General features: G+C 51.4%; 12 protein-coding genes across 18 annotated transcripts; 5 read left to right on the top strand and 7 right to left on the bottom strand.

The window, feature by feature from the left end:
• The first annotated feature begins 79,606 nt into the window (after positions 1 to 79,606).
• LHX5 (LIM homeobox 5) lies at positions 79,607 to 86,871 on the top strand. Of its 3 annotated transcripts, none has more exons than XM_030959263.1 (6): positions 79,607 to 79,946; positions 81,623 to 81,846; positions 82,495 to 82,548; positions 82,967 to 83,244; positions 84,358 to 84,523; positions 85,416 to 86,871. In XM_030959263.1, exons 1-6 carry the CDS (start codon positions 79,774 to 79,776, stop codon positions 85,781 to 85,783), a joined length of 1,263 nt encoding a protein of 420 aa, XP_030815123.1. In that variant the 5' UTR covers positions 79,607 to 79,773; the 3' UTR covers positions 85,784 to 86,871. The 3 variants fall into 3 exon arrangements, with proteins under 3 accessions (XP_030815123.1, XP_030815122.1, XP_030815124.1); XM_030959262.1 differs by having other exon boundaries at positions 82,363 to 82,548; XM_030959264.1 differs by lacking the exon at positions 82,495 to 82,548.
• A 2,809-nt stretch (positions 86,872 to 89,680) lies between these two features.
• SDSL (serine dehydratase like) lies at positions 89,681 to 91,886 on the bottom strand. Its single transcript, XM_030959265.1, has 7 exons — positions 91,558 to 91,886; positions 91,418 to 91,457; positions 91,184 to 91,323; positions 90,877 to 90,965; positions 90,505 to 90,732; positions 90,299 to 90,423; positions 89,681 to 89,935 (listed from the first exon to the last, which is right to left on the bottom strand). Exons 1-7 carry the CDS (start codon positions 91,843 to 91,845, stop codon positions 89,742 to 89,744), a joined length of 1,104 nt encoding a protein of 367 aa, XP_030815125.1. The 5' UTR covers positions 91,846 to 91,886; the 3' UTR covers positions 89,681 to 89,741.
• A 2,553-nt stretch (positions 91,887 to 94,439) lies between these two features.
• On the bottom strand, positions 94,440 to 98,957 carry PLBD2 (phospholipase B domain containing 2). The gene is given in 13 exon segments (XM_030958828.1): positions 94,440 to 95,066; positions 95,172 to 95,334; positions 95,438 to 95,590; positions 95,690 to 95,761; positions 96,045 to 96,140; positions 96,761 to 96,921; positions 96,992 to 97,086; positions 97,155 to 97,369; positions 97,740 to 97,840; positions 98,246 to 98,404; positions 98,487 to 98,580; positions 98,706 to 98,890; positions 98,892 to 98,957. Coding segments are annotated over 13 exon segments (1,728 nt in total). The 3' UTR covers positions 94,440 to 94,898.
• A 1,159-nt stretch (positions 98,958 to 100,116) lies between these two features.
• On the top strand, positions 100,117 to 105,806 carry SLC8B1 (solute carrier family 8 member B1). Of its 2 annotated transcripts, XM_030958850.1 has the most exons (16): positions 100,142 to 100,182; positions 100,502 to 100,745; positions 101,166 to 101,318; positions 101,416 to 101,468; positions 101,565 to 101,622; positions 101,854 to 101,959; positions 102,051 to 102,218; positions 102,295 to 102,402; positions 102,485 to 102,541; positions 102,728 to 102,858; positions 103,025 to 103,166; positions 103,537 to 103,658; positions 103,840 to 103,993; positions 104,077 to 104,157; positions 104,659 to 104,723; positions 104,807 to 105,806. In XM_030958850.1, exons 2-16 carry the CDS (start codon positions 100,602 to 100,604, stop codon positions 105,002 to 105,004), a joined length of 1,740 nt encoding a protein of 579 aa, XP_030814710.1. In that variant the 5' UTR covers positions 100,142 to 100,182; positions 100,502 to 100,601; the 3' UTR covers positions 105,005 to 105,806. The 2 variants fall into 2 exon arrangements, with proteins under 2 accessions (XP_030814709.1, XP_030814710.1); XM_030958849.1 differs by having other exon boundaries at positions 100,117 to 100,745.
• Positions 105,807 to 106,714: 908 nt separating this feature from the next.
• On the bottom strand, positions 106,715 to 149,186 carry TPCN1 (two pore segment channel 1). Of its 3 annotated transcripts, none has more exons than XM_030959022.1 (26): positions 149,163 to 149,186; positions 131,358 to 131,482; positions 128,762 to 128,938; positions 127,800 to 127,913; positions 126,838 to 126,968; positions 125,591 to 125,679; positions 124,978 to 125,012; positions 124,377 to 124,435; positions 123,546 to 123,645; positions 122,545 to 122,661; positions 121,562 to 121,686; positions 119,933 to 119,981; positions 119,671 to 119,734; positions 118,855 to 118,899; positions 117,620 to 117,676; positions 117,475 to 117,528; positions 117,120 to 117,192; positions 116,804 to 116,911; positions 115,544 to 115,615; positions 114,530 to 114,619; positions 113,726 to 113,841; positions 113,010 to 113,056; positions 112,464 to 112,617; positions 111,030 to 111,166; positions 110,263 to 110,343; positions 106,715 to 109,272 (listed from the first exon to the last, which is right to left on the bottom strand). In XM_030959022.1, exons 2-26 carry the CDS (start codon positions 131,388 to 131,390, stop codon positions 109,150 to 109,152), a joined length of 2,250 nt encoding a protein of 749 aa, XP_030814882.1. In that variant the 5' UTR covers positions 131,391 to 131,482; positions 149,163 to 149,186; the 3' UTR covers positions 106,715 to 109,149. The 3 variants fall into 3 exon arrangements, with proteins under 3 accessions (XP_030814882.1, XP_030814883.1, XP_030814881.1); XM_030959023.1 differs by lacking the exon at positions 149,163 to 149,186 and adding an exon at positions 148,299 to 148,724; XM_030959021.1 differs by lacking the exon at positions 149,163 to 149,186 and adding an exon at positions 134,096 to 134,712.
• A 367-nt stretch (positions 149,187 to 149,553) lies between these two features.
• Positions 149,554 to 153,646, bottom strand: RITA1 (RBPJ interacting and tubulin associated 1). The gene is made up of 3 exons (XM_030959105.1): positions 153,641 to 153,646; positions 153,337 to 153,449; positions 149,554 to 153,213 (listed from the first exon to the last, which is right to left on the bottom strand). The coding sequence occupies exons 1-3, from the start codon at positions 153,644 to 153,646 to the stop codon at positions 152,679 to 152,681; spliced, it is 654 nt and encodes a 217-aa protein (XP_030814965.1). The 3' UTR covers positions 149,554 to 152,678.
• On the top strand, positions 153,629 to 158,931 carry DDX54 (DEAD-box helicase 54). Its single transcript, XM_030959257.1, is given in 21 exon segments — positions 153,629 to 153,683; positions 154,076 to 154,217; positions 154,304 to 154,374; positions 154,457 to 154,642; positions 154,729 to 154,778; positions 154,887 to 154,928; positions 155,168 to 155,263; positions 155,366 to 155,487; positions 155,649 to 155,710; positions 155,832 to 155,963; positions 156,186 to 156,396; positions 156,646 to 156,780; positions 156,993 to 157,214; positions 157,300 to 157,373; positions 157,459 to 157,656; positions 157,816 to 157,961; positions 158,036 to 158,149; positions 158,236 to 158,340; positions 158,522 to 158,625; positions 158,703 to 158,896; positions 158,899 to 158,931. Coding segments are annotated over 21 exon segments (2,478 nt in total). The 5' UTR covers positions 153,629 to 153,644.
• Positions 158,932 to 159,092: 161 nt separating this feature from the next.
• CFAP73 (cilia and flagella associated protein 73) lies at positions 159,093 to 161,424 on the bottom strand. The gene is made up of 7 exons (XM_030959104.1): positions 161,366 to 161,424; positions 160,818 to 160,953; positions 160,582 to 160,686; positions 160,316 to 160,516; positions 160,001 to 160,222; positions 159,573 to 159,731; positions 159,093 to 159,476 (listed from the first exon to the last, which is right to left on the bottom strand). The coding sequence occupies exons 1-7, from the start codon at positions 161,422 to 161,424 to the stop codon at positions 159,381 to 159,383; spliced, it is 978 nt and encodes a 325-aa protein (XP_030814964.1). The 3' UTR covers positions 159,093 to 159,380.
• Positions 161,425 to 161,999: 575 nt separating this feature from the next.
• Positions 162,000 to 168,459, bottom strand: VSIG10 (V-set and immunoglobulin domain containing 10). Its single transcript, XM_030959064.1, has 8 exons — positions 168,342 to 168,459; positions 167,845 to 168,129; positions 164,815 to 165,096; positions 163,750 to 164,043; positions 163,559 to 163,669; positions 162,944 to 162,956; positions 162,672 to 162,832; positions 162,000 to 162,574 (listed from the first exon to the last, which is right to left on the bottom strand). The coding sequence occupies exons 1-8, from the start codon at positions 168,424 to 168,426 to the stop codon at positions 162,486 to 162,488; spliced, it is 1,320 nt and encodes a 439-aa protein (XP_030814924.1). The 5' UTR covers positions 168,427 to 168,459; the 3' UTR covers positions 162,000 to 162,485.
• A 793-nt stretch (positions 168,460 to 169,252) lies between these two features.
• Positions 169,253 to 172,069, top strand: PEBP1 (phosphatidylethanolamine binding protein 1). The gene is made up of 4 exons (XM_030959065.1): positions 169,253 to 169,450; positions 169,779 to 169,888; positions 170,489 to 170,589; positions 171,294 to 172,069. The coding sequence occupies exons 1-4, from the start codon at positions 169,316 to 169,318 to the stop codon at positions 171,509 to 171,511; spliced, it is 564 nt and encodes a 187-aa protein (XP_030814925.1). The 5' UTR covers positions 169,253 to 169,315; the 3' UTR covers positions 171,512 to 172,069.
• A 917-nt stretch (positions 172,070 to 172,986) lies between these two features.
• TAOK3 (TAO kinase 3) lies at positions 172,987 to 217,125 on the bottom strand. Of its 2 annotated transcripts, XM_030958857.1 has the most exons (20): positions 217,034 to 217,125; positions 215,661 to 215,871; positions 213,030 to 213,101; positions 212,058 to 212,159; positions 211,753 to 211,798; positions 211,052 to 211,148; positions 208,924 to 209,037; positions 207,457 to 207,548; positions 205,469 to 205,562; positions 204,038 to 204,119; positions 201,174 to 201,341; positions 198,239 to 198,445; positions 190,409 to 190,543; positions 181,862 to 182,098; positions 180,983 to 181,111; positions 180,077 to 180,280; positions 176,892 to 177,131; positions 175,591 to 175,803; positions 175,053 to 175,235; positions 172,987 to 174,496 (listed from the first exon to the last, which is right to left on the bottom strand). In XM_030958857.1, exons 2-20 carry the CDS (start codon positions 215,778 to 215,780, stop codon positions 174,335 to 174,337), a joined length of 2,697 nt encoding a protein of 898 aa, XP_030814717.1. In that variant the 5' UTR covers positions 215,781 to 215,871; positions 217,034 to 217,125; the 3' UTR covers positions 172,987 to 174,334. The 2 variants fall into 2 exon arrangements, with proteins under 2 accessions (XP_030814717.1, XP_030814718.1); XM_030958858.1 differs by lacking the exon at positions 198,239 to 198,445 and having other exon boundaries at positions 174,000 to 174,496.
• Positions 217,126 to 254,188: 37,063 nt separating this feature from the next.
• SUDS3 (SDS3 homolog, SIN3A corepressor complex component) lies at positions 254,189 to 271,653 on the top strand. The gene is made up of 12 exons (XM_030959068.1): positions 254,189 to 254,397; positions 255,906 to 255,975; positions 256,875 to 256,930; positions 257,243 to 257,314; positions 258,847 to 258,866; positions 259,412 to 259,568; positions 261,766 to 261,861; positions 263,563 to 263,624; positions 264,516 to 264,537; positions 265,177 to 265,282; positions 269,190 to 269,274; positions 270,901 to 271,653. The coding sequence occupies exons 1-12, from the start codon at positions 254,238 to 254,240 to the stop codon at positions 270,997 to 270,999; spliced, it is 1,005 nt and encodes a 334-aa protein (XP_030814928.1). The 5' UTR covers positions 254,189 to 254,237; the 3' UTR covers positions 271,000 to 271,653.
• Positions 271,654 to 278,443: the final 6,790 nt, after the last annotated feature.

Below are 278,443 nucleotides of genomic sequence, written 5' to 3'. Positions count from 1 at the left end.
CCAAGCACAGCTGGCTCCTCCAAAGTCATCAGCACGTGGCAAAACCTGGACCCTCGTTTAGGAGGCAGCACCCTGAGGCTCAGCATTCTCCTCCTCTTCAGCACAGCAAAGCTTCTCCCATCAACCCCAAGGAATACCAGGGAGGGGGGAAGAAAAAAAATAAATAAAAAATTGCCATTGTTACATCCTAAGCTCAGCATCTCCCCAAAAATCCCTCTCGGATATCCATAATGGTCCGGCAGCTATTAGAGGTGTAGGAAGGAGGGAAGGGAAGGAAATGAATGCCGGGTGAGAAGGGAAAATTCATAGCCCAGCTGATACGCCATGATAAATAATTATGAGTTATTAATTTTAAATTACATCTTTAATGCGTTGCATGATTTTAATTCCCAGCACAGTATTAATATAGGGGCTGTGGGTTTGATTAATTTAAAGTGGAACAGAAAGGTGTCGATTCCCAGCGCTGCCGGTGACCTCACGGGGCTGCACAGGGAGGGCCCTCCTTCCCTTTATTCCCTTCATTGTGGGATCAGTGCTGGGATGGCTGCGCTCTGGGGTGGGTGGGAAGAGTCCAAACCAGGGTGTGAACAACAGCAAGGTGTTGAAGAGCCCCCAGCTGCTTTATTTCGGGGGGAATCCATGAGGGAAGAGCATCACAGGAGAGCTGGGAGCACCCATCCTGCTTCCAAGGTGGGTGAAAACCAGCAGAAATCCTCCCTCAGCTGCTGCTCATCCCAAATCCACACCTCCAAAATACGGGGACCAGCATCACCAAAACCCTCTGGGTGCCTCCACCTCAGACCCCCTCTGCCGGGGCCGGGAAGCTGCTCCAAGTTTGCTTGGCCAGTAAACTTCCCCTAAGTGTGACAATCGCTTTAGCTGCCCAGCGAGGATTTACCGGGCTTCTGTTATCTCTTTGAAAGTCGGAGTTCTCCAAATGGCCATGAGAGAGCAGCCGGAGAGGTCAGAGCCAGTTAGGCTGCACAGCCGTTCAAAGACCCCTTGCAAGCGGCATTAAAGACGGGATTAAGTCTAAGAGGGTTATGGAGGGAGGAGTAAACCAGCCTTGTCCTGCACACAGCGCCGAGATAAGGCTCTGTTCTCTAGGTGTGAATTCCCGCGTGTGCAAGCGCAGGCACTCCGGGCTTTGCGGCAGAAATTGGAGGGATAATTCCGGAGGCGCGGGGATCAGGCGGGAGCGGGGCTGGGGCGGTGCCGCCGCCCCGCTGTTTATGGGATTGTTTAATCCGGGCACAAACAGCCTCCTTTCCCTCTCATTGGGGGCACACCCCGCTATTTATGGGATTGTTTAATCCGGGCACAAACAGCCTCCTTTCCCTCTCATTGGGGGCACACCCCGCTATTTATGGGATTGTTCAATCCGGGCACAAACAGCCTCCTTTCCCTCTCATTGGGGGCACACCCCGCTATTTATGGGATTGTTTAATCCGGGCACAAACAGCCTCCTTTTCTTCTTGTTGGGCACGGGGATGTGGGGGCACACCCCATTCCCATCCTGCCTCCTAAAGAAAGGCTTGGGATGGATTTGGAGTCAAGGCTGGGCTGGGTGTTGTCCTGAAGCATCCCATGCTCCTGAAGGATCTTCTTCTCCTGGAGCATCGCGTTGTCCTGCTGCGTCCCCATGGCCAGCACGTCTGTGGGGTCACACAGTGCCCAGGGTGAGGGGTTCCCCTCCCTTTCCCCCTTCTCAGGGCTGGAACTGGGTTTGGAAAGGTTTCCCACGTCCTCCTGCACCTTCCCAGGTGTGCAGCCTGATGCAGTTCCTGTGCTCTGCCCAGCAGGAGAGTCAGCCCTGAAATCCCCATGGAAGGGGGGATTGGGATGGCATGGCATGGCATGCAGCACCAGCTGTGTTTACCCTCCCAGCCCCTCAGAGCAGTCAGGGAAAGGCCCAGCCTGGGGGATGCTCCTCACCAAGCACCTCCAAGGCCAGTGGGATCCCTCCCTGGGGGCTCCATGCCCGTGTTGCTCCACCACCCTCCGCGTGTTCCACAGCCCCCGGAGCTGCAGCCGGCAGAGGGAGCAGGAGCCGAGCGGGATTTGAGCCTTTCCCAAGTACAGCCTTTGCATTTTCCCTTTTTTGGCCGGGTCCCGAGGCCGCCCTGGGAAGAGCCAGGTGCCAGAGCTCTGTCTGCACGCTCAGAGCCCGTTCAATTAAACAGTTCAGGGAATTAACTGCGTGCCACGAGCTGCAGCAAACCAGGGACGGCTGGATTTGCTCCTCGCCAAAAAAACCTGGGAAAACAAGGCTAATAAAGAAGGATAACTGAGTCCCTGCCTGCTGCACAGAGCCTTTTCTTTGCTCTTGTGCCTCGTTTGCTGTCTTTGCCCAGCTGGGAGGGCTCTGTGCTCAGGATGCTGCTCCCTCAGGGGATGAGCGGGATGGGGATGCCCGGAGCTGGGGTTTGCCTGGAGCCTCCCTTTCCTCAGAGCCCAGGAGGGATTTGCCAGGGCTGGGGATTTGCTGCAGGCTCAGCCGGGAGCTCAGCCCAAGGTCACAGCCTGGCTGGGCCTGTCCCAAAGCAGGCAGAGCTCAGCTCAGCTCAGCTCAGCCAGGCCAAGCATTGGGGTTTTGCCTTCCCAGATGGTGTGTGAGCATCGCCTGGGGGCCTCATGCCCTGACTGCTCATGGCCCTGTCCCAGCACTTGGCCCCACTCTCCCCTCACTCCTGATGCTCTGTCCTGCATCTCCCATTGCCCTTCCCTGTGCCAGGCAGGGCTGGGTGCTCCTGCTGCCCAGCCCCAGGGTTTGGGCACACAGAGCATCCCCATCCTGCCCATCCCAGCACAGGGAACAAACTGGTTTTTCCCAGGGAGCTCAGAGGCACCTTTCTACTTCAGTTTTCTCTCCAAAGACAAAAAATTAAATCTTGAGTGAAGGGTGATGAGCATTTCCACACCCACAAAGCTCACTGAGGGGATTTCCCAGGGCAGTTTTCCTTGGCACTACCTTGGGATGCAGGGATGGAGCCCCACTGGCTGCACACCCACCTTGGGATGCCCTTTTGCTGCATCCAGGGGCTTTTTATCCTTGGATAAGGATCTCCAAGCATTTTGTGTGAAGGGGCTGGTCGAGCTCCCTGCTTGCCCCCAGGGCTCCAAGCCTGGATTTGGGATCTCTCCCAGCCTGGCCAGAGCAGGCTCCCTCCCCAGGCCTCTGTCAGCAGGAAGATGTAGAGCAATCACAGCTCTGTGCTGCAAATATTAATTATCCACTAACTGCTCTCCAGGCAGCCATTAGATCTCAGCTCTCAGACAGCTGTTCCCAGCCCGAGGGATGCTCCAGAGGGGGAGCAGCAGGGAGGTGCTGGGGCTGCCATGGGAGGGGTCCCCACGCTGCCATGGGAGGGGTCCCCACGCTGCTGTGTCCCCAAGGCTGCCTGAGCCACTGAGGGCAGCCAGGGTTTGGGTGCTGGCACTTTTCTTTCTGTGGGAAATGTTCCCATTCCAGCGTTTTCAGGGTTTGTTCTTCCCATCAGCTTTCAGCCCTGCCCCGGGAGGATGAGGAGGGTTTGCTGTCACAAGGAATTTCCCCTTTCCAGAAGGATGAGGAGGGTTTGCTGCCACAAGGAATTTCCCCTTTCCCCGTTGTTTTATTTCACTAACAGGGCCACAAGATCTCGCTGTGGTCACTTGAGACCTCCTCATCCTCTGGCTCATTTTCCAGATGTTTTTTGGTCAGTCCCTCCTTCCAGCACGTGCTCCCACTCCCACCCTCACCCTGATGCATCACAAACCTCTTCCATTTTCCTACTTCTTGGGCAAATCCAGGGTTTTTTTCCCCACTGATCCCCCCAGGATCAGCTGTTGCCCACAGTCAGGGTGAGGCCACCCCAACGGGGGGCTGTGGGCAGTGCCCTGGAGCCCCCCAGCCCCAAACCCTCCATCACCTCACAGATTTTGGCCCTGATTGCCCCAAGGAGGGGGAAAATTCCTCAACATCCTCATGATGGGATGGGATGGGATGGGATGGGATGGGATGGGATGGGATGGGATGGGATGGGATGGGATGGGATGGGATGGGATGGGATGGGATGGGATGGGATGGGATGGGATGGGATGGGATGGGATGGGATGGGATGGGATGGAAGGCATTGCCCAAGCTTAGTGGGGCACATGGAGCTCCCAGAGCTCAGCAGGATGCATACCCAGGGATGATCCCACCATGGATCCCATATCCCTCTTTCCACCCCTCTTCCCCAAGCAGAGACACCAATGAGGAGCTCGTTAAGGAAATAAACAAGCGAGGTGGGCCCGTGCTCATATCAATCTCTCTGAGAGAGCATTCAGACATTCCAGATTTGAGCTGGCCATCATTTAAATTACTGCTCTGCCTCCCCTCAGCCCAGCCCCTTATTACCAGGGGTTTAATGCTCAGGGCTTAATTGCAATGGCTGGCGAGCTCCCCCTCCAAGCTCTCAGCAGGAATTAGCTGCTTCTCCTGCCCACTCATTATCCACCCAAGCCAGCCAGGGAGAAGGGCTGGGTGCCTCCCAAGGGGCTCTCTGGGCTCCAGGGAAGAGCCCCTTAGCTTGGGAGTTGCCTGGAGAGCTCAGAATAATTCTGTTTAATTGAATGTTCTCCTCCAATTGCTCCGGGGAGCACCTGGGAATGCCTGGAGGAGCTGTTGGAAGCAGGAGATGTCTTCTAAAAGGTGCTGAGCTGTGGGGATGGATTCCACCCTCCTTTTCTCACTATTTATCCTCCTGTCCTGGGTGATTCACTGCCATAACCCTTCCTTACCCAGCAGAGACAGAAATTGTCACCCAAGGGTTGGAGCTGTCCCATCCCTGGAAGTGTTTGAGGGCTTGGAGCAACCTGGGAGAGCGGGAGGGGGGTGGGACAGGATGGGCTTGGAGGTGCCTTCCAACCCAAACCCTCCCGTGGTTCTGTGATTCTGGGACTTTTTCCCCTCAAAAAGAGGCAGGGGAGGGGAAGGGGCTGTGCAGCACCAGGCTGGGAGCAGGGAGATGGGACCACAAGGGAACAGTGTTGCCTCTCTGGAAAGTGAGCCAGAGGAGGAGGGATCACAGCACCCTGGCAAGGTGAGATTGTTCAGCAAGCCAGGAGGGAAAGTGATGGCAAAAGGTTAAAAAAATAGTTAGGGACTAATACATACATTAAAAAATACTCTGTGTGTTCATCTCCTGAGGGGGAGGATCCCAAAAGAGCACCAAATTCCAGCCCAGCTTTGCCAAGGGGCCCAGTGCAGAGTGGGAAAAAAAAAACCTATGAAACCCCAGGAAAAGGCAGATGGTTTTGGGTTTGGAAATATTTGCCCACCTTGTTGCACAACCAGAGGTTTCCTTTACCAAACGAACCCATCCCAAACCCCCACCAAGGGCACAGCAGTGATTTTTGTGTGCCCTGCACCCAGCCCAGGGCCAGGCAGGGGGCAGAGGGCACAAGGAGGATGCCAGGGTGGGCAGGGGGTCCCAGGGATGCTGATCCCAGCCTGGCACAGGGGGAGGCATCAGTAATTGGCATTGTGGGCTCTGCTGCCCTTTCGGTGGCACCGTGTTTAATTGCACTGGCTGCCAGTTCAGGGAAGAGCTGCTCGGGGGCCTTATCTCTGCTTTCACCATTTTTCTTTCTGGGAAATGAAGTTAAAAATCCCTTCACAGCAGCTCCAGCGGAAAAAAAATTAGTCCCATATCACTATTTAACATGCACTGCTAAAAACTAGATAAACACAGGCCGTCACTTGGAGATTAGCTCCTCACATGACTAAATGATTTATTTAGAAGATTCCTTCTTTTCTCTCTCTCTCTCTCTCTCTCTCCCCTTTCCTTGGCTAAGAACATATTAATCAGAAATTAGAGGCAGGCTGAGGGATGGAGAACAGGCTGACAAAGAGCAAACAGGGAAAAGGGGGAAAGGGGAGCAAGGGAAGGAAGGGGGTGAGGAAGGTAGGGGTGAATATGGGGTGAGGGAATGAGGCAAAAAAGGCTCCAAAAATGGATAAAGAGGGAAATCTGAGAGGGGGGAAGAGGATGGGATGAGAGAAGGAGGTGGAAAAGGCTCCCAGAAAATGGATAAAGAGGGAAATTTGAGAGGGGGAAAGAGGACAGGATGAGAGAAGGAAATGGAAAAGGCTCCAAAAAGTGGATAAATAGGGAAATTTGAGAGGGGAAAATAGGATGGGATGAGAGAAGGAGGTGGAAAAGGCTCCCAAAAAGTGGATAAAGAGGGAAATTTGAGAGAGGGAAAGAGGACTTGAGTAGAAATGGGGACGGGGTGGGGACCAAGCAGGGAAGAGGGGGCTGCTGCGAAGGTGAAGGGGTGGAGGGCAGGGATGCAAGCGAGGGACAAATGCGCAGAGGGAGGGGGAAGGAGCCCTGATTGTGTGCGGCAGGAATGCGCGGGGGCTTAGCCCGCGCCCCGGGGCACTCCTGGCCCCGCATGATTAAGGCATTTATCGGGCAGCGAGCTCCGCAGGGGCACGGAGCGGCCCCCCCGCCCCTCGCAGCCCCCCTGCCGGCCGGGGCCGGGGGGATTTGCGCCCCCAGCCCCGCTCCCCGCTCCAGGTGCGGGCGATAACAGCATCCCGAGCATCCCTGCTCGGCCCCGCGGGCGCGGGATGCTCGCCGGGGATTTGCGAGAGGCGGATAAAGGGAGAAACAAGGCTGGCGGGATTAGAGGGGAGGGGTCTCTGCTGGGATAGGTGCTGTGCAGTGTCCCTTCTCTTTTATCCACACAGATAACCAGGCCCGGAGGCTGAGGCCTACAACGATAAGGAGATTAGGAGGATTGGCTCATTTGTAGTGAGATCCTCCAGCAGGGATATTGGGCTCTCTATAGACCCACCAGAAGGTTATCTAAATAGGCTAGACTTGAACTAACCCCGAGCTGGGCCCTGGGGGAGCTCCTGGGACAAAGCAGGGCTGGAGGGACGGGGGCCAGAGCCGTGCCAGGGCCGTGGGGAGGGTGGGCAGGGGATGCTGGCACGGTCCAGGGGTGTCCACTGAGCCATTCCGTGCTGCTGGCACACCCTGGCTATTCCCTCCTCTGGGATGCTCCAGGAATGGTGGGCAGGTGTTGGCAGAGGCAGGAGAGCAGGAACTCACACCCGTGGGCACCGGGAGGTGTTGGTGTGCTCACCTGGCACTGCCAGCCCACCCCATGCCCAGAGTGCCCGGCAGCTCTGTCCCCAAACCTGGCCCTGTGGGTCGTTGTCAATTTTTCTGAGCACCAGCCAGATGGGAATTGGAGTTCAATGTACAAAAATAGGAATTCACATTTTTTACGTGCATTAACCAAATCTCGTATAAGCTGAATAGATCAGAATAAAAGGACTTGCATTTCCTACACATCAAACAGGATCAGCTCTTGGAAGGCTGGGAATGCTGTCTGCAGCAAGGGAGCCAAAGCTCTCAGCAAACCACTCCTCACTCAGCTTTGTCCTGCCCAAGTGGAAAGACAAAACCACATTTTCCTGCCTTCAGCCTTCCAATTCCCCTCCCAGCCTGGACAAACCAGCCTTTGAGCAGCACCCATGGAGGAAACTGAAATAAAATAAGAAGTATTTTATACGCTGGATGTTATTAGCAAAGGCCACTCTGGTAATTTGGGGTTGAGGTACTTAGCAGACAACTTTTGGATGGTTCAGTAATTTAACTTCCTTTAAAATTTCAGCAGCAAATATGTGCAGTTATCTTCTTACATATGTACTTAAAATTGTACATATATACTTCTTTCAATGTGAATAGATTATGCTAACTTCAGGCTTTAACATAGGTTTACCATAATGTTAACTTTAATTTTAATTCAATTAAGTTTTTAAGGCAAATGTAATTCATTTAAATTAAAAACCCAGCTTCAATGAAAAATCAGCTTTTAATTATAACATCCACCTTTTCATTCCTTTTTTTTTTTAATTTATTTTGATCCCCCCTTTGCTCAGCATTATGAGCAACTGTCCTCGAGCACCATGGGGGTGACTGTGGTCCCTGGGGTCAGTCCCCAGTCAGAGCCAGGCCAGCCTCAAGAGATTTCCACCCCCTCCACTGGCAGCATCTCTTCAATCCCACATCCACGGGCCGGATGTGGGAGGAGGAGCAGGGACTGGAGAGATCCAGCCTGGCCTTGGGCACTGCCAGGGGTGCAGGGGCACCTCAGCTGCTCTGGGCACCTGTGCCAGGGCCTGACACCCTAATTCCCAATGTCCCATCCATGCCTGCCCTCTGGCACTGGGAGCCATTCCCTGTGTCCTGTCCCTCCAGCCCTTGTCCCCAGTCCCTCTCCAGCTCTCCTGGAGCCCCTTTGGGCCCTGCAAGGGGCTCTGGGGTCTCCCTGGAGCCTTCTCCTCTCCAGGGGAGCACCCCAGCTCTCCCAGCCTGGCTCCAGAGGGGCTCCAGCCTTGGAACAGCTCCGTGCCCTCCCCTGGGCTCTCTCCAGCTCCCTCCTGAGCTGTCCCCGGGCTGGGAGAGCTCCGCAGGCGGGGCCTCACCTGGGCAGGGCAGAATTCCCTTCCCTGCTGGGGGCTCAGCACAGCACAGGGAGGGAGGGATGGGATGGGATGGAGGGATGGATGGGATACAGGGAGGGATGGGATACAGGGAGGGATGGGATGGGATGGGATACAGGGAGGGATGGGATGGGATACAGGGAGGGATGGGATGGAGGGATGGATGGGATACAGGGAGGGTTGGGATACAGGGAGGGATGGGATGGAGGGATGGATGGAACGGGATACAGGGTGGGATGGTGGGATGAAGGGAGGGATGGATGGGATGAAGGGATGGATGGGATGGAGGGAGGGATGGATGGGATGAAGGGATGTGGATGGGATACAGGGAGGGATGGATGGGATGGAGGGAGGGATGGTGGGATGGAGGGACGGATGGGATACAGGGAGGGATGGGATGGAGGGAGGTGGATGGGATGGAGGGAGGTGGATGGGATGGAGGGAGGGATGGATGGGATGAAGGGTGACGCCCCCAGCTCGCCCCTAGGATCTCGGGGTGCTGCTGGAGCTGGCGCAGGGCGCTGGGAGCGGAGCTGTGCCCCGGCATCCCCTGGCACCGCGGGCGCCGCCGGGAGGCTGCGGGCGGGGATCGTGCCCGCCGTGCCCGTGCTGATCTGCGCTTCTGGCTCCAGCAGCCTGGTGAGGATGTTTTTCCGTGCACACCAGGCCTTCCCATTCCTCCCACGGTGTTTTCCCTTCCCTCCTCCCGCGGCCGCCCCAGCCGGGAGCGCAGCGCTGCTGGGGCCGCCTGACAGCTCCGCACGCAGCATCCTCCTCCTCCTCCTCCTCCTCCCCCGCCGCTCGCTCCTCTTCCCTCCTTCCCCTTTTTTACACCCATTTTTTTTTCTTTACACTCCTTTCTCCTTCCTCTTTATTTTATCTCGATTTGCCACAAATCTGTCCCTCTCCAGAGCAGCTGCCATCTTTGTTCTTGGCCATTATCAGCGGCGGCGCACGGCCCGGCAGACAATCGCTGACTAATAGACTGTCTGGGAGCCTTTGTGAGGGTGGCTCTGTCACCGTGTCCTGTCACCCGCGCCGCCCCGACACCCGGCGACAGCGCCGTGGGACCGCCAGAGGGCTGGGAATGGGGGGGGGGAATGGGAGAGGGAGGAGGGATGGAGAGAAGGGAAGGAAGGAAGGACAGAAGGGGAAGGGGAAGGGGAAGGGGAAGGGAAGGGAAGGGAAGGGGGAAGGGAAGGGAAGGGAAGGAAGGAGAGGAGAGGAGAGGAGAGGAGAGAGAGGAGAGGAGAGGAGAGGAGAGGAGAGGAGAGGAGAGGAGAGGGAGGAGAGGAGAGGAGAGGAGAGGAGAGGAGAGGAGAGGAGAGGAGAGGAGAGAGGAGAGGAGAGGAGAGGAGAGAGGAGAGGAGGAGGAGAGGAGAGGAGAGGAGAGAGAGGAGAGGAGAGGAGAGGAGAGGAGAGGAGAGGGAGAGGAGAGGAGAGGAGAGGAGAGGAGAGGCAAAGGAGAAATGAAGAAAAAGAGGAAGATAAGGAGAAAATAGAGGAAGAGGAAGAGGAAGAGGAAGAGGAAGAGGAAAGGCAAAGGAGAAAAGAAGAAGAAGAAGAGGAAGAGAGGGAGAAAAGGCAAAGGAGAAAAGAAGAGGAAGAGGAAGAAGAAGAGGAAAAAGAAAGAAAAAGAAAAAGAAAAGAAAAGAAAAGAAAAAGAAAAAGAAAAGAAAAAGAAAAGAGAAAAAGAAAAAGGAAAAAGAAAAGAAAGAAAAAAAGAAAAGAAAAAGAAAAGAGAAAAAGAGAAAAAGAGAAAAAGAGAAAAGAGAAAAGAAGGAAATAACGGGAAAGAAGGGGAAAAAGAGGAAAGAACAAGATCAAAAGAAAAGGGGAAAAAAGAAGGAATAAAGAAGAATACCAAAGAAGGAAAAAGAAAGGGGGGAAACAGAAAAAGGCAGGAAAAAAAGAAGAGCAAGATGACCAAAAGAAAAGTGAGTGGGGGAAGAGGGGGGGAAAAAAAAGAAGGAAAAGAAGAAGGTCCAAGTAAAGGGAAGAAAGAAGAAAATAAAAGGAGGAAAAAAGAAGGGGGGAAAATCTTCTTTGAGGAGAGAAGATAGTGGAAAGTGAAGGGAAGAGAAGGAGGGGGCAAAGAAAGAAAGAGGAAAGTAAAAAGAAGAAGAATTTTAAAAGGAAAATAGAAGGAAAAAAATAATGAAACAAGAGGAAGGAAGGAAGGAGGAAAGGAAAATAAGGGGGAATAGAAGAAAAAAGAGGGGGAAGACAATTTTAAAAGGGATGGGGAGAGAAGGGAAAAAAGGAAAAATGAAAAAACAAAGGAAGGAAAATAAAGAAAGACAGAAGAAAGCAGAGTAAAAGGGGCAAAGGGCCCAGGTGGGCTTTGAACCATGCAGGACAGGTGGGGACGGCTCGGGCTGCTCCCTGTCCCGGGCTGGAGGGGGACACGGGGACATCTCTGTCCCCATGGATGCTAAGGGCGGGTGGCACTGGGACATCCCTGTCCCCATGGGTGCCAGGGGCTGCCCCGGGGGTCTCTCCGTGCCAGGGGCTCTTCTCTCCCCTCTGAGGCAGCTGCCGTGGGTGGGAGCCGGCCTGGGCTGCTGAGGGGCCCAGCTTTGGAGGGCCCAGTTTTGGGAGGCCCAGTTTTTGAGGGCCCAGGCTGCTGAGGTGGCCAGAGTGGTGTCACCCCACAATTTCCCAGTGTCCCCCTGGCTCCCACCTCCCCGCAGCCTTCGAGCCCATCAGCTCCGGCCGATGGAGGGGGCAGGGGTGGTGCTGGGGCTCAGCAATCCCCGGGAGGGCTCGGGTGGCGCTTTGGGAGTGGGGTGTGACAACAGCTGCCCATCCAGGGAGGGGGCCAGGGCCAGCAAAGGGCAGTCCGAGGGCTCCTGGGGGTGTGGGGGGTCTGCCCTGCCCTGGGGCACGCACGGTGATGCCAGTGCCCGGTGCTGGGGCACAGGAACAGCCCGGATCCTCCTCCAGCACCCCTGGGGGTGCTCGGGGCTGAACCCCACCCTGGAGGGCTCCACGGGGGATGTCCCGAGCCGGGCAGGCTCTGCCATGGCAATGTGGCACCGGAGCCCCGTTGGTGCCCCCAGCATCGCCCCGGCTGCTCCCCGTGCCGGAGATCCCGAGCAGGGCAAGAAGGCGGCAACGCTTTGGGCTGAATTCTTTGAAATTTGGGGTTTTAATTCCTTCTGTGACCGCAAGGGCCTGTGAAAGCAGCGACATCAGCCCTGTGAGAGGGACACTGAGAGGGAGGGCACAGGACAGAGGGGACAGGGCAGGGCTGGGAGGACACACTGGGGACAGAGGGGACACGCTGGGGACAGTGGGGACACGGCAGGGCTGCAGGGACACGGTGGGGACAGAGGGGACAGGGCAGGGCTGAAAGGACAAGGTGACGACAGAGGGGACACGGCTGGGGCAGAGGGACACGCTGGGGACAGAGGGACACGCTGGGGACAGAGGGACACGGCAGGGCTGCAGGGACACGCTGGGGACAGAAGGACACGCTGGGGACAAGGGGACACGGCAGCCGGGGGAGCTGCGGCGCTCCCTGCGGGATGCATCCTGCGGGACGCGCCGGGGCCGGGCGGGAGCGGCGAACGGCAGAGGGGGCTGCAGGTCAGGAGGAGCGGGGACACGGCGGGGACACGGCGGGGACACCGCTGGGGACGGGCACGGAGCAGCTCAGGGGGCTGGATGTACCCGGGGGCACCGAGGGCACCGGAATCCCGGGGTGCCGCTCCTCGCTGCCATCTGTCCCCGGCCGGGCTCTCCGGGGGGAGCTGGAGCCCAAAAAGCAGCAGGGCGGTGGGAGGCAGAGCATCGCTGCTGCGAGCTGTGCACACAAGGTGAGAGGCGCTGAATCGCTGATTTCCCCAGCGGGTTCTGCTCCCGCTCGCTGCAAAGTTGTGAACAAAATGACCGGCCATGCATTGAACGGGCTTACATCGCTCTCCATATGGAAATGAAGATAATCCAAGTCTCAGCTTTGTGTTCTCCGGGAGGGAGCGGGGGCCGGGGGGATGGGGCAGGCTCCGTGCTGGGGGGTGGATCCGGCCCTTGGCTCCCTCCCTGCTCTGCCACCTTCATCCCGAGCCAGCGCTGCCACACGGGCCTGGAGAGGCTTTTTGGGGACACATCAGCGCCAGCGCCAGCGCCCGGGCAGCCCCGCTGGAAGCTGAGAGGGATGGTGCTCGCAGTTAAATTCGAGCCCGCTGTCCTGACATCCCCTCTGGAATATTTCGTTGCATAATTCAGCCGGTCTCTCCCTCTCACACACGCACACATCCCACCCACCCACGCCTGTTTGTTCCAAATAATAACAAAGAAGGATTATTCTCCCTAAACAAAGTCTTGCTAATTAGAGGGACTTTTTTATTTGTCACTTGTAAAACCCTTGAAGTGCTGTTAACAACTCGTTTAACAAAGACAGAGAAAAAACCCAATGAGCAAATAAATAAATTATTTGGGGTTATATCCGAAATGAAATCATCCTTCACTGGGCAGCTTTTGAGGCTGTGGTTTGTGTGTTTTCCTCTGGATGTTGGTTGGAAGGGACGGTATCCTGCAGTGCTGTGTTGGTTTGTGCACTTTGCCATTTGTGTGGCTGGGTTTCAGCTCAGTTCCTCTCCTTTGGGTCCCTTTTTGCTGCACAAACCTGCAGGAACACACCACTGACACCAGCAAGAGCTGCTGGATCGGCCTCGAGGGGGGCCAGGGATGGGATGTCAGGATCCTGCCCTGCCTCGGAGTGTTTATGATCCGTGTCACATCTTTGATTTCCCTTGGCCACGCCAGCAATGAGTGCAGGGCTCCGGGCTGGGGACACCCTACCCTGCTGGGAGTGTCCCCAGTGCGGGGCGCAGTGACAGGCGGGCACGGGAGCTGAGCGCCCGCCTGGGTGCCCTGCTCCAGCAGCAGGGCCAGCTCTGCCCTGCAGGAGCCATTCCCCATTGGGGTCACCCCAAAAACTCCTGTGCATTCTGCAGCTTTCCCCCAGCAGGTCCCGGTGCCAGCGCGTCCTCAGCGGGAGCTTTCCCCACCTTCCTGCGGGGATAAAACGCACATCCCGGCTCAGCTCGATGTCTTGGCTCCCCCTGTAGCCGGTGGGGAGAGAGGCATCCCCTGCCCCCCAGGGCTCCCCTGGGCCCTGCCAGCCCATCGGGTGCCCCCAGCTCGGGCTGCGCCCCAAACTCCTCCTCTGGGGGCTCCTGTGCCTGCCCCAGCACGGGGACACTGCCCTGGGGTGGGGAGCTGCAGGTGACACGGCCACTGAGGGGAACCCGTGCTCCCCAAACAGGGACAGGGACAGGGACAGGGACAGGGACAGGGACAGGGACAGGGACAGGGACAGGGACAGGGACAGGGACAGGGGCAGGGCTGTGCCAGAATCCCCCAGGGCACGGTGAGGGGCAGCCCTGCCGGTGCCACGCTCGGGGAGCCTTGGCAGGATGGCAGGGACACGGAGCTGGCTGGAAATGGGGACAGCCTCTCCATCACAGCACCCCGCGCTGGCAAATCGCCGTGACTTCACAAATTGCCGCTGCCGAGCTGAGCTGTGGAAATCGCTCCAGTGCACGTTCCCAGCCCCCTGCACACGGCAGGCAGCGCTTGCTGCTTAAGCCGCATTTCCCCGTGCTGCTTGCAAGGCGCCTGAGGGGTCACCTGCCTGCAGGGGATGGACAGCGGCTCCTCAGCCACCACCACCTCCCTCGGGAGCCGGGATCTGGCAGCCAGGCATGGTCCTGCCCCACTGGGGGTGCCCCAGCCTCTGCTGAACCCCATCCCATCCCATCCTCATCCCATCCCGTCCCATCCCACCCCATCCCATCCCATCCCATCCCATCCCATCCCATCCCATCCCATCCCATCCCATCCCATCCCATCCCATCCCATCCCATCCCATCCCATCCCATCCCATCCCATCCCATCCCATCCCATCCCATGGATCCCATTCCATCCCATCCCTATCCCCATCCCAATCCCCATCCCATCCCATCCCCAAGGAGTTGTGTCCAGCCTGACAAGCCCCTCACTCTCCCCAGGCATTTGGGATTTTCCACGATCACTTTGTGCCTTGTGTGGTAAGATAGCAAAGGTTTGGAGTAGATCAGGGGGTTTTGGAGCAGAATCCCATCCCCATCCTGAATTTTATTTTCTGTGGGATTGTCCAGTGGGGTGCCCACATGGGATGGGCTGCTCCTTCCTTCCTTCCTTCCTTCCTTCCTTCCTTCCTTCCTTCCTTCCTTCCTTCCTTCCTTCCTTCCTTCCTTCCTTCCTTCCTTCCTTCCTTCCTTCCTTCCTTCCTTCCTTCCTTCCTTCCTTCCTTCCTTCCTTCCTTCCTTCCTTCCTTCCTTCCTTCCTTCCTTCCTTCCTTCCTTCCTTCCTTCCTTCCTTCCTTCCTCTCTTTCTCTCTTTCTCTCTTTCTCTCTCTCTTTCTTTCTCTCTCTCTTTCTTTCTCTCTCTCCTTCTTTCTTTCTTTCTCTCTCTTTCTCTCTTTCTCTCTACAGAAGAAAATGGGACAAAATCAAGCTGACCATGAGACTTTACCCAGGGCTGTGGCAGCTTTTCTGCCCTGAAACAAGAACCTGAGTGATGCCCATGGAAAATCCCCATCCCTCAGCAGGGAGCTCGTGTCACTCTGTGTCCCCACACACCCAGGGCCGGGAGGGGACTGACAAATGACCTGGGACAGGAGTGCCAGAGATATTGATAAAAGCCATTTGTCCACGTTCCTGAGCCCATGGGCACGGCAGGATCTCTCTCTGCCCAGCCAGGAGTCGCTCCCTGAGCTTGGGGTGGAGGGAGAAGGGGATTTGTGTCCAGCAAAACCCAGAATTAACGGGATGAGCTTCCAGAAATTAAGAAAAATGGACCAGCTCCTCCTGCAAGGGCTGAGCTCTGGGGACACTGGTGCTCACCCCTCCTGTCACCCTGATGTTGGGGACACGAGTGGCAGGGCCAGGCTGGTTTTGCAGAGGAGGGGGAGAGCTGATGTCCCCGAGGTCTGGGCCACACTGTGACAACGTGGGTGTGCACTCAGCCCTGCTGCAAAAATCAAGGCTGGCTGGTTAATTAAAGACCTGGGCCCCGAGATCTGCTTATTCAGGTCTGTGCTAGCAGTGCCATAAAATTGTCACGCCCCATTTCCCGGCAGGGACCCAGGCAGCTCCTGCAGGAGCCGCTGCCTTCCCCCGGGGTCATTTCTCATGTGCTGCAGCATCACGGGCAGGTTTTGTCCTGGCAAGCTCAGCAACAGCCTTTACCTTGTCTGGGCAGACCTCAGAGCCTGAATTTGGGCATCCATCCTTCCCTCCATCCGTCCATCCATTAGTGAGGAGAAAGCAGCCAGAAAACCTTGGAGCTGCGCACGATCTCCTGCCAGCACATCCAAAAAATCCATGTGCAAACACAGCCCCCCGTGGGATGTGCCCACCACAGAGTGACACCCAGAGCTGGGGAGCTCACCCATCCCAAACCAGGGGGTTTGCACCCAAATCTGGCTCAAAAAATTTTAAAAAACCCAAAAAAATCCATGTACAAACACAACCCACCACAGAGTGACACCCAGAGCTGGGGAGTTCGCCCACCCCAAACCAGGGGGTTTGCCCCCAAATCTGGCTCAAAAAATTAAAAAAAAAAAATTAAAAAAAAAAATCCATGTACAAACACAACCCACCACACAGTGCCACCCACATCTGGGAGCTCATCCACCCCAAACCAGGGGGTTTGCACCCAAATCTGGCTCAAAAAATCTATTTTAAAAAATCCAAAAAAATCCATATACAAACACAAATTCCTATACAAAAATCCATATACAAAGCCCCCCATGGGCTGTGCCCACCGCAGAGTGACACCCAGAGCTGGGGAGCTCTGCCTCCTTCCTCATCCACCCCAAAGCAGGGTGTTAGCACCCAAATCTGGCTCGTTGCTGCAGAAGCAGCTCCCTGTGCCTCTCCCATCCCCTCCCTGCCCGGCTCCAGAGCCGCCCCCAGCCCCGCTCGGCACCACCTGACCCCGGGAGGGGCGATTTGGGGTGGGGGAGAGCCGAGCAGGGCAGGGGAGGGGGGGGGGGGTTGCCATGTATGCTTTTTATTTCAGTAATTCTTTTATCTTGTTCTCGCACCCTGAACAGTAGAAGCGTTCATCAAAGTAATTGACGTGGATGAAATTAGCGCTTCCTGCTATGTCGGACAGATAAACTTTGCTGAATATTGATTTTGCACAAAGAAAATGACATGTGCTTGGTCCTCACCCTTTATCTGGACGGAGCAGGGAGATGCTGGGGGAGGCAGGGGGGAAGGAGGCGAGCCTCCGCTGGAGAAGCATCCATAAGAATTACTTTTATCTCTTCTTCCACGAGAAGACAACAGCAGATAAGGCGGGGAGACGGTGGGGAGGGAGGTGAGGGGGGATAAGGGAGCGGAGCCCAGCAGAGACCTCCGCCGTGGGCTGGAAGGGGCTGGGGGCTCTTTGTGCGGGGCAGGAGTGGGGTTTGGGGGAGATAATCGGGATTTTCAGGGATGGGAGGCACCGGGGAAGAGCGGAGAGGAACGTGGGGCTGTGTTTCCCCTCCGCGGTGTGTGACAGGGAGGAGGGACAGCTCCTGCGGGGATGGGCACCCTGAGGGACACGGGACAGGGATGGGACAGCCCCTCTGTGCCCCTGGGCTGGGTCTGCAGTGCTTGGGAACGCTGGGAGTGGTGGGGAGGGGAAAGGAACCCACGTGTGAGCAGGGAGCGCTGCCAGGAGGAGACAGGGGTTTGGAGCCACTGAAAAGCAAAGCAGCTCTGCTTGATCCCACCCTGTGCTTCCCTCTGGCCAGGGGTCACCCAAAAAAACCACCCCAAAAGGTCCCTCTGCTCCCTCAGGGACCTGTCCCTTGCTCCAGCCCTGGCTCAGCAGAGCCACATCCAGCCCTGAGCTCTGGGGAAAGGTGCTGCAGGGAACAGAGCTTGGTTCTCCCAAAGCAAGAGGCAAAGGTGGCCTTGGAGAAGCACACGGGGTATCTCATGGGGTGAACAACAAACCAGCCTTTGATCTTTTCAAAGGCTTCAGGGAAATTCATCCATCCATCCATCCATCCATCCATCCATCCATCCATCCATCCATCCATCCATCCATCCATCCATCCATCATCCATCCATCCATCCATCATCCATCCATCCATCCATCCATCCATCCATCCATCCATCCATCCATCCATCCATCCATCATCCATCCATCCATCCATCCATCCATCCATCCATCCATCCATCCATCCATCCATCCCTCCATCCATCCCTCCATCCATCCATCATCCATCCATCCCCCTTTTCCATCCCTCGGTGCTGAGCCCCCCTGGAGGAGGCAGCCAGGGTCACCTGCTGGCTCAGCTCCTGGGGACACCAGTGCCAGTGGCACCACAGGGCTCCTTCTGCACAGCCTGGCACTCCTGGCACCACAAACTCACTCAGGAAGTGCTTGGGATACTCAGGGAAGTGTCCAAAATCTCCCTGTGCGAGCTCAGACAGCCACCAGGATGGATATGAGAAGGAAGAACCTGGGCAAGGAGCAGCTCCTGTTCCCTGAGGGGACCAGTGGTGATTTTATAGCTCATCTGTGGATGTTTCACACAGAAAGGCTGAAACAGGGGCATGCAGAAAGGGATTATCCTGAATTTCCCACCTCGTGCTGAGCAGAGCTGGGCATGGAGCAGAAGGCAAGGGGGGAGAGGCCAGGAGATGGATTTTGGGGGAATTCACCCCTTCCCTGAGCACATCCATCCCCATGTGGAGCCATGGGTAGAGCTGAACATTTTGGTTCAGTTCTGAGGGAATAGCGTCATCCAAATGAGCTTCTCTGGGTGATGGTGGCAGGTTCTGCACTTTGATTTACTGAGACGTGGGGGTGGGAAGCTCCAGCAAACCCCCTGTCCCTCAGCAGCTTTGCAGAGGACAGCTGCTTCCTGCACAAGGTCCCCTTGGCATTTAATTCTTTTCTACAGGCTAAACCACAGGTGCTGGGATATTTTCCAGACATTTCCAAGGATCTGGGCTCAGCACCTGAGCTGAAAAATCCATGTTTAATGGCTAAAAATCAAAAATGTCACTGGTGGCCTGGAGATTCCCCAGGTGGAGATGAACCCCCCAAGGACCCCCAGACCTTCCTTCAGCCTGGCTGTGTTGGTGAAATGCTCTGCTGGGCCAACACCACCCCCAGCTCTGCTGCTCCCCCAGATCTTGCCAGGGCAGAGCCAGGAAAATCTATGGTGTCCCAAACTGTGGCATTCACATTCCCTGAACACAATTCCTTCTCCCAGGATTTTTCTCCTGGGAAGCTGAGAAGCCTCAGAGAAAAGGAAAACAATTTTTATCTCATTTGCTTCTCCTGTGTTGTGCTCACATGTGGAATGTGTTTGGAGATTGTTTACCCACAGGTGATTGTTCCATTGGATTCTACTGTGAGTTGTTTTCACTCTGGGGCAAATCAGGGCCAAGCTGTGGCAGGACTCTGGAAAGAATCACGAATTTTCATTATTATCTTTTTATCATTCAGTAAGTATCCTTTCTGTGTTCTTTAGTAGAGTATAGTATTCTTTAATATAATATAATATATATATAATATTCTTTAACATAATAAAGAATATTATAAATAAATAATATATTATTTAGTTTAATATATATGTAGTATTCTTTAATATAATATAGTATATTATAATATACTATATATATAGTATAATATAGTATATTATATATACTATATTATATTAAAGAATACTCTACTAAAGAATACAGAAAGGATACTTACTGAAGTATATTTATTATAAAGTAATAAATTAGCTTTCTGAGAACATGGAGTCCTCCTCATCATTCCTTCCTTCATTGTTGGCCCTGTGTTTACAATACCAAACCACTAAAAATGACTCCTTAAACCACCATGGGGATGAGCCAGCCCAGCCCAGCCCAGCCCTCATTTAACTTCCCACCACCCCAACAGCAGCTCAGGTCACCAGCACAGCATCCAGCTCTTTATCCTGGGAATATCCACCCTGATCCCGTGCCACAAATCACCTTCCATCTGCGGAATAAGGAGCCATTTCTGTGACTGTTTCCCCAGGGAGATGTTCTCTTGGGAAGGCTCCATTTAAACCCTTTGCACCAGCAGAGAATCCACACCGCTGGTGGATTTGTTCTTCCCATGGGGGTTTCCTCCATCCCTGGGAAAAGGGAAGCTGGGTTTCATCTCAGCTGGATCATTACAATTTCTGACTTCTCTTTTTTTTATTTTTTTTTCCCTAGATATATTAGACCTTGGGAAAAAGAATAAAAAATGCAGCCTTTGGTTGCTGCTTGTATTTTCTAGACACAGTGCCCTGACATTGAGAGCAAACAGTTATTAAATAAAAGCATTGTTAGGCATGCTTTTAGTCCTGACACCTCTGGTAAATCTGCATTTATTATTTAGTGAATTAAGTGGTTTTAAATCAAGTTATAATCGGTGGGTGCCCTTGTGCTGGGTATTTTATATCCTCCTGCTTTGTTTGCAATTTCTGTACTATTTCTTTAGGTGCATTATATCTTTTCTTTGAAATAGCATCACACACTACTCATGTGGGTCTCCAGCTTCGCAGGAATGCTCCTGCCATTAACAGTTTGATGTCCAGCCCTGTCCCCTGTCCCTGTCCTCCTGTCCAGGTCCATCCCATGAAAAGAGCCCTTTGTAAAATCCTCTTTATTGCTCAATTTCATTGGCAGGTGCCCATTTTGTGGGCTCACAGCTTGGAAAGGTTTTCCTGCAGGAGACTGAGGATGCTCAGGGGTGGTCATGGACCCCACGGCAGGTGGCCCCAGGGCTCATGATGCAAAGGGGAGGTGTCACCTGGCATGGCCCAGGCTGAGCCTGACCTCAGCAGCCTTTTGGGTCTCTCACTCTGCGTTTCTTCTGTTGAGAAGGTGCTGGGGAGCAGAAGCTGACTGAGAACTGGGTCAGCCCAAGCTCTCTCCATGGTGTGGTCACCCCCATCCCCCCATGGTGTGCTCACTTCCATTTTCATGGTGTGGTCACCTCCATCTCCCCATGGTGTGCTCACTTCCATTTTCATGGTGTGGTCACCTCCATCTCTCCATGGCCTCCTCTGGCCTGGAATGCTCAGAACACAGCCTGCACATGTCACCCAGCATGGCACCACCCTCTGTGCCCAGGATCAGGTGTAAGAACCATCTCTCACAAGTTTTTGGTGTCCTTAGTGAGCCACCAAACCCTGACCTAGCTGAGCCCTGCTTTAGAACCCCACCTGTGATGCTGCTTGACCCCCAGATGTGCAGAGGAAAGGCCTTGCCCCAAACCCCATGGTTTTCCAGGCTGATTTCCCACCAGCCTGGCAGGAAACCCTGCCCTGCCTCCCTCCTGGGCCTTGCCACTGCCCAGGTGCTGCTCTTCCTCCCCCTGTCACACTCCTGACACCCAGCTCAGGGTGCCCACACGCTGCCCCTCCTCATCCTACCCTGGGGCTGCTGCATCCATCCTCCCCCCACGACCTCCCTCCCTCCCTGTCCCCCTCTGAGCCTGTTTTCCCATTTATCTCCTTTGCCTGGTGAATATACATAAATATGAGCAACTGTGTCTGCCAGTGACCTTACCCGCCCTGACTAAATTCATGTAGTGTCTGTGAAGATAATTCGAAAGCCATAAGAAGATAATAAAAAAAGGAAAGATAAAAAAAGAAAAAAGAAAAAGAGAAAAAAAAAAAAGGGCAAGCATTGTGGTTTGTATTCCCTTATCTAACCTTCTGCAGGCCCCGGGTGGGAGTGCAGTCCCTCGCTATTTAAAGGGATGCTGCACTTGGGAACTGCACGAGGCAGCTGCTCACAGGGATGGGGATGGCACAGCCAGGGCTGCCACCAGGGACAGGGCTGCCCAGCTCCTGGTGCTCTCTGCAGGGCTCACGGTGTCCCTCTGGATGGGGAGGGGAAATCCTGCTGCCAGCAAAATCCCCTCCAGGAATATCAGCCTGGCTGGTGCTTCCCCCTCCCCAAATCCAAGGGGACATCCCAGCAGGGAAGCACATACACGCAGGACCCCAGCACGAGCAGCTGCTGCAAAGAGTGATCTTGGAAAGAGAAAAACACATCTCTGGGTGTGATTTTTATGGGATTTTTCATCTAGAAATCCCGCTGCAGCTGGAGGCAGGAGAGGGCATTGATTGCAGGGACGGAGGGAATTATCGCGGGCATCATCGCGGCGGTGTCATCTGGGAGCAGAAGGGTTTGTCAGATAGACAGGAGCCAAAATGATCCTGCAGAGCAAAATACAGCAGCGAGACCCCCAGGAGATAAAGCAGCAGGCTGGGGAGAGCAATCCTGAGATCTCCCCAGCTCCAAGGAATGCTGTGATCTCTGAAATTGCTTCCCACGGAATTAAAGCTCTGCTGTCCGTGCTGGGCCTGGTGTGCCCACCCTGCCCTACCCTTGAGGCACGAGGCTCACATCAAAACCAGCCCAAGCAACCCCCAAATCCCTCAGAGCTTTGCCCAAAACTTTGGGGTTTTTCCCCCTGAGCTTTGTGGTTTTGCACTGCTGGGATCTGAGCGTGACAAACCAAACCATCCCAGAGCTGGGAATAAAAAGCTTTGGAAGAAACAAAAAAAACCAAAGTCCTCAATGTGCAAATAAAATTCGTGGTTAGTGGGGTCACCACAGCTCTGGGTCCTGGTCTAGCAGGAGCAGAGGGATGCTTGCAGGTGCTTTATGGCTCAGGCTACGATGCTGAAGCATCCAGAGCTCCTGGGGTGCTGACATTCCCTGGGTGAAGCTTCCCCCTTGTCTGAGCTGCTGCTGCTGCTGCAAACCCCAATTCCCAGAGGAAGAGGAGGTGGGGGGACAAAAATCTCCCCCTTACAGAGCAGCAGGTAGGACCTGATGGGGAAGATCCTGGTGGGAAAGGGACAGGGACAGGGACAGGGACAGGGACAGGGACAGGGGCAGGGGACAGGGACAGGGGCAGGGACAGGGGAAGGGACAGAGACAGGGACAGGGACAGGGAAGGAACAGGGACAGGGGACAGGGAAGGAACAGGGACAGGGACAGGGACAGGGACAGGGGCAGGGGCAGGGACAGGGACAGGGACAGGGACAGGGGAAAAGGGCAGGGACAGGGAAAGGGACAGGGACAGGGACAGGGACAGGGAAGGAACAGGGACAGGGAAAAGGGCAGGGAAAAGGGCAGGGAAAAGGGCAGGGGCAGGGACAGGGACAGGGAAATGGGCAGGGGGAGGGACAGGGGCAGGGACAGGGACAGGGGCAGGGGCAGGGGCAGGGACAGGGACAGGGACAGGGGCAGGGACAGGGACAGGGACAGGGACAGGGGCAGGGACAGGAGCAGGGGCAGGGACAGGGACAGGGACAGGGGCAGGGACAGGGACAGGGACAGGGACAGGGACAGGGACAGGGGCAGGGACAGGGACAGGGGCAGCCACACGGGGGACACGGGCACATCCCCGCGCTCAGCCCGGACACGGCGGGGCCGTTCTGCCGCCTTTGTTCGGCAGCTCCGGAGCGGTGCGGGCACAAAGGCCGAGGTGAAAGGGGTTAATTCGGGGGACAGAGGTAGGATGTGAAGATGCAGAGCAGGACAATGGGCCGCCTTCCTCTTTTGTCAGCGCGGCCATTGTGCCGCGTGTGAAAAATGAAATCTGTTTCATTTTCCTCCCAGATGCGATCGGGCGCCTCTATTTAGAAGCCATCAAAAAAAAAAAGCAATCCAAGTGCTCCCCGGGGGTGGGTGGGGGGAGATCCAGGCCTGCCAGACACCGGTGTGCCCCACCCCACAACTGCCTTTATTTATTTATTTATTTATTTATTTATTTATTTATTTATCATTTATTTGGATTTAACCCACTCCCTGCCTCCGGCGCTCAAGTGGCTGAAACAATTCTGGAAGTCAGCAGGGCGAGGTTTGGGGAAGCACCAGGGGAGGCAGGAGGAGGGCAGAGGGGTTGGGATGAGCCCAGCTCTCCATGCCCACCCCGTGGACATCACTCTGGATGTCCCACCTTGTCCCCACCCTCAGTCCCCCTCTATTTTTGCAGCTCTGGAGCAACTGATAATCCAAAATTCCCCTTCATCCTTGCAGAAGCAGATGCAAGTGGAAGGAAACCCAGTCCCACTGCTCTCTCCCCCTTCCTGCCTCTGCCCAAACCAATCCCTGGGTTCGCTGCCAACGTGAGAAATTTTCACCTCCAGAGAAGGTGTGAAACTTGGCAGTTTTGTTCCCTCCAAAGGGAATTACAGCCCTCACAGAATGCAAACAAACAAACAAATGCAAATTAACCAGGAAAAGCACCGAGGTTTTTTTTTTTTTCAATACACGTTTTAACATTTGCTTCAAATTAACAAATCCAGCTGGAAACTCTCAAGTTGTAATTTTTTTTTCCATCCAAATCCACAGCTGGCTGTCCCTTGAGATGCCAGTGTGGGGTGGTGACAGTCACCTGGCAGCAGGGGGGGGATTTGGGTGGTGGGCAGAGGAATTCCTGAACCCCAATCTGCTCCAAAAACCACCAAAAAAAAAAAAAAAAAAAAAACAACAACAAAAAAAACACAACCACCAAAAAAAAAAAAAGAGGGGAAGATGGGCAGAGGCAAAGCAAAGGGATGCTGGAGAGGGGAGCTGTAGTCACCATCCTCCTGCTCACAGCAGCATCTGAGACCAAATGAGCTCATTCCAGCCATGCCAGGGGCACTGCCAGCTCTGCCCTGTGTCCCTCAGGGTCCCCATCCCCTTTGGCTGTGGTTATCCCTTCTGCACAGCCACCCTGCCAGCCCCATCCCTGCTGTGGTTTGGGATCCTCCGCTGTCACTGGGTGATGAGGGACACTGGGCTGCTGGCAGCTCTGTGAGGGGCAGGTTTGGTAGCCAGGACACCTCCAAATGTCCTCTCAGGCCTGTAGTCACCACCTCAGCGTGGTGATGGGCAGGGAAGGAGGCTCTGTGGGGGTGACAGGCATGCCCAGGGATCCTGCCCAGGGATCCTGGAGCAGAGCACTGTCACCCCGATTTTTTAAGTTTTTCTGAGCCTTCTGATGTTTGCATTCTTGTAATGAACTTCCTCACACACTTTCTGTAAATAACTCATTGTTTCGCATTCTTTTATGGAGGAAGAGAAATCTGATGGGCTGTTGGTTTGTCCAGTGTCATTGGACAGGTGGCACTGTCACCCTCCAATCCACTGTCACTTTTGGAAATCTATAAATGTTGGAGTCAGAGTTAAACTTTGTCTCTTTTTTACCTTGGAGAGCCCAGCATCTGCATAGTTTTATTTTGTGTCCTAGAGCGACACAGGACAGGATTTATCCGCTGCTGGGGCCTCTCAGCAGCTTCATTCCTAATCAGGGGACACCAGTCCTGCCCCTCATCCCATCCCAAACACCCAGGGACACCCCGCAGCCACACAGGCACACTTTGGTGACAAGAGGACTCCGAGCCAGCCTCCTTCTCCCAGCGACAGCAGGTGGGACCAAGGGAGGGAGCACGGGTCAGGACCATCCTCCTCCTCTCCTCCTCGCCGGCTCTTTGTGCCAGATGGGTGTCCCTGCCAGCCCGGTTCATCTGCCAGCCAATAACCCCGTGCTCCCTGCACCTCGCCATTGTCCCCACACGTGTCGCAGCCTTCTGGCAGCCCCGGCCGGGCCGGCTCCATCCCGGCTCCATCCCCGCGCATCCCGGCAGAGGCGGCGGCCCGGCCGGGGGAAGGCGGCATGGAGACTGTGGGTGTCAGATCGCATAAATCAAGCTCCAGAGCCTTCCTATTTAACACACTCTTCCCCTTCGAGTTGTCAGTGAAACCGTTAATTAATTAGCTAATCCCGCAATGAAGTGGATTGTAAATGGATGTCCCCTCCCTTCCCCCCATTTAGGTAATTACTGCTGAGGGAGCTTTTGTCAGAGTAATTTTCCAGCAGGGACAGCCCCGGCTGGCGGAGGGAGATGGATTTAAAGAGGGGGGGAGATAATAATGCAGGAGGGGGGATAAAGGAGGGCAGCACGCTTTGGGGACACAGCACACCTCTGTCCTGGCCTGTCCCAGCCAAGGAGCGACCAGCACAGGACATGGCCAGCACCCACACGTGGGACACAGTGGGAAAAGCTCATCCCAAGCTGCTCCAGTGGTGCCACAGCACCAGCCCAGCTTCTCCTTGCTCACACACACGGGCTCCATCTCCTCCCTGCCTCCCCCAGGACATGTCCAGGCTCTGGGCAACACCAGAGTGCCCCATCCAAGGCCACTGAGTGGGACTCTGAACAAGCTGGTCCGGTGGGAGACATCCCTGCCCATGGCAGGAGGGGTGAGACAAGGTGATCCTCATGGTCCCTTCCACCCCAAACCGCTCCAGGACTTCCTGATCCCTGCAATGACAGGGGCAATGTCCTGGCAGGTTTCCCACACCTGTCACACCTGTCACACCAGGTCACACCTGCCTGTCCCCCCCGAACCCAGCCCCAACAGCTAAAAAACACCCTCTGAAGAGTTCTCCCAAGCAAAGGATGGGTTTCACCAGGAATCAGCCAGGAGGAACAATTAAAAAACCCCAAAGCCTCCAAAGGGGTTTCTTTGCCAACCAAATGGGGATGGGGTTTCCATGGCCCAGCAGAGGAATCAGCCAGGAGGCCTCAGCCCAGCACCTGTCAGGGCATTTATTTCAGAGTCAAGGCACCAAAATAGCGCTGGCACATCAGGAGCAGCACTTCTCCTTCACATCTTGCTTTTTCCATGCCCCTGCAGAGCTCCAAGGCCTTTTTTGGTTCCTCGCTGTGTCAAGCGAAGTTTCTGAGTGAACATTTTTTCAAAGGCACACCGGGTTTTAGATCCTCAGCTTCGTGTGCCCAAGCTGAGCTGTGTCCAGCAGAGATAGGGCAGGAATGGTGCCAGCTGCCTGCTGCAGCCCTGCTGCCTTTGAACTGCCAGGCTCTGCTCCCTGCCCTGCTCCAAATCAAAGGATCCTGCTGCAAAATCACAGCTCGCCTCTCATCTGGGGGCAGAGAAAGCTCTGGGTGCTGATAAATCCCCAAAATTGCACATCCACCCTCCCCCAGCCCATTCCCGACCTCCAGGCACTGGGGGAGGTCTGACGGGTGGCAGAAATTGGAGAATTGGGGATTTCTCCCTCATCCTAAAAGTCTCCCTGGAGTATTTGTGTGTGCTGAGCTGATGGAAAGGGTGAGAGCCCCTTCCAAGAGCTTCCAAGGAGAGTTTGCTCCTCACTGGAGGAAAATCTGTTCATTGAAGGGAGGTGATTCCAGTTTAACAGGTGCCTGCAGCCTGTCTGTAGGGCAAACATTCCCATCTCCTCAAGAGGTTCCCTGAGCAGCCAGCCTGCACCTGGCAAAGAGAGGCACAATTTCCATCCTTTCCCACATACTCATCTCCCCTGGGACACACAGCAGCCACATCTCCTTTTAAAAGCTCACTTCATCCTACCAGTCTCCCAGAAAAACCTAATTATTCCCCAAAATGACCTGAGAGAAGCATGGGTGGTGAAGGCAGGACTCCTCTTTCTGACTTTGGGGGTGCTACAACTACAAGTGTTTTAATACCCTAAGGTTCTCCCCAAACACAGCTGGGGGAAACAGGGAAGCAGATTTGTAGTTTGTCATGCCTTAGTTCTGCTGGTGGTGCAGGACTTCCCATCCCTTCAGATGAATTCTTCTCTTCCAGCTGCCTGCAGAGTCTGGCAGGGTCAGCTCTTGGTTGTTTCTCTTCCCAAGGAACAGATTAAACCTCAGCATTTCACTCCAGAAACCAAAAATGAAATTAAAAATAACATCCCAGCACAGCCTGAAGAAATGCTGGAGGCAGCCTGGGCGCAGGACCTGCTCTGGGTGTTCTGGTCCAGGAGTGCTGAGAGCCCCAGAGATGCTGGGGAGGGGATCAGGAGGCTCTGCTGAGAGCATGGAAGGTCTTCTATAAGTTGTCATGGAAAATTTGGGTGTTTTCAGAGTCAAGGACATCTGAGAGGCTGAGCAGGACACAGTGGGGTGGTGGCTGAGATTTGGACTGTAAAATTAAAAACTAAAACAAGGCAAGGGCTTAACATTGTGCTCAAGGGATGCTGTCCTGGGCAGCAGCATGGATGAGACAGCAAGAGGGGCACTGCTGATTTCTGATGGGAAACCTCACCCCAAACCCCACCCCAAACCTTACCCCAACCTGCAGCTGGACACAGGTGCCTCTGTGGAAAGGCTGCTCCCACCAGGACAGCGAGGGGAGAATGAAAACCAACCCACTCCATCCTCCAGCCTCAGTGCCAGCGGCTGTGCCTGCACCTCTCCTCTCCAGGCCCAGCTCAGGGTTTGCTGGGCTCCAGGTCTGGCTGAGGGTTTGCTGGGCTCCAGGTCTGGCTCAGGGTTTGCTGGGCTCCAGGCCCAGCTCAGGGTTTGCTGGGCTCCAGGCCCAGTTCAGGGTTTGCTGGGCTCCAGGGCTGGCTCAGGCTTTGCTGGGCTCCAGGCCCAGCTCAGTGTTTGCTGGGCTCCAGGCCCAGCTCAGGCTTTGCTGGGCTCCAGGCCCAGTTCAGGGTTTGCTGGGCTCCAGGGCTGGCTCAGGCTTTGCTGGGCTCCAGGCCCAGCTCAGTGTTTGCTGGGCTCCAGGGCCCAGCTCAGGGTTTGCTGGGCTCCAGGCCCAGCTCAGTGTTTGCTGGGCTCCAGGCCCAGCTCAGTGTTTGATGGGCTCCAGGCCCAGCTCAATGGTGTTTGCTGGGCTCCAGGGCAGCTCAGGCTTTGCTGGGCTCCAGGCCCAGCTCAGGGTTTGCTGGGCCCCTGCAGCAGCTGTGCTGAAAGGTGGCTGCAGGGCCAGAAGGGAGAAAATGTCACTGCCCGGGCTCCAGGCTGGTTTCAGTGACACGGGGACCTTCCCATCACTGTCCCAAAGCTTCTCCCTTCCCAGAGCACGGCAGGGACTGCTGTGGCTCCAGCACCCGTGTGGCTGTGACCAGAGTGCGGTGACAGAGCCCTGGGTGCCCAGGTCCTGCCAGGACAAAGGAACAGCTGCTCCCCACACAGCTACAGCCACAGAGCCAAGAAACCCAAACCAGGTTTGGTCCTGGCTCTGATGGAGTCTTTAGACTCTAATTTAAACCCAAGCAAACCCAAATCAGGTTTGGTCCTGGCTCTGACTGGGGTCTTTGGACTCTAATTTAGATCCAAGCAAACCCAAATCAGGTTTGGTCCTGGTTCTGACTGGACCTCCTCTGTCTTTAGACCCTAATTTAGACCAAAGACTGAGCAGGAGAAGGGTCTGTGCACGTTTACAGCCCTGTGGTCAGGAGAAACACTGAAAACACAGCCATGAGACCATCACGATCCTTCTCATCCCTTGTCCAAGCACAGCTGGAGCCAGGCAGCCCTCACACCTCACCATGGCGCTGGGAAAACACATTTCCAAGCCACAGACTGCAATTAGTGACCAGTCAATGGTTGGACTCGGTGATCTTAGAGGGATTTTCCAACCTTGAAGATCCTCAGATTTCAGCAGAATGGCCTCACTGCCATCCCAAAATGAAAAGGGGGTTACACTCTGACTCAAACTCAGCATTTTGGCATCTGTATCCCCGTTAAATATACTGGATTTCATTACCATTGCCTCTTCATTACCATAACTATTACAGTCTGTAGTGCCTCCACACAGCCACTGGTGACTCCTCTGTCTAAAACAATGTCTGGATGAACTCGGTGATTCCAGGCTGGTTTCCTGTGCCTGGCAGTTTGATAAAGAGTGCCTGGCACACTTTCACCAGGCACCAGTCAAGCAAGAAAACCTTTTCCCACTGCTGCAGCCAAGGGCTCGGGGCTGTGTCCTTACCAGGACCTGTGACCGTGTTCACAGGGGTCTCAGGCTGAGGGAAGAGATGAGGATCTGACTCCATGTTTCAGAAGGCTTGATTTATTATTTTATGATATATAGTACATTAAAACTATACCAAAAGAATAAAGGATTTCATCAGAAGGCTAGCTAAGGATAGAATAAGAAGGAATGATAACAAAGGTTTGTGGCTCTGCTCTCTGACTGAGCCAGCTGACTGTGATTGGCCATTAATTACAAACATCCAACATGGGCCAATCAAAGATCCACCCGTCGCATTCCACAGCAGCAGATAATCATTGTTTACATTTTGTTCCTGAGGCCTCTCAGCTTCTCAGGAGGAAAAATCCTAAGGAAAGGATTTTTCATAAAAGATGTCTGGGACAAGGACCACTGGCTACAAGGAGCCATTCACATTTAAAAAGGCTTCTGAGCCAAAACAGAGCTGAAATTCCACCCACTCCTCTGCAAAACCTCTTGCCTTGCTCCAAAGGGGAAAAGAAGCCATTTGTGCCTGTCCCATCCAGAGATGGACTCATAACCTGGCTCATGGCCCTTCTCATGGCCAAACCCACAGGGAGTCAGGGCTGTGCTCACCCTGCCCAGCTGCCTGGGCATGGTGACATCCCAGCAAAACACTGCCCAGGCTTGTGTTTTCCCACATTTCTGAGGGCTGGCAGCACAGGAGAGGAGGCTGCTCCACCACCTGCCCACCCCGTGCCCCTCAAATCCCAGATTTTGGGGGAAGGAAGGAAGAGCAGGGGATGTGGGAAGAGCAGAAGGCTGGTGCTGAGCTGCAGGTCTGGGGGTGAAGCAGCAGGGAGAGGAGGCCCCTGGGGACGTGGGATGCAAGGTTTGCTCTTGCAGACTGAATCAAACGTTGGGAAGCTGGTGAATTAGCTCTGTTTGCTGAGCAAACACTGCCAGGGAGGGACAGGCAGAGCAGGAGTGTTTGAGCACACAGTCCTTTATTTGCTAGCAAACATCTCCAGCTCCTCCTCTCCCTCCCCTGCTCCTCTGCACGCCTTCCCCAGCCTGGGCTCCAGAGAGGCTGAGGATGCCTTCCAACAGGAGGAGGGGGAGATCCCCCTGGATGAAGCATTCCTTTCACCAAGCACCTGCAAGAGCAGAGCCACGGGGACAGTGGTGGCTTGTGGTTGGAACATTTTGTCCAAAATAAATTATTAAATACACTCATGTTCAGTATGACTTCCTGGGGCTGTGTTTTCCACCTCAAACGAGGTTTGAGCTCTGGATGGAGACACTGAGGGTGCTGCAGGGACTTGGGTGAAGCTGGCACTGCTAAAGGCCTGGGGCTCAGCTGCAGAGCAGAATTGCCCCTTGACAGGCAGGACTGGATGGGGTTTATCAGACTTTAATCCCTCTTTGGGTGCTGATGCTGACCTCAAATCCCTCTCCCAGCTGCAGTTCCAATGGAAGAAGTAACTGAGCTGTTCTGGAGGTGCTGTGGGAATATTCCCTTGTGCCTTGGCTAGCAGCAGCTGTGCCAGGTCCCCTGTTGTGCTGGGCCCATGTGCAGGTACAAGATGACAAATGTCACCTCTGGCACTGGCACTGGCAGGTGAGGGTGGCGCTGCACAAGGAGAACCTGGAGGAAGAGGTGAAGGCACCAGAGAGGTGAATTCTACCTCAGGACCAGGGGTTGACCAGCATTCAGCTCAGAGGGAGTGCCAAAAGTGCTTTCCCTTGAGATGTTCCTCATTCCACCTGCTCTGGAGCCCCTGCCCTGATCACTGAGTGTGCCCCTCACCCTGCCCTGGCTGGGCAGCACCAGAGCTGAGCCTGCCCCTGGTGGGCTGAGAGCACCTCTGCGAGCTCCAGAGTGACCTCAGCCAGGCACTTGTCCTGCTGCCTGGGACTGCTGCTGGCTTTTCCTCAAGGAAGAGGAGAAAAGATGGAAGCTGTGCTGTCCATCCCTCTCTGGCTCCTAAGCAAGACCAGACACATCCCTGGAAATTCTGGCTGCCTGTCCACCCTGACATTCCTCCCAGTTACCTCATGGTGTCCCACATCCCTCCACTCCTGGGTGTTCCCAAACCTCCTCCCACATTCCCCAGGCCTCCCCAGCAGGCTCCAGCCTGCTCCAGCCTTTGGCCAACAAACACATGGCACAAATCATCCTCCAGCTCCTGCAAAAACCGGGGCCAGTTGCCACCTCCATTCATAAAACATCCCCCTGCCACCAGCAACTGCTGGACCAGCTTTTATGGAACAATCTTAATGCTCATTCACCCTTTGAAGGCCAGGTGCTTGGACAGCAGCTGTGCTCCACAGGCTGCTGCCTGAATTACTCCTGGCTGGCACTGTGTGAATCATTCATTATCAAACTGCTCGTGTGCTCGGCCTGGGGCTCCATCCAGTGCCACCACCGTGGGGACAGGAGCAGTGCAGCCATCTGGAAAAGCAGGAGCACCCTTGGTGCCTGCCTGTGACCGTGTTCACAGGGCTCTTGGATTGGGGAAGAGATGAGGATCTGACTCCATGTTTCAGAAGGCTTGATTTATTATTTTATTATACATATTACATTAAAACTATACTAAAAGAATAGAAGAAAGGATTTCATCAGAAGGCCAGCTAAGAATAGAATAGGAAGAAATGATAACAAAGGCTTGTGTCTTGGACAGAGAGTCCAAGCCAGCTGACTGTGATTGGCCATTAATTAGAAACAACCACATGAGACCAATCACAGATCCACCTGTTGCGTTCCACAGCAGCAGGTAACCATTGTTTACATTTTGTTCTCGAGGCCTCTCAACTTCTCAGGAGCAAAAAATCCTAAAGAAAAGATTTTTCATAGAAGTTGTCTGCGACACCTGCTGTGTCACAACACTGCCACTGTCACAGCACTCCTGGTTCTGCTGGTGGTGGCAGCTTTATGTGCCCCCAAGGGAAAGCTGTGCCCTGGCACCCCAGAGGAGGGGCATTAGAGATGAAAACACACCAAATGAGCTTTATCAAGGTGCAGGTTGGTGGTGGTGAGCAATCCTCACTGCTGGTTTGCACCACCCAGCAGCTCGGCCCAGCACTGGGAGCTTTGTCTGGGATTAGTGGGAGAAATTGTTGGGGAGGGTGAGAGTCTCATGAGCCTGTCCTGGTTAGGGCGAGGAAGGGCTGGCAGTGCTCTCAGGGCCCTGACAAGGCTCATCTCTGCATCCCCCCTCCCTCCCCATCAGCTCAATAAAGATATGACCTCCCCACTGTGAGATTTTTCATTTGGGTACCTGGGTTGTGCCCTTTCCTTTCCTTGCAGGGCAGCACATTGAAGGGGTCTGGTCCTTCAGGGCAGAGGGAGCTCAGCACTGCCAGGCTGAGATGGTGGAGCTGGCACCTCTGGTTCCTGTGTGGGTGAGCTCCCCGTTTGCAGGATCCCTCCTCACTGCCCATGGGGGTCACTCCAGGTCTCTCTACCCAGGTCTGCGTCTCTAGCTGGGTTTATTAATTGGCTGGGACTAATTAGCTAGAAACCCTGACTCCATTCAGTGCTGGGCCATGTCTCCAGGCTGGGGTGCTCAGCTGGGCTCTGACAACAGGCACTGGGGGCTTTGCCTCCCCCAGCTGCTGAGCAGAGCCAGTTTGGCTGCAAACACCCTGTGGGGTGGTGGTCAGTGCTCAGGCAGCCCCAGGAGCCCCTCCCTGTGAGGATGGCTTTGATTCAGTGCATTCAGCACTACAGGCAAGCCCAAGGCTCTGATTTACTCTGAGGTCAAAAGGTGGGACAGGAGAAGAGGGAGGAATTTATCGCCTCCTGCTGCAGAGCCAGCACTGGGAAATCTCCCCCTGTGCTCCACCATCAAGGCACACCTCCCTTTCTGTGCTGCAGCACTGACCTCCAGGAGCAGGGCAGGGCAGAGCCGTGTTTGGGTGGCCTGTCCTACACCTTTACAGCCACTGAATCATGGAATCATGGCATGGCTTGGGGTGGAACAGATCCTAAGGCTCCTCCAGCTCCAAACTCCTGCCATGGGCAGGGAAACCTCCCACTAGGTCAGCTTGCTCAGAGCCCCACCCAGGCTGGCCTTGTCAGTCTGCTCCTCTTCTCTCCCTGTGCCTTCTCCAGGCTCTCCTGGAGCTTTCCCAGCTTCCCAGGCAGAGCTGGAAGAAGGGAGCAGTGTCTGGAAGGAGAGCAGGGACATGGTAGCTCAGACAATTGCTCCACAAACACCAGGTTTGGTCCAAATGTTTTTGCTGCTGGCTGGCTGTTCGCAGACCTAGAGCCAGTTCAGAGCCTTGTTTTTCACCAGACCCAAGTACAACTCAGAGAGAAACCAGCTGGGAGTGGTTTGCACATTCCAGCGTCCCTGGGAAGCAGTGCAGGAGCTCAGCCCCACTGGTGGATGTATCAATCCCTTCCCTGCTCCAGGTGTCTGTCTCCAGGAGAGCAGCTGGGGCTGGTAGCAGGAGCAGCCCTGAGCAGAGCTGTGGGCCAGGATGGGGAACTGCTCCTTCCACAGAGAGCCCAGCATGGTCACTGCTCTTATCAGCCACTGCAGGCTGATAAGGAGTGACCCCAGCCAGCTGTGAGACCTTGGGGATCACACCTGAGGATAAACCCATGGATAAACCCCCATGGATAAACCCCCATGGATGAACCCCCATGGGCTGAAGGGGTGAATGCAGCAGATTCAGTCTTATTGCTGTTCCTGTTTCCAGCTGAAGCTGAGCAGCTTCCTGAGCTTCTGGGAGTGAATCACAGGGAAATGAGCCCTCCTGAGCCCAGGGAGCTGTGACTGAGAGCCACCCCTGGGCTGGCACTGCCACCCTGGACTGGCAGCACCTTCCCTGAGCTCTGCACAGGGCGCTTCCCAGCTCTGCTCACAGCTGTTCCCTGCAATGTCTCTCCTGGCTCAGTGTGGCAGAACATTGTCAGGACCCAGGACATTGCTCTGGCTGCCCTGGGTGATTCCAGACCCCAGCAGGGGACTCAGGGACCTTGGCACAGAGTCAAAAACACCTGTGCCTTCGATTTTAGCCCATGGAAACAATTTCCAGCTTTGTGTGAAGATTTACAAGCCACAAGAGTTTGAGTAGAATGACAGTGAATTTGTCACAGGGTGAAAATGTAGAATTTTGGGGTTTTTAGAATGGGGGTTCAAGAGGCAAGATGGAGGAATCTGGGCGTATCCTGTCCTCCTTCTTCTTCTCCTTCTTCTTGTCCTCCATCTTCTGCTGGGATGGTGACACTTCTGGATTGGTTTAGAGCAGAGACAGACTGTCTAACATAAGTGATAGGTATTGGAAAATTATTGTAAATAAAGTACACGGAGTTTTTAGTATAAAAAGCCAACACCACCCCAAGGGCAGGGACTGTGCCACAACCCGACCTGCTGGACAGACCTCAGCAGGTCAGAGAAGGAATGGAATAGAAAAGAGAAAATAAACAACCTTGAAAAGCAGAGCCAAGGAATCTCAACTTCCTCAGTTGTGGGGCTGGGAAAAAAGAGATTTTCTAACATCTCAGGGTCATCTCAGCCACAGAAACCTGAGAGAAGACGAAACTCTTCCTCAGTGCCTGGAGAGGCCTCTGCTCTGCTGTGCACCCGGCCAGGTACACCCTGCTGGAGTCTCCAGGCCATCCTGGGGACGCTTCCCAGCTCCAGCAGCCCCTGGAGCCCTTGGGGTGAGACCTGGCTGCATCCTCCAAGGCTGCCTGGCTCCTCCTGGAGGACCTGGCCATGTGCCCTACACCTGGAGCTGACAGACTGTGGATGAAGATCAAATCCCACATCACAAAGGGGCAGGGAGAGCCCCCGAAGCCCTGCAGAGTGGCTCAGGTGTGTCCAGACGCACACACACACACTCTGCTCCCCATCTCCTCTCCCTCCTCCTGCTCCTTCTCCCTCTTTCATCCTTCTGAAAGGAAACCTGATGGTTTCTGGGCTTTGTTGGTGGCTGGGAGGACACTGGATAAAGAGTCTGAGAAAGTGAAGGAGGGTGCACAGGGCTGCAGGAGGAGAAGGAGGGCAGAGCAGGAGAAGGAGGGATTCTCGGTATCTACAAGGGAATTAAGGGGCTTTTACCAGAGTGAAGAAATCAGCTAAAGAATGGCAGGCGAACAAAAGCAGCAAGGCTATGGACAAGTCTCTCTGAATAGATCCAGATCCCCTTAAGTTTGTAACACCCCCTACACACTTCTTTTTTCCCCCTTCCCCCCCTTAAGCCTTTGCTCCTCACTCCTTCCAAGAACAAATGCAGAGCAAGGGGAAAGAAAAAGGGGGAAAAAAAAACCTACACCACCACAAGGGAGGGGAGGAATGGAAGAAAGCTAAAAAAAATCAAATAAAATAAAAGGTAATCCTCAGCCACTTTGCCCCTCTGGGGGCTGCTCTGGGCCAGATTAAAGGTCCGGTGTGAAACCATTCTGCTATTCAGATGCGATAAGCAGGATTTACAAGCAAAGAGAAAGAGAGAAAAGAATGGGCGAGAGGAGAAAAGGAGAATTATTTGTGTCTCTTAATACTTGTTAAGCACTTCTCTTTTGCTAGACCAGACAAGACACAGCTCTGCTCAAAGTCCGTGCACAATCCTGCCCGCTTGTCCGACACCCCCCTCGCCCTCCACTTTCTTTGCTCTCCCCCACCCCCCTCCAAAGCAAGCAGGCAACACTTTGTTGCTACTGAGCTGAAATTGGTCTCCTCTCGGCGCGGCACACAAAGAGAATGGCAATTAACCTTCCTGTTCCCTGGTGACAGCGATCTAATCAGGGCTGCGCCCAGGCACTGCCAGCGGGCCCGGGCAGCGCCTTTGTGCGGGGCAGGCAGCGGGGAGGGGGCTCCGGGCACGGGCTGGGCACTGCCAGGATGCATCTGGGCAGGCTGGGCTCAAAGAGGGAGCTCCGGGCACTGCCAGGCTGGGTTAGGGCAGGATTGGCTCAGGGATGGGCTCTGGGCACTGCCAGGATGGATCAGGGCAGGATCAGGGCAGGATTGGCTCAGGGATGGGCTCTGGGCACTGCCAGGATGGATCAGGGGTGGATGCCAGGGTTTGTCAGGGATGGGCTGAGGACCGCAAAAGCTGGGTTATGGCTCAGGGGGGCTCTGGGCACTGCCAGGATGGATCAGGGCAGGATATGGCTCAGGGATGGGCTCTGGGCACTGCCAGGCTGGGTTATGGCTCAGGGAGGGGCTCTGGGCACTGCCAGGCTGGGTTATGGCTCAGGGATGGACTCTGGGCACTGCCAGGCTGGGTTATGGCTCAGGGATGGGCTCTGGGCACTGCCAGGCTGGGTTGGGCGGGCTCAGGGGGGCTCTGGGCACTGCCAGGCTGGGTTATGGCTCAGGGAGGGGCTCTGGGCACTGCCAGGCTGGGTTATGGCTCAGGGATGGGCTCTGGGCACTGCCAGGCTGGGTTAGGGCAGGATTGGCTCAGGGAGGTGCTCTGGGCACTGCCAGGCTGGGTTATGGCTCAGGGCAGAGGGATCCAGCACTTGGAGGCTGCTGTGGGTGGGAATGGGATCAGCAAGCTGCCCAAGAATCAGAAATCTCCCCTCCAAGCTCTGGAGCAGGGCACAGATGTGCTCCAAAGGCTAGTGAACTCTCCCAGGAAAAATTCCAACAGAACTGGGGCTCAACCTGGAGAAAAAATGGAGATCTCAGTGCCTGAAGGGGCTCCAAGAGAGCTGGGAACAAATTTCAGCAGCACGAGGAGGGGTTGTGGTTTCAAATTAAAAGAAGGGAGATTCAGGAGAGATGGAAGATGTTGCCTTGATTTTTTAAGTTTTTCTAACCCTTCTGATGCTTACATTCCTGTAGCAAACTTTCTCACATATTTCCTGTAAATAACTTATTTTTTTCCATTCTTTTATGGAGGAGGAGAAATTTGATGGACTATTGGTTTATTCAGTGTCATTGGAGATGTGGCACTGTCACCCTCCAATCCACTGTCACTTTTGGAAATCTATAAATGCTGGACTCAGAATTAAACTTCCCTTTTTTCACCTTGAGAACAGCGGTGTCTGTGATCGTGTTGTTTTGTGCCCTATAATAACAGGAAGGAAGAGTTTTGTGTCCTGAGGGTGATGAGGAGTGGTGGCAGATGCTCCATCTCTGGAAACACTCCAGGTCACTCATGATGAGGCTCTCAGCAGCCTGGTGGTTGGTCTAGGTGCCTTCAGAGGACACTTCCAGCCCAAACCACTCCTTGGTTCCGTGGAATTCTGTGCAGAAGCCCAGTGGACACCTGGGCACTGCAGGAGGTGTCTGGGGTGACCTGATGAAGCCCCAGGTAGAGCCAGGACCATCCCGTGAAGCTGAATGGTCCAAGTGGTCCTCAGGCCCAAAACCAGAGTGTTTGGCCTCTCCTCAGCACTGCTGCTCGTGGGACATGAATCAATCCTCGCTGCTTCTTCCCGTTCCTGGGACCTGGATGATGGGAGAGTAATCCCTGTGGGAGGCAGGAGGGAAGGGCCAGCCCAGCTCCCAGCACCTGCACTCTTCTCTGGGTGAGGAAGGTGCTCGTGGTGCTTCACAGGCAAGAACTACACTTGAGACCCACAAACAAAATCCTTGGGTTTAAAACTTCTACAGAAGCTTTCTCCTTTCCTTTCCTTTCCTTTCCTTTCCTTTCCTTTCCTTTCCTTTCCTTTCCTTTCCTTTCCTTTCCTTTCCTTTCCTTTCCTTTCCTTTCCTTTCCTTTCCTTTCCTTTCCTTTCCTTTCCTTTCCTTTCCTTTCCTTTCCTTTCCTTTCCTTTCCTTTCCTTTCCTTTCCTTTCCTTCCCTTCCCTTCCCTTCCCTTCCCTTCCTTCCCTTCCCTTCCCTTCCCTTCCCTTCCCTTCCCTTCCCTTCCCTTCCCTTCCCTTCCCTTCCCTTCCCTTCCCTTCCCTTCCCTTCCCTTCCCTTCCCTTCCCTTCCCTTCCCTTCCCTTCCCTTGCAATTTTTTTGTTTTTTAAGTGGAACTCAGGGTTGTTTGAAAAGCCACAGCCATCCTTACAAAAGAGTCACTATTCAGCAGGGACACTTTTCAGCAATATTCCTCCACTCCATTTTTAGGGTTTTTTCCATTTTTGTGAGGATTGGGGATGACGAACAGCCAGTGCATTACTGGGTTTGTGCTGGATTTGAGGGAGAAAACATGAACCTCCTGAAGGTCAAAACCAGAGAAATGTTTTCTTTTCTTTTTTTAAACCTCTGAAAAAATCCCTCTGGTGACCAGCTCTCTAATTGTGACAATGAATGAGGCAGAGGTCTCTGGATCAGCCTTTTGCTTTCTGATTAGCCTTACCTTAGATCCCAGCAAAGCAGGAAAATGACAGTGAATTGTCCTCTTGCAGACCAAAAAAAAAAAATCACTAACCCAATAAACAGCACCACTGCCACCTCAAAAAAAAAAAAGAAAAAAAAACAACCCAAAACAAACTCAATTCACTTTTTTTTCTTCGCTTGTTAGTTCTAAGAAAAAAAAAAATCTTAAAACTGTTGCTAAACCGGTGAAAATCCACCTCTTCCTCATGTATTAGAATTAAATTTTGCTTTTGTGGCCAAGCAGAAGACCTGCTCCTGCACTTTGAGGACAACCTGATGGGTGCTGGAGATTCCAGCCTGGAGATTTGGCATCATCCCACCCATGCAGGAAACCTTGTCCATAAAAACCAGTTCCTGATCGTCTTTATTGTGTGCAGTTTAAAGTTTGGAGCCTTCTGGCGGCCAGGGCTCTCCTGATTGTCCTCTCCACGGCCTGGCACACCTCGGTGACACCTGCAACCCAAAAAGTGCCAACAGCTGCAGTTCCCTAACTGGTTTAGAGGCCTCCCTGCTCCCTGGGAGGGGATTGAGGGAATTCTGCCCCCGAGCTCACCCAGGATCAGCCATTCGGGAGGGGATGGAGTCTCTGCCCTGCCTCTGCGCTTCGGGGGAGGGGATGATCTCACCCAGCTCCGAGAGACAGGCACCAACATCTCAATTACACCTAAGGAGGAGCATAATTGAGCCTAAATTGATTCAAACAGAGGCAATTAAAGCAAAACTCTACCCCCGCTGGGACGCCGAGGCGCGGCTTATTTGGAGCTCATAACCACAACAGAAATAACCCGGACAGGGCAGGGTGGCACCGGCCCCTCCAGCCGGGCTCAGCTCTCGGGGGATGCCCGACCGTGCCCCGCAGCTCCCGGCCCGCCGAGGGGCCCTTCAGCACCATGGCCAGCGCCGGGGCCCTTCCCTCTGCCTGCCCGTTCCTTGCCCGGTCCCTGCCCATTCCCTGCCCTCTCCTTGCCTTTTCCTTGCCCTCTCCCTGCCCATGCCCTGCCCATTCCCTGCCCATTCCCTGCCCATTCCCTGCCCGTTCCTTGCCCGTTCCTTGCCCTCTCTCTGCTCTCTTCTTGCCCTCTCTTTGCCCGTTCCTTGCCCTCTCTTTGCCCGTTCCTTGCCCACTCTCTTCCCGCTCCCTGCCCTCTTCCTTTCCCCACCCTCTCCCATTCCCTGCCCTCTCTCTGCTCTTTCTCTCTCTGCCCTCTCTTTGCCCTCTCTCTGCCTGCTCCCTGCCCTCTCCCTTTCCCCATCCTCTCCCTGCCCTCTCTCTGCCCTCTCCCTGCCCCTTCTTTGCCCTTTCCCTGCCCATTCTCTGCCCTCTCTCTGACCTGTCCTTTTCCTTGCCCTCTCTCTGCCCTCTCCCTGCCCGTTCCCTGCCCTCTCCCTTTCCCTGTCCATTCCCTGCCTTCTCTCTGCCCATTCCCTGCCCTCTCCCTGCCCCTTCTTTGCCCTCTCCATGCCCTCTCTTTGCCCATTCCCTGCCCTCTCCCTGCCCCTTCTTTGCCCTCTCCATGCCCTCTCCCTGCCCTCTGAGCCCAGCACTGCCCCCGGGCCAGCAGCGCTCCCAGCGCGGCTCCTGCGGAGCTCCCTCCATACAAAGCTGAGGTCATTTGGGTTGTTCTGCCTGGAGGAGACCAAGGAGAGACTCATGGGGGGCTGCAGCTCCTCAGGGGGGGCAGTGGAGGGGCAGCTCTGATCTCTGCTCCCTGTGAGCTGGAGCTGGGCCAGGGCAGGTTTACGTTGGGTTTTAGGGAAAGGTTCTTCCCCCAGAGGGTGCTGGGCACTGCCCAGGCTCCCAGGACACAGCCCCAAGGCTGCCAGAGCTCTGGGAGCATTTGGAAAACACCCCCAGGGCTGCCCAGGGTGGGATTGCTGGGTGTCTGTGCATGACCAGGGGTTGGACTCCATATCCTTGTGGGGCCCTTCCCACTGAGGATATTCCATGGCTCTGTGATCCCTCCAGCCCATCACAGTGCCACAGCCAGGCCTGGTGAATGCTGCTTTCTGAGGAACGTCCTGGGCTAGGAGGAGACTGGATGGATCCCCAGACCAGTGGCTGGGGCAGGGAGGGACCATTCAGGTCACCCACCTATCCCCTGGCCAGGCAGAGCACCCCAACTAGCCCTGGGTATCTCCAGAGAAGGAAACTCCACCAACCGCTGGGTATAAATCAGAAAACTGAGGGAATTCTGAGGGAATTGTCCCCAGCATTCAGGTGGAATTTCAGTCTCAATTTCTGCACCACTGAGCAGAGCCTGGCCCATCCTCTTGTCCCAGACACCCCCAGGATCCCCTCCCAGCCCCCCTGCTCCAGGATGGGATCAGCATTGCTCTGTGTGGAGAGCAAACAAGCAGCATCAATTAGCAGTAATTACCACCCCCTCCCCATAACTTAAGAGGCTAATATTAGCCTTCATTTTTAAGAAAGGTAATTTGACGACCATAAATTACAATTATAAAAACTTCATTAGAGTCGGTAGCAATCCATCCACCATTGTTCTAATTACACACTGTAGGAGTAATGAATGCTAATGGTTTAATGTACAATAATTACCACAATTGAAAAATAATAATAATACAGAACAACCTCAGTTATCCAAATGTCATGGGGGACGTGGAATGGGTTGGGGTAATCGTGGTTGCAGATAATTGAGGGGCTCTTCAGTGTGATTAATAGGGGATGTGACCTCTGGGTGGGGAATGAGGAGTTTTAAATGAATGCAGCGTGGTCAAGTGAGGGAAGGCACTGAGCAGGGAGGAAAAATCAGGAATCTTCCATCTCAGCTTGGAATTTCACTGGGTATTTTCGACTTGAATTCATTGGGTTTGCAACTGAACTGTGTCACCTCCTGATGATTTCTGGGTGCGGTGGGCAGGGCTTTAAAGCAGAAATTCGGGACCACGTTCGAAATGATGGGCAGAGCACAGTTCCAGCCCCTTGCAGCACAGAGCCCACACTGGATGTAGGTTTCTCCAGGTGGGATGGGGCTTCAGGAGGTCTGTAATCCAACCCTCTGTCCAAAACAAGCCCACCACTGGATTCAAACCAGGTTTTTCAGGCATTTGAAAACCTCCAAGGATGGGAATCCCACAATTCCCTTTGGCCCCTATTCCACTGCTCATTTATTCTCAGGGTGAATTTTATTTCCTTACATCCCTTCAGATCCTCTTGGAGCAGCCCGGGCTTAGGCATCAATTCCCAGAGCCCTTTAGCCAGCCCTGGTTTTGTGAGACATCCCTGGAGGCTGAAAGAAGATCCCAGCCATGTCCCAGGGACTGATTAGGAACAATGAATTCTTGATACGCTTCCTCTTTAATAGCATCCTCATTTATAAAAACGCAGATAATATATCAATGGAAATTAACTTCACACTTTCCTTACCCTGGCAGGTTGAGCTGCAGGTGAGTGCAATGTAATTAAGAAATTAAAAGGTAATTTCCACATATGCTTTCTGCTAATCTAACTCGGCAATCATTTAATTTACAGCAGGGGGACTGGCAAGGAGGGAAGCCAAAATAAATAAGATAATAGTGGGTTTAGAATGGAATGGAGAAGGAGTCCAGAGGTGTCTGTGTGGAGCCACAGGGAGAGGTGAGATGACCCTGCCAGTGCGGCTGATTGGAAACCAGGCTTGCTTTTTATTTCACTTCCCAGAGTTCAAACTTTGAGCCACCCAAGTTTTCTGATTGGCAAAATTAATTTTTTTAAAGTTAGCTTTACATTTCCTCTTCAAAGTTTTGTTCTATTCCCCGCAATTAATTGTTTCCACAGCACCTGACAATTTTGACTTCAAGATCTCCACAGAAGAATAAGTTAATTTTTTTTTTCCTGGAACAGTGAATCCTTTTCCATTCCCAGCAGCTGAGGTGTACAGAGCAGTTAACAAGGAGTAGCTTCGCACTGGCAAACCCCTGGGGAAACTGAGGCACGGAGTGACCAAAGGCATTTTCTCAGCCGCTGCAGCCCCCAGCGCTGCTCAGAGCCGGCGCTTCCCCTCCCTGGCCCCTCCATCCCGCAGCTGGCAGTGCCGCGGGGAGGATGCAGGGATGCAGGGGAGAGGATTTGGGCCGGAGCACCTGGAGCCATGCATGCCAGAGCCGCCTCAATAGCGGCAGCAGCAGCTCCAGCCGCGGGGCCTCAGCAGGGGATGCTCCTCATGCAACTCCGGCTTTTTGTTCCCAAACCTGAGCTGGGCAGGGGGGTCTTTCCCACCCCCTGCTTGAGCCCGTCCCCTCCTCCACCCCCTGCGCCCCTCAGCAGCAGCTGAGCTGCTTCCTCTCGTTCCCCGGGCTCCCGGGAGCATTCATATGGGAGCTTAATCCTCCAGGGATGGGGGGACAAGGGATTAGCAGTGCTCCTGGAGAGAGGGGCCCAGCTCCCTGCCAGCAATGCCCCATGGTGCCAGGCAGACCCTCCTGGAGCCCCTGTCCTTGGCACAGCAGGATGGCACAGACCAAGGGACCTGTGCCTCTGTGCCACCCCCGAACGGGGCTGCGTTATCCCCTCTCAATAATTTATCTGATGAGCTGCAGCCTGCTTTTGCCCAATGAATTATTCCCTGAGCAGAGGGAGGTTATATTTGTACTCTTCAGGCAGCTCTAGAAATGGTCAAATAATATTTGCCCAGCAAATTGTTAAACGGCAATTCCTCTGTCACTCAGCGAGTGAGTTATTCACTGAGCACTTGTTTACCTGGGCCTGGGGCTCCCTGCCTGCCTGTGCCCAGCCTGGTGCCAGCCTGGTGCCCTGCTTGGTGCCCTGCCCGTGCCCAGCCTGTGCCCAGCCTGTCCCTGGAGCAGGAGGGCACCTGAGCAAACAGGCAAAGGGGTGCACATCTGCCTGCACCCCTGAAACCTGGCTGGAGTCTGTGCTTCCTTAGGATGGGGATGGGGAAAAGCTTCTGGGAAGCATGTCAGGAACTGGACAATGCCTCCAATGGCCTTTCCATTCCATCTCACTTTTTTCCCCCTTCCCCCCCCCCTTTTCCCCTCCTTTCCCCCCTCCTTTTTTCCCCTATTTTCCCCCCTTCCCCCCTTTTTTCTCCCCATTCCCCTCCCATTTTCTCCCCCTTCCCTTCCCTTCCCTTCCCTTCCCTTCCCTTCCCTTCCCTTCCCTTCCCTTCCCTTCCCTTCCCTTCCCTTCCCTTCCCTTCCCTTCCCTTCCCTTCCCCTGACTGTCAGTTTTCCCTTTTTCCTGTTCCCCTCTTCCCCTTCCCTTTCCCATTTTCCCTTTCCCACTTTCCCATTTTCCCATTTTCCCTTTCCCATTTTCCCATTTTCCCTTTCCCATTTTCCCTTCCCTGTCCCTTCCCTTCCCCACACACACAAATTCCCAGCACACCAGGCTCTGTGTGGGCTCTATTTCCCTCTGTATTTCCCCTGCACAGGCTGGGGCAGCCTGGCCTCTCCAGCCAGTAATTCACTGATTGGAAAATGTTCCAGGGGCTGAGGAGGGAGAGGCAGGAGCAGGGAGCCAAGGGGAGGGGGAGCCAGGAGGGATGAGATGGGAGTTCTCAAACTGAGAGCCCTAATACCAAGCATGTGGCCATATATTATTTTAATAAAGCCAGCACATCCTGCACTCACGACAGCTGCTCTTCCCTTTCTCTCATCCTGTGAATCTCATTTATTCCTCATTAGCAAAATCACCTGTTTGTCAAATAGGGACAGAGCTGTAAGACATTAAATTGTGTGAGGGCTGCCAGGGGCCTGGGGAGCGCAGGAAGAGCAGGAGGAGGAGATCCTGCGCACAGATTGAAGCCAGGAACTGCACCAAGATCTCTTGAAGGTTGAGATGGAAACGAGGATTTGGGGAAGTGGATTATCCAGCAGCTTCAAGCACTCTCATTTGCTTTTCCCTCTGCCTGCTCTCAGCACCCTGGGGAAGGATGCTGTGCCCAGCACGGTGTGCAGGGGGTTCAGGTGCACCCTCTCTGTGCTCACCCATCATCTCTGGAGCAGCAAACAATTTCAATCCATGGTCACCCACCAGCAAACAATTTTCCCTTTTGGAAGAGGTCAGGTACAAAATTTCTGAATCACCATTATTGCTTTGGGTTTTCTCTAAATTGAGCAAAGGCTCTGGTGGGCCTGACCTGTTCTCTCTGAGAACCGGGCTTTTGATGAATCAGGATTTTCCACTAACATTATAAAAAAACTCCCTGGACTGCACTAAATTGTCTGTCTCCCCCCAGCCTGGCAATGGAGCCTTTTTCTGCTGGTTTTGCAGCTTACTCGCTGCTTTTCCTAATGCCAGCCCCAGCTTTTCGCTTTATCAGTTGAGTGACACGAGGAGAAACAGCTGGCTGCAAACCAAGCTCTCTGGTTTGCTGAAATTCTCCCTGGTTTGGGGAGATTTGGAGGTTTTGGTTCAAATTGGATCCCACCCAACCATGTGTATGGGAAAGATACAGGGAGAAACTTGGGGAGAGCAGGGAGATTTCAGATCCCAGCCCTCCTGCGTGGTCTGGGCGTTGCTGGGGCCTCCTTGCCAAGTGCCAGCAGGGCAGCATCTCCTGGGGCTGCAGCCTCCCCAGGAAAGCTGAGACTCCACATTGCTCCCAGGAGGCTCTGCTGCAGTTTGGGAAACTCCAGCTGGCGTGGGAGGGATTGATCCCAGCCCTGAGATGAGCTCAGGGATGTGCTGTGGGAGGCTGTGAGCTGCTCTGCAGCCCAGGCTGGCCAGGGGACATCTGCTGACTGCAGCCCTCTGTCCCCAGCTGAGCTGGGCCAGTCTGCAATGGGCAGCTCTCAGACTGGTCATTTTTAAACTTGAGGGGAAATAGGGATTAGGACGTGAAGGAGAGGACATTCTCTGTGCACCATTTTTCTGCTTCTTTTTTGTGTATTGCTCTTGTTGCTCCTCTTCCTTTATTTTTTTTCTCTTGTTCTGACCATCCCTCCACCCTCTCTTCGTCATCATCATCATATTTTTTCCTCACATTTCCCTTCCCCAGCACACTTTCCTCTACTTCCTCCCCATTTTCCACCCCTTTCCCCATCCAGCTCCTCTCCACACCTCTTCACCTTCCCCCTGCTGTCCAATCCTCCCTCTTGGCCCATCTCTCCATCTCTTTCCATCCTGGGGGACTTGTGTGGGGACACCCAGTGCCCCAGCCTGGTGGCCCACAACTCCTGGAGCCTCAAGCCCAGCTCACTCCATGTCTCACTCCTTTGGGGGACACTTTGTGAGCCATCTCCAGAACAGGGGTGACAACAGTGGCCCCCTCCCAGCTTCCAGCTGCCTTTAGTGGCCCTTGCAGAGCAGGAGGTGCCAGGAATGCAGAGCTGGATGTGCTGCCTCATGTCCAGAGGGATCATCCCACAGCCTCTCATCCCCTACAGCCTCTCTGTCCCTGCCCTGCAGAGCAGCCCCGTGTCCCCTTCCCCACCCGTGTGGCAGTGCCACCGTGTCCCCCCACCCTCATCCCCCCCTTTCCCTTCTCTCTCTCTCTCTCTCTCTCTCTCTGAAAGTCATCAGGCCTAGCGAGGTCTTCTCCCACTTATGCAGCTCATGAATATTTAACAGCATCTGCTCTGGAGGCGATAAAGCCTACCAATCCTTGACAAATATGGCCTAATCTTTTCAATTTCGGGGTGCAAATATTCCTTCAGAGTCCTGTTTGTCACCTAGATTAATGACTCTGGCTCCCATAAGCCTTTGGTGCTAATTCAAGTGGTGGCTGCGCATGGCGAGGGATGCCGGGACACATCTGAAGGAGAGATTACTCACCGGAGAGCCCTTCCTGCAGGGCTCTGCTCCTCCCGTGCCACCGGGGACCGGCAGGGGGGTCTGCCTGGTTGGTTGTTTGTTCCTCTTCGCAGCTCCCGAATCCCCATCCTGGATCCGGTGCGCTCCAGGGGGATGGAGCTGGGAGGATGGGCGGTGACTCTCCAATTCCTGCTGATTTTTCTCCTTGGGTGGGATGTGGCAGGAGACACGGGATTGTCCCCAATCCTGGCTCCTCGTTATGTGAAACTGCTGCAGAGAGCAGCCACCAGGCTGTGGTCTTTGTGAGGGTCACCGGGATGAGGTGGGAGATGGGAATCTGACTCCATGTTCTCAAAAGACTGATATATTATATTATATCATATTATATTATATCATATCATATTTATTATATCATATAATATCATATCATGCTATACTAAAACTATACTAAAGAAAGAGAAGGATACAGACAGAAGGCTTAACAAGAATGACAATGAAAAACTCATAACTGACTCCTCAGAGTCCGACACAGTTGCACCGTGATTGGGCATAAAGTTAAAACAATTCACATGTTTGGATAAACAATCTCCAGACCACATTCCAGAGCAGCAAAACATGGAGAAGCTGAGGCTTCTCATCTTCCCAGGAGAAGAAATGCTGGGGAAGAGATTTTTCAGAAAATATGACAGTGACACCAGGCCACCCAGCTGGCTGCAGGACTGGGGTGAAGATCCATCCCAGGGAGTGTGGGGTACAAACTGGAGTGTGGGGTACAGGCTGCGAGTGTGGGGTACAAATAGAGAGTGTAGGCCACAGCCAGGGGTGTAGGACACGGCCTGGGAGTACAGGGTACAGCCAGGAGTATAAGGTACAAGCTGGGATACAACAGGAGTGTAAGGTACAAGATGAGGGAAGAGGGAATTCTTTCTCCAGCTGTTCCAGGACCCCTCCTCACAGCCTGGTGCCTGCCCAGGGTGGATGTGGGCTGTGTGGGCCGGGCTGGGCTCGGCTCTGGGCCACGGGCTGGGCTGGGCTCGGCTCTGGGCCGCGGGCGGGCTGGGCTCTGGGCTGGGCTGGGCTCGGCTCTGGGCCACGGGCTGGGCTGGGCTCGGCTCTGGGCCGGGGGCTGGGCTGGGCTCGGCTCTGGGCCGCGGGCCGGGCTGGGCTCGGCTCTGGGCCACGGGCTGGGCTGGGCTCGGCTCTGGGCTGCACGGGCTGGGCTGGGCTCGGCTCTGCGCTGGGCTCTGGAGGTTTTGGCCAGGCTGTGGCTGGCGCTGGAGCTCCCAGAGCCACATCAATCCCACACCGAGAGCCAGAGCAGCCCAGGCACCGCCGGCCCCGCTGCTGGTGTGTGCTCGTTCCAGAGCGCCAGAGAAAACACCGAGGGCAGCGGGCTGGGAGGGGCTGGGGGTCAATGCCCGAGCTGATCAGCGCTATTGATCACTGCTGGTGGCTCCGTTCCCTGTCCCCGTGCCCGCAGGGGCTGTCCCCATCCCCGGGGCCGCTGCGGGGACAGCCCAGCCCGGCTCAAAGGCATTAACAGCGGCCAGAAATCGAAGATTTGTTATTATCCAGCAGGGGAACAATGGCCTGGCTGGGTGTATCCATCAGCACTCCGGCCCTCGGGGCTGGGAATGCGTTGAGATTGCAGATTATTTATTTATACCGGGAGATGGGGGATGCTGGGGGCACAGAGGAAGGAGTTTGCTCCTCTGGGCTCCACCCAGATCTGTCCAAAGGTTCTGACTGAGGGCAGAGGGAGGTCCTGGGGTTTGGAGCATCCTCCAGGTGAAGAGGGGAAGGGAATGTTGAGATCTAGTGGAAATTTGCAGGTGAAGCTCCCAGCACCATCAGTTTGTGTTGCAAGGAAGCTCTGTGGGATGTGAGACTCTTGGAAAGCAGGTCCAGAGAATCCTCTGCTCCTCTCAATTCAAAATTATTTATTAAATTCTCTCTGATGGAAGTATCTAAGCAGGTCCAGTCTGGAAGGTGTGAGACCTTTAAGGTTCTCATAAATATCATTTTTTTGGCTCTGAATAAGAAGTGTTGGTAAGGGTAAGACAGCCCTAAACTGACAGCTCAGCTCTGCACCTGGGAGCTGATGTTCCCCTGAGGAATGACCTGACTTGGGTGGAGGAATGAAGAGATTGAACTAAAAACCTTTGTCCAATGGTGGCAGCAATCCTGGGTGTACGCAGGAAAATGATCCTGAGTAAAATGTCCTTGCTGCTGCTAGATGGGGACAACTTCCACCTGATACAGGGAACTGCAGAGCATGGTGAATATTTACAGCTCATGAGCAGGAAGGCTTTATTTTTAGTTTTGTTTTACATCTCCGTAGCAGAAAATGCTTCCTCAGCCAGAGAAAAATACAATTGTGGATGAAATAAAAGTGTGAAAACATCTTTTTTTGGTAAGCAATAATCAGAAAAAATGCTACTTTTCACTAGCTAGAAACAGAACGAAAACTTCTGAACAAAGCAAAAGAAAATTTCTGGGTTTATTTCCACCTCAGAACACTTTGTGAGAAAAACCCCTTCAAGCCTGGTTTCCCAGCTCAGCTCCTCATTTGGGCTTTGCAGCGGCGGTTCCTGTTTTTCCTCGGCCGATCCCACCCTGGTGCCGATGGAGGCTCCGTGCTGGGAGCTCAGGGCAGCGTTTGCAGCCCCAGCCCGGGGGGCTGAGCTCCCCAAACCCCCGGGTGCCCATCCCAGGGCTGGCAGGGAGCTGCAGCCACCCCAGCTCCCAGCACAGCCCAACCCCAGGGGCTCGATGGAGTTTGGGGTTGAGCTGGGAGGGCTGGGGGGCCACCACAGCAACACACACCACAGCCAGCAGCACATCTAAGGGAAGCTGGAAACAGTAGCTCAGCAGAATAAAACCCTGCTGCAATGCAAGGGGATGCTCCAAGCGGTGCTTCCTCCACTGTCAGAACCCAGCACATCCCTCTGGCTGTCCAGGATGGCCAAGACCCCTGCCAGGGGGCTCAGAGACCCTGGCACAGAGCCCAAAACACCTGTGGGTTTGATTATGACCCTTGGAGCAAATTACCAACCTTGTATGAAGATCAGCAAGCCACAACAGTTTAAGTAGAATATTAGTGAAGTTATCACCGGGTGGAAAAGTAGATTTTAGGGGTTTTGGTATGGGGGTTCAGGAGGCAAGATGGAGGGATCTGGGCATGTCCAGCCTTTCTCCTTTTTCTTCTTGGCCTCCATCTTCTGCTGTGATGGTGGCACTTACAGATTGGTTTAGAGTAGAAGCTCACTGTCTAACACAGGTGACAGGTATTGGGAAGTAATTGTAAACATTGTACTCGTAGTTTTTAGTTTAAAGACATAACACTGCCCTGGGAGCAGGCAGAGTGCCTGGAACTGTCCTGCTGGACAGACCTCGGCAGGGAGGAGAAAATTTTTTATAGATAAGATACAATAAACAACCTTGAGACCGAGAAATGAAGAGCCCTGACTCCTTCTTCAAGCGCTGGGTTGGGAAAAGAGACTTTCGAACTTTTCTCGGGGTCGCTCTGACCAGCCAGAGATCCCAACACTCCCCCTCATTCCCTTCCACCCACCCTTATCCCTGGGGGAAAACCAAAACCACCCCGGCAGCCTCTGAGTCCCCCCTGCCGTGTCCCTGTGCCCAGAGCTGGGATCTGCCCTGCCAGGGGTGGCACCGGCAGCATCACCCAGCCCTGGCCGTGCCCCGTGCCCGCTGTGGGGACAGGGACGGGGGTGTGGGGACCATCCCCAGCCTCTGTGCTGGCATGTCCCTGCTGCTTCCCGCTGCTCCCTGCCCCCTCTCCTTCTATTTTTTCCCCCTGAACAGTCTCCAAACGCCTTTGTAACACCGCAGCATCGTTAGGGCCCTCCTGAAACCGGGGCGGGCCGGGGAGAGAGCGGCTCATTAGCCGGCTGCTTTGAAGTGAGCTCTGTTTGGGGTTCATTTGTATGCCGGCAGAAGGGAAACCTCTGTGTTTCGAGGATGTTTTTCTGGAGGGGCTTCCTGGAAACACAACAAACATGACCCCGAGGAGTGGTGCGGGGCTGAGCTCGGCACAAAGGCAGCGCCCGCCAGCAGCAGCACAGCCAATTCCCCCACAGAGCTCCGAGACTGGCACGGAGAGAGGGGATTTGTGCACAAGCCATCTCTGTCTGAGGGATACAGAATTTCTGGCTGAGCCTCGCATGCTCCTGTCCCACCTGTGCCCAAAGGTCACCTCCTTCCAAGTGCCCAGCGTGGGCAGGGATGGCACTCACGGCATCAGGGACCAGCCCACGCTGGCCTTGGGCACTTCCAGAGGTCACAAATCAGCACAAAGAGGTGCCAGGTTGGGCGCCTGCTCTGTGCCACAGGTCCTGACAAAGCAGAGCCAGGTGACTCCTGAGAGGCCTTCAAGGCAAAGGGATCCTGAGCTTTGGGGTTTTTGGAGGGATCCCAAAAGGCATTCCCGAGGTTCTCTGCCTGCTTGGGATGAAGGAGGGATACCTCCATCCCTGCCCAGCCAGCAGCTGTCCTCAGCTGGGAATTTCCAGGAGAGGAAGAAGCCACCCCTGATGCACAGAGCATGGATGGCTGTAGCACCTCCCTCGCCCTCTGTGCCTCCCTTTCTCCTCCTGCTTCTCCCTGGCTCCGTCTTGCTCTGCCTCTCCTTCTCCCCCCGCCTCTCCCGCGGCGCTGGCGGTGACAGGGAGCAGGGGACAAAGACGGATGGCGGTGACACGGGAGCTCCAGCGTGACCGCCGGCTGATGCATGGGCAGCCCTCGCTGGGTGCTCGTCCCCAGGGCCACAGATGACGGGCTGACCCCCTCTGCCAAGGGGTCAAGGAGGTTTGAAGGGCAGCGTGGCCTCCCTCGGGGAGGAAAGCAGTCCCCTGTGTTTTACCTGGAGCTCCCGGTGGTGGTTTAGAGCGTTGTCGCTGTGCTGAGCTCCTCATTTCTGCCAGCCGAGCAGCAAAGAGCCATCCCCGATCTCCTCCTCCTCCTCCTCGTCCTGCCCTGACAGCCCCGAGGGAGCTCTGGAGCTCCGAGCAGGTCTGTCAGCACCGGGATCCCAAATTCAGAGCACGGCAGAACCCTGAGCTGACGGTGGTGGAGCTCTGCCACCCTCTGCATCCCTGCTGAGGTCCCTCCCTGTCACCTCCACCCAGCTGAGGTGTCCCAGGGCAGCCTGGCAGCAGAGCCAGCCCTGCCAGAGCTGCCAAGCTCCCTCCTGGACCCTGGAGCTGCTGAGCTGGCACAGAGGACCACTGTGGGCTTGTGGGGAAACAATGGGGAAATGATTTCATCCTTGGGATGGATCTCTGGGGTCACCTGCCTTCAACTTCCCCAAGGCAAACCTGAACAAAACCTTCAGCTTCTCCTTCAGCTCAAGTCTGCAGCTGCATTTCCAGGATGAAAGTGAATTCCTCTGGTATTTTGTCACATCCTTTGGGTTGAAGATCCAGTGGGCTCCAGCCTGGGAAATATTGTCACACAAATCCAATGTTCTTCAAACTGCTGTCTCAGGATGGCTGGGAAATTCAGCTCAAAGCCACAGATTCCTGTCACATTTGGCAAAGCAGCTTGCCTAAATAAATGTGTTTTTAACAGAGATACCACGCTGGAGAAGTTGGATCATTTCAACTTGATGTTTTCAACTGAAGTGAAACAAATTCAGATCTTTCATTTCCCTTTGATAGAAGAGTAAAAACACGTTAAAAATAGTATGAGCTGCTTTATTTTTAACCCATCATTTCAGTCAACTCAAATAAAAGAAGAAATAAATTATTTGGGGGGGAATGAAGGTTTTTCCCCCAATAAACCAGCCAAGATGAGCCAGGATCTGGGAATTTGTTGTGCCAGGTCCTGTTGCTCCAAGGCAGCTCAGGGAGAGGTGACAGCCCTGGGTGGGGGGCACTGCCCAGCCATGGCCATGAACCCAAAGCAGTGTGTGCAGCCAGCAGGTTGTCTGAGCTGGCTCTGCCTCCTCCCCAGGCTGTAATCCTGCCAGGAGGAGTGCTTGGAAAAGAGCAAGGAAGGAACAGCCATGCAAGGCCGGACAGATGCGGCCAGTTGGCAGCAGCCGCTAAATTAGCAGCCAATTTCCCGTGCACAACCTGGGGACCTGGGCTTTCAGCTGAGCACATTAAGGCTGGAGCCCCTTTTAATTGCTGTAGATCTTAACATGTGTCCCTCAACTCTGGGGTCCCTGACAGCCAGGACAAAGGCAGCTCTCAGAGTGGGGGAAATGCTCTCACCTGCTTTATTCAGGGTCTTGCTCCACACCTGGCACACTTGGGGTGGGCAGATTTAGGGTTTGGGGTTGATTTCTCTCTTACCCCAGTGTTTCCAACTCCATGGATACCAAAAGTTGAGGAGTTAAGCAAGGCTGGGGGTCAGCAGGGAGGCAGCAAGGCCGGGATGTGCTTGAGGCAGGACACGGAGCTGAGAAAGCTGTGAGACCCTTAGCAGGTCCTGTCAGCCTTATTCACACCTTATCAGATGGGGGAAGCCCAAAGGGCTGTGAGGGAGGTAATTAATCTTGGTCTTGAGCAGAAAGGCTCCTGGAAAGGAAGGGGGAGGTCAAAATGAGGCACGGTTTGAGGAGAGATGGGAACCTGGTGAACGCTTGAATGCTTTTTTTGCCCTTAATGTGAAGTTCACCCCAGATCTGAAGACACCTTTGTACTTCCCCCCTGATTTAATTTGGATTTTTATTTAGGATCATCAGTTTCTCCTCACCATAAAACACATCATCATCACTGTAAAGCACTTTTATGACACCTATATCTGATTATCTGAAAGCACTTAATCAGCATTAACTCATTAAGCTTCCCCAGGCCGTGGTGGGAGGGAGGAAGGGGTTGGTGCTGCCTTCCAGTGAGCATCCCTTGGTCCCCACCTCCACAGGCATTCCAGAGGGAATTCCCTGCTTTCCCCCACGGATGGAGGCTGAGGTGGGCAGACACAAGGGCTCCTTGGTGGGCCCACTTGCAGCACCTTTCAGGGGAAAAAAGGAAAACCACGACACAGAGATTTTCAGCACCACCAAAGAGGTGCTAGGAGTGCTCCTTGAGATGGGATTGGGGTTTGCCTGCTGGCACTTGTCCTAAAACAACACAGAGGGTCTCAGAATATAACACAGAGAGGCTCTGACTGCAGAGCAGGACAGAGTTGGTTATAAATCCCCCCAACTCAGGTGTTTGTGGCAAAAATGAAAATGTCAGGGGAAATACCCATTTGTTTTGTGCCAGCAAAGAACCAATCTCACCTGGGGAGCTCTGGAACTTGCTGAGCCCTTGCAGTCACTGGATTTGGCCCTGAGGATGAAGGCTTTGAGCCCCCCAGCCTCAGCAGGGTTTTGTGGAGGGGTGGTGGCTGTGGGATGCTGCCAGCCCCCTCCCATGGACACCCTGGAGTCCCTCCAGGAGCATACCAGGACAGGGCCAGCCCCAGACCCAGCAGCAGCCCTCACTTGTCAGGGATGGCCATTCCCCGGCCTGCACGGCAAATTAGACCCCTGGAAAGGGGTGGTGGGCAGGGTTGCCCATCTGCTCCTGTTTTTGTCCCTCAATTAGGGCTCATTTCCCCGTGCTCACTGTGCTTCATTGCTTTCCGCTTCACGTTCCGCGTGCTTTGCAGGCACCAGCGCACAGCAGCTCTGGCTGTCTCCAGAGGGGTTCTGCCTTTGCATTCTGCCCATCCTTTTTTGTCCCCCACGTTTTCTTCCCAACTGTTTTTGCCCCCAGCTCATTCAGACAGCACTGCCCTGGGCCAGCTCAAAGAGGAGGCCCTGACCAAGCATGCCAGGTGCTCCAGGATGCACCAGTAGCACCCACCCACCCTTCATTTCACCCCCTGTGTGCTCTCAGACAGCTCCAGACCACTCTGCAGAGCCTCCTCTACCCCCAGGGCACTGCTTCTGCCCCACATCCATGTCTCCTGGCTGGCAAAGCCACAGCTCTCTGCCATTTGCTCCTGATCCAAACCATTCCTCCCTCCTGGTCTCCAGCAATCCCATCAGGGATTTTCCCTGCACACGTGGAGCAGCTCCTTGCCCATGCCCAGGGAGCCACATGGACCTTCAGGGTGGCTGGGCTGCCCCTGAGATCCCCCCAGGTTCCTTTCGACTCCAGAGTGCCCAAATCCTCTGCTCTTTTCTTCAGCAGGAATTGGATGCAAACATCTCTGTTCAAGTCCAAGGCAGCAGGAGTGAGGGGACAAACTGCTGGGAATGGCACAGGACAGGAAACTCAGAGCCCAGCAAGGTTAGAGGGTCTGTGGTGAGAAGAAGGGATGAAGATCAGCTGTTTCTGAGGCTGCTTCAGCATCATGAGCTTCAGGGGAAAAACATTTGCATGTGGACTCAGGGAGGTGGCTGGGTTTGAATTTTGGCCTAACTGAACGACAGGGTGTGGGCTTGGGACTGGATTACAAGTCCAGCTTTCATGTCCTGGGGAAATCTGCCTGAGTTTAGGGGGGGAAATGGAATTAGATGGGAAAAACCCCAGATACTGATGTTGGGATGACTTGGGGTGCCTGGCTGTGCCCCCATGCCACCCAGGGCAGTGGGGTGCCAAGGACCCAGCTCTGCCAGGCTGTTTGTGCTGGGAACTGCCCCTGGGTGGGCTTGGGGAGAAATGGGAGGTCTCCCACTCAGCCCCAGCTGGAAGAGCTGGTGGGGGGCAGGAAAATGATCTGGGGGCTTTTCCCTCCTTGGGTCACTGCTGCCAGGGGCCTGAGGGCCATGGAGGGGTTTGGTTATCCCTCCCACAAACCTCATACAGAGTCAAAGCATCACTTTGTCTCCCCAGATCAAATCATTAGAGATTGTTTGGTTCATATAAAATAAATAAATCAAATCACTAGAGATTGTTTGGTTCATATAAAATAAATTTAAAAGCCTCCTTGGCATGTCTGTGGGTTAAATCTATGTTAGGTAACAGAAGTTCATGGAGGGATCTCCTCCCTGTTTGAGCTCCTATCCTGACTTTTCCTTTTCCACTCCACCCAGGCATTTTTACCTCCCAAAGATATTATTATTTCATTCCTTTTGCAGCTGCTTGCAGCTCTCAATGGCCAAGCAGTTCTTTGACTGATAAAAAAAAAAAAAGTTGAGCATCAGTCAGTAAATCAGTGGCAAGAGAAATGCTGAATCATTAAATCTTACACTGGAACCTATTTTAGCTGGCTTTAGAACACATATCCAGGGCTGTGCATGGAGGCAACAGGCTTTAAAGGCAAAACCAAAATAAAACACTCCAGGGAAAGCAGAGCAATCCCTGGTTTTCATGGTTAAGGCCAAGGCAGCTCCAGTCCCTGCCTGAAGGTAAAAATCCTTTCCCCTGTGAAAAACTGTGGATTTTGAATTTGTCCTGAGTAAAAATTTAGAAATAAAACTATTTTTAATGGGGGTTTTAAGTCAGGGCCAGAAGGGAATAATGCAAATTCAGAGCTGGTTTGTGAGCCCTGGCTGCACCTCTGGGCCAGGCAGGTGTGAGAGTGAGCCAGCACTCAGTGGAACCTTGCTTCACACACACAGGGAGAGCTGACTCCTGTCCCACTGTGGTGTTCAGGCTCTTCCAGTTCAGAGCTCAATTCCAACCTGGATGAGGGAATTTCACTCCTGCAGTCACAGCAGTGATTTTGTCAAAGAGTTTTTGCAGTGTTTCAGATGAAGAGAGCTGCAGGCTCTGAGCTCGCACAGGGACCTTCCTCCAGGCAGATCCTCAGGGAGCACCCAGCCAGGTGTCACATCAAACCTGGAATCAGGGACAAACAGGTGAGTGTGAGGGAAATGGGCTCAGGGATGCTCAGACTCTTTAGTTCAGAGCTCAATTCCAGCCTGGATGAGGGGATCCCATTCCTGCAGTCACAGCAGTGACTTCTCTCAAAGAGCTCTTGCAGTTTCAGAGGGAGAGAGCTGCAGGCTCTGAGACCCCATGGGGACCTTCCTCCAGGCAGTTCCACAGCCAGGTGTCACATCAAACCTGGAATCAGAGACAAACAGGTGAGTGTGGGGGAATTGGGCTGCTGGGTGACAGAGAGGATGAAGGGACGGGTGAGATGGCAGGACAGGGACAGGGATGGAGGGAGGGGAGGGCTGGATGTGCAGCAGACCAGAGGCACAGCAGTGCATTATTCCCTCCTTTCCCTCCTTTCTGGAGCAGAGCAGAGGCCGGCCAGCCCCGGGGCCGTGCAGGGAGCCCAGCAGCATCCAGAGCCGTGCGGCAGCAGCGCGGGGAGGCCGGGAGGGGTCCCAGCCCTCCGCGGGGTGCCCGGCCGGCCCGAGCGTCTGTTCCCTTTGAAGTGGGAGAGGATTTGGCAGGTCGGGCTCGGAACAAGAGGATTGGCTTCCCTCCCTCCAGCACATGGCTCTCCCGCCCCTCGGAACGGCAGCGCAGCCGGCAAGCCCCGACAATGTCCCGTGTCCCCCCCAGGCCGAGCTCATTGTCCCCGGGAGATGCCTCCTTCCCCCTCCCCACCTCTCCCTTCTCTTGCTGGCAAATTCTCCCCCTCCTCCTGGATCCAGCCGCTCTCATAATAGCATCCTTTTCATGGAGACAAATTGTCCAGCCGGGGGCTGCACCTGAGGGCTTTCGCCCTTTAACAAATAGCCTTTTAATTTTCTGCCAGAAGGGCACGGAGAGGGGGGAGAGGGAAAAGGGGGGGCCGGAGAGGGGGCTGCACAGAGGAGAGAGAATCAATCAGACATCCATCTTCATCATTGCTGCCAAGGGACCGTTTGCACTGGCTGGGTGCCCCTGGGGGAAGGTGGGGTGGAAAAGAGAAGGGCTGGGGGTGAGGGGGAGGCAGGAGGCGGTGAGGGAGGGGGGCACAGAGAGATCTGTGATTCCCGAAATCCACATGGAATGGTCGCTCTCCAGGAAAATAAACAGCAGCCCTTGGAGGCCAGGGAAAGGAGGAGAGGGGGGTTTCCAGCTCTTACTCTGCTCTCTCAAACCCCAAAGTGAGTCGGTAGCTGTGGCCCAGGGAGAGCAGCGGCCAAGGGAGATCCCCATTGCTGCCCCTGGCAGTGAGGTGAAGAACAAAGAGACACGGGGAGAAACTCCAGCAGCACCTTCTCCTTCCAGGATGAGCTTTGTGGGCTTGTCACAAACAGCACACACAGCTTCCACAGCAAGGCAGAGGGTCAGAGGAGCTGGAAATCCTCCTCTCCCCCGTGCCTGGACAGCAAGGAGGGAGCCAGCAGGTGAAAGCAGCACATCCTTTGCCTCTCCTCTCCTCCAGATTCTCTCCTGCGAAGGGAAATCAAGCCACGCTATCAGCTTTAGCTGGAATGTGTCGCCTCTCCCACCAGAAAAAAAAAAAAAAGAAAAAAAGAAAAAAAGGAAGGAGGTTAATTAGATGTTTGCAATCCAATTTACGTCTTGTTTGTGAAACCAGCATTTCAGCTGTAACCCAGCCCGGGAGCCCCCCGTGCCCTCGCTCTTTTGCTAAATTTATTTCACAGCTTTGCAGGACTGGCTCAGGCGGGTCAGAACTCTTCCATTATCATTTTATCGCTGCCTCTTACTCTGTAATTACAAGCTGCTTCCCTCACCCCCTCCCTCCTCTCCTTCCCCAGCCCCCTCCCAGCACAAGGTGGGAGATGCTGGTCCTGCTTTAAGCTCCTGATTTGTCTCAGCCACAGAGGCCAGGGCAGCCTGGCCCTGGCTGCAGCAGATAAGGCAGGGAAGGTGCCTGGGAAAGCAGGGGGATGATGCTGCTCTCCAGGCCCCCCTCCCCAAGGATTAAAATATTCAGATGCACCGATGAATAGCAATGAGAGCTGGAGATGAAGGCCTGGAGACTCAGCTTAGGAGAGGCTGGAATCAAGCTGGCAGGGAGGAGATGAGCTGCAGAGTCACGGGAGGCTGGGGCACATCCCCTCCTGTGTCCTGGGCCGACCCTCGGCTGCTCCCAGGGACTGGCTGGGAAGGTACTGCTCGGAATGGGCCAGAATTGTGCCAGGAGAGACACAGAGACATGCAAGCTCTCCTCTGTGCCCTGTGGATGTGTGCAGAGAGGCTTTGGGAGCCCTGCTGGCCAGCATTCCAGCGGGAATGGAACGGTCCTTGAGGAGCATCCCAGATGCAGAGCCAGGAACCAGCACCTTCCAGCAGCTCCTGTGTGCACACAGGACAGCCAGCCATGGGGACTGGGGTCCCGGGGCTGCCAGGGCCACCAGAGGGCTGTCCCCAGCCAGCTGGGACACACGGAGCAGCAGCAGGGTCCCCACAAGGATGATCCCCCAAACCCTGATGGGGCTTCAGCCTCCACGTGCAGGCAGAGGCTTTGCTCTCCTGGCATTCCCTGCCCAGGCTGTGCTGAGATGTCCCCTGTATGTCCCCTGCCCAGGCTGTGCTGAGATGTCCCTTCTGTGTCACCAGTTCCCTCTCCCCCAGTACCCCTTGGCATCAAAGCCCAGACCCTGCCCAAAGCTCCAGGCTCCAGAATGGGGAAGGGGAAAAGGGGAAGGGGAAGGGGAAGGGGAAAAGGAAGGGGAAAGGGGAAAAGGGAAAGAGGAAGGGGAAAGGGGAGAGGGGAAGGGGCCACATCCCCCCCAGGGAAGGCCCAAATTCAGGCTGAAGGGCTTCCCTGGGAAAGCTCAGGGAGAGGAAGGGACAGACAGAGGGATGTCCCCCAACCCCTGAGGCTCTGTAACCTCTTGGCCATGGGGTGAGACATCACAGCACTCCAAAAGTGAGTTTGGGATGGAGGTGGCACTGTCCCTGTCCCTGCCCCTGCCCTGGGAGACAGAGCCATGCCTTGCTGTGTGCGCAGCCCCGGATGCAGCTGACACAGCCAGCAGGGCCCTGCTTTGTTGTAGAATTTGGCTTCCTTTCAGTCACCTGTGACACGAATCAGACAAGAACTCGCAGGCAGCATGAATACACACACACAGGGCCAGCTCAATTGCCCATGAGAAGGTTCATGTAATTAACAGGCAGCCAGCTTTTCTTTCATGTGACAAAGAAAGGATGGGGAGGGCTGGGGGGTGTTTTTCTGTGCCCATCCCCTGAGAGCAAGTTCCAGCAGGACTGTTCACAGGAGCAGGGAGCACAGCCAGGCTGTGGGCAGGACCCTGGGGGCAGGGGGGGATGCACCACAGCCCCCTTTGCCCAGCCCTCATTTCCCTCTGTGCACAAACTGGGTCTTTTCCCATCCTCGGGGGTGTTAAAGCCTTTCCTCTGCTACAGCCACAGCGCAGGGAGAAAAAAAAAATTATGATTTTGATAAAATGTTTGATAAAATGGCACAAGGATGGATCTTTCTGCTGTGCCACACTCTGAGCAATCCCCCACCCTGGACTGGAATCCCCCCAGAATCTGTGGGGCCAGCACTGAACTCACATCCATCACCACAAACACCCAAATTCCCAATTCCAAATTCCCAATTCCCAATTCCCAGCCCTGGAGCACACCTGGCCCTGCCTGTGTCGTTCAGCCCTCGGTGTCCAGAGCCACACAAGCAGCAGGAGCACAAAGACACCTCCCTCGAACAAAGATCAAAGCCCTGCTCGGAGCCGAGGAGCTGAGAACATCCAAAGCCATTAACCTGGGTGTTGTTAATCACGCAGCTTTCCCCGGTGGGGACAGCGCTGCCGGGAGTGCCCGGGCTCCAGGTGACACAGGACAGGCTGGGATTGCTCCAGAGCCGTGCGGGAGCTGCACGGAATGAATTCCCTGCTCAGGAGAGATTGGAAAGAATCACCCCGAGGCAGGGAGCGCCTGCAGACCCCCTCACCCTGCCGGGGATAATCCCCTTTGTGGCTGGGCTGGGGCAAGGCGAGGAAATCGCGATTTATCATCTGCTGGAAGCGCCTCCATCCTCGGGAGGAGTTCCAGCCGTGCTGCCGGGCACAGGCAGCGGCGGGAGAGATCCGGGCTAAAATCAGCCCGGGGCAGGGAGATGGAGAGCAAATGGGACACAGGGGACAGATCAGGGGCATGGGGACACAGAGGGGACAGTTCAGAACATCCTGGGCAGGGGACACACAGGGGACAGCTCAGCACACCCTGCACATGTGACACACAGGGGACAGATCAGCACACACTGGGCAGGTGACAGAGAGAGGACAGATCTGTACAGACTGGGCAGGTGACACAGGGGACACAGCTCAGCACAGCCTGGGCAGGGAATGCCAGGAGAGCAAAGCCCCTGCCTGCACGTGGAGGCTGAAGCCCCATCAAGCCCTCACAGCTCCGTGATATTAAAGCTTTCCCCTCATGCATAGAAGCAGGCAGGGGGGCTAATTGCTTCTTATGACACTATAATGGTAGGACTATTTACACTAGATTAAAATCCAATTCATAATGAGGTATAATAACTTTGCAAATGCCAGGATTTGTCAAAGGGTGAGGGAGCAGCACCAAGACAGAGCTGAGCAGCCTCGGACCTGGGGTCCCAGCCCTGCCATGGGAGGAAGGGGCTCTTGGCACAGCAAGAGTGTCGCCCTGATTTTTGAAGTTTTTCTCAGCCTTCTGATGTTTACATTCTTATAACAAACTTTCTCACACACTTTCTGTAAATAACTTACTGTTTTACATTCTTTTATGGAAGAAGAGAAACTTGATGGACTGTTGGTTTCTCCAGTGTCATTGGAGAGGTGGCACTGTCGCCCTCCAATCCACTGTCACTTTTGGAAATCTATAAATGTTGGAGTCAGAAATTAAAAAGTCTCTTTTTACCTCGAAAGAGCAGCATGTCCACATTGTGTCATTTCATGTCCTGTAGTGACACGAGGGTGGAGTTTTGTTGGGTTCTCCCTCTTGTGTTGCTTCTTCCATCATGATGGAAAGGAGCCTGGGGATGAGCAGGGCCCTGGAGCAGCTTTGCAGCCAAAAAGGGAAAGGCACTGCCCAGAGCAAGGGGCTCTGCAGTGCCTGGAGAGGGGAAAGGGCTGTGGACAAGAGGCTGGATCAACCACAGAGCTGCTGGGTTGTGGGAATCCGCAAATTCAGAGGGTTTTGGGAAAGCTGCAGAAGGCAGCCTCAGAGACAGCAGAACTGTGGGTAGAGCTAAGCAGTAGCCATGAGATAGGTCAGCAGAAAAATGATGTAAAATGTAGAAAAGCAAAGAAAAATGTGTGTGCGTATCAAAACTGTCAGCTAATAATCACAAAATACTATACAAAAAAAATTAAGTACTTAACAAATTTGATTAAAACATGATAGATATAATATAATATAATATAATATAATATAATATAATATAATATAATATAATATAATATAATATAATATAATATAATATAATATAATATAATATAATATAATATAATATAATATAATATAATATAATATAATATATATTATGTGATATTATATTTTAAATATAATGTAATGTAATGTAATAAATATAATATATGGTGTAATATAATATAATAATGAATTAGCCTTCTGATAAGATGCAGTCAGCTGCATCGTTTCTCCCCTTCATTGGGGATGTCTTGTTCCAATACCCTGTCCCCAGGGGGTGCTCCTGCAGCCAGGGGGGACGTTTGTCCTGCAGGAAAGCCAGGTTTGGATCCAGCCTGGATCTGCTCCGTGCCTCCCCAGCCCATGTTTACGGATGTGACCTTGGCTGAGCCCAGCAGCACATCACTCCTGACGTGCTCCACGAGGTGTTTATTTATTTATTCCCTGCCAATGACATGGACTGGTGGTGCCCTCTGAATTCCAAGCAGGTCTCAGCTCTGCGTTCCTGGTCTGGGTGGCTCTGCTGGAGAGCAGGCAGGGGAAGGAGCCCAGGAGCTCCATTTGCAGAGGGAACATCCCTGCCCAGACCCTCTGTGCAGTCCCTGGGTGCTCAGGGTGGTGCTGGCCCTGCACGGGGGTTTGAGGGATGGAACTCTGCTGTCCCATGGTCACAGAGGTCTCCTGATGGAGAAAGTGCTCCAAAGGCCTTGCCATCACCAGAGGGGGAACTGCAGAGCACAAGTCCCAGTTAAGTGGAGGTGAAGGGTGCTCAGGTGAGTGTGAGCTCTGCTGTGCTGACAGGAGCCACTGTCCCAGTGCCACCAAGCTCTCTGAGCCTTCCCACACCTCTGCTGCATCCAAAACCAGCCATCTGCTAAAATCCTGGTGGCAAAGCCCCCAGAAAAGCAGTTCTCCAGCACACAGGGCTGTGGGTTTGTCACTCGTCCTGCTGGACATCTGTACCCTCAGCTGGGACTGCTGGTCCCACGCACCAAGGACAAGGAGAGCTGGAAAGAATATTGATTTCCTGAAGGGTGATACCTCCAAATAAACTCTTCCCTGATGGGATCACTGGAAGAGCTGCCCTGTGAGCAGGAACACAGGAGGAGAACTGAGTTATAAAAACAGCAAAAACCTTAACACACTACTTGCTCAGAAGAAAATCAGCTGAGCTTCAAGAACAGCAAAACCAAACTGAATTGTACCAAATTCACATCCAAACTCACATTCAGGGCTCTCCCTGGCTCCATGGAGCACTCTCCCAGTGCCCAACAGGAGCAGGTCCCATTAGCAGGGCACAGCAAGCTCCATTCCAACATCTCCATGAAATGTGAGTTCTTTTGGCTGGGTTGAAGCCTTGTCCCCAGCGAGTCCTGGCAGGACTGGCCAAGGAACCTCTGTCCATGGACTGCCCACAAGAGGCACAAGGGCTGTGCAGGGCTGTGGGGAGAGGGGAGAGCAGGTTTAGGGACAGGTCTGGTCACCTGGAGCAGGCGCCTGGCCAGACCCTGCCTCGTGGTGGGGCCGTCAGGTTTGAGGGAGAACACAAAAAAGCAGAGCTGCTCCTCACAGAATTATAGAGATCTTCCTAAGGGGAGGCAGGAGATGCTAACAAGGCACCCTCCAGCAGAACACAGGGATGTTGGATGTATGAATATGTTCAAGCTGTAAAAGAGGAGATGTCAAGGGGGAATGAGGCCCAGGAACACCTCTGACTGCCTGGCACCTCCAGCACCAACCCACAAATCTCCTTGGCCAGGGTTTGGACCAATTCTCAGCAGCACTGAAAAGAAAACACCATTTTCCCACCACCTCCCCATTCTGGTCTTGTTTGTGAGAGGGAGAGCGAAGTAGAAAGGGATGGAGGGGGTGGCACTGCATCCCAAATGGAAAGAGCCAGTGGCCACTGCCCAAGTCAAATTCCAACTTTATGACATAATGGGCTTTTTCTAACCAGAGCTTGCTATTAACTCCAGCACTGGCTTAAACCCCTTGGCCTCAGGCACAAGCAAAGCAGAGCTCACACACTGTAAATGTTAATACTGCTTTAGCACTGTAATAAGCTAAAAGGTGGATGCAAGATCTGGCACATTAATTCCTTTTTTCATCTTTTTAGCACATTTCAGGGTAATATGAATAATAAATATTTGAGCTCATGAAGGTTAACGGATGGATAACCCTGGAGACTGGGACTCCCCAGGTGGGAAGGCAGCAGTTCCTTTCCACATGGCAGTGTCTCCAGCAGAGAGCCAGGGAATTTGCCTCCTCCTGAGAAGTCAGAGTTTCTTCTTGGCAGGGAAGTGTTTGACATTAAAACTCACTGCCCAGCACATTTGTTCACACTTCAAATGTCTGGGCTGGGCGATGAGTAGAGGTGAATATTTCCAAGCATCACAGGGCAAACCTGTGCAGAGAGGGAAACCTCCTCCATCCCAGCACTCTGCTCCCATTGAACAGGAGCCAGACTGGTCAGCAAAGGGCTCTCAGAGCTTTTCAGGCTTTAATTAGGTTTAATTCCTCCTGCAGCCAGGTGTGGATTCACCTGGCCTGAGGTTTGGTGGCAGAGCAAGGGAGCTGAGCTGCACCTCCAGGGTTCTAAACTCCAGCTGAGGGAATGTCCTGAGGGCTGAGCGCTGCATGAACCTGTCCCAGATGCCACCACCAGCCCCAGGGCTCCTGCCTGGCCTTGTTTTGTAGGTATTGGGTCTAAATCACAAGGTTTTGGTGTCTGTGAGGTGACAGCAAACACCCTGAGGAGAGCAGCTGGGTGAGAAGCTCTGTTAGAGCTGCACAGCACCTCTGGATGACAAGAACATGGAGAACAAGGCTGTGGGAGAAAGTCACACTGCCCTGGCACCCAGTCAGGTGCCACAGGAGTGCCCCAGCTCATCCCAGAGCCATGGGTGAGCTCCCAGGGAAGCAGCCTAGAGCAGAGGAGGGAAACCTTCTAATCCCAAACAAGGCCCATGTCAGGAGGGGACGGATAGGTCTGGTGACCCAGAGAAGAGTTGGAAACCCGTGCTTAGAGAGCAAACACTGGGACATGGGGATCCCCATTGCTCATCTGTCAGCAGAGACCCGGCAGGTGGGAGCACTTGCTGGGAGAGAAGGGCTGAGGATGAACCCGAGTGTGATCCCTTGGGGTGGAGAACGTGGGGCTTTCCCAGACTCCATCTCCTCTTGCAGCTTTGTCCTCCTGACACTCAGGGTACAGACACTGCCTGAGGTGCTGTGGTGCTGGGAGTGCCCCAATATTCCTGCAGAATTCCTACGGGAAGGGAAGGGAAGGGAAGGGAAGGGAAGGGAAGGGAAGGGAAGGGAAGGGAAGGGAAGGGAAGGGAAGGGAAGGGAAGGGAAGGGAAGGGAAGGGAAGGGAAGGGAAGGGAAGGGAAGGGAAGGGAAGGGAAGGGAAGGGGGTGTAGGGGCCACTGGGGTCGGAGATGGTTCATCCCCCCTGAGATCCCTGATCGTGCCATCCCCAGCCGGGCCGCAGGAAGCTGGCACAGGCAGAGATCTCTGGGTCGGTGCTGCTCAGGGGGGACAGCCCGGGCAGCTGCGGGGCTGGCAGGGGACACGGCAGGGACAGGCTGGGGAGCGCTGCCGGACGGCGAGCGGAGCCGGGCGGGTGTTGGGGTGACCGCTGCCAATCTCCGCTTCCCTCGGCGGGGAGCAGCCCCTGGGGAGCCCCTGGGCAGGCGGAGAGGCGCTGCCCACCCTCCCCGTGCCCACCCCGGGCCGTGCCCGCTCTCATTTGCGCGCTCGCAGCCGCAGCCGCGCATCCTCTCCCAGCGCCGCGCAGCCGGCCCGGGAGGGAGGGAAGGAGGGATGGAGGGATGGAGGGGGAGCTGCCCCCGCTTTTGGGGTGCTGTGCCAGGGCAGCCCTCCCCCTCCTTCCCCCAGCCCCCTGTTCGCCTGTCGCTCTGCTCGCTGCAGCGTGGCCCCGAGCCCCCTCCGCGGCGCTCCTTGGGGGATATCAAGGGCAAGGAAGAGAAGGGTTACCTGGAGGAAAGGGTTGCTAAGCAACCCCTCCCCCGACCCCCCCCCAAAGCACCGCAAACCCAAAACTCGTTCCAGGCCTGCAACCAGATTAGCATATTAATGAGGCTGTAATTTCCCCGGAATTGTCTGCACGTCTATGCCCGCTCACAGCACACTGGCCCAGGAGTTTGCTATGCAAATAAACTGGTTTTACAGGCTGTGGCTTAATTAACTCATCAAGTTCATCTTCCTAACAAAAAAGGCAGACTAACTGCGGATTAATGGACCTGTGTTTGCTCTTCTTTCTCTCCCCCTCTCACCCGCTCCCTCCCGGCGGCTCTGCCTCCCTGCAGCTCCTTCCATCCCCGGCCGCTCCAGCCTCGGTGCTGGGGAGATCCTCCAGCCGCACAAGCAGATAAATCCTGGGAAAAGAGATGGGGAGGGGGAAAGGAATCTTAACGCCGCTTCCAGCAGAGTCGGGGAGGTTTCCTCATCGACTTCAAGGGGAATAAGATGGATCAGGCCTCGAGGATGGTAATTACGCCTTCAGTCGAAGCTGGCAGGTGACCACTTATGAGAAGGAGGTGGCACATGGTGACACGGTCTCTTTAAAATGGTTGTCTCTGCGCGGATCAGGGGTCGGGGATTTTGGGGAGGCGGATTAAGGGAGCGTTTCTGGGGGAGCTCCGGCACTGCTGCTCCCTCCCTCGCCGTGCAGGGTCACAGCGGGCAGGAGGGATGCTCTGCTCTCCCTCCTGGGTTAATTAGCGAGGCCCTTCCTGCCTGCGGGCCGTGCTCGGAGGCAAGGCGGCTTTTGAAAACCACCCCCCAAAATAAAAAAAGTAAATATAAGGATTTGCAGAGTCACAGAGGGAGAGTTCACGCGGCCAAAAGTCTCAATTCAACAGCAAACCCGCGGGCTGGGGAGCTCCCTTTGAACATCATCATCATCATCATGACTTCAGCTGCCCTTGCCCACCTCTCTGGCACCCTCCTCCTTCCCTGGGAGCTTCCTGTGTCCCCGGATGGGCTCAGATGTCCCCGCACGGCTCCCACCGAGGCGGGGAGCAGGAGGAGCTGCCTGGGAGTGCCCAGCCTGGGGCTGTGTGTGCAGCGGCTCCGGTGCAGATGAAATGTCTGAGCGGATCTGCTCCCTTTTAATTCCGGCTGCATTGTTAGTTAATTGTAGTTTGACCTCCAGGGAGGTTTTCCACGGCTCAGAAGGTGGCCTGGGAGACTGAATTCAGAGCCTGGGGTGGGAATGGTTGCTTTGCCATTCATAGCATGGATTGCGGCAGCCCGAGGAGATGCACAGAGCCCTGAGCAGGGCAGAGCCCCGACCCCGGGAAAGGAGGAGCAGGTAAATATCTGCAGGGAGGGGCTGAGCACGGAGCAGGCTGCTCGTGGAAGTGCCAAGCAAGAGCACAAGAGGAACAAGCAGGGACTGATGCCCAGGAAGTTCCACCTGAACATGAAAGGGCTTTTTCCTGTGACCAAGCGCTGGTTGCCCAGGGAGGCTGTGGAGTATCCCTCTCTGGGGATATTCCTGAACCATGTGGGCACAATCCTGTGCCCTGTGCTCTGGGGTGACCCTGCTGGAGCAGATGACCTGGCTGTGGTCCCTTCCAGCCTGACCCATCCTGTGACTCTGTGGTGACCCCAGCTCAGGCTCTGGGCTTCCCACCCGTGGTGACCACAGCCCATCCCCATCTCCCTGCAGCCACACTCCCACAGCCCCTCCCTCGCTCTCAGGCCGCTGGAATCTCCCCATGTGTTGGAATGTTGGGGGACACAAGATGGATGATGGATTTTGGGCTTAGTTAACAGAAGAGATTTGATAACAGGATGCTTTGGCAAAAGCAATTGGAACTTTGAAAATTAGGCTTAGACTGTAAGAAGATTCAAATGGGTTTCTTGGAAAAAGAAAATCTCATTAAACTTTGTAAGTAAGAGATGTTGTTACATGTATGAGTTTGTGTATGTGATTTTAACTTAATTATTGAAGTACACATTACTACTCTCCTTAAAATACTATATAAGTGCTTGTGTTTTACAATAAAAGACACCCATGCAATCCCCCACAGCTTTGAGCGGTGGCAAGGGGCCGGTTTCCAGCCACTTGAGCTGCCAGAGATCTGCCAGCTCTGCAACTCCTCCTCAGGAAAGAGCTTCACACCTCCCTGGGAAGTTTCAGAGCATTCAAATGACACTCAGCTGAAGACCATCCCTCTTCCAGCTACAGCTGCTTTAAAATGGATTTAAGTCGAAGCTTTCTTGCTAAATTTGGTTTAGACTGGACAAAGTCCTTGAAAAAAAATCTAACTGTACTCAGAAGCTTCTCAGCATTCACAGGAAAATGGACTGGCTGACCTAAAAGGTCTTTTCCATCTCTAATTTCTGTGGTTGTGTGATTCATCCCTCTTCTTTGAAAGTGTTTCCTACACGAATCGTCTCGTCAGAGGAAAAAAAAACATATACTAAATACTCTTTTTCCATTTCCTCTGCTCATTGTCAGAGCCTGGGAGAGGTGAGGGATGTGTCTGCTCCCACATGAACCCAGCAGTGGAACAGAAAAGGCCAACCAGGATTCAGCTGAGCAGCTGAGAAGGAAGCTGCTCATGCCAGGTGGGGTAGGAGGAGTTATGCTGGGGACATCCTTCCTTCCTTCCTTCCTTCCTTCCCAGGAGCAGAGCTGATCCTCCCTTTGTCAGATCAGAGAAAACACGGAGCTGGAGAGCAGCAGCCACCTCCCCAGCACAGAGGAATGGCCCATCCCAAGTGAGGAGGGGACATCCCTCAGCCTGCTGCTCCCAGGAGGCCAAATCACAGCTCCTCGGGGCGCTCCTGGGGCTCAGCACCCTTAACATCCTCCAGGAATTTCTCCCTAAGAGCTTGCCCAGTTTCCTCTCAATCCTGCATCAGGAGTTCTAGAGATAGCTGCTTGCAAGAAGCACAGCTTGTTTTAAGTCTTGCTTCTGCCACCTGCACCTGAGGGCATGAAATGGGGTTTGGTCCCCCACTGTCTGTTTGGAGATTCTGGCAGAGACATCACATAACCTCAGAAAGGAGGCAAAACCTCCTGAGAGCAGCCAGGACATTCCCCAGGGAATGCACAAGGGCAGCTTTCCATCCTGCATGGGGAGGGCACAGGGCAGATCCTTTGTGGCCACCAGGCCCTGCTCAGCCCATCCCAGCCCCTGAGGCCTCCCCCAGTCCTGTCCCACCCCAGGGAAGTTGTCCCATGCCTGTATCCCTCCTCTATCTGGATTTCTGACACCCCAGTGCTGGGGTTGTCTCTTCTCCCATGGCTCTCAGAGACTCCCTCCTCATGAGGCACAAACTGAAGATCACCAAATTATTCCTATTTTTCCCTTTGGGTAATGCCTTTCAACCCAACCCAGCGTTCCTTTCCCACATGTTCAGCAGTAGGCACAGGGTGATGCTCCTGGAAAATATCTGCTTCCAGCTGGTTTCTGCTTTAAAATTTGAGTGTGAGTTTGGATGGAGGCTCACACGTGGTGACTTCCAGAAAAGCTGGGGAGCTGCTGTGTTTTGGGGCTGGCACCCCACGTGAAGCCACCAACCTGATGGGAGACAATGGGGGACAGAGCTGCCGTCCCCAAAACGAGGGGCAGAGGGGAAAACAGAAGGGACAAACCCCTGCAGGAAGGCAAACTCAGCATCTGATCCCGGCTCACTCTTCAGCGAGGTTTTGCCAGGGATTTGGGGATCAGAGGTGGTTTGAATGATAATTACCCATCTTCAGCTGTCACCCAGGAGGTGTTTGTGGGAAGAATTGTTGTGACCATAACACAGGACTTTCAGCTCCTTTTATTTCATTGATTTAGTGGATTTTCATTCTCTCTTTTCTTTCATTTTCTGGAAGCACTATAAACCCAAAGTCCTCCAGCATCACCCCTCTCCACAAAATGCAGATTTATTTTTTTCTTAAACAAAGACTAAAGCTGAAGTGCTTACAGTCAGGGAATCACCCAGGATTTGAACACTTGCCAGGTACCATTTCCACCCTTAAGAGGTACCAATCCTTTTTCCAGACAACATTCCAGGACATTGATTTTGTTTTGCTTTTCTCCAACATTGCTGCTACTCCAACAAAAGAGGGAAAATGGGTTTTCTTACACAGAGGAGGCAATGCAAGAGGTGGAAAGCTGGACCTACACAAGCTGAGCTTTGAAATTAAAATCTGCCCTTTTAGGATTAACGGGGAGAGTGATAACACAAGGGAACAAATTTACAGAGGGGGACATCAGCCCTCAGCTGGCAGCCCACAAGTTGTGGGGCAGGATGCAAAAATCACCCCCAGCTCCCAGCCGGTGGGAGGTCAGACTCCAGGCTCGCTGGGGTCCCTTCTGGCCCTAAAATCTATGAATCTATTGATGCTCTGAGGCTTAAAAAGCAGCAGCTGCTCCTAGGCAGCACCTAGTTCTCATAAGCATTTGGAATAATGGATCCATATTGTGCCAATGCATACTAATGTTAATAATATACATTTGCAGCGCACAATGTGATGGCTTTGGAGACACCCAGGTGTCAGATGGAATCAGTGTCACTGCCACACCGTACCAGGACTCTGCTGCAGGTCCCTCTTGGCTTCTCCAGAGGGAAGCTTTTGCTTCTTGGAAATTATTGTGTTTGTCCCTTGTGTTTCTGTAGGGAAAAAAAAAAGAATTGTAAGGCAATTGTAGCAGGATTGGTGCCTGAGGTTTGCAGGCAGCCAAAGGCTTGCAGAGGGTTTGGGATGGGGATGGGAGGGGGAACAAAGAGAGGAGCTGGAGGAGCTGTGCCCAAGGAGCTCAGATGTGCAGCCTCTCCCTGGTGATCTCCTCTCATGCACCAACACAGAGAAACCCAGAGCCAGGGCTGGGGCTGCTCCCAGCTCTGTCCTGCTGAAGTCTGGAGAAGTTGGACAAAGAATGTGTGAGCCAAAGGCCTGAGCCTGCCTCTGCCAGGTTTAACCCCCCTCAGCTTTCAAGGCAAAGGGAAAATGGCCTCTTTGGTTCTGCTTTGGGGTCCTGGGGGCTCAGGAGGAGCAGGCTCCCCCCCCGCCCCACCCCCTGCACACCACAAACCGTGAGTGGAGAGGAGCACTCTGGGGTGTCAGGGGAAGCTTTGGGCTCTTTGTGGGGGTTTAGAGCCTGTGTGAGACCCTTCACATCCACATATATACACACAGACCCCTCATCTGCTCATAATTAGCATCAGCCTGGCCTAAAATCCCTGCCAAACTCCCCTGTTGTGCTGATTTGAGCCCTCATGGGAAGCTGCCCGTTTCTTTATGGGAATTCAGGACAGCAGCACAGCACCCAGCAAGTCCTCAACTCTTTGAATGCTCATTATTCAAATTGTCCAATCCTTCCCAGGGCTTGGGACAAGGGGATTTTGTCATGCCCCAGGCACTGCAAGGGTTAAGGCTGCCCCTGCCTTGGGACTCACCCAGGCTGGGCTGATCCTTGGCCATCCCTATCTCCCTTTGTGAGGAGTGACTTCCAATGGAAAAACTAAACCTGTGTTCTTCTCCTGATGGTTTTTTTTTCCTCTTGCTATTAAAAAAAACCCAACAATTTAATTTAAAAAAAAATTAAAACCTATCAGAAGTATTAAAAGGAAAAAAATGGAATAAACCAACAGCTTCCCAAATCCCAGAGATTCTGATCCCCTTTAAACCCTGCACAGCCCCACAGAGTACCCTGCTTCTGGATCCTCTGTCTTCCACACACCCTGGGAAACCCAGGATACCCAGAAATCATCGGGATAGCCCTCAACCAGAGCGGGTGGAGCCCTTTTCGTGTTCCTGATGGCGATTAAGGGAGGCAGGGGTGCATTTCCAGCGAGGACTTGTCAGGAGATGGGAGCGGGGCTGGAGGAGAGGGGAGTGCAGGAGGGGGAAAGCAGCGTGGCCCCTGTGCCCAGGTGGCAGTGACAGTCCGTGTCCCCGTGCCCAGGTGACAGTGACAGCCCCAGCACCCCAGCACAACTGCACATTAGGCAGCTGATGAGGTTAGAGAGGCCCGGTGCAGCTTTCCCGTTCCCTGAGGCCATGGAGGAATTATCCCATCCCTGCCCTACACCAGGCATCACCCGGGCTGTGAAACCGCTTCTGGAGCCACCCGGGCCGCACTCTGAGCCCCATCCCCGGCTCCAGGACACCCCCAGACAGGGCTCTGTCCCCTGACCTGCCCGGAGAGACACAAACCTCATCCCCGATATAAAACACGGGGCAGGGGGATGGCTCAGCCCCCCGGAGCTGGGTACGTCACAGAAGGCAGGGCCACGGCCATGGGTGATGGGGGGGGACGTGCGTGTGCAAGGCTTGGTTTGGGGTGTGACAGGGGTGTGGGCAGCGAGGATTTGGGCTGTGAGTGTGAGCAGGGGCTGTGCACACGCGTGGAGGAATGCGGGGATGCGCGGGGCGGGGGGAAGGGAGGTGCGGGAGAGGATGAGGAAGACAAAGAGCTCTGCGGGCGGCCAGGGGGACACCCCCAGCCCCAGCCCTGGGGGGACACCCCTGCTCGCTGTGCTTTGGCTGTGTGAGCGTGCAAGGACAGGAGCGTTCGCACAAACGCCCGAGCGTCGCCTCTCCGTGACACTCGGGGCTGCGTTCTCGCCGTGAGCTCCCCCCCTGCGCTGGCACCCGGCTTTTTGGGGTCGTTTTTAATCGTTTTTAAAGTGAAAAATTAAAAAAAAACCGCACTGAGATCCCGCCTGTCCCAACGGATCTTGGGGTCCTGGGCAGCGCAGCCCCCTCCCCTCGGGATGAAGGAGTGGGGCCCGGTGGGTGTCTGATAATTCTATGGCGGTGTTCCCCAAAATTCCAGTCTTTCTGTGGGGGAAGGGAAACGGGAATTGAGAGAAAAGCAGAGAGGGGCCGAGAGATCGGAAGGGAATGTCTGTGAAATGAGAGGGGGAAACGAAAAATAGAGCAGCAGAGGGTGTGGGGAGAGAGAAAGGAGGAGAGAGAAAGGGAGGAAGAATCGAGAGAGGAAAAGAGAAAGAATTGAGGGAGGAAAAACAAAAGGTGAGAAATTAAAAAGGAAGAAAATTAGGGAAAAGGAGAGAAACAGAAAAAAAAATGAGGAAAAACGCAGGAAAATTATGAGAGAAATCATGGGAAAAGGAGAAAAATAACAACAACAACAAAAAAAAGAAATAAAAGAGGAAAACAGGGGAAAACATAGAAATACTGAAAACCAGGAAAAAAGGAAAAATAAAGAAAAATGGGAGAAAACAAAAAGGAAAAAAAGGAAAATCAACCAAGGGAGAAAAAAAAGAAAAGCGAAGACGGGAATATCGAGGTGGAGAGGACGAAGGCGATGGAGAACGGGGCAGGGTGGCGGGGCAGCCGTGCCCGGTGCCCGCGGGACGAGCGGGGCCCGGGCGGTTCAGCACCCTGGAGAGCTCCGCGGCTCCGGCGGGACACCGGGGACCCCGAGAGGGACACGGCGGGGCCGCGGCCAGGCCCGGGGAGGGCTCGGCGGCACCGCGACCCCAGCAGGGCTCTCCATGGCGGGAGAGCTCAGCCCTGCCGATGGCATCGCTGTCACCTCCGTCCTGCCGCGGGGCTCCTCTGCCGCTCGGGACGTGCAAGGCAAGGAGCGGCGTCCCCGCTCCGCTTTCCCCCTGCAAACCGCCCCGAGCCCCTCCCGAGGAGCTGCTCCCCCTCCTTTGCCAGCACCCTTCGCTCTGCGTGGCTGCGGGGCGCGCTCAGCCCCCCGTGTGACACCCGTGGGTCCCTCCCCGGTGCTCCCCCGTGTGTCCCGCTGTGTGCCCCCATCTGTCCCCCCGTGTGTGCCCCGATGCGCCCCCCGTCTGTCCCCCCGTGTGCCCCCCGTCTGTGCCCCGATGTGTCCCCCCGTGTGTCTCCCATGTCCCCCCGTGGCCCCCGTGTCGCCCCGCGGTGAGCAGCGCGGTGCGAGCGCTGCTCTCCCCCCATCCCGCCCGCGGGTGCGGCCCCAGCGCTCCCCCTCCCATTGCCCAAACAACCCCAGGGGAGGGAGGAGGACCCCGAGGGGCCTCAGGGGGTCACCGCACGCCCCGACAGCTTTGGGGGTCCCGTGTGCGGGGTGAGACCCCCCCCCCAGTGCTCTGCTCAGCCACGACCCCCGACGGGAGCAGCGGGGCGAGCTCCCTGCTCCTCCCTGCCCCGTGTGCCCCCCGAACCCCCCCGCTCCCAGGGCGGGCTCCCCACGCACCGGGCTCGCTCCGTCCCGCCGCTGCTGCGCGGAGCTCCGCGGTTGCCGCCGGCTTTTCTCATGCAGATTGCCTCTTTCACACCTCCCAAACAAAAGCAAACGGGGGCATCGCCTCGCCGTGTCAACACACACGCTCATTAGCGCGGAGGCGGCGGGGGGAGCGGCTGGGAACGGCTCGAGCAGCCCCTCCGGGGGGGCGGTCGCATCGACGGGAGGTTGGAGCGGGCCGGGGATCGCCCGGGGAAATTTGGAGCGAGTTCTTTGCCGCATCCCCCTCAAGTCACTAAGTTTCCGAAGGTGTGGGTTTGCCCGGCTCCGGCTCGTTTCTGGCAGCGCAGGCTGCTCACGGCCGGGCTGTGCCCACCCGGGCCGGCTCCGCGCAGAGCGGGACCCCAGCCAGGGCCGGCTTAGCCCCGGGGAAGCGTCGGGGCGGTGGGAATGGGGGTCCCGGGGCCGTGCTGCAGCCAGGAAGGGCTGCGGGTGCAATTAAAGCTTCGCCAATTACCGCAACCCGCGGAGGAAAAAAAAAAAAGAGACTGGTTAAAATGGCTGTGGAGAAGGATGGGGATGTGGAAAGGTCGAGGAGAGCAGGGAAAAGCAGCACCTGGCTCGGCGCTGGCTGCCCCCAGAGCCGGGAGCGGCAGCCCCGGCCGGGGTCCCGCGGCTCTCGGGCCGCTCCGAGACCGCGCTGCGCACCGAGCCCGCTCCGACGGCTCTCCGAGCTCCGCCAGCCGCTTCTCTGCCCCCGCTCGAGATTTTTGTGTCTTCACTTTGGTTTGCAATTTATTTATTTTCTTTTTTTTTTTTAATTTTTTTTTATTGGTGGAGTGGTTTTATTTCGTTTTTTCCCGTTAAACGGCCTCAACCGAGCGCGGTCCCGCGGCCGCTCCGCCTCTCCCGGAGCTTCTCCCTGTTCTCCCTGCCGCCGGCATCGCCGCTCGTTTTGTGCCTTTTCTCCCACCGAAACCCCGTGCCGGAGCTCGGAGGGAAGGAAAAAAAATCGTTAAAATGAAGTAAAACGGGTAAAAAAACCCGGATTAAAAATCCCCCGGTTGTTCGTTTGTATTTGTCCGCGGTGCGGCTGGAGGGCTTGGTTTGTTTGTTTTCTTTTTCACACCCCCCGGCGGTTCCAGCAGCACCGAGGGGAGCGAGGAGCTGGGGCATCCCCTGTGCCTGCACCTTCCCCGGGCCCCTTTTCGGGCTGGGGAGGAGGAGGAGAAGCAGCCGCGGGTGGGGGGCCCGGCTGGGGCGTGGGGGCTGCGTGGGGCTTTGTGCGGGCCTGGGGGGCCGCGTTGTTCACCCGCGCTGGGCACGCCCGCACACTCACACTCACACTCACCTCGTGTCCCCCCCCGCCCCAATAATACGGAAATTTCCATGTCCCAGCTGCCTTCCCCTTTTAACCTTGGTATTAATTTAGGACGGATCTTTTTAAACAGCCCTGTAATACATTCAGACGCTGCTGGAGGTTTATCTTTTTTTTTTTTCCTTTTTTTTTTTTTTTTTTTTTTTTTTTTTTTGTACCGTGGGTTATATTTACACCCAAAACAAAATAATTACACTTTTGTTGGCGAGAGAAAGCTGGTGATTAGACTGTGGCTCTTTGCAGCAAACCCTTTCTCAGTGGTACACCAGGACAATTTTTCACGGCTGGGTGAAATCAGACGCGGGAGGTAATGAATCCTGTGAGCTATTTAAATTTACAATTTGTAACGCAGTCACTCAGAAACGCCTATGGCCCGGCGAGGAGATGCTTGCTGGGTTTGTTTAATGTTAAAACCTGCCCCGTCCCCCCTCTTACCAGGGGAAAGGAGGGGAGCGCGGGGGGAGCGGCCCCGCGGAGGAGCGCGGAGCGCCGCGGAGCCGCCGCCTCCCACCGCGCCCGGGCTCGGCATCCTCGGGCCGGCCGGAGCCGGACAGCCCGGCCCCGCTCCGCGCTCCGTGCCCGCCGTGATCGCCGCCTACAACCCCAAAAATAGTTGGGAATATCTACGGAGTCGGCGGCGGAGCATCCGAACAGATAGATAATTAATTACAAAACACAGGGGGAATATGCAAACCGCGTATTACAAATTCTACAGGGCTTAACTGATTGGAAACAGATTATTATCTTGTTTGTCTTTTGTCTGTTTCACTTATCCCTCTGCCGTCTGTTGTGTTGTAAGTTGATACACTTTATTCTTGAAAGGGGATTTTTTTTTCCTTTAATAATATAGTAAATTCCATCAACATCTTGTATAAGCGACGCTGCTTCTCCACGCATTACCCTGTTAAAACACAAAAGGTTTATTAGTTACATATAGGCGGTCTTATGGGCCCTGAATTACCATCTGTTACCGTGGGGGAATGTGGCTGGGGGGAGTTTCTTGGGGCTCGGGGTGGCTTTTCCCCTCCTCCCTTTCCACTTGGATTTATTTATTCCTCGATTTTCAAACGAAAAAGGAACCGGGGGCGGCCGCGGGGAGCAGGGGATGGGGTGGGGGTCCCCATCTGGGGGTCCCGGCTGGGTGGAGGGGACAGAGGGTGGCGGGGAGGGGACCCACGGGCGTGTGCGTGGGCAAAAACAACAACGGGGTGCCGCTCCCGCAGCCAGCGCGGGCGATCCGTACAGCCCAGATAATCCATAGGTTATCCATAGGCAGCGGGACGTGGCACGGCCGCACTCCCGCTCTCGGTGTCGGGCAGCCCGCGGTGCCTCAGCCCGGTGCCGTGGGAGCGCACAGCCGTGCCCGGGACACGCGTGTGCCCGCGGCTCTCCAGCCCCTCGACATCCCGGCTTTTCCCCGCCGTGCGCGGAGCGGGGCCTGCCCGGTGCTCCCCATGCCCTGACCCCGCTCCCGGGCTGGATCCTGCCCCGAAATCCGTGGAGGCTGCGCTGGCAGCGGGCCCCGCACATCCCACACATCCCGAACATCCCAAACATCCCACACATCCGGCACATCTCGCACATCCCACACATCCCGAACATCCCGCACATCCCGCACATCCCGAACATCCCACACATCCCGCACATCCCGAACATCCCGCACATCCCGAACATCCCGAACATCCCACACATCCCACACATCCCGCACATCTCGCACATCCCACACATCCCGAACATCCCGCACATCCCGCACATCCCGAACATCCCACACATCCCGCACATCCCGCACATCCCGAACATCCCGCACATCCCGCACATCCCGCACATCCCGCACATCCCGAACATCCCGTACATCCCGTACATCCCGAACATCCCCGCACATCCCACATCCCGCACATCCCGCACATCCCGCACATCCCGCACATCCCGCACATCCCGCACATCCCGCACATCCCGAACATCCCGTACATCCCGTACATCCCGAACATCCCCGCACATCCCACATCCCGCACATCCCCGCACATCTCGCACATCCCCGCACAATCCCACACATTCCCGCACATCCCCGCACATCCCGCACATCCCGCACATCCCCTACATCCCGCACATCCCGTACATCCCGCACATCCCGCACATCTCGCACATCTCGCACATCCCGTACATCCCCGCACATCCCAAATTCCCCAGGAGCGCCCAGGAAATGCCGCAAACTTGGGCAGAGCCCGCGGGAGCGCGGCCGCGATCGGCCCTGGGTCCGGTCCCTCCTCCTCCTCCTTCTCCTTCCCGTGCCTTCGATTTTGCCCGTTTCTCCTCTTTGAAACTCGCTGCAGTTTTCATTTCCTTTCTTCTCTCTTCCGTGGCTTTCCCCCCTTCTTTCTTTGTTTTCTTTTCTTCCTCCTCCTCTTCCTTGCTCCCTTTCTCTGGGGCTTTTCCTTTGCCCTTCCCTTTTGGTTTCCATTCTTTTCTATTCTAGCCGTTCTTTCTGTATTTTTATTTCTTTCCTCCGTTTATTTTTCCTTTTCCCTTCTTTTTCCTTCATTTCCCCCATCTTCTTCCTTGCCTTCTTTATTTCTGTGTAATTTTTTTTCGTTCATTTATTTCTTCTTTCTTTGCTTCTTTGCTTTTCTCTCTTTTTTTATTCGTTTTTCTGTGGTTTTCCTCCGTCTCTTCTTAGTTCCTTCCTTTTTCGTTTCCGTTAATTTGTTTTTCCTCATTCTCTCTCTCTTTTTTTATTTTTCCTTTCTCTATCTCTTTTTTCCTGCACACATTTTCCTGCACACATTTTTACTCCTGCTCTTTTTCTCTTTTTTATTCCCCTTTTCCTTCTCTTTTATTTTTCCTCCTTGAATCTCTTCTCTCTGTTTATTTTCTCATTTCGATTCTCCCTCTTTCCACAAACATCCCTACACACAAAACCTGCTCCACTTCCCGCCGATGGAGGATTTGTTAGGATTTTGACGTGGGGATTTTCTGGGGGTTTTTGTTGTTGTTGTGTGGGTTTTGGGGGGGGTTTATTTTGCCACTACCAGGAGCATTTCCCAGCACCAGGAGGCTCCACAGCCACGGGTTATTTCGGGCCGGAGCGAGGGAAAATATTTTTTTTTTAAAGTATATATTTTTAATATAAAAATACAGGGATTTCGCCTAGAGGAAACGGCAGAGAATGGGAAGGAATGTTCGGCCTTCACCTGCCCCGCCGCTTTCCTCCTCCCCCTCCCCGCACGGCCGGACCCCAGCGCTGCCCCGTCCCCTCCCGAAACCCCGGGGAGCGGAGGCAGAGCTGCCGCGGCCCCGGGCTGGATCTTCCTCCCCGAACCCCCCGAGCCCAGGCCGGGGCCGGCGCTGCCCCGTCCCTCCCGCGGGGTCTCGGCTCCGCCGCACCTGGAATTAAAGAGAAACCTCAGCGTGGGAGGGGGCGCGGCCGCCGCCCCCAGGGACGCCCCGGCCCCGCTCCCCCCGCCGGCAGCGGGGCAGGGCCCGGGGGACAAAGCGCGGGGACTTCGGGGGGGCCGCATACCTCCGGGGGAACTTTTCATCCCGCTCCGCTGCGGGAAGGAGCCCCCGGCCTCCTCCCCATGCCCACCGCCCCCTCCCCCTCCCAAATCGATCCCCCCCTCTTCTTTTTCCCACTTGTTGCTCTTCCAGACAAAAGCCTCTCTTCCCCTTGCGCGAAACAAAATAAAGCCCCCAAAACCAGGTGATGCTGTCGCCCTGAGCAGCTCGGGACCCCGCAACTCCTCCCCGAGCATCCCTTGAACAGAAACGAATGCAAACGAAAATAAAAATTAAAGGAAAAACGGCGGGCCGGCGGATTTTCGGCCTTGCCCCCCCGGCCCCCCAGCCAGGTGCGTACTCACTTCGCGGCCCAGGTACAAGCCACCCTCAACAATAGAGGCGCGTTGTTTTTTTCCCTCTGTGCCAAGCACAAGGCTGGAGCCAATTTAGATATGCTATAAATTAAGAGGTTGCCATGGTTACCGCCCAACCATTGGCCGCATCCCGGGTGACGCTGCCCTCGGCGTCACCAAATCTGAATAAGGATGCGCGAATTACTAAGGCGGGGGACAAAGCTGGCGATGGGGACAGCATGAGAGTGGCGGCGCGGCGGCGGCGGAGCACAGCGAGGCACCGGGGCTGCCGGCTGCAGGGGGGGGTTCATGCGCCCCTCCCGCCGCGCCCGCTGCCGCAGAGCCCGCCAGCAGCGCGGCCGCCGCTCTTCGGCTCCCGCGCCGCTCCGCACGCACCGGAGGGCGGCGATTTCCGGGGCTGCTCAGTATTATTGTTGTTATTATTTCTCGGGGGTGGTTTGGATTATTCTTGGGGGGGGCATCGTTTTTTCCCTGCCGTCGTCGAGGCTCCGGAGAGAAGAGGGGGAAGAACTTGACAGCCGCCCCGCTGCCCTCCCCTGAATTTTTTGTTGTTCCTTCTTCTATATTTTGTTAGTTTTTATTTTATTTCGTTCGGGTTTTATTTTCTTCGGAGTTTTTTATTTTGTATTTTATTTTTATTCTCCTTTATTTTATTCCGTTTTAATTTATTTGATTTCTTTTCATTTAATTTCATTTGATTTGAATTTTTTTCCGGTCTTTTTTTTTCCTATTTTATTTTATTTTTCCATTATTTCCCCCCGCTTTTTTGTTTGTTTGTTTGTTTGTTTGGGGGGATTTTTTTGTTTGGTTTTTTGGGGTTTTTTTTCCTTTTTTTGCCGCCGCCGTGTGCCGGCGCGGGGCTGGCTTCTCCTTTTGAGCGTCTCCATCCCCCGGCGGAGGTTATGATGGTGCATTGTGCGGGCTGCGAGAGGCCGATTTTGGACCGCTTCCTACTGAACGTCTTGGACAGGGCATGGCACATCAAATGCGTCCAGTGCTGCGAGTGCAAGTGCAACCTCACCGAGAAATGCTTCTCCAGGGAAGGGAAACTCTACTGCAAAAATGACTTTTTCAGGTGAGTCCTCACCCCCACCCCAGCGGGGAGCGGAGGGAGAGGAGCTCCTCATCGCACCCGGCCTCCCTGGGGTGTCCCCCCGAGTTCTGGGGAGCTCAGGGGGGTCCCCTCCGGTCCCTCCCTGCTCCGTGGGGAGCAGCGCCCGGCCCGGGGGAGCCCCGGGGGGACCCGGCGGCCGCTGCTGCAGCCCGAGGTGGGGGCGGCGAGGCTGCGCCCCCCTCCGCATCTCCCCACGACCTTGCCCCGCTGCCACCGCCCGTCCCGTGGCGTGGGGCCCCGGTGACACCGGGCACCGGCCTGGCACCCCCAGCTCCCCCCGGCACCGCAGGCCCCGCTGGAAACGGTGCCCAAACCGCCCCCCCCCCCGGGGCCCCGCACCTTAAACGCCCCTAATGAGCGCGATAAGGGCCGGGAGGGAATTAGGGGCCGGCGTGGCAAAGGGGGGGCCGTGACTTATGGCTCCTAATGCTGGCACTACATCAACGTCACGGCCAGCAGCGACCCGGGCACCGCTGGTGCCGCGGCCCGAGGGGGAAAAGGGGGACCCTGCGTGGGAGCCCCGGGGCCTGGCAGCCGCCGGGGACCTCGGGGACAGCCCCTGCTCCCTGTTCTGCGAGCAGATTTTTTGTTTCCGTGAGGGGTTTTTTTGTTTGTTTTGGGGGTTGGTTTTAATTTTTGTTTGGTTGGTTTTTTCATTTTCCTTGTATCATTTTCTTTTTTATTTGTTCCGTTGGTTTGGGGGGCTTTGTTGGATTTTTTTGTTTTTATTTTTGTCGTTTTATTTTGCTGTGGGTTTTATGATTTTTTCTTCTTTTTTTTTATTTTTCTTTGGTGGGGATTTGGATTTTGTTTTGTGGGGTTTGTGGCATGTTTTCGTTGTTTGGTTTTGTCTCTTTTCCCCCCCCCCCTTTTTTTTTTCTTGGGAGATTGTTCCCAGCCGATTCATATTTCCTAGATTTTTTTTTTTTTTTAATTTTAAAAAATCTTCTGGGGAAAAAAAAAAAACACCTAAACCCAGACCCGTTCTGGGAAGGAAAGGAAAACCGGAGATTTACAAAGCACTCTTCCCGACCTGAAAAAATTCCCCCTCGGGAGAGCGGGACGGGCTGGGGAGCGGATGGGGGATTTGGGACCATGGGACGCTTTGGGGAGTGCAGCTCCCTCCTCCGCCGCCCGTTGTTCCGATCCCCGCAGCCGCCGCTCCTTCTCCCGTCTCTCCGGCCGTGATCAGCCCCATTTTCGGGGATTTTCAGGCCCGAACCCCGCGTTCCCGTCCCAGGAGGCTCCAGTTGAAGCGAAATCCTGAATCCTGCCCCGCGGGGTGCGGGGGGAGCCGCGGCCGCTCTCCCCTCCCGCGCGTCCCTTCGGGGGCCAAACCCGGGCGAGGATCCCCGCGCGTGTCCCCCGCGCCTGGGGACGCCCCAAACCCGCGCTGTGCCCGCAGCGCAGCCCCAGGGCCGGCGGGGATGAAGGCTCTCCTCATCCTCGCCCCACAGGTGCGGTTCGCCTGTTCCCCCAAATCTTCCATGGGGACGATGGAAGAAAGTCCCCCGGTGCTGGAGAAGCGGGGCTCCCGCGGGGGGTTTGAGGAGGGGGGGTCGGTACAGAGCGCACACAGCCCCCGCCGCAGCCCGTCCTGGCCGGGGCTCCAGCTCTTGCTTTTCTCCCCTTCCCAGGAGGTTTGGTACCAAATGCGCCGGCTGCTCCCAAGGGATCTCTCCCAGCGACCTCGTCCGGAAAGCCCGGAATAAAGTGTTTCACCTGAACTGTTTCACCTGCATGGTCTGCAACAAGCAGCTCTCCACGGGCGAGGAACTCTATATCATCGACGAAAACAAATTTGTTTGCAAAGAGGATTATTTGAACTCTCCCAGTTTGAAGGAAGGCAGCCTCAACTCAGGTACGAGCGGCTCAGCCCGCCCACCGCTCCGTTGCCGCCGCCGGTTCCTCCGGGCCGGGCAGGAGGTTGGGATGTGTGGGGTGAGGGGTCGGCCCGACCCCCGGTAATCCCGGCACCGGCCCCGGCCCCGGCAGGAGGGGCAGCGCTGAGAGCACCGGGCACAAGGCCCGAGCTGCCGGTACCCCCCGGTGGAGGCGCCTCCCGGCCGGGCAGGAGTTTCGGATTTGTGGGATGAGGGGCTGCACCCCGCAGCCCATCGCGGGAGGGAGCGATGCGGGGTGAAAGGCTTGGAAGCGGGTGGAAGCCTCGGTGACACTCCCCACGGGACGCGGACGCGCGTGGGGTGAGCTCCCCGCTCCAGCAGCGGCTCCTGCTGATCCAGCGGGGCTGCGGGGCGGGGGGAGCCGCGATCCCCCCGAGGGCTGCCCCGGGAGCCCCTCACTCCCCAGAGCCCCCCTGCGAGTGTGGCCGCTCCCCCCGCGCCGCGGGCCTGATCCTTCGCCTCCTTTCACCCAGAGGCAAAGCTCCCATTTGACTTCCTTGGAAGCTGTCTCTGCGTCAGGAGAGCAGGGCCAGGCCCCCTCCTGCTGTCCCAGCCATGCCGGGCGCCCCTGCTCACCCCCTTCCGCGGGCTCTCTCTCCGTCCAGCACCCGGGGCCGGATCCTGCCACGCCAGTCAGTGGGGCCGCTGCTGTGAGCGAGGCGAGTAGAGCTTGGCCTTGGGGGGGTGCTGGCTGCAGGGTCCCCGGGGGGAACACCGTGCCTGGGGGCGGGGGGGTGAGCCACGCTCGAGGCAGCGACCGGGGGGCTCCCCAAACCCCGGCAGGGACCGGCTGCGTTTTTCCCGGCTCGGGAATAGCGGGGCAGCGCGGGCACGGGGGTCACCCCTGCCCAGCTCCCCCACAGGGCTGGAGCGGTGCCCGGAGCCGCGCGTGGTGTTGGGGGGCGATGCTTTAGGGGAACCGCGGGGGCAGAGGCCGTCTGCACCCCTTGCTGCTCTCCAGCACCCCCCAACCCCTCTCCGGGAAAGCAGGCGGGCCGGGGGGGACAGAGGAGAGGGGGGTCAATGTCTCCCCGAAGTCATCCACCCCCCCCTTTCCTCTCTGGGTCTCCTTTACAGTGTCCTCATGTACAGACAGGAGTTTGTCCCCGGATCTCCAGGACCCCATGCAGGACGACACCAAGGAAACGGACAACTCCACCTCCTCGGACAAGGAGACCACCAACAACGAGAACGAGGAGCAGAACTCGGGCACCAAGCGGAGGGGGCCCCGCACCACCATTAAAGCCAAGCAGCTGGAGACCCTCAAAGCCGCCTTCGCCGCCACCCCCAAGCCCACCCGCCACATCCGGGAGCAGCTGGCCCAGGAGACCGGCCTCAACATGAGAGTGATCCAGGTGGGACAGACAGACCGCCGGGGGGGCACAGGGGGTCCCGGGGGGAGCACAGGGGGTCCCGGGGGGAGCCGGACGGTTCCAGAGTGAGAACGGGCCAACCCCATTGTGAAAGTGGGAACGGGCCAACCCCATTTGTCCCTTCCAGCGCCGCCTCAGGCTCAGCCCTGCAGCCCCCTCAGTCTCTCGTGGGTGAGCGGGGATACCCCAGCCGTGGGAAGGGATGAAACACGAGGTGTTTCATTCCCAAAACGCGAGGTTTTGCGCGGGGCCGAGCAGGATCCCCGGCGTGCCGGGAGATGGATGCTCCAGCCTCGCATCCATCGCGCTCTGCAGGCAGCCGGCATTTCCTCACCGCGCTGCCCCCGTGAAGAAAATCCCTGCGGAAATGTAGGGATTAATGGGCTTTAATAGAGGCATTAATAGGGGAGGACTCTCCGGCTTTGCCGGTAGCGGAGCTGCGATTCCCGGCTCCTGGCAGAGGGGAGCACGAGTCCCGCAGGAGAGCGCTGTGCTCGTCCCCCTGCGCTGCCCCATCCCCGGGGGAGTCAGACAATAATCCGGGCTCCCCACCAGGCTGCTGAGGCGTGCGGTTCCGCAGAAGCGATGCCCGCGGAGAGGCGGCCACATCTCCCCTTTCCCTTTTATTCCCATTCTCACCGCCGGCTGTTCTGAATCCCCGCCTGCTGCCGCAGGTGCTCCCCGCTTTCTGCCTGCTCCTGCCACGATCCAGATCCCCTTTTTTCCTTCCCACGTTTCCTCCCTTTTTTCCCCTATCCGTAGGGGAAATTTCCCCCGCCTGCATTTTCCAGCTGCAGGGGCAGAGAGGTTGAGGGTGTGCAGCCGGGGGAAGGAGGAGCAGGATTTTAAATAACCTGGTTATTTGTGGGGTGCGGTGTCCCCATGTACTTTTTGAGGCAGCAGCAGCAGGAATGGGGATCGGTGTTGGTAAAAAACAAAAAACCCAAAAAACTAAAAACCCCAGACACTGGAAAACCTGGGGACACCGTGTGGGTGCAAGATTTCCCCGCACAGACTTTGGGACGGGATGTGGCTGACCCAGAGGGGTCCCTGCTCGCCCACCCGCGGCGGGCACTGACACCAGGCCGGCCACAGGTGTGGTTCCAGAACCGTCGGTCGAAGGAGCGGCGGATGAAGCAGCTGAGCGCGCTGGGCGCCCGCCGGCACGCGTTCTTCCGCAGCCCCCGCAGGATGCGGCCCCTCGGCGGCCGCCTCGACGAGTCCGAGATGCTCGGCTCCACGCCCTACACCTACTACGGAGGTGAGGGACGCTCCCTGCCCTGTCCTTTGTTCCTCCCATCCCGTTCCCGGCGGGTGTCCCCCTTTCACACGCGTGCCCGCGGCACACGCACAGCCGGCTCCACGCACCCCCACGCCCCCCCGGCATTGCGGGGCCCCTCTCCCGCGAACAAAGCCCCAGCTGCGGGGCTTTTGTCCCCCTTTCAGGCCGCATTTGTTGCAATTACCTCGCGGGCCCGCAGCATATGGAGGGTCAGTGCGGGCCGGCCGCCCCCGCTGCCCCGGCGGGGCGGGATGGGCGCAGCGGGGCGGCCCCGCAGAGCCGCCCCAAAAGCTGCGCTTTCAAAGCCTCCCATCTGACCAGCGGCTTTCCAGGCGCCCCTTGTTGCCCTGCAGTTAGTTTCTAGACGCTTTCCAAGCTGCTTAAACACATCTATGAATGCCGCATTATATATATATTTTAATGTATTTTTTCCTATTATATATATATTTTAATGTATTTTTCCTATTATATGTAATTTCCCCAATGTACATATATATTTTCCCATTATATACATTTTCCCGTTTCATATTAATTTTTCCCATTCTTTTTATATCTGTATTTTTCCCATTCCCTTTTTATATACATGTATATAAATAAATGCACGGGTTTGGGGGTTTTTTTTCCCCATTCATTAAGCACTAAACTGAGCCCATTTTCCCAGCCCAGATTCGCTGCCCTCCCTCACTCCAGGCTGGGCAAAGAGAGGATAATGGGCAGTTCATTCCCCTAAGGTTGGATTTAAATCCCACCCGCCCTTGGGGTCCCTGTTTGGGAGCCAGCAGAGCGTTTCGGAGGGGGCAGCGCGGGGCTGGTTGGGGGCGCAGCGGGATTTCGGGAGACCAAATCCATCCATTTTCCCTCCTCCCCACAGATTACCAAGGTGACTACTACGGGCCGGGAGGCAACTATGACTTTTTCCCCCACGGGCCGCCCTCCCAAGCCCAGTCCCCGGCCGACTCCAGCTACCTTCAGAACTCAGGACCCGGCTCCACACCCCTGGGACCCTTGGAGCCCCCCCTAAGCGGACACCACTCCTCAGAAAACCAAAGGTACACGGATATGATCTCGCACCCCGACACCCCCAGCCCCGAGCCGGGCATGACGGGCTCGCTGCACCCCATTCCGGGCGAGGTCTTCAGCGGGGGGCCCAGCCCGCCCTTCTCCATGTCCAGCAATAGCGGCTACAGCGGGGCTCTGTCGCACCCCAACCCGGAGCTCAGCGAGGCGGCGGTGTGGTAGGCCCGGCCCGGGCACGCGTGTGCGTGTGTGCAGGGGGAAACCCCCCCTGGTCCCCCCAGCCCACGCGTGTCCCCCTCCTCGCCCCGCAGCAGGGGCCGCTAACCCCCGCAGATGCCCGAACGCATCCGCCCGTCCTCCCCATCCCCGCACCCCCGGGAGCTTGGGGCCACCCCGCTACCTCCCCCCTCCCGGCCCCTGCCCCCCGACGCTTTTTGGGGGGCGGTGAAGGGTGCCCAGCCCTGCAGACCCCGCCGGAGTCGGGCCCAGCGCCCCTCGGACCAAAGCTGAACTCGCCTGGACACGGGTCCCGCACCGGGGGAGGGGCTGCGGCAGGGCTGCCCCCTGCTAATTAGCGTCCTTTTTAATTATCCCCTACCACAGGAAGGGGGGGGGGGATGGGGAATAGCAGGAATAACCCCCCCGCGGCCCCTCCCTGGCCTCGTTTTTATTGTTCCCGTTTCACCCCCGAGGGGAAGGTGGGTTTGGAGCCGGATTGTGGCGGTGGGGAGGAGGGGGCTGAGCGGGGCCAGGCCCCAGTGACTGGCTGAGATTGGGCTCCCACGTGGTGGAACAGACGCCAGAAAGAGGCAGAAACAGGAAAAAAAAAACCACCACCACAACAACAAAATAAAACCCCAAACAAACAATAAACCCCCGAACTAAACCAACCCAACGACAGCAGCAGAAATTTCACCCGAGCCTCGACGCCGAGTCCCACCCCAACGATTCCCAGAGGCTCCGCCAATTTAAGGATGTATTATAGTTTTTGCTTCTAGTTTCTTTATTTTGTATAAAGGAGAAACAAATAAAGTATGTTTTTGTGTTTACTGATTATTTATTGTAATTTAGTCATCGGAGGCTCCGAATTTTTTCTATTTTGAAAGCAGGGAGGGGATGGCACCGGGGAGGGGGGGTGAGAGCATAGAGAGAGGGGGGAAATAAAAGGAAGGAGAATGGAAAAGGAAAGAAAAAAAAAAGTTGTTTTCTGAAAGCGTCGTGGGTTTCCAGTCCCCGCTGCCTCTTGCGGAGGCTGTTAGTGTGAATGGCTCTTGTTGTTCAATGTGAATAAAAAACCTTTTAGTTACCTACTGTTCGGTCACCTGGTCCCTTTCATTTTACTTTATTTGAATTTGTTTTAACACAAGCCCGTGAGGAACGCTGGCCGGGCTCCCCCACCGTCCCCAGCCCAGCTCCCACCGCTGCCCCGGGTGAGCGATGTGCACCTGCACAAGGTGATGCTGCTGCATCCCCCGGACCCCAGAGCTCCCCCGTTCCCCCAGTCCCACAGCTCCCTGGCACCCGGAAGGGGCACATTACCCAGCTCAGACAGCACAATTTCCTTCTCCTGGGGGGCACCCAAGAGCAGCCCCTGCAGCCCCGCTGGCACAGCAGCCCCAAGGGGGATCACCCCAAGCGGGGGTTCAGCAGTGCCAGCAGCAGCTTTGGCCCCATTTTCCCTGCTCCTCCCCAGCACCCCAGCTCACTCCCCTTCTCTCCTGCTTTCTATCCTTCGAGATATCAAAATAAAAAGTCCCAGGCAGGCTGCAGCTCTGAACTAATATTTAAAATGCAAAATCATGGCAGAGTTTTTCACCCCCCCCCCCCCCCCCCTGCTCCTTGTCTTGCAGTAAAACGATATAAACAGAATAAATTACCTTCCCTTGCTGGCTTACCAGAGTCCCTCTCTCCTGACCTGAATTTTAAGTCCTGGCTCGGTTGTAGCAGGGAGCAGCGATGATTTATGGAAAGCCAGCCACAGCTCTGCATATTTTCTCTGTTCAGCCAAGTGCTGGAATTTATCCTTCCTTTGCCATTACTGGCATTAATAACAGGGTGGCCAAGGAGCCACACTGAGCCCCTCAGCCAGGAGCTGGGGCCAGCACAAGCACTGGGGCTCCCTCCCCCCCCCGGTCCCAAGAAAAACACCTTCTCCCCTTTTCCCAAACGGGGAAACTGAGGCAGGAGCACAGCTGGCTGCTCCAGCACTTCAGGTTGTCAGTGTTAGCAGGCAATGGGGAATTTTCATAAGGGCAGGGTGGTGTGCTGGTAAATAACCCACTCACAGCATCATCTGGAGGAGTATAAAATGATCAATCAGTGGGTGAACACCTGATACTATTATTACTATTATTATTTTTTATTAATATTAATTCAAAATTCAAGGCACAGAGCTGAGGGCTGTTTTTAGGCTGCTGGGACACCCCATCTGTGGGACCTGGGCAGAAGAGGCTGCAGGAGGGATGGGGGATGATGCTCCAAGCTGCCACTGCCCAGGAGGATGGGACTCAGCAGGAGCAGCCATCAGAGCAGGGAAGATCCCAAGGAACAATCCCCTGGCCCAGAGCAGCTCTGCAGCTCCGAGCTGGGTGCAGGAGCCCAGCCGGGCTCCCCACCACCCCAGAGGTGCCAGGAAGGCAGCAGCACCCAGGATTCCTGCCTGTCTCCAGCTGCAGAGTGACCACAGGTCACCCTCGGGGGTGTCCCAGCCGCCCTGCACCCCACATCCGTGCCAGGCACATCCAAAGCCCCCAGCTGGCACCCAAAGGCCAGGTGAAGGCGAGGAAGGGGAAAGCTCCCTGCTGGGTCACCCCAAACCCCCCAGTCTGCCCGTGCCACCCCCAGCAATGACCCCTCTGGGCTGAGGAATCACCACGGGCAGCTCCTGGCTGCCCTGACCCCACCCCGAGCAGAATAACGGGAATAATTTCCTTTTTAAAGCTATTCCGTTCTGTTTTGTTTTTCTTTTCTTGACCTTCTTGCCTTTTTTCTTTTTTTTCCGGGAAGGGGGAAGGTCTGCAGAAGGTGGAAAGTAATCAGGTTTTGGACCCGGGATAAAAAATAGCCCGAGTATGTTGGGCTGACTCCTTATAATTAATAGTGCGCCTCGTAATAGGATTCTCCAGCCTTCGGTGCTCCCTGGAAACACCTTTTTACATAAGATATTGCTCACGATGGAGCAGCAGAGCTGTGATTTATGGGGGTTTGGCCTCCACGAAGCACCTGGGAAGGTGGCGCGGCCGGTGGGAGGTACAGGGCAAGGGGCTGAGGGCAGGGAGGGGCTTCTGGGGTTGGCAGCCGGGTCAGGATTTGTGGGGAGATGTGGGGGAGCTGCTCCTGGGGCTGGCACCCTTCTGCTCCAAAGGGGAGGAGGATGAGAGGGGTTTGGGGGCAGCAAAATGCTTCTCTCCCTGCCCAACGAACAGGGCACAGGCTCAGCAGGGGAACCGCGGGCTGGGGAGCGCCAGCAGGAGCAAAATCACCCGGAATGGGAGGAAGGAGAGGGGAGAAAGGCCGGGAGGACACAAAAAGAACCCCAGGAGGCGCCACAGCAAAGGGCTAAAGGCAAACACAGCGCTACAGAGAGAGCCTGGGGGAAAGGGAGAACGGGAAAAAGAGTGGGATGGGGGGAAAAGGGGATCTTAGGGGGTCTAGGATGGGGTATATCCCCTCCACATGTCAGAGCACCTCGGAGCCCGCAGGTGTTAAACCCGGGCGGGGATTCCCGCGGATAAATCACCGTAACAAGAGCGTTGTTCTCGTCTGGCCACAGCCAACGTGGCAGGAACGGGAGAGGATTGTAATAATTAATAATCATTACAATAATAATGCATAAAGACAGTAGCAAAGTAATTAGTCAGAGAGGGAGCGTTTGCTAATTGAGGTGGGGAGCTGCAGCCCGAGCAGCCTGGGGCGGAGCACGGGGAGGGAGGAGAGGGGGGCACAGGAGAATACCTGGCACGTCCCAGGGGAAAAATGGGATGTGTGAGGGTCCCAGCCCCCCCTCAGCACAGGCACCACCCTGTGCCTGCAGTGCGACCCCCGTGCCTCAGTTTCCCCCTCCCTGCATGAGCGCTGCGTGCTGCAAAAAGCTGCATGAGGAGCCCCGCGTTCCCAGGCTTTATTTCGGTTTTTGGGGGATGGAAAGCGAGCAGAGCTCCGCCACACGCCGTGCCCGGCGTCACCGCAGCCCCAGCTGGCTCTGGAGGGCCCGCAGCTGGGCCGTGTGGATGTTGCTGCCGCCGCAGAGCACGAGCAGCACGGGGCGCAGCGGGCTCGGCAGCCGCCCCTCGCTCTGCAGCCGCTGCAGCCGCCCCGAGTAGAGCACGGCCAGGGGCGCCCCGCACGCCGGCTCCACCAGCGCCCGCTCGTCATCTGCGGGGACACAGCGGGGACATCGCTGTGCACCCGCCGAGCGACAGATCGCCCGGCACCCGGCGGTGTCCCTGTCACCCCCACCCCAGCGCCCAGCGGTGTCCCTGTCCCCTGACCCTGGGGGTGTCCCTGTCACCCTGACCCCAGTGCCCGGTGATGTCCCTGTCACCTTGACCCCAGCACCCCCAGGGTTTGGTGGTGTCCCTGTCACCATGACCCTGGCGGTGTCCCTGTCACCCCCACCCCAGTGTCCCCAGAGCCTGGCGGTGGCTCTGTCACCCTGACCCCAGCATCTGGCAGTCTCCCTGTCACCCCCACCCCAGCACCCCCTGACCCCGGCGGTGTCCCTGTCACGCTGCTCACCCAGGAACTGCTGCACAGCCCGCACGGCCTCCTCGTCCTGCACCACCTGCGAGATCACCTGGCACTCCCGGGCACATTCCAGCGCCCGCGCCGCCACCGTCTTGGCTCCCAGGCAGGTGGCCACGCTGGGACAGCAGGGGACAGGGCGCTCAGGGCGAGGACACGGCGGCGAGCCCTGCCAGCTCCCTGCACGCCTGGCTGCTCACCTGGTGATGTCGGGCAGGGTGACGAGCCGGCCGGCCTTGAGCGCCTCGTGGAAGCTGTGAGCGCCCAGCGTCTCGGCGGCGATGATGGGGACATCCTGCCAGCCCACCTGCTGCAGGCCGGCCACCACCCCGGCCAGCAGCCCCCCGCCACCCACCGCCACCACGATGGCCCCTGGTTTGTCCTCCAGAGAGTCCTTCAGCTCCCGCACCAGGCTGGCGTGGCCCTCCCTGCAGGGGGAGGGACGGGAGGATGCGGCCCGGGGGCTCCCCTGGGATGGGGACCGGGGACAGGAGCTGAGGATGCAGCCCGGGGGCTCCCCTGGGTCCCGGGGATGGAGACAGGGGCAGGGGCTGAGCCCTGGCAGCACTCACCACACCAAGGGGTGATCGAAGGGGGGGATGATGACCCAGCCCTCTGTCTTAGCCAGCTCCTGGGCTCTGCTGTTGGCTTCATCCCACACCTGGTGGGGGCAAGGGGAGGCTCAGCTGGGCTCCACAGAGCCCTCAGAACCCCGGGATGGGTCCCTGTGGGACACCAGAGTGAGTGAGGGCTCCCAGGGTGACCCTGCTGTGATGCAGGGGAGGGACATTTCGGGATGGGGTTTGCCAAGCACCACTGAGCAGCTGAGGTCAGGCTCAGCCTTCTCTGGACCCCCCCAGACCCCAGTTTTGGGGGTACCTTGCCGTAGACCTCGACCGTGGCCCCCAGCTCCTGCAGTTTGCGCACGGGGGTGGGGCCGCTGCTGCTGGGCACCACCACGGTGATGGGCAGGGCCAGCTCCCGGGCCGCGAACGCCGCTGCCAGCCCCGCGTTGCCTCCTGCCCAAAGGGAGGGGGCTCAGCCACGGCTCGACCCCCCCCCCGCACATCCCCAGATCTCTCAGGAGCATCCCCCAGCTCGGGGTGGGGTTACCTGAGGAGCAGACGAAGCGGCGGCAGCCCTTCCTGGCAGCCTGAAAGGAGGAGAGAAAGAGGGGAGGGGACGGCTGTGCCCCGCACTGTGCCCCCCGTGAGGGCAGGAGCAGCCCCCGCACACACCGTGCCCGCACTCACATCCTGGCACAGGTGCCCGATGCCCCGGATCTTGAAGGATCCCGAGGGCTGGACGTTCTCCATCTTCATGAAGACCTTGGTGCCCGCGGCCTTGGAGAGGGACAGGCTCTCCAGGACGGGTGTGACGATGTGGAAGGGCTTCTGGGGCTTCTGGCCCCCGGCTGGCCGGGCTGCCATGGCCTGACGAGGGATGCTCTGCCCGGGAGAGGCGGTGGAGTCACCAGCCGCTCCCCAGGGTCCCCCCGCAGCCCCGACGAGGACTGGGCTGTCCCCAGTGTCCCCTCCCATCTCTAGGATGCAGCAGCTCTCCCTGCAAGATCCCAGCACAGGCTGTGCCACCCCCTCCTGCATCCTCGCCGTGTCCCCAGCCCCGGTGTCCCCAGGTGCCCGTGCACAGCCTGGCCTGTCCCCAGGGCTGGCATTACCTGCTGTCCCCTGGGATGTCCCCAGGGCTGGCATTACCTGCTGTCCTGTGGGATGTCCCCAGGGCTGGCATTACCTGCTGTCCCCTGGGATGTCCCCAGGGCTGGGATTACCTGCTGTCCCCTGGGATGTCCCCGGGGCTGGGATTACCTGCTGTCCCCTGGGATGTCCCCAGGGCTGGCATTACCTGCTGTCCTGTGGGATGTCCCCGGGGCTGGCATTACCTGCTGTCCCCTGGGATGTCCCTGCTTGTCCTCACCCACCGCCGAGCCTGCCACACAGAGGGACAGGTGACATCCGAGGGGCCGTGCCGGTGTCCCCAGGCCGCCGTGCTCAGTCAGGCAGGCGGGCAAGGGGCAGGGCTCGGACATTGCCCCGGCTGCTCGCTGTTTGCTCCGCCCTGGGCGCGTTTTACAGGCGGTGACCCGCGGGGACAAACACGAGTGGCCCTGCCAGCTCTCACATGCCCTGAGACGGGATGTGGGCTCCCAGGAGACGGGGGAGGAGGAAAGGCAGCTCACAAATGAGTATGAGGGCCCTCAAGGGTTCGCACTGGGTATTATCTGGTCCAGATAAAAACATGCACCAGCAGATTTTAGGATTTTTGCCCTGGTGCAGCCAGGGCAGCCTGCACACCCCAGACCCCCCAGCCAAAACACCTCTCATTGCCTCCAAACAGCCATGTCACCCCTCTGCTCACCCTGCCAAGCCCCCAGCCCATGGCAGCCCTTCAATCCTCTCCCAGGTTCCCCCCTCCAGCTGGGGCAGACCCCCGGGATGAGGCCCCCTGCTCCAGCTGGCCATGCCGGGCACGGCAGGGACAAGGATCCCTTAGGGAGGGGCTGTCCCAAGTGACCAGGCAGGGGCTGGCCCAGACCCAAGGTCCAGCAGCCCCCAGGCAAAGCAGGCAGAGCCCCCTCCCTTCCTCTGGGACCCCTCCTTGTCACCCAGCCCTGGTGACAGCCCAGGGTAAAAGTCGTACCTCTGCTCGGAGGGGCTGGTTCTGTCCACAGCACGCAGGGAGGAGGAGGAGGAGGAGGAGGAGGGTGGGATCTGGAGGAAGGGCCAGCCCTGGCCCGCAGCCCCGCAGCCGCAGGAGGCTCCTCTGTTGCTCTTGGCAAGCTGGAGCAGCCTGGAAGCAGAGGGCACAAGGAGTCCCGAGCGGGGGACGCTGCACTGGGACCAACACGGGCCAAACAGGGAGCACTGGGAACCCCACGGTGTGCCAGCTCTGCCCGGTGCCAGGCACACAGCAGTGAAACCACAATATGGGATTTCAGCGCCCTGACCCAAACCGGGCTGCAAACCCACCCAGAGCAGCGGTGCTGGCAGGCAGCGAGCAGGGACAGAGCTCTGGGCTGCCCTGCTCCTCATGGGGCTGATCTTTGGGGCCAACAAAACATCCCTGGGCTCCTGAGAGCAGCACAGAGCACTGCACTGCCCCTCTGCAGGGCCACGCTGCTTTTGGGACACGGGGGCCTGGAATGGAGGGCACTGAGGAGAATTTCCTGAATGGGGGCATCGGGGGACACAGCTCCAGTCCCTCTGGGGCCTTTGGAGTGACCGCCCCACCTCAGAGCAGGCAGACACTGCAGCCACTTCCATGAGGGTGGGACAGCAGCAGGAGCTGGGCAGGGCTGTGAGAAGCCTGTCCCAGCCCCCAGGGGTGAGGCTGGGGACCCCTTGGGAGGACCCCACATTGCAGCTCAGCCCTGGGGTGCTCCAGGGTCCCTTTCCACCCCATAGCCACCTCCCTGTGCCTCTCCCGCTCCCCTTTGGCTCCATCCCTGCCATGAGGAAGGCATGCCAGGCCATCACCTGCTCACTTCCCTTGGCCAGTGTCCCTGGCTGACACTGTGGCAGCAGCTGGGACGGTATTTAACAACTTTCTGTTTGTTTTTCCATGTTTAAGGAAACAAAAAAAGGGAATCAACAACACTGTGGCATTTCCAGCATGCCCTGTTCCTCCTTGCTGCTCCCTCAGCCAGTGATGGTGATCTGTCTGGGGAAACTGAGGCACAGGGAGCCCAAAAGCTGCCCCCCTACCATGGGGACACGAGGGGACACAGGCTTGCCTGCAATCTGTCCCAGCACAGCAGGGTACAGACACCCCACCTTCCCCAGGGCACCCATCCCAGTTTTTGGGGTGCCAGCACCCCGACAGCCCAGAGCTGCTCCCTCCCACCCCCCACAGCCCCCAGGGGCCCCCAGCCCCGGTGGGAACCCGGTGCCTTCAAAGCTCAGCCGAGGCACAGCTCATTAATCCCCCAGTAATGACCTCGTTACTCCTAACGAGCCAGAAGGATCAAGGGAGCTGCCTAAGAGGATTTTGCAGCTTTTGGGGAACGGGGCACACAGGTGCCAGAGGAAAGGGAGACAAAAGGCATGATGAGGATGGTCTCCCACTCCTGGGGGGCGAGAGTGGGGCTCCCCCATCCCACAGCAGAGAGCCCTGCACAGCCTGCACCCCAAAAGCCTCACTGGGCACATGCCCTCCCACCAGCAGAGAAGGAGATCCCCCTGTTAATGGGGAGGGGGCAAGACCCCTGAGATAGCCCAGCCCTAACAAAGCCACCAGAGAACCTCAGCAGAGGGCAAAGCACAGTCACCAGCACAGAGCAGTTTATTATTTACCACAGCCAAACCAGCTCACTGCCCTCCTGTCCGTGCTGAGGGTGAGCCCCAGCCTCCCAGGATGCCCCTTTTCCAGGGAGAGCCCCCCCAAACCAGGCATCAGCACCCAGGGAAGAGCCTGGAGAGCCCAGGGGCAGGGAGGGGACACGCTGGGCCTGTGCAGCACAGCCAGGACCCCCAGAGGCAGAGAGAACAGGGGGGACCCTGTTACACAGAGCTGAGACCCCCCACACCCACAGAGGGATCCCCCACAGGACAGATGGACGGACAGGACCAGCGCCTGCTCAGTCCCAGTGGACCTTGACTGGGGGGAAGGTCCAGAGGTCGGGGTGGCCCATGTGGAGCAGGGAGCTGCAGGGGGACGTGCTCCAGCGGAAGGGTGGCACGTCATCCCAGGCGGGGCCGCTGACTGCCACCAGCCCGAAGGAGGGCACCATGCCCGAGGAGGTGACCTGCAGTGGGGACACAGAGCAGGGCAGCGAGTCAGCACTGGGCACAGGCTGCACTGCCCCAGGAGGAGCCCCCGTGGGGTGAGCAGGGCTGCCCGGCTGGCACACCTTCATGTCGATGCCGCCGTGGCAGCGCTGGCGCAGGGCGGGGAAGGGGTAGGTGCCGTTGGCAGGGTTGAGGTCGGAGCGGGCAGAGATGGCGTTCTCGGCGTTCTGCGGCGGGTCACAGCCCCTGCACCGCGACAGGGGGTCCTGCAGGTAGTTGTTGGACCTGCAGAGGGAGGGGACAGAGCCCGGTGAAAACCATGGACCACAGAAAATCCCTTGGGGGAAGTTCCTCAGGGAATCCCGGGTTCAGGGTGCCCGGCACGCACCGCATCAGGCGGATCATGGAGTCCAGGTCGTGGACCTGCGTCTGGTTCCGGCGGAAGATCTGGGCACGAGGGTTCTTGTCATAGGTGAACCAGTCACCGTATTTCCTCACCAGCTCCAGGTTCCCACTGGTGTTGAAGATCTGCTCGAAGTACCTGGGGAGGGGGAACCCAGCAAGCTGGCACCAAGGAGGTGCAAGGTGGGCATTGCTGCCCCTCTTTCCAGGGCAGGCCACAGGGAGGGATGGCACTCACGGCACGTTGTAGCTGGCCCAGTAGCCCTGCTGGTACAGCAGCTTTGTCTGGTCAGCCACCACCACCAGGCCCCTGTGCTGGGAGGAAGAGCACTGGTCAGAGCAGAGGGGGGAAAAGTCACTGGGGATAGTGGGAGGCATGCTGGGCTGGGGGGAACACACACTGGGGGTCCCCACCCCAGCCAGAGGTGCTGGGCACCCATCACCTCAGTACCCCCAGAGCCTTTAGCCACAGACAGGACCCACTGCCCTGTGACCACCCACTGGGCTGGGCAGGCACCACCCTCAGGGCTTTCCCAAACCCACAGGGATGGAGAGGAGACACCAGGGGCTCGGGGAGGAATGGAGCCACTCACGGGATCTGCTCCAGCACTGTCAGCACGCCCGGCGCCGGGCTTGCTCTGCCCGGTGTGAAGGCATTGTAGTCCACCACCATCCACTGGTTGTTGTACCTGGCATGGAGAGCAAGGAATGCATCCCTCTGGCAGCCTGGGCACCCTCCATCCCATCCCATCCCATCCCATCCCATCCCATCCCATCCCATCCCATCCCATCCCATCCCATCCCATCCCATCCCATCCCATCCCATCCCACTGATGCCTTAAGTTTTAGCTTTTCTATTTTTCAGATTCTGTGCTGCTTTAGTGTAGTTCTGAGCTTCATATCAGGGGATGGTGAGCTCTGTGCACAGAGTAGGGAGACAAAACAATTCCTTCTCTATCTAGGGACCAAGGACAAATGATCCAAACCTCAGGCCCAAGAGCACAAACAATGGCAGAATGAAGAGAGAAAAACAAGAAGGATTGGACTTCATAACCTAAAGCTGTAGGTAGACAATGAACTCCAAGATGCAAATGGAGCAGAACTGATCAAGGTGAGAGACCCCATGACCGGTCATGCACTTTGTGACCATTTTGGTTCATCTTGGGTGCAGCCCTGGCTGGGCTCTTGTGCTGCCCAAGGTGTATTCATTGAGGCTTTTAATAAATCCCGACTTTATTCTTTAACCCTGCTGTAGATCAGCCTCCCAAGGCACCACCATCCCTCCAGGCCCCATCCCCACCCCACTCACGTGCCGCTGTTGAAGCGCCGGAACACCGCGGCCCACTCGGGCCCGCTGCGGGCCAGCCTGTTGGCCACGATGTTCCTCAGCCACTCCAGCACGCTGCCCCGCGGCTCCAGGTACTTCCACAGGGCCGGGTTGTTGTTGCCAATGGTGGTTTCCAGCGTGACCTGCAGGGCAGGGAGCAATGGGGAGGGCAGCAGGGCCGGGGGGAGGTGCCCGAGGAGCAGACCCACTCACCAACCCGCTGCTGAGGATGTAGAAGTCATCCATGGAGAAGATGGTGCCGGGGTAGGAGGAGAACACCTGGATGCTCCCAGGGATCTGGGACTTGCCTGGAGGGGGGATGCAGAGCATCAGAGGGGGGCTGTGGGGCGCAGCCCCCCCAGCACAGCCCACGCACCGCCGGCCGAGGCGCGGAAGGGCAGCGTGTACTTCTTGACGACGCGCAGCATGGCCTGGTAGGAGCTCCAGGTGTCGTGGGCCACCAGCAGGTCCCGCTGGCCCGGCAGCAGCTTCACCAGGGCCGAGCAGGAGCCCGAGCCCAGCACACGCTGAGGGGAGGAGCGGTTCAGGGCAGACTCCAGGTCCTCCAGGTCACCCCCCAACTGCAGCAGCCTGGGGGGAAGCAAGGCATAAGATGTCAGGTGAGGGATGCCCCAGGCCTGGAGCTGAGCTGGCTCAGAGCTCTCTGTCTGTCTGTCCTCTCCACCACACCCCAGGGCAGGCACTTGTGCTGGCAGCACCCTGGTAGCATGAGCAGGGAGGGAAGGGGGAGCACCGAGGCAGGGGCTGTGGGGGGAACGGGGTGGGGAAGAGGACAACCTGCCTTGGCTCCGACCTGCCACAGCAGCAGAACACAAATGCCCAGAAAAGGTGGACTGGGAATAGAACTGGCTGCTCCTGGACACGCAGGAATTGTCCCCACAGCACTCCAAACCCTGGGACAACCCCCAACACTCTCCCCTGGTTCTGAGAAGGAACTCACAGGAAGCCAAAGGGTGCCAGGGTGATCCTGCCCCTGGGGAAGTCCAGGCGCCCATTGTAGCTGTCCTCCAGCCCCTTCAGCTGCAGCAGGGCCAGGCGCACCTGGGGACAGGGGACAGAGCTGGCACCCGGCTCCTGCGAGGAGGCAGGCTGGCAGCTTTTGGGGGACAGGCTCCCTCATTCCCCCAGGGGACAGAGCAGATCAGTTGGGTCTCAGTGCTGCTGCAGAGGCACAGGGGGGAAGTGTCACTGTCAGCAAGGTCATGACTCAGCACCCACAGCTCAGAGTGATAAAGCCACCTCCTGTGCACCCCAACTGCAGCATGCGAGGCTCTGGCAAGGAGAAAGTCACAAGTCACCTCTACTCACCCCAGGAAGGAGCATGACCACGTCCCTGTCATCCCACCTGGAGCTGGGCCAGGACAGCTCGCTGTCCTGTGCTGTGCTCTGGGTTAAAGGCCCAGGAGGACCCAGGGGGCTCCCCTGGTGGGGGTTCCCCATCCTCACCTGGTGCCAGTACTCGGTGTCACGCCCTTTCTCCATCTGCTCCTCCATCCAGGCCAGGTTGGCCTCCAGGTAGCCGCGCAGCTTCTGGCAGTACTCGCTCTCGTACTTGAAGGGGCCGCAGTAGCCCACCATGGTGTTCATCCAGTGCATGTACATCAGCTGGGGGACAGGGCAGGCTGTCACCGCCGGGGACAGCCCGGGGAGCCACCAGGGCACGCGTTCCTGGAGGGGTCCCCCTTACCTGCTCGGTGACGGCAGCCTCGGCGAGCCCGGCAGCGTAGGCCTGCAGGCTGTCATTGTACGAGGCGTTGGTGGCCACCTCCAGGAAGGCCCAGCTGTGGGGACACGGCCAGGGGGGTCACGGACACGGCTGGGACGGGGCACCCCACCCACCACGGCTCCCCCGCGGCCACCCCATTCCCGCTCGGCTCTGTCCCGTCCGGTCCGGCCCGGGTCATACCCGACGTGCGGGATGCGGTCATCCAGGCTGGCCCAGGCGACGGCGCCGGGGTGGCGGCCGGGGAGGACGCGCAGCCGCTCGGAGCCGGGCTCCAGCAGCACGGAGACATTGCGGGGCACGGGGGACGGGGCTGCGCCGGCCGGGACGGCAGAGAGGAGCGGGGACAGGAGCGGGGAGAGCAGCGCGGGACAGCAGCGGGGACAGCAGGGGGGACAGCAGCGAAGCCGCCAGCAGCGCCCGCGGGGCCGCCATGGCGGGGACACAGAGGGGCGGGGCTAGGGAGGGGCCACGCTCCCGCCAGCGCCGGCGCGTGTGGATGGTCGGGGATGGGGCGGGGCTCCAATGTGACCACGCCCTGCTGCGCCTCGTTGTTTAGTGGGGCGGGGCCGGATTGGGGCGGAGCGTCAGTGTGGCCACGCCCACATAGGAGAAGCCGCGCCACAACGGGCTGGCCCGATTTGGGGGCGGGGCGTTGTATTGGCCGCGCCCCCGCTGTACTCCAGACATACCATACATGGGGCGGGGCTTCTGGCGGGGCCACGCCCCCGGTCGCTGCGAGGCGTGGGGACACCTGAGACCCCCCCACAACACCCCTGTCCCCCCTTCCACCCACGGCCCCACACATACGCACGGTCCCAGCCCCACACTCACACCCCCGCTCCCATCCCGCCTCTCCCAGCCCCACGCCCTCAGGAGATGGGCGCAGGTTCCTCCTCCCCGCCTTCGGGGGACACGCGTGGACCCCTCGTGTGAGCGGCCCGGCCCCGGCGTGACCCCGTGCTCGGGGCAGGGGGGACACACGGGGCGCTGCTGCTTCCCTCGGGCCTTGCGCAATTCCCTTCACCTCTCTCCGGGGGAAGGGCAGAACGCTGCTTGGGGTGGAAACGGGCCAGGGTGGGAAATGGACCTTTGAATCCTATGGGTTCTTTGAATCCCACGAGTTCTTTGAATCCTATGGGTTCTTTGAATCCCCTGAGTTCTTTGAATCCCACGGGTTCTTTGAATCCCATGAGGGTGTTGGGGCTCCGGCCGTGAGGGCCAACCTGCGCCCCACAAACAGGGCACACGGGGCACGGCTGAGGCTGGGTGTCCTGGAGCTGGGGACGCCGGTGCGGAGAGGGGCCCGGTCCCGTGCGGGGTGTGTGACCGCCGGCCCGGGCTCTGTGCAGCCCGCTCTGTCCCACACGGGACACATCCCGCGCTGAGCCCGCCCGTTCTCAGGGGCTCACCCGTGTGGGGCTGTGGGTGGGCGCAGCCCGCAGGGGGCTGCCCGGCCTCGGAGGGACGGCCCGGAGCACAGAGCCGCGTGTGTCCCCTGTGGGCGGCCGGCCGGCCGTGTGGGAGAGTGTCGCTGTCGCTTTAAGGGCGGAGGGCGGCGGCCCCTTTAAGGCGGGGAGGCCGGCGGGGATCAGCTGCTGGCGCTCGGAGCGGGGCCGCGCCGACACGGTGGGGCCGCGCCGCGGGTGGGGTTCCCCCGGTACCCCCATCCATCCATCCATCCATCCATCCATCCCCGCATCCCCGCCCGGGATCCCCCATACCCCCGGGGTCACAGTCCCCACCCGCCCCGCAGCCTCCCTGTCCCCTCCCTGTCCCCTCCCTGTCCTCGGGGGTGCCTCCGGGTCCCTTTCCGCGGGGTGCGGGTGCCATCCCCCCGGGCTGATCCCCCCGGCGGGGCCGTGGCGCAGCCTGCCCGCGCGAGGCTCTGCTTTTTATCCGTTTTATTATTTTTAGCTTTAATTATAATATCCAATTTTACTATTCATTTTTATCCCCTCCTGGCCCCGCCCGGGTAGCGCGGGATGGGGCTCGGGGTGCAGCCCCCGCTCGGTGTCCCCGGGGAGCGCTGCCCGTGCTAGGTGTGCCCGGGGCTGTCCCCGCCAGGGACGGGGCACCATGGGGCAGGGGCCCGCGGGGCTGCCCGGGGCGCTCAGCCTGCCCGGGGTGCTCAGCCTGCCCGGGGCGCTGCCAGCCGGGCCCCCGCTGCTGCTGGACGCGGGGCACACGGTCCCTCCCGGCGGGGATGCTCTGAGCCTGGATGTAAGTCTGGGGATTTGGGGGGGGGACGCCGGGAGGGATTTGGGTGCTGCCGGGGTGGTGGGGTCCCGTCCCATCCCTGTGCCATGTCCCCGCCATCGCAGCAGGGATCTCACCCGGATTTCCTCCGCTGCCCGGATTTCCTCACCCGGATTTTTTCCTCCGAAAACCTCTGTGCCTGCCAGGCCGGCGCTTTCCCACGGCCCGGGGTGGGTGTGGGCTGTGTGGGGACATGGATGGGATGGGAGCAAGGGTTTCCACCTCTGCTGGCCCTCGCACGGCCCTGCACCCACGCACGTGTAGCACAGGTGGGGAAACTGAGGCAGGGCTGACAGTGACCCGCCAAAGCAGCCCCATGGCAGCGCTTGGGGGGCAGTGTCCCCTCGGGGGTCCGGGCCGAGCACCCTCCCCTGTGCTCCGCAGTGCTGGGAGGTTCGGGAGTACAACAGCTCCGAGTGGTGCCACTTCGTCCGGAGCAACCCCGACTGCCGGATCGACGGGGGCTTCCTCGACTACCTCGATGGGGTTTTCTGTGTCTTCCCACCCCGGCTGCTGCCCCTGGCTGTCACCCTCTATGTAAGGACAGGAAAGGGCGGTGCTGGGAATGCTCTGCTGGGGGGATGTGTGATGGGGACCCCACTGACCCCTCTCTGTGCCACTCCTGACCCCACAGGCTCTCTGGCTCCTGTACCTGTTCATCATCCTCGGTGTGACAGCAGAGAAGTTGTGAGTGGCCCTGCAGAGGAGGGGACTGTCCCCAGAGTGAGCAGGAGCCCCACGTAGCCCCATCACCTCTCTGTGTCTCCTTTTCTGCCCTTCCAGCTTCTGCCCTAATTTATCAGCCATCTCCACCAACCTGAAGCTGTCCCACAACGTGGCAGTATCCTTGGCAAGTCACAGGGCCCTCAGCCAGGAGGGATGTGGGGACAGGGCAGGGGAGGTGGCCATGACAGGGTCACTTTGTGTCCCCTTGGTGCCGTGCCAGGGGAAACCCATTGGGAGGTTGGAGTGGGACGAGTGGTCATGTGCTGGCGCTGGACAGAGGTGCACAGCACCCGTGTCCCCACGGGGAGGAGGACACCAGGTCTTTTCCTTGACGTCCCCTCTCCATGGTGTCACCTTCCTGGCCTTTGGGAACGGGGCCCCTGATGTCTTCAGTGCTGTGGTGGCTTTCTCTGACCCCCGGACAGCGGGGCTGGCCATCGGGGCCATCTTTGGTAAGGGAGCCCCAGTGCCATGTCCTCACAGGGTGACATTTTGGGGCTGTGGGATGTCCCGTGTCCCAAGAGGGTCCCCCTGTGTTGGCAGGTGCCGGTGTGTTTGTGACCACGGTGGTGGCCGGGGGCATTGCCCTGGTCAAGCCCTTCACGGCCGCCTCCAGGCCCTTCCTCAGGGACGTCATCTTCTACATGGTGGCCGTCTTCCTCACCTTCGTGGTGCTCTACTTGGGCAGGATCAGGCTGGGAGAGGCTCTGGGTGAGCGCTGTGGGAGCTGGGCACGGTGGGAGCGGCCCGGGGGTGCCGTGACTCCCCCATGACTCCCCCATCTCAGGTTACCTGGGGCTCTACGTGTTCTACGTGCTCACCGTGGTGCTCTGCACCTGGATCCACCGGCGGCAGCGCGGGGACGGGCTGGCCCCTCCCGGAGCCTGGGAGCCAGGTAAGGGCTGCCCCGCTGGGATGGGACCCCCGGGGCATGGGGGTGCCCTTCCAGTGCCCCTGCCCTCTCCTCTTCCCCACAGAGATGCCGACAGATGTGGAAGAGCCGGAGCCCTCGAGCACAAACAGCGGGGACTATGGTACGTTGTACCCTGTGGGCTCAGGGCTGGCTCTGCTCTGTCCTCGGGGGTCCCAGAGGGGGCTGTTTCCCCCCAGGCTGCTGCAGGTGTGACTGAGCCCGTGGGGTGACAGCTCGTGGGGCAGGGGGAGCTCCCTGGGAACACCCAGGGAGCCCCCAGCCCGCTCAGCCCCGTGGCCCCTCGCAGGGGAGGAGTACCGGCCCCTGCTGCCCTCCCGGGAGAGCTCCCTGCGCATCCTCACCTCGGCCCTCAGCCCCCTGGACTGCCGCAAGTGGAGGAGGAAGCCCTGGTACTGGCGGCTCTTCAAGGCCTTCAGGGTGAGTAAGGGGCAACAGGAGCCAGGAGGAGCCCCCCAAGGGACATCCCCATCCCTGCTGGCCCCTGGGGCTCTGTGCCCTGGGGCTTTGGGGCAGGGGCAGTGGGGTTGGGAGCAGGGCATGGGGCACCTCACAGGGTGTCCCAGGTGCGTGTCCCCTGTGCCAGGTGCCTGTGGAGCTGGTGCTGCTGCTCACCGTTCCTGTTGTGGACCCTGACAAGGATGACCTGAACTGGAAGAGACCCCTCAACTGCCTGCACATCCTCACCAGCCCCCTGCTCTGCGTCCTCACCCTGAAGTCAGGCGCCTGTAAGAGCCTGCGGCAGTCCCAGCTTGCAGAAGGGACAGGACTGAGAGGCCACCAAAGCCCTGGGGACTGCAGGAGCCTATCAGAGCTGGCTCCCCATTGTGGGGAGGAGGGATGGGCAGGGGAGAGCCAGGCTGTGTTTGCAGCTGCATACACCCTGACAAGGCTGGGGGGCTTGGGCCCACCAGCATCCAGGTCCTGGGGGGAAAATGGAGCAGGCCTGGCCTGCCTGGGGAAACTGAGGCACAGAGGGGAGCAACTCTGTGGGGGTGTAGGGTGAGGTGGCTTTAGCTGACAAGGCTTTACCTCCACCTCAAGCCTGGTGGGATCCTGTCCCAGCCTCTCTGTCCCTCCTCTCCCCACCATGTGCAGATGGGCTCTACCAGATCCAGGGCATCTTCCCAGTCTGGGCACTGGTCACACTGGTTGCCTCTGCCCTGGCCCTCATCATCTTCATCACCACGAGCAATGAGGAGCCACCCAAGTACCACTGTGTAAGGTGTCCCCCAGCCCTGAGCACCCACCAGGGACCAGCACAGCCTGCTCCAGACTGGGCTGGGAGTCCTGGGGCAGAGCAGGAAGCTGGAGCTCTCTCCCAGTTCCCAAGTCCCAGGAGGGATGCCAGGAGGTGTGCAGGGATGCACACAGGGACCAGCTTGCTCCTTTTCCCATCAGGTGTTTGCCTTCCTTGGGTTTTTGGCCAGCGCCATGTGGATCAACGCCGCAGCCACGGAGCTGGTGAACATCCTGCGCACCCTGGGCATCATCTTCCAGCTCAGCAACACCGTGCTGGGCCTCACACTGCTGGCCTGGGGCAACAGCATCGGGGGTGAGGGCTCTGCAGCTCCCAGTGCCCCTGGCACACGCTGGGGTGCCCCTGCCATGCCCCAGGTCTCCTCTGTCCCTCCACAGACACCTTCTCCGACCTCACCATGGCCCGGCAGGGCTATCCCCGCATGGCCTTCTCCGCCTGCTTCGGGGGCATCATCTTCAGTATCCTGAGCATGCCAGGGCCAGGGTGCTGCCACCTGGGGCAGGAGCTGCCCAAGTTTCCCTGCCTACAGCCCAGGAGAGCCCTTTGTGCTGTGGGATCCCTGGAGAGGAGCTGGGATCCATTCCAGAGTCCCTCCAACGCTGGCAAAGCCCGCAGTGTTCCCACAGTGCAAGGGGACAGTGAGGGGTTTGGGAGGGGCAGAGACACAGCCAGCAGCACCCCCGTGTGGGGACAGGACCCACAGCTGTGGGGACAGGACCCCCCTTGTCCCCACAGCTGCCCCAGCTGGGCGGGAGTTTGGGCTGGAGCGTGCAGATTTGGGATTTTACAAAGGGAAGGAGGGGGCTGTGCCTCGCTTGAGTGGGTTTTGGGTGAAGCCTCTCCTCGAGTGCTCAGGGTGGCACTCAGCACAGAGAATGCTTCAGCCGTGCAGGAAGGAGGAGGATGGGGGGGCAGAGGGATGGGCTCAGTGCTGTGTGTCCATCCTGAACGTGCTCCAGACATCCTGGTCGGCGTGGGGCTGGGCTGCCTGCTGCAGATGACCAGCAGCCAGCCGCTGGTGAAGGTAAGGCTGTGGTGACATGGTGACACGGGCCAGGCTGGCAGCAGGAGCCGTTGTCACCCCTCATCACCCTGCTCTCCCCACAGCTGGAGCCTGACAGCCCCCTGGTGTGGGTGCTGGCCGGGGCGCTGGGGCTGAGCCTGGTGTTCTCCTTGGTGACGGTGCCGGCGCAGTGCTTCCAGCTGGGACAGCCCTATGGCGTCTGCCTCATCGCCTCCTACCTGCTGTTCCTGTGCGTGGCCCTGCTCACCGAGTTCAGGGTCATCCATTTCTCCACCCCCTGAGCGGCTCCAGCCCCAGGCTCGCTCTGCCTCCCACCACAGCGGGGCCTGGCTGTGCCCTCCCCTGTCCCTGCCAGGGGACAAGGGCACCTCCACCTCACCGTGCTGCTGGAGGTGCCAGCCAGCCCTCGGGCCCTGCTGTGCTCTGGGGGAGGAGCTGTCCGTGCCCACATCCTCTGCTTTAATCTGTAATTTAGGGAACTCTGGGCAGGGGCAGCATCAAAACCTCAGCTGTGTCGGGGGGCAGAGCAGGAGCAGGGGATGGGGAAGCTCCAGCTCAGGGGCACAGCAGGGGAGGTTCTGCTTCCACAGCTCACCTTCCTCTCCTGAGCTCCCTGCCATGCTCTGGGACAGAGCTGGGGCAGTTCACCCTTGGTTCTGCCTCCTCAGCTCACCTTCCCCTCCTGAGCTCCGTGCCATGGGGCAGTTGTGCTGCACAGGGTGGCACTGCCCCAGCCCAGGCACACATCTGTCCTTGGGAAAGACTGTCCCTGTTGGCATCAGGGGCTGGAGCAGCAGACAGGGCACAGCCAGACAGGGCTAAGGGGACACAGTGCTCCAGGGATGCAGTGGGTTTAGTGCAAGCAAAGCCTGAGGGAAAAACAAGCACCAAACCAAGGGAGGCTGGTTTTTCCCCTGCTGTTTTTTAGTGGTGTTTTTCAACCTGAGTTTCAGATCCTACTTTTCTCCTCTTCCTGGGGTGGGCAGAGCTGTAGGAAAGGACTTGGAGGTTTCCACACACAGTGTTGACCTCTGGCAGGACTAGACTTAGGCACTGTAAAAAACTGCAATAAAACACAAACACAAACCCAACCTTGACTTTTGCCTGCTGCAAGGGTCATTGCTCCTGCTGTGTGCTGGTCTGACTCAGCCCTTACTCAGCACAGAGCCTTTGGGGTGAGAGGGAGCAGCCAGGGCTGAGGAGCCTGGGACACCCAGAGTGGTTTTTCCCAAGGGAGTGGGGAAGTGGTTTCCAGTAGCTGATGTCCCAAGAGCAGTCACGTGCTGTCACACTGAGAACGGGGTCAGCACGGCTCAGCCCTGGGGACAGGGACTCCTGCAGGGCCCACAGTGCCAGGATAATGGGGGGTGGGCTGGGGGTGCTGCTCCCAGCTGGAGGGGACACAGGACACAGGCTGGAACAGAGGGACACCCTCATCCCTGCCCCACAGGAGAGGGGGGTGTTGAGCAAACACCACAACTGTCAGACCTGGTTCTTCCTCCTTTCCTCCTGGGCCTGAGGAGCATTTCTCCTTTTTCTAACAGACACCAGCAGCTTTCACAAAAAATAACCCTCCCTGTGCCCACAGCCATCGGCTCTGCCCCGACCTTGCTGCCGAACGATCGGGACACAACGCCCACTTCCTGCCACAGGCAGGGCTAAAGCAATCCAAACCCTGGCACACGTCCCAGCACAGAGGTGCAGGGTCAAACACCCCTGCTGGCCTCAACACTGCACCTTAAAAAACCCAACTTTGAAAGAGTTATATTGATGTTTAGGGAAAAAGCTGGCAGGGGGAAGGCAGAAGGGAAGGCAGGCTCTGTAACGTCCTGGAACAGGAATGTGGAGCAGCTCAGTGAGGCATGCACACAAAATATTCCCAACACAAGCACTTGTGACCAGAGAGGGCAGGCAGGCTCCTCTTCAAACACTGGAAATGCTCCAGCTTGGCCAACCCCACCTCTGCAATAACAAGGGAAGGAGGAAAGGAAGCCTTTACGAAGCCGAGGATGCTCTTTATTAGTGCGCCTGAAAAAAATCTAGAGAACATCTGACAGACACGTCCATAAAATCAGGTTTTTTTATAAACAAAACGCCAGCATACAAAATCCTGCAGTGCTTCCTCCCGTGCTCCCTACAAAATGATTGTCTCCATTGTCAGTCTGTGTGTGGGGGGAGGGAGAGGAGGATAAATAGAAGGGGATGCCCCGTACTCAAACTTTGTTTCCTTCCAAAGTCATATGGAAGAAGCAAACTGCTGCTGCCCTCCTTGGTTATACAAAAATAATGAACACAGGGGGTATGTGGGGGAGGATCTACACCTTGGAGGCAGCACCCTGACCCCCAGCCCTCCAGGGAGCCCTTTATTGCATGATCAGCCCTCAGTGCCTTCCTCAGCACAGCTTAAAGCCACAGCTCTTTTCACACCCAGAAAACCCCCAAAAAAAAAAAAAAAAGTCACTGATAGCCCTGCCAGGAGAAATCAGCTGTAGGGGAATGTGGAGATTAACCACAGCCACATTTTTTTCCCCACTAACCTTCATAATGCTCATTCAGCCTGGCCACAAGTTAAAGCACAATAAACACCATCTCCTGCAGCCCCAGGACTAATCTGCATAAACCTCCCGGGCTGCCACTCCACGCAGAGCAACTGCAAGAGCAACAACTGCACTGCTCCTTCATTTGTGGCTGAATTTATGGTTTGGAAAACAGCCCTTTAAGGTCCTTCATGGGTCAGCTCAGAAGTAGTTTCATATCTGCAAGTATCCAGAAAGAAAACAAAGAGTTGCCGTGAGGCACCCAGGGAGTTTGGCAAGGGCTGGGAGCAGCCACTGGTGCGTGTGTGCTGCTCTCCCACTCCTTCCAAGTGCTCCCACCGTGCCATGGAGGGAGAGATTTCCAGAAGCAGCTCTGTCTTGCCTCCCTCTGAAAGTCTCACCCACCCAGGAAATGCTCCTGAGCTGCCCAGGTGGGATCAGCCCTCTCCTGCTGTCCTCGTGCCACGAGGTGAGGCCACCAAGGACAGGCATGTGGGACAAAGGGATTGGGACACACATCTCCCACTGCCTGGGGCACTGGGAGAAGGGGGAAGCCTCCTCAGGAAGCTCCACTCTTTAATCTGAACCTGAGGAAAAATCAAACAGCAAGAGGTGAGGGAACCTCCCAGCTGCCGGGGACTTCCAGCCCTCAGAACTTCCAGTGCTGACAGGGAGAAGAGGGACTTGGAGAGACAGCTTCAAAGGTGACACAACTGCCACCATCCCACAAACGTGGCAGAGCTGGGAAGGGATCCCTTCTCCCTCTTCCTCCTCATCCCTCAGTTCTCAGGTGCAGAAAAGCAGACAGGTGAGAAGAATCCTTGACTTCCACGTTCCTCCTGCACCCACAACCCAGGGGAACAGTAGAGCTCTTCAGTGGATCTTCCCAACACCTGACTGAGCTGAACTTTTCCAGCCTGAGAAACATTCCTGCAAGGGAGCCTCACTCTGGGCTGGGACTTGCTCAGCTGGGATGAGGACTGATCAGCAGGAGTGTGTGATGCCCAGGAGCTCTGCTTAACCTTCCCAGCCATTTATGCCAGCTAAGGACCAGGCAGAGAGGTTTCACAGGGCAGGTGGCCAAGTGGCAGAGCCCCACAGCCATGTCACCCTCAGAATCCCCCTCCCTGAGCAGAGACAGGAGCTCTGGGGTTTGCAGAGGTGACCCCAAGCCCAGACAGTGCCACGGGCAGGACTGACCAGCAGTGATGCAGAGACAGTCCCCAAAGCCCTGCCCCACCTATGGCCATAGCATGATGAGGTGCTGGCCCTCAGTTCTGCCTCAGAACTACTTGGGAACAGCAAAATTCAGTAATCAGAGCTGGAGCTACTACAGAGCTGGAGCTACTGCTGGAGTGCATCTAGGAGTGCCAAAAAGGAGGGGGAGGGCAGGCTGCCCTTCCAAAAGTGCTGAGATTTCACACCACCTCCCCTTTCTTTGCATAAGGAAGGTGGAGCAGAAACAAAAACTCACTCCCTGATCTTTTGTCCCTAGGTTAGTGGTACCCTTTGAGCAACAGGGATCTTCCAAAAGGGCCCAAGTTTTACTGTTAAGCAGGTGACTTCAGCGAATTCCCTGCTGTTAATGGATTACACATCCCTTTCCCCAAGGTCTGTTAGTGCTAAGACAAGCAACAGCAGCAGCTGGAGCCTGGGAAGGGGCTCAGAGGGGTAAGGGCTCTGTTCTGCCCAGATGTGCATCACATCTGTGTGCAGCAGCCTTCCCCCCAGCCCCCTGGGCCTCTGGCTTCTCAGCAACCACTGCTGGGGGCAAGATTTGATCCCTACACTGGTACACTGACAGATCTATATACACCCTCCCAAAATCCAGGCTGGCTGGGCAGGAATACTCTAGGTTATTGCATAGAAGGTGGCTGTGTTAGCTGGGCCTAAATGACAGTCTGGGAGCGCTGCCGGAGGCTCAGGGGCTTCAGGGAGCTGCTGGGAGCAGATGCAGCCTCTTGCACTGGTGGCTGAGATTCCTCCTTCCTGGAGTGCTCCTCATACCATTCCTGCAGCAGGGGAGGAAACAGGCAGCAATCAGGATCACCCCAAAAGGGCAGAGCCTGCAGTGGGGGTACATTTTCCAGGCACAGAGCGCTGTTCCCAAAGCCCTGGGTGCAGCCTAACCTCCTAGAACAGCCCAGACCTTGCACAAGGGAACTTCCCACCCTCAGGACATCCCTCCTGAACACCCAGGGCTTGAGGATGGCTGTTCCCATGATGTCTGGGACTGGCAGAGCAGCTCCTGGGGCTGGGCAGCACCCAGGCTGTGCCAGGATGTCACATCCCTCAGCCACAGACCAAGCAGAACAGGCAGGAAGTTTCTCTGCAGGTGACCCAGCCCCATGGTAAATAATGTGCATTTTCCTTAGGGGAACTCAAGACTCACCCCCAATCTGTCTGCTCTGGGGACAAAGGACAGATACAAATGGTTACAAGATTAATTTTTTCAGCACTAATCATTACATTAGCCCACGACCTTCAACTACCTTTGGCAGTAACCAAAGCCATGGCAGAAAGCTCCTGACCATGGGTGGCACTGGCAGAAAGGTGCTAAAACTCCAGGGAATCTGCTGATTTCCTTGTCTCCCATCTTGCTCAGCCTGCAAACCAGGCAGGCCAGCCTGGGATAAGCCAGCCTTGGTTTCTGTGTCAGACAGACACACCTAAGCTCAAACACAACCACATTGCAGAGCTTTAAGAGCTCAGTGCTCAGCAGCTCAGCCCCAGGCAGCACCACACTGTGCTCACAGCCCCAGCAGACACCTGGGGAGCCCAGGGCAGCTCAGCAAAGCAGGAGTGCCTGTGCACACACCCAGGGTGGTTACTGTCACTGGCCTGACACACCTGCAGCCGCTGAGGAGCTCTGGTGTGCTCTGTGGGGTAACAAACCCTGGGCTCAGAGGAAAGCAGTGCCCAGTGCTTGACAGGATGGGTTATTATCCCAGGGAATGCTCTCACCACAGACCTGCTGGCAGCTCCAGCTCAGCCCCACATACCTGGATCTCCTCCTCATACATCTTCATACTCAGGTCACTCTTGGTCCTCGACCTGCGTCCCAGGAACACTGTGGACATTTGCTGGAGAGTTGGGGAAGGAGGAGGAAACACCAAAAAAGACATTCATCAGTCACTGAGCAGCTGGATCTGTCCTGGAACTTCCTTCCTGTGGACACCCATCACCCACTGATGAGCTCAGGCCACCCCAGGCTCCTTCTGCTGTCCCCTGAGAGGCTGCAGCACCTGCCCTGTGCCATGGTGACACAAGGGTACAGTGGGCATTGTTAAAACAACCACTCAGCTCTGCCCAGATGCATGACACAACAGTTCTGAGACAAGAGCTCATCTTCCCAGTGTAGAATGTTTTAGAATGGAAGCATAAGCAGTGCCATGGAGAAAGGAAGGATCAGGAATCAATGCCATCATGCTGCTGCATAACGCTCCAGGACTGTCCCAGCCCCAGCGCTCTCTGACAGCACAGAGAGAGTGGCTTCCTTAGAGGAAAAATAAATATGCTTTTTTACAGTCAGCAGGGGCCAGGACAGCTCTCAGGGAAGCTTTCAGGCAGCAGGGACCAGACTTTGTCAAGGCTATGCAAGGAGCAGCTGCTGCTTTCCAGAGCAGCAAAATTCTGAGATGCTGCAGAGTCCTTCCAGCAGCTCAGCCCCCAACACTACACAGGCAGGTGGATCTTCTCTCTCCAGACAGACACAGTGCCCTGCACACCTCCCTCCCTGAAGGTGAGGACTCACAGGGTTTCCTCTTACCCCATATTTGTCCATCTGCAACACAATCTTCTGCAGCTGAGCTGTTTCAGTGGCAGCTGAAGTCCTCTTGTACAGCTCAATTATGCCAATCACCTCCTCCTTGGAGATCTCCTTCTCCAGAACAATGCCATTGTCTTCTGGAGATGCAAGAAACAGAAAGAGGGGGAAAAAAAAAGTCACCAAGATGAGCATTGCTTCAACAGCTGCTATGATAACCTGGAAGGCAAAGCTAAAGCACACAGGGCCAAGCCAGAGCTCAGGTACAGTCTGTACCTGCTTCTGTGACTGGAACATGGATATGCTCAACACCCAACAAGGCAGGGAGAAAGTTAGCTAGTGAGAAGGGCCAGCAAACCTTCTGACTCAAACTATTCTCATCAGGCTCCTTGGTATCACAAAAAACAAAAAATCTTGTAGGTTTTTTGCTGGCCTGTAAGTTAAGAAATCAAATAATCACACATGAGTTGCTGCCTTTTGACCTTCACCTGCCTAAGAGAGCTTGGGAGCCTAGGGCTAACTAATGTCCTTCACTGCTCCCTTCAAACTGGGTGCAGGAAGAATCACAAGTGTTTCCCTAATTAGCAGCTCCTGGGCCACACAAATTTGATCTTCTGGCACCAAAGCCCCAGGGGGGTGGGGCCTTCACCTGAAGGAACAGCAGGAGAAGGGCTGTAAGCCATGAGTGTGGCTTTGGCACCTGAATTAGCAGGTCAGGAAGGGGCCTGCAGTTCCAGACCCCCAGCTCAGGAGGAAAAAGGACAGTGAGTAAGTGATGAGGGGAATGCAGAGCCCAGTTTCTGCCAGTTCCTAGAGGGAAAGGCATGTCCAAAACCAGCACAGAGTCAGCAGCCTGAGCACAACCAGAAAACGTGGGAAGAACTGGACAGGCAGTGTCTGTTGTCCTCCAGGTCATGGCAAAAAGTGCTGGCAAATCACCTTGGAGACACATCCTGCCACCAGTGAGTGTATAGTGAGGAAGGGAAATTGGTTTAAAAAAATTATCATTCTTCCCTTCCTGCAAGGTCCTTCATTGAGCTTTGCTACATCATTGCTGCAACATTTCCTAGAAACCTTGCATGAAATGCACAGAGACTTCCTATTTCAAAGAATTTGGTTGAAATGGCTCAAGTGGTTGAAGTTTGTGTGTGTGCACATAGACAGATGTAAAACCCATATAAATACACCCATCCATGCTTTTTGGAGAATTCTGGGGGAGAGATGAAGGGCAGAGCAGAAAGACCAGACAGAAATATCACACAAAGAACAAGCTCGAGCAAAAGAACAATGAGCAAAAGAATTAGCTCAGGATGTCAGGTTAGAAAAAGCAAATTAAAAAATCTGTTTTTTCCTGGCCAATCTCATTTTCTCCTAGAGACATGAAGTACCAGGGAGAGAAGACACAAGGCTGCAGGTCAGCCAGGCCTCAGCTCTGACCTTCTGAATCCTGGTTCTTCCGAGTGTAGTTCATGCGGAACACAAAAGCATCCAGGATGAAAGCCACGATGATTGTCATCACCACCATGGTCACAATGTAGAAGATCATGAAGTACAGACGGCTCCAGTGAGTGGTTTGGGATGTCACCCCTTCCTAAAGAGGAGAGGGAAGAAGTGAGCAGTGCACCAAAGGAGGGAGAGGCAGCGTTAACTGCTTATCAGCAGGCACAAAGCAGCATAAACACTCTGCCCCCAGGGACTGCTTGTGCAATGCTCAATGCCCCAACAGAGATGTTCCTACAGGCAAACACACAGAACATCCAAAGCTGGTGGCTTTGGACAGCAGGGTGACAAACTGGAGCACAGGGTGACTTTGTTTGTCCAGCCTGTGAAGCCTGAAACGTTCCCAGCAGTATGGCAGGGGTCAAATGCCTCCCAACAGGGCCAAAAGATATCAGGCAACAAAGCCACTATGGAAGAAAGCAGTGGAGGTGTGCAAAGTGTGCCTGAGCTGGCAGCCTGTGCTGCCTGCAGGGGCTCACTCACCATGATGATGTACCAGTCGTTGACCACCGTCAGCTCAAACAGTGTCACTGCACACAGAGGGAGAAAACACACACAGGTAATTGTTTTATCCATCCTGACCTGCTTTACAGTGATTTTTAGATGAAGTGTTTGACAGGGAAGACTGGCACAAGACAGCCAAGTTTGAATAAAGACAGCAAATCCAGAGAGAATGCAGACCCTCCCCATTGCAGCTCCTTCAGACAAAGGGTGAGACCCACAGAACCTGCAGCATGGTTCCTTTCTGTTTCTTAAAGAAACCAGACCTGACTCCTCACCAGACAGCATGGAGACCTCTGAAATCTCCAGGAGATAAGCATTCTGCTCACATATTATGAAAAATCATGGAGAGCAATCAACACATTCAAATTATTCTTCATCAGAGGGTTTAAAGAGAGGCAACGCTGTTGGTTCTTTAGAAGGGCAGTGTCTTAATGCCCTCCTTGAGCACCTCTGGTCTGATCAGCAGCCAGACAGATCTGCTGGTTTCCAGCTGGCTCTGAGAGACCTCTGCTTACCCTGCAGAGCATCCTGGCACAATCAGTCAGCTGGAGCTCTCCAGGCAGAAAGAGCAGGATGCGAGTGAGGTGCATTAGCAGGACTGCCTGCGAGAGGACCAGGCTCACATGAGCACTACAGAGCCATCCAGCTCTGCAGAAACACAGGATAATCTTTTCTAGGGACAAAAGTGCCCTTACCAAAGCTGTTCAGAATGTTGTCAAAGTTGTTGAGATAGTAATAACCTTCCTCCACGACTGTTTTGTTGCCAACTGTGTGGTTCACCCAGCGGTAGGAATCTGCGACCGTGCTTGTGCTGGGTGGAGAAAACAGGATAAAGAATCAGCAGAGATTGGAAAAGCAAGGAAAATCTAAAAAATTATAAACAGCAGCCCCTCTAGAACGTGGTAAGAAGAGTGACAATTTCTACCTCTAAGCCAATATTTGTCTTTTCCTCTGAAAGGAATCCTCTCCCCTTCACAGCACATGAGCACATGGAGTCTTTCTAATCATTCAGCAAATATTATACCAGAGAAACTGAGAGTTTGAGTTCCTTGGCTCACACCCTTCAAGCTTGGCATTTCCAAGTGGTCTGCCATCATTAAAGGTGAAATGGGCACAGCACAGCTTAGAGTCCAGGACCAGGTGAATGAATTTATGTTGGGTGAATTCACTGCTGGACAAGCAACTCTGGCATCATAGAAACAGAATGGTTTGGGTAGGAAAGGACCTTAAAGCTCATCCAGTTCCACCCCCTGCCATGGGCAGGGACACCTTCCATCATCCCAGGTTGCTCCAAGCCCTGCCCAACCTGACCTTGGACACTTCCAGGCATGGAGCAAGAGAAATGAATTATCTCCTGGATTTTTGCCACTTGTTGCCTTAGCCACAAAGCCCCATTCAGCCCCAGGCCACTTCTCCACAGGGAAATGGAGTTGCCAGAGCTCCCTGCTGCTGGCTGAGCACCAACAGCACTCTTGAGGGGGCTGGATTGAGGTACTCACTTGCAGCAGTTCGGGTAGACCACGCCAGCAAAGAACTCCATGCCAACAATGGCAAAGCAATAGTAGAAGATCAGCAGGGTTAACCCCAGGCTGGAGGCAGAAACAGAAAGAGTACTGTGCTGCTGAAGGGTTGCTAAGGCAGGGAAACACAAAATCCTAGGCTGGTTGCTCTGGGAGGAATTTCCAAGGGATGGGAAGCAGCACTGGAAACCCCAGCCTGCCCTCCCTGCTGCTGCGGCTCTGCAGCTCTTGGCTGCCCTCACTCAGGGAGCCCTTGGACAAGGAGTTTGCCACTCACTGAAGAGAGAAACCAAAGAGCAGCCTGGATCCCCTCCCAGGCTGTCCTTTTCTGTTCAATAAACATCTCTCCACAGCTCCTTCACTAAAGAACACCACACACTGTTTGTGCCCTCTCCACATCCTTGCAGCAGGGACTGTGCCAAGAGCAGGGCTCTCCAGCCAGCTCAGGCAGGGCTGAGGAGCAGCACTCAAGCTCCAGGCTCCCTCTGCCCAACCATTCCACAAAAATGCTCTCCAGGGGCTCTGCTGAGGACAGGGAACAGCTGGGGCCAAGGGGATTCATGCCAATGTTCCTCCCACAGGGGCTTTGTCTTCCAGCAAGAGCTGGGATGGGGGAGAAAAACTAAAACAAGCAGGGACTCTTACTTTTCCTCCTACCACCAAAGCTGGAGGAGCCCGGGGTGCTGCAATGTTGCTGTTCCAAGGAATTGGAAGATGAACACTCCACTGGTTCAGAAGAACCAGTAACTATCCACTGACACATCAGAGCAGGTTGGACAGGTCCGCAGCCTGACCCCAAACCTTCATTCCCCTCTCTGCCATCACCCCTAAATCCCTTCTGCAGGTTGGGCAGGTCCCTGCCCTGACCCCAAACCTTCATTTCCCTCTCTGCCATCACCCCTAAATCCCTTCTGCAGGTTGGGCAGGTCCCTGCCCTGACCCCAAACCTTCATTCCCCTGTCCCTGCCACCACCCCAGGGGCAGAGGTGGTACCTGGCCATGCGAGGGAACAGCTCAAACATGGTGTCCAGCACGTTCCTGTAGCGTTTCTTCAGCTTGAACAGCCTGAAAGGAGAGGCCAGGAGTTACCCACAGCCTGCAGCTCTCCTGGTGTTGGGGGAAAGAGCAAAAAGGAGAATCCCAGCCCTCTCTACCTTGCAGGTCAATGACAGTGAAGTTTCCTGACACCTCACTGCTCTTGCTCAAGTGGTCTCTGCTCACCTCCCTGCTGTCCCACCTAAATGTTTATGACATATTCTACAAGACTGAGGATGTCAGGGAAAAAAGGCTGTCTTTTTACATGGCATGATGCATAAACAGCTATTTAAAACTCCTAAAAATTGTAAGAACTTACACTAAGCCCATGTACAGGGTCAGGATGCATTCCTGCTTCCCCCAGACACAAGCTTTTCTGTGTTTCCCCAATGACCCAATAAAAATTGATGAAAGAAAACTACACTGTGCCTGCTAATTTAAGATTTGGCAACCCCATCAGCCTTTACAGAGAAACACAGCTGCCAAACAGGCTTTGGCAGGGGAGGAACAGAGAAAACATTATTTTTTTCCCCCTCTTGAGTGTCATGAAGTGTTCTTAAAATCCTCACTGAAGAGCTAAATTACATCAGCTTGTTTTTAATGAAACATTTCACCTCAAATCCCTTCCCCCTGTGGCTCTGGAGGTGTTTGTGAAGGTGAGTGTACCTCGACATGAGAGGGTTAATCAGCCCCAGCTCCCTGAACTGCAGAGAGGTGACAGGCCATGGTCTTGCTCCAAGTGTGAGATGCAGTTGGAGCAGGGCACTACTTCACCCTGGAAAGCAGCATCCTTTGAAAGCTGTAATTTCTGGTAATTCAATGGAAATTATTAAACTGGCTCAGACCATCTCACCCTGACAGAAAAGCTTTTCTCTGAACAGCATCAGACAATTTAGAGGAGGTGTAAGAACCCCACGAAGGCAGACACAGGATAATCTGCCCCCAGCAAATCCCTTGATCTCCATTAGAGATCAGCTTAAGCTCCAAAGCACGGGGTTTTCATATCCCATCCCAAGTTTTTGTTATCTCTCATTTTGGTAACTCGGGCTAATCCCATTACCCCACGCAATTGCCGTTGGCCACGGTCACATTCCCACAGAGCAATCCTTGCCCTCTCCTGCTAAGGAGCTCAGTCCCCAGTGGGACTGATGCAAAACAAGCCCTGTTTTCTCCCACCTGCTCTCTGGAATTCTTCCTTCCCAGCCTTTCCCAGCTCACCTCAGCAGCTGGAGGGGTCGCAGGACCACGATGAAGTAAAAGGGCTCCATGTTGAATGCCAGTGCCATGAGCCCCAAAAATGCAAACAGGGTGACTGAGAAGTCAAAGCTGGAAAGAAAAATGAAATAAAATTAATGTAAGAGCAGTGAGTTATCAGCAGTGCTTCAGCAGAGAAGAGGGGGTGGTGCTGCTCCAGCCTAACAAGATGCACGAGGCCAGGGGCAGAAGAATTGTAACAGCTGGCTGATGGCCTCCTCTCTCCAGGCTTGGCTCAGGAGTTGGTGTTTCCAACCCAAAAAGGTGAATGTGCACTTACAGATTCCAGCCTGAGGACAGGTACTCCACAGGCCCCAGCCCAGTGGTCTTCAGGAGCAGCTCCACGCCATAGACTGCAACACAAGAGCACCAGCAATGAGCAGCCCCACAGGAATAAACAGGAGTTTAACAGACCCCACCCATCCTCCTCATTGTCAGTGAGGTGCCAAAGAGACTTTTCTCCTCCAAATCAACACATTTCCCTGTGTTCATGGAGATTTCTCTCTGGAGAAGTCTACAAAACAATCCCTGCCAGGCACACCATTGTTCTGGATGGAGGCTCTACACCCATAACTTCAATTCCCTTCCCAGCTCCTCAGGAAATAACACAGCTCTGCTGGGAGGCATCAGCTTACTTGTGAGGAAGACTATGTAGCTCCAAGGGACATTCCTGGAGAAGAAATTCCCTCCTGCAAGACACAAGAACAGCTTTCTCAAGTCCTCCCTTTTTTTCCAATCCCCCAGCACCACACTGGAGCAACAAGCTGTGATGTTTCCTACCTTGCAGCATGAAGGTTTCAACAAGAATCCAAATTCCATTCACAGCCACCACAGTGTCTGGAAAAGAAAGGAAAAACCCATAGCAAAACCACTCCTGGGTATCCATTTCTTAGGGCAACAAAAAGAATACAATATAGGACAAGTGGCATTGGTTCCAAGTCAGTGAACAAAGGGAACTCACAAATTGTGAGTCTTCCCCCATGTCTTTCTCCAGGCCTTTAAGAGATGCAGTGCCTTTATGTTCAAAAAAGAAGCAAAACTAAAATGTAAAAAAACCCCAAATTACTGAGTAGGAACAATCACTCAGAAGCCAGCAGGTAGCACCAGGAGGAAGCACTGTTCCTTCTCTAGAGGAGAGAAGCACAGACTCCCTATCTCAGGCAGTTCAGTTGCCAAACAATCCCTCCAGCAGTGAGAGCAAACACAAGGTGGCTCACTGGGGAGGCACTTCCTCACCCAGCATCCTTCAGCTGCAAAATAAACTCCCCAAGGCCTGGGAAAGCTGACCACCAACCCACCTAAATGCAACAAGCCCCCCAGGGCTGCTGTGCAGTGAGCCAGGGAGCCTCTCCAGAACGAGAGCTGAGAGCCCAGGCTCTCGTTCTGGAATGCAGCAGTTCCCTCCCTCCCCACCAAACTCCAGTATTTGTCCATGAACCACAGCTCAGACCACACCAAGTTTGGGAAGGACATTGGGATGCTTGAGTGCATGCAGAGGAGGCAACAAGGCTGGTGAGGGGAACACAAACCCTGTGAGGAACCCCTGAGGGAGCTGGGGGTGCTCAGCCTGGAGAAAAGGAGACTCAGGGCTGCCCCCATCACTCTCTGCAACCTCCTGAAAGGTGCCTGTGCTCAGCTGGGGCTGGGCTCTTTCTCCAGCAGCACTGACACAACCAGAGCACACGGCCTCAGGCTGCACCCAGGGAAATACAGGTTGGATAGCAGGAAAAAGTTTTTTACAGAAAGAGTGATAAAGTTCTGGAATGTTCTGCCCAGGGAGGTGGTGGTGGAGTCCTCATCCCTGGGTGTGTTTAACAAAGCCTGGATGTGGCACTGGGTGCCAGGGTTTGCTTGAGCTGTTGGGGCTGGGTTGGACTCGATGATCTTGAAAGTCTCTTCCAGCCCAGTGATTCTGTGAATTCTGTGAAAGTTCCTCCAAATTCCTTGGAGGGCTGGCAGAGCCAGCACACCAGAGCCACACGAGCAAGGGAGCCAAGCAGATTATTCCTACTCACACATGGTGTACTGGAACACACGGGACTTCACCAGGATGTTGATGCCTGTGTGGAGGAAAGGATGACAAAACAAACCATGGTTTACACCATCCTCCACACCACAGATCCCTCTGTCTTCTCCCTAGAGACATTTTCCATAGAAGCTAAACAGATCAGCAGATGATTAACTTCCACTTTTGGGGAACAAGTTTAAATATACTTTAGAATTTCAGCAGCAATGAAGTCCTTATCCTTAGCCCCCAAGATGCCCTGTTTGGTCTCTATGTACTAATTCTGGAGTGGACAGAGGTAAATGCTCTGTGTTTGGAACAACAAGGAGGGTTGGGAGCATCAGCAGAGCTCTGAGGGCTCCTGTGGCAGCTGTGTTTGGATCAGAGGGTGTCAGCTGCTCCCCAGGAGCACACATCACCTCAGAAGAGCTGCAGGTTCCTAATTCTGAATGGTGACATCCAGTCAGGGAACTTGGGACATAGGAGGTAAATTGGCAGGACATGAGGGGGGTTTCAGGCCTCTCTTCACTTCCCAAAACTGCTGTCCTCGACCTGAATAGGACCAGGCAGCCTGAGAGCTTTTGTGACAACCCAAATCCCAGTCCACAGTCACTGCAGGAATATTTCCAGGACAGAAATCCTCCTGGAGACTCTGAATCCAAGTCTCTGGCCTCGGAGGCTCTGGATACACATGGAGTTGGTTAGAATGCCTTTCCTCAGGTGTTTGCCAGGGACACAAGAGAAAGTCCCTTCAGAGTGTCCTGTCTTTGTACAGAATGCTCTTCCTGCCAGCTGAGCCCAAGCTGCCATGAAAAGAGTGAGTTACCTTTGAAGATAAGGAAGGCAGTCCGTGGCAGGTCATCGAACCAGTGCTCGCGGTTCCGCTTGGCCTGGAAGCAGAACAGCCACAGTCAGCAGCAGCCAGAGCCTCACCCAGGCAAAAAAACAGGGCAGGGATGGAGACCCACCCTATCCCCAGCAGTGCTTCTCTCAGATTGCCTTTGTTTCTCATCCAGCTCCTCTCTAAGCACTCCTTTTCTCTCCCTCCCACACATGGTTTTCTTCCTCTCCACCCAACAAACTCTTACCTTCCATTTTAAGCCAACAACTTCATAGAAATTGTAAAAATCCTTTAGACTGCAAAACAGAAAGAAACATCTGATCAGAGCCTTGAGGGTGAGCAGATCCTTAATTGTCCCTGTCAGACATCACCAGTGGAGAGTCCCTGGGAGTCATTAACTCCTTATCAGAACTGCCCAGCAGCTGACAGGGCTCAGGAGTGACCTCCTCCCAGCCTGGCCAAAGGTTCCTGATTGACAATAGCCAGAATCTCCTTTCTGTAATGCTTCAGCCCTCAAGGGAAACTCTGACTCTGCTGAACTCCAGCGAGAGGAAAGACCTGAGGCTTAGAAGCCAGCTCCAAGGGATGGAGATTGCACTGCTCTTCATGAAGAAGTCTTGGACTGGCTTAATTACTCCTACAGTCCTTTTCTAACATCTCTGCACATTTTCTTTTCAAGGTAAAAATGAAGTTTGAAAAAGGACATGAAAGCAAAGAAACTCATAGAACATGAGTGCCTGTCTAGGTGCCCAGGGTCAGGCCTGTAACAGCTTTTATGTGTCTGGAAGTGAGGATGCTGAACTTCTCTGACTCTTACTGATGACATTGGTGCCTAAATTTCACAACTCAGTCTTTCTCCCTGGGCCATTTTCAATACTTCTCCGTGGCACTTGACTTCAAGGAGAAGCATCAGCACCAGTTTCATAGGAGAGTCACTTGGAACCTGTCTGTGGCTGGAACAAAGGAAAAGGAAGAGCAGGTCTCCTGCTCTAATTCCCTCTACTCCCTTGCTGGCTGGCGTTAGCTGCACCCACCCCCACCAGAATGGCAATTCTCTGCCTCATAACACAGAGGATGGCAGCCCTGAAAGCACCAACAGAACCAAATTTTAATTAACAAAGCCCTGGGGGGGACAGCCAGCTGCTGGAAAAAAGCAAAAACTTGTTAAGCCTGTGAGGCTGCAGTGAGTGAGGAAATGCTCCAGGCAGGCTCCAGTGCTGCTCCCCAGCTCCTGCCTCTGCTCTGCCAGGGGAGAGGGAAGCAGCTCCTGCCTGGGAGTGCCAGCAGTGCTGTATCCACAAGAGGGCACGCAGGAACTCCAGCACCTCAGCTCTGAGGGTACTCACCCCTCCCAGCTCCCTGCTTGCCAGAAAATCCCTCCATAAACCCAGCCATCCTCTCCAAAGCACAGCCCAGCTGCAGGGAGTGCAGCAAGCTCCCTGCTCTGGGTGCAGCAGTGTGCTGGTGGTGTTTGAGGATCCCCAGGACGAGGGAAGGGATGAGAATCTTGACTCCATGTTTCAGAAGGCTGATTTATTATTTTATGATATATATTATATTAAAAATACTACACTAAAACTATACTAGAGAAAGAGAAAGGAGACATCAGAAGGCTAGAAAAGAATGATAATAAAATCTCTGACAGGCCAGAGCCTCGACACAGCTGGACCATGATTGGTCATCAAGTAAAAACAATCCACATGAGCGCAATCAAAGATGCACCTGTTGGTGAACCACCTCCAGACCACATTCCACAGCCATCAGATAGTTATTGTTTACACTTGTTTTCTGAGGCTTCTCAGCTTCTCAGGAGAAAAATCCTAGCGAAAGGATTCTCATCAAATATGTGAGTGACACAGCAGCAGGACCATCCTACCTGACTAAAGGGGTATTGCTCTGGTTCAGTGCTTTGAAGGTGAGATACCTCTCCCTGGCACACATCCGAGGCTTGTAGAACCGCAGCAGCCCTTCGAAGTGCTTGAAGGAAATTCCAGATGGCCTCTGGCAACAAAGGAACGCTGTCAGAAGCAGCAGCAGCAGGCAGGAATGAACAGAGCTTTTAATTCTCACTCTGGATTTGTTTTAAGCAGGATTTCATACGTTATAACTGAGCCCCCAAAGCACTATGAGCTATTACTTTAACACACCAAGCTCATCCCCGGGCACAGAGATCAGAAAGCCTTTCTGGCAATGGGTCCCTCCAGCAAATGCAGAACTGTTCCCTGCTGCCCCATCACCTGAAAATTGTCCAACCAGACACCCCAAGCAGAGTTCAACCCCTCTTCTTGGAAAATTAGCAGGCAGCCTAACAGATCCCATCATGGCACTTTTTAAAGACCATCAGCTATGTGCACTAAACATGAACTAATCTACTAGAAGCGGGTTAGTTATTTTTGGGTCTTATTTCTCTTGCTGCTCCAACAAGTTAAGCAAGAACTCAACTTTCTCCCCACAGTGCTTGTCCCTGTTAAAAGCTGTTTGTAGGTGAATTCCTTCTGTTTCTGCACTGCTCACTTGTGCAGGATGTAGAGAATGGATTATATTTTCAATTGTATGACCCATCCCTCCTCTCAGTAGTGATGCCTGGTAAGCCAAACAAGTCCTCAAGTGACCCAGACTGATTCAGAGAGAAATCAATGATCACATACACTCCAGAACAAACCTCCCTCATTTTACCAAGCCATAACCTCACGCAGGGCTGAAATTCAGAGCACTCTGCTTTTTCTCCACTAACAGAGGTGAACGTGAATGAAAGAAAAAACCACCAGCCCATGGTGAGCCTGATCACAATGAACAGAGAAAAAAGCCCGTGTTTTGGAGGTCAGCAGCCAGCCCAGGGTGCTGCTGGCCCAGCTGTACCTGTTTGGTGACCAGCAGCCGGTACGCGTGCTGGATGGCCGTGCGCTTGTGCAGCAGCAGGGACTTGAACTTCCTCTTCTCAATGTCATTGAAAGTGTCAAACACAACAGCCAGAAGCTGAGAAGACAGGAAAAAAAACCCAAAAAGTGCTGTTTTGACCTTTATACTCTGCAGGGTTTCAGGGAGGCACAGCAGATGCTGATGGAGTTGGTGAGGGCTTGCTGGCACCAGGGAGCCCACAAAGGGATCCCCAAGCTCTGATCCACTTTTTGGAGGAGGTCCAGATATTTCTGGCCTCTCAATACCTGCTAATGGGATTTAAGAGGTACAAAAATGCCAGCAGAAAACCATATCAAAAGATTAAAATGCCCTGATCTGTTCCTGGAAAGCAGGGTTTGAGGGCTGCTCTCTGGATCCACCCTTCCTGGGAGCTTTGGCTAACACAGAGCAAAGCCAACCCTCCATGTGGGGAGGCAGTGAAATCCAACCACAAGCATCAAATCCCTCACCTTGGGCTGCAGAATTCCTCAGCTCCTTTGGCAAGGCCTTTTCCAGCACTCACATCCTCCCCTGGGCAGCCATGCTCTCACTCTGCAGTGATCAGCACTGCAGCCCTGCCATCCTGAGTAATTCCATCCCCTTCAAACTGATTTACAAAGTATTTCGGGCAAGTCCAGATAATAAAATGCCATTTTATGATAAATAATTAAGACAGAGAAGGATAATAAATTTCATGCAACCGAGTATGTCACTCCAAGCACGATATTAATGGCAGAGTAGTTGAAAGATGCTCATATAATTTGGTTTTCTGTGATTTAGTTCAATTCCTCGTGGTTAGACATTAAAAGAGTTCTATCTGTAGCCAAGCTGCCACCTCTAGAAGTGTTCTGCCAAAGGGTCTGAGATGATTGCAGAGCAGTTCTGGGAATGGGGAAGACTCTGCTGAGCAATGAGCTCCAAAAGCAGGCAGAGGGAAGGGAAGTGCTCCCCTGGGCACTCACCAAGTTCATGATGAAGTAGAGCTCGATGGAGAGGTACACGATGAAGAAGACACAGGACCAGGGGTTGCGGGCGTAGGACGGCATCATCACATCAGGGAAACTGCATCCCAAAGGACACAAGGGTGAACCCCAAAATCCTCATGGCACACAGCACAGGCAACAGGCACAGGGAGGGCAGGGGGGTGTGTGTGTACGAACTCACATCTAAAGATCTGCACATTTGTACAAAACTCAGAATAATAATAAATGTGGCAAGCACATTCCTCACACGCCCCAAACACCAAATGGGATTTGTGGTGTGGTTAAGGGCTATGCTTTGGTACTTAACAACAGCAGTACAGCCCTGGTGCAGGTGTTACCACCTCAGATTTCTTCCATCCTTTGCTAATTTCCTAATCCCCAGGGCTCTCCCTGACAGCAGATCAATATTTACTCACTGCTGTTATCCCAATTTCCTAGCAGACAGGTGAAGTGCAGCACAGGAATGGGAAGTTACTTCTCAACAGAGAGCTGTTGGCTGACAAAGGAGCACAAACACATTTTCCCTTCCTGAACCAAGGCCTAACAAAGCTGTTTCCCCCTTACTGCCCTCACAGTGATGAAGACATCTGAGTCCTTAGAGATAACTCTGCAGCTGAGGTCACAGTGTCCTAAAGTAAAATGGAATAGCAGCTCTTCCCATGCAGGCTGACCCTGGACATCTCTCTCTCTCTCAAGCAGAGGAAAGGGGTCACAGATTTGGAGACAGAGCATTTCTGCAGATAAACTCTTGGCTCTGCCAGACTCCTTTGGGACAAAGGGAAAGACTGAGATAGAAGAGCATGAACTTACTTTGAAGTGGTCAAAAGCACAAAGAGATTCACCAGGCTGTTCTCTAAGGTATTGAAGTACTGAAAGAAAAAATTCCCATGACAAAATGCAAGCAGGAACTCACAGGGACATTTTGTTCAAAGAAACAACCAGTTCCCCCCACCCCTCTGGATACAGGCACTTCCACAGTTCCCTGATGCCCTCCCTAGGGAAAAGTGCTTCAGCATTTTTAAAGTTCCCTGAGAAATGGTGTGTGAAGAGTTAAACCAAAAGCACATTTTTATAAGCACTTTTTCCTGGGCAGCAGCAGGAACCAATGGCTCCTGGACTCTGACCACAGCAGTGGAAGTGGCTGAGCTTTGCCTCAGACACCTCCTCCCCTGGGGACAGTGGCAGGTGGCTCTTTTGGCTGAATGAAGGCACCAAGAACAAGGAACAACTTTGAGAATGTTCCCTTTGGGACATCCTGTCTTGGAGGAAGTTCCTTCCACAGTCTTCCTCCCCACAGAGGGTAGAGCAGGGTGACACTGCCTGGAGCAGCCTGTGTTTGGTCTCACATGGTTTAATAAACTATGACTGCACTGTAATGTTGAATTCTTAATGAAAAAATCAAGATACTCACTGGATCCGAGTGGTTAGGAGAAAACAAGTAAAAACCTAAAGAGGCAGCAGAGAAATAGAGGAGGAAAGAAAGGAGAAAGAACAAACAAAAATAAAGTCAGTTCAATGCCGAGCAGTGGAGCAGTTCCCAAAGGGAAGGTCCCACTAACAGCAAATCCTCTCTGACACCCTGAGGATGGGAGTGTCGGGAAGACTTTCTCCACAGAGATTTGCCAATAGATGTCATTGGCATTTCACTCCTCCTTTTGGAAAATAAACTTTCTGGGGATGGTTTGGGCTGTAGCAGGTACACTCCAGACACATGCATTTGTGGGGATGCAGAATAAAGTGTTAACACTGAGGAAGAGCTGGTGGAAGCAGAGCTTGAAAACATACACCACTGACTGTGCTCTGGAAGAGGTCAAAAGGGCTTTTGTCTCAAAATTAAATACCCAGCTGTCAGATTTTTTTGATGTTTTAACTCTGCCTTCCTGACTGCAGATGAAATGGGATAAATGGAAGATCCTGGCAACACTTTGGATTTGATCAGCTTTATATTCATCCAGGCTGCTCATGTTGCTTTTGGACAATCACTGGTTAAGAGCATCACTTCTCCACCCATGAATACAACTCACCCAGAATAGCAAAAATCACCATGAAGAAAAGCAGGAGGAGAAGGATGTCAATAAATGGTGGGAGGGACTGGAAGATCTGTCGCAGATTTCTGAAAAAATAAGAGAAAACATTAATAAATTAAAATTTGCACATTTACTCCTCCAGGTTGTCAGGGGAAAGAAAAAAACCCACCACCACCACCCCCCCCACACTTGAGGGCTTTCTTCCCACTCCCTCCAAGGATTAAAAGTAGAAAGCTTGCTAAATTAGGATAATTTCCAAGCTACCCATCTGTCCTTTTCAGTCAGCTCTCAGGTACTGCAAACAACACTAATGTCATGTTGTCAACTCCCCTTCTGCAGACTGAAGATCAGCCCTGATTCACTATGCAGTTTCCAGGCAAGCCCAGGAGCAGAGCCAGTGCAGCCACACCCTGTGCTGGTCTCTCTGAGCTGGTTTATACACCCAAGCCCTGTGCACCACCAGCACATCCACACTTAGCTCACAGTGCAACCATCTCCAACACAAATGCCAGTGAAAGACACTGACTTTCCTGGGATGCTTGCAGGATTTTGTTGGAATGCATGAAATAGAAGCCTCTCTGAGTCCCTCAGAGAGAGAAAGGAATGCAGGGATTAAATTGGAACCTTTAGAGAAAATGAAATATATTAAGCCACACAGACATGAAGTAAAAGCGCAAGCTTTAGTTTTAAGTAGAAATATATTTTAAGCGCCCTAAGAAACTGTGTTAACTAGTAAAAGCCATAAAGCCTAGTTTAAAGTTCAGTAGTGTTATCTTTCACAAAATTAACTTAGTGCCAGACATAATGAAAACAGCAGAACACTGCTTGCATTTCTGGATAGAACAGACAGAACTACATGTGTAGATTTTGGGCAAGAACCGACACTACTTTCACACATTAGAATCAAGCTCAGATAGGAAGAATGTTTTAGAATCGTGTTTTTAGCTGATTGGATGATTTATGAATAAAATCCCCCTGTATTGGGGTGCAAAGGGGAAGAAGGAAAAAGGGGATAGTAGCTGCTAGCTGCTGCTCAGAACATCAGGACTCTATGCCAGGAAGCTTTAGCACAGACCTCAATACTCTGAACTCTTTGAGACTGATGTTTTCACACAATAAACAACCTTACAACAGCCAACAACAGCTCCTGTCTCTTCGAAGACCCAAGACCCACGCCCAACTCCAGGATCTGAGTGCTTTCCCTCCAGCCCAGCCCCAGGAGTGAGGGCAGAGCCCAGCATCACCTTCTGACAGCCCCACAGTAGCGGCAGTCCACGAGGAAGATGCAGCGCAGGGCGCGCGTGATGCGCACGTGCGAGGTCTGGCGCACCAGCACCACGATGGCCTCGATGAACTGCACCAACAGCACACACGTCTGCAAGAAAGGGGGGATCACAGGCAAAGCTCTGCCTCACCACCTGTTCATCTGCACATTTGAAGGATGGGAGGTGTCCCCGAGTGTCAGAACCCAGGAAATTCCTCTGGCTGCCCTGGAGGACTCGAGCCCCTGCCGGGGAGGCTCAGAGACCTTGGCACAGAGCCCAAGACCCCTGTGCCTTTGATCTTGACCCATGGAGCAAATTACCACCTTTATATGAAGAATTACAAGTCAAGAGAGTTTAAGTAGAATAACAGTTAGTTTGTCACGGGGTGAAAAAATAGATTTTTGAGGTTTTTAGAATGGGGGCTCAGGGTCCCAAGATGGAGGAATTTGGGCGTGCTTTGTCCTTTTTCCTTCTTCTTCTTGGCCTCCATGTTCCAGGTGATGCTGGCACTTTTGGATTGGTATAGAGTAGAAGCTCACTGTCTAACATAGGTGATAGGTATTGGGAAGTTATGGTAAATAATGTACATGTAGTTTTTAGTATAAAAAGACACCACCACCCTGAGGGTGTTAGTGTGCCTCTGTCTGACCTGCTGAATGGACCTTGGCGGGTTGGAGAAAGAATTTTATAGGTAAGATACAATACACAACCTTGAGAACGAGACCAGAAGAGTTCTGACTCCTTCTTAGACTTTCTAACACATCTTAGAGTCACTGTGAGCAACAGAGATTCTGAGAGCTGAGGGATCTCACATGAATCATCCAGCAGCTGGGACACAGCAGCTACACCGCCCTGCTGCATTGCAGGCCAAGATTGCACCTGGATCTTTGATTCTTGGAGGTGCTAAAGGAGAAACCCTGACAATCAAGCAGATAACTCACCTTGACCATAGTCCTTTTGTGCCTGATAAAGGTTTGGAAGCCCAGCCACCTCATCTTCATGGAGAGCTCAAAGACGACCACGATTAACGCGAACAGCTCCAGGGTAGCGTGGACCTGTGCAGCACAGCTTGGTGAGAACAGCAGCACAGCAGAGGCCACACTCCTGCCCCTCCTTTTCCAAGGAGCAGCTGGGTTTGACAGCAGTCTGAGCATTGCCTTGTGGCATGCAGGAAAACCCCAAGCCACTTTTTTACAGCTAACACAGCAGTGTTTTTCAACATTTCTATATCTACTGCTCTGTGCTTTTATTAAAGCCTGTGCAGTTTTTCTCTAAGCAGTACCAGGCCAGAATTTCCTGAAATCCATGTCCCTTCTGGGCTTGAGCAACACAGGAAAAAAGTTATTGATACATTTGAAACAAAAGACCAAGACATCAACAACTGGAGCAGAAACACTTTGAAAAAAGATGGAGACTGTAATTTTTTAGTGGAACACAAGAAGGAGAGTTTCTGGGCAGGGAAAGTTTATACAGAGAAGGGTTTTTCCTTGAATTAGAATTCTGGACAATCACAAGGAAGGTCCTGATCTGTGTTCTAGGAACCACTGGTGGTGCTGGGGTAATGGCACCAGCCCTGACAACAGCTTTGAAACCACCCCATCAAAGCCCACAGACTGCCGAGTTATCTCACGAAAAAGGAAAAACCCACCTATTTCTGTTACCAAATGAAGAACTGCACAAATTGATAACACTAAATGAGTATCACTTTCATTGTGGTCTGCCTAGATCAGATGGAAAAAGGAAGTTTTGCTGTCTGGCCTGTCTGCTGTCAACCATTTACAGAACAAACCAGGTGGATTTTTTTTCCTCTTACTGCCTCCTCCTTCCTCTCTGTTTGGCCATCATTTTCCTCTTCCCCAGGCTGCAGAGCAAGCAGGCTCTGCCATTTAGGGCCAGTACTCACAAAGATGCCCAGGCGGAGCATGGGGACCGCTGGGGCCTCGCACAGGGACAGCAGCAGCAGCAGCAGGGCCGTGCTCAGCTCCATCAGGTAGAAAAGGTGGTTGTGTGCAAAGAGGTAGGCAGCGAGTGCTTTGGCATTTTTGGGGTGAGTGAAGAACTTGTCATTATTTTCTCCTTCCTAGGGCAGCAAGAATAAAGAAGGGAACAGCATCAGTGACTCTTGGGACTATAAAAGAGTGAAGAATGCAGATTTTTACAGGGATTAGATACAATTCCCAACAGACTATTCCCATTTACAGCCTGTTGTTGATGTGTTTATTGAGGAATGGACTCTACACACACGGGACATCCCCTTCTGCTCATAACCACATTTCAGTAATGAAACTCTTTAATATCCACAAACTCCTGCTTCAGAAACCCCTGAGCCTTTTCACAATGAGGCAGAGAGCTGGGAGAGTTTGTAAAGGCAGGCAAAGAAACTTCAGCCAATATCCCAACACAAACACAGCACTTCATTTACTTGCAACTACTTCCACATGTTTACAGACTTATTTGATTAAACTTCTCCAGGACAGAACATGAAAACACCCAGATAAGCCCCAGGGCACCTGGCTGACAGTTGTTCCTCCTTATCTTGGCCTTGCAAAATGTCTGGGAGAAAACATTGGAGCACACACAGTGTTTTCTGCTTCAGGAATGTAAGACAGACTCCATGCAAAATAAACAAGTCTCTATGCTGATTTGTCACTCTCTCTTAACTAGAAAGCTTAATTAACATTAAAAGGTCAGATACTCCATCTTAACACTTTGCCTACAACTCATTTTCAAACAGCTACATCATGATTATTTTTACCCCTAGGATGAAACTTAGTCTGGGGAGATTTAGAGGGTTTTCATCAGAACCACCCAACAGATTCTTCTTTTTCTAGAGTCAACAGTTCTGGCAAGGGAGCTTTGTCACTCACAGGAAACTTGCTGCCTCTTGGGAACTGTCATAAGGGACCACTTTTCCCCAGCAGGGCCACAGAGATGCACAAGAAGTGGTGAGGTTTTATTTAAATTAACATCTTCCAGGCAGGCAATTACTGCAAGGACAGCCAAGCTATTACTATGAAAGCAGAATAGCTGTGATTGCAAAAGGATAACAAGGTCAGGGAACTCTCCCTTAGGAAGTGAAGCATTCTCCAGACTCACTCAGGAGAGGGTTCCCAATGTGTCTCACTGACTCCAGCTCACACTGGGTTTCAGAACAAACACTGCTGGGTCAGAGAGCTGGGCTGGAGCAGGACAGAGCCAGCCCTGCACAGAGCCCAGGCTGGGATCAGCAGGGTCCTTCCCATCCACCCTGGCAGGACACACTTGTGGAATGACAAACAGCCTAAATCCTGCCTCCTGGGAGCCAAGCAATTCCAAACGTGCCTGGACAGCAAAGCCCTCTTATCCAGACCCAACACTTGCCTGCAGCCACTGCTCACAAAACTCTGTTGAAGAGATTCTACCTCATTTCAAGGACAGTGTCACCGTGGCCATCGGTGAAGGCAGCAGCAGCAATCATCTCCATCTGAAGGGCCAGGCCTGCTGTGCCCATTACCATCAGAGCTGCACAGCTCAATGACCCTTTGCAGAGCTGCTCCAATAATCAGGAGTTTAAACAAAAGCCTGGGATGGAGGCTGGAGCCACCCTGCCATTGTCAGGGCTGCTCCAGCACACCATGGAGTTCAAATGTTGTCAAGGTCTAGTTTAAATACACTAGCTTAAAATATCTGAGAAGTGAGATTTCTCAGTCCTGTGGGGTCAGAGCACAGAGGAACAAATGGTTTCTGTCACCTTGCAGTGGCTTAAACAAAAAAAAAACCCAGCTGGGTCCAAAGCACCCCAGAACTTTGAAAGGGAACGAAGAGAAGGAAGGACAGACAGTAATGGAACCAGCAACCACTTCAGACTGGACAGCTCTGGGAGAAGCTCAGTTTTGGTGGCTAATTCCTCACACCAGATGCACAGCAACTTAAAAAAGCAAACCTTTTGCTGCAGTAAGGATGGTGTTTCTGGTAACTGAAGCATGGGGGGGGTTTGATTCTTCATTGTTTCAAATATAAATTTCACTCCTGGGCTGATCCTAACCCCAGCATCCTTGAATCCTGTAGAAATCAAGACCTCTGCTTTCCCTCGTGCCTCACATGACCGGCAGGACTTGACTGACACTAATTGGGCCTCCACCCACTCACCCCATGGCCTAGGCAGGATTGGGACCTGCACTTCCAGAACAGGAGAGCACTGACCATTCCCCCTGGAGTGACTGCAGAAATGACAATCTGTGACCAGCTACAGAAACCTCCATGCCAAGGTGGCAGAACTGTGCACATGCTGAACCCCCAGCCAGCACAGTCCTTGGGAAAGGATGTGGATTTTGTTGTTGGTTGCCCCAAATGACTCCCAAAGCCTACCTGGAGGTGCCCCCAGCACTGCCCCACTCCCGAAGCAGCATCCTTGGCAAGGCACTGAATTTTCAGCCTCAGAACAGAAGCTGTTTGTTTCCCATGGCCAAGAACCAGCATAGCTCCTGCAGAGCACTGTCCCCCCACCCAGCAGGGCTCACCTGGAGGTAGATGGCTGCCTCTTGGTAGTTCATCTCCCAGTTGTGGCGGGCAGAGCTCTGCTGGGCACAGCACTCCCTGGCCGCGGGGCTGGAGGCATCGCTGACCACGTCATAGCTGCCTCCATCTGCAGCAGAAAAACAGGGATCAGCCATCAGCAGCCTCTGGGATCACAGGCAGCCACAGCAGCTGGGAAAGTGGCAGCTGCACACTGACAAATTGACTCTTGGCAGGTAGGAGCTTTAAAGAGACACTCAAACGCAGCACTTGCACGCGGGGATGCTCCCGGAAGATCATCAGAAGAGACAGCTTCCTACTCAGTACAGCAAGCAGCTCTCCTGGCTCAGGGGTGTGTGCTGTCATGCCTGGAGCTTGCTATCAGCATCACAATCTACAAGCAGGCAGGTAACAGCCACCAGCCTCCCAGGATGGCCAGCCCAGTGAGGAGGGATTGCTGAAGGAGCAGGAAGCTTTTGCACATGTCCCTGGAGCAGAGGCCATGGAAGGATGGCCACAGCACTGCCCCTGCCACGGGGCACCAATGTGAGGAGAGAAGCTGTCAGTACTTTGAGCAGAAAGCCCCATTTCTCCCAGCACTTCACTAAATAACACATCAACACTCTGAGGTGCTAAGTACTGACACCCCTCTGATGCAAACAAACCACAAGATGAATTTTCTGTTCACACTCCACACATTAATTCTGACATTTCTGAGTGCCTGTCCTTCTCACCAGCAAAGAACTACAGAACAATGCCATACTGAATGTGTTAAACAGATTTTGTAAATAAAGGTTTTGTTTAAAAAAACCCAAAACAATTCAATTGCAAAAAAAGCAAGTCCCAAGCAGAGCTACACATACACAGTGCCCTTCCCAAAGGAGAGTTATACAGGGCATGTATGTAAACTCCAAAGTAATTTTTGCATTCTGCAGCCTCAGTGCTATTAAGCCAGATGAAAACTAAGAAGAAGACAATTATTGCACAAAAAGGGAATGTCACTTGGTTTCTTCTTCTGGGACTGGGGGTTTTATTTTACCTTTGACAAAGAATGCTGAGCAAAGAACCCCCAGCAGTGACACCTGCTTAGGGCCTGTGGTGGAGCTAGCCACACTCTCAGTTCTTCAGAGTTTCAAACATTTCCCACATCACATGGCTGTTCCTGCTCTCAGAAGAGACTTCCCTCCTCCAGTGCCTCATGTTCCCAAAGTGGGTACATGTAAAATTGAGCCTGCCAGCACAGCAGTGCTGATTTCCCCCTTTTTTTTTGAGCACAGGAGCTGTGGTGTGGCAGCTCGTTCCCTCTGTGTTCAAAGTTGTTATCTGAGAGTGGGCAAAAAGCACCACGAGGTTCTCTTCCCCTCTCATGACAGTCTGCTGAAGATTTGCTGTGACAAAATAATCCTGGATGAATTACTGATTCAGTCTCTCCAGAACACCCTCTGGAGTGGAGAGGGAGCCCATGCCAAAAACTCTGCACCCGCCAAGAGAAATGGCACCATGTGCTCCTGGCAGAGGCAGGGAGTGGGAAGAAATCAGAGCCCCTTCACCAGTGCACAGCCACAGCTGCCTCTTCCACCCCCAAATCAAATTAAGATAACATTTCTCTGGAGTTTGTGAAGACCTTCCAGATTGCACACTCAGGTTGCTGAGCATTCTGCAGCACGAAGCCTGTTTCTCTTCCTTGCTTCCCCCACACCCTTAAAATACCACTCAAAATCTGGACAAATGTTTGAATGAGGCCGGTTCCTCCCCCACACCCCTTGATTTAGCACAGCTCTTGAAAAAAAAAAACCTGAATGATGGAGTTTTTATTTATCCAGGGAGCTGGAATGGCAGCCTTCTGGTTTGTCTGCTTTTTAACTAAGAGATGACAGCCATATGCAAAAATCAGAAGCGTTATATTGCAAGCTCTAAAAAGTTCTTAAATGTTATTATTTACCAAGCTTTCCCTGGGGACGCGTCCCAAAAAGACAGACTCCCTCAAACTGCAGCCTGAGAGCAAAACCTTTTCACATTTGATGCTTAATAGCTACAGGAGGAGCATATTTTCATCAGAACCTGGACTTTACATTACAGAATATATAACATTTACGAGGATCAAAACACACTGTGATCCAAGCAGCAATGGTTTGTAGCATTAACCTAAACACCAACACACTGGACCCTGCCCAAAGATGCCAAAATCACCTTTAACCTTGACAAAGATGCCAAAATCACCTTTAACCCTGAAGCAGCTCTTTTGCAAAAATTAACCCCTCTGGAAAGGACATACACAGGAAAAGACACACCCCAGCAAAACCCAGGACAGGACCCTGTTCTGTGCTTCCCACAGGAGAGCTGTCCCAGCTCTGAGACCAAGGTTGCAAATACAAAACAGCACTCAGAGATGCAAATCAGAACCAAAAAACAGCTCTAGAAATGAAGATGCTTTCCTGCTGTCTAAACCAGGCACAGACAACAGCAAATGCACTCGAGTGTTCCGGTGGGGAGCTGCATTTTGTGGATCAGCTCCTTCCCCATCAGGTACCAGAAGGTTGATCTAGCATCCCTGAGGCAACAGCATCATCTGGGTCATAAATAATAATAAAAATAATAATAAATTCCAAGAGCAGCCCTCTGACTGTGTGCTTGGCAGCCCTCCAGCGAGCTAATTTCCTCAGCTGCTCCCATGATAACAATGACACAGACTAATGCAAGCTCGGCTCCGCTCGTGCTGCACCACATCCCCGACGGCGTTTACCATCAGTATGGAGCTCAATGAGATAGGAGGATCTCTGCACGGGGCTCCCGGGATCCTCGAGGTAGATGGCAGGCAGCTCCCTCCACTGCATGGCAGCCCCTGGTGCTCGCAGCCCGCCGTTCCTGCCTCCCCTTCCTTCCCAAAGCCGCTCCTCAGGGCAAAGCTCCGCACAAAAGATCCTGCTCTGCTGCCTGCAGAAGTGAGCGGCTTCTCCCCTCCTCCCCTCTGAGGAAGAGCTCAGTGAGATCCTTTCCCTGGGTGTTGCCCAGGGTGAGATTTTGGAAGGTTTAGCTGCAGGATGAGGAGTGAGATCCTTTCCCTGGGTGTTTCCCGGGGTGAGATTTGGGAAGGTTGAGCTGCAGGACGAGGAGCTGCCAGGCACAAGCGTGGTGCTGGCGAATGTGCTGCGCTCTCGTGTTTTGGCATTTAGCACAACTTGCTCACGATGAGCTAACGGGGAGAGGAGTGGAAGTGCTGAGCAGGCACAGCAAAGAACCTCCAGCATGAAAAAGAAAACAGATATTTGGTGAAGTTTGCGGTGCGAGGGGCACGCCAAAGGAAGAGAAGTGAGCCGGTCACAGATGGCAAAGCTTCCTTCCTTACACTTGTGTAACTTATCCCAGGCGTTCCCTGAAAACAGAGAGGCAGGGAGGGAGGGGAAAAATAAAAAGGGGGAGGGGGGGAAAGAGGGAAAAAAGAAAAAAAAAAAAAAGGAAAAGCAAAACCAGCTGGCTGCTTACACAAGGCATCCAGAACGAGACTGCCGGGACTCCAGCATTTCCATTCAGCGCAGCCGAGCATGCTCCTGTGTAAATAGTTTCCATATGTCATCATTACAATAAAAAACAAAAAAACAAGGAAGAAAGAGAAGGAGCATAAACTTTCCAGAGCCCAAACCTCTCCCTCTGCAAAACAAATTCCCTGCTTAGGGGAAGGAAAAACTCTCCATGGGCTGAGAGCAAACAAACTCCTCTCATTCGGAGGAGCTCATGCAGCCAGGGGGGATCTCCAGGGCAGAGCTGAGAGGAGAATAAGGGACAGAAAACATCCACAGGAGGCTGAGATAAATCACCCTTCCCAGCCAGCTATTATATTGAAGTCACTCTGGAATTCCACAGTTTTTGATGTCTGCATTTCTTCAAATAAATAGTAATTTTTTCAAAATTCCAACAAACTAATAACCTCCTACAAATTCAGAGAGTTATAAACCAGCCCTACAGGGCAGCTCTTCCATTTGCCTCGGAGCTCCCCCAGCCTGGCTCTCATTAGCCGGCTTGCCAGATGTTCTGCCTGCCAGACAGCACACACTTTTTATGGCCTTGCACTGAAACAGACTGAGATTCCCTAACTGGCTCACTGCCTGCCTCCAAAGCCTTCACTGGACTTCCCAGGGCTTTCTCCTAAATGCTTGAGGATGGTTTGGATGATAAGTCTCCATCCTGCCCAGATATTGCTATTTTAGCAAGTACATCTGTGATGACAGAACACTGCAGAACATATGAAGGCAGAAGTGACTTAAATCAGCAAAAAATATCCTTATTCTGTCATTCATACTGTTCATGCATCACGTGTGGAGTCAATGTAAGATGCAATATGCAAGTTGCTCCAGTGAGTTCCATGTGTGAGTAATGTTTCTCTTGACAGGCAAAGAAAGAAATGCCAAGGACACACAACTTTGTAGACAGACACATCTTCATTCACATGGCCTTGCAAGGTCCCTAATCCACCAGAAGAGGGAAGAGGAAGGAAGGCATCACCTCGTGCATGGGGGAAAGGTCAAAGTGTCCAGGCACATGGTCTGGGCAGCTCCAGTCACCAGTGTGTTCAGGGCTGGATGGAGCTTGGAGCAACCTGGTCTCCAAAAATGTGTCTGTTCCTTCCAATCCAAAGCATCCCATGATTTTACCATTCTACCATCCAACTGGAGTCCTTTTTTTCAGGCTTTGCATTCCTCACTGCCATAACTCCTTCTATTTCTCCATCTTCGCTGGATCTGTAATTCCCAAACTCAGACACAGAGCCCAAGCTTTTGGTTTAATACCAACAAAACCAGGCATTCCACAGCACTGAACATGAGCCCATGGAAGAAGGCAGATCCCAGCAGGATCAAAGGCTCTCTTGGTGCTCCTGGATCTCCTGAGCTCACACCCAAGCCCTGTCCCAGTGCAGGAGCCCTGCGCTGGCTGAGGTTTCTGGCTCTCTCAGCCACACTGCTCCCTGAGGCTGTGGTGAGGATGGACAAGGAGAAGAAGGACAGCACTCCAGAAGCATTCCTCTCTCCTGGAAAGCTCTCATCAGCTGAACACTCACTACAGAAGGTGCAAATCCATAAAAAACCACGGAAACAAGGTAGATGCCTACCCTTCCTCAACACAATCTGTGCAGGCATCTTCAGTCCCAAAGCCAAGATTTTAGTCAAGTATTGGAGTTGTCCCAGCACCAATGATGGCATTTTCCCTCCCAAGAGCTCACAGGCCATGCAGCTTCACCTCCAGAGGATTCATCTTCCCTCTCTCCTCCAAGGAGGCTGATAAGAAACTGCTGCTTGCAAGCACTGAGGCACAAACACACAGGGGCTTGTCTCTTCAAGGCCAGGCTCACCTACCCCGAAGAAAAAAAAGCTGGGAGCTGCCTGGAAAGCACAGCTGGTCTGGCACTTGGCCACACATCTCAGAGGTGAGACAGACAGACAGACAGGGAAATCTCTGCCTTTGCTGCCTGATTGCCAGCTCAGTGCCGTGCCAACGGGAGCATCGCAGGACTGGTCCCTGCTGCCCAAAACATCTCAGTGCCTGTCCTGGTTCAGGGGACATTGTGGGAAGGAAGAGAACAGCCACGGGGAAGTCTAAACAATTTGCTGTCAGTTTGTTGCCTAGGAAAAAAGGGCATCTCCAACAGAGAGCAGTGCCAAGCCCTTCTGCTACAGGAGAAATAATCTACTTCGGAATATTTTGAGCCAGCGTAACTGAGTCATGCTCTTCCTTGGAGACAACAGCACAGCAGAAACATATGCAAAGGCCTCAGGGCTCTTTGTCTTACTGTATTCTCACAGCACTCACTTGCTGTGAAGCTCAACAAATAAAGTCACTTCAGCTTCCTATTTAACACAGGAAAGTTTTTTTAAAAACCACGGACGTTGCCACTTCCTGTGAGCGGTGAAAGGCGACTCCGTCCTCGCCTTGACTCGAGGATGCAGCACCACGAGCTCACATCCTGCCTCCACCACCACAGGGAGCTGAATCCTCGTGAAGGAGGAGCAGATGTCCCTCAGCATGGTAAGTCACATTTTCTATATCATTGCCTCTTCTCAGTCGTGCTCCTTCCACGGCAGACAGCTGATGGGCAGCGCTGTTTAATTAGGGGAGCGCTGCATCCTCGATAACATCTGCACTGCACACATGGAAAACCTCCTGGGCATAAAGGAACACCATGCCAGAAGAGCTAAAGCATGGTAGAAAATGGTTTAGCCCCAGCAGAAAGCCTGGCTCCATCCAGGGAGCTCTGAGTGAGCCACAGCCAGTTAACTCTTTGCTCTGAGGCTTGGGAGAAAGGTTGTGATCATTCACTTGGATGTTCACCTCCTGCACCACCCTCCTGGGGACAGAGACATTTGTAAGGAAGAATAATAAAAAAAATTAAATTAAAGACTTCCAGGAAAATAAGGATGAGAGTAATTTTCCCCATGTACAGCAGCCAAGCTCTGTTGGTTGGAGATCCTCATCTGTGCAGTTCCCTGCCTTGTCTCCCCAGGACACCTGCTCTCCTCTGATCTCATCCCTGAGTCACTCCAGCTTTTTTTTCCTCTTGAAATATGATGTGGGAAGTTTTGGCCAGGAACTCCTTGATCCTGGGACAACTTTCACTCCTGAATACATAGCAGCAAGAGGCAGAGGGGCAGATCTCTCCTTTTTGGGATGTCTGGAATCCATAATTAGGTTAGCAAGACTTCAGCAGCTGAAGATGAACTGACAGATGCAGACCACCCCCTGTCTAAGCCCTCTTCCACAAAGCTGCCTCCTGACAGATGTGGGATTAAATCCTCCTGCATCCAAGAGTCCATGAAATATCACAGGGAGAGCTGGAAGCAGGCACTCCTTCAAAATAAAACTGTGGAGCACAGGAGTTCCTGCCTTAACAGAGCTGCCAAGTCCAATCCAAAGCACTTTTACTCAGTAAAAGTCCCACAAAATGAAACGTTGCATTAGGAAGCTATAATTAAGAACCTCACTTGTGTCAAGCCAAATTGCTGCTGGTTTCATATCCTTTATTTCTTATCTCAACAAATGAACCACAACACCACCAGAAAGGAGAAGCCAAAGCCACAACAGAAGGATCACCTACAACTCACATTATCCATCCTTTCAGCAGCCAATATGCTCCATAATCTCATCAGTCCGATCGTATCACGGCAACAAAGGCTTCACACACACTGAGATAAAATTATACCATAACTGGAATTAAATATCTGAATCATTGAGGGGCTCTGTGGAACAACTAATGAATGGAAAAAACAATTGGAAGCACTTAAGGTTTTTCTGAACCGAACCAAAAAGGAAAAACAGAAGAGGCAGCTCTGCCTAAGGCAGAGAGAGGGAGGCCAGACGTGAAATACACACACACACACATTTCTAATTCATAATTTTGGAGGAAGTAATGGAAAGAGACAATATCAGAGTCCCTCAGCTCTAGCATTTCTTTAACATATCCTGTTACATGAAGGAATTTCCTCTTTTTGTTCCAAAAAGGGAAACCAGTGTCTCCTGCTTTTAACACATTAAAGATCTGCTTTGGCTTCAGTAACAACACAATGTCAGCAGTTTAAGAGCACGTTCCTCATTTCAATTCTCCAAAGCAGAGCCTCTGGATTTCCCTGATGCAGCTTGGAAAGATGTTTGATTAAGCTGCAATCTGGCCTTTTAAAGGAGAGCAGTGTGCTGCCAGGACTGACTGCCAGCTCCAGCCACCAGCAGCTCCCCAGGGAAGTCACAGATTCAGCACTGGGAAGCAGAGAGGAAGCTTTGGGAGAAACCAGCATTAATCTGGGTAACAAACCTCCAGCAGGGCCAAAGCAGCACTAGAATGAAGAAGGCTGTAATAAGGTATGTGCCTTACTAACCTTTTTTTCCCCGAAGAAAGAGGGATAGCAGGAAAATGACATAAATTTAAAAGTTAAATAACAAACTCTCAACATCTTCCCGTGACAGGCTGAGACCAATTAGAGTTATTTGCTGTGGTGCAGCAATGCTAAGGAGGTAATTGTGTTTTGTAGTGTTAGAACACGACTCCACCACGCTGATTCCTTTGAAATACAACACTGCCACATCTCTTCTGCCTTGTCCCTCACACAGGGAAGAGAAGCTGCCAACTTCAGAGGAAGACACGTGTAAAGGAGCAGGGAAAAGCCCAGCCCCCAGAGCTGGGGAGCTGTTCTCCATTAGGAAAAAAGGCTTCTGCACATTTGGTGGAAACCACTGCTGGCAGCAAGCGGAGGTTGCATTTAATGGCTGGAGAGGAAGGAAGGAGTTAAACCATTGATGTGACATCTGCTGAACAGCTGATTTTCCCTCAACTGGTCCTTGCTTCAAGTCCTACAGCCCTCACACAGAACCACATCTTCAGAAAATGGAAAACTTTGACTCAAAAGTCTTCCACACACAAAAAAAAAAAGGTCCTTTGAATCCAGATTTTAGAAGAGCTACTGCTGGTTTCCTATTGTTTGCCTGGAAATCTTGGCTGGCTGGCCTGCAATCTCCTGCCTGGTGCAAAACACCTTCTGGGGCTGGAAGAAAGTCACTCTCATGGCAATGTACAGATTGCCTCAGCTGCAGCCTCAGAAATCAAAAGTCATCTGCTGATTTTTAAATGCCAGCCTTTAGAATCAGCTGTTTAATCTCTATTTACTGTGGGGATGGAAGAATAGGTCATACAATGACTGTGTCATCTGGCTTTTCAGCAAATATAGAATATATTCAGTATTTCTTAAGCTTCCCTGTAACGCTATTGGAGTGTTAAACCCTGAACTCCTAACAGGCTGGAATCATTTAATATGATTTTTTATTTCTCAAGTCCTTTAGAGCACCTTAAACTCTGCTGATCACATTTCTCTTCAGGATTTTCCTCCACTCCCAGGTGCTATTCCTTCATTTGATATATATTTATCTAAATATCTGTATATATTTTGAGTTAGCCAGCCCAGGCATGTGGGTACTGTGACTTTTTGCTGCCTCTCCAACAGCTCTAAACCTTCAATCAACATTTCTGTTTTCTAGGCATTTGTGTTGCCTCAAAGTATAGAACATTTTGAATGTTTAAGTCTTCTCCTTCACAACCACTAGAGACAAGGTCCTGCCACCAGCCTTGCATTTGAAAAGAAAGGGCTTTGACTTGGTCATTTCACCCCCCTGACCCAAATGTCAAAATTTTCCTCAGTGCTCCCACTTCCAGGACTGATCCCTTAGTCTTAATTCTACAGGCATTTCTTCATTTGGTTAGTGAAGACCAGGAACATATTGGTGCATTCTAGTGAAATCCACTTTGCTTTTGTGCTATAAACTTCCCCAGACCTGTGGGGGATAGTGAAAACACTCTCTGCAACAACAGTGATAGCTGGAATAAACCACAGGCATTCCCAAGTCGGAATACAAAACCACACAGACATTAGGTGGGAAATACAAGTGCAGCTGAGCTGCCCAGCCCCACAGAACCAGGGGGTTTAACACAGCTGTGCAGACACATACATCCTAAATTTTCTTCCCCCACACACGAGCAGGAGAAGAAAAGCCTTTTGTTCCAAACAGACATCACCAGATCGAGATTGTAAGAGCAGCACTCAGTGTGATTCAAACCACAGCAGTGCCCTCTTGCCATGCCCAGGATCTGTCCCCAAGGCCAAGGTGCTGCTGTGACCAACACCAGGTCACCTCTGGTGTCCCCAGGTGAGGCACAGGTGCCCGAGCATCCTGCAGAACCACTCACAGATGGCCCAAACCCCAACCCTGCTCCTGCAGCTCCCAGAAAGCAAACAGCCATGTGAAAAGCAGCCTTCTTCTCCACATGCAAAAAGCAATTATGGTAAAGACACAGGGAGAGCCCTGCGAGGTGCAGCTCAAAAGCCAGAGACACGGGAGGCAGCAGAAGAGCCCGATCAAATTCACCACACTCTCCCCAGCTTAAGGATCAGAAATGGAGCGTTCTGCCTCATAAATTCTACTTCCAGCAAATTCAAGCCTAAATCCCCTGAAGGCAATAAGGAAAAGGCAATCAACAACAACTCTAACCACTTCCCAGATGCTCCTGTTTAGTTTGTACAGCACTTCTTACAGCATTGAAATGGGTAAAATGGGATTTCAACGCAGGGGGGCTGACGGCAGCAGGCAGGATTCCTCAGTGAAGATACCAAGGGCAAAGGAAGTTCTGAGAAGCATCATATTGGTTATGATGAGTGAACTCAGCGTGCTCAGCCTTTGCTCATTTTAATCTGCCAGTACACAGGCTTGGCTAAAGTGAACATCCTGCATCTACAGTGCCTTAAAAATCCACAGGAACCACAAAATGAGGGGGGAAAACGAACAAAGTGATGCGTTCCCTGGGAAGCCATGAAAAAAACTAATCACTGTTTGTTTCCAACTGTTGTTCCGCTTCCTGAGCCAAATGTTTCCAAGTCAGCTGTGGTGGCTGAGGAGTGACCGGTTTGAGCTGGAAAGTTGTCAATTGAAAATTGCAGCTCCAACACTTTCAAACTCCTTAACATCTTTTATAATTCCAGGACCACCTGTTCAAAAAAAAGCAGAGCCCCCTGATGACACGACACATGGCCTTATCCCACATTTTCCAATGAAAGCAATCAGCTCAGGGAGGAAACACCCTGCTCTTCTGCTCTCAGCCCAAAAAGATGGGAGTTGTGCTGGAGGAGAGACACACAAAGGGCAGGGGCTCCCTCCCTCAAAGCATCAAGGTCATCACTCCCATCTTCAGGGAGTGTGGAGCTTCCAGACTCCTTGCCCCACTCTGCAGGATCCCCCCTGGATTTACAGTGTGAGGTGATCTCCATCCCCAGTGCTGCACGAGATGGCAAAGGAGAAAGAACCATTTGACTCCAGGATAATGGAACACTACCCCAAGTCTTCTCTACCTTGTAGATGCAGTTACCAGCTCAGATTTGAACAGCATGGGGCATTCAAGACAAAAATCACTGGGTTTTTTTCTTTTTTTTTTTTTTTTTCTCTGCGTGAAAGAGTCAACAGTGCAGAGATTCTGTTTGACAGAGCATCCCGCTGTGAGACACACAACGTGTGCATTGTGCAAACCACTCTCCTGCAGAGCTCAGAAAACAAGGAAGGCTTGGAAAAAATACCCACAATGACTGCAGCCCTCGATACCTCCTGGTGCTTCACTGTGCTTGGGGTTCTTCCTCTGCAGAGCCACGGTGAGAATGTCTGCACACAAATGCTGCTGAGTTTTGGACAACAAGGGGCTCTTTCTCATCAAAGAAAGGCACCAGCTCTACACAAGTATTTAAGCACAGCCCTGCCTTAAAACCTGAATTCTCAGGACAAGTGAGATCCCAGAGGAAGGTTCAGAGCAGAAACATTTTTCATTATTTCTGACATCACAGCAAAACATCCCCAACATCTTCTAAAAAGCAGCATTTCCCTCCTTCCTCTGAGCTTACAGAGCTCATCACCCAGGGAAACGAATTGTACTGAAGGAGAAAACAATAATCTCCTTATGTTTTGGGTGTTCGTTTCCCTTTCCAAGATTTTCACCCCTCACTCATCTCAGAGGCAGTTTTTGCTTCGCTTTGCTTGCTTAAAACATTCATTTTAAGTCATCTAGGCCAGGAAAGGATTAGAGGAGCCCTGGCAGAAGTTGCAGAATGCAAGGCTGTTAGGTCAGAGAAATGAGACTTTCAGAGGCAGAACCAACAATCCACCACAAAACCACCACTCGTGCTTTGGGAAAAATTCCTCTCTCTATAAATTTTAAGCAGGTGCTTATTAAGAAAAATGAATCATGCACAGCAATGCAAAACAGCACCTCCTCATAACAAAGGAATGAAGCCTACCTGTCCACGCCTGCACCAGGTGCAATCAGCACTTTCCAGGTGAGATTGTGACCCACAGTGGCATTACCTGACTCACCCTAGGTGCAAGGAGGAGCTGCTCCCCAAAACGAGCCCCCAGTCCTGTGCTCTGGCCATGTTTCACCTCTAAAGGCAGCAGCAGAAGCACTGCTGCTGCTGCTGGAACTAATTAAAGGCAAATTGGTAGAACTAGGGGCCATGACGTGAGGAAATATCCTGCACAGCATCCAAGAAAGGCACCAGATAATCCAAAAGGCTGTTTAAGAGCCTGGCTGTCAGAAATCTTGGAATCTGCCAGGTCCAAAGCAAGCTTGTTCCCTCATCCCCTTCATTCCTTCACCCTAATTAGCTGCAGCATTTCAGACCCAGTGCCTCAGCCCAAACAGCACCTCTGGAACAAGCCTTGCTTCCACACAAGGATCAAAACCTACAGATCCTGAAGGATTTATTCAATCTACCAGGTGGCTGAAATGCCTCTTTTCCTCCAAAGGCAGCAAAGCCAGAATGCCTCCACAAGCAGCACAGGTCCCAAGAGTTTGTGTGGTTACAGCATTTCCCAAAGGTGGGAAATGTGTTTCAGGTGTTTATTCTCTGCTTCCTCAGCCCTCCAGGAATTGTTTTACACCTGGAAATCTCACTCGTGGCATGATGGTGCAATAGGATGAGTTTTGAGGCCCCTCCAAACTAAACCATTCCAGGATTCTCTGAGATGATGCCATGACCAGATGGAATGAAGCTGTGGACTACATGGACAGGCTTAACCCTCTCACTGCCAACACAAACATGTTCTGGAACCAGATCCAACACACAGGAGATTTCTGTCACTTCAGGTTGCATTGGCTGCCAAACACATCAAATCAGGTAATTCACATGCCTCAAAAAGAACATTAACTGCCCCAAATCCAAGATGTCTAGCTGGGGCTTAGTAAAGGATTTTCTTTTTTTTTTTAAGACAAGTTTGGTGTCTACAACATCCTTTAATGCTGTAATTAGACTTTGTGTTCAGAACCACCCCTGAGTCTCCAGCAGCCAGTTACAAAAGGAACAGCTTTGCTGAAAGCCCCTTCCCACACTCCACCAGGGAACTGTCCCCAGGCAAGGGCAGAGGGCCCCTTCCAGCACACCCCACACACTGTTCTGGCCCTGGGCTTCCCTTCCAGCACACCCCACACACTGCTCTGGCCCTGGGCTTCCCTTCCAGCACACCCCACACACTGTTCTGGCCCTGGGCTTCCCTTCCAGCACACCCCACACACTGCTCTGGCCCTGGGCTTTCCTCACCCAGCACTCCTGGGGCAGCCCCTCCAACCTCACCAACAGAGAAATCTCATTTTCTTCACACACCTTGGGCCACCTGCTCATCCCCAGCAGTGCCAGGCATGTATTCACCTTCCCAAATAATTCACCTGCCCAAAAGCCAGGCTGGCTCTGGTTTTCCTGACAATTCACTTCTCAGGCAGCAGAAAGTGAGATTGCACCTCACTCAAAGCAGTTATAAGTTCCCATTTTCCAACAATCCTTCTAGAAAACATCGCTCTTGGCTGTCGCAGTTGCTCCCCCACCTCCCTAATAATTAGATTTTTACCTCAATAGCAGATGCAGTTGCTTTCTTGTAAAAAACCCCAGAGTTGAACGATGACTTCTTTCCCCCTGCCATCACCCATTGTGTGAGAAAACAGACAATATCCCATTGTTCCATGTACAACACTCTGAGCTGTACTTTCTGCTCTGAACACACTGCAACTCTACTTGAGGCTACAGCAATTTCCATGCAGGAGGCAAAGGAGAATCTTGTATCTGATCTAATACAGGATAAATCAATGTGCACTCATTTATTGTTTATAGCTCCCATCAGCTCAAGGAGAGACACTGTCCTGGAGTTTCAAGGCTATCCAGGCTGCCTTTGTAGATGGAAACAGACACTGCACTTAGGAGGTATTTTGAGAGCTCTGTTCAAACATTTCCCAGGAGTTCAGGAGAGATGGGAAATCACTAAACCCTGGCAGGTTCTCATCACTCTCAGGACAGGATTTTGGGAAAGGCTAAGCCAGGTTCACATCTCCCTCCTTGCCTTCTATAGAAATTCAGTCTCCTATTAGTCACTGCCCTCAGGCAGGGGCTGGGGAGCTTAATTGGAGTTTGTGTGGAGATGCTCAGATAAGATATGCTGGGGAAGGGCAGCTCACATTCATTACTGTGCATCCAGGTGATGCAAGAGCTTCTCCCTGTCTCCTTCAGCTGCTGGAGCTGCTGAGAAAAATTACCCAGCCCCTACACAGCACAGTCAGAAAACCATCAGCACCACAGGGAGCACATTTTTTCTGGATGTGGTCTGAATTCCTGTCAGCTTTGCAGGATTCTGACCCTTTGTGGTGGTCTGCAGATGGGAGCTCCCTGCAAGTCCTGTATCCCAGCACAAGCCAAGCAAGGCAGAGTTTAATATTCCTCCCCATGCAAGTATTTTCTCTCATTAAATGCTTAAGAGCTGGAGGATTTGGGAGATTAATTTTTGCAGCTGGACATTTTCTTTAAGAATGCAATTTTCCTCCTTTAGCTCTCTTTCATTCTAACCCCAAGACACCCACTTACCCAGGAGAGGACTCTCCTGCAAGGTCTGGAAAGGAATTCACTCCTGCACTTCAGTCCTTTCTTTTCACATCTGCTACAGGCTTGCTTTCAGAAAACCCTGTTTCTACTTATTTCAACCCAGAAACTTGTCTCCAGTTCCAGGCAATCAACACCAAGAATCCACAACTACAAATTCATTTATCCAAAGACCTGACTGGAACAAAACCAGACCATAGATAGTTGTGTTTTGTTGGTTTTTGGTTTTTTTTTTTAGTTTAAAAGCACAAGAAGTTCCTTAAAAACCACAAGAGCTGATCCACTGAGCCCCAGAGGCACACAGCACTCAGTGACATGGTTGTGACAGGCTGGAGAATGGACTGCAATTCAGAGGAGTTTGTGCACACAGGAACACAAAGCAAGGGGGAGATTTAATTACCAGCAACCTCAAACATGTGATTGAACAAGGGGCAGCGACAGCCACTCGGTCTTTCCCCAGGTGTCACCTGGAAGAGGATGGGGAGTCCTTCACTGCCTGTTCTGGGGACACAGCTCAGTGAAAGTTTTGTGTTTAATCTGCCATTGAATCCCTTGGAGCTGATGATGGCCAGGCACAGTAATGAGGGAGCTGCTCCTCCAAATTCTGGCTGAATGTTCAATTATGAGAGTTTAGGCAAAGCCAGAAGGAGCGAGCCTCCTGACCTTCCCTGTCCCCATGTCCTCACCTTCACCCTGGCAGGCTCTCTCTCCCCTTTGAAGCACTTCTCACACTTTTTCCCTGGAAAAGAAAAGCTTCTGGCTGAAAAGGTGACATCCCACAGTTCTGTTAATGCCATTTCAGCCCTCAGCAGCCAAGGGCAGGCAGAGCAGAGGGGACACATTTGACTCCTCATAGCCTCCACGAGACACAACCTTGCTGCATTTCACAGCAGATTTTCTGTGCAGGCAAAGAGCAAAAGCTGGGCCACACATGCTGGTTTTTAAACAAGCTTACTTTTGCCAGGGCTGCTGTCAGTGTGCTCCCTCTCTGATTTAAGCTTCCCGCTTCCCAGAGATAAAGGTGCCTTTCAAGTTGTTGATGCCAGCCTTTCCCCTCCTAATCCCTCATCCCACCCTGACTTCAGAAGGTTCTGTATCATTCCCCATTGCTTCCAGAGCATAAGCTTTATATTTCTGCAGCAAATCCAACTTTAACAGTGATTAAAACACACAAATAAGAGACATTTCATTTGAAGGATGCCAGGAAATGAGTTCTCAAAAACCACACAGCGATCCTCTAAGAAGCACAAAATTGGTCCCTAAAGAACTTCCCTGTATTTCAATGTGGAGAACTTTATTTATTAATACATTCATTCTCATGCCTGTGCTTTAACACAGTCATGCTGGCTTCAAGCAATTGTTAAGCCTCACACAACTTCTTCTTTGAAGGAATGGGAGGCGAGGGAAAGAAAAGAGGGAAGAGTGATTAAAATTAGTCACAAGGAATCCTATAAATACACCCGTGGATGGAGGAAGAAATCTCTCTTCTATTTAACTTAAAATAGAGGGCTAAACTTTAAAAGACAAGCAGATGGGATGAAGCAAGGATAAAACAGAGCTCAAAAAAGTCAACTGGGCAATTTATTCAGGGATCTGTATTGTGGGGTGGCAGAGGAGGAGGAGGAGGGAGGAAGAATCTTGATTATCCAAAATTAATTCCTGGGTTGGGAAGCCATAAGGGAACTCATCTTGTTGCTAGAGGAATCAAATCTCAGAGGCAGTATGGCACAGAGGTAAAACATGGAAAAAAGAGAGTCCTGGCCAGGAAATGATGCATTTGTTCCAAAAGTTCAGCCTGTGGCAGCAAGGGCTGGATCACAAGACCTGTGCGTGTGCACCTGCAACGGGAAGTCACGGGGATGTGCTGGACAAAACTGCACAGATCCATCCATGAGGTGTAACACCAACCAGAAACTGTCTGAACACACTGACACATCTGCTGGCCACGTCCAGCCTGCTGTAGGGTGAGGGCTTTAATGAAGGCACACTGAGGAGAAAAGCAAAGCTTCTGAGGGATGGTGGCTGCTGTTTTCCCCCTGCCAGTGCTCACAGGCTGGCTATGCCCCACTGAACAGCACATATTGTCTAAAAGTACTCCAGGTTCTTTGATAAGAACACAACAAAGACGTGGAAGGGATTTATCAACACTTCCCTTCTTGTAAAAATCAGGATGTAAACTAGAAACAGACAAAACAAGCCTCACAAAGCGCAGATGTTTAGGGTGCTAGGAAAACACATGAGATAACTGCAGTGGGACGGTGCCAAGGGAAGGACAGCGCGCAGGAAAGCGCTTAAGGTCATGGGGGAAACCACAAACTGTGCGGTACAAACAGCACTGGTAGGACCTGTCCGGCCCCGCGGTACCACACGGAGCTGTGAGCAACAAACCGAGCGGCAGCAGCCGGACCCGCTGTTACCGGGCAGCCCCGACACCGAGCCCAGCTCTGCCAGTCCCACGGGAACAGCGGCCACCCCAACGCGACAAAGCCCGTGCGGGCAGCGACAAAGCGCTCTTACTTTCGTTGGGCAGCTCCTCCCGGTCCGGCTCGTCCAGAGGGGCTGAGGCGCTGCTCCCGCTGTCGTCCAGCGTGAGGATCAGCGGCACATCATCGTCCATGCTCACCGCCATGCCGTCTCTCCGGCGGCGGCCCCGGGGCTCTCCGCAGCTCTCTGGGGCGGCGCGGGTGTCAGCAGCTCTGCCGGGCCGGCCCGAGCCCGGGGCGGCCTGCGGGGCACGGGGACACCGCGCTGCGCGCACCCATCTCCGACAGCGCCGAGCTCCCCGCACAGCGCAGGACAGCGGGATCGACCGGTTCGTGCGGGCTCGGTGAGGCTGTGCGGGCTCGGCGGGGCTGTGAGGGCTCGGCGGGGCTGTGAGGGCTCGGCGAGGCTGTGCGGGCTCGGCGGGGCTGTGAGGGCTCGGCGAGGCTGTGCGGGCTCGGCGCGGCTGTGAGGGCTCAGCTCACACGGCGGAGCCGGGGCTGCCCCTCCCGGCCGGGGCACGCAGCACGAACCGCTCCGGGGCGAGCTGCAGATCCCGCGGCTCCGGGAGCAGGGCCGGGGCCGGCATGGCGCTAGGTGTCCCGGGCACACATGGCTCCGTCCGTGCCCCGCAGCGCCCCGGGCCGCCCGCAGTCCGCGCACATCAAGTTCCCGGAGCGCTTTTGTGAACTGCGCGATGCCACAAGGTCACGGATGCTCTAAAAGGTGATGGAAAAGGAAGATGAAGCAGGCCCAGGACAGGGCCACGGGGACAGCTCACAGCCGCTGTCCCTGTCCGGCGAGAGGGACACCGGCACGCCACTGTCACCGCGATGAGGAGGCCCGGCCCGGCGCCCTCCCCGCGCCCTCCCCCCAGCCCTGAGTGAACCCGCTCCTCACCTGCCCCCGTGCCCACGGCCCCGGGACTCTCCGGACCCTCCAAACCCCCCGGGAACGCCCGGCCCGGGACCCCCGCACCCCCCGGCCCGGGACCCCCGCACCCCGGCCCGGCCCGGCTCGGCCCCTCCGAACCGGCGCCCGCAGCGTCGCGGCTCTTCCGCGCCCCGCCCCTCGTCTCCCATTGGCTGTTACAGAGCGGGTCCCGCCCAAATAGGCGGGGCCTCGTTACTCCCGCCAATCAACACACCGAGCCTGCTCCCACCCCCTGCCAGAGGATCCGCGTTAACCCCGCCTCCCCTCCCCGCCTCACGCCCTTCGCCTCGCCATTGGATAAAAGCGCTGTCCCTCAAGACAGACGGGGGTGCTGATTGGTCCGAGGTAGCGGGGGTGGGATCTGGGGTAGTGAAGCGGGGGCTGCCATTGGCTGCGCCGAGGCCCCCCCCCAAGGTCAGGGAGGCGAGGAGCGGTCACCGGGCAACGGCGGAACGCGGGCGGGAGCGGCTCGGGGACCGAGGGGAGCGGGCCCGGGACCCCGGGGTGCTCCCGGGCCTGGACAGCCGCTCCTCCCTGGGCCGGGACAGCCGCTTTCCCCGGCCTGGGACGGCCGTTCCTCCCCGGGCCGCACGGAGACGGGAAGAACGGAGACGGGCCCTCTCTGCGCGCAGGCCCCGCGGGCGGTAGGAATGGATCGGGCCCGAGTGCAGTCCAGCCGTGCCCCGGCACAGTGGGGACCGTGAGGGGAATCCAGCAGCGCTGGCTCTCCAAAGGTCCTGCAGGACACGAAGCCTGCTCAGGTCAGCTCTGCCAGCTCTGCTGCTTTTGGAGGGTCCCAGTCCAGCCCAGTGCTCTGCTGGTGTCAGTGGAAAGCAGCCCCAGTGAAAGCAACACAGCTTCCAGCCCCAATAAGCAACACATCAGGGTGGGGTGAAAGGTGGAGAGTGAGATTTATGTCAGCGCTGAGCAGGCAGAAAAACGAGAGCAGCAGCAGGGAGGATCCCCAGCTGGGTTCAGGCCTCTGTATCAACAACTCTGGCCTGAGCTGAGCACCAGTGACAGGCTGGATCTGCAGGGAGGAAACAACTGAACACTTCCCCCACCTCATTTCATTCAGATTTAATGTGGGGTTTTTTTCACGGGAGCAGCAGTAACAGTAACTGCTGTTTTTTCCAGCTCCAGCAGTAACAGAGCAGCTTTTGCTCTCCTGCTGGGCTGCACAGCTCTGACAGAACCAGAGGACAAGGCAACAGTAAAGCACCAATGTGAGTGAAAATCATAGAACAAAATGCAAACAACACATTTATACTTAAACAACACTGTCCTCATGTGTAAATAGCAAGGAAGTGCCGTGCCAGTTCTGACCTCCTGGAAGGCCTTGGTGACAACCTGGACCAGTGTGGGACAGGAAAGCGTGGCTCTAGTTTCCCCCACTGATTCCTTGGACCCTGAGCACAGCAGTGGGGGTAAAGTGGCCAATCCTGGCCACACAGGCCACTGCTTACTTAATTTTCAGATAAAATCTCTCCTTATTTTAAGAGGCTTCCTCTTTCAAGGAAGGAACCAGATCACACTGGTTCAGTTCTCTGCTGCCTAGATTCCAGGGCAGTTCCCCCAGTTTGCTGAGGACTCGCCTCTCTGGATGTCCCACCTGCTGCTGAACAGCATTCCTGCTCCTGTGTCAATCCTCAACCCTCTTGTCTCCATCTAGTGTCCAAACCACATCTGGGCTCTCTCCCAGCCTGCACACTTCTCACTGTGCCCACATCCCAAACACAGCTGATCGGGCTGGGATTGACACCAGCACTGCCAACCCCTCCTCTGAGAAGGCCACGGTTGTTTCCTGTCCCTCCAATTTTTACCCCAGCTGGAGAAGAGCTGCTGAATTGCCTCAGTGGGAAGCATAGGGGGAGATCCAAGAACATGGAGCGAATCACAAGGATCCTCACTCACCTTCTCAGGTTTTAATAATGTCAGGTTATTCTTGCTTCCTATCAGGCCCAGAAATGAGCAGAAATCCCCCTCAGTGCTGGCTCCTGGCTGGCTCCAGCTCCACCTGCTGGAGTGGGTCAAGGCCTGATCCTGCTGCTGCTCAAGGTCCAATAAAATCATTTTTGGGGGCAGAATGATGCTCTTAACCTCGTTTGGTGTGTCCTTGGGTGAATGTGAGTGTTTCCCTTGGCATGGGAGTTACCAAACTCCCATTAGCCCCAGCAGCTCCTCACTGCAGCCTCCCTCCCCAGGGAGCAGTGACTGCAAACCCCACACACCCACCCCATGTCCTTCATCCACCTCCATACACACAGAGCTGCTCCTTCCCACCTCAGCAAAGGAAGTGGAGGAGCTTTGGAGGTGCCCAGACCCCTCAGCAGCATCCCACAGATCCCAGATTGGTCTCAGAGCACTTATTTGGTGACACCGTGGCACTGCTGTGAGCACCTCACACCCCTCAGCCACACAATTATGGATCTACTCAGCACCTCCTCATCACCACGAGCTGCCACAATCCCTGGGCAGATCCTTCTGTGTCACAAACCCCATCCAGCCTGGGACCAGGGCAGTGCTTTCCTCACCTCTGTGCTCGTCCTCCCCCGTCCTGCTTTGTCAGAGGAGTCCATAAGGTGTTGGTGGCACAAAGCAAGGACAGCAGGGGGACACCAAGGCACCATCCTGTGCATGGAGGCAGAGGGAATGGAGCTCATTTCCTGGAGAAGGGAACCTTTGGGAGGGCCCCAGCAGCCTCTCAACACCTGCAAAGAGGAGGGGCGCCATAAGGGCTGGGCCAAGGTTTGTGCTCAGGAACAGACACAAAATCAAACTAGAAAGGGTCTGACTGGATAAAGGGAGAATTTCCATCCTGAGGACAGTGGAGCAGTGGGAAGGAGGCCAGAGAGGCTGTGCAGCCTCTATTCCTAGGGGTTTCCACCACCTTGGAGCCACCTTGAGCAGGTCAGACGAGGGATGTCCTGCACTCCTGCAGGCACCAGCACAGGTGGGATGGAGCAGGACTGCTCTCACCACATGTGCTCAGCAAAGGTCCTGGCCAGGGCCCTCAGACCCCAACTGCCCCAGGCAGACTCACCTGGGACCCCACCCCAGCAGCACCCCCTGTCTGGGAGCTGCACAGCCCCTGCCTGTCCCCACAGAGCTGCACTGTCCCTGCAATGCACCTGTGCCTGGATGGGCCCTGCACTGCACTGGGGACACTCCTGTCCCCTGCTGCTCCAACCTCCCAGCTGGATTTCCCAGACAACAGGAACCTCCTCTGACACCCCTGCACATCACGGGAAGCAGCTGTTCCCACCAAGGCTCTCCTGCTCTGGTGCCATGGGGTGTGCCCTGAACCAGGAGGTCACTGCTCCCAGCACTGTGGTCACCTCTGGCTCCTGGCTTGGCTTCCAGCATGGAACAGCCCCGTCCTTCGTATCCAGCCATGGAAAAGCCCAGGATCCTCGTGGGCTTGGCCTCAGGGAGGCCTCAGGTGGATTAAGGCTGTATGTACATCCAGAGGGACACTTGGCATCACTTCCAGGGGGGTCTGACTGTGCAGCCACCTGCTGCCTTGGCATTCCTGGGCACAGGAGATCCGGACACGCTGTTGGACCGACCCCTCACCAGCGGGCCCTGAGGGGCTGCAGGGGTTGTTGGAGCGCTCTGGTTCTTCCACCTTTCTGTGCTGAGGCTGGAAGAAAGGTGAATCCTGTCCGGGGGCGTGCTCAGCCGGCTGACAGACTGGGAGCGTGCTCTGCCAGGAGCAGCCCAGCCTTTGGGGCAAGCATCGCTCCCGGGCTGTTTCCAGGCACACAACTTGTCCCGGGGGCCGGGCTCGGATGCAGCCGGGGGCGCGGAGGCCGGGGGATGGACGGCCCGCAGGGGAGCGCCCCGGCAGCGTGGGGAGAGGCCGGGCTGGCTCTGGGGGGCGGGCGGGGGGCTCCAGAGCAGCGAGTGGAGCTTGGCTACATCCTCCTTCCTCATCCGCGGAGCTGCCCAGGCAGGGCCCTGCGGCTTGGCACCGAACAGGGACTCGTCACAGAAAGACGGAGCGTGGCTTCGGGACCTTGCAGGGCGACAAGCGGAGAAACACGGGCTGGTTACAGCGGGGGAAGTAGAGGGGGAGTCGAGGGGCTCCGTAGGGCACGGACACGGGGCAGCGGAGGGAGCGCCCCGCGGCGCGGCTCACCTGCACTGGCTGCCGGGCCGGGAGCCGCGGGCTGAGGGAGCCGCCGGAGCCGCCCAGGGCGGCGGGAAGGCGGGCGGCGGCGGGCGGGCCCCCGCGGGCCGGCCGAACAGCGACTCGTCCACGAAGGACGGCCGCACCCGGCGGCGGCCGCGGGGACCCCGGGCAGGGCGGGCGGCAGCAGCAGCCGAGCCACCACCGGCCGGGGCCGGACCCGCCGCCCGCATGGCCGCCGCCCCGGGGCGGGCTCGGACCGGGCCCGGCCCCTTCCGCCCCCGCCCCCGCCACGTGGATCCGCCGCCGGGACCGACATGGCGCCGCGAGCCCGCCGCCAGCCCCGCGGAGCGCCGGTACCGGGCGGGAATGGGGCGGGGATGGGACGGGAGCGGGGTGGGAACGGGACCAGGCCCGGCCCGAGCGAGGCGTGTCCCTGCACCCCGTGTCCCTGCGCTCCGTGCCGCTGTGCCCGGTACTGTGGCCCCGGTGTCCATGTGCCGGTGTCCACAGGACCGGCGTCCTTAGTGCCAAGGTCCCCTGTGCCCGTATTCCTGGTACGCGTGTCCCCAGTGTCAGTGTCCCAGTACCCGTGTCCCAGTACCAGTGTCCCCAGTACCCGTGTCCCAATGCCAATGTCCCCGGTACCCCCAGTCACCAGCACTGGTGGCCCTGCCTGCCAAGCCAGCAGTGCAGAGCTGCAGTGATGCTGACCCATCACCACAGCCATGTCCCCCACTGTCCCCAGGTGCCTGCGACCCCACTGCCCGCCTTCCCTGCTGCCACCGAGGGGGACGATGGCGCTGACGCTGATGCTGAGCTGGACACTCAGGCCATGGTGCGGGCCCAGAACCAGAAGAAGAAGAAATCCGGGGGTTTCCAGTCCATGGGTGCGTGTGAGGCAGGGGACAGCTGTCCCTGGGACAGGGACCGTCCCCTCCTGCCCATGCCCCCTCACTTGTCCCTGTTCCCCCAGGCCTCAGCTACCCTGTCTTCAAGGGCATCATGAAGAAGGGCTACAAGGTGCCCACGCCCATCCAGAGGAAGGTGAGCCTGGGGAGCGCTGGGTCCCTGCCCCAGGGGGTGGCAGTGGGGCAGTGACAGTGACAGTGACAGTGGTGTCCCACAGACCATCCCTGCCATCCTGCGTGGCCGGGATGTGGTGGCTATGGCCCGGACGGGCAGTGGGAAGACGGCCTGTTTCCTCATCCCCATGTTCGAGCGGCTGAAGGCGCCCAGCCAGGCCGGGCCACGCGCCCTCATCCTCTCACCCACCCGGGAGCTGGCCCTGCAGACCCTCAAGTTCACCAAGGAGGTACAGGGGACACGGGGGTGAGTGGGAACAATGGGGACAATGGGTTTGTGGACATCCCACCAATACGTTTATTGCTCACCCTGCAGCTGGGCAAGTTCACTGGCTTGAAGACAGCCCTGATCCTGGGAGGAGACAAGTAAGCTGTCCCCATGTCCCCTCCAATCCCTGCTTCCCTGAGCCTCTCCAAAACCTGGTGAGGGGCTGAGCTGCCTGGTGCCACCCCAGCCTCTCCTCTCTCTCACAGGATGGAGGACCAGTTTGCTGCCCTGCATGAGAACCCTGACATGTGAGTGGGGCACAGGGAGGGGACCCAGTGGGGAAATGGCCACCAGCCATCTGGGGACATCCTGATGTTTAGAGCTGCTGTGCCTGATGGGCATTCCTGGTGTTCCCTTGGAGCAACTTCCTGTGGGACAACAGGGTCTCTATTGTGTCATCTTTGCGTGGATTTGGGACCTGCTCCCAGGATGGTGTGGGGACACTGTCTCCCCAGGCCTGGTCCTGTCACCCCCTCTGTCCCCACAGAATCATAGCCACCCCTGGGCGCCTGGTGCACGTGGCGGTGGAGATGAAGCTGAAGCTGCACACTGTGGAGTACGTGGTGTTCGACGAGGCAGACAGGTCAGCAGGGCTGTCCCCAGGGCTGGCAGTGTCCCCACACGGGTGAGAGGCCCAGGGAGTGGCAGAGAGGGAGCTGCCATGTCCCATATCCCCTCCCTGCAGGCTCTTTGAGATGGGCTTTGCTGAGCAGCTGCAGGAGATCATTGCCCGGCTGCCAGACTGCCACCAGACCGTGCTGTTCTCCGCCACGCTGCCCAAGCTGCTCGTCGAGTTTGCCCGGGCTGGTGAGGACCTGGGGCAGGTGGCACTGGGGACAGGGACATGGCACAGCCCCACAGCCAGGCTGAGCCCAGCACTGGGAAAACGCAGCTGGATTAATGCTGGCCCAAGTGGGTGTCCCCAGCAGGACACCCCTGAGTGACCGATGTCCTGTGTGCCACCACAGGCCTCACTGAGCCCATGCTGATCCGCCTGGACGTGGAGTCCAAGCTGAGTGAGCAGCTCAAGGTGAGATGGGGGAGTTCAAAAGGGGCTTTGTGCCCCCTACCCCCTGCAAGCCCCGTGCTGCCGAGGAGGGGACAAGGGTGGCAGTGGTGGCACGGGGCTGAGCGCTGCCCTCATTCTGCAGCTGGTGTTCTTCCATGTGCGTGGGGACGACAAACCGGCCGTGCTGCTCCATCTGCTCCGCAGCGTGGTGAAACCCCAGGACCAGACAGTTGTCTTTGTGGCCACCAAGCACCACACGGAGTATCTGAGGGAGGTGAGTGGCATTTGGGGGTGCCCATGTGGGCTCTGCAGTGAACTTTTACTGGGTTGAAGGAGAAATCTCAGAATATGTGATCATGGAGGTGCTGCATCCATTCACCCCTCAGAGAGAGGAGGGAGCACATCAGGATTCGGAGGTCCAAGTGGCCATTCTGGAGTCTCTGGCCCTGTGTCTCTGCTGAGGGCACATCCATCCATTCTTTTCTCCCTTTCCCAGCTGCTGACAGCACAGGGCATCCGCTGCACCCACATCTACAGCTCTCTGGACCAGACCGCCCGTAAGATCAACATTGCCAAGTTCTCCCAGGGCAAGTGCCCGGTGCTGCTGGTCACCGACGTGGCTGCCCGGGGGCTGGACATCCCCATGCTGGACAACGTCATCAACTTCAGCTTCCCTGCCAAGGGCAAGCTGTTCCTGCATCGTGTCGGTGGGTGCCCGTGCCCTCACTGTGTTGTGGTATTGAGGGACAGACTGGGGACAAAGCAGTGTCAGTGTCTGTGATGTCCCAGCTGGACTGTGAGGGCTCTTGGGGGCAGGACTGGGACCTTCCCTGTAGAGTATCCCCTTGCCAGCCATGCCCCCGTGGTAACTGTAGACTGCCAGGGACACCAGGGATACCTTGCCTGGGTGGGGCCAGGCTGGGCATGGTTTCCCATCCTCTTCTTGCCCGTGCCAGGTCGTGTGGCCCGAGCTGGCCGCAGTGGCACTGCCTACTCGCTGGTGGCTCCTGACGAGATGCCCTACGTGTTCGACCTCCACCTCTTCCTGGGGCGCCCACTTGTCCTCGCTGGAGCCCAGGAGATGCCTGCAGGTGAGGGGTGGCTGTGTGGCCACTGGGGTGTTCTCCTTGGCCAGTGCTGGAGTTTGTGGTCTTGTGGTGGTGAAAATGGGGTGCTGGGGGCTGTGATACACCGTGTGTGGGAGATGCTGATTGAACAGTGCCAAGCTCCCTGGAGCTGTCAGCTCTGCTCTGAGAAACGCAGCCTGGGTGCTGGGGAGGTGACACACTGCTCTGGGCTGCAGATGCTGGCGGGGTCCTGGGCCGTGTCCCGCAGAGCCTGGTGGATGATGAGGAATGCCTGCTGCTGACGGACCACGAGAGCTCTCTGGAGCTGCGCAGCCTCCGCCGCGTCGCCGACAACGCCCACAAGCAGTACCTGCGCTCCCGGCCCGGCCCCTCGCCCGAGTCCATCAAGAGGGCCAAGGACCTGGATGTGTCCCAGCTGGGCATGCACCCCCTCTTCAGTGAGTGCTGGGAGGATGCTGAGGGAGGGGACCCCGTTGCCCTTCCCATGAAACAGATCTGTGCCCCTGTCCCTGCCTTCCCCAGGAGCTCGCTTTGAAGACACTGAGCTGCAGAGGCTGAAGTTGGTGGATAGCATTAAAACCTACAAGTCCAAGGCGGTGAGTTGAGATGGATGGGATGGGATGGGATGGGATGGGTTGCCCATGTGGCTCACTGGGAGTGATGCTCCTGCCCTGGGGACAGACCATCTTTGAGATCAACGCCACATCCCGGACACCAGCCAGCACCGTGATGCGATCGAAGCGGCGCCACGACCGCGCCCTGATCGAGAAGTTCCAGCGCGGGCAGCAGGAGAAGCGGGCAGCAGCACTTAAAGGGCAGGGGATGGGCCCAACCCCTCCCGAGCCCCAGGATGGGGAAGGAGAGCAGGAAGACCTCCAGGTAATTGGGTCATGGATGCAGGAAGTGCTGCAGAGCTGCCTTGGCCCGGTGCTGGCAGCAGCAGGGCCCCAGATTGTGCTGGGGTTTGGAGGTGGGGGCAGAGACTTGCAGGGATGTTGAGAGGATGTGGCTCCTGCACCCTCCGCTGTCCCCATCCAGGACGTGTTCTCCAATGTGGGGGGCCAGAAGCGAAAACGGGGCCGAGGAGGAGAAGATGGCCCCAGGAAAAAACCACAGCAGCCAGCACAGCAGGCTGAGGACTTCTACATCCCATACCGGCCCAAGGACTTTGAGAGTGAGCGGGGGTAAGTCTGGGGGGGCTCCTGCTGCTGTCCCCCCCAGCCTGTGTGGGGGCTGCTCTCATCACCCCCCTTGGCAGGCTGAGCGTGGGCGGCGAGGGCAGCGCCTTCGAGCAGCAGGCGGCCGGGGCCGTGCTGGATCTCATGGGCGACGAGAACCACAACCTCAACAAGAACAAGCAGCTACTCAAGTGGTGAGTGGGCTTTGCCCATGGGCTGGAGGGGGAATCGGGGCTGGGGGTGGCACTGCTCGGTCCCACCACCCCTCTGTCTCTCGCAGGGACCGCAAGAAGAAGCGGTTTGTGGGGCAGACAGGCCAGGAGGACAAGAAGAAGGTGCGGACAGAGAGCGGGCGCTACATCAGCAGCTCCTACAAGAACAACCTGTATCCTGCCGTGGGCGCTGCTGCCTGCCTGGGCTGGGCACTGTGGGAGCAGGGCTGGATCTGTGTGTCAGGGCTCCATCCCCTGCCAGGGCAGCAGCCAGGGGAGGGAGCACAGTGTGACAACCACAGCACAGGGTCAAGCGAGGGGTCCCCACATATTCCCTTAACCCACCCATCCCAGCTATGAGAAGTGGAAGCAGAAGTACAAGGTTGACGAGCGGGATGAGGATGAGGAAGGGCCACGCAGCAGGGAGCAGTTCAGAGGGAAGCACAGGCGTGGGCACGGTGAGTACCCGAAGCAAGCAGCAGAGCCCTGCCCTGTTCCCTCAGCCTGGCTCTGAGCACAGCCCTGTTCCCTGCAGGCACAGGCCCCGGGCAGCCCCCAGCGCAGGGCAGGGTGCGCTCGGAGCTGAGGAACAAGCAGCAGATCCTGAAGCAGCGCAAGAAGGCGGCCAAGCAGCGCTTCCTGCAGAGCGGGGGCCTGAAGCGGCTGCGGGCGCGCGGGCGGCAGCGCGTGCAGGAGCTGCGGCTCATGGCCTTCGGCCGCCGCGCGGCCCCGCCAAAAAGGGCAAGCTCAGGAAGAGGATGTAGGGCACACGTCCCCTGCGCCTGGGCTGGGAGCTGGGCAAGGGGACAGTAAATATTGGTTGGTTTTGCATCCCAGCTTCTGTCTGTTCTTGCCCCAAGAATTGTGCCTGCTTGGGGTGATTCTTTCCCTAGAGATGCGAGAGGAAGCAGGTGCTGTGCTGCATGGCTGGGTGTATTTTGATGTGGAGCACCTTCAGAGATGTCAACAGCAGCTCCCTCCTCCTCATCCTCCTGCCTGGGGTGCTCTGTGCAGGCGGGAACCTCAGGAGTGCCCTGGCCCTGCCTGGGTATGGTGCCACCCCAGTGTGACTGTGCCACTGCTGTCCATGTTGCCTCTTGACTTGGGGTTTCCAGACTTGCAGGAATTACCTCCATTCACAGGGGTCCTGTGGCTCCATGCTGGCCCTGGCAGCCCCACCCCAGCCCCAGGAGCAGGCAGGTGTGCTCAGGGGCTATTCCTGGCCCCGAAGCAGCCTGGCACTCCTGTGGTGCTGTGGGTGTGTGCCAGTGGCACAGATGCCAGCCAGGGCCTGCATGCAGAGCAGCACCTGTGGAGATGAGAGACTGGTGCCTCAGCCATCCAGGATTGTAAGTGCCCCTGTGTGTCCCCAGCCCCACTGCCCCGGGGAGAGGGTTGTGCTGACCATGTCCAGCTGGGCCTTTGTGTCCTCCTGGGCTCTGTCCGTGGGGATCCTTAGCTGTGCAGTGGTTTGCTGGAAGAGGTTCTGCACAGCCAGCTTGATCTGCCCCAGCAGCAGGGTCTTCTGGGTGGCTGTGCTCTGGATGTGGGACCAGCAGGACTCCTGGGCGACAGAGTGATCCCCTAGCCACTGCCCTGTGTCCTTCTGTGCCCCCCAGACCAGGCCTGGAGGACTCAGGAGTCCTGGCTGTGTATCCCCCCCCATGCAGAGCTGCTGCCTTTTGGGCAAGTGGCGATCCTCAGCTCAGCCCAGAAGTGTGCAGCCCACCTTGGCACCTCCACCACACTGGGCATCTCCTTGTGCAGCACACCTGGGGTCTGTACTGCTGCCCCTCTCCCTGGGGGTCCCTGGGCACCCCACATCCCCCTTACCCACTGGAGCACATCCCGGTGGGCAGCCTCCAGGCGTGCGTGGAGCCGGGCCAGCTCGTTCCTGGTGCCCAGGAGCTGGGTGCTGCTCTCCTGACAGTACCGCTGGAGCTCTGCCCTGCCCTGGGCCAGCTGCTCCTGCCCGGCTTCTGCCTCCCGTGCCAGGGCTGCCCGCACCTCCGCCAGCACCCCGAAATGCACCAGCATGGCCGCCACGTCCTGGAACTGGGGAGTGGGAGGCGGCTGAGGCCGCAGGGCTGGAGGGATGACCCCTCCAAGGCGCTTGGGGACACGCAGGGTGGCACGGCAGGAGCTCACCTGCCCCATCCTGGCCAGCACGTCCCGCAGGTAGTCCCCGAAGGGCCGGAGGCTCCGCAGGCGCCGGGCCAGGCGCTCCCGGTGCCGCCGCAGCCGCTCCAGCTCCCGCTGCAGCCGGGCGCTCTCCTCTCGCTCCGCCGCCGCCCGCGCCCGCTCCTCGCCCCCCCGCCGCAGCTCCCGCTCCCGCCGGGCCGCCACCGCCTGCGCCGGGGCACGGGCTCAGCGGGGACCCTCCGGCCGGCCCGGCCCCGGCCCCCGGCCCGCACCTTGAGGAAGGAGTCGAATCTGAGCACGGCGTCGCGGTGCTGCTCTTGCCTCCGGGCCAGCTGCTGCCGGCGCTGCGCCAGGCGCTGCATCCTCTGCTGGAACTCCTGCGGGATGGAAGGGTGCGGGGAGCATCACCCACGCCTGTGGGCACCCGAGGGGAGCTGGGGACACCCCTGCCAGCCCCCTTGTCCCCACGGCACGCCTGCAGCGCCCGGGAGGCTGGGGCCGCCCTCACCTGCCGCTGGTTCTGCAGCTCCCGCTCCACCTCCGCCGCCTCCCGCCTCTTCAGGAGCACCCGGGTGGATGGAGGGAGCGTGGCGGGGCCCCGCGCTGCCTCCGTCCTGCCCCGGGCTGCGTGCAGCTCGGCCGGGCTGCGGAGGGAAAGCCTGGGCAGGGCATCTGCCACCGCGCCACGGGCAGGGCTGCCAGGGGCCACAGCTGTGCCTGGCCCGCTGCCCCGGGGGTCAGGAGCCACACAGGCTGAGCCCTGCCTGCATTCATGCTCTTGCCCACCCCTCCACTTCAGCCTGCCCTGCCTGGAGACCCCAGCACCAGCGCTGTTCCCCAGGGAAGGACAGGGCACACCACAATCTCAACTTTCTTGTTAGAACCCGGGGAATCCCCCTGCCTGCCCCCAGCCCATGGCTGCAGTGTCCTCTCCTCCCGGCAGCGGCACCCAGAGACGGGAATACAAACCGAGATCACGGGTGGCACGCAGGACATGCTGGCCTGGTGCCAGCCCTTTGGTCACCTGCCACGGGAGGGCAGAGGGGTGTCACTCACAGCAGCCGCAGCTTGTCCCGCAAAGCCTCTCGCACCCGCTCCTCCAGCTCCGGGTCCATCTCGGCGGTGCCTCCTCCTCGCCCGGGGCCTGTGGAGGAGCTGGGACCGGGACAGCCGAGGTGCTGGCAGCACAACAGAGTTGCCAGGGGCAGCCAGAGGCTCCCCCAGCTCCCTGGGATTTTCCTGGCTCGGCTCCGAGAGCCGCTGGGAGGACGCGGTGCTGGGCACAGGGAATGCACCAGGCTGCTTGCAGCGGGGCTCCCACTCTCAAACCATCCCATCCTTCCACCCACACTCCGTTCCCTCCAGCCCTCAGACCCTGCTCCAGCCCCTCAGAACCCTGTGTTCAGGCTCCATGGCCCTTCAGAGACCACTGTGCACAGCCAGACCCCAACCACCATCCCCACCCCTCCCTCAGCCTTCTCCAGCTCACACTGACACCCCAGGGATGGCTCAGACCCCCTGACTTCACCCACAGCACAGACCCTGCCTCTCTCTGCGTGTCCCAGGAGTGCTTCCTTTCTGCACGGGCCATCAGATCCCCTGTGTGCTGTCAGGTCCCCTTTGTCCCCCCCCAAATGTGTGCTCATGTCCCCATTACCCTGCACCCACACAAGGAACAGATTAACTCCTGACTTGGACACAGAGCAACACTGCAGAAGGAAGAGGGGAAAAATATTTATAATACAAACAATTCAGCCTTCCCAAAGTCAGTGTCACCCATGTCCTGCCCACACAGCACTCATTTCTTCCCTTGGCCCAGGACCACTGTGGCCCCGTGGTGACTTTGTCCTTCCCAGAGCTGCTCATGGGGACTGAGCCAGAATCCCACACGGGAATTTGAGTCCATCACAGGCACTGAAGTGAGGGGGCGCTCCCATGCTCTGCCTGTGCTGCGTGTCACCTTGTTCTAGGGACACCCAAGACAAGGAGGAAATAGAAGAGGAAAGAAGAAATGGAGAAACATGGCTGGAGAAGGACGGAGTGAAACTGTGGAAGTGGCAGGTGGAGAGAGAGGTGCCTGAAGTGTCCTGGGACAGGACACTGGCAGCCTGTGCTCAGCCACACACAGTGATGGCCTGCTTGATGCTGGATTCCAGCTGGAGCTCCGTGTGCTTCCTCAAGGAGGGACAGAAGCTATGAGCCTTGTGTCTCTTCCTTCTCTCACATCCTGTGCAGAGACCCCACTGTGGAGCTCATCATTGTCACCTACACAGGGCACAGAGCAGCAGCATCTCAGCTACAACAGGCACCAAGAATTCCTCCCTCCCTGGCAGCTGCTCAGCAGGGAGCAGGGGCCCCTCACCTGCTGTGAGGTGGTTCAGGTGAGCAGCCTGGGCCCTGCTCCCACCCACCAGCGCCATGGCCTCGTGCTCGGTGCAGCTGCCCAGGGCCTCCTCAGACCCCTTCCCCTCCTCGTCATCTTCAGAGTCCACCAGCACTAGGACATCCCCTAAGTCTGCATTCCTGGGAAGAGCAGAGGAAGCTGGATGAAAGGAGAGGAGACCCTGTTCCCTGCCCTACAGGAAGGCTGAGTAGTGATGCCATGAGGGGCTGGGCTGAGGAATGTCAACTCACCTGAACACGGCACCTGAATGGGAGAGAAAAGAGAGACAACATTAGAAACTGCCCCTCTGTATGGTAGCAGTGTTTTCCTGAATGGGGAATCATGAGCATTGACTCTGTGATTGCAGAAGGATGATCAATGCTTTATTGTTACCACACTATACCATACTATATGAAAAACCCATCACCCTTGCCAGACAGACTGATTTAATTGGTCAATAATCAAAACACTATCACCACAGTCCAATTAAGGAATCACTCTTTGGTAAACAATCTCCATCACACATTCCACATGTGCACAACAACAGGTGCAGAGATTAAGAGAAGAATTGTTTTCTCTGAGCTCTCTCACAGCTTCCCAGGAAATTCCTGGGAGAGAATTATGTCTCTCTCAGTTCAGTAGATATGTGATTACCACACCTCTGGGAGTGCCACTGGTTTTATTGACTGGACAACCCCTGCCAATCCTGTGCCTCCCCCAGATGGTCACTGGCAGCCCCATGCAGAGGCACAGAGGTGGAGGTGACCTGCCCAGACATGGCACAGGCAACCCTGACTGACTCCAGCACACAGGGAGGGACAAGCAGGTCAGGGATAGAGCCCCAGGAAGGAGGAACCAACCCCTACCTCTGAGGCACAGGAGGGGATTGTAGTACAACACAAGCCCAGTGATGGTGAGAACAGTCAGGAGGAACAGCACCACCACAGCACCCACGACCCCAACGATGTTCACCGGCTCTGCAGAGAGGGGACACAGATGGATGAGGGATTCTCAGGTGTGCAGCATCCCCAGGCCCTCCTGGCACAGCCCCACTCACGCTTCACCGTGAGGCAGACGAAGAGCTCCCTGAGCCCCACGGGGTTCTGGGCCTTGCAGACGTAGCAGCCACCATCAGTGGCCTGGGAGCAGTTCTGGATGGTGAGCCTGGACACGTTGCCCTCCTGGGAGATGAGGAACCTCCCTCCAGGCTGGATCTCCTCCTCGGGCTGGGAGATGTCCCTGAGCCAGCTGAGCCGAGCTGCCGGCGTGCTCTCGGTCACCCGGCAGGTCAGGGTCACATTGTCACCCACAAAGCAGGTCTGAGGGGGCTCAGACTCCAGGGAAGGGAGTTCTGAACAGCCCCAGGGCAAAAGGAAACAAAAACAGGAGTCAAGGAGGGAATGGAGGCAATTAACATAACGAGCAATCAAGCTTCTGGCTGATTAATAATCATTAACAGAAGGGAGGCAGGCAGGAGTCTGGGAGTGCCATGGGTTTGGCATTTGGCTCACTCAGGAGCCTCCCAAGGGGTGACCTGAGCAGCTTTCATGTGCTCAGTCCCTTCTGACACCTGTCTGCACATCCCCAGGGAAAAATGGTCTGAGGGTAGCCAGCAGGTAGGTGGCAGAGAGGAGAAGAGCAGCCAGGCATTATTTCCCTTGGGATCAGCAGAGCTCTTGTGAAGCCCTGACAACCCTTGGAGGATAAATACAGCCCAGATTTTCATCAGCACTCAGATGCCTGAAGGGCACACAGAACCCTTAAACCTACCCTTACCAAACCTCATCTTAAGGTCTCCTGACGGCTCATCCCTGCCCACAGCCCCCAAACCACCTCTCACGTTCACACAGGTGTGTGGGAGCTTTCCACAGGTGAAAACACTGCTGGGGTGAAATTTGTTGGCCCCTGAAGATGGGCCCAAAACACAGCTCAGCTACACCTCTGCCATGATGGAGCTCAGCTGCAGGACATCTGTGCCTCCTGCGGCACTTGTGCCCTGCCATGCCACCTCCTGCCTTCCCTGGCCTCCTCAGTGCTCTGGAGAGCAGGGAATGAGCAGGGTACCCATGCGCCCCTGTTCACCAGCTTCATTAGCAGTTAATGAGGCAGCAAATGCACTCACTTATCTCCACAGTGCAGGCAGGCTGCTCCTGCTTCACCACGTGGCTGCCCACACACGTGAAGACCTTCTGGTGGGCGAGGTGGGAGCTGTTCAGGGTCTCCACATGGGTGTCCGAGGAGCTGGTGGAGCTGATGACCCAGCTGGAGTTCTCCAAATCCTGCCCCTCTTCTCTCCAGTGCAGGGTGGGGTGGGGGTACCCTCCAGGCCAGCTGCAGAACAGCTGCAGCATCAGCCCTGACGAGGAGCTCTCAGCCCAGCACTTTGGGGCTGCCTGTGGTGGATCTATCAGCAAGGACAGCACGTGGTCAGAAACACTTGCAGGGCTGGAATTCATTTGTCATCATCCCCCTTGGAAAATCTTTCCTGTTTCCCTGCAAGTCTTGCTCCCTGACCTGCATCCCACAGCCCCAGGTGTGCATAGCTGTAAGTGACAGCCAGCAGGGACCAAGAGGGGCTGTGACAGTCCCCACAGCCAAGCCTTGAGGGAGGGAAAAATTATTGCCACAGCTTTATCTAGTGGAAATGAGATAAACACAGCAGGAGAATGGAATCCCACTGCCCTGGTCCTCATGGCACAGCTACCACTGAGTCATCACTTGAGAGCAAGGCACAGTCCTGGCTCTCTCCCAGCTGCTCCTTCCACACACAGATCTACCACACACGTGCTGATTTAACAGCCAGAGGGATTCTGGACTCTGATCCAGGCAGGATTAACACACTGTGCCCAATGCAATGCTGAACAAGACCCCACCAAGAGATCAAACCAAAACAAGCCCCACACCAGAGGTGTCAGAGGGATGTCTGAGGCTTATTTTGGGGAGCATTTATTCAGAGGACTTTGAAATGACTTGAATTAATTAAAACACCATCATGGCAAACCCTCACGTGAGCTGCAAGAACACACCTTCCTGGGGCTGGTCTCTGCAGGAACTGTACACACACCTCAGGTGATCTTTGAAACCACTCAGCTCTGGCAAGAAAGTTCTCTGCAACACTCCCTGTGTCCCACCTCTGGGGAGGATCAAACTGACCCCAAACCCTGGCTGTGGTTAACAGGGCACCCTGTCAGCCTGAACCAGCAGAAATTGCCCCACATCAATGGGGCACAGCCCCTCCAGGATGTCCAGGTGGACATAGCTCTTCCAGGATGTCCAGGTGGACACAGCCTCTTCAGGATGTTCAGCCAGAGCTGCATTTTCTGTGCTGACCTCAGGAACAGTCTCCTGAAACCATCAGCTTTACATCCTGAACTCCCGGGCTCTCCCAGCATAACTCTGTCCAAAGAAATCTGCTCCCACAAAGTTAACAAACCAAAAGCCTCAAAATCTCCACCATCCCAACCTCACAAAACACCAGCAAAAAGGACCTGTTGTGGTTTGACCCCTAGGAGAGCCAACAGTTCTTGCATCAACCCACACACAGATGTGCCAAGGACTCCCTGGAGGTGTGGAACTGCATGTCTCCTTCACAGGTGCTTCCCATCCAAAACAAACACAGAACCACAGCCCAAGGCAGGGCTGCACCTTTGTCCTGTCGCTAGAATGTTTACTGCTTGTGGGGTTTTCAAAGTGCAGTTTCCAACAAAAAGAGAACTTTTTGGTACCACCCATGGGATGGGCTGAAGACTGTCAGCTGGTTATTCCCACACAAAACCTCTACATATCCTGGGAGGCTCTTCCACAGCAGTGCCAAGTCCCTGTCCAAAATTTGCTCCAGGCCAGGATAAGATGTCCCACCAACAGGGGTTGTGAAAAAACAGGGCCCTGCTACAGGTCAGAGGTTAAACTTCTAACTTTTGCTGATGCTTCTTGTGCTGAGCTAAAGCATCTCCAGAAATCTCCTCCTCACCTATCAAAGGCTATGCCCACATCACCTTTGTTGTACTCAGACATTAGTGATACAATTAATTCCAGGCTAATAAATGAAGTTCAGAGTGCAGCACCAACACTTGGCACCCCATAAACATGTTTTGCTCCCAAGTGTTCTGCCCCAGTGCTCCAGATTTGGGGCTCCTCAGCCCAGTGCCTACCTATCTATGCCCTGAAGCAGCCTGGGGTTCAACCCTTCCACACCCCCATCTGCACATTCCTTGCTGCAGGAAGAGAATTTTTACTCCTGTAAACTTTCAAGAGGTTAATCTGTACAGAACAGGTGCAGTGTTTACACACAGGCAGAAGGAAGGAACACCCTCAAGGCAAACAGGTCTCACACATGGAAAGAGCAGCAAGAAAGGAAAGAGCCAAGGGAGTACAGAAGGCCAAAATGCAGCCGATTTTCCCTTTTCTCAATCCTGAGGGGACTAAGAGTGGCACCAGATCTGGAGGGGGCTGTTCCCATGGAATACATGAGGTATCAGGGCAAAATAATGGTTCCCTGGCAGAAGCAGGAAGGATTAATTGGCTGGAGTGCTTTCCAGCCCAAACTTCCACCTGTGCTCTGAACGTTTCTAAGGGAATGAATGGATGAAATGGACATAGAAAAGGGAGAAAGTAACAGAAGACACAGAGGGGCTGAAAGAACTGGCCTGTGCTGATAACAGGGAACACTCCGGACACTGCTCTCACATAAACCTGAGGAATTTCGTGCTTCCATCAATGTAAGACTCCTCAGTTGGGAAGAGCTCTCCCACTAAAAGGATGGCACAGCACATCTATCCCAAACAAGGGAAAGCAGACAGCAAGCATCAGCCCCTACCCCAAGGTTTATGGAGACTCAAGTCAGCCAGACTCTGAGACAAAAGGTCCCCATGGAATAGCTACAGAGAATGGAAGATGTGCCCAAAAACTCATTTATCACCAGCAATGAAGAAGAAACACAGCGAGGATCTGAGAGCTGCCGTTTCCCCTCCACATGCTAGATCTGGGACAGACCATTTGGATACACATTTCGGTGCTTGTGAGCAGATGCAAGAGAGATTCTGCACCAGAAAGCCGTTTGCACTTTCTAAATATTATTTTTTCCACCGATGCCAGATGAATTTGGGGGTGTGGGAGGCCGAGGGGAGGAAGCCCAGCTGTGAGGATGACTTACTGGCCACCAGGAGCTGCACCCTGTGCTCGTGGTCCGTCTTGTTCAGCACTTCCCTGCAGGTGTAGTTGCCCTCGTCCTGCACACGCAGCTCGGAGATGCTCAGGGAGCTGTTGTCCACCAGGGAAAAGCGGACATCAGGGGGAAAGGAGACCCTCGAGGAGAAGAGAGGCGGGAAGGACTGTGGATCCCCTTGGAACCAGACCACCTCGGTGGCTTCCTTGGACACGTTGCGGCATAAGAGGAGGATGCTTCCTCCCACCTGCCCAAAGACCACTTCATCTGTTCCTGCAAGAGAGAAGGGACAGCCTTAGGGATGGAGGGAACGGGCAAAGCCGCCTTCTGCAGCAAAGACCTGGATTCCTGATCTGTGCCAGCCCTCTGGGGTGCTTGTTACGGGACTGCTGAGGGACCTTTGAGGCGACTAAAAACACCCAGCGCACACCAGGGTCAGGAAAAGGGACACAGCTCCCTGCTCCCCTCCCCTCAGCCCGCGCTACCTGCGGCCTCCCGGCGCGGCACCAGCCTCCAGAAGCAAAGGGCGAGGACGAGCCGCGCCGGCGGCATCCCGCCGAGGCGCTGCATGGCTGTGCGCCGCTGCCGGAGCCCCGCGGAGGCGGTGCTGCCCGGCCGCCGCCCCGGGGACAGGCCTGGGGAGGGCTGGCGGGCGTGCCCGGCCGGGGGGACCCGCCCGCCAGGACCCGTGAGGGGCCCGTGATGGGGTTTGTCCATCCATCGGGTCCCGCCGCCTCACAGCCGCCGCTTCGGGCGGTCGCCATCTTCACACCCCCCCCCACCCGGGGCCGGCCGCCATCTTGGGGTCACCTCACCCCCCCTCCTCGGCCATGTGGGGCGGCCCCAGCAGAGCGGGGCCGGCGCTGCCGCCCGGTGCCGCCCACGGACCAGGAGTGTTTGAACCGGAGAGCGCGGTGTGCGCTGAGCGGTGTTCCCTAAGCAGTGTTCTCTAAGCAGTGTTCTCTGAGCGGTAAGCGACCCGCACGTCCAGTGAGCTGCTCTAATCCGCCCATTTAGAGACACCCCACAAGCCGCGGAGCGGGAAGAGCAGAGATACTGTTGTTCCTCCGTGTAACCCCGCAGCGAGGACCGTAACCATGCAACTATCCTCGGGTTTCTCCAGGACACCTTACACATGGCAGCTTGAAAGCACCAAGGCGTGCGTGAAACAGAGCGCTGAGACCCACAGGGTTGTCCCACTGGGCCCTGGTACATTAATTATTAATTAACCTAATTAGCGGTAGGCGCGACAGTGCTGGCCCAGGTAACCGGAGCTCGGCCGGTCCCTCTCGGCTCCGCCTGGGGGCGCCATAGAGCGCCGGAGAGGCCGGCGGTGCTTCTCCACCAATGGGAGGGGAGCATAGCGGCGTCTCCACCAATGGGAGCGGAGCGGGGCGGTGCCTCCTCCAAGGGGCACGGGCCGCTCGGAGCCGCCGCCGTCGCAGCTGCAAACGTCGCCATGCCGGTGGACTTGGCCAAGTGGGACGGGCCGCTGAGCCTCTCCGAGGTGGAGCAGAAGCCGGCGCACCCGCTGAGGGTCAAGTATGGCTCCGTGGAGATCGACGAGCTGGGCAAGGTGCTCACGCCCACTCAGGTGAGCAGCCCCGGCCCTGCGTGCGGGGGTTGGCGCGGCAAAATGGCGGGATGCGGCCGGGCCTCCTGCGCTATCCCTCCGGCAGCTGCCGCCGGAGCTTCCCCGGGTGCGGGGCACAGAGAGGGGCTGAGCTGTGGGGGCGGCCTTGCTGCGGGGGCGGCCGTGCCGCAGGAGAGAAAACCCGTGGCTCTCACAGCCGGGGCGAGCTGGCACGAATGGCCTTGAAGCCCTCGGGTGCCGCTGCCAGCGCAGGCCGTGCTGACCCTGTGTGCAGGGCAGGTGGCTGGCGCTGACAGCGCGGCCGGTGCTAACGCGGTCATCCCTGCAGGTCCAGCATCGCCCCACCAGCATCGAGTGGGACGGCTGCGATCCCCAGAAGCTTTACACCCTGGTTCTCACAGACCCTGATGCGCCCAGTCGGAAGGACCCGAAGTTCAGGTAGTGGGGATGGACAGCTCCGTGTCTTGCGTGGGGAAAAAGGAGCATCTCTCTTGAGATGAGCAGAGGCTTGAGGAGGAGGTGGGGCTGTGCTCTCTCTAAGGTGCAGCTGTGGGGCTGTGGCTTGTCATAGAAATCACGTCCTTGCATCTCTCCTTGAGCCAGGGACAGCATGGGGAGGAGCAGCTGCTCTTACCAGGGATGCTCAAAGGTCTGTTGTAGCTGGAGCAGCACAGCATTTACTGCTTGCTCTAATTTAGCACATAGGTCAGTTGGAATTAGGTCTTTGCTGGCGGCAGAATCTTAAATCTGGGACCAGCTCACCTTCCTCAAGTCAGCCTCAGCAGTGTGTGGAATCCCCACTCTCAGAGGTCAGGCTGTGGCTTTCCTGCAGCCACATGGGGCTGGTTTTGGCAGGCTGTGCATCCCAACAAAGCAGTGCCTGCTCTGGGACTGGTGTTCTTCAGGTTTGGCAAAGCAGGAGTGGCAGCTCTTTGTTTACTCCATGCTGACAGCCTCATGGAAAAGCAGCAGCTTGGAGTGACAAAGGTTCTTCTTATCTGTGGCTCTGCCAGAGTGTTCTGTGCCTTCTCCTTTCAGGGAGTGGCATCACTTCCTGGTGACCAACATGAAAGGCAACAATGTGGGCAGCGGGACCGTGATGTCGGATTACGTTGGCTCCGGGCCTCCCAAGGGAACAGGTTGGTACCTGCAGCAGCTCCCAGGTGCTGTGTGGATCACACCCAGTGCAGCAGGGTGAGGGGAACCCTGCAGAAACAATCCACACAGGATTGCTGGGGGCTGCACACAGCAGGGATCCAGCCTTGGTGCACCTTCCCTGAGCAGCTGTGGGCTCATCTGGGGCACAGGGGTGTGGTGGTGTTCCCAGGGGTCCCAGGACAAGGGAAGAGATGAGAATCTTGACTCCATGTTTCAGAAGGCTGATTTATTATTTTATTATATATATTATATTAAAAGAAAATGATATATTAAAACTATACTAAAAGAACAGAAGAAAGGATTTCATCAAAAAGCTAGCAAGGAAAGGAAGGAATGATAATAAAATCTTGTGACTGACCAGAGAGTCTGAGACAGCTGGACTGTAATTGGCCATTGATTAAAAACAACTACATGAGACCAATCAAAGATGCACCTGTTGCATTTCACAGCAGCAGATAATTATTGTTTACAACTGATTTCTGAGGCCACTCAGCTTCTCAGGAGAAAAGATATTATGATTATTATTATGATATATTAAAACTATACTAAAAGAATAGAAGCAAGGATTTCATCAGAAAGCTAGCAAGGAGAGAAAGGAACGATAATAAAACCTTGTGACTGACCAGGGAGTCCGAGCCAGCTGGCCTGAAGGATTTGTGATGGAGTCTGTCCGTCTGTCCCGCAGGGCTGCACCGCTACGTGTGGCTGGTGTACGAGCAGCCGCAGCAGCTGGCCTGCAGCGAGCCCGTGCTCTCCAACCGCTCCGGGGACAAGCGCGGCAAGTTCAAGGTGGCCGCCTTCCGCAGCAAGTACGGGCTGGGGGCGCCCGTGGCGGGCACCTGCTACCAGGCCGAGTGGGACGACTACGTGCCCAAGCTGTACGAGCAGCTCTCGGGGAAGTAGGGCCAGGGCCCGTGGCTGGGGCCGGGCACGGCGCTCTAGTTGTGTTCTGTTAATGAGTTGAAGCCAAGTGTCCCTGCTCTGACAATGTCACTGTCCCTGCTCTGTCCCTGTGCTGATGCTCATGGTGTCCTAGCTAGAGAGCTGCCCCTGGCTCCAAACTGACCTGCTTAAGGGAAACAATAAGCCTTTGTGAATTAGTGTCAATTCAGGGGGTCTCTGCTGTCTTGGGATGGCTTGAGGTGGCAGGGGTGTGGGTACACAACCACTCTGGGGCAGGTGCTGGCTGTGGAGACTCCCTTTTCCAGGAGAGGAGAGGGCAGTCTAAGGGAAACTTCTCCCCCTTCTGTTGTTTTTTTTTTCTTTCCCCCTCCTACATTTGGCCAGTGCCTCCACATCACCACTACAGTAGTGAAGGTGCAGCTGGAGGGGAGGCAGGAGCTAGCTTAGAGCACTTCTTTCTGTTCTCTGCTGCCACCCAAAGCTGAGACCACTTTGTTCTGTTCAGTCCTGTGGTGACCTGCCCTGTGCTCACAGTGCAATTAAAAACTTCCCAAGGTACTTGGTGTGCTTGGTTGTCTTCTTTGGGGGGATGAGGGCAGTGCTCAGGGAGCAGTGGGTGGTGGTGTGTTCCTGGGATGAGGCTGGACCCTGTGCCAGGGCTCCCCATTCCTGGAGGGACACAGCTCAAAGCTATCATGTCCTTCTATCTCAAAAACATTCCCAGCCTTCAGTTCCTTCCCAAGGGATCTCCCCACACTCCCAGACCTGTGGGGGCTCCTTCTCTCCACAGGAGCCCCCCCATCACCACAGCAGATCTGACACCCCAACAGTCAGTCTGGGCACCACCAGCTTCCCTGACCTGAAGCCACTTCCCAGCCCAGCTGCAGGTCCCAGGTGCTTCCTGCTGTCCAGCAGCTCTGCAGTGAGGCCTGGGGGTTTCCCCTAAGTGCCTAGACCAGAAATAAGCCTTTGCTAGAGCCTGGTGGCTCTAAAAAGGTAAAAAAGGTGAAGCCAGTGCAATTCAGCTTCACAGAATCAGGAGCCTTCCCCCTTTTTTTCAAGCTGCTGTATCAAAGCTCTGCAGTGACATGGTCTGACAAACAGGAATCAGCAGCACCCCTGTGAAAATAAAACCCCAGGGCAGTTTTAGCAACCCAGCAATTCAAACATTTCAAGAGGATCAGTGGTTTTCCAGGAAAACAGCCCCAGCTACTCCAGCCCAAGGCCCACTGGAGTTAAGGCTGGAGCAGAGCTCACAAGGCTGATCCATCCTAGGGCTGCTCAGGCTGGGAGGAGGACATGAAAAAATTAAAAATCCATTACCCTAAAAGCCTCCACTGCCAGGAAACCAAGCCCTGCCCAGGCTGAGGGACACCTGTGGAATGGGACACCCGTGGAATGTGTCCCCTCCCCATCCCCACCTTGCACCTGTGCTGGGCCACGAGCCACCCCTCCCGCAATGACACAGCCAGGCATTGTGATGAACACTTTTATTTACAAATATAATTAAAAGCTCTGACAGTTATTCATGCTCTTCCCTGGAACCTGAAAAATGTTTTTGTTGTTTTGTTGGTTTTTTTGTCCTTTTTTTTGTTGGTTTTTTTTTTAAAGTGCATGCAAAAGAAGTAAAGCCTTTTTTTTTCCTCTTTTTATTGTAAGAAAATACACAGTTTGAAAGTGTGAATAATGCAATATTTATGACCAAGATCATGGGGTTGGGGGTGGACTTGGGGGAGGAACAAAAAAAAACCCCCCAAAAAAACAAATAAAAGAAAAACTGAAAAGGGCTGGGATGATCTAACAGACAGTGTTGAGCTCCAGAACAGAACTGGAGAGTGGGGGGTGGCTGGAGCAGGAAGGGAGGGGGGGAAAGAAGTAAAAAAATTTTTGATCAGAGAAACAGTTAAAATACAATATGAAAATAAGTAAAAGCTCTCCTTAAATTCCTTCTATACACAAAATACACGATTTGACAAAGCCCAATTTGTGCTACTGGGATCCTGTGGGCTCATTTAAGTGTATTCACATTCTCTGCGACAGCAGAAAATGATTATGATACAATCAAGAATATGCCCAGGGGCCAGGGCTTGTCCCTGCTGCCCCTGGCATGGTTCTCCTAAAAATCACCACGTCGTCACCCTCCCCTCCCCACCCCCAAAAAAGTAATAATATGTCACCACTGATATGTACAGCACGATTAAGTTTTTTTTTTCTGTAAAATGTATCAAATTTTTTTTTCAATCTTTAATAAAACTTTTTTTTATTATTTAATTATTCCTGATGAATAAATACCAAAAAAATAAAAATAAAATAAAATTATGCAGCAGCTAGTTAAGGTAAGGCTGCGGATTCAGTCTCTCTCCCCCTGGGATCGTAGATATCTTTTAATTATTAATATTTTTTTGCTTGTACTTTCATTGATTGGTGGTAAAATGAGTGATTGCTCAGAAGCAACATACATCCACTTGGTGGCTTTTTTTTTTATAGATTTTTTTTCTCCATTAAAATTGTCTCCAAAAGTTTTCACTGAAACATTTTTAATCATTGCACAGAGACATCAATACTGTGACATACTATGGAAAAGACTGCCAGGAGCTGTCCTGCACCGGGACGTGACGGGGGAAAGGGGCCCCTGATGGATAAGAATATACAGGCACTGGTCCGACACGATGTCAGTAAGAGAGACAGAAAGAGAGAGAGCACGCCCGTCAACATGGGGAATGTTGGGTTTGCAAGTTTTATCCTTACTTGGTTTGCTTTCTGTGGTTTTTGTTGGTTTTTGTTTTGTTTTTTTTTTTTTTTAAATGGCAAAGAAATTTAACCTCATCTATAGTCCTCCTTGGGATACTCTAATGTGACCAAATTCCCAAAGCCCATCCGCAGGCTCTCCATGTCAAACGTCTCAATCTCTCGCTCCTGCCTTTCCAACAGAAACTTGATCCTCTCGCTGCGTTCCTTCTGCAGGGCGGCGAGCTCCTCCTCGATCTGCAAGGAGCACAGTCAGCAGCCCCCAGCACAGCTCCAGCCTCCCTGCATCCCCAAAATCCCCTCTCACACGAGCACAGCCAGCAGCCCCCAGCACAGCTCCAGCCTGTGTGTATCCCCAAAATCAATGAGCACAGTCAGCAGCCCCCAGCACAGATCCACACTGCTCCATGTCCCCAAAATCAACGAGCACAGCCAGCAGCCCCCAGCACAGATCCATGTCCCCCGTATCCCCAAAATCAACGGGCACAGCCAGCCCTCAGCACAGCTCCAGCCTGTGTGTATCCCCAAAATCCCCTCTGCAAGGAGCACAGCCAGCACCCAGCACAGCTCCACACTGCCCTTGTCCCCCAAAATCAATGAGCACAGTCAGCAGCTCCCCAGCACAGCTCCAGCCTGCCCTGTGTCCCCCAAAATCTCCTCTGACACAAGCACAGCCAGCAGCCCCCAGCACAGCTCCACCCTGCCTGTGTCCCCCAAAATCCCCTCTCACATGAGCACAGCCCCCAGCACAGCTCCACCCTCCCCATGTCCCAAAATCCCCTCTGGAAGGTACCTTCTGTTCCAGGTGTGCCCTGCGCAGCGACACCCGTTGCTCCAGCTTCTGGAGTTCCCTTTCATGCTGTGCTTCTGTCTGCATCTTTATTTTGCTCTGGTAGGCGTTGAGCAGCTCCATCTCCTGCTGGAGTTGCAGTCTCAGGGCTTGGCATTCTGCTTCCTGGGCCTCGTCCAGCCGGAGCTGTGAGAGCACGGAGAAAACAAGGCTCAAACAAACCCCGCTGGGAATTCCTCTGCTCCCACACAAGTCACACACAACTCTTTCTTCCCAAAGCCACTGGTTTTGGTGGCAGAGGGAGGAAGCAGGAAAGGCCTCATGAGCAGCAGCTGCTCTGCTCACACTGAGGCAGAGCCCCAGAAGATCCAATCCTAAACCCCAGCACGCCAGGGGAGCAGGGGACGGATGTGTGTTCCACAGGACACTTATTCCAAGACGGAAAGTGCCACCAGATGTGTTGTTTAAACAGTTTTGCTAATTCAGTGGCTGGAGAAGTCCCCCCAGGGTGCTGCCAGGCCCCAGAGCCCCCTGCACGTACCGCCTGCGAGGCCATCATCTCATTGATGCTCTGCTCGTACTGCTCGGCCAGGATGGCGAGCTTCCGTGTCTGCTCGTCCTTCAGGCTCTTCAGAATTGTCTTGTGCTCACTCTTTGGAGTTACTTCCAGCTGGTGATTCTTCAGTGCTTTGTACTGCTTAGTTTGCACTTTGCATGTGTCCTGGAACTGCTTTTTGATCTGCATTTCCATAGCCTGCCAAGGAAGGAACGACGTGAAGAGCACGAAGGGCTTTGGGAATGGAGAGGCTGTGATACATCCACATGGCTGGGGTGGTGGGAACCACAGCTCCCCTGTGCATGCCTCCCACAGGGATTAACGAGCAGCACCAGCAGCTCAGGCCCTGCTGCAGCCTGGCCAGGAACAGCAACCCCTCAGCCCTCCTCAGCCCAGGGCACTTCTTACTTCCTGCAGAACCCCCAGCCCATCACCTGTCTCCCAAAACCCATCTGCTTTTTCACAGCATCATTCCCCTTCCATGTCCTTCCCACCTCAACCTTGCACTATGTGGAGGCTGCAGACCTTGGAACTAGCAAGGGTGTGACAGTGACAGCAATGTGCTTCCCTCTGATGACCAGTGAGCCCAGGGAACAGCTGGAGCTGTGTAAGGGAGCTTGAGGCTGGGTATCAGGAAAGGTTCTTCCCCCAGAGGGTGCTGGGCACTGCCCAGGCTCCCCAGGGAATGGGCACAGCCCTGGGGCTGCCAGAGCTCCTGGGGCATTTGGACAATGCCCCCAGAGATGCCCCGGGTGGGACTGCTGGGGTATCTGTGCAGGGCTGGGATTTGGACTCCATGATCCCTGTGGGGCCCTTCCCACTCAGGATTTTCTGTGATTCTGTGACACTGGGAGGAGGAGCGTGCTTCTACCACAGAGAGCAGCTCAGACGTCTGTAAGCACGCTGGGGTGTGCACAGAGCCCAGCACACACTCAGAGTGCTCTGTATTCTCTCTGGACTCTGAAAGCACCCACAGACCTCCTCTCCTCATCATTCTAAGCTGACACCAGCAGGGGCCTGAACAACACACAGCTTGTCAGAAACAAGTTCTGTAACACTTTGCTTAGGACTGGACTATTTTACAACAGCCTCAGTTAGCACAGCACTATAAAAACCCTCTGTGAGCCCTGGGATATCCCAGCCCACAGCTTTCCTTATCCAGAGCTGCTCTGTGCAAAGGGAGGGGATGCAAGGGAGGGCAAACGGAGTGGAGAGCAGGGGTCCCACAGCACGGGTGCTGCACAGAGGACAGAGGCTGGAGGAGGAGCAAGGAAAGCTGGCAGCACCTTCAGGTTCTTTGGTTGCTGCCGGAGCTCCATGAAGTGCTTCCTGTGCAGCTCCCGCTCGCGCCGCTTGTTGTACTCCAGCTGGTTCTCGAGCTCAGTCTGGTGCTGCAGCCGGATCAGGTCCATGCGCAGCTTCTGCAGCGTGTGCAGCTGCCGGTACTCCAGCTCCCGCGTGGACTCGTCGTGCCGGATCAGCATGGCGTGCTCCATCTCCTTCTGCGTGCGCTTCTTGTTCAGCTCCTGCACACACACACACACAGAGCTGAGCGGGTGGCACCGCTGCAGCTCCTGCTCACTGCTCTGCCAGCACCAGGGACTGGCCTGTCACAGCGAAACAAAATCCAGCAGCACCATGGGGATGCTAGGAGTGACCACTGAGTGACCGACCGTCCATGCTAGGAGTGACCACTGAGTGACCATCCATCCATCCATCCATCCATCCATCCATCCATCCATCCATCCATGCTAGGAGTGACCACTGAGTGACCATCCATCCATCCATCCATCCATCCATCCATCCATCCATCCATCCATCCATCCTAGGAGTGACCACTGAGTGACCATCCATCCATCCATCCATCCATGTTAGGAGTGACCACTGAGGGACCCTCCATCCATCCATCCCTCCATCCATCCCTCCATCCATCCCTCCATCCATCATCCATTCATGCTAGGAGTGACCACTGAGGGACCCTCCATCCATCCATCCATCCATCCATCCTAGGAGTGACCACTGAGTGACCCTCCATCCATCCATGCTAGGAGTGACCACTGAGTGACCATCCATCCATCCATCCATCCTAGAAGTGACCACTGAGTGACCTTCCATCTATCCATGCTAGGAGTGGCCACTGAGTGACCATCCATCCATCCATGCTAGGAGTGACCGACCATCCGACCCACCCATCCGACCATCCATCCATCCATCCATCCCATCCATGCACCCTCCCATCCATACGACCATCCGTCCATCCATCCATCCATCTGTTCACCCATCCACCCACTCATCCAACCATCTGTCCATCCACCCATCTGTCTGCCCATCCACCCATCCACCCAAATGCCCGACCATCCATCCATCCATCCATCCATCCATCCATCCATCCATCCATCCATCCATCCATCCATCCATCCATCCATCCATCCATCCATCCATCCATCCATCCATCCATCCATCCCTCCCTCCCTCCCTCCCTCCCCTGCTCTGGGATGGCCCCGGGAGTCCCCAGCAGGTGGCACCAGGACCCCACACAAGCCCTGGGTGCCTGCAGGAACTCGCAGCAGCTTTCACTGAGCACATCCCAGGGGCTCAGGTGATGGAATTGGGGTTCTCGTCTGGTTCAAATTCCCCTGTGCCCCCGGTGGGTACTGGGATCGAGCTCCCCCCTCCATCACCTGCACTAGAGTGGCCAAAGCAGAGGTCAGTGGCTCTAACACCACCTCAGGTGAGAAGGTGAATTGCCCAGGTGGGATTTGGCCCAAGGTGCAGCTCATTTTTAAACCAAGACCGGTTTTGCAGTGCTCACCAAGAGCTCCTGCACAGGGTGTCCACAGCCCAGGATAACCTTCCCCAGGCCACAAGCCCAGGAAGGGGAAGGCACCAGTTCTCATTACTGCACACATTTGTGTCTCAAGGTGTCAGCCCCGCCCTGAGCAGCACGGAGCTGACTCCAGCTGTACCCTCACGCATGGTGCTGGTGCACCCCTGATCCCAGCTCACGTTACAGCCTCAGCCAGGCAAAGCAGGGCTGCCCCATCCCACACCGTGCCCAGCCCAGGGCTGCCTCAGCCTAACGGGTTTCTGCAGTAGAAGCAAAAAAATTTAATAATTCTGAGCTGCACACGTATGGTAATCCTGCTGTAACTCTCAACAGCAGCACCTGCAAACTTCAGCCCCTGTGGCTACCACACCTGGGACAGGTTTGAGCTGAGGGTGGGGAAGGAAACAGGGCCAGGGTTTCTCTCTGCCCTAAGGGTGTAGCATGTGCTCCCATTTAAGCAAAACTTGACCCCTGACAGCCAAGATTAAACTTTACAGGTCCTGGTGTGCCAAAATGACTTCCCAAAGGCAGGTGGGGCACTGACCAGGCAGGGAGCTGTGGCACATGTGCCTTCATCCCAGGATAGCTCAGCCAGCCTCTCCCAAGCCTATTCCACACTTGATTTCAGTTCACACAGCATAAACACACACAGTCATTCCACTTCCCTCAAACACTTTCCCATTTGCACAAAAACAACACCTGTGGTTACTTAAAATATGGAAAACACATTTTGAAAGTGTTATTTACTTCAGGTGATCCAAGCAGTTAGTACTGGCACATTTGAATTAGTAGGGATGTAATTTTCAGGGAATAAAAACTCAGATCATTCTGAAAATTAGGTGTCTCATAAGAGCTTAAATGCAGGAGGGCAGAGGTGTGTTCCTGTTAAATGCCAAGCTAAGTCACTGAACTCTGTTCTCATCCCTGCCACAGAGCTGACATGCTGGGACACAGGTGCTCAAATCTGAATTTTTGGAGTCACTAGCTTTGAGGGTGCCTGGGTTGAGATATCTGGATCTCAGCAAAGCAGCTGAGCAGCCCCAGGCACATCTGGACCCAAGGGCAGCAAAGCACAAATGATACTGGAAAGCCTGAGGATACCAGGCCAAACGCAATTGGAAATTTCTGAACACTCCTCACTCAGTTTTCACTAAAACACCCTCTCATCTGACAGTCTCTATCCAAAAATAACATCCATGAAGAACTCAGATACTACAGTGATGGCCACAGGAACATCTCCATGTGGAAACTCTTTCTCCAAAGTGGTGCTTGACCACAGGCAGCCTTGAGGCAAGGGGCAAAAACCAACGAGGGGAAGTAGGATGTGAAAAGCTGCTCCTTGAGAGCCCATGTCTCCATCCCACAGCTCTCCCTACACCCCAAACTGGGGCAGGAACCCCAAACCCAACACTCGGGAGCTGGGGTGAGGCACCAGGCCCAGAGGGTGTTTCTGTCTGCAGTCAACGCTGCCATCCCTCAACTGATCAAAGCAGCCACAGCTGCAGGAAAAACCATTTCCCAAAACATATTTCCTTACATTTTTCTTAGTTCTATTTAGCAACTAGAAGCAGGAAGACCTAACCAGCCAAGACACGAAGCTAAAGCAGTTAAAAGAGGCTGTGAGAGAAGTGAGGAGTGCCATACTTCCCGAATGTTCTGCTGCTCCATCTCGTGCCTCTTGATCATCGTTTTTCTCTTGAAGAATCGGCAGTTTTTGTCGTAGTAGAGTCTCTGCTGGCTGAGAAGCTGGGCCTCCTCTTCAGCCTGTGTGTGCTGCAGGTTCTCTTTGTGTTTGGATATCCTTTCTTGCTTCTCTTTCTTGGGTGTGCTGTGGTCCTCATTCATTTCCTGCAGGGTAGAAACAAGGCTTGCCTCAGCACCACAGTGACACAGGACATGGGGGACCTTGCTGGCTCCCCCTCTGCCATTCAGGTCATGAAAGGACACCAAAACCCCACTACAAACCAACAGAACCAGACCTACCACCTGGCCATGCTCAGCCCTGCTGCCCCTTCAGCTGTACCAGGACCCACACCAAGAGTAGGAGGAAAAATGGCCACAGAGCTCCTTGATAATAATTTTCTCACCTTCACCTTGACAGCCAATTATTTTTGCAATATGGTGAAGATACAACTTAAATAATGCATTTTGGTACATATGAAGTTACTTCTCTTCCTAATTTATGTAAGTGATCACAGGGCTTTTAGTCAAGGGACATTGAATGGCTGCTCTGATTACTTGGGAAAAAAAACAGACAAGGAGAAAGGGGAAGAACTCTCTGTGAAGTCCCATTTTCCCTCATCACCCTTGGTTTCAAAGATTCTGCTCTACAGCAAATTGTGAAGGCACCTGTAGCCACCCTCACAAATTGTTCTGGAAATGCTGCCAGATGCTCCCAGCCCCTGAAAATTTACTTGCTGAGAATCCAAAATTTGCTTTGAAGCCTGACAGTATCACTTAAACCCCTGGGCTGGCCCAGGTTTATCAAAACAAAAGACTGGTTCGTGTTCATTCCACACCCCTTCAGCCCCGAAAATGAGGGTTTCTTGCCTCTTTAATCTTTTCCTTGCAAAGCTTGTATTGTTTCTTCTGACTTTCTAAAAAGGTCGCCAGGTCTTTCTTTTGCTGAGTCAAAATCTGTTGCTGGAATTTCTTTTCATCTGCTGCAGCTGCCTTTGCCTGCAATGTACAGAAAGAGGAAAAAAAATAACAATAAAAAAAAAAAAAAAAAGGTGAGTGAGCAGGTGCAGAATCCAGCACAAATTATTGTTGTGGTTTTTGATTTTTGGTTAGTCATTTTGGTGACTGTGCTAGACAAAGCCATGAGCACTCAGCCACAGGACAGCTGCTCACACAGAAAATGCTCACATAACCCTGACGGCTTCCTTATGATTCTTACCTCCCCACCAAATCCACCCCAGAGGGCACAACCACACCAGTTTATTATGTGGATGAACATGCTGATTTTTGGACTGAGTGACAGCTTTGTCACCCCCTCAGCTGAGGCAAAGCTCCCACCAAGGTCCCCACAGTCCCTTTTGTGCAGCTGTGGCACTGGTGGATGCCAACTGAGTGCCCATCAGCCAGGAAGGTGACTCGAGGCTGCTCAAGGGAGCACAAGGTCACAGAATCACCAGGTTGGAAGAGACCTTTGAGAGGTGATTGAGTTCCACTCAGCCCTAACACCTCAACTAAACCATGGCACTGAGTACCACATCCAATCTTTTTCTAAACACACTCAGGGATGGTGACTCCACCACCTCCCCAGGCAGACCATTCCAGTACTTTGTGTAAAAAACGTCTTCCTAACATCCAACCTAAATTCCCCTTGGGGCAGTTTAACACTTCGTCCTCTCCTTCTGCACCTCAGACCACGGGTTTGAGCAGCAAACCTGGGTTCTCCTGTCCCTCAGATCTCCCAGCACTCACCTCCTTCTCCATCACAGCCACTTGCTTCTTGGCCAGCTTCTCCAGCTCAATGGACGAGTTGTTGGCGTGTGTCTCCACCTCCTTCTGCAGCTTGAGGCGGTGCTCGTCCATCTCGGCCTTCAACTTGTTCTCCAGGGCGATCAGCTGCTTCTGGTGCTGGCGCCGCATCCGCTTATATCCTGACATCTGTTCCCGCAGCTCGTTCTCCTGCTCATGCTCATGGATCTGTCTTGTAACCTGCGGGCAGGAGCAGGGCAGCCAGTGCTCCATGGCCTTGCTTCCCACACGAGCTCACTGCTCACTGGGAGCCAGGCCCTGCTCTGCTGTGCTCTCTCAGCAAGCCATGGGTTTGGGAGGTGCTGCTGCTCGCTTTCACAAAGCCACGAGGTTTCTCTGTCCTAACTTTTTGCCCCCATCTCTTCCTGTGAGTTTTATGTGTTTTCACTAACACAGCTGAAAATGCCATATTACAAATAAAGGAAGGGACTGGTTACTTACTGATGCCTTCTGAAGGCTGCCTTAGAACAGAGACTAGATGGAGCTAAAGAATATTGACTAGATGGAGCTAAAGAATAAAGTAGGAATTTATTAAGAAGCCTCAACAGATCTACCTGGGGCAGCACAACCCAAAATGGTCACACAACGGATGACCGCTCACAAGATCCCTCACTTTTATAAGTTCTGATCCATTTGCATATTTGAGTTAATTGTCCAATTACAGCTTTAGCCCATGCAGTCTCATCCTTCTTGTTTTTCTCTCTTCAGTCCCCATTGTTTGTGCTCTTGGGTCTGAGATCTGGATCTGCTGCCCTTGGTCCCCAGCTAGAGAAGGAATTGTTTTGTCTCCCTGCTCTGTGAAGAGAGCTCACCATTCCCTAATATGAAACTTAGACTTAGACACTAAAGCAGAACAGAACCTGAAAAATACAAAAGCTAAAACCTGAGGCATCATTATCACTTCAGGACACACTGGAGGAGATCTGGAAACAAAGGTGGCTGATGGACAACATTCTTCAGACACCTTATTCAGATGCAGGACTCAGATCCTTATTCAGATTCAACTTATTCACCTTATTCGGATCCATGGACTCCCAAGAAGCAGCCAGAACCCCCCCAAACCCCCATTCTTTCCTTCCTCCTCAAGTCATCCCCATGCCAATTCAATCCCTCAACATCTATTTTCCGCTACGAGGAGCCTCCTTCAAAATTTCCCCTTAAAATTCAAGATGATGGCAGACTGAGCTCATTCCTTCTCCGAATTGAAAGTTTTCTAACAAGGGAACGCTGTTCTGGAACTGTGTGCTCTTAACAAGATTGATCAGATGGTCTAAGCAGATTTTAAACCCTGCTCAGCTGAAACAAACTCACAAGTTCCACATTCATTTCCATGCCCAAGTGTATCCATGTGAAAGGAAGGAAAAAAAAACACCAACAGGCGATGCCAAAAATGTTCAGAAGAAAATGCAAATGGTGATGCTTCCATTTCAAAAGAAGAAAAGTGTCCAAGACTGGTTTTTATTTTTTTTAAGACAGTCTCAGGAATTTATGAAGATTTGCTGAACATTTATATGACCTGAGAATCAGAAACTTGGTACATGTGTGGAACTGCAGCCCCTGATTCTGTGCAAGGGGACCTTTGCTTTGCCACTTAAGTGTGAAGAGCTCAGGACTTTGAAGGTGATCACTGAAGCCTTATGAACCAGGAGTTCCTCCTGCAGCCTTCCTGATGGATCCCTCAACAGCAGCCCAAAAACTGGCCCCTGCTATGGTGCTGCTGTCATTTGAAGGCAGTTTTGTGGAGATTTTTGGAGTTCTGATGCAGGATTGGACACACCTACAGAGCAGGTTTAACACAAGAGCAGCTGCTTTAGGGAGCTGCCATCCCAGTGCACTTGCTGGCTCCAGGGCTGGGAGGTGACAGGAAGCCAAAAAGGAGCTCCAAAATCAAGAGATGAACACCCTGACTGAGGTGACCCAAGGCAGGCAGCAAGTGCCACCTGCCTCAGTTCAAATGACCCCCAAGACTTGGGAGGAGAGTGAAGAGAAACTCGGGAAGAGCCTCCCAAAGATTGCAGAGGAACCAAAGAACCAGCCTGAGCACAGCACTGTCACACTCAGGGTGATCTGGGAGGCTGAGCACCCACCAGGTGGTGATGGACAAACCACTCCCTTTCTACAAGAAATTTCAGATTGTCATTTTGGAGCAGGCTGGATTAAATACACCTCAGCAACTGGTGCAACAGAGCAGCCTGTACATGCTTGAGACACAATCAGATCCAAGGCAGCCACCAGGAGCATGTGGGATTGTAGGAATGATCACAGAAACACAAACACTCTCTGAGCCCTGTGCTCTGCTACAGCTCAAAAAGCTTTTGGTTTTTCCAAGAGTACCAAGGACAGCTACATTTGCAAGAAGTTGGGAAGGGCTCACAGGAACTTGCACATTTCAGTCAAGTTCAGCAAGAATAAGATCTCTACCACTGCTTCAAGGTAAGGAAAATTTCTCTGAGAATCCAAGTTAATGATAAGAGACAGATGCCAGGTGAGACAGGCAGCCCACCAACACTTCACATGTGCCATTGCCATGTTCAGTGACATCCATCTGGGAAAGAACAGCCTTGGTCAGGCACTAGAAGAGAAATGGAGATCTGGGAGCCACCAGCTGTACCAGATCTTCCTGCATGTGCTATTTTTGGGGCCAGGCCCTTTTGTGAGCAATGGGATGTTCTGCACGGCACACTCCGTTCCCAGACGTTGGCAGAACAAAGCAAACAGCAAGAGCCGAAGAAAAAATGGATCTAAGGATCCTCCAGCAACTTTGCCACTCTCCTTTGGTCTGATCTCTAATGAGATGTAGAATGTGCACTTGTTTTATTTACAGCAAAAGTCATTAACTTTTATCCTTGTTTTTTTCCCTGCTCCTCTGCACCCCATTTCCAATTTTGCTCAGCTTTATCGTGACAAGAATTCCATCTTGGAAAGATTTCCCATGAAATCTAGGATATTTATCCCTAACAATAGGATGCAATTGCTAATTACAAGCCCAGCTGATAAAGCCTTCCAGTCACAACAGAAGATGAGACATTAAAAAGTCAGAAGAAAACAAAAGCAGTGCTTCATCCTAAAGAGGAGAGAGGAGAGCAGCAGACTTGGTGGACATCTCGTGGATTTAGTGTCCCTGTTCAGCAAACTCATAATAAAGACTCAATTTTCACCATAACCTCCAGTCAAGCCCAACACTCCTCAGGACAGTCTTCAAAGACAAAGTCTGCACATGGTGATCTCAGGGGTGGCAGAATGTGGAGGAAATGAACATTAGTTACTGAACATACCCAGGTCAGTGCCAGAGAAGTCCTTCAGACTATGAATGAAACCAGGATTGTGGTCTTAAAGATTAAACCCCTAGTGAATGAACAGCTCCAGCAACCATTTTCAACAAGAAAATCTGGGGATGTTCCAGTCATCACCTTTCTGGTGTTCTTAGACAAAGACTCTTGGAACTCTATGTACTATCTGGAATATCCTGAGTGGGAAGGATCATGGAGTTCAAGCCCTGGCCCTGCACAGACACTCAGCAATCCCACTCTGGGCATCCCTGGGAGCACTGTCCAAGTGCTCCTGGAGCTCTGGCAGCCTCGGGGCTGTGCCCATTCCCTGGGGAGCCTGGGCAGTGCCCAGCACGCTCTGGGGGAAGAATTTTCCCTGATCTCCAACCTCAACCTCTTCTGACACAGTTCCAGCCATTCCCTGGGTCCTGTACCAGGTCACAGGGAGCAGAGACTGGAGCTGCCCCTCAGGAAGAAGCCCACAAACAACCCCACAGATTATCATGAGGCAAAAGGTGATAACTACAAAATTTGCTCTCCATATAACCGGGAAATGTCAGGATCCTTCACACCAGAAAGCTGCAGTTTCCTGGAGCTCTCCCTGCAGCACCCAACAATCAATCAGGTCATCAGGAGAACCAAAAACCTGTATAAACCAGAACAGCTTTCATTAAGGTATGACATTTTCTCAGTTTCTTATCTCTCTGCATCTTTGGCATACACAGAACTGAGAACAGAGATGTCTTTTCCAACCTACTCCCACAGGCAGTTCATTTGCCATAAAATCCAAACTTTCTTTCACCCCTCCAAGATTTTAGCTTTATGTAAGGAAGTTGAGCTCACAGCTTCTCCTCCAAACCAGCAGCTGTTTAAAGTTCCCTTTTCTACACTGTTTATCCAAGATACTGAACCCTCTCCTAAAAGACAGGAGTTTTCACCTCTAGATAACTGAAATTCCAAGCTCCTCTGTGCTGGAGGAAGCAGAGCTCTGAGCAAAACACTGCCAGCTGCTTCTCACAGCAAGAGGAGATGAGAAAGAACAAGTCCAAAATTTTAGAGGAAAGGTCCACAAAGGCAGCAGCCAGATGAGTCCATTGGGAGAAACTCAACCCTCTGGAACAAAACATCGATGCTCCAGCAGAAGAAGGAACAGCTCCATGTGAAGATGCCTGCCTCTGGAGCCCTGGTGCCATTTTCCTGGCCACATCCAGGGAACGCTGCTCCCATGGACACAGACACTTGGCTCTGCAGGCCCACATGAGATCACATTGTTCTTTTGCTGGCATTTGGATTTCAAAGAGAACACCAAGGTGCCCAGAGCAGCTGTGGCTGCCCCTGGATCCCTGGCAGTGTCCAAGGCCAGGCTGGACAGGGCTTGGTGCACCCTGGGATGGTGGAAGGTGTCCCTGCCCAAGCAGGGGTGGAATGAGATGGGCTTTAAGATCCTTTCCAACCCACCCCACCCTGGGATTCTATGAAGTTTTAACTACTTGATCATTGCCTTTGAAAACTGCAAAAGCAGCTGTTGAGGAGATGCACGAGGAAGGGGGGACCTAAGGGGTCAAGCTTGAAAGAAACCCAGAAGTGCAGATCAATGCATCTCTGAAGAGATTCAAAAAAAGCTTTCCCTTGAAAACATTGAGAGGTGTAGTCTCATCAACATGCAGAACCTCTGCCCTCCCTTTCAAACAACAGCTTGCTGAGCTTCAAGAGATTCCTGGTTGTAACTTTTAATTTATGGATCACTGATAATCTGAGAAATAATATGGAGATGTAGGTGCCTGGTCTCCATTTCAGATGGCAACTTTTACTCCAACAGCAGAAATATGCAGGGTATTTTCCACCACTGTTCCAGGTGAGTGATGGTTACTGTTACCACACAAAACTGATTAAAGAGAAAAGTGGTCCAGGTAAAAATTACTATTAAAATTGCTGATTGAATTATGACCTAAGTTAAGCTCCTTCATCTTTCTTACTCACATTTGCTGATTTTCATGATTTTCTTTAACCTGAGCAATATTAAAGCACTACTGCAAGACTCAGAAGGGGATATCCACAGCCTCTTTCTTTGTGGAGAGTTCATTTGGCTGTTATCTCTGGGGATCTGTCCAGTTTCCTTCACATTCACGTGATGCTTTTGCAGAGTGCCAGGGCAAGGGAATCACTCTCCAAACCACTGGGTCACCTGGAGTGCTCAGCTGTCTATAACACAAGTTCCTCTGTGACCTCTGCACTCCCTAAACTGCTTCAGCTTGTTTTTGGAAAGAGATCCAACTTGAATTTGGGATTACTTTGAGGAACGCCAATCTTAACTCCATCTGCAACATCCTGATCTATGGGGAGAAGAACTTGAGGGCCCCAGAACCTAGACTGCACCAGGAGGAACAGCTGTGGAGTGAACAGCCCCAGACTTGGTGCTTTTCTGCTAACAACACTGCCCCAGTCTCAGTGTTGGGGGTGGTTTTCAGTAAATCCCATTAAAGGAAGTTTTAACACCCAAATATCATCCCATATAATTGAATTTGGGGCCAGAACTCCCATTTTTGATTCTCTGCAATACAGGCCACCTGATGCTCCCAACTGCACAACCTTTCTGCGCAGGAAGATGCTCCCAGCTGCTGAGAAATGAGAAGCAGCCAGCATGTAGGGAACCATCAAAGCTTGCTGGTCTGCTTGTTTTCAACCCCTGTGGGACCTTGAGCACCCATTCACACAGTAAAAATCTGTTCTAGCTGCCATTGAAAGAGTAAATTAACACAGAGAGATGAATAAAGCCTGAATTTCTGGGTTCGCACTACAAATTCCAGGCATGGTCCTTCTCCCCGTGTCAGCTCCATGACTGACCTTGCCCTTCCCACAAATCTTGGACAGGGAAGCAGGAAGAAGTTCTCCCTTGGCCAGAGAAGCATCCAGCACCTCTCCCCACTGACATCATCTAGGCACTGAATGGTGACAGTGACAAAAAGTGCTCCAACGCAAGCACTGGCACCCTGATTCTGTGCAATGGGTTTAAACTTTTATTTTTCCCCCCCCTAGACTTCCATTTCAGAACATGAAGAGGTGGGAATGGAAGATTATTAAAGGGAAAGCTCATCACCATGAAATATTTCTGTGGCAAACTCAGGGTCAGCTCTGCCCCAGCACACAACCTCAGAAGTAAGGGCACACCAACACCTCCTGGAGTGTTCAGGTTGGTGTGTTGGGATCTTCCCTCTACACTGGGAAGGGGAGATGTGTGTGCATGATGGGGATAAAAGAGCATGTTCCACAGAAAACCCAAAACAGAGAAGCTCTCCAAAAATCTTTCCATCTTCCCCACCCAAAATGAATTTTATCTTTATCATCACTTGGTCATTGAAGCAGAGAGATTCAGCAAATCCAAGTGAGTAAGGAATGAAGGCAGACACAATCCCAGCCCCACAGGAGGCTGCCATGGGATTTAGGAGTGACCTTGGCATATCAGCTGTCTTCCCCAGAGCTCAGGGACCTGGGAATCCCTCACAGCCCATATTTCCATTGGCTCCCAAAGGGACCTGGCCATGCATTCCCTTCAAGCCACCCAAGTAGCCCAGGGGTGACATTTCCAGGGAGGACAGGAGTTCTGGGCTCTGCTGCTGAAGGCAGCCCACAAGGTGCAGCAGCTTTGCACAGGGAGTAAAAGAACATGAATATATTCATCACACATATCAATTTATCAATGAAATTGTATGTCTGGAGTATGATACATGAGTCATTCATTATTTCTGCCCTCCAGCCAACCTAACAGGGTCCCACTTCTATCTGCTCAGTGCAGGCAGTAGAAGAGCTGGCACTACAATGGGTGAACACACACACACATACCCCAAAAAAAAGGAAAAATTCCCAGGGCAGAGGGTCTCCAGGAGAGCAGGAATCCTGCCCCTGTCAGGTGTCCTGCATGAAGTCCTCTAACACACACATTTCTAGGTCACTTTAAACTGGGGGGAGCAGGGGACACCAGCCTGGGGGGCACTCAGGGTATGGGCACCCAGAAATACACCTGCAAAAGATGGGATTCAGATGCTCCCAGGAAGCATCTGGGCAGAAGCCTGAATGCCACAGCATCATTTTAGATTTTAACAGCAGCAGCCACAATCACACAGAAAAAATTTGGGCTGCTGGCACTGCTGCTGTCTCCAGTCACCACCTTCAGCTGTGGTCCACACACACACACACAGAGGCACACCCCGTGCCTTGAGCATGCAGGAAGGAGTGGGAAGCGATTCTGGGGATGCAGAAATGGTGGTCTGGAAGGAGAACCCCCATGGTGGAGGCAGGAGGGAGCGGGAAGGGGAGGGCTCGCTGGTGTCATTTCGGGGTTGGTCCAGGATGATGTCATAGCACTGAGCGAGTGCCATGGCCAAACCGTGGGGACTTTCTAACACTCCCCGTCCATCTGACCTCTAATACCAGCGGGCTGAAATATCGAACAGGACGTTGGTTTTCCCTCTGAAGGGCCATTTTTCACTGCTTTCCCTGGAAAAGGCTGCTCCCAGCCCGGGTGGATGCGGGGTGGGGGAGGCGGCACACAACTAACTCTTCCGGCACACACCCCTTTCCCTACTACAAAGGCATCCACAGCAATCACATTTGCAATAGTACAAATCTTGATGGATTCATCCCATCCCCCTCCCCTTTGTAAGCCCACAGCCCGCTGTAAACCCTCTCTCTCTCTCTCCCCCTTATCGCAGCCCAGCAATCCTTCCAAAGGATCAGGCTGGAAAATGCAGTCACGGTACAGTTGCTTGAAATAAATGAATGAATGAAATAAAAAAAAAACAACAAAACCACCAGGCAGCAGCTCAGGGCGGGCAGCAGCGATCTTATTGTTCCCAAACCCATCTGCATCTGCATCTCCACGGTGTTCCAGCAGCTCTCACACCCCTCACACACTCTTTATGCACATGCAGATAAATATATTAACAAAAGGGACAGGTGGGAAATGGAGGGGTGGGGTGGGAAATGAAGATGCTATTAACTTCACCCAGGAAGGTGGGCTATCTCACACTGGAAATGCATCGAGAAATTAAACATATTTCACATTTACATCTCACACACAACACACACACACACAGAGGTAAAATCTCTTTCAGTGCAATATCCAGTTGCTATGCCAACAGCACCAACAGCACGGAGGGATGGCAGCGAGGGGCTGAGGAGCGGGGTGGGGTGGGATGGGGTGGGGTGGGATGGGGGCTCTTACCAAAGATGCTGATTTGATTGTGGCAAAGCGCTCTCGGTTCCGGTAGTGGAGGGCCTGATTCTGCACTGACTGGGTAGGCCGCACCTCAGGCCTGCGATCCCTGTGGCCCACCTCATCCCTTATAAATACATGATCCTGCAGAAATGGATAAAAACAAGGAGAAAGTCCGGCTGTGCTCTTCCCGCGGCTGCTGCCTCTCTCTCACCCCTCTGTCTGCACAAGCGCGGCTGTAGGAGAGGCATAGTTCAGCTCTCTGCTTAGCCCCGGCAGCTCCCACCGTACAAAATGAATAAGCAACACATTGCAGCTCGGCTCGGCGCGTCAGCTGATCGCGAGCAGGATGCCTCCGAATCCCTGGATCGGGCTGCCTTTTTTTTTTTTTAATCTCCTTTTTTTTTTTTTTTTTAAACCTCCAGTATTACATATGTGCCAGAAAAAAGCGAGGCGGGAGCAGGAAGCGGAGCAGGGCGATCGGAGTCCTCGGGAAGGTCGGGTTCAAGCACTGCAAGCCAGCGATCCCGGTGAAAACGTGATTCCCATGTCTAGGCACGGAGATCCTGTTCCCTTTTAACACCACAGCAACATCCTGCCTCATTCCCTTTGCCCAGCGCCGTGTCCTCGATAGGGCTGCTTTGTCCCTCGTTTGCTATCTGCTGTGGGGGACGAGCATCCTGGCTAAATCCACGGCAGGCTGGAGAGCACCAGGAAAGCCTCCGTGACCACTCAGGGATCCTGCTTTCCAGTCATGATCCTGCACAGTTCTAGCACTTTCTCTCCACAGCCCACAAAGGATTTTTTTTTTTTTTTCTTTTTAAAGCAACAGCTCCCAGGTTTTAGCAGGAATGGTTCCCGGTGCAGCTTCCCCTCTGCTCCCTGGCAAGGCTCTGCCAGGAGAGGCTGTGCCCTTCCCAAACAGCACAGGCAAATTTGGGAGAGGAACAAAGCTCCAGGAGAAACCCTCCTCAAAAAGGCCAGCAAAAAACCCCACACCACCACGATTTTCCCAATGGGAATGGTGAGTGCCAACAGTCAGCACACCTGCAGGCTGCACCCTGGGGATGGAGCAGCCTCTGGACACCCGGCACACCCCGCTCATGCCCGGCCACACTGGCACCCACCAGGGTCATGACTCCCATCCTCAACCTCCAGCTCCTAAATCCTCTCAGGAAGACTGAGATTCTTCCTGAATTAAATCAAGTTTCCAGTTCTTTGGGGTGCAAAATAAAAGCTGTCAGTGCCTAGAAAGCCCTTGCAGGGAAGAGCTGCCTCCATGAGCAGGAGCAGCTTTGCTACCCTGCCATGGCCCAGCAGACACCAGGAAGGTCAGAGAGCCCCACAGGGAGAATCCATGGAATGGTGTCTCCATCAGGACACTGCTGTCATCCCCATGCTCCTTTCCCACCCCACAGACACCTGGTTTTCCCCTCTGCTGGCCTCCATTTCCAGCTGCTTCTCACCCACACCCACACCCACTCAGCCCTCTTCAATAGGATTCTGGAAATGAGTTCAAGCAAAATAGGTGCAGAAATGCCGATATTAAGAGCTGAACACTACATTGATTAAAAGTGCTTTTACCCCAAAACCTTTCCTTATCCTTCCTTTTGAGCACTCCCAGTCCATGCTCACCTTTCCCTTGCCTTTGCTCAGTGCCCAAGGCCACCACAGAGCCAAGCCTGCACCAGCTCCTCTACACCCACACGAGGCACACAGAATGAGCCAGAACAGCTAAAAAGGACAGTCCTCCACAGAGATATGGAGAGTCCAAAGTTGCAGTTTCATTTTATACTGGATATCCTTATAGTGGGCATTTTTGGCACAGTCTGACAGGAGAGGCAGTGAGACCACGAGAAATCACTGAAAATTGGGCTGATCTCAGATTTCCAACTTGTGCACATTGGTGTGACAGGGCAGAGCTCGTGGACTTGCCCACATTCCTGAGAAAGGCACATGTGAGGCTCTAGAACAGAAGATCCTGATGAAACATTTAAAGTCCAACAGCATCTCTCAGTTTACTCTGACTCATGGTCTCACCAGAGGGATCCCAAACCCTGCAGTGAAAACTTACCCCAAAATCAGCCACCTGAACCACTGAGGAAACAACAGGAGCCACCAGTGCTGTGCTCCAGCCATGAAATGAAGCTGGGGACAGGACAAATGTCACCCCTGGTCACACACAGAGCCTGCAGCAGCTCCTGGGAGTGCACAGGGCTCCCAAAGCCTGCTAAGCAATACCCCAATCCCTGCATCATCTTCCTTGGTATGGCAAATATTAAATCCAGAGAAGCTGCAAACCACTGAAAAAAAAAAACCCAACTTTTAAAATCAGCATTCAGACTTTCCAGAATGCTCCAAAACACCACCTAAAATAACAAGTTTAAGTTGTAATTGCTTTTTCTACTGGAAAATTAATCTGTGATTTACTTTGTGTTATCCAAGAGGTGGATTTTTAGAGGGCAGAGTGTCACCCTGGCCTTGTTTTATGGGATCTCTGGTTACCACAGTGCACATGAGAAGCTCAGAGCAGAATTAAATTGCCCTTCAGGAATGTGAATTAACCACATTCTGCATTTCAAACTCAGCTGGGCAAGGAATGGGAAAATTCCTTTGCAACTGAGAAAGCCAAAGGACCAATTTCAAGGGGACAAAAAGCTCAGCTGGTAAGAGAAATAAATCTATGAGTAGCCACATCTCCATCAGCCTTCCTCAGATGAGGTGACTGATGACAAACATCTCCCTACAAACCTAGAAAAATGGAATTTTACTACTTTTATTTTAAAACAAAATTCTTCTTCTCCCAAAAACTTGGTAAGAGACATTGCAGTTGCAACTGTTGGCACAGATAAAGAAATTTTGTTTCCAACTTTTAGCTTCAAATGTGCGGGAAAGAAAGACACAAAACTGGTACCTCAGCTCATGGACCCAATAAATAAAATCTGACTCAAGGCATCCCAGAAACTCACCAAGTTTGGGTCAGGGTACCTCTCAGCCCCAAATCTGCATTTCAAACCCTGGTTTGTTTCTAAGTAATGTGTTTGTATTTGTTTTTAGTAATGTATCTAAAGTAATGTATCGTCTATATACACTTCATTTCCCACCTGTTTTCTGTGGGTTTTTTTGCAATATTTACCTTAAGGATGCAACTTTAGGCATGCTCAGCTCACAACTCACTCATTAAAATCCTTTTTTTCAGGGCCAACAATCCAGAATTTTCAACTTCCTACTCAAGGAATAATTTGTTCTTCTGACTGTATCACGCACATAAACAGTTTTCAGGTTGATCGAAACAAAGGGGGGGATTTGGCTGGGACAAAACCATTCTCAAATATTAAACAGAATTATGTGAGAGGAGCTGGTGGAGCTTCCAGTGGATCTGAATGGCTGCCCCTGGTGAACTTTCTGAGCACCTCACAATGACTTTGTGTCAAACCATGAGCTCAAAATCCAACACAGAGCAGATTTTGCTCCCAGTCCCATCCCAGTTCTACCACACACTGGCTTTTCATCCTTCTCCTCACTGAAAAAAGGCCTTTACCATCCAAATTCTGCCCAGCCCAAAGCTGGGACACCTCCACCTTCTCCTCAGGAGGAACATCCCCTTTCCCACTCGGTTTTTTGCTATGCACACCAAATAAAACCTCCAGAGACACAGGAGGAGTCATCAACTGCTGCCAGTCTCCTAGACAAACAGGAAAGGCAATTTCCAAGCCACACTAAAGACTTCCATGGAATTGCAGCAAATCCCTTTGTGCTTTCTAGGAATTTAAAGAGCAAGGAAAACAACAGTGTGGCACCATTTGTCTTAATACACTGCTTTAAGTGCCTTGATAATCAACAGGGAGGTTTAAGCTCTCTCCACGAATATAAATTCCCCACAAATGCTGAAATTAATTGGAGCAGCAACAGGAAATGTGCACAGGTTAACTTACAGGATCTGGGAAGTCACTCAAGTTGCAGCAGTTATTGTAAATGTACTTTATTATTGCAGACATTGGGTGAGAATTTGTGATGGTCAGCTACAAAGATCCTCTTTTCCACCTTTTTGTTATAAATCACACCTTAACCACAAGTTTTCCCTGACATATTACTGCCCAAGTTTCAGAAAGCACTGATGATTTTAAGACTGAAGCAAGAAACAGCAACAGCTGACTATTGCAGTTGAAAAAACCAATATTGTACTGGCTTTTTGTTTAGATAAAAAGATTACAACATCTTATTATTATAGTTTGGCAGACATAAAATAATAATAAATTCATTGAGGACAATGAAATAATATTTCTGGGAAGCCACCTGTGCCCACACTGCTGAACAAAACAGGTGACAAAACATCTCTGATGCACCAGCTGATGCCTATATTTACTTTATTGTCTTACTCTGGGAGCCAAAAATCTTTATCCTCATTTTTAAGATGAATAAACGGATATTTATCTGATTTTAAAATCTGGGTTATGTGTCTTTGAAGCACAGTGTACTTGGAGTTTTACTCCCTGTCCCATTTTGTCATTTTTTGGGGCTCTCAGGTACAATTGGGTTTCTATCAGAGCTGTCACTCTCCAGCTCTCAGCCTGTGCAGCTGAAAACTCCTGAAGGGAGATGGATGTGACAATGTGTACCCATAGGCAAGATGCCCCTTGCATGGAGTAGCAGAGTTATTTAACTGTATTCAGAAGAGAGTTCTTACACTGGACATACTGAGATGTACATGGACGAGCTCACCAACCTGCACAAGGGCAAGGAAAGCTTCCTCATCCAAGCCAGACATCTGAATTTCCTGAAAAGAATATGCTGGTGATCAAGGTGTCCTCCTGAGGGAGCGGGGTTTGATCCCAAGGATGGGCTTCCTGCCTGAGCAGCTCACATGATTGCCATTTTTTTCTTCCCAGGAGTTCAGGACACAGCTATAAACTAAATACCACAAAAGGCTCCACATTCAATTATGGCTTGTTATTATTTTCAATATTTTGGTGGTTTTTCTTCCAGCCTAACAGGTGTACTCTGACAGGTGGGAGTCACCTTTGTTCTAAGCACAAGATGAAACCCATGGAGCTCTGCTGTGCTGTGGGAGGGGTTGTTTTCCACAGAGGATTCATCCCAAGTGCAGCAAACCCCAAAGCACCTTGGCTGCCATCAACTAGCATAGCCAGTGACAATTAACCAGATCAGAACAGGTCATTTCACTTACCCCGTGACCACAAAACATTTTTGGAAGTTACAGCCAACTAGCAGCTGTTAAAAAAAAGAAAGAGAATGAGTTGTTTACAAATGCTTTTACTCCATCAGCCTCTCTCCTAAGCCTCTGCCTCAGGGTAGGTCACAGGACAGATGCCAGGGGTGCTCCTCAGGTGCCTGAGGCTGCTCCCAGCCAAGCAGCACTCAGGGATGATCCAAACAAAGGGGGGGATTTGGCTGGGACATTGCCAGGACAAAATCATTCTCAAATATTAAACAGAATTATCTGTCAGGAGCTCCTGCTTTCCTGCAGGCCAGCCCAGGCTGGCTCTCCACACCAGGAGAGCACTGAGAGCTGAGAACTGCATCTCACACACCACAGACTCCTCCAGCCTACATTTAACCTGCATGTGACATTCTGGGGCCCAAAACACCAGAAGGGCTCTGACTTTTTAGAGCTCTGAGCCATAGAAAATATCAACACTCCAAGCCATTTTGCCTTCTTGGACCCTTTCCACAATCTGGAGGTTGTTCATTAGCACAATTGTGGAATAACACAATTTTATACAACATTTTTGACTTCACCCATGTCAAAACCATCTCATATGTGACCCTGTACCCACAAAATGCTGTTTATGCTCATCAGTATTTTCTTTCTAGCCTTTAAAGGCTGATTAAATGATTTGAGCTTAAATTCAACTTCAACTCCAGGCTCTTTCTATTGTTTGTGAGGGGCTCCAGAGTGATTCCCAAAACTCAGTTTCATCCCAGTTTCCAGAAATGCAACTAAAGCACAAAGACAAATTGAAATCTTGCTGGAACAAGGAACTTTACCTTGAAAATAAAGTGGGATGGATGTGGATATAAACCCCCCTGGAAGGACCAGCTCCAATTTTAGTCTCTTCACATGTATTAATACACATGTGAAGCACTTTTCCATTTAAAATTGCATTCCCCAAAGTAACAAAGAACAAAAAAATAGTGTACTAAATTAAAACAATATATTTGCAGACTGGAATATGTCCTGCTATGCAGAGTCCAAATCTGCTTTATGAATTACATACAGCAGAAGGCAACATCTTCCAATGGAGAAGGAATCTACTCCAAGGATTAGCAGTCCTAGCCAATCATTAACTGTTTTGTGAAGACCATCAGTGAGACCTGGGCTTTCTGCCCTCAAAATTACCCTGAAACACCTGTGTTGAGTGATCTAGAGGGGATTTCTTTTATAACAGTACAGTTACAAGTGTGCAAGACATCCTGGGTTTTTTCAAACCAGGTAAAAACTTCCATGTGGTGTCCTGTTTGTGCATCCTACACACAAGTCTAGGAGGACTGAATTTACAGCATCAGAAATGCTGTATTTATACTTTACAAGTATCATACAACCATTATAAAACATAATATTAGTCTTAAAAGAAGCAGGAACTCCACTCCTTTCACAAATGCCATTTGTGTCTGGTGGAAGCAGCTCATGATTTGTTTTTATCCAATGTAACAACTCTGGGCAGCGATTATAACCTATGAATTCTGTGTAAATCAGTCCCTCAAACTTCCATTTTAATGCACAAGTAAATATGGCAATTTAACAACATGAAATTAAAGTTAACAAATGTTTTGAAAGCCTACACAAAGTAAGAAAGAGCTCCAATCGTAACCACCCAGAACACCCATCAGTGGTGCTGCTCTTCATTCAGGACAGTTCCATGGGCTGGCATTTGGTACCCAACACCTTAATTTCACCTTTCTGAATACACAATCTTCTCTAAAGATGCTGTCAATTGTCTTTAAGAAAGAGGCAAATCCCTAAAACCTTTGCAACTTCTCTGCCAGTATCTTTAAATATGTAAGACCGTGTTTTGTTGAAGACAAAATGTTTCAATAGTTCTTAATATTCAACGACACAAACCCTGCACTTCAGGAGGAAAAACTGCTTACAAATATTTAGTTAGTTACAACCAAGCCTTACTGTAACCTTACAAACAAGAAATTCATACTTTTCATGCTGCTGCAATGTTTTAGCTCCTCTGGCAAAAAGCACACGAACACTTTGAAGTTCCTTGCAAATGAAACCAACACAACCAACCTACATTTTGCTGCCCACTAGCAAATGACACTGCCAAGGCCAAGCCAAAACTATTTTAGTCAGACAAACAGTGGAGATGAGATGCTGGCTTACAGCTAGACAACCTCAGCTCGAGATCCAGCCCTAGGAAAAGGAAAGGCATCAGATCACAGCATGCAGCAAAGCAGCAGGAAAGCATCGAGTGGGACTCAACTCCAAACGTACCTGGTGGGAAAGGTCCAAAGCTCTGCACACCACTTCCACTCCTCACAAGGGAAATCCAAGTGCAGGCAGGTTTGAATCACACACTGTGCCTGGCAGAGGGTTAGCTTGGCTGCCAGGACCAACACAGAGCACAGCACAGGCATTCCAAAGGAAACAAGGATGTCCCAAGCAGAGGAAGAGGTGCACATGAAGGGCTGGGCATGCGGGGAGCCTGGGTGACCCTGCCTAGGCACTGACAGCTCCTTGAGTAGCAACCTCTTTTCATGGGCAGAGGTTCTTTAGATGCTTTTAAAGACAAAAACCCCACAGAAGTTGACTCTGGCAAGGCCAGCAGCAGCTCCTGCTCTCAGCACAGAGCAGCAGGGCACACGTACCTTCTTGTGAACAACGGAGGAGGTGGAATTAATGGTGCTCTCGTCACTATGCATCATGACCAGCTCAGGGCTGCTCTCATCCAGGACCTCCTGCATGCTGCTCACACTGCTGCTCTGGCTGCCTGTGCTCACAGACATGCTGGGGATGGAATGGTTGCTGCCCAGACTGTCCATCTTCCTACTCAGGTTTGATCCATGCTCACTGTCCTATAAAACAAGGGGCATCAGTTACAGATCCTGCAGGAGATCACCTGCCCAGCACGTGCCTGCAACGCCCAGACTTTGTTTTAAAGGTGACTCTGCAGGCTTCAAGGGTCTTTGGGCATTATTTTGCCAACTGCACATCTCAAAGGGTTGTTTGGGCTCTGGAATGCTCCATATCAGGCAGGCAGCTCCTGCCTTTTTCCCTGCAATCTGATCACATCAGGTTTCAAGCCAGTTTTTTTCATGTATCCTTAAGTCTGGGCATGGCTCTTGGCTTGATAGGAGACATCCAGGAATACTCAAGGAGCCTCATAATTAAGAGAAATTATCCAAGTTTGAACAAAAACAATGCTTCAAGTCAGGATCTGCTATAACACATTTCCTGAATCAAGAAATATATAAGACAATGAGTCTATTTAATATTTTATATATTTTACATGGCATAGAGGTTTTAACCTCCATGTCCCAAGCAGTCAGCAATTCCATTTTATCAAGCTAAAAACCCCTTGAATCTTGTGTTTTCAGCCAAGATAAAGGTGAGTGAAGAATCTTAGCAGCTGACTCAGATGAGCCTGCATTATTATAGGGGTTAAAACTTGGATATACATAAATAAAGATTCCTCATATAAGAGGTATTTTTGATTCTACAGCCAAATATCAGGAGTTTGCAGCCTTTTTTTCTTCTTCCATATGCACAGAAGTACAGTAATGCCAGAGTATGCACTTAGTCTGGACTGATTGAGAAAATTTATGGAGTCCTTTGTAATTAACTAGTGGCACCAAGGAGGCTCGTAAGGAGCTCACAGTGAGGACAGAACTCTGAACATCCTTCAGCTCCTGGGGTGAAGCAGCCTTGACTCACTAAAATGAGCAGCCTGCTGCTGCATCCAGTTTGCCCTGGCTTCTGAAGGGAGCTTGGGGAGAATTCCATTACAAATCAATTAACAGGGAACTCATTTTGTTAGAGACCGACAGAAAGATAAAATTGAGACTTGACAGATTTGCCTTTGATTGTGTGATTATTTTTTAAGCAATCAGCAGATCGTTCAGAGCCTGTGTGAGAGCACTTAAAATCCAGAATAATACTATTTTACAGAGAACACAGGGGAATGAAAATATTTTCAGGATGCTTATGTAGAGCTGCAGAAGAAATCACATAATGAAGGATCTGAGTCTGTGTCATTAATCAATGTTTATGCAGGAAGGACAGAGATGAGATTGCATATGCAACCTGGCTTCCTGACTTCAACTTTCACCTTCTTGGGAGGGTTCTGAGGAAAGCATTAGTAATATTTTGCATGTTAAATATTTTTAAGGCTCATCTTCCACCTTAGAAAGCCCAGGGTAGAAGAAGGAAGTGCCTGGTGGCATTTCCAGTGGGGCAGGTTGTGTCCCCAGCTCAGCAGGAACTGCAGCATGTGCTGGGTCTGCTCTCCCTGCCCAGTTAGTGACACACACACACGAGCAGTGACACCTCCTGTGCTGGGACAGGGCTCAGGGGTCAGTGCAGAGCATGCTGTGCACATGCAGAGTGTCAGCTGCATCCCTGCCCTCCCTGCAGCTCTTCTCCCTGCTCTCCTCAGGAGTGGGGACAGGAGGAACACAGACACACCTTGGAGCCAAACACCACCAGTGTTTACAGTTGAGCTGCAAGTGCTCAACAGCCAAGAGGGAAACCATTCCCTGCTCTGCTGACAGCTTGGCACTTGTGGGGAGAGAAACTGGGAGGTTTCAGTGCACAAACCTGACAATCCCCCAGTCCCCAGCTAAGCTCCAGGTCTGGCAGCTGGAGGAGACCTTCAATGACAGCAGTTGCTGTTCTTGCTCCTTTGGGGCATCTTCACAAAGTGCCAGTCCCCTCCTCCTGCAGCTCCCACATGCCCATTTCTTCAACCAGTTTAGCCTTCAAGGAGCATGTGACACCCCCAAACCTCAAACCCAAGGCCCTGAAGATCCTCTGAGCTTGGGCACCTTGCTGTGTGTTATTGCCTCACTCCACTGGGGCAAAGGAACACAGACATCCATTTGTCTGTCAGTGGTTTTCATTGAGAAGCAGTCATGGATTTATTTATGCATTGTGCTTGAACCAAGTGACATTAATTTCCATCTAAGCTCATCAATTGAAAAATGACTGGTTTCCTTCTCTCAGCCACAGTTAGGGTCAATTATCATACACTGATTAAGTGGCTTGTTTATTACAAGATTTAAACTGAAGCTGCATTTTATGTCTTTAACCTTTTTCTTCCTTAACATTAAAGAATTTAAAAAAATAAGTCCTACTAATTCAGTGATTTGCTTTTCAGCTCATGAGAGGCCAATTACTTTACAGTAAAGTTATGGTAATTGAAAAAATATTAACATTAATGGAGTTGTTTTGACTGTGCAGATGAGAAAGAAAAGCTTGGGCTGTCAAAGACCCTCCTCCACACAGGCTGGGAGCCACTTCTCACAGAGAACCTCCCTCAGAAGGAGTTTCTTCCCTAAGGCTTCCAGAAGAACGGGCAGCACTGGAAAAAATCCAAAGTTCCACACTACAGTAATTGGCAGCTTTAACACAGAGCAAGGACTTTCACTCATCACCCTCTCCTGCCCCTCTGCTGATCCAGATGAGATTCCAACAACATTCCTCACCTAGGCTGTGCTTGTTCTGCCACCCTAAGGACAGGAACACCTCCCTGGCCCTGGAATGACTGGCAACAGTGTGAATGGGGTGCCAAACCCTCCCCAGTACCTCCTCCTCCTCCTGGGACTCGTTCAGGGGCCCATTCCATTTCTCCTGGAAGAGGATTTTCTTCATTTTCCGGTACTGCAGGTTGTCCAGCTCCCTCACTGCATCCTTGGTCCTCTGGATCAGGTCTAGGAGCACCCTGGGCGGCCGCTCCCGGCAGACAAAATCGTGCTGGGGACAAGGAGACAGAACTGGGGTCACCTCTGGGGTTCAGCTGGGACAGTGGGGACTTGTTAAAGGAGACAGAACATCTCACTGGGGTTCAACTGGACCATGGGGGATTTGTTAAAGGAGACAGAACATCTCACTGGGGTGAGCTCTGGGGTTGAACTGGGATAGTGTGATCTTGTTAAAGGAGATAGAACATCTCAGTGGGGTTCAACTGGGACAGTGGGGGACTTGTTAAAGGAGATAGAACACCTCACTGCAGACTCTGGGGTTCAACTGGAACCATGGGGGACTTGTTAAAGGACACAGAACACCTCACTGCAGACTCTGGAGTTCAACTGGGACAGTGGAGGATTTGTCAGACCCCTGAAGTGATGCTTCCCATTCTTGCAATTTATCTGTTCATATTCAACAACTGGTAATAGCCTTTCTCAAAGGCTCCACACGCACTGAGCTCCTGCTGGGGTCAAGTTTTCTGAGCTCTCCAGGCTGCACAGATGATTTGTCCCTTCCTGAGTGGGTTCACTCAAAACACACAGGGTGACACTTCAAACCTTGGAGGCACAGGAATGAACAAAATGCATCCAGAACAAAGAAGAATCAACCTGCAAAGATTTATCCTGCATCCATCTATTCCAATTTACAGATAAAACCAGCAAGGAGACCACAAAGTTTATTTATACCTAAAACTTTTGTAGCCAGAGTTGAAATCAAATCAGGCTCTTGACAACTCCTGCACAGGTTTTAAGTGCAGACTTAATAAATTCCTTAATGGTATTTAGGAACATGATTAAAGCCTCTTCTCTGATTTATCAGACACATTCTCCTGAACTGTACAGCTGGCAGTGGATACAAAAGTCTCCAGCTTTCCCATTTAACCTTGGCTAAAGGAGACAACCTGAGTGAACACTTGCCAATGCTTTTATGGGATCCCTACAGCTGGGTATGCTGCTTCCCAAGAGGGATGGCTTTAGGGCACAAACATCCTCTGCATGCTTGGAGAAAAACAGAAAAACTGTGAAAACAGAAAAAATGGCAATGGGGAAAAAAAAGAGTTGTTCTCTACTGCACATTGCAAATCCACAAGGGGCTTTTGTTAGAGCCTCAACAGCTGGACCCACCTGCAAGGAAATTCTCAGGAGGGTCAGCTGTGCCTGCTCAGCCTCCCAGCTCTCCTGTGGGCTCACTCAGGAGTGAACTCATCCCCTGGAGCTGGAGTGAGCAGCACATGGAGCCCCAGCCACCCTGAACCAGGAGCCTTCAACAAAGGGGCTGAAAGGATGAGCTAATCATCTTTTAATGATTTGTAAATAAACAAGGAAAGCATCATGCCACAAGCTGATTTCTCGTTTTTAATTGAATTCAAACTGCTGTGCATTTGAGTTTTGCTACTGGGGACAGCCAGTCATTTCAGTACCCAATTTTGCTTGTAGTGATGGTGTTTATTTTTGAATCAGAGCTAGAAGTTCTTAACATCATTTCACACAGAAACAAAATGAATCATTTCTGCTCCTCAATGCAGATAACCACCATTTATTTCTCTGGGAACAGTAACAATCTGCAGCTTATTTATGATGAGGAAAAAAAGGAACCCATTTTTATCTCATTGTAGATCATTTTTAGAAAGCAGCAAAGCATTTGGAGCCATGATCCTGAACCTAAATCCATTCTATGTGCGCACTCAAATATTAAAATGTGACGATGTGAAAAGCGTAGGGCAGACACAAATATAAATAAAATATAAATATAAAATATGGAATAGACAGGATTTCACACTCAGATCTCCGCTCTAATTGTTTGTAGAGACTCCAGCCTAAGGTACTCCTGAAATGACATCCTTCAATGAACTCAGCCTGTTCCTAGAGAGCAGCAAGGCTGCCAATCCCCAGGAATGAATCATTCCAAAACTCACAACATAAACCTATTAGCTGGTCAGGGTGCTACAAGTAGAACCAGGGAACAAAACACTGATTATTTACCACAGCACAAATGTACCACAGGAAATAAAAAAATACACCAGGTGCCAAAGGGAGCACAAACAGCTCCTTCATCATTTACCTGGAGAGGTCATTGGCAGCCAGAGGGAGAGCAGGGCTAATAATCAACTTTAAAGAAAGGCAATACTTAAAAGAAAAGCCTGATGGAAAAGGGGCTGGACAGGATTTCACATCCCCCTACCTTCTAATGGAAGGCTGCTCCTGAATTTCCCAAAAGCAAAGCCCTTGGAGCTGTAAACAGTTCCTCTATTTCCCAGGTAAACTGAACCCAAATGACTTAAACTGGAACTGATTCATGATTCACTGACAAACCCTTGGCAAACTCTACACACATCACTCCAGGTCCCCCTCCTACAGGCTCTTGGCAATTAGGGACCTGTAACAACTCCTTCCAAAGTGATCCAGTTATTTCCAAAATGAGTTTAATTAATTGGGTTCAGTATAGAAACCATTAAAAGGATTTAAACAACTTTTGGGTTTGGTGGTTTGATTAGGGGAGGAAGTCAGCCTTGGCCTATCCCCTTAATGCTATTTTTAACTGCTAAGCGTGATGCATGAATGGAGGGAAAAAGAAAACCAAAAAAAAAATCCAGCCAAAGGGTGGATTTTTGTAAGGGCAAATATTTGTTCACCATCTTTACAATTATTTTGGTAGACAAACAGATTTCCCCCCAGATTTCTGGAAAAGATTTGATAAATTACCCGTAACAAATCTGTTGATGATGGCCTTTCCTGAGGTATTTTCTGTAAGCAGTAATCAACAAATCCCCTAAAGGAGTCTGACCTGCAAAATCAAAAAATAAAATAAAATTGAAAAAATCTAAATTAAAAAAAGAAGCTCAGGATCTGGAATATATTCAAACTTATCAGTGCAAAGCAAAAGAAAAACGTTGACTGATTTGTTCTTAAGTTCTAAGGCAGAGAAAGTAATGGGGTTTTTCCAAATTCCAAGTTGATCTCATCAATTCTTTCCCAATTAAAGGCTGTTGAAACAACATGGACACAGAACTATCCCCAAGCACAAACTGAAAACCAAGTGAGAACTACGTGTACCAGTCACTATTTTTCATTTTACTTCAACTGCTTAAAAATAAAGGACAGTGAAATTATTGGGAATTCCAGAAATGCACTCACTGATCTCTGGGAGGTTACAGAGGGAACCCTGCCTCAATGCTCAGTTCAACACTTGAGGCTGTATTTGAGGTTTTATCCCAGCTGGAAAGAAGGAAACTGATTTTTCTGGACTCAAAAGGAGCACAAAAGGCACCTTGGTGACTCCAAGAGAGCAAACAGGGCACTGTAAACAAGGGCCTGCAATCCAGAGCACTGATGTGGGGCTGTGTTTACCCACAGCTATCTCTGCTCTGCCCTGCAAATCCTGCACAGAACATGAGGACCATGCTGCAGGCAGCAGAGCAAGGCCCTGGAACCCAGAAAAATGGGCAAAACAGAGAGGATGAACTAAGGAAACTGGAGCGGTCTTGATACAAAATGATCAGCAATTAAACAGCTGTGCTGCTTAAATGGCCAGCAGAGGAATGGGGGAACTCCACACCTCAGCAGGAGCTTTTGTTTCAAGCCTTGTGCAGACTCTGCCAAGCATCACCCAACAGCAACATTCCAGTCCTGGGAACTGGGAACCCACAGAATAACCAAGTGTTCTTGTACCCAAGCTCAGATTCTGGAACAAGCCTGGACACAGGGAGCATTCGCTGGCCACAGAACTCTGAGGGCTTTTGGAGTCCTCCACTGACACAAATATCCAATTACCTCCACATTCTCCTCCCTTTCTCCACATTTCAGCTGCACAGCAATGCTAACAACTCTTCTGCCAAGAGATCTTTGGGAGCTGGAAACTTTGCTGATGCTCAGCCATGGCTGGTTTAACACATCTGAGAGTATTTTAATTCCTACAGCAGCTACATCCCAGAATTAACACCTCCACACTTTTAGATTGTAGAACAGCCAGAGTGACAGAAGGTCAGAATTGAGCTAGCATACACAGGATTTGAGAACACACACAAATCACTGCACTGCAGCCAACATGTTCTTTGTCAGTCTTGAACTGTGCAGTGTCACAGGGCATTTTCAGGGAAATAAACAACAAAAATCAGCTGTTAATGGTTCTCTTACCATTCATTTGATTGTAACCTAGGGGAGTCGTTCTGGGCTATGTGATATAAGGCACTCATTGCATTCATGTTGAAAAGTGGAGGCTTCCTTTCAGCTGGAAAGAGAAAAGAACAGAAAGGTGTGATAAAGGTGTCTGGACAGAAAGGAGAAATGTATGGAAGTATGAGCAGGGTATCACTGCTAAACCAATACCCAATGCTGTTGTCATCACACTTAGGCCAATCATTTTAATATTCCAAGTTAGACCAGGACACCCACACAAGGAAAGCTGCTGTTCACTTGGAGAGGGATGACAAAATCCAAAGAGAGCACGATACAAATTGTAAGGAAGAGTCTACAGTAAATTTTTACTTTAACTGCAACATCTCACACCTGATCTGCTGTGGCAAAACCAGCTGAAACTGAGTAAAACTAATCTCAGGCACAGTTCAGGGCCAGGACATGCTGTATCAGCCCCCACAGATGTTTGATGCACTGCTGGAACATGTGGATTACAGGAAAAAGTGGCTGCCTGCCTCATTTGTCACTGCAAGGGGGACAGGTTATCCCATTCACTTGCCAGGTGTGCCATGAACTCCCTCTCACTGAAATCCTTCCCAGGCCTTGCACCCAGAGGGCCCCTGGCCAGCAGCCCCTGACCTCTCAGCAGGGCAGAATTCACAGTTCTGGGGGAGGCTGGTTCTCCCCAGGGTCAGTGGTGCCAGGATTTCTCAGTTCTTTCAGGCCAGAGCCTTTGCCATGCAGGCAAAGCACCACATTTGCTTTTCCTTAATCATTACTTACTTCAGCTACACCAGGAATTAAGAGATCAGCATTCAAAGAAAGCCAAGGGCTGCTCAACAAGAGATCTCCTCCCACTGCTGCCTGAGCTCGTGTTCACACAGGGAATCATGCGAAGTTTGAAGTTTAAAAAAAAGTTTAATGCTTCTCAAAAGGGTATTTTTAAGGAAAGCAAGTCCATCATATTTGACGTTTCTGAGTAAAAAGCTCCACAGAAATGCTGGCACCAAGGCTGTGTCTACAGAGGGTTGCAGAGTCTCTCCTGCTGCTGTGATTGACTCCTTGGGAGGCTGTGACACACCTGAGCTTCACACAAATAAAAATCACTGGCCATGCACAACAACAGAAGCCTAAAACCTCCAGTTCTGGCATTCTTTATGTCAAAATACAGACTGTGTCAGCATGCTGGCACATGAAATACAGCCATGTTAGTTCTGGTTATCTACACCATCTCAATTCTGGAGACAGCACTTCTGCACATCCCCCTCTTTGTTATCTCACACATTTCTGCTGATTAAACATTCACCAATGACACTGTCAGTGAACTCACCCACACAAAAAGTTATTGGTGTACTGCTGTTTAATAGAATCCATTATCAAGACTGATTTTTGAAAATAATCTACTCAGCACATGCAGTGTCAATATTCAAACTTGAAACACACACTTAGGGTCTGCTCTGTGTACCTGCCATCACATCCACCTCTGCTCCAGGCTCTGTGGATGTGCATCTTTTGCCCTCTGAAGTGCAAACCCTTTTCTTCTCTTCCCATAAAGAACCTGTCCACGATGATTCATGGCACAAACTTTTCAGCTGAGGGTGAAGACTTTTGTTTCAGAGAGCAGGGAAGTAAGAAGAATTGAAAATTAAATGTAGGTCCTTTCTGACACACAATCCTTAGGACACCAGTTCCCTTGGCACAACAGCTGGGACAGCTTTCTCAGAGTGCAGCTTGGAAAACACAGATGACAAACCATGGTTTCCTCTCTCACTCAAGAGCAAAATGCTCTGGCTCTCCAGGGAATAACTGAACACACCAGACTAACATGAAAGCACAGAGCATCAGTGATTTGCCAGCAGAAAAAGATTGAACTCAACTGTCAGGGTGCTCCAAGGCATTTTAAAGGGGAGAACTGATGAGGAATAAGGATCTTCCCTTTTTGCAGGAGTTCAGAGTTAATCACCCACCTCAGCTGTGTGCTCACTCACCTAACTCGATGCATGTGATCCCCAGAGACCAAACATCCACCTTGCCATCGTACTGCCCCTCGTCCATTGCCAGGATCACCTCTGGTGCCATCCTGCAAGCACAGAGCAAAGGCTGAGTCAGGGACACACAGGGACACTCCAGGGACACCACCTGAGGTGGCTCCAGCCCCCTGAGCAGAGCCACAGGCCTGCAGAGACAGCAGGGAGATGAGGAAGAGTGTGGTGGAATGGAACAGGCACTGACCACAGCAGCAACTTGTCAGGGGAGGGGGGAGAAGCAAAAGAGGAAAGGGGGGAGAAAAAAGGGGAGCAGGGGGGAGAAAAAAAGGGAGAAAGGGGAAAAAAAAAGAGGAAGGGGGAAAAAAGCAAAAGAGGAAAGGGGGGTAGAAAAGAAAGGGGAAAGGGGGAGAGGAAAGAAGGGGGAAAGGGAGAGGGGAAAGAAGGGGGAAAAGGGGGAAGAAAAAAAAGGAAGGGGGGAAAGTGAAAGAGGAAAGAGGGGAGAAAAGGAAGGGGAAAGCGGGGAAGGAGAAAAGAAGGGGGAAAGAGGGAGAGAAAAGAAGGGGAAAGGGGGGAGAAAAGAAAGGGGAAAAGAGGGGAGGAAAAAAGGGGAAAAGGGGGGAGGAAAAAAGGGGAAAAGGGGGGAGGAAAAAAGGGGAAAAGGGGGGAGGAAAAAAGAGTCAACCCAATAATCTCCCTGTTAGCAGAATATGCTGGCACATGGGAAACCCCTCTATTTCCAAAGGCATTGTAGCTGCAGGCTGACAGCAAGGGCTGGGAGAGCCCTGGAGGCACCCCCTGCATCCTGGCACATCAGGAGCATTTCCAGCAGGCAAATGCAGCCTGTGGAAGCAGCCATGAATGGAACAGGGAAACTGGGAACAGTGGTGGTCCAGGATAAAGGGATGAAGTGGGGACAGAGAAGCAGCAGGCCCAGCCTACAAAAATTCAGCCTCTTAAACTGTGTTCTTCCAACAAAAGGCTTCCTGCCAAACGGCCTCATTCCAAGGCTGGGCCATGGTGACCTCCCAGCACTGCCTGGGGCCTCTGCCACAAAATCAGTGGAGCATGGAGCTGTGCTGGTCCTCAGTGCTGGGAATGCCAAGGAACTCGGGTGACCCTTCAGCAATTCCTTCAAAACAGGATTGAAGTAGCTGTGTGACTTCCAGTCAGACCAACAGGAGCCCCTTTCTCCATGAGTGTCTCAGTCCCATCACCTGGGCCAAGTGTGAGGTATTTTTAAGCCAATGGCACTGCAAGAGTGGAGCCATTCCCAAGCATTGCACAGCCCAAACCTCTCCTTATGGACCCTGAGCAAGGACAGACTTCCTGACGATCTGGACACAGGGATGTCAGGAAAACTGCTTGGCCAATGAAGATTTTATAAAGATATTGTTATTGAATTGTGAAGCACTGGAAAGGGAAGAGAGCAGTTTTATAAAGGACTGAAGCACTGCAGGCTTCACTCACCAGTAAGGTGTTCCCACAAAAGAGTTGGCAGGGGAGACTATCGATGCAGACCCAAAATCAGCGAGTTTCACTTGACCTGGTTCTGTTAGAAGAATATTTCCAGCTTTAATATCCCTTTAAGAGAGAAAAAAAAAAAGAGGAAAAAGAAGTAATTCAGCATGATGCCAGCTCTGGCGAGATGCCTTTGTCTGCAATTTGTAATGCTGGGACAGAGACACAGAGAGGAATTCACTGAGTTTCAGCAGCGAGCCCAGAGTAACCTCTGTTCCCCCATTCCCTGGGCAGCTTCAAAAGTAATATTATGGAATATTTCACCCACAAGTGCTACATCCCAACACTTCTGCTGCAGGACAAGTGCTGAAGTCTTGTGTGCGCAAGAATGAGCACATCAAAAGCACAAGAGAGACAGCACAGGCTGTGCCTCCCCTGTCACCTTCCCTGTACAACAGCCAAAGGGATGGAGCACCTCTCCCACAAGGAAAGGCTGAGACAACTGGAATTGCTCAGCCTGGAAAGAAGAAGGCTTCAGGGTGACCTAATTGTGGCCTTCCAGCACCTGAAGGGAGCCTACAAGAAAGATGGAGAGGGATTTATTCCCTGTTTACAACAGATGAAGGGACAGGGCACAGGGAATGGCTTCCCACTGGCAGAGAGCAGATTAGATGGGAAATTAGGAAGGAATCCTTCCCTATAAGGGTGATGAGGCCTTGGCATAGGTTGCCCAGAGAAGCTGTGCCTGCCCCTGGATCCCTGGCAGTGCCCAAGGCCAGGCTGGACAGGGCTTGGAGCACCCAGGGACAGTGGAAGCTGTCCCTGCCCATGTCAGGGGTGCCACTGGAAGGACTTTAAAGTCCCTTCCAAACCAAACCATGCTGTGATTCTACACCACGGCTCAACAGCCACATCAGGTATCAGCAACATATCTGCCAGCCTTGAATTAAATAGTAATTTTATTATTCTATAAATTAAATTAAAAAATTAATAATAACTTAACAAGAATTTTATAATACTTTAACAATAATTAATGCGAATTTAATAATAATGTAACAATAATTTTAATTGAAATTCAATAATAAAAAAATGCCTGAAATTAAATTAAAAACCCAAGTTTCCCCTCATTTTCCAGCCCCGGCGCCACGCGCGATCAGCCGCGCGGGGCTGCAGTGCCGCCCCCTCGCCACCAGGTGGCGCCCCCGCGCCAGGTCCCCGTGCGGGGCCGGACCCGCGGGACCAAACCCCAAAATCGGGTCCCCAACCTCAAAATTGGGGCCCCAACCCCAAAATAGGGTCCCCAACCCCAAAATTCTGCCCCTTCTCCCTCGGCCTCGCCGTTCCCCCACTGGCAGAGGAAGCTCTCGGTGGGGCTGTGGCAGCAGCACGGCGCTGCTCCCCGCCCAGGCAGGGCTCGCCCTCCCGCCTGTCCCCTTCTGTCGCAGCAGCCACAGAAGCAGGGATGTGTAGCTGCTCCTTCATTTCTGGCTGAGCAGATTGGCCTCCCCAGCTCAGCAGGGAAAAGCTGGAATTCCCTTTGTACGAAATCCAGGTCACAGAAGCACAGCATAGCTGGGGTTGGAAGGGACCTCTGGAGATCACCCAGTACAACCCCCCTGGAGCAGTGACACAGGAACGTGGCCAGGTGGGTTTGGAATGTCCCCAGAGAGAGAAAATCCACACCCTCCCTGGGCAGCTGTTCCAGGGCTCTGCCACCTTCCATGGGAAAGTGCTTGGATTTCTCCTCAGGTAGTTTTATCCTTGATTTACACTTCCATCACCTAATTGTGATTCCATCACACCTGTGTGACCTCCCTGCTACCAAGAATCAGGCTGTGCAAACCCAATACAGTTTTACTTATTCACATGTAAATATGAAAAATTATCTAGTCTTAGAAATAGTCTAGCTCAGTGAACTCCAATTTATTTGGCACATTTAGGATGATATTCTCCTATTAATTTCAGTGCAATATTCCTGGGTAGCCTTTGTAACCAGGGTCTGCACAGGACAATTGCCAACGAGGCAGAGAAAATGTTCATAGAATAACTTTTTCCAAAGTTGTTAGAATAAGTTTCTAAGCAGCTTTGAGACTCCAGGGAGCAGCAGATGGAAGGGCAGCAGCAGCTGCAGCCTCACCTGTGGATCCTACAGTGGGAGTGCAGGTAGGCCAGCCCCTGCAAGGCACCGTGGGTGATGGCAGCAATCTCCACTTCCTGGAGTGGCTTCTTGTGAACTACAGGGGAAAAAATAAAGAAAATAGAACAGAAGAAAATAAATGGGATATTTTCCTGAGAAAGTGTTTTTTAAAGAAAGGAATCCCACCAATCCCCTACGAAGAGAAATTAGGGAAGAATTCTTCCCTCTGAGGGAAGAACGCAAACTGTGATCCTGTGACCTTGGCCCCCAAGGAACACTAATTTTTGCAAACTTTGGCTTTAATTCCCTATTTTGACTTAAGATTCCCCTCTTTCTTTGCAGGTGCTGTTCCAGTGTTGAGGTCACATCAACCTCCTGTTCTAAAACCCATCTGTAATTATTCCTGCACACTGCAAGGCAAGGACAAAAGTGATCTCTGCAGGATTTTATTATGGATATTCCCAAAACGGGCAGCCTAAAAAGGCACAGATTACAGGAACATAACTGTACACTTTTATACCTTCATTTGACAAAATTAAAATGTACATGCCAACTATCTGTAGCACTGGGAAAGCTTCAAATTGTTCCTAGAGGATGGAGCAGGACAGACAGAGCACCTGCAGCACCTGCAAAGCTCCACTCCCATCAAACTCAGGTGGGGGGCACTGGCAAAAAGAAAATCCAAGATATATCAAACTTACCTTCTAACAAATCAGAAGCTGATCCTAAACAGTACTCCATAACCAACTGCAAAAAAAGAGAACATCATGCCTTCAGGTATCTCTGGATGCATTTTGAGATTAAACAGCCTTACATTCCAAATTTAAATCACATAATGGCTTTAACACCCTGACTAAGGCAAAAAAAAAAAAAAGTAGTAGGTTTTGATAGCTTTCCATCAGAAGATGCAAAATTTGACTTTATTTTAGTACTAAAGCTATTTCAGAGCCTGTGCTGAGGGTTTGAGTGCTGCAGGGTCCATCTGCTCCACATGCCCCTCACTCACCCACGCAGTGTGCTCCTTCAGGTAACAGCCCTTGTACTCTATGGTGTTGGGGTGCTTCAGCTGCTGCAGAAACTTGACTTCTTTGATGATATCCTGCCATTTCTAACGAAAAAACAAAGCAAAAAGTATAAATACATTTCTCTTTTTAATCCTCTACATCCTTTCATGCACTCCACACACTCTGAAAAGTGACCATAAAATGATTTTACAATATGAAGATGGAAAGTCAGTGTTGCAAAAGCACAGCTATAAATCAGTTGTCTGGGTCCCTCCTGCACTGGGATGCCCCCCAAGATATATTTAACAGCTTGAGGACTGCCAAAATAATTTTCCTTCCTCATTTTAACTGCAATACATTTAACTTAAATGCTGCAGCTTTGCAAATTGAAGTGTTCAGTGGCCTCAAAGTTAGTAAAAAATTACAGAGAGTAGCAGTGAGCTGCTCACCTTCTGAAACACAGCACAGAACCACTGACATTTGGGAGAAAAAGCAAGGAAAAATGAGTTTAAACCACCCCTGTTTGCTCTTAACAAACAAACACACCCTGCACATCCACACACCAGCCCAAAGGATCAGTGGGTCCAAGTTCCACACAAAAATAAGAGGAACCATTAACACAAAAACTGAAATGAGACTAAGATTAGCAGCTCTTTGCAATTTGATAGATTCTCAAGAATTGCAGAGATGTGCTCCAGTGGCCAGTGTGCTCTTAACACACTTCTTAATAAAATTATTTCTGAAACAAGCCCCATCCAGGCATTCTGAATCCCCACTCACTTCCTTCAACCGAACTATTTGTCAAAATTTGCATAAACTCATTTTCTCTCTGCAAACCTCCACGATTCCCATGGAAGGGAGCATTAAAAGCTGTTCTGCTGGGGTCAAACCAGAGCTGCAGCTCATTCCCCTGCTCCCATTTCCACTGGAGCTGCCACAGCTCCTGAATGCACAGCTGCCTTTATTCCCCTCACCTCATTTGTTTGCTTTCCACTGTAGGACATCTTCTTGACTGCCACCACCTCATTAGTGTGGGAATTCGTAGCCTGGAGTAGGGAAAGAGAAACATTGAAAAAAGCAAGGAATAGACTGAAAAAAGGTTCATTTTTTTCTTCCCCTCCCCATGGAGTGAGCCGTGCCTGTGGCAAATGCAGGATTTTTTTCTCCTATATCCTTGCAAGCTCCTGCACCTCAGAGACATCTTCCTCAGGATATTATTTACCACACAACTGTTAGGACACTTTCCCCTGTTTTTATCTGGCCAAATCCACTGTTCCTTCCTCAGACTTTGTGCTACTTCTCTATTGATATGTAAAAGGTCCAAAATTGCACCTAATTAGAACCCTCAAAATACAGTTTTACTGGAATTACAGTAGAAACAGTTTTAAATGAAGCTTTGGCAAAATGTTTGCCAAAGAAACAAATAAAGAGGTGTGTCAAAATCTCCATGATTTCATCCAAAAGCTCCATACAACACTGACATTCTTAAATAGTTGTTTCAATTTCCAGCTTCAAAACGATGATTCAACCTGGAATTTATCTAAATTTAAAAGCTTTCCTTTCACTGCACTAGACCTTAGTTTTGTGATGAAGATTACGCAGCCATCAAAATTCTACTTTTCTGCTTGGATGATGCAGGGATGGTAATTAGAGGCTAAAAACTCAGGTTTGGAAAGATCTCTCCTTGCCTGGACTGGCACTGCCCTCATTTCTGCTTGTTAAGGGTAAAAAACATCAAGCTTTTGGTCTTAAAACAGTTGCTGAAATCTCTGTACCTCCAACCATTTTTGGAAAAAAAAAAAAATTAGTGACAGTTAAAAGCTTAAACTATAATAGGAGCTAAATGTGGTAAATCCTCCTTTCAAGTAATGTATTAACTAATGACATTTTTTTGAGGCATGTGGGACTTCAAAGAAAAAGTGTGTTGAGTGAACCAGTGGGGCACAGGAATTACTGAAGGGAGCTGACACAGGCCCCTCACAGCTCAAAGGAGGCAGAGAAAGCTGAAAATGAATAACTCTGGGATAAGGCAAAGCCCTTCCCCAGCACCTGCCACCCTGATTCAGCAGAGGGGAGATCAAGAGTGTTTTACTCGGATGAATTTATGCTTTCTTTCTGCCTGTCACATCAATTCCAAGCAGCTCCACATGACCATGGTGTCTGTCCTTCCAGCTGGGATTTGTCACTGAAGGACACACTGCCACCTTCCCAGAGCTGGGGGGGAGTTCTGGCTGCACCAAGAGCTTGGGATGCTCCTGGCTGAGACAATTCCAGGGCTGTGTGAGCACACCTGGGGAACAGCCAAGTGCTGAGGCCTGCTTGAGATGATACCCTGAGAAATTATATTGTTATCTCTCTAAATACACATGAAATACTTATATGACATAAAATTTAGGGTTCCTCTCCTTACAACAGTTCCACCAACAACTCCATCACTTCACACAACTCCAAACAGTGAACTGGAATGCTTAAAATAACTTATATTAGCTTATAATAATAGCTAGATGTGTCAGGGATCTTATCTTAATACTTTTACTGTCTGATATTCAGAAACCCAGCTCCAGTGAACCTGATCCTCCTGAGTGGTTGACCATGGCTCCAAGCAGCTTTAATTTGGTTTTAACTCATTTTTTCAATATTGATTCTACTTCAGTCTCACTAATGCCAACTGGATTGTAATTATTTCTAATTCCAGTATTTTGGATTTGGCTTTGTTTGACACCAACTATAAAAGCACCATTTTTCTCATTTCCAGATTAAATGAGGTGTGTATCAATGAATGCCATACATCCTTCCTGTTTGAATTCCCATTCCTCTGAGGACTCTCTCTTTGCTTTTGCCATAAAGGAACTTGTAGAGATTTCCAAGCATAAAAACTCCAAGTATCTTGAAATTCCAGTTTGGCAAATTAATTTTCACGTGTTTAAATTCAACTTTTAGCATAAAAACACCATCTACTTGACCTGGATATTTGGGTGCACTATTAAGACTATAGTAAACTGCTACTATAAATATGTGGCATTCATGTTCTCTGAAAAAATCCCTTCTCCCAGGATTTTTCTCCTGGGAAGCTGAGAAGCTTCAGAGAAAAGGAAAACAAATGCTTATCTCATTTGTTTCTCCTGTGTTGTGCTCATGTGGAATGTGTTTGGAGATGTTTCATTGGATTCTGCTGTGAGTTGTTCTTGGCTCTTTGGCCAATCAGGGCCAAGCTGTGTCAGGACTCAGGAGAGTCACAAGTTTTCATTATTATCTTTTAAACATTCTGTAAGTATCCTTTCAGTATTCTTTAGTATAGTATAGTATTCTGTAATATAATATAGTATTATAAAGTACTGAATTAGCCTTCTGAGAACATGGAGTCAGATGCATCATTCCTGCCTGCCACGAGGATCCCTGCAAATACAATATAAATACAGCTGGAACATTCAAGAGATCAGGAGTGGTTTGGAAACACTTCTTTTTGAGATGTGCTATCACAAAACTAAAGCACACAAAGCACTGAAAACTCAAGGAACACCTCCTTCTACAAATGCTCAAAAGCCTCCAAAACATCACTTGAAATTATTCTGTTCTCCAAAAAAAAAAGAACCAACTCTACTTACAAAGTAAACTGCTCCAAAGCTTCCATGTCCAATTTCATGCAAACCCACGAAGATTTCCTCAGGATCATCTTTGTAGAAGAGGTCAGCAATCTCTGGGTCCTTTGGCACCCCTTTGCGCATGGTGAAGCGTGTCAGGAACTGCTCTGTGCTCTCCAGTCCCAGCCAATTCCTTCCCTCATCGACAAAGCCCTTTGCAGACAGCTCTCAGCACCTGCTGGGAAAGTTCATCCTTAATCTGCTTCCCCTGCACGTGCTTCTGTTCACACTTCTCTGACAGCAACACCAGAGGAAACACTTCCAGCAGCAATAGCCTTCACCATTGCTTCCTCCCGCCAGCAAATTCTTTTTAATTATTAGCCCTATTTAGATAGAGAGATTAAAATGCATTCAGGATACAACAGCTCTTTATCTCACACAGGAAGCCAAGTGCTGCAGTGACACTGAAGTCCACTTGAATTCAAGAGTCCTGTTGCTATGCAAAACATCCTGTGACAGGAGTTTATTATTCTTCACGCCAGGCTCCCAGTGTGTCAGCTTTTAGACTCTCTCTGTTGTTCCTCCTACTTTCCTGGCCTGTTTGCTTTGTTTCTCTACTCCCAATTGCCAGCTGGTGCTGGTGGAAAAGTCAGCTGCTATTCCACAGCAACACTTTGCAGCCATGTAATTGTTATTTCTCATTTATTTACTCAGAGCTGCATGACAGCCAGCACTGCTGGATTGTGACTGCTCCCAGCACATGGAATTGCTTCTGGAGAATCCTAAACTCCATCCTATAGGGCACATCTTTGCCTCCTTAAATTCTTCCTTAGCACAGAACTGTGTTGAATCTGAATGAAGACTTTCAGTATTCACCCCCAAAATATTATTTGTGTGGGAAGGAAAAAAAAAAAGGTAGAAACATCCTAATATCAGGAAGTTTTCAATTTCTTAACAAAACATCTTGAAAAATCAGCATTGACTCATTAAATACTTATATGAAAAGCACTGATGGGGGCCTTTACTCATCTGCTTTTGGCAGAAAATGCAGCAGAGGAGCTGCAGCTGAGTCACTTGGAGCAGTTTCCATCAGTCTGGAGGTACTTTCACACCTGTGGTTCAGCACCTCCTTTACTGAGGCCACATTTTGTCTGTGCACAACAGACTCCTGCAAACACACACCAGGCCCTTCAGCTACACCATGATACAAACCGGGGCAACATTTACTGGGAGGCCAGCTGAAATGTAACAATCAGATTAATTTTAAACTAAAACACACACAGAAAAGGCTTTAGAAGGTTTTGCACTTCAAGTGCCATCCGAATGAAAGCAGAATTTTGGCCTGGCTGAGGGTCAGTGATGGAGCAGAGAGGAGAGGGGCAGTGAGAGGAGCTCACCTGGATAGCTGTGGCACCAACCATGCTCCGTGGCTCACATTCCTTCCAGCAGCATTGTCCCGTGCTCCCAGCCCACCAGAATCTCCTACTCTGCAAAGAAAAACAAGGAACTGGATTTAGAAACATGATTTTGAAGTTTTACACCTTATTCTAACACACAAAACCATCACATCCAGTAAAGGCCAGTGATCACAGGGGAAGCACAAGGAGAACTGGCTGAGAATGCTGATGGGGTGTCTTTAGGTGAGGATAAGCATTTCCTGTGCTCCAAAACCCTTGGACTATACATCACTGGAGGACAGAAAACCAGGAGAAGAGGTTAAATGCCAAGTTCTTTGGCTTTTATAAAGACTCTAAAGCTTGCTAGGGCACAGGAAGTTCCCTTTCAGACTCTGTTTTTTAGATCATCTATAAAAAGGACAAAGCTCAGAAAAAATCCCCATCCCTGGCAGTGTCCAAGGCCAGGCAGGACAGGGCTTGGAGCAGCCTGGGACAGTGGAAGGTGTCCCTGGCCATGGCAGGGCTGGCACTGGATGGGCTTTGAGGTCCCTTCCAACCCAAACCATGCCATGATTCTGTCAGAAGCTGACAAGGCTGATTCCATAACTTGACTCTCTGTGTTCTGCCTGATGACACAGAAGGTTCCAGGGAAAGCCCTGGGCATCAGGAAGTCAAACACTGCTGAATTCCAGCAGGGAGAGGATGAGCAATGAAAAGATGGAAAAGGAGTGCCAGCCCCATCAGGTGCCATCAGGTCACAGTGAGGGATGTCCCCACTCCCATGGGCGTAGGGACACCCCCAAAGAGCCACTGCTGTCCCCTCAGGGGACTGGGACACAGGGAGAGCTGGGAATAGCCTGAACTCATGGAAAATGTTATCCTGGAGCTACATGCACAGCAGAAATGCTTCCAAGTTAAGCACAGTGCAATAGTTACATTGCCAAAATCTGAATTAATAGGCACCTGATTTAATGACACACTAACTCATGTTCTCCTTTATTAGGGAAAAAATAAATGAGCAGAAATCTTTCTGTTAATAGCTAACATTACCAAAAATGTTATTTTTGTTACTTTATCTCACCACAGGCCAATAGTATCAAGCTGTTAAAAGGCTATTTGAAGAGCACCAAAAAAAGATTCTGCACTGTTTTGCTTTTAAAAAACATATCTCGAGTATAAACAAAAGCCAGATGAATGAAATGCTTATTCATTTTCAGCTGATTGGCCTCACCCAAAGGTGCTATATTTACTACAGCCCTGCAGACAGGGCAAAGAATGCAGTATTTCAGGTCTGGCATTCTTCAGCCAACAGAAAAATCCATCTGGCTTAAAAAAAAGGAAAAACAAACTGATGGAGAAAACAGTTTATCCATCTCCAGTGAAATGAACCTCACTGCCATTAAGAAAAGCTGTGCAGCTCCAGTATTCAAGGTATTTAAAATGGGAGGCCTAAATGTCAATACTTAGAGTTAAGCCCTAAGTAATAATGTCATTTTCCAATTAGGGCAGACACGAGTAGTGAGGCAAGTAAATCTTCCTGGTAAATCTGCTCAGCAGGGCTGTTATTTCCCAGTAATGAAAATCAAAAAACTTAGGGTGGAAAGTGAATCAACAGCAACCTGAGTTGTGTTGATTGAACATGATCACAGACTGATCCACAGGATCCCACAAACCCTGAGAGCCCTCTGCAGACACCACCACAGCACCAGAGCCACAGTTTGGGTCCTGGACAGTGTAAAACGCCACAGACACACATCACAGATCTTCCATTCAGGCTGGCAAGGTCACAAATCTTAACAACACAGCTCTCCTCTAGATATGGAGACTGAAATAAAAATGGTTTAAATCAAGGCAGAGCACTGTAAGAGTTGAGTGCCATTAGAAAAAAATACTCAAGGTCAAGGGATGACAAATTTGAGCAGGTCCTTTTCATTACCAAAGTGCTGAATTAATACACCAAGAAACAATTTCTATTAGAAGCCTGATTTCTGCCTTTTATCCTTGTAAAGCAGCATTTGAGACTCTGCATGTCCTGAAGACCTCAAAAGGAAAGATCATTAATCACCCTGGCAGTGACTTAGGGGAGTGACAAGTAACTCTAGATTTTGAGGGCTTGGGAGATCAGGATTCTGATCTGTTCAGACAGCAGAGTTCCCTCAATGCTAAGCAACTCTCCCATTAAAAAAACCCATTAATTAACTACTTTTGATACACAAAGGTTCTCTCCTACCACTTAAAACTTCCAGGTGCTGTATTAATACCAACAAAAACCACCTTGACCTGCATATAAGACCAAAATAAAACTGGAAGCATCTTTAAGAGGAGATAAACTGACATTTCCAAATAATCCATGGATCTAAAATTATGTCAGTCAATGAGATAAACTTGAGAACTCAGAGTGTGTGGCTTGTGAAAAACCAGTTTGAATTGCATCTCACAGCACCATAGGGCTGTTTCAAATGCGCCCAGAAAATTAATTTTAGTTCCTAACTACACCAGGGTACTTCCCAAAACAAGGACAAAGTTTTCCACTCCATGCAGAAAAACAAGCTACAGGAAACAGGGTGGACCAGCAGCAGATTCCACTCAGAGGAGGAGCACCATGACATGGCTCATGCACCCATTTTTAGATGCCTATTTTGAGGGGAATAAATTCACACCAGAATTATTTTTGGAAGAATGGCAAGCACAGAGCCCCCATTTCATCACTTCAGTCTCTCCAAAACCTGGAATACAATGAAAAGAAGGGAATTCTGAGATAAACTCTGATGGTAACTGAGTAAGAAACCTTTTGAGCTTGAAGTAAGGAAGGTGCTCAGCTTCCCCTGCAGACCCCATCCACAAATTGACATAGTTTTGTTGGTTTGATTTGGGCAGGTTTTGTGTTGTTTTTAAGAAGCTGGAGCTCTTCCCCTTCCCTTTAATTGGTACATATGGCTGGCTGGCCAGGCCAAACACAAACACTTCATCCTGGACTGATTCCCTCACATGAAGACCACAGCCTTGGATGAACAGCCCATTATTTTAGAGAAGCTTTTTAGAGAACACTCTGGAACCTCCACATTTTAAGCTGTTCAGTGTCATTTCTTTGATTGTTAAGAATTACTTGCCCAGCTAACTTGATGTAAGTGAACACAACATTTGTGTTTTTTTCCAGGCATTTCACTCATTTTAATGCTTAAACCAGGCAGATTCACACACCTAGCACAGAAACTTAAAGGCATACAAAAAGCACCTCCACTACAGCCTTTGTTTGCTGAAATTAATCACCAATCACTCAGGAAAGATTTCACTCTGGTCCAGAAGCAGCAAGTCCTCTCACGTCCTTCGCTCAGATTCCTCTGAAGCAAAATGATTCACTTAGGATGGAAGTGGAACAGAAGGTACCCAGTGACCTTCAGCAGGAAGGACAAATATTGCTGAGCATTTGGGGCTCTGCAGGTACCAGGGAAGGTCCCTGAGGGCACAGAGCAGGAGGAGCAGACTCAGGACATGGGGACACAGTCTGCCAGGAAGGCTGGACACACTGACCACAACCACAGCAGCAGCTCCTCAAACACCACCTCTAGTGATGGCTTTTCCAAGGAATAACTCCCCAGAACACCCAGGTCAATGGTGCCCCCATTCCTACAAACATCTGGGTGCAGCCACAGCTGTTCAGCACCTCCAGCTCTGAGCAGAAGTGCAGCAATTTCCCTTTGGAGGGTTGGCTCTGCAGTGCACCTGGAATTCCATCCCAGGGCTGTGCTTGGGGGTCAGGGCAGCGCAGAGCTCGTGTGTGCATCAGGTCATGAGGAGTTCACACATTACTCATGCTAATAAAACCCTGAATCACAACTGTTCTGACCCAGGCCACTGCTGCACGCTGCCCCTGGGGGATGAAATCCAGCTAATAACTTGCAGGGCTTGTTGTAGATAAATGCCTTCACAAAAACAGCCTTATTTCCGGATGAGGAGCAGTAGTTTTAAAGGAAACATTCAGCTTATACTTCCCCTAAGACCACCATTTATACAGCAAAAGACAATAAACTCATTAAAAATTAAAATAAAGCAACCTTATTTTTAAAAAATTTTAAAAAAATAAAATCAGTGGGCTTAAATTCAAGAAACAATCAGTTTTAGTCATCAGGAATGTTTCAACAAGTATGAAATCAAGCCACAGGCCAGCCCTCCCCTAAGGAATAGTCCCAGTTGTGCTCTGAAATTCCACTGCTTTGCTCAATATGTATAATCACAGCTACCCCAAATCATGGGGTACAGCCTGGGCTTCAGTTTAAAAGTCAAACAGCATCATTCTCACAATAGACATGTAATGAAAAAGCAAGAGGCACTGGGTGTAGCTTCCCAATAGTTTAATTTAAAACAATTTAATGAAATATGTATGCCCTTGTTAAGTTTAAGGGTAATTAACATGTCTTGGATTAGAACCTGTATTTTACCATAAAATCTAGAGAGCATTGTTAGAGTTTCTCAGGTTTATTTAACAAGATTAAACACTTTCAGTCATGAAATAAACCTTGCCTAATTAAAAATAAAGGGAAGAAAAAAGGCTTCCTGCTCCCAGCAACAACATTTCATAATATTTCATCATGGCACACTTGAAATAATTCAGCAGTACATCTGGAAGGGAGGAAAGATCTGGGAATCATTTTAAACCCTAACATACATAAGCCCAAGTAGCATCATACACAGAAATACAAATTTCATCAGCTCTTCTCACCAAAACATCTCTAAAAAGCATCACAGATGGGTCATGAAATTGAGAAAATTGCCTCCCTCTTTTCATCATCTTTTTCTTCTCTTTAATGTTTTTATCAGCTCTTCTTCATGTTGCTTAAAACTCCAGACCATTATAAATTGATGAGTATTATGCTGTGTGTGCTACTCAGAGGCACAAATAAGTCACTGGATTTATTTGTGGAAGCCTCAAGAGACACCAGCACACTCAGAGTTTCCTACCTATTAATGCAATGGCTTCCAAAGAGCTGCATCCATTTTGTGGTTTAAAGCTATTTTTAGGTACTTTTAAAAAAGAGTTTATATTTTGACCATCACATAATCAAGAAAAAACAAAACAAAAAACCCATCCAGCAACTGACAAATCTATTCCCAGAGCTTTCCAGAGTGTCCAGGGTGATGGTGCAGTGAGATCTGAGCTGCTCCTACTCACCTGCATCACAACTCAGAGCTGCAGCATCCCCAGGGACACTGAAGCCACCACAGTGGCCACCAGGTCATTTAAATAGCAAACAAGGCTGAAACTTCATCTCCACCTCCAGTTCAGGTTTTCCTGAAGTCTAAGAAGTGACTGCCACAATAACTCTGAACACAACAGAATTCTTTGTATTTTCAAAGTAGTTTCCTTATCATGACTTAGATGGCCTGGTTTCTAATCTGTCCCTTAAAAGCAGAAACTGCAGGGACTGTTGGATTTAACTACCTGAGGTGAACATATAATTATGTTACTGGACAGTTACTGTGTGCTAGGCAAGGAAAAGCTGTGCTTTAGGACAGGCACGTGAACTTATTTATGTTTAAAAAAATCCTGTGATGCCATTTGGGGCAAAATGTGATTTCATTATGTAAGTGCAGGGCAGTGAGTGAGTCCTGGTGTGGCTACATGGATTTTGTCATAACATTAGGTGGCTTTGAAAAAGGAGTTTTCTATTTTAAAATCCTGTTTATTCTCTTTGTGCAAGAAAAGATAAACGCAGGTTCTGATTTTCTGGCAGCTGCCTCACAGTAAAAGTGGCCAGAAGGAATCATGCAGGAGGTCCTTACACAAAGTAAGGAAACACACAGGCTGTGTGCATGAAGGAGGAAAAGACATTCCCTGGTCATGCAGAGTGAGAAACCTCTCACAGTAAACCAAATTGTAGGTTTTAAACTTTTTTCTTCTTTTTCAAGGAACAGGAGAAGGTATATGTGAAGAATGTTCTTCATGATTCTAAGAAAATCCAGGAATCTTCACCATGGCTGACTACTAATAAAACAACTATTAATAAACAACAAGTGTTAATAAAACAATCTTCATAAAACAGCCCCAAACCTCAATTTTACAGGAGCTGAGTTGCACAGTGCTGTGGATGCTGTTCCTCCTCTCCATGGATAAGAGGGAAATGTTCCTCATCCTGCCTTACTGCAGCTGGTTTATTAAGCAGAGAAAGCCACAGCACACCAACACATTTCCACAACATTCCCAACCTGGCTTCCCACAATTCCATGATATGAATCCCCCAAGACATCTCCCTTTCACTGTGTTATAGTTCCCCCTTTCTTTGCCCCCTGAATCTGTCCCTGCTACAACTTCTCCTTTCTCAGCCCTCCTTCCTTCCTGCCTGCTCTGTGCCAGCCAGAGATAACAATTCAGGAAACAGCCTCTGGCACTGCTTCACTTCATCATTTCTGCTCCTCCTGCCCTCAGTGACTCTCCAGCACATCCAGCTCTGACCCATTTACAGGCACAGCCATTAACATAAATAACAGGAATTTGTTCCATGCTGGTATCTGCAGAAATGGCTACACCTGTTTCATTCAGGTGCCAAAGTCTGCTTCTAGTTTAACTTTTTCTAATTAAACTAGAAAAAGCTTATTTGGGAAAACCCAACAAACTCCATTTCACATGGGAATATTATTATTAAAGGATGATAGACTTAGTCTAGCAGGTACCAGCCAAGGAAATATCAGTCATTAGTATTACATGAGTTACCCACTGACTTGCTAAGTTTATTCTTTTATAACCTGCAATTTTTATGGCCATTAATGAAAGACATGGATAGAAGTGAAGTATGAGTGGCTAACATCCAAAAATCTCATTATCATCTATTAACTGTGTCCAAGAAGAGAGTGTTTATCCTCTATGAAAAGAGCACTGGATGGCTGAAGGTCTGGAAAGAAGGAGGATCATGTGCTGATTTTTATTCACAGAGAACTCAAAGTTTGCTGTATCAGCCATCACATGCATTTGTACAACAGCCCCCTCATGGATCCCCCTTCTTTAGGATCATTTGAACACCCTTGTGACAATCACAGCCCTTAACTGCACGCACAAGTTATCCCAGTTATCATGAAAATACCAAAGTGTCATGGGTAAGAAAGTAATAATAGATTTTTTTTCCTGACACAATACAGCAAACCACCCCCAAACAGCACGACAGAGACTGCTGAGATGGAAAGAAAACCCACAGTGAATGATGCCAGTTTTCATGCAGGGTTATAACTGGGAATAATGAATGGCTCCTTCCAGGTAGGAGGCTAAAACAGAGATCACACATGATAGGGGGGAAAAGAAAATTAAAAAAGAAAATTAAGAAATAATAAGGAAGAAAAACTTTAATATATTGTCAAATAGATGCATTACAAGTTCCAGAGTTAAGGTAAGGAAGAATAAAAAAAAAAAAAAACCCAAAAAAACAAAAACAAACAAACCCAAACAAAAACAAACAAACCCCCTCAAAAACAACAACAAAAAGCAACCAACAAAACAAAACACAAAACCAAACAACCCGAAAAAAAACCAAAATCCTGCAGAATTCTAAACTGAAATAACTCATTTGCTTTAGGAGATTAAAAAAAAAATCTGAGTTAAAGACTGAAATTACAGCTACCACACCATGACATTATTACCATTATATGAGAATATACAACACCCAGAGACTCTCTAAATAACTGAATAACAGAAGTCCAGGTCTGTGATTTCAGCCTTAAGTTTTGTCATCTTGGGTTTTATCAGGTCAGAAAAGGCCCTTAATGTTGCTTTAATGCAGAAAAAACCACAATTTTAAATTAGAACTGGAAGGCAAACAAAACTTTGCTTCACTGAGCACTGGAATCAGATGTGTAAAATGAATTTACCATTGCAGCTCCAGTCAGAGCCTTCTTCAGGCAGAAGCAGTTTTGGTTCCACCAAAGGGAGGTTGGCAGAGGCAGGGACAGGGAGAAAGTCACCTGGATTAGGATGCACAGCTGGTACCTGTCCCCTCAGCATTCTCTCTTCTCTATTTTTTAAATTAGCATTGCAGCACTGAAGAATTTTACAGAGTTTTAATTCTCATTTTAAGTAATCTATGCTTAAGTTTCATTTTTTCCACTCAAAATTCCACATGCAAGTTTCAGTGCTGCATCCTTGTGCACAGGGACATCCTCAGAGGAGCTTTAATGTGCTGAGATTTAATATTTCAGTGTTAAAGGCAGAGAGAAAAAAAAAAAAAGATCAGTAAACTCCAACTACTTGGTGTAAAGAAAACAAGGCAGAACTAGGGGAAAATATGGGATGTGACTAATCTTCTCACAGGCAAAGAAAGCAGAGTCTGTCTCCCAGGACCTGGTGGGTCCTTTTAGGAAAAGTGGAAGGTAGATCACCATGGAAACAGAGTATTTTATGAGGTACTTCAGCAGTGCAATTTGCTATGATAGGAACATAATCAGGCGAGCAGCAGTTCCCTTCCAACCAACTAGCAAAGCTTTTAGCACAAACACTGAGTGCATTTCTGTCTGCTGGAATTCCCAAAAAATGAAAAACGGATGCAGCAAAAGACACCACGGATATCAGCTGGAGAAAACATCATCCAAGCTCCAGCTCCATTTTCTGCTTGCTGATGGAGCCTTCTGAAGGCTCCCAGGGCCCAGGAAAGGGAAGCCAGCAGGAGGGGAGGGACAAACTTCCTCACTGCTGGCCCAGCTCCTGTGACAAGTCCCCAGATCACATCAGGTCACTGCACAAAAATCCCAAGTGACAGCGTTGGGAGGGGGCTGTGGGGACAAGGGGAGCTTCTGGGGGTGGCACTGATGGACACTTATGGCATTTGAGGGCAGGGGGGACAGAGAAATTCAGGTCAGAGACATCGTTAAAACAAGAAAATATCAGAAAAAGGATAGCAAAGCAAAATGAAAGGCCACCATGATTTAGAAATATCTCTATTTCTGCATGAGAAGCCAAGGAGCTGGCAGCTGATGTTGGAATGCGTGCTCAATGGCTAACAAAAATTCAGGTTTATTGGCAAACACTGCACAGGAAGACCCATGTGGAGATTGCTCTAAGATGTGACTGAGCTTTATTTTTGCTCTAATGATAATTTACTATTTTGAGTCGCCACCAAAAAAAGCCATTGAGCAGTTTTCTATTTTTGAGATGGAGTAATGGCACAGATTTGTGTATATTGAATTAGCAGCACCAAAAGGGTTTTGGTCACTTATCTCATAGATAACTTTAATTCATAGCAGAGGTGATAAAAACACACACAGCCAGGTCCACCTTGAGTGACTCAGACCTGAGAGATCTCAGCAGCACAACAGGGGCTGCTGAAATGCATTTGGTACAAAAATAGGGTAACAGACAGCAAGTAGTAATATTTTCAGCTACTCTACACGTTGCTGAATTTTAAATTAATTGTAACCACAGAGGAAAAAGACCTGGGGGTTGCTGCAGACAGCTCTCTGAAAACATCTGCTCAGCAGGCAGAGGCAGTCAGAAATAGGCAAATGGAGCGCTGGGATAAAGGCAATGACAGAAACCACGGCCAAAAGTATGGATGGACATAAAAACATTACATGTTTCAATTCTGATTACAGAATAGAATTTTGTATTGATGAATTCACCCATTTGCAGCTCTGAGAGCAAGGCTCAGAATGAAGAGCTCAGGTAAGTGATGGCTGCAGTGGGAAACAGAGAAGTTTCCCTTAGTGAGGAGCCCAGGGGCAAGGCAGAGTCCAGCAGCACCTCCTGGGGTTGTCCCCATCCCTCAGGAGATGCAGTTCAGGACCCCCCTCAGCCACACACAAGTGCAAACACATTTCCCTATGGATTTACCTCAGGAGTTCTCTCTCCATCCAGAACTTCACAGTAAACCCCTGGCAGGCTCCCACAGCAATCCTGCACATTCCCTCCTCACTTCACTGTTCCCTTTCCTTCACACACACCTGCCCAAACCATCTGACTCCAAACCTGCTCTTACCCTGACAAGGAAGACAAAACCTGCTTTAAGCCACATTTGTTGTTCCTGCTAAGAAATTATCCTTGCCAAATATTATAATTCTATTTGATATAGCACTTCAGTGTATTCCAACATCTAGAGTGACAGCTGAAGATAATGAATAAAAACTCCTGATTTATTTCATATTTCTGTGGCAAATTTCTGTAGCAAAGAGAGGAAAAACCTCTTTTTGCTCTCTGTAGATTTGTTTTCATCTAATAGACAAATTCCAGTTATACTTTCTAGGGCTCTTTGGAACTGTCAGACTTACTCCAAGGATGTTCTGGGAATCAGAGCCATCTGAAGTATGGTTACTGTAGATAAAACACTGATCTAAACCTCAAGCAGCATTCTGTGCATCCTGTCACCACCAAGGCTGGATCAGGGCTGGTCCCCACTGACAAACAACCACATTTGACCATGGCCAGAGCTAAAACATTACAAATATTGCCATGAAGCATCCCAGCGTTCCACAGTTTCCTAATTTGATCTAAACAACTTTCTCAGAGCCACTTGAGCAGCTAAAGCCCAGTGCTTTCCAGAGAGAGATGTTCAGCCATCACTTGACCACTTAAAGCTTTGTTTATTTGGACAGATATTGAGATAAAATAGCTCCAAGCCACCATGACTGTGTGAGCAAGGCCCCAGTTACAGTTATAAATATTATTTACATCTTTGCTGTAGCAAGGCTGTCTTTGCAGGGGAAAAAAACCCTGAGCTCAAGATCACCAGATAAGGCTGGGCATCCTTGATTTTCAGTCTTGAATTTTGACAGAAAAAAATCCCCCTTTTCTATTTCAAAAAAATGCTCCACTACATTTTTTTCCTGCAAGCCTTGCCTTGAAAGCAATGCTAAACAAAGCAGGCTTTGAAGGCTGTAGTAGAATTTCAGTATTGTAATCTTAAATCTCATGCAATTAAGCAATTATAAACTTTTCTAAGAGAAACCAAAATGGTCTTTTTGCTGAATAAAACATCTATAGTTCATTCACTGATATGATCTCGATGCCCTACTTGTTACCTTTTTAACCAGGGAGTAAAAAAAAAAAGCCTGAATGGAGATTAAACAAAATATGAGGTTTTTGTCTAAAGACAACTAATCTTAACTGCTACAGTAAAGCTTTCATCACCAGGAATGTCTCTGCCAACTGTGTTTTCCCCTGCAGGCGATGTTGTTGGACTTAAATCAGAAAAAAATCAGTCATTTACGTCAGTCTATTCCAGTTCTGCTTTCTATTAAGACAGACTGGAGTCCTTCCCCAGCAGCAGGGTTGGATAAACCTCCTGTTTTCCCACATTTCATTCTCCTCTCAGTTCATGGTGCGAACCTCACCTGCTTAGGGGGCAGATACTCAGCTTAAATTCCTCTGAGAAATGTATTTATGTGAGATACAGGGTTCTAAACCACAAAAATACACACAGCATTAAAGGCAAATTCTTCTGAAATAATCCAACTTTTTTTTTACCCCAGTTAAAAATACACAAACATCTATTCAATCACTCCTACCTTGTGATTACAGTTTATTTTCCATTTACCTTTCATAACTTAGATTTTGGGGAAGTGTATGTTGAAGAAAAAGAGCAGGGAAATGAGGTTTGAGGAGTCTGATACCTTTGTTAAGCAAGATATCAACAGATGAAGCTAAAGAATATCACCCAACCTCACTGAAGCCCCAGAAGCACCAGACATGCCCACAGGATAAAGGTTTTCTGCTGTTTGATGGTATTCTGCATAGCCCTGAAGGTATCTGTGCAGGGAGATGTCAGTGCTCATGAGAAAATAGTCATTTTTGGATCCATAACAAGTTTATGTACAAGAAAAAGATGTTCAGTTTCCCAGAGAGATGGTCCCCTCACTTGACCCTTCAGAGAATATAAATATTATTCTGTTTTGCAGATGGGAGAAATTAGAGTGTTTTGCCTGACAGTGAACATTTTCAGAACCATTTTATCAGGCTCAGCCATCCTCATACCACAGAGAGGAGCCTCCTTTTTTGTGACAGATATATACTTTAAATAATGCCATTCTGTGTTTTTTATAACCTAGAATTGCTTTTAAATATCTAAAAGAAAGTCCATGTGAAGGATTGTGCATACACAATTCAACACCCCAAATAACAGTAATTCTCTAAAAAACACAGAAAGGGTATTTTTAAGTGAGAGAATAAACACAAACTTACTCAACTGAAATGCTGCTACATCCTTTGCCTTCCCATTCCCTGAAGCCAAATTCCCTCCTGCCTCCCCATGCTCCCTCAGCAGAGCTTCCCTTTTCATGACATGTTCTGTACAAGAGTCTTAAACACTAATTAAGCCTAACAGTCCTCAGAGATGTTAGCACAGCTATAAAAAGGTTTCTGGATCGAGTGGCTACTGAAGGAACTGGCATCTGATCAAATTTTCAAGAGTTATTCTCGCTGCTTTATGAATAAATCAAGGAATTCCCAGTTTTTGAAAGTCTCCAGCACTACTTGGTGCCTGGTGTACATATTAACAGCCCTGTTTTATGGATTCAGCATCCAAGGCATAATGAACCTAAGGGGATATTTGTAGTAAAACTATGAAAGGATCCAATCCCATCATCTAAGTGAGGAATATTTTTAGTTGGGGACAGCTTCTCAATTGCAGAGCTCATTATTTTGTTCTGGTTAATTTTAAGCACAGCTGAGAAACTCTATGAATGAAATATGGTTTTTTGCAGACTGAGGCATATTGCCACTAATCAAAGGAATGAAAAATTCTGGTATTAACTAATAAATTTGTGATAGTTCAGTCTTCTACTTTATGGGTCATGTCAACCCAAAATGCTGAAGGAGCTCTGAGGACTTGAGAAAGTCACCAGGATCAGGGTCATTACTGTACAGGACCTTATAGGCTCCTAGAAAAGGATATTCTAGACAGGAATAATGAGGAAAAAACTCCTTTATGAGTCTCCCTAATTAATCAATACCTAGTAAAAATGTATAACTAAATCTAATATGACAACAAGAATGGTCTTAGAAGAGCTACCCTGAATTTTACACATGTAATTTTAAAGCCTTCAGGGGAAGCTGCACTGAACTCCTCTGCTAAAGCTTTTTGCATGAAATAACTATACATTTTGGTGATTTTTCCTTATAATGCTGAGAAGAATCAACACTTTCCAAAGTGTAACTACAGGGGAAAAACACTGAATGTTTGTATACAAACAACACACACCAGAACTGAATGCTGCTAACCCAGCCAAATTTAACCATTGTGTGACTTTGGAAAAATAACCACAGAATTTATCTTGCAAACTCAAACACAGAAGCTTCAACCATTTGAGATGATGCTGTTGGAAAAACTCAGCTCCACATTTCTTTGGTGAGAAGGGAACTTTCCCAGAGAATATGAGGAGCACAGCAAGGTTCCAGAGCAAGCCTATACTGTGCTTAAACTCTGCATGAATGATAGATGAAGGCCAGCAGAGGAACTGCCTCTGCTCCTCCTGCTCTCTAGGGAAGTGCAGCGTGGTGAGGCTCAGCTCCAGGCTTCCCCTTTTGCAGGCACGGCAGGGACAGGGCCCCCTCCCTGTCCCACCTACCCCGGGCTGGGCACCACCAGCTAAGCCTGGCTTTGCAGAGCTGGCTCCTTGGCCTAAGGCAAGGCTGCAGTTTCCCAGTGAGAGCCGCTGCTCCCTCCAGTGCCACTCAGCAAAAGCCATTTCTGCAAAAGGCAGAAAAGCGCTTAAGGGCTCGCCCTTCTCCCAGGAAAACCTTCAGTAACAATGTAATTCCAGCCTTGCCCAGATATTGCACTGTGTGCCCCACAAGATAAGGCACACACTGCTGATTTTGTATTTCTGCACAAAGGAACTGCCACCCAAAATCCAGGGCTGGGAAACCCAGCCAGTGTTTTTCTGTTCATTTCCAGATTAGCCCCCAACACCAGGATGGGTGACATTCCCAACCTGGCAAGCCCCACGTTAAAATACAGCCATAAAACACATCAGGGAGATAAATACCACCCATCCTGGGCAGCCAAAGGAGTAAATTCAGGGAATATTCCCCAAGCATGAGATGGTCCTGTGTCTCCAGATCTTACAGCTTCTACACAAAGGAGGTAAGGGCATCCCAGAGCCCTGGTCACCAACAGCCTGGCATTCCACTGCTCCCCAAAGCTTTACATTTTACTCTCAGCAAGCCAACCCTCACTTAGCTATGGAAAAGGGCAGGCCATAAGGATCTCTTGGATTTGAAGTGGGTCTGGACATGACAGCACTCCACTGACACTCTGGGGCTCCTCTGGAGCATCATGTGCCTCCAGGTAAGATCCATCCCTGCGTGGGAATCCAGACTTCCATACGGGAATAAAGAGGCACATCAGCTGCTGAAGCAGCAGGTTGGGTTTATTTGGATAATGCTGCAATGAGAACTCATCCTGAGGCTCCACAGGGCAGAGCTGGGTATCTCATCTGGCACACTCAGCTTGCAGGAGAGCCACTCCCTTCCATTTCCCTTCAAACCACCTCATCCCCAGCACTGCAGGAGGGAGCTGCGCTCCATGCCAGGCACCCCAGCACCTCCATCCTTGTCTCTTCAATCCCAGCTCGCTGGACATGGCAGCAGGGCTCAGCTCTAGGAGGTGGTTGATCCCATCCTCCTCGTGCTGCTGCACATCCAGGGGGATCCCACTGAGCCCAAACCTGCACTGTGGCACCCTGCAGAGGCCCTGGGAGCCTGCTGGCCCTGGCACAGCACCCTGCTGTTGGATTTGCTGGGAATGTCCCAACAAAGGCAGGAATGATGCATCTGACTTAAGCCTTCTGTTCTCAGAAGGCTAATTTAGTACTTTATTATACTATATTACATTAAAGAATACTATACTAAAGAATACAGAAATGATACTTACAGAATGTTTAAAAGATAATAATGAAAACTTGTGACTCTCTTCAGAGTCCTGACACAGCTTGGCCCTGATTGGCCAATGAGTGAAAACAACTCACAGCAGAATCCAATGAAACAATCACCTGTGGGTGAACAATCTCCAAACACATTCCACATGAGCACAACACAGGAGAAGCAAATGAGATAAAAATTGTTTTCCTTTTCTCTGAGGTTTCTCAGCTTCCCAGGAGAAAAATCCTGGGCAAAGGGATTTTTTTCAGAGAATGTCAATGCCACACTCTGTCTCAGGCTGGAAATGGGGGTGTGTATTCTATTTCCATCTGTCAGAGGTGGGGCAGTTATCTGCTGCCCATTGGGCAGTTTTCTTTATCTCTCCCACAGCCAGTCCTCCCTCCAGAAGATCTCTTCTGTTCATGGGTCATTAATTATTAATTATCTTCTGTCCATGGCCACTGAGTGTCCCTGCAGGGCTGATCCAATTCCAGCATCCCATGGGGAGATGCTGCGCCCAGGGGAGGAGCCAAGCATTCCTACCTGGATCCAATCTGAGCCTGGAGCAGCACAGCAGCCTTTGCCCCCTGCATTGCCAGAGGAGCAGCTTTCTGCTGCCCTGCATTGCCAGAGGGAGCCCAGGCCCATCTGCAGCAGCCCTGGAGCTGCAGAGGAAAACTCCCCCTTGTGCAGGATCCCTGCTGCAGCAGCAGCACAGCTGGCACTGCAGGAGGGCTGAGCCCCCATGGGATGGGGCTGTGCCACCCCCTGGCACACAGGGGGGCAGGGCATGGTCTGACTCTGGCAGTGGGGTTTTTTTGTTTGTACTATTGCATTTGTATTTTTATTTTCCTAGTAAAGAACTGTTGTTCCTCTTCCCATGTCTTTGCCTGAAAGCCTTTTAATTTCAAGATTACAACAATTCAGAGGGAGGGGGTTTACATTTCCCATTTCAGAGGAGGCTCCTGCCTTTCTTAAGCAGACACCTGTCTTTTCAAGCCAAGACACTCTCCCAAACCCATTTCTGTATCTGGGATCAGCAGGTACCCAGGAACTCCCCAGGAGCACAGACCCACTGCCAGTGACACAATCTGCTGCTGCTAAGGGACTGGAGCTGCGGCTCAGTGACAAGTGGCTCAGAGGTCACTTTCAAGAGCATAAAAACCGAAAAAAAAAAAAGGGGAAAGAAAAAGCATAGGGACGGTTTCTCAGAATTATAAAGTACTAAAAATAGAGTCACCCCCCCAGTGACAGCAAGGTAAAACTGAAATTTCAAAGCAGAACCACATTTTCACAGGAGTGCCACAGGACAGAAAGGGAAGAAAACACCATCACCTTTATAAAGATTTTGCTTAAGCATCCTCATTAAAAAGGGATAAATAGTAGCAGTGTGTAATCATTACAGTAATCCAATATATTTTGTGTCCCCAACACTCAATTAATTTTACTGAGGCTCCAGAGCTACCATACACAGCTTGAGAGCGTGTAGCATCTGCTACTTCCAAGATGAGTCATGGTAGGAAATTCCCCTGTATTTTCTAGGAACCAGTCAGGCAGCCAGTGATTGAAACAGTGATGTGACTGTATATAACACCCACACAAATGAGAAGAAATAACTTCTATCAATAAATGTACATTATATTTAATGTACTTGCTGCAGATTTCAAGTAAGAGATTACAATTAGAGAGATTGTTTTGGGAAAACATTCCCCAGTTTAATTTGAATGCAATGTAAATTTTGCCAAGAAACATTAAAGGTCAGAAGAGACTGGAAGAAGAGAAACTAATTTAAATAAATTGCAGGAATTTGAGGACATTTTGAAGAAGGGAAGTAAATATGGAACACCCCACAGCACTTGCCTCCATTTTCAAGTGCTGCATCACTAAGTCTGTCCCTCCCTAAACTTCAAATCATTAGTTTTTAGGGTTTTTTTCTATACTAATATAAAAGTATAGTCTAATCATTAGTATAAAAATAGTAATGATCTTTTTTTTCAACTCTCCCCCTACACCTTCTGTTGTAGGTAAAACTACAGAGGACCAAACTCTTTCTCACCTTCTGACTTCACTCCAAAACACCAGACTGGAAATGCCTCATTTTCCATAGCCACGCTGCCTCCTGCATGCCCAGATGTTCCAAATCACAGAGATACTTTGTGCTCACTCTGCCAACAGCTGGATCTGTCACTGTCCCCTCACTCAGACCTGCGACAGCCCCACAAAAGCCTCTCTGAGGACACATCCACAGCAGCTGCTGCCTCTAGACTGGCCTCAGGAGGAAACCTGAATTTAAAAGCATCCTGGTCATGTCCACCTCTCACTTCCAAACAAGTTAACACAGGCACTGTGATGTACAAAATTTAAATTTACCTGAGGTTTGAGGTAAGCTAAAATGACTGGGATTTTAAGAGCCAGGTGGCCTCTAAGGAAGGAACAGCTTCACTGACAGCACAGACCTAGTTCTTACTTAGCAGGTATGGAGTCTTTGCCTAGGTAAAAAATATTCAAGGTGCAAACCAAACTTAGGAAGTTATTTTATACTGTGTTGATCAATTTTAATATTTTTAGTCCATGATCAAAACAGCTGCAAAGAAAGCACGTGGATGAAGAACTGCAATGAAGATTCACGCAGTTTTGGAGCACTGGTTGTGTATTTCAAATTAAAGACACATTTTTGGGTTTGACTTCTAATCAAGAGCTCAGACATTTGTGTGCAAGCAGGCAACTAATAACCCTTCCAGATAAGGCCTGGGGCTCCTAGAATTACCAAACAGCAGCAGGCTCACCTTCAGAGTACACCATGGCCTTCTTGAATTACCAGGACTCTTGATAAAAATCCAGTAGGACAAAAGAGAAATTCCACCTCACTTTTGAATACCTGAAAGTCACAACCTCATTCATCAATGGAGAGAGCCTAAAACAAACCCACCACAAAGCAGCAACTGGAAGGACATCTGCTCACACAAAACCATGGATATAGAACAAGATTCACTCATTTTCACCAAGGGACTGCAAAGAGGGTCACAAACCCTTGGTTTGAGGATAAACTATTTGCTATGCCAATAAAGGGATAAATCCAGAAGTGAGAGATTGGTTTTACTGAGAATGAGTCCCCAAACTCATGCAGGCTCCCTTTGCAACCCCAGACCAGTCTTCAGCTCTCTTAAGGCAAAACTTTTGGTGAATTGTGACATCACTCATTTATCTGCAATATTTATACTGACAATGAAGTTCTCCAAGCATGAACTCAAAATATATACTTCCACTTAGTTTAGCTAAATGAGGCACCCCATTTGAATAGTCTGCCATGTTACAATAATAAATTAGCAGCAGTATGTCAACAAGGACAAAGAACTAATACACAGAGTTTTCCCCAGCACTTGCAGAACCCCTTGCCAGCACCAGATGTCACCTAAAATTATTTTTTTCCCCCACAGACATTGAATTTTCTTTAGAAGACTTCTGGTCAGGGGTTTTTCAGAAAACGCCTGACGCAAAGCAAAGCTGGAATACTTTGCAAATATTTACACTAAATTAAGGGTTTGTTTCCAAATGTCAGATCACTACAGTTGGCAGCAATAAAGCAAGGCACAGAGCAGGCTGCAGGAATCCATAGTTGGTTTTAGTTCTGAAGAAGAGTATCAATTTTATCAGAATTTCTTCCTTTTCAGACATCATATGGCCTTCAGTTGCACAGCAGCACTCATTCAGTACCAAAGCAGAATCCACAGATGTCAACACAATCACATTAATATAGTGTCTTGTTTATAGCTGCAATCAGTGCTACAAAGGGAAGATTAAGACAAAATCTGAATATTATAACCAAAACTTCTAGTTCACAAGCCTACCCAATTCCCAGGTCCCTCCTGCTTTCCCAAAACCACAAATCCAAATTCCCTGAAGCACCAGCAAAGAGCACAGACAGATCTGTGCATACAATGGCCTCCATTTGCCCTTATGCATTTTAAGTTATGCTACAGGAAGCACCACTGAAACACAAACCAAACCAGATTTGTCAGAGGTCTCTGGGAGTCTGAAGAGCAGCTCATGGGCAGCTGTTACAGGAAACCTGCTCAGCAAAATGGCCAGAACACATTTGTCATGTGTCACCTCTCTGGGGAAGTGCCAGCTGCCTGCCCAGGAGTTGGTATCAGTAGGAGAAGTGTGGGTAATGTCAGTAATTATGCGCATTATATAAGGTGTGCTTGCAACACTCCCATTTCCTTCTCCATAAAGATTAAAACTGTGGCTTCTAAGTAGCTTAACTGTTTGATGGAGACAAGCACAGCACTGCTGCTCCCAAGAACTGATTTTGCAAACCAAGGTTGAAGATCCAGCAGTGTCTCCCAGCAATAAGGGCTGCTGGCACACGAGGTCAGTCTGGCCAGAAGCTGCACCTCAGGAACATCTGCAGAATCCATGCACTGACCTGGCTGCCCCAGTTTGAGTTTCAGCTGCCAGTGCCCACGGATCACAGCATCCCTTGGGGGCCCTGATGGGATGCAGAAGGAGCTCAGTTCTCAGCACAGCATTGCACAGCCTGAATTAACCCACAGCAATCCTACATTGCACCTCAGCACCCACCTCACCTGGATAAAAGGAGGACCCAAAGATTTCACCTGTGCTGGCACTGGATGAACAAGTAGATTTAAAATGCTCTTTTTCACAGAGGATGATTCAGCTACCCCACTACACACACAGAACATGTATAGCTTCAAAATGCTTTTTAAAGAAATAACAACCCACCCAGAAATCCATCTGCACAAATCCTTCAGTGAACAGACCACCAGCTCTCAGCACTGCATCATTCATAGCTCTGGTGAAGAGCTAAATGAGAGCACTGCCGTTTTTATATCTTGTTTTAAAACCCATTTCATGTCCATGACTGCTGTGTGAGTGTTACTCAGGAAGACACAACAATTCCCACAGTGTGTGCAGAACAATAACACACAAAACATGGGGATATGAACCAACCACTATGCTGTAAATATGACACTGACTTCTGTCTGCAGTGTAAAACAGCTTCCAAACCTGGAAGTGAAATATCAATATCAAGCTTAAAGACTAATAATGAGCTGAGAAAGCCCCTTTGCTGTGCAAGGGCAGGACAAGGAGTGTTTTGTCACCAAAGATTAGCCAATACACAGGAACACCAAGGGAAGTACAAGCAGAAAGGACATTTCACATCTGAATGATTAAGACATTTAACCATTTAATTCATTTCCATCATCACAGTACTTTTTACCGCTCTTTCAACCACAGAATCAACACAAAGCTAAGGAAAAGAGTCCAAGTGTGCACCTGGAGTGCAGCATTCCAAACACAGGCTCCCAGAACTTCCTCATCCTCCCCTCCTATCACTCATGGCCAGAAGAGACTGGACTTTCTGAGAAAGTGAGATAAAGTAACAGTCAAAACAAACACAAACCGCCCTGTAAATCTCAAAGGGTAACCCAGGGCAAACACTCAACAAACCAGAGAGATTTTAAAGGCTGCACAGAAAATGTGTCCTTCAAAAGGCTGCACTATCTTCCCAAACAGGGACACACAGAGCCCAAGCACTTTAAGGACAAGGAACAAGATGACCAGCACATAAAGAGAAGTGCATCGTATTCATTTGAAGCAGTTTTTGACAGCCAATTAAAATATATCATCATTAAAATTAAATACAAGCCAGCAAAAGCTATTCAAACAAATTCCACAGCAAAATCTGATTTATGGTTATGGTTTGGGATCTGGGTTTAAGTCAGTCCCAACACAGGCAGCAGAGCTCTTTTACTACCTGCTCTGAGTTCCACAGAGATAAAATTCTCTCAGCTTCTCAGCAGATAAATTTGGCAGCTTTACACATTGGCTAAGATTGCCATTTGAACCACCAGAGGTTTCTTGATTCAATTCAGTAAATGCATCATTTGGCATCTAATTTAGGAGGGAGGATAACATTTTAAAGCTGCTTCTGAGAACAGTGGAACATGCCCAGATCACTGTAGAAAGATCCTGGAAAAGCCACAAGGAATTCAGATGGTTGAAGGTACTCCTGCCATGATCAGCCTGGAAATGCCTTTTTGCCCTGTCCTTCCTTCCTTCCAGCGTGGATTTATTGAAGCCATAATTGAAAGCATTCACCATCAGCTCTGTCTGATTTTAGATAACACACTCAGACTTCATTGCAGCTTCTCACACAGAAAACGTGAAAGAGCCACCCTAACACTGGCAAAGACAGACTGATCCCAAAGCTCAGGGAGTGAAATGGTATTTGGGGAAAGCAAGTCCTTCAGGATCAACATAAAAAATGTTTTGGTCATAGAGAAAAGCTGAACTCCAGCATACACCTGTTCTCCCACCAGAAAAAAAAACTTGCTCTAGATCACAAGACTTCAGCCTTTTACAGTCAAACTGAGTCAGCACGAGACAGCTTAAAGCAGTATGGAAATAATCTCAAAACTCTATTCCCTGGTACATAAACTGCTTGTGTGGTACTTACTGTGGCAAACAGAAGACTTCCATTTATGAAAACACCCTTAATTTTCTTTGAAAAAGCTGGAATAACCACTCTTAATGCTGCAGCAAATGCACATGGCTATGCACTTGACCTAAGGATTGCTGAGTTTTGGTGGCATTTAATCACATCAGTATGGGGGGGAAGAGGCAGGGAGCCAGGAAAAAACATCACTGTGTGCCTTCAGAAAACTTGTTATTTTTAACAGTGCAGTTTAAGATCAGCAACCCTGAAGCAAAATGGTCAGAACATTTTCTTCCACCGGTGTTGACAGCACACCAAGAGCTTTCAGAGGGTGAGTATTTGAGGCCAGTGCAGCAAAACAGAGATGCCAGGAAGGAAAGCTCACCCACTGTGGCAAAAACCATGGGAAGGGTGAGTTTATTCATCCATTATGCTGAAGAGCTTAAAATAGAAACATTCTATATGTCTCACCTCAGGCCAGGATGAACAACTGAACAGAAGTGAATCACTTCTGTTACAGCAAATGACTGGAAAAGACTGATGGAAATTGAGGCTATCTTGCCTCTCTGTCCAACCCAGGAAAAAGTCTTTATTGCTGCATGGTTTTACAAGGAGGGAACAAAATCAGATCCACCATTTTTCCTTCTTTTTTTCTTTAATTAAACTGGAGAAACAGAGGCTGATCTATGAAGCCTCCCCTCTCCCTGTAATCCCTACTATGTCTCTATCCTTACACATGGATGTAAAACTGCAAAAACCAACAGAGGAGAAGAGACACTCGGGAAATGCATCACACCCAATCCTGCAGCTCTGGAGGTTTAAAAAAAGAACTTAAAATCTTTCATGAATAAAACTGGGTTTAGTTCATTTTGGTATGAAAAAAAACTCTTTAAAACAGTAACCAAGAGCTTAATTTACCAAACACAGATTAACATGAAAAAAACCAAAATTCACGTTCAAAATTAGGTATTCTGAAGCTAAAAATACCCAGCCAGCTGCAATTCCCACCTAAGGCAGGCAGAAGTGCTTTGCAGGCCCCCTCCCCATGCAGACACACGCTCACTTCCTTCTTCATTGCAACATCAGAGGCTCAACCCGATGTTAACAAGCCACAAAGTCCTGCCCAGAACTTCAAGTCACGCCCCAGTAATTACATAAAATAAGCTCTAAGTACAAGTGGTTAAAAAAAATCAATTTACTCAGCTTCAGTTTTGCTTTTAATTCCAAAATATTTTGACTTGTCGTAAAACAGAAATGCAACTTTCATTTGAGGCTTGTTCCCTCCACCCAGAGTCTCATTAACTCTTTTTTTTCCAATCTCACTGTAGAACATCAGCACATTAATTTGTCTCAATGCTAAGCCAATACAGGGATCAAACCCCTGAACATGCAACCTCTTAAGGAGGACATTTTAAGTTGTGTTTGATCCTTCGTTTTTGTACATAGAAGACAAAGGATGATAGCAATAGTGGGGGGAGGACAGGAAAAAAAAAAAAAAGGAAATGTAGGATAATGTAAAACTAAAACTCAGATGTGCAGCTGTCCCACTCAAAGGTGGTCCTGGACATCAGAGCAACCTACAAAAGCAGCAAAGATCCTCCAAAAATCTTTGCAAGCTCCCAATAAAAAGGCAAAGTGTTCTCTCCTGACCTGACCTAAAAAAGGCAGCACACAAATTCCTGAACAAGAAAACCCCTGTACACTGCATGCAGATTTTCCCCTGAGAAGACAGAATACATCACGTGACAGTTTATGGAATCTAAATTTTAACAATAATAATTTTTGTCCTCCTGGTGGCCTGACACCAAAGGACCAACAAACCCAGGAGAAGGCTCCAGGTGGTGGAGCTGACCTCATCCTGCTCCAGAGGGAACAATACCTGCTGGGCACAGCAGCCTGGGCAGGGTGGGGACATCCCCAAACAGGAACCAAAACCTCCCCACTGCACACACACAGCTCCCTGGCCACCTCCTACCACCAGCTTTTGCTCTTTGCTGTTAAATCCCCTGCTTTTTACAAACCAGCCTGCCCCAGCAGCACAGAGCCCAGCACAGCCATCCCTTCACTCCTGAAGACAATGAGCTTTGCCAGGTTTTTTCACCCCCTGCTCAGATTCTGCCCCACATCCCCCTGCCACAAAGAGCAGAGCAAACCCTCGTGGCTCTGTGACAGCAGTTCCTCCTGCCAGGGTGCGTGGGAACTCCTCACCTCCACAATCCCCTCTCTGACACAATTTCCAAGCTGCTGGAACACAGAGGCACCGAGGGGGTCTCATCCTGCCCCTCAGCCTTCCAGCTCTGCTGCGCAAGTGTTCCTGATTTATGAATGATGACACCAATGAAACATCCCCTTTGTTCAGAGACAGAGATCAGAAATATGAAAGTTTTCTGACTTCCTCTCTCCACACCCTCGAGGCTCTCACCCACAGCCTCACTGACAGCAGCTGCAAATGCTCTCTGGATGGGGAGGACCTGACACCAGCAGCCAAATGCTCTTTAAACTGAGATGTTTTATTCTTCAAACACCCACCACAAATTCCCTGGATAGCTTTGGAAGCCAGGTGGGCTTAGCAATGCTCAGAAAGGCTTCTCTTGTGCTGCACTGTTTACCCAAAATAATGATATTCCTGAACACAATCCAAACAAACTCTCCTCATTTGTATGAATGAAACAGTCTATTTGTAAACAATTAATATAAATTGGTGCTTCCTTTTCTACCTTTAGGATCTTGGTTATATAGTGCAAGTAATTCTCACACTTAAACAAATTTGATTGAATATTATGAAGTAACTTTTCACCTTCGCTTTTCACCTTCCTGTCATATGGGGCCACGGCCTAACATTTTAAAAAGCCACTATATACCTGAAATACGAAATAAACTTCATATTTGGGAATATCTGTATCATCATCTAGTCAATATTGTCAGTGCCTTGACACAAACATTCTGCTTGGGATTTTCCCCCACTTTTTAAGGCAGGGATACTTGTCCATGTAAATTATAAAAACATTGAGCAATGAACATACAGCAAATTGTGTCAGTCTTTGAGAAAAGCCTTTCCTCAGTTAAAGCTGAACACAAAACCTTAAAAAAAGAAGCAGGTGCAAGTAATATAAAGTATCAACATTTGTATTCCTAAAAAAAGCACTTCAAATAAATAAAACCCAGGGAAAGGAGGGAGTGCTGACAATGATTTGAATCTTTCCTAGGACAACCCAAAAGCTGCTGGAGCCAACCCACGCCCAAGAAACAGAAAGTGAAACTCGTTAATTTACTCATTAACTGAAATCCAACAGTGGCAGGGGTTTTGTTTGGTTTATTTTTTTTTTCTTTAGAAAAATACTCACAGTGTAATTCAGTAGGAGAAGTTTGTACCATCCATCCTCATCCTCTGTCTGTTGCTATCTCCAGACCTTTGGCTTTGCTAGCCCTGGTTATTTCACAGCAGGACCAGTTTGCTGGTCTGAACCACCCCTGGCAGCACAAAGATTTGTGCCAACCCAGCTCAGCGGGAGAAAGGAGAGGTGGAATAACAGCTGGTTTTGATTTAGCACTAAAATCAGTTCAAAATTAATATTAATTTGCAGACTCATTATTTTAAATTCAAAATTTAGATTCACAACCAATCAATTTCCTGCTCCCAACCCCCTCCAGCCCTGTGTTTCAATAGCAATCCAAGTTTCTATTTTTCTTTCAGTCAATACATTTCCAACCTGCCAAGACACAGAAAACAACTTTTGTATATAATAATGAAAAGATGAAACTGCAAAGATAAATAAAACTGTCTGGATTAGGACCTCCAGCTGTCAAGGCTGCATCTTGACTTTCAAGTGAGTGTGAATTTTAAGAAAGTCATTAAAGTTTAATAAGGTTCTATTGCTAATGACTACTTGGTTTGGGAAATAAACACTGGTATCTAGCTTTCCCAAAAATGGGGATTTTGCCTTTCCTTGCATAGTTATGTTATTATAATGGTGGCCAGAAGGGAAGAAATTCTGATCGATACTTTCTAAATATACTATCAAATTAATTTTAAAAGCCACAGTGTCAGCATTCACACAAAATGTTGAAGATCACCAGATCTAAGAGATTTTTAATAGTTGGTTTACATCTTTTAATACTAAAATTTCTGCTGCTAATACATTTTTAAAGGTGGTTTTTTTTTAAATTTTGTTCTATTTACGAAGCAAAAGCAGGGCAAATTCCCGAGTTAGGCAGACACACAGGAAAAACTCAGCTGATTTCACAGCATTTCTTTTGGCATGAAAAGGTGCTAAGGGCTCACTAGTGGCACAATAAGTCATCATCACCACGCTGAAGTGCCCAAACCCACTGAGGCTACGGCATGACCTGCATGCAAAGCCAGCCGTGAAATGGCAGCGAGGCGCTCCAGGCAGGCTCCAACACCCTGCAGATGCTCCAGCTCTGCTCCAGCCTGCATCTGCCCAGGGTAATTGCAGGTGAAGGCAGGAACAGCCCCTATCAGAGCTTCAGCTATTAAAGCTCCTTAATGAATGGTCTAACAATAAGCCAGGCTTAACCAGTTCTCTCACTGCAGGACCTTAACCATAATAAACCCCTAGAACATTCCTACAGCACTTCCCAAAGATCCTATAGCATGAGCCTACTAACTGTGCTCTCACAGCCTGTGAGGCAGGTATTAGTCAGCCTTTTTTTTTTTTTTCATTTAAGTACAGATAAAAAAGTGAGGCAGAAAGCTGGCAAACAACTTCCCTGTGGATACACAGCTGACTAGTGGCATACAGAATCCAGATCTTCAGGATTCCAGCCCTGTCATCAGCCAAAAGGCCATCATTAGGAGGAAAGAAATTAGTCTGGTCTTATAAATAGCATTTGAATATAAGCCTTGCTAAAATATTTGCAAGGAGTTGACCTTAAACACCAGCAGAGGTGCACTGGTAGCCTGGGGCTCCAAGCAGCAGCTTGCACAGCACTGGGACTGGGATCCCATCCCTCTGCCTCCCTGGATATCTCCAGAGCCTGGATCTGGCACAGACTGAATGTAGTCCAACATTTGACCACCTCTGGTTTGGGCTCAGCATATCAAAACGAGTAAGACTGCTCTAAAAATATAAGCAGCATTGCTCTAAAATACTCAGGTAGGCAGGAAAAAGCAAATTTACAACAAGCCTGAGTCAGCAGCTTTCTCCTTCTTTAAGGCACCAAGACAGACTGGCAGAAATCTCCCTGTAATACAAGAACTAGAAACCTGCAATGTAGAAAAGGTGCCCAACACACCTAAAATCTGGAGCACTTGTACAAGTTAATCATTCAAACTGCTCAGACTGTATTATCACACATTTACGTGTAATTTCTGCAGGTCTCAAATGCCTAAGTGAGATGTATTTTGATTTATGGCATTTTCATATGGCCCTACAAAGAAGCAGATCTTTTTCTGCACTACAGTTCCAATACCTGCAGCAGGTCTAACTCCTGGGCTACAAATCCTGCAGTAAAATACTGATTTTTGCAACAAAAACCCTCTTATGCCTCATTCTGTAAGAGCCTAACTTCATTTGAAGTAATGAACTTTCTAGTAAGGCAACCCTATGATACCAAGTGGAAAACTACAAAAGCAGGGTTGGAGCAAACAGAAGAAAAATAAGTCTTTATGCAGCAAAATTACTCATTTATTCTGGTTTTAGGTACCTGTGCTGCTCCCTCCCACCCATGTGGGGCCATGCCCAAGTGCTGAACACACAACCTCTAAACCACAGCAGGAGCTCAGTCCAAGGGAAGAGCTGGAAATGGAAAACTTGTTATCCTCTGTGGGGATCCCCCACAGAGGAAGGACAGCACATATAAAAAACACACAAGGAATTTTGAGAAAAGGCTGCCTGAGTGGAACAACAAGTTGGAAGGTTTTTTAATTTCTATTCCTCACTTTAGCAGCTAACTGTTGTTACAGGCAGGAGAGCCATAAAATCCTATTTTTGGCTGTCTGCCTCCCAAATGCCAGAAAACTCCTGACTCTCAGAACATGAATGTCTCACACTGCAACTAAAGGCTCGTGTCTCTTAATGAAAAAGCAGCAGAGAGAAAATTCCCTGTGTCCTGCCCAGGAAGACCAAACTCCCTGGATTTTTATTATGCATTAAAACACCACTGGACTGTGGCACAGCAGATGAGACCTGACTCTCAACAGAGACTGTTTCCATCCCAGCTCACATTTAGGGCTCAATTATCTTATCTGCTCTGCCACTCGCATACTTTCCAGATAAGAAATGTTTTTCCCCTCTTTTCAAGAGCTAAAACTGACACCACTGCCAGGGTTGAGATTAGAAATGCCAGAAATTAAAATTCATTTGGGCTAATGCTTTTTAAAAAAATATTTAATGTGCAGGCTGAGGCTGGGAATTAGAGTTAATTGAGATGCTGGGAGTTTTAACAGCAGTAGGATATTCCACAAGGGGAATGGGAGTGTGGACCCCACTTCAGTTTCCTCACAGGGTTTAGGTCAACCATCAGTTCACCTCCAGTTGAGAAACTGCTCAAGAGTTGGGAGGGAAGGAGGGAGGGAAAAAAGCCTGTTTTCCTCTTCCAATGTATGACTAAGGATGAGGCAAGCAAAGGGAGGATCTAAGATCCTGAAGGCGATGGTTAACAAGAGGTCATTAGTTAATTCCCTCCAGGGTAGATACAACTTCCTTTTATTAAATAACAGCAGTTTTTAATGATGTCAAATATCTGCTGCCATTCTAAAGAACACAGCATACTCAAATTTTATCTGAACCAGGCAGAATAAGCAGAGACACACAAGAAATCCTAAACTGAGAGGCAGATTGTCACTAAGTAAGGAGGAAAAAAAGGCTCATCTGACTTTTATCCCAAAAATTTACAATATATATTCTTTCTTAATTATGTATTTTTGGCCTAACAAAAGTAAATTTAGCATAAAGTCTGTTTTAATCAGCACTTTAAGATGTACAAATAAATCGAGCTGTCACAAAAAAAAAGACAAACACAAGCACCATTCTAAGGTTTAAATGAAGTTCCTTGCTTAAATAATTTCTGAAAAAGCCTAATCAATGAAGATTTGTGACCAGCCATTAATTACCTGTATGCCCAGAGCACCTGGGAGCTTCAGTTATGCTGCTGCAAGACCCTACAGAGCCAGAGCAGAAGCAGTGCCTGCTCTGGAGAGATTACAATCATCCAAAGATGAATAAGTAAGAAAAACAGGAGAGCACAAGGAAATAGGTGACTGGAATTTTTGTTCTCTGTGGCTGCACTTTAGTCCACTTTCCCTCGTGCACGGCAAGGACCAAGGTGTGTGTTTGTTTCCTCTCCTTGCCTCAGTAAAAAAATACAAACCAACACTCCAGAAGTCACATAAAGCCAAAAAAAGCCCCAAACAAAACACAGAAGGAAGGTGTTTTGGATAGTAAGACTGGAAGAAAAATATTTACACATTTAAATACCGCTGCTTCCCATCTGAGAGAGAAAGGATTTCTTTTTCAGGTTTTTTAAGCTGTCATCCCACAGAGCACGGCTGTGCCATAGTAAAAGGGCAGACACACAGCTTTTGGAAGCATTCTGTTATCATTTAAAGGAATCCTTTAAAATTACCACACAACACAGAGGTGCACCCAACACAAACCAACAGCCAGAGCTGTTTACAAGCTTTCTGCTCAGTGTTAGACTGAAAACCCCAACCCTTTTTGCTGTGTAATAAATCAGTGCTCCACATTTAACAATTTTCAGTGGTACCATATGCTACACAGTCCCATATGTTCCATTACAAGGGAGAAAAACATCATCTCAACATGAATCATCACTGACTGTGTTCCTGTAAATCTGGCTTAAACACTCACAACGTTCAAGGGCAACACTAAATAAATCTGCTCAATATTATGCCAGATTCTGTGCAACAGAATCACAGCTCACACATAAAAAATAGGGGAAAATGAGGTTTAATGTAGGAAGTGAGCACAGTCTGCATCTCTCTAAAAACAGACTTACCAAAATGTTTGACATTCATCAGTTCCAATCTAATAATGACATCCTGCTCACAAAATGTTGATGGTATCTGGTAGTCCCAACATATTTAATCCTAAACTGTTTGATATGTGTGGAAATACATACACTGCATACAACATTCATTCCTCCCAGTGCCAGGTTCTGCACCACAGGATCCTGGGGTTCTCCCCAAAAGTATTTTCTGTAGAAAAGTAACAAACCCAAACCAAACCCATGTGTGTGTTTTAGACTCCAGGGGAATGCAGCTGGAAGTTTATCCAGGATTTTGGGTTAACATCTCCACTCTCACTGTGACAATTTCCTAAAAACAGCTTTTTCTCTCTCTTCCCAAAGACAGCATCACCCACAGCACAAAACCTGCTCATCCCAAATCAAATTCATGGAACACCAGTGTCACCATTTGCCCTTCTTTTGAGGAACTTCTTGGGCTCTCAGGTGACCCAGCATCATAATTAACAGTGACAGCAGGAAGAGGCACAAACAGAGACCACACTGGGAGAATGTCCCTATTTGAAAGCCTTTAGCAGCCAAGGAGGGACCAGGAGTGACCACAGGCTCCCACAGAATGACTGGTGTCATTAAATTCTAAATCAACCAGAGTCCAGTTTGACCTAATATTCGGGTTGGGGAAAAAAAGTAATTACATCAACATCAAGCTATTACCTGTCCAAGGGCATAAGTGCCTAGTTCATTAGCAACTCAGACAAACTTGTTTTGTAAGCTCCCTATATTAAATTTGAAATTTCCCTGCCCTTACAAATTAAACTAACAATTTGTGACACAAACATGAGTATATGAACAAGAAATCTTCCAATCTGCTCAAATCCAATGTGTACTTTGCCATCCTGAACAAGAACAAACTTATTAGCCAACTTAATTTTAGTATTTAATTCATTTAAATAAATTAAAAATAATTTTAAAATGAATACTAGCAGTACTCCAGATTTCTTGAATCTTAGAGCAAAACCTACTGGACTTTAAAAATATATATTTTTCATATTTCATGGTTTAATTCTACAGAATAAGGGCAACATGTCATGTTAGGAACATTGCTCTTTAATGCTGGAAGTGGGGCTTTATAACAATTGAGAAGCTGCCACAGTACCATTAATCATTTGGATATCCAACATCCTTAGGTACTTCAAGAGATGGATGGCCACGCTAAATTAATTTACTTTAATTTCTAGTGCAGCTTTCCCCCTTGTTAATGAGGAGCTGAGGCTCTCACAGATGAGAGCTCCTGGCACACTGTGCCACTACACAATCACAATGAAAAGTCACAACCTGTGCTGCCCATGTTAAAATCACAGGGGAGTTTTTCTTCTTTTCACCCAGAGGGAACCCTAAATTTACCAGATCCATACTTTCTAAAACACACTTCACTCAGAAAATTAGAACAGAGCTGCCAGGGTGATTTCAGGGAGTGATAAAAAGACTGTCAGGGAAACTCACTGAGCTGCCCCTGGAAGAACTGATGACCAAGCAGGCACCAGGCAATTGCATCATGTTTATTACACAGCCAAGGGCAAGCAGATCCTCCTGGTTTAATCAATGGCCTCCAAATGAGGAAGTAGTTTGAAAATAGTAAGCATAAAACAAAATACTCTTTTGGGTTCACTTTTTGAATTTTTCCCTGATGTGCGAAAGCATGTCCATTAATAAAGCTGTGCACATGCTGAAAGATAACTTCATAAAAATCTGCTTCTTGAACACCTTTGATGCCAAAACTGCACTTTTATTCAAACTCAGTTGGGTGTAAATGCTGTGACTGAACTGTAGAGGGGTCCTGTTAAAAGACTCTGAGCTCTGTCTTAAAAGATATATTTCCTATTTAAAACCATTATCCTTAGAAACCTTTTTTTTGGTGTAAAAGCAACAAATAAATAAAAATGTGAAGTGTTCCACAAACAGCTCCTTCCCTGGCATTTCTCATAACCTGGATGTTGCAGCATCCCACGAGGCTGCAGAACAACCTGGAACAAAAAGCTGTAAGAGGAAAAAACAACGAGTCTGTGTTCCTGGTCCAAACTCTCTGACCACTGCCCTGCCCCTGCTCCTCCTCTGCTCCCCAGCAGTCCAGCCCTGCTCCATTCAAACAGGGTTCTTCCTTTAAAAGAGCACAGCAGGTTACTCAGAAGGAACAGAGCTCATTCCTGCTGGAAGTTTCCCCCATCCAGCAACACATAATGGAAAACAAATCTAACAGTAAAACCCTGTTGATGCAAGAGCCACATTTAGAATGCACACAAGTAGAAATACCTCATCTTTTAAAGCTTTGACTTGCTAAGATCCTTTTTAACTGATAATGATGCAACAATGTAAAAGGGAAGTACTTAGAGAGAATCACTGTAAGTAACACACACACACAAACAAGAATTAGTTTGCAATCTGAAAGCCCTTGTACAGAAAAGGGTGGATGGAAACAACCCAGCTCAAGGTTTCCTCAAATCAGATGCCAGAGGAAGTTATATGATGAGTTGGACAGCAAATAAGAAATCTGGATTTGATAAATGAGACATTTATGTAGATAGGAACAGTTTGCAGCCTCACTGTGGGTGCACAGAAGAATTGTCAGATATCTGCATGAAGCTCCGTGTTAAAAGAGAGATTGCAGACAGGTATTTACATTTAAAACATGCCCTATATTGTTATATTAGCCCCTGAGAAGACAAAAATAGCTACCTACCAGAAATAGCCCCATTTTAAGCTCATAGAGAGGACAAGCATGGTGTATTATCTCTCTCCACAAACAATCCATCAACACAGAAACACCAACACGTGTCCTCTCACAGATCTGGTATGGGATACATCAGAGTAACGACCACTGGCAAAATGAGCTGCAGCACTGCCAGCACTGCAGCATTCTAAACATTTGCTAAAAGATGTCAGCAGACCTTGGGGAACAGACTGGAGCCCACTTATTGTCAAACAACATAAGTACCACAAACCTCAGCCAGCACTGCTCTACCCAGCAACTTGAAATTACCCTGTGTTCTGTGCAACTGCATCCACGTGGATGCAGAACCTGACTGCTTCCACCTTCTTATGTGGATCACTGTCCACACAGATGGACAGGGAGATTCCAAATCCTCCTGGCACAAGCAGGGCTGGAATCAGCACTGCCTGCTTTGCTGTTTTTAAGCAAACACGGAGCTGCTGCTGGGCTGGGCTGTGTGTGAGCCCAGCATTGCACAGAGCTCCCAGAGCAGTGTGCCACGGGCTGCTCCTCCAGCCTGGGGAGAAGAGCCCAGCTGGGGACAGCAAACCCAGCACCGAGCTGGCACTTCTGCCCAGGCTCAGGAAGTGAGCAGGGAAAACCAGGAATCGACCAGGGCTACTGAAGTTTAGAACTGCAGTAGTTGTAGGATTAGGGAATTAATTCCACTCACGTTCCCGGGGGGGGGGGGGGGTGAGGAGACACGAGGAGATGTATTTATACAACAAAATTCTGAAGGCTTAGTACTTGCCTCGTGTCCTCCTTCCTTCTCCTTCCCACGCAAGTACGAGCGCTGCTCGATGGCATCCAGCACCTACAGCAAACCATTTCTGGGTGTCATTAAAAGGACAGAGACATCTGCTCGCACCAGACCGACGTCATTGCTTCCAACTCCGCTCAAAGCTGACAGGAACGCAGCTCCCTCCTTCCCCGGGATTCACCGGCTCGGACGGATCCCGGGCTGATCCCGGGGCAGCGCCGCTCCGCCGCGCCGTGCCCGGCCCCAGGTGAAGGCGGCCGCCCGCTCTCCCTCCGCTCCTCACGCTCCTACCGGGGCGTTCCCGTCCGCTCGGGGCTGCTCTGCTGGAGCTCCGACTTCCAGAGAGCGCCCGGGGACAGCTCCCGGCACACGGCAGCGAGGCAAGGCACGGAGGGACAAGGGAAGCGAAGGCAGAAGGGAAGGGAGGAGCGGCTGTTCCCGGTGCCCCGGCACGGGGAGCGGAGCTGCTGCCCCGTCCTGCCCGGCCGGGCTCTCTCAGACCCCCACAGCCCACAGCCCGCACTCACAGCCCCGCGGGAGCTGCCCCGGCGCCGAGCAGCCCCTGCCGTGAGGCACCCGGGACAGCCGAGCCCCACAAAGTGCCTTTACCAGCCCCGAACGCGCTGCCAGCCCCAGCGCTGCCCCCTGCCCTCCGCGCCCTGCCTGTCAGCGGCGCCGCTCCCTCTGCCCGTGCCTCACCTGGTGCCGGCCGGCGGCAGCGGGCCACGTCCGCGGGGCCCGGGCGGGGAGGAACGAGGAGGAGGAGGAGGAGGAGGAGAGGGAGAGGGGGACGGAGCGTGTCCGCCGGGCCGTGCCCGTCACCGCCGCTTCCTGCCCGGCCCCGCTCGGCGCTCGGCTACACCGCCTGGCAGTTCGGGTCGGGCCGCTGAGCGGCGCCGCCTCACCGAGCCATCGGTGCTCGATTGAAGCGCCTGCGCGGTGCCGCGGAGGGAGCGGGCTCTGAGGGCGGGCAATGGCGGCAGCGCCGAGAGGGGCGCGGCGGGAGCCGGGGCTCAGCTGCGGCTGGCAGCGGCTGTGGCTCTTCGTGCCGGGGCTCAGGTGTGCGTGGGGGGTGCTAGGGCCCACAGTGGTCTCAGGTGTGTGCGGGGGTGGTTGGCCCACAGCAGGTTCAGGTGTGTGTGTGAGGGGCTTATGGACCCACAGTGGTTTCAGGGGCTATGGAAACCTCAGGTGTGTGCCGGGATGCTGCGGTCTGCAGTGGTCTCAGTATGGGGAACGGATGTTGGGGTTCAGGTGTGTGTGTGTGGAGGGTGTCAGGGCCCATTATTAGTTTAAAGGTGTTTGTGTGTGTGTGTGTGTTTGTGTGCATTGTCAGGGTCTGTAGTGCTCTCAGGTGTGGGCGGTGTTGGGGCCCACAACCAGCTCCTGTGTGAGGGGACAGTGCTTGGGCCCAGTAAAAGGCAGCTCAGAGTCCTCAGCCCCGTGCTGCAGGTGTTGGGGGAGCCCTGACAGGGACTCTGTGTCCTGTGGCAGGAAAAGGCCCCTCTACCCAAAAGGAGCAGCTGGGATTTGGCAGCAAAGCCCCAAAGGAAAAGGAGCTGTAGCAGGGGTTGAGAGCTCTGCGTTAGGAATTGCTCAGAGCAGAGGCAGGGTAAGGTGTGTTCATGCTGTTTCTGCCACACTTGGTGGCCTCTGAACCTTAACACTTAATTGTAGAGACTTATTTGACAGGGAGGGTTAATTACTTCATTTTTCTAAATAAAACTGAAGGAGCAGAGCTTTATCTGCCGGTACCTCATGCAGCCTCATTCTGCCAACTTGCTCCTGACAGCTGTTCCCCTTCTTGGGCTTCTAGAACCATCCTCAGAGAGCTGTGTGAAACCACAGGTACAGAAACCTGAGAGCCCTGAGTCCCCAGTGAGGGGTGTTGGTGTGTCCTGTGCTCAGAGGCCAAGGTACAATACAGCTCTTCTCAATGTAGTTTGAGTAATTTCACACAATGAGTTTCCTGTTTATAAGCTGAGCTCTAGAACCCATTTTTCCCCCCTTTTTCTTAGGAGTGGAAAGAAGAGCAGAGTGAGCACGACTCATCTGTCAGCAGCCCTGTGAAAAGCTGGTGCTGAGCAAGCAGGAGGCAGAGATCTCTCCCCAAACTGAGCGAGTACAAAGCACTGAGTGAGTTGTGAGGAGAACAACAGCTCCGATGGAAGCAGGAGCCAAGATCAACAGCTCGACAGGGAACTTTACACTTTCCCTGACAGCTCCTTGGGGCGGAGACAGTTAAGTTTCTGCGTTTGTAAGGGAAACATGGCATTCCTTAAAGCTGAGCCTCCTCCCTCGGGTTCCCACTGAATGCCTGAGAGATGACAGCAGAGGGTGTCTCCAGCAGGCTCCTATTAAACAGGAGGGATTAGCACGGAGGGAGCAGCAGCTTTGAGATCCCGGTTTTGACCACAGAATGAGCTAAAGTTTTGCAGTTTGCAGTTTTTTTACCCACTGGCTCCTGCTCAGGGGGTTCCTGTGCCCTCGTGTTGGTGCCTGCACCTGCCCGATGTGCGAAGGGCTGTGCTGGGAGGGCACTCAGCTCCGAACAGGACATGCTGAGGCAGCAGTGAGGCAGGGCAGACGATCCTGGGGAGGGCTGCTGATGCTCAGGCACACTTAGAACTGGTTTGGTGCCCCCAGGAGCACAAACCCGGCTGGCAGGGGAGCCTGTAAGCTGAGTGTGTGGACAGATGGAACAGAGAGGAAATGGGGGAGAAAGGGGAAACACTGGTGTTCGTAAAGCTCCGAGGGGGCTCTGGTTAGTTCTTGAGTCCTGCAGTCCCGTTTCTGTTTTTAGCTCGGCGAGTGGATGGCTTTGGGGAGTGCTTTAGGAGCTCAAGGCAGGTGTGAGCGTGGGGAGAGCACAGAGCCGTGGGCACCAGGAGCTCCTGCGATGTGGCAGCCGCCACCACGCCCTTTCCTGTTCACCCCGGGGCCGCGGGCAGCCGTGCCAGCCGCGCTGCCTGAGTGGGCAGCGGGGAAAAGGAGGGGTTTCCAACGTGCTGATAACCCACAGCATTCCTTGGGAAAGGAGGGGTGATGGGCGGCTCTGGTGGTGTCTCTCCCCCGAGACAAAAACGCTCCCAGAATTTCTGGGAGCTGCTCGGGGGGCGGTGCCGACTTTTGGCCGTGCCTCGTCCCTTGTTAGAGGCAATATTGACTTAAGGAAAGAGGCACGGAGCATACTTGGCATGGGTGTTCCGAGTTAAAAATTGTCAGTCTGGGCAAACAGACCTTTGGGGTGACCGGCAGGAAAGCCGAGTGGCTGCGCTGCACTATTGCTGCCCCTTTGAGAACACGGTGTGACCGACCTGCGGCTGCTCTGGGCGCTGAGCACCGGCTCGGCGGGTTGGGAGAGGCGCTGCAGGTTTTGGAGCTCAGAGCTTCAGATCAAACCCATTTCCTTCCCCTCGGTGAGGTGTTTGTAGTGCCTCAGTGAGTTAATAAGCTGTGCATGTGAGGAATGCACCTCGCAGCTGAAGGTGAGCGATTAGTGTGGCTGTGCTGGAGGTGATGAGATTAATTAGTCGTTCCCAGGCGAATTAGAGCTGCAGAAATAAGATACATGAGATATTTACTCTGAAATACCGCTGTGAGGCATTTTCAGAGGGGAATGGAATCCTGCATACGACTCTCACCACAGGACATATGTCTTGATCCTTAATTTTGTAGCAGCACCCAGTCAGGAGAATAACCAGCACCTGGCAGATGTGAGGCACGTGTCCTACCAAAGCTGCTGTTCACCGGCACGAGGCACCTGATTCACCTGGGTGAGATCACAGGGCTCTCTGTGCTGGGGCTCTGCCGGGAGGAACACGGAAGTAATTTCTCTATTAAAATATAATAAATACATTCAAAAGAGTACAAGTGTCCTAATGAGTCCATCCCCACTGAGGCAAGTCCTGCTCTGTGTCTGTATCACAGAATGGGCCAGGTTGGAAGGGATCACAGTGGAATCATCTGCTCCAGCAGGCTCATCCCAGAGCACGAGGCACAGGATTGTGTCCAGACGGTTCTGGAATATCCCCAGAGAGGGACACTCCACACCCTCTTTGGTCTGTGTTCTGCTGCTCGGTCACTGTACAGCGAAGAAGCTCTTCCTCATCTCTAGGTGGAACTTCCTGTGCACGTTTCTGCCCGTTGCTCCCGTTCTATCTCTTGGCACCTCTGAGCTGAGCCTGGCCCACGAACACGAGGGGAGATGGCCACAACGCACTGAGGAGTTAAACCCCACCGCCAGCGCAGCCCAACCCCGTGCCACGCTCTGGGCGGGGCCGGGACTCGAACCCGTAACCCTCGGAGCCGCAGGGCCCGCGCTGGCCGGGCGGGGGCGCGGCGGCCCCGGCGCTGCCGCCCGGAAGCGGAAGCGCGGCCGCGGTTCCCGCCGCGGTTGCCGAGCGGCGGCCGCTCCGTCCCGTCCCGCCCGCGGCCATGAGCGCGGCCGGGCTCGTGTCCGCGCCGCCCGCAGCCCCGCCGGGGCCGCCCGCCCCCGCCATGGCCCCCGCGCCCGACTACTACGAGGAGGAGGAGCTGGAGAGCGCCGAGGAGGAGGACGGCGATCGAAGCGCCCGGGCCCGTGACTCCGACGAGGGTGTGTGGGGAGGGGGCGGGTCGGTGCCCGGGGACGGGGGGATGGAGCGGGGGCTCTCCTGGCGGGTGTGAGGGGAGCGCTCCGCTCCGCACGGTGTTTGGGGAAGGGCTGCGGGCTTCGGGGGCTCGGGCGGCGAGAGCAGCCGAGGGAAACAAGGAGCTGTCAGAGGGCAGCGGCTCCCCGCGGAACAGTAAACCAGAGAAACCGCTGGACAGGCGGAGTTGTGGCTTCGCAGGTGAGCAGGGGACAGTGGGGCACGGGGGAGCGCTGAGCAGGGACAGAGTGCGACAGCAGAGGGAAAACAGCGGAGACATCCAGGGTATGGGTTCTGATTCCGTGGTGTGAGGGGGCAAGGACTCAGCCAAGGGAGGAGAAGGACAGAAGTGTAGCAGGGCAGGAGGATGTGACAGCACAAGAACCAGAACGCGAGGGAGAAGAGGAGGTAAGTAAAAAGCCAAGGTAGCCAAGAGTGCAGAGGGCATAAAAAGACAGATAAGGGGGATGTAGGAGGACTCCTGGGCAGTGCCTGTCACTGGCAGCAGAGCCCTCCATCCCCTCTGGTTAAAGATGGGATAACATTAAACATGCAGAGGGAGTCAGGGTCAGTGGGGGCTCTCCCAACAGAGCATGGGAATCCTTTGTGGTGGCCCAGACATTGGAGTACATTTCTTGCAGTTAAAAAACTTCTTGGTTTATCTTTGGTGCTTTAAATTTTATCTTAAGTTTAAACTGTAGTTTAAGAAAAATCTGAGAAAGGTTTGATTTAAGGGGTTGGGCTCCCCTGGCATGTTTGTAGTTTAAGAAAAATCTAAGGTTTGATTTAAGGGGCTGGGTTCCCCTGCCCTGTGTAGGGAATTAGCTGTGGTTCAGGTTTCTCAGCTGTACCCTGTAAAGTCTGGAGGCTCTTGCCCCTCTTTGGCAAAGTTATGGATTCTTGCCTACCCACGTGTTACAAATAAAAGCCTGAAAAGTCTTAACAGCAAACTGGCAATCCCACAGTGATTTACTTTATTTACAGTTTATACTGTTTATAAAATGCAGCTATCTTTATGGCAGTGCTGGTATCTGAGTGCTGCAGCACTAAGTGAGAAGTTCAGGTCCCAGGCAGTAACTGCTCTCTTTAGTGAGAGCTTTGTGGTCAACCTGAGCAGCACTGAGTGGGTGGAACTCCAGTAACAGGTTTGTGAAATGTCTTTCAGAGTCTTCAGGCTGTTTGTGTCTCACCTGTGTGTGAGTATTAATGTAGAGCCCCTCATCTTAAATGAGAAGAAATTCCCAGGCTGAGGTTGAAGCTGTCCATGCAAAACTCACAGTTGCAGGAAGATGAGATGTTTCATTTCCCTCCCGAATTCATCTCTCAGGTTGTCTTTGATGCTAAATTGCCTGAGGTTTGGGGATTTCTTTTTTGCTTGCCTGTTTCCTTGTTTTCAAATAATTTACCACCGACTTTGGTTTTTCTTTTTTAAATACTTTTTCAATTTAAACAAGTTGTTTTTTGCCTTGTTTAGACACTGAGGATGCCAGTGAAACAGACCTGGCAAAGCACGAGGAGGAGGACTTTGTAGAAATGAAAGAACAGTAAGTTACCCATTCCAAATACAAATAAGGTGATGTTCTGTTTATTTGTGGGTTTCGGGGTACTTATTGCCTAAAACTTGGCAAAGTTTTGGGCCAAGATTGGGAGTTTTAAGTGCTTACCCCAGTGGAACAGCTCATGAGTCCATACACTTGTATTTCTGCTCTCCCCAGTTACTTTCCTCTGTTCTGTATAAATCCAAGAAATTAAGAGTTGCTGCTGTTTTAGGCAAAGAAATAATTATGAGTTCTGAGATCAGCTGCAAATGGATCCTGCTGCAGATAAATCCTTCAAATAAAATAAAGGCTCTGCTTTAGATAAGCTAAAGAAAAGTGAAATGCCTATCCCAATGCCTTAAACAATTGAATTCTAGTCCTGAACCAGAAATGGACTTTTGGGAGACTTGAAACAGGCTGCCCTTAGTGTGTAGGAGCATTTGCAGTATTTTGAGTTCTTGCTTACTGGCAGGGACCTGTTTTTATGCAGGTCAGGAAGACTTGGCCACTGTTAAACCACAGATGTGTGGTAAAAGAAATGCAGGTTTGCAGCAGCACCAGGAATAGACTTCAGTGGGTTTTTAAAATAATGTTGGGAGCTAGTACACAGCTAATAAAACTCAATATAGTGCAAGAATGATTCTGCTATAAAGTTTCTGATGTTTGTAGATCTTAATGTCATTTTAGGTTTCAACACAAAAAAAAATCCTATTTTATCCCAAATTTTAAACCCATTTTTAAGACAGAATGAGAGCCTTTCATTGGAATAAAGTTCTTTAAGTTTGCAGTTCATTTGTTTCCTGAAGTTCTGAGAAGTTCTTGATTCTGTGTAAGCATGTTACCTCAAGAGATGGTGGAATAAACAACGTGTGCTTGGTGTTTAAAGTTTCCTGCTGTGCTTGCAGGATGTACCAGGACAAACTGGCATCTCTGAAGAGGCAGTTACAGCAGCTGCAGGAAGGTAAGCTTAGAAGAGTAACTTTGGTTTTTATTTTCAGCACTTTTCAAATGTCATAGAAGGATGGGAGCAGCATCTTTCACTGCATGTTGGCTCTCAACTGTGCTGCAGAGTTAAAAATGTCATCTGCTTCCCATCTTTTCTCCATCTTAACTCCACTTTTAGTTAAGCCTCTCTGCTAAAACACTTCTTAAAAGGAGTAATCCACTTTTTACAAAAGCAGGGAATGTGCTTTGAGTGGTGTCTGACTCCTTAAGGATATTTAATACTTGGGGAAGAAAAATACAGTGGGAATGTACAACTTATTTCCACTAGGTACTCTTCAGGAATATCAGAAAAGGATGAAGAAGTTGGACCAGCAGTACAAAGAAAGGATAAGAAATGCAGGTGAGTGGAATTTCTCTCTAAGACACTGCAAATAACTAAAATGTGTGTTTTGTATAACACTGAAGTAAAAAAGAGGTAATTGTCCTTTAAAGAAAAGGACCTTGCTGGAGCAAAGGGATCTTTGGGTACATTGTACGTTGGGTTTCTTAGAGTCCACCAAGCATGACAGGATCTGCCTCGATGATTTTCTTCCCTTGATCAGCATTGTTTGCTGACTGATAAACAGTTTTAGCCTTCATTTGTGTGAAGCAGCACAAATAAAAAGATGATTCCATTTTTATCTAACCCACAGTGTCCCACTTTGCTTTGTTGTTTTGTGGCCCCAGCTGAAGCCTTTGGGTGTCTCCTTCAGTTTGCAGGAGTGGGAATTTAGGAGCACAGGCTTTCCCCAGGATCTGTCTGTGAACAATGAACACAGAGCATTTGCTGCTGGGACTGTTTTTCTGCATGGCTGTGGCATGAAATGGGCTGCCTGGACTTTGGGAGGAGCTCTGTTTCAAGGAGCAAAGTTAATTTTTAAAGTGCCCAGTGCTCGTCCTTCTGGATGGTTTTGTTATGTCACTGCAGAGGAATGGCTTGGGAATCAGATCCAGCTGCTTGCACTCTCTCTTCCTCCCTTTCCAGTAGTTCTTACCTTGGATATTGAAGCAGGGCCTTTTATAGAAGGCATTGTGTGGATATAGGAAATACAGCTGCTCCTCCTTTAGCAAAAACAAGCAGTTCTGTATTTCTGAAAGTGCCTGGAAAGGTCAAGGATTTGCTTGAGAAACTGGAGTGGTTTGAGCAACTTCTTGTTGACAGGAGCCTGTCTCCTGAGATGAAGTTCACTAATGATTTGGGTTGGAAAATACCTCCAGAAAGCCCTTTCATATGCACTAGAGCTGCATCGTGACAAGCCTGGGCTGTTTTGATGAAATTAAGCCCCAGTGCAAACTGGTATTTCTGGCTGGCCACGAGCAGTGCTGCAGCAGCAGAGTTCTTCCACAGGAGGGCAGGTGGTGATCACTTGGAATTTTATGAGTAAAAAATCCAGCTGCCTTGTACTACAGGAATAAAGCTCTTTTATGTTTGTCCTTGCCAAGCTGAGGTTTATTAAACCAACAGTTTCCATTTACCTGCATTTGATTATCTACATAATACTGCTTTCATGCTTTGCAAGTGGAAAGTTTGATTTTTATTACAACATTCTTATATTTGGTGTATATGTATTACTGTTTTTAATTTTTTTAAAATAATGGAGTAGTAGAGTGTTGCTACTACAACCTGAACTGAACTGAATAGTGTGGAATAGTGGAAGCTTTTTGAGGTGACAGTCTATAAAAAACCTCTAGTGACAGTGTATTTTTGTGGAACTTTTTCACAGTCACTTTATTTTCAGCATAAAGCTGTGAAGTCAGGGTAGAGATTGGATAGGTACCTGAATTATTTGCTTCACTGCCTGTCTTGGCTGCAATGTTCAATGACTTAAAATGTTAAGGAAGTAATTTTGTGCAGCTTTGAAGGTAATAAATTAAGTCTTTCTTGTGTTTCAGAACTGTTCCTGCAGCTGGAAGTAAGTACTCTTAATTTATCAAAAATATGCATTAATTAGATGGAAGAGGCATAAACCTTGTTTCATCAGCCAGTATTTGGGCTTGTTTTCCCAGAAGGTTTAAAGAAATTTTCTTCCTCTGGCTGGCTTGTTACACTTGAGATGTAGTAGAGCTTACTGCAGGTTTTACCTCAAGTAACCTCTGCACTTTATTTTTAAAATAGAATTAAATATTTGCTGTTGGGCTCTTGTATCTGGCTGTGCATTGAGCTGGTCAAAAAAGGGTGTTTAAAGTGATGAGTGCTGTTTATAAATCAGCAGAGCTCTCTGCTAGGGACTTGATTTGTTGTGCAACATTAAAATGTCTTTTTACAAATCATTCTTTTGCCAATATAATAGCACTAAGTGGTATTTGGATGTTTTGTGTAGATTGTGAATATTGATAATCTTTAGAACTTGGGCCAGTTGTGAACTGAAAAGCTGATGAATAAAGTATTTGAAAAGCTGTTGTGATATCATTAACTTGAGTCCTTAATTAATCTTCTTGCTCCTTGGGTTTGCATTAGACAGATCAGGTGGAGAAAAATTATGTGAAGGAAAAGAAAGCAGCAGCAAAGGAGTTTGAAGATAAGAAAATTGAGCTTAAGGAAAATCTGATAGCAGAGTTGGAAGAGAAGAAGAAGATGATTGAGAATGAAAAGCTAACCATGGAATTAACAGGAGGTAAAGAAGATAAGCACCTGTCATTTGTGTTATCCACTCTGCTCCTGCTTAGGAAAAGAGCTGTGAAGATGTCAGTGCTGGTTTACACAGCTGGTGGGAAATGCCAAGAGGGGCAGAGCACCAATTGATGGCCTTTGAATGGAGAAAGCATCTCAAAATTCAGTGAATTGTTAACAGGTGAAATAGTGCCAGTGGAGCAGCAGAGGGGATGATGGCCTTGCTTATATGCAGGGAGAGAGGCTGCTTTGGTTCCCTGATGTAGCAATAAAACTGTTGAGATATGTCACAATACTGACTGAACCAGTGATGGCAGCTTGTAAAGCTGTGTCCTTTTCTTCCTGCAGGAGTGGGTGGTCAAGTAGTTGAAGAAAGCCAAACAATAAAGGTTGAAACCTGCTGCTTAAAGCCAGAAAACAAAGATTTGTGGGTTACATTTGTGTCCAGGCTGTAGCAAATTTATATGAAATGGACAGATTTTTTTGAGACAGTTGGTACCCCTGTGTTGTCATCTCATTGCAGGGGTTCCATACTGTTGTCTCCTTATCTCAAAAGTTCCATACTTTCTTGGTGTTTCTTGTGGGCAGCTCCTCACAGCACTGACTCTTTCTTCTTCCCAAAGCAGCCACCTGACTCCAGTTCCCTTCCCAACCAGCCACCCCACTCTGTTATAGCACTCTTCATGGTTACAGCTGTGGCCTGTTAAAGTCAGGCCTGTTCCTAATCTTTGATAATTGGCCCAGCTGCAACTCCTTAGGGGTAAAATTACTTTCTACACTATCTTTATTTTCTTATATTCTATCCCCCTACACCCCTGGTGCCTTGCAGTGCTCTGTGGTAATGAACACAAGAGATCTAAGTCAGGGGTTAATTATTCCTGCAGAATTCTGTTCCTGTGGTGCTGAAACAAAAGTCTGGCCCTGATGTTCTTTGAGAGCAGCTCCCTCACTTCATGGACTGATAGTGTGGTTTTGTTGCTGAGGCCTGTCCATGAGTTACACCCTTCATATATTTCTTGCATAGTATCTACAGGTTTTATATTAACTAATAATGTAGTTAATACTCAGAAGTGAGAATCAAACCCTGTTTTGGTTATTTAATGGTGCTCTTGACTTAATATAAACTCTTAGGGCTGATGTGGACTGGAAAGCATCTTGAGTTATGCTGTTTCCTTGGTAACTTTTTATTTATTTATGAAATCTGGTCTCATGGTCATCTTTGTTCACCCTTGAGATGAGGAGAGGAGGAATTGGTGTATTCGGCACATGCAGAGCTGCTCAAGGTTTTTGTGTCTAGTGGGAACCAAAGGGGCTTCCCAGATGGAAGTGCTTACCTGGGGGTGATCCAGGGGTGCTTAGAGATGAGCCAATAAATCTCAGCACAGAGAAAGGGAGGTGGGATAATGTTTGGCATTTATGGTGTGGTCACTTGGCTGCCAGTTCAACATACCCTGATGAATTAAGGAATGAGTTCAGAGTTTAGTGCAGTTGTTCAAGTAAAGGTTATCTGTAGGCATTTGCACCAAATAAGTTCAGATGATTACTTGGTGATGAGACTGGTGTTTAAGTTTTTAACAGACTTTCTTCTCTTTCCCCAGTGCATATGCTGCAGTTTACTTCCTTGCAACTGCTGCTCTGTGTGTTATTAATTAGACTCATTTCATTAATCATTCTTAGGTAATCTGAATTTAAATACTGTTTGTTTGAAATCACTCCAGCAGACTTGTATCAGTCTTCAATGCAGAAATTTCCTCTAATCTTTTGACAAAGCTGTTTTTCTGCCTTGAAGATGAGAGAGAATTGATTTGTAGCTGATGTTTTACATGCTATTAATGATCTGAATTGGGCTGGGAAAGAACTCCATGAGCTTGGCCTTTTAAATCTTTTCCCAAGCAGATAGGCTGAGCATGAAAGGAACTTGCCTTGAACCCTTGTAGCATCATTGTGCTGCTTATCAGTACCTGGAGCAGCTGTAACCATGGCATTGCAGCACTGGCACTGAACAGTGACCTGATGGGTGAGAACTTGGATTCACTCTCAGCACTTCCATGCTGGAAGCTAGCGCACACACACACATAAAAAAATCCAATTTGCTGAATGAAAGAGGGAAGATTATTTTCCCTGTGCTTTGTATAGAAAGCTGCTGCTTCTTACTCCTTTCTCTCTGGTCTTATCAGCTCTCCAACTTCATTTCTCTGCAGATTCAATGGAAGTGAAGCCCATTATGACAAGGAAACTGAGACGGAGACCGAATGATCCAGTTCCCATCCCAGACAAGAGGAGGAAACCTGCCCCTGATATCCTTTCCTGGAGTCACTGCTGGCTTTGCAGCCCCTGTGCTACCCACACCTTGGTTGTTCTGTACAGCAAGGAAAAGGAAATGAAATGCCAGGATCAGATTTTAACCTGGGAAATACTGAAGCACAATTGCCATGTATAATGTGTGCTAAAGCAATACCAGGAGTTATACAATTACTTATATATATATATAGATAGATAGATAGATAGTTAGATAGATATGTTAGAGATCCTTTGGTATCCTAATTTAATCCTTACAGTATCATGAGAGAAACTATTCTCACTGACAAAAAAAGTTAAATTCTACAGGCAATTTATTTCACAAAAGAAAAACTTTAAAAGAACATTGGATATATATATATGCTGAGATAATTGATTCCATAGATAGTAAATGGCTTTTTACATGAGCCAGAGCTTTTCTCATTTCAAGACGTGACAAAGCATTTGCCAGAAAGATCATATTTGTCATATCCAAATAGGTTTTCCATTTCTGATAAAAGCTTCAGAGCTCTAATCCAGAGATGCATAGCAAAAGCAAGGATGCTAGATTTGTTCTTTGAATAAGAAAAGATGAAGATTCATCTTGTTTTCATGTATCACAAGAGACAGAAAAACATGTCTGTGTAATCCTTAGGATCTGCCTTGCTGCATGTCTCAAAATTAAAATGTTCCTTGGCTTCTGGAAATATGTTTTGAGCTCCTCTGTGATGATAGGCACTTTTTCTATTTGTGTATTAAATTCACCTGGAGAGGAAGGCAAGGATATTTGCTTTGCAGGGGTTTCTTATTAGATTCTAAACCTGTATTTCTTAGATTAAAAAAACTTATCTGAGTGACTCTCATTTTCTGAAGGCAATATCAAACCTTGAACTTTTGGAGTTCATGCAGGATGGTCATGAGCATCTCCAGCTTCAATTAACCTCCTCCTGGTTGGAGATTCTGTTCACTCTTTCAGGAAAAAAAAAACCTCATTTATTAGTGCCCCTATCTCATCCAAAATAAATGAGTTTCATAGTGAACATGACCTGCTAATTGAGCATGATACAGCAACCACACAGTGAAAATCTCTGCCTTTGCTCACTGGGAGAGGATTAAAGTCCATCACAACCAAAATCCTTGAAATGCAGCCCAGCAATTGTTAACTTTAGTGTAATACTTTGAATACTTTTGGCTTAACACTTGTTATGAAGAAGCAAAAGTACAGCAAAGCTCTAATAAGACTGTAATACACTAATTTCTATTTTCAGAGGTTTTGGGGTTTTTTTCAGGTGCATTGTAGGCTCTTATTTATCCCCAGTCACACAAAGTTTTATTTAACTAGGTTTAGGTGGGATTTAGCTTCATTGTAGAAAACCTGAAGTGAGTCTGTTGTTTCAGCTCACAGATTCTTCTCCACAGAAATAAAAGATGAAAAACACTGAAAATGCTGGTGCTTGATGCTTCCTTGAAGTAAATGTCAGTGCACTAAAGGTTCTTCATTGATGGTTGTGTCTGAATAAGTTAAAATGATTTTGCACTCTGCTGCTAAGATGGTGGGGATGGACTTGTATTAATTCCTCTGACAGAAAAAACAGCTCAAGTAAGACATTTATTAAAATCCTGGAAACTTTTTGGCTTGCATTTACTCAAGTGAAATATCATTGACCTTTAATTTTTAGCCTTGCTTGTCAAGAGCTTATGGAAACCTTAATTCTGGATACCTCAGCTAAATTATTTGTTGACTGATGAGCAAATAATGGAGGACCTAAGAACGCTGAATAAGGTAGGGATTGTTGCTTGACTGTATTTCTTCATTTTCAAGAGAAGGCAAATGCTTTCTCCTGGAGAGAACAGAGCTCTCTTTAATGTTAATTTTTTGAGATGTGGCACTATTTCATCCTTGTAGGCTTTCTGAAGTAGCACAAGAAAAGATTTAGCAAGATGGTATCTCCTCTTTTTTAGTGAGGTTTAATTAACCTAATTTAAATGACTGTCACCTAAAAATGTTACCTTTTGTGTAAAGCAAGGGATGAGCTGTGTTAAGGAGTTTCTTCCTCATGGCTGAGCAGATATCAGTGTGTTTTTTGGGAGATCACAGGCTGCCTTTGGTTTAAGCCTTAGTGTGGGGTAGGATTTTTTCATTATTTTTTTTTCTCCCTGCTGTCACAAGGTTTCAGCAAGCTGGATAGGGGGCAGTGTGCATGTTTATAGCTTTTTCTGGGTTTGATTAACATATTGTTTTCTTGCTAAGCACTTGAAGGCTTATCTAATTTCTTAGAATATAAGCTGCTCATTAAGGCAGTTTGAGGATGGTAGTGGAACATTGGTTTTGTGCCAGCTGTTGAGGTTTCTCTAATGATTTAGCTCCTTATTTTGTGTACCCTGAGAAATGTTGTATCACATTCAAAAATTGTGTGTTACATGGGTTTGACTCATTGGAGTGAGTTGGCTGAATGTTCCCAAGTTCAGTTTTTTGGCCTTTTGGATCATCATTATACTGATTATCTGCACCTTTGGCTGTTTAGAGCATCCTGGTTATGTGTTATGCCACTTAACAGAGCATTTAAAATAGAAATATTCAGAGTGTGGAAAGTAAGATATCTGAAGTTACCATTGCAGCTTCTGTGGCTCCTGTCAGATCTCTAACACTGCTTTTTTTTCTCTTCCCATGTAGCTTAAATCACCCAAGAGACCAGGTGAGTGACAGATGCAGTGGAATTTGTTCATGGGATGCTGTTCTGAGCAGAGAATGGTACTGCAGATGTTTGGCTGTGCAATTGCTGTTCCTTGTATGGTGCTGATGTTTGTCAGGGATGGGAAGGGGGGCATGAGCATCTTTGGTGGCTGAAACATTTGGGCATGGGACAATCCAACTGGGAAAAGAGCTTTTCCATTATATTCAGGTGCACCTGGGCACCTTGTCAGCTCCATTGAGGGATTGACCACTAATGGTTTTATGCCTCCAGCTCTCTAGATGTGCCTATACACTTTATTTCAAGACAGAGTGGGACTAACTTGCCTCAGTAATTTTAACCATATTTAACTAATTAACTGTGGATTATAACTAAAACAAAATCAAGGACATATTGTCCATCACTTACCCATGGATGTTTTTCACATAAATGCTGTATTTCAGTGAATATTATAGTTCAAGGCAGAGGTCAAGTTACTCATCACAATATATAATATTTTCCTGATGGATATTTGAGTTTGCAGCTTTCTCTGCTTGCTATTTCTACACACACAACCTTATTAACTGCAGTTTTGCAGTCAGATGTGCTACTGTGAGATGGGCACGTGCTGATCTTTAACCAGAATGTCTCTGCTGTCCCCAGCCTCCCCCTCCTCTCCTGAGCACCTCCCAGCTACACCAGCAGAGTCTCCAGCACAGAGATTTGAAGCTCGGATAGAAGATGGCAAACTCTACTATGACAAGAGATGGTGAGGCCTGGGGAGTTTTTATTTCCATCAGTCTGTGTTGTGTAGCGAGGAGGCAGAGGCTGCAGAGAGAAATGGCTTTGAGCAAAGAATTGGTGAACAAAATGCTTTAGGGCAGAGGTTTGCTGCTCCATCCACAAGCTCATCCTGGGCCCAGTAAAGCAGAGGGGATGATGGAATGTTCACACCCTGCAGGCTTTCAGAGATAACTGGTGCCTCCAATAAAAGGAGACTTGAATCTTTTCCATGGCCCACTGTGGCACTTAGGAAGTCAAACTTAATAAGAGGTAGGAGAGGCAGCAGCAGCCACAGTGGGATGTGACTGAAGCTGCCCACTTTGGACACAGACACTCCATGATTTGCTGTCAGCAACACTCCCGTTTCTGAGCTTCAGATTTCTGCCTAGCATTCCACAAGGTGGCAGAAGAAATGTCATCCACCAGCTGCTCAGGATGAAAGATGCTTCTAATAAATCCAAATAACCTTTAAAGATCAAACCCACCTGGGAGAGGCAACTTCAGAATTGCTGATTGGATTTATCTCGGTTGAGTTTTATGGCCATACAGCTGTACAAGCTTCACAAAACACAAGGAAAATATTAAATTCTGCAGAGGAAACTTAGATCTTACACTTAAACCATGAGACTTGCAAACCTGGGTAATCAAGAGTGCAATCTTGAACTTGAGCAGGAAACAATTTGCTTTCAAAAAGTCATCTGCTTATTTGTAGCCTACTTCAGTGTTCTGGTGGCTCAAAACAAGAAGTGATGAGGCTTTAATTTTATCACAGAAGTAGGTGTGAAGCTGGTTTTTTTATACAGCAATCCCCTTGGCCAGTTGGTCAGTTTTTCTTTCTGAGTGAAGTTTAATTGAGAGTTCAGTGTACCCAGCTCTCATAAAAGCTCCTCCCTCAATTTAAACATTCGTGAAGTGTAAAGCAGATAGGAACTGAACAGGCTACGTATTCCACAAATTCATCAAGGTTTTTAGAGGTTTTTGTTTGCTTTTATAACTTTTTGGTGTGTGTAAAGTGACTGTCCCCAGGATATTATTGGATGAATAAACTCTTCTTAGAATTTTGAAACATATGGAGTACTTGAAAAGTGTTCATGAGTAAAAAAAGAAAGGAAAAAAAGGCATCTGAAGTAATCTGTCAGTAAAGCTCAAAACTTCTCGTTAAATTTAAACCTGGAGGAGCTTCAGTGAGCCCAGAACCTCAGCAAAGCACCAGCTCTCTCTGAAGGATATCTGGCTGTGGCATAAAGCACTTAACAGATATTTTCACCTTGCTGAATTCACTTGTCATGGGGGTCTTGCTGTCAGGAATTCCAGCTGTTGTTTTTCCTGGCTGCCTTGTTCTGATGCTGCTTTAAGATCAGTATCTTATATTTTTTTGGTTGTAATAATCCTGCTTAGATTTTTTTGATTGGTAATAAGTAACAGTACTTGTGCAAAGTAGCTGGTGTTTTAAAATAATGAAGTAACTGTTGGTAGTGGGAGGGTAATTCTTCCTAAGGTGCATAAAGGATGCTGGCATGCACAGAAATCCTAAACCTGACAGCCCAGGAATGACTTTCTCTGTTTCCTGATGCAGCCCTGCATGACAATTACCTGAAAACAGAGAATGTTTAATGCCAGTAATGAACCCCCTGAAGTCTTGCAGAGACAATTCAGACATCTCCAGAGTGGAGTGTTTCAGGTGAATGTGGAATTAGACTCAGTTTTTTAATGCTCAGGGCTCTGTGCTCCCCCACCAAATCCTAAACCACAGTTCACTGTAAAGCAACCATCTTTGTGCTCTTAGCTTTGCTGCATACAATAATGTAGAGGGATTTCTTTCAATCTTCTGATGGAGTTGCAGTTGGAAATCTTGGCCTTTCAGTAAAATACTTTATAGCAGGAAATGGAATTATTTCTGCTTGCCTCACTTGGTGTGTTTTACCTATTGCAACAGCGAGAGTTGTTTGGCTCTGCTTTCTTGAAAGCCAACTTAAACTCCATTGCATTTTTCATCTGAGGTAATTTCCTCAATCCTGTCCCTCTGTGGATAATATAAATTTGGCAAAAGGGTGGGACATGACCAGGGAACTGATGCACCGGGGTGCTGTGCCTCCAGCTGCCCTGTCTGTGAGTGTGAGACAGGTGAGACAGCTCTTCAGTGAAACACTGCTGACTTGGCTCTCTGCCTTTTCTGGGCACAATTAGCATTAATTTATTGATGGAGAGTCATTCATGGTGTGAAATCCAAGGGCTGAATGAAGCCTCTGACGTGTGTGTCATCAGCTTTGGAATTCACTGCTAATCAAAAATTGCAAGTGGGGGAAATATTTCCTTGTCTGTGTGGGCACAGCCAACATTTGAGAGCTGTTGTTTGCCCTGGCTTCTCCTGCACTCCTGCTGATTGTATCAAGATGAAAACTCTTGCTTAAGTACTCACAGCATGGCATGGTAGGGCACTGCTGGACTGAGATTCTTGTCTCATCTTAGTGAGGGCTGGGGTTTGCAGCAGCTTATTGAATTCCTCTGTATCATTTAATGACATCTGGACTTGCTAAACTGAAATTTTTTTTGGCTCAGATCATTGTTGCTTTGCATTGCCCTGGAACCCACTGACATTGTTTCTGTCAAAATGAGAGAGAAAGACACCTGTGTCCAGCCATTGTTTTAAAGGTTGCAGGATTTGGGGATTTTTTATTCCCTCATCACCCCCATGGGTAATGAGTATGTTTGGAAGGCTCAAAGCTGACACTCATTCCAACTACTGGCAAGCACTGTGAAAATTCTGAGTGCAGGATTTTCCAGTAGGAAGAGATTGTGAAGAAACCATTGGAAGACTTCCACATGTGCAGTATGGTTATTGTAGAAATAACTGTAAAGTTTCAATAAATCCATGTGTTTTGCAAATGGCAGTCAGGCTGCAGGGGGTTGCACTGGGTGGCTACTGAGGGAATATCTGTGCAGGGATTCTGCAGCTTGGATTGCCCAGATAAAATCATGATTAGGAGAAAGGTGGAAATACAGTCATGCTTTTATAGCTGTGAAGTATTTTGGTGCTTGCTTGATTAAGATGATTTACTTACAAATCACCTGTTCCAGTGTAATTAGTTCTGCCTATGGAAGAGAATGAGGCAGAATGAACAGAAAGTGGGGGTTTGGGGCTGGCACACTGCAGCACTTGGAGAAATGTGGGCTGTAAAGAGGGGAGTCCACGGAATCAAATTCAGAGTTAGGAATTTCAAAGTCTCTGTTTTATACACAGCACATTAAGAATAATACAGAGCTTAAAATATGATCTGAAATGGGATGAAATGGTTATGTTTAGTCATGGACTCCTTATGGCAGATATTTACAGCTCATTACAGAGTCAGTTACCCATTAGTTACCATTTTGGGTATTTTCACACAATAGGACACATTAGAAAATTGAGGTCTCATTAAACAATGCACAGACTGCGCTGATTGAGGGTAATTCACTTCTGGTGGTTCTCTGGTAATTCTGTATTGGGGAACAGCTTGAGTATCTGTGATTTGCTCTTTCATATTTTGTCAGGCAAAATAAGGAGTTGCCTTCTGAAATCCATCCTGAGTCTGAAATGGGAAAGGCTGCTTGGATTAAGCCTTGAAGGCTGGATGTGTTGTCAGTTCCCCTGGCCTGTGGCTGGGGCTCTGCCTTTCCCTCTTGCAGTTGTGAAATCTGTTTTCAGTAACCTTCAGTGCAGAGTTGAATGTGAGTTATGACACTCCTGCATTTCAAAATACCATTAATGCAGGATGTGTGTCTGTGATCAGATCACCACTATCTTGCAAAGCTGGAGAAAGTGGTGTGGAAAGAAAGGTAGACTTCAAATTTACTCTGTTCAGCTTTATCAATAATGGATTCATGCATTTCCTCTTTTTTTTTCCTTTATGCAGGTACCACAAGAGCCAAGCTATTTACCTGGAGTCTAAAGAGAACACGAAGATCAGCTGTGTGATCAGTTCTGTGGGAGCCAACGAGGTTGTGGCTGCTTTTATTTGTCAGCAGAGGGGGGAGAGACATGGGTTTAGTAAGGGCTAAAGATAGATACCTGTCTGGGGTGTAAAGAAAGCTGAAGCCAAGATAAAACTGACTTGAGAAATCTGTTTTTGAGATAGGAAGAGACTTGCTTTGTTTCTGGAGGATAATCCTGTGTTTTGCAAGCTCCTGCAGCAGTTGGGCAAAGGGAGCACTTTGGTTTTTGCTTGCAGATTCCAGACACTTCAGGGAAAGAAATAATAGATTTGAGTGCACTTCTCCTTAATCAGCCAATAAAGGAACTTTAATTTGTTGTGGCAGCTAAGGGAAAACACTTTATTTTCCCCAGAATGAGTTGCATGTGGGATCTGTTTGTGTTGCAGCTGTTCCCTTGCAGTGGCAGTTGTGGCACTCAGTTGTTCAGATAAAAGCAGTGGTAGTGTGCTTATGGGTGCATTAAAATTTGTTAAAAGTTATTGTTGTAATTTAGCAAAACTAATGCATCATTCTATCCTACTGTGGTAGAATATAAAATTGTACGTGTTTGTTTCCTACAGTCACTCAAACTTTATGGGTTTTTGAATTATTTTGGCAAGCAAAACATGCCAAATCCTTGGAAATGTTGCAGTTGGGAGATGATTATCAATGAATTTTGATTTTAATTTCTCTGGAGAAATAATTGAAGTAGAAATCCGGGCAAATACTAAATTCATTTTATATTAAGGGGTCCTGTTGATAAAGTCAATTTATAACTAAAATAATAGAGTTAAATCAATTTACTTGCCAGGCCTGTAACTAATATATGAAGGAAAAAAAAGTTTAGGGTAAATCACAGGCCAACATAACTTTATAATCTTTTGCATTAGGAAATATTAGACTTCCCTCCTAAAATACTGCAGTACTAAGGAGTAGATAATTCTTACTCAGTGTATTTATTTAAATATGTTGAAATGCATTAGAAGGATATAATGCAGAGGAAATTGCTCAGACTTGATTTTTAAAGTACAGGTTTTTAGATCTAAACACCTTGAAGGTGATTTCAAAAACTCTCTGGAGTGGCTGCCTTGGTGGCAGCAATTTGTCTTGTGGCACGTGGTGTGAATCCTTCCATGCAGGTGCTTAAAAGAGAGGCCCTTTTATCTCCAGACACAATTTCTGTGCTACATGGTGGGAAATGCTTCATGGAACAGAATCAGAATAAGCTTTTTATTTGACTAATAGTTACTTGTCTGGGCAAATCTCAGGATAGATAATTTTATCATCTGTGGATCTAGAGAGACTTAGTCTTGATTAGGCAAAGCTCAGTGCCACGGCTCTGTTGTGAGCTGTAGCAGGAGGAACCTGCTTTCCTGATGGTGCTTGAAAGAGTCATTTTTCTCGAGGACTGTTTTGAGCAGGAAGTTAAGGAGGTGAAATTAGACACCTTATTTCATTTTCTACTCAGGTTGCAAATGCCTCACGTGGGGAGGGAGAGGGGATTAACCTCATTGATCTGTGCCCCCTGAGGGGCTCAGCTCCGACACTAAGACACAGAGTTAATTTGTCTGTGTGCTGCTTGCTGGGAGTTTTCCCTTTTTCTCCCCTCATTCATCTCCCTGCCCCATTCTTTCTGCCATTGCTCTCCTGCAGATCTGGGTGAGGAAAACCAGCGACAGCACCAAGATGAGGATCTACCTGGGGCAGCTGCAGCGGGGCGTGTTCGTGATCCGCCGGCGCTCGGCCACCTGACTCTGCTCTGCCCTGTCCTGGTTTCTGTCACATCACCAAACCTCTGCCAGGGGCTCACAGGCTGCTCACTCCTCCCAGCAGCAGGGAACAGTCCTGACCTCTGACGAGACACTTTGTGGCTGGCCACATAATCCCCAGTAGTCCTTAAACCTTTAGTGATGCCCAAGCACTGCCCTGGACTATTTCTGGATTTTGCATCAGGCTTCTGTACGCTCTCTTTGTATTTTGGGTGACTGTTTGAGAAGACTTGGCATCATCCTCCTTTTTGTTGTTGTTTTGTGGTGCACAGATGGGACTTGTGTGTCAAAAACATCATCATCATGTTTCTGTTGGGAGTCAGACCAGTGGAAGAAGCTTTGCTTGCCGAGACCTGAGGTTGTTTGTGCTTTTTGGCCTTGTTTTCCTGCAAGGCTCAGGATTTTGGGCAAAAGATGAATCTCGCCAGGTTTCAGCTGCAGCTGAGAGATGCCTCCAGAATATCTGGTGTACAACATCAGCTTTATTGGATGGACTGTTGAAAGACTGGAGACTTTTTTAGGATGGTGTGAACAGCTCAGAAACTGCTGAAATACAGTGATTTTAATGTAGCTCAGAGTCACGCGTGGTTAGTCAGAAGCTTCCATTTCTCTTCACATTAAAAAACCCTTCAATGAACAAGCAGAGTATGTCTGTTTGCTGATATAATTAGCTGGGATAGGTGGATGACTAAATTAAAGGACTAATTACCTGGATTTTGCAGATAGCAAGGCTGTATGAACTCTGTGTGTGTCTGTAACCGCTCAGAGATGTAAAGAGGCAAACAATCAATTTCACTTTTTCCACTGATGCTCAGAATCACAGGTTATGGTGGGAGCCTGCTGACAGGAGATCTGTAGTATCCTCCCAAGGATCCTGGTACGGAGTAGGAAGTGGCCTTGTCATGCTGTTAGCAGGAACCTTCATTCTCTGAGATGTTCTTCAAAGGGCTCCTCTTGAAGGCTGTTTTAATTAACACTGGGTTTCTACACTTGGCCTCCTGCAGCACAAGTGGAAATGCCCAAATAATGACATTAAGGTGCTCCCTAGGTGTTTAAAGATCTGCCTCTGGCATTCCTTAATTATTCCCAGTCCTTTGCTGATGGCTGGAAGCACCAGTGGCATGTGTGACTGCCTTGGCAGGAGCCACATGGTGCTGTCACACCTCCACCTTCTGTGCAGAACAACTTAGTGCTCCTTTTGATTACTAGTCCAAAAGTTGTAAATTGTGTCTTTCTCAATCTCTATCACTTTGAGGCATCTTCTGGTTTTGCTTTTGAGCTGCCTTCCTGTTAACACCCATCCAGCCTTTCTTTGGTGTGTGGATCAATGGAGTCCAGGGAAGGGAGTTTGCAATGGCTGTGCCCATTCCTTTCCTGCAGTTGGGTGGCAGTCACATCCCAAAAACTGCTGCCTGTACGTGGGTCTGGAGTGGAAGTGTGATGGCTGAGCTCCTGATGTGACTGAGACACCTGACTTGATTTTTGCTGAGTTTTGAGGATCTGGAGCTCTGGCAAGGAAGGAGAGGGTGTTTCCCACCCTTGACAATGTGCCATCCCTGCTGCAGCTTAGGCAGCCAAATGCAGCAGGCTGGATTTTGTCAAGTTAACAGCTTACTTAATATAACTTAACATTCTCTGCACATGTCACAGGTTTTTGATAAGGTGATGATGTACCAGGCAGGATTTGTCACTGAGTCTTTAAATGAACATCGTTCTAATAATAGAAAGTGCTGAGGAAGTAGCAGGATTTATTTCCTGTCTCTATCACTTTATCAATACATATATTTGTAGGAATTGCTGGTGACTTGTGCTTAGTGTTGGGGAGGTGCTTTACCAGCAGCAGCCATCTGCTGCTGTGGGGTTCCCTGTTCTGGGGGAATTTTGGGAGTTAACAGAAGTGTGGCTGGGATGTCAGTGTGTGAGGGGCTCCATGAATCCACGGTCAATCAGGGCACAGGCTCCTCATGGGAGCTGGCAAACCCCAATCTCAAACTCTTCCACACCAATCTTATGCCTCCAGGAGGGATGTGAGAGGTTTGTACAACAACTTCCTTCTGTCAGAATTCCTTGCCAGTTTCCCCAGTGCCCCTGGGTCAGCCTTTGAACTGGTAATTTCTGCTTTTGGCAGCCCTGAGTAGGGATTGTACTGCTGTAAATGGCTCAAACTTAACTGCTTCACTGAAGGAATTTTGTTTATAGGCTGCTTCATCCTCAGTTTCTTAATGAAATGAAAGTCTGCCTTGCCTCTGTCGATCACCATAAGGAGTAGCTGTGTCTCACAGAGTACATGAATATTGTATCCTGGATTTTTTATCCTGGCAGGCTGTTCTGTAATGGCCTGAGCCATTTGAGAGGCTGGAAGTGATAAAGTGCAGTGCCTTGCTGTGCACTCAGGGAAGCAAGTGCATTTTTTTTTTAATCCTAAAAGGATGCACAAGTAGTTCTGTGGTGAGGATGAGGCATGTGGAGATCAAGAGTGGAGACATCAGCTGTAGAACTGAAGATTTCCTGCCATGGGTTGGAAAAATAGAGACAAGTTACTCAAGGAGATGGACAAGGTCTTGCTTGAATTCTAGGAGAAAATTGGCTTTTCTGTCTGCTCTTTGCCTGCTTATCATCAGTCTTGAAGGATCCCAACCCTCTGAACAGAAACAGCTTTGCTGCAGGTATGAAACAATTTAATCCTCATTATGAACAGCATTCAAAGCAGATTCAGGAAATGGCTTTAACTCGTCGTTACAATAATTTTAAAGAAAGGTGAACCTTCTGCCAAAAATAGACTTTTATTGAGGGTTAAGTTGCAGTTGGCTGAGTCATATTAAGCTTTTCTGTTTTTATTGCCTTGAGAAATGGACTGTAATGTTGATATGTGCAAAATAAAAAAGACATTTCCCCCCCAGCCATTAGATGTTCCAATGGAAGGAGGCCAAATCAGGGAGCCAACTTCCAGGGGTTTTTTGACATCATTCTCAACAGAAAGGTTTCCAAAAAGGCTTTTTCCAAGGACAAATGCTAATATACAAAATTGACTTTTTTAGTTTATGTGCTCTGCCTGGAATTTTGTAAAGAGACAAAGGGATTTAATGACAGAAACCTTAATTGTTTGCCTTGTTTTTTGTAAATTTCTGGGGAACTTAAAGAAAATAAAGGCTAAAAGAGCAAGAAATAGCTTTGTGGATAACTGAGGTTCTTCCTCCTTCAGAAAAAAAGGAAAATCAGCATTTGTGTTCCTGTTCCACAGAAGCAAACATTGAAATATTCAGAAATTCTGAATGGGTGTCTAAGGTGTGCTGTTACTATTTTTAGTTTGTCCAATTCTAAAGGTAAGAATTTAATACACAGTGAAGTATTTAGAAAACACAAGCATGCACATTTCGATTTTTCTATGATTTATTGAAAACCTGTCATCACTGAAACCTCAAATTTCATACAGAGAATTCCACTATTGTAATGTTTTGCTGAATGTGGGAAACTCCATTAATATTTAACATCAGCTCAAACTTTGGGGATGCCAAAACATCTTGTAATACTTAAGTGCCTATCACTTTACAGTGGAGTAATTCTGCTTATTTAGATTCCTCCTTTTTAAGCAAGACTGCCTTTCTGTAAAATATTGATTTCAATTTTTAAATAGGCATGAAGAACAGCTTGGGTTTATGAAAACCAAAACCTCCCCAAAATATTTGGGTTTTTTATTTCTCCTCCAATGTGATGCTAATAAATAAGCAGAAGGGGGAGAGTGGCTCAAAGAAACCTTGGGACCAACATTAAAATAACATTTAGGTGACAACAGAAATGCTAAATATTCTCCATGGTGTATATCTGAACAGGATGGGTGTCTCAACTCCCCTCACATAATTAAAATGCTGAACAGCAGCACAGGAAGAGTTACTTAAGCCTTTGGTTCTAAAATAGCAATGCTCTGAGCAAAGCCAGGCATTTGTAGGGCTTTGGAACCGAGAGCTGTAACCCACGGGAAGCAGCTGCTGATTTATTCCATCAATCTCACATTTGAAAGCTATCAGTTCTCTGGATGCCTCAGGTAGCTTTGTCATTTTTCATTTAGTTCTAATTTGCATCCCCATGTTCTGCCCTGAATCCTGAGATGGGGGAAAAAAGGCAGAATAATGATGAAATGTACATTTTTCATTTCACTTTATTAAGGCTCCTTTTTATTGAATTTAGGATTCTTTGGAGGGTGGTCACTGCCTGCAGATCTCTGCAGGTTTAATGGCCAGCCCAGGTCATGAGAGCTAACAAGTTTTAACAAAAAATAACTACAAATGCAAATCCAGGGGGAAAATTGGTATCTTCAGTCAAGCTTTCTGCTTGGTGGTTTCAATCCTGTTTGGAATTGGTGACTGAAGGGTTTTTAAGTGAACAGTCTGGTGGCACTGGCTCACATAGATTTGGAGGACAGGCTCAGGACACATGGATGTCTGCTTCCATCATTAAATGAGGAGGTAAGTCAAGTTTTTTGTTTGTTTTGGGCTTTTACCTTTTTTTCCCAGGGTGTTTGATAAATGATTGATTTCTGTCACACAGTTGAAGGCAGCTGCTGATCATGTCAAGTTCCTGTTAACACTGAAAAATTACTCATTCTGGAGAAGAAACAGCCTTTTGCCCATGATCTGAAATTTAGCAACACTGCCTAATGGCCACAGGAATATCTTATTTCTGATGTGATTAGAGAAGAAACATTCCAAACCTCACACATCATGAGGCATCACGTAATAGGGAAGGCTCTGAATACTGATGATGCTAAATCATGTAAAGCAGTTCCACAAAATGAGTAGAAAAGCAGGAGGCAAACATCCTGTTGGAAAGGATTTCTGGGGTGGTAAAAATCTCATCCATTGAGATTGGGAATTGCTAAAACAATTGGTTCAAGGCTGTGTGGAAAACTGAGACATGAAGGAGAGTTTGACCTGGAACCTGGGATGCTCAGTCTGTAATGGGATCTCAGCATTAGAATATTGATTAGATCTCATTTTGGACTAAGCTTGGAGTTTTGCAGTCCAGGAAAGGGAAATAAAACATGGCAGGGTTGTTACCAGCCCTGCCTCAGCCTCCTGGTCTCATTCTTCCCTGAGAGAATTCAAAACTATGGATTTGTTTCCTCTTTCAGTGAAATAACAGTTTTGGGAAGACCTTTGTAAGTCTGGGTGAAATACAGAAATGCAGTGTCTGTCCCCTGAAGATGATAAGCCCTTCTCTGTTCCAAGGAAGGGACAATTGGTGGCAATCCAGTGAGTGGCTCTCCCACAGCAGGGCTTTGCCCCTGGAGGATTTCATCCATCTGAGGAGACACAGGTGCTTGCCTGCCATGTCCAGGTGCTATGAAGGGGAGTATTTAGCAGATATTTTGGGCTGCAAAGCTGCAGTGTTGGTACTCTCACACCTAGGCTGCCTGTGTGGTGTCTGGGCAAGGGAGGTGAGGTGTGGAAAGCAGATCCTGGACTGTCCTTGGAGGGAATCATGGAATCACAGAATGGTTTGGGTTGGAAGGGACCTTAAAGATCATCTTCCACCCCCTGCCATGGGCAGGGACACCTTCCAGTATCCCAGGGTGCTCCAAGCCCCAGTGTCCCACCTGGCCTTGGACACTGCCAGGGCTTCCCTGGAAATGTGTGCCGGGGCCTCAGCAGTGCAGTGAGGAGTGTCAGGATCCATGAGCAGGGCTGGGCACCTCTCAGTGCTAATCTGGCTTTCTCAGAGAAGTCTGAGGGTTTTGTGTGCTCTGAAATCCCATGAGGGATGCAGCAGGATGTGCTGGGCTGGCTCCTGCCAGCCTCTGCTCCCCCAGTGCTGATTCCCTGGGGGAATCTCATCCACGTGCCTTGAAATGGATGTGAACATCCTCAAACACAGGCTGTGGCCTTCCTGAGGCCTGCAGTGCCTCTTTATCTTGTCACCCACGCAAAGGTATCAATAACCCACACAGCCTCTGAGCAGAGGGGTTCCTCCCCATCCATCCTGCCTGGCAGGTGCTCCATCTCGATTATGCCTCAGCTCTGCTCAATCTGTCATGTTCCTGGCCTGGATGACAGAGCAGGAAGGTGCTGCTGGTGGGAGCATTTCCTGCCTGCCTAATGGGGCTGTAATTAATGGCTGCAGCCGGCCGGGCAGAGGCACCAGGCCTCTCCTTCAGCCACCCAACCATGCCGTGTTACACACCCTGCTCCATGGTGGTGCTGCAGATTCATGTAAATTCTGAGGCATTGCTACATTTAATTACTGTGTCACAGTGAACCTTTTCACTGCTTCTGCAGCCCTTTATTGCCAAGTACCTGGCTGGGTGGATGTGGTGTCCCAGATGAAGGGGAATGTGCTGCAGGGCCAGGCAGGCTCTGGGTATGTGGCCCGTCACTGACCTGGAGGTGTCCCAGCCCTTCACCCTGCCTGTCACTTGTTCCCTCAGTGAGCCTGAATGTGCTGCAGGGACAATCTCAAAAATGGGACTGTTCAAAGGGCTGCTTTGGCTCTCATCCTGCTTCCCCTACGGTCTCCTTTGGGAGCAGACATGTCCCGAGGTCCTGCTGGAAGGCAAGGCCATGAGGGTGAGCTTTGCTGCCTGGGAGTTTAACCCAGCCATCATCATCATCAGAGCACCTGGAGAGCCTCGCTGTCCATCGAAAATTGGGATTTTTACTGTCTGTGTTTTTGGGATGTGCTGCCTGCTCTCCCCCCTGGCACGGCCTGGCTGAGGTGTCCCTCAGTGCCCCAGCCCGAGCTCGAGTCCCTCGGAGTGCTGTCAGAAATGAAATTCGGCAGCCATTAACTGGCTTAATGAGCCTCTCAAATGGCTTTGGGGCGGAGCACAGGCTCCTGCTCGGCCTTCCTGCCCCTGTTCCCGTCTGCTCACATGGCTCGGCTGGCGGTGGGGTGGGACTCCAGCCCTGGGGTCTCATTTTGGGACGGCAGATCACCATAGCTCAGCCCTGAGGTGGCGTTTGGGGACAGAGGGGGTGGGCAGGCGGAGCTCTGTGTGCATTAGTGACAAGGTTCCCTGAGCGCTGGGACCCCGCAGGGCTCCGGATCCACACCTGGCTCGGGTATTCCATCTCCTCAGGTGTCCCATCCCCTCCATCCCCTCGGGTGTCCCATTCCCTCGATCCCCTCGGGTGTTCATGCTCCATCCCCGAGCCAAACTCCTCCCGCGTTTCCAATTTCACACCGACCTTCTCTTGACGTTTATAAACAAACTCTCCCATGTTCATCCACTTAAAAGCAACCGAATCCATTCTGAAGGAACACTTTTCTCCTCTTTCCTGTTGCTGTGGCAATCGCCGCTGCTGAGCAGGGCGGGCGGGAGGAGCCAGCTGAGCATCCTCCTTTCCTGCTGGGGCTCTGCTGCCTGTCTCGCCGCTGATTTTACCCCCATAGTGGTTTTGAAATACGAATCTCAAAGGTTTTTACAGAGAGAA

This window comes from Camarhynchus parvulus, chromosome 15 (assembly GCF_901933205.1).
Source record: "Camarhynchus parvulus chromosome 15, STF_HiC, whole genome shotgun sequence".
Classification (NCBI taxonomy): domain Eukaryota; kingdom Metazoa; phylum Chordata; class Aves; order Passeriformes; family Thraupidae; genus Camarhynchus; species Camarhynchus parvulus.
Note: the sequence above shows the minus strand (reverse complement) of the source record. Positions and strands in the feature narration are given on the sequence as shown.

What these genes read in the sequence shown, in the direction of transcription:
- SUDS3 (XM_030959068.1), top strand. Translation starts at nt 254,238, where the DNA reads ATGAGCGCGGCCGGGCTCGTGTCCGCGCCGCCCGCAGCCCCGCCGGGG. An exon ending in TTTGTAGAAATGAAAGAACA is followed by an intron (nt 255,976 to 256,874) that starts GTAAGTTACCCA and finishes CTGTGCTTGCAG; the next exon opens with GATGTACCAGGACAAACTGG. An exon ending in GTTACAGCAGCTGCAGGAAG is followed by an intron (nt 256,931 to 257,242) that starts GTAAGCTTAGAA and finishes TATTTCCACTAG; the next exon opens with GTACTCTTCAGGAATATCAG.
- SDSL (XM_030959265.1), bottom strand. Translation starts at nt 91,845, where the DNA reads ATGGGAGGGGACACTGGGGACAGCCCAGTCCTCGTCGGGGCTGCGGGG. An exon ending in CCGCTTCGTCTGCTCCTCAG is followed by an intron (nt 91,324 to 91,417) that starts GTAACCCCACCC and finishes CCCTTTGGGCAG; the next exon opens with GAGGCAACGCGGGGCTGGCA. An exon ending in TTCGATCACCCCTTGGTGTG is followed by an intron (nt 90,733 to 90,876) that starts GTGAGTGCTGCC and finishes CTCCCCCTGCAG; the next exon opens with GGAGGGCCACGCCAGCCTGG.
- VSIG10 (XM_030959064.1), bottom strand. Translation starts at nt 168,426, where the DNA reads ATGCAGCGCCTCGGCGGGATGCCGCCGGCGCGGCTCGTCCTCGCCCTT. An exon ending in GGTGCAGCTCCTGGTGGCCA is followed by an intron (nt 165,097 to 167,844) that starts GTAAGTCATCCT and finishes CCTTGCTGATAG; the next exon opens with ATCCACCACAGGCAGCCCCA. An exon ending in CGTCTGCCTCACGGTGAAGC is followed by an intron (nt 163,670 to 163,749) that starts GTGAGTGGGGCT and finishes CCCTCTCTGCAG; the next exon opens with AGCCGGTGAACATCGTTGGG.
- TAOK3 (XM_030958857.1), bottom strand. Translation starts at nt 215,780, where the DNA reads ATGCGCAAAGGGGTGCCAAAGGACCCAGAGATTGCTGACCTCTTCTAC. An exon ending in TCCCACTGTAGGATCCACAG is followed by an intron (nt 209,038 to 211,051) that starts GTGAGGCTGCAG and finishes TCTCTCTTAAAG; the next exon opens with GGATATTAAAGCTGGAAATA. An exon ending in GATCACATGCATCGAGTTAG is followed by an intron (nt 205,563 to 207,456) that starts GTGAGTGAGCAC and finishes TTCTCTTTCCAG; the next exon opens with CTGAAAGGAAGCCTCCACTT.
- CFAP73 (XM_030959104.1), bottom strand. Translation starts at nt 161,424, where the DNA reads ATGGACCCGGAGCTGGAGGAGCGGGTGCGAGAGGCTTTGCGGGACAAG. An exon ending in CGGGACAAGCTGCGGCTGCT is followed by an intron (nt 160,954 to 161,365) that starts GTGAGTGACACC and finishes TTCCCTCCGCAG; the next exon opens with CCCGGCCGAGCTGCACGCAG. An exon ending in CAAAGGCCCAGCTGGACATG is followed by an intron (nt 159,477 to 159,572) that starts GTCAGCACAACC and finishes TCATCTCCACAG; the next exon opens with GTGCTGCTCTGCATGCAGGC.
- SLC8B1 (XM_030958849.1), top strand. Translation starts at nt 100,602, where the DNA reads ATGGGGCAGGGGCCCGCGGGGCTGCCCGGGGCGCTCAGCCTGCCCGGG. An exon ending in CAGGCTGGGAGAGGCTCTGG is followed by an intron (nt 102,219 to 102,294) that starts GTGAGCGCTGTG and finishes CCCCCATCTCAG; the next exon opens with GTTACCTGGGGCTCTACGTG. An exon ending in CACAAACAGCGGGGACTATG is followed by an intron (nt 102,542 to 102,727) that starts GTACGTTGTACC and finishes GGCCCCTCGCAG; the next exon opens with GGGAGGAGTACCGGCCCCTG.
- PEBP1 (XM_030959065.1), top strand. Translation starts at nt 169,316, where the DNA reads ATGCCGGTGGACTTGGCCAAGTGGGACGGGCCGCTGAGCCTCTCCGAG. An exon ending in AGGTGCTCACGCCCACTCAG is followed by an intron (nt 169,451 to 169,778) that starts GTGAGCAGCCCC and finishes TCATCCCTGCAG; the next exon opens with GTCCAGCATCGCCCCACCAG. An exon ending in CGGAAGGACCCGAAGTTCAG is followed by an intron (nt 169,889 to 170,488) that starts GTAGTGGGGATG and finishes TTCTCCTTTCAG; the next exon opens with GGAGTGGCATCACTTCCTGG.
- TPCN1 (XM_030959021.1), bottom strand. Translation starts at nt 134,600, where the DNA reads ATGCTGGAGGTTCTTTGCTGTGCCTGCTCAGCACTTCCACTCCTCTCC. An exon ending in TACTGTGGGGCTGTCAGAAG is followed by an intron (nt 125,680 to 126,837) that starts GTGATGCTGGGC and finishes TTATTTTTTCAG; the next exon opens with AAATCTGCGACAGATCTTCC. An exon ending in CTGTTCCCTCGCATGGCCAG is followed by an intron (nt 114,620 to 115,543) that starts GTACCACCTCTG and finishes TTCTGCCTCCAG; the next exon opens with CCTGGGGTTAACCCTGCTGA.
- LHX5 (XM_030959262.1), top strand. Translation starts at nt 79,774, where the DNA reads ATGATGGTGCATTGTGCGGGCTGCGAGAGGCCGATTTTGGACCGCTTC. An exon ending in GGGCCGCTGCTGTGAGCGAG is followed by an intron (nt 82,549 to 82,966) that starts GCGAGTAGAGCT and finishes TCTCCTTTACAG; the next exon opens with TGTCCTCATGTACAGACAGG. An exon ending in TCAACATGAGAGTGATCCAG is followed by an intron (nt 83,245 to 84,357) that starts GTGGGACAGACA and finishes GGCCGGCCACAG; the next exon opens with GTGTGGTTCCAGAACCGTCG.
- RITA1 (XM_030959105.1), bottom strand. An exon ending in CGGCCCGGCAGCCAGTGCAG is followed by an intron (nt 153,214 to 153,336) that starts GTGAGCCGCGCC and finishes TCGCCCTGCAAG; the next exon opens with GTCCCGAAGCCACGCTCCGT.